The 285,245-nt window shown below is 43.2% G+C and overlaps 14 protein-coding genes and 1 non-coding gene across 20 annotated transcripts in view; 6 read left to right on the forward strand and 9 right to left on the reverse strand.

The window, feature by feature from the left end:
• sox5 (SRY-box transcription factor 5) overlaps positions 1–13,263 on the reverse strand; it is a 223,638-nt gene extending 210,375 nt beyond the window's left edge. The window contains exon 1 of the mRNA XM_070991612.1: positions 13,097–13,263. The gene's annotated coding sequence lies outside the window, so the exon portion shown is untranslated. The remainder of the gene's footprint in view (positions 1–13,096) is intronic.
• A 16,497-nt stretch (positions 13,264–29,760) lies between these two features.
• Positions 29,761–40,021, reverse strand: bcat1 (branched chain amino-acid transaminase 1, cytosolic). The gene is made up of 11 exons (XM_070991618.1): positions 39,940–40,021; positions 39,241–39,293; positions 36,362–36,556; positions 36,066–36,176; positions 35,810–35,929; positions 35,549–35,709; positions 35,304–35,446; positions 34,922–35,007; positions 34,686–34,826; positions 33,112–33,186; positions 29,761–30,374 (listed from the first exon to the last, which is right to left on the reverse strand). Exons 2-11 carry the CDS (start codon positions 39,268–39,270, stop codon positions 30,336–30,338), a joined length of 1,101 nt encoding a protein of 366 aa, XP_070847719.1. The 5' UTR covers positions 39,271–39,293; positions 39,940–40,021; the 3' UTR covers positions 29,761–30,335.
• Positions 38,788–72,236, forward strand: lrmp (lymphoid-restricted membrane protein). 2 transcript variants are annotated; one of them, XM_070991605.1, is made up of 39 exons: positions 38,788–39,137; positions 41,255–41,994; positions 42,923–43,033; positions 43,895–44,075; positions 45,879–45,937; positions 46,040–46,115; positions 46,389–46,547; positions 46,638–46,755; positions 47,193–47,243; positions 47,403–47,480; positions 47,748–47,804; positions 48,006–48,065; positions 48,613–48,677; positions 48,799–48,892; positions 49,383–49,532; positions 49,877–49,978; positions 50,748–50,899; positions 52,916–53,027; positions 53,884–54,163; positions 55,643–55,695; positions 59,154–59,253; positions 60,279–60,459; positions 61,989–62,073; positions 64,154–64,200; positions 64,410–64,498; positions 64,614–64,807; positions 65,385–65,469; positions 65,668–65,719; positions 65,806–65,833; positions 66,122–66,262; positions 66,406–66,540; positions 66,671–66,818; positions 67,075–67,118; positions 67,253–67,321; positions 67,697–67,755; positions 68,030–68,128; positions 69,028–69,156; positions 70,748–70,902; positions 71,215–72,236. In XM_070991605.1, the coding sequence occupies exons 2-39, from the start codon at positions 41,310–41,312 to the stop codon at positions 71,355–71,357; spliced, it is 4,626 nt and encodes a 1,541-aa protein (XP_070847706.1). In that variant the 5' UTR covers positions 38,788–39,137; positions 41,255–41,309; the 3' UTR covers positions 71,358–72,236. The 2 variants fall into 2 exon arrangements, with proteins under 2 accessions (XP_070847706.1, XP_070847707.1); XM_070991606.1 differs by lacking the exons at positions 38,788–39,137; positions 69,028–69,156 and adding exons at positions 40,294–40,444; positions 70,139–70,165.
• dnai7 (dynein axonemal intermediate chain 7) lies at positions 72,094–77,208 on the reverse strand. The gene is made up of 15 exons (XM_070991616.1): positions 77,045–77,208; positions 76,794–76,882; positions 76,506–76,610; positions 76,103–76,240; positions 75,759–75,893; positions 75,465–75,568; positions 75,003–75,161; positions 74,740–74,896; positions 74,573–74,657; positions 74,262–74,425; positions 74,007–74,166; positions 73,670–73,884; positions 73,416–73,574; positions 73,062–73,175; positions 72,094–72,551 (listed from the first exon to the last, which is right to left on the reverse strand). The coding sequence occupies exons 6-15, from the start codon at positions 75,530–75,532 to the stop codon at positions 72,276–72,278; spliced, it is 1,557 nt and encodes a 518-aa protein (XP_070847717.1). The 5' UTR covers positions 75,533–75,568; positions 75,759–75,893; positions 76,103–76,240; positions 76,506–76,610; positions 76,794–76,882; positions 77,045–77,208; the 3' UTR covers positions 72,094–72,275.
• Positions 77,209–77,800: 592 nt separating this feature from the next.
• On the forward strand, positions 77,801–79,049 carry lyrm5a (LYR motif containing 5a). 3 transcript variants are annotated; one of them, XM_070992058.1, is made up of 3 exons: positions 77,801–77,924; positions 78,117–78,227; positions 78,325–79,049. In XM_070992058.1, the coding sequence occupies exons 2-3, from the start codon at positions 78,183–78,185 to the stop codon at positions 78,535–78,537; spliced, it is 258 nt and encodes an 85-aa protein (XP_070848159.1). In that variant the 5' UTR covers positions 77,801–77,924; positions 78,117–78,182; the 3' UTR covers positions 78,538–79,049. The 3 variants fall into 3 exon arrangements, with proteins under 3 accessions (XP_070848159.1, XP_070848160.1, XP_070848162.1); XM_070992059.1 differs by having other exon boundaries at positions 78,156–78,227; XM_070992061.1 differs by having other exon boundaries at positions 78,159–78,227.
• Positions 79,050–81,602: 2,553 nt separating this feature from the next.
• Positions 81,603–86,694, reverse strand: slc5a8 (solute carrier family 5 member 8). The gene is made up of 17 exons (XM_070991617.1): positions 86,461–86,694; positions 86,045–86,164; positions 85,207–85,272; positions 85,038–85,089; positions 84,856–84,923; positions 84,679–84,717; positions 84,272–84,387; positions 84,027–84,167; positions 83,718–83,847; positions 83,476–83,564; positions 83,131–83,240; positions 82,990–83,057; positions 82,770–82,856; positions 82,260–82,477; positions 82,003–82,106; positions 81,815–81,903; positions 81,603–81,722 (listed from the first exon to the last, which is right to left on the reverse strand). Exons 1-17 carry the CDS (start codon positions 86,692–86,694, stop codon positions 81,603–81,605), a joined length of 1,851 nt encoding a protein of 616 aa, XP_070847718.1.
• A 2,167-nt stretch (positions 86,695–88,861) lies between these two features.
• Positions 88,862–108,163, forward strand: utp20 (UTP20 small subunit processome component). The gene is made up of 61 exons (XM_070992420.1): positions 88,862–89,031; positions 89,311–89,391; positions 89,485–89,551; positions 89,714–89,846; positions 89,960–90,148; positions 90,229–90,310; positions 90,413–90,550; positions 90,690–90,845; positions 90,940–91,092; positions 91,178–91,312; positions 91,658–91,735; positions 91,821–91,999; positions 92,166–92,318; positions 92,506–92,594; positions 92,853–92,958; positions 93,073–93,223; positions 93,319–93,381; positions 93,479–93,646; positions 93,939–94,015; positions 94,361–94,440; positions 94,564–94,828; positions 94,934–95,119; positions 95,621–95,711; positions 95,886–95,971; positions 96,530–96,655; positions 97,150–97,316; positions 97,434–97,642; positions 97,882–98,025; positions 98,132–98,211; positions 98,359–98,594; positions 98,672–98,816; positions 98,924–99,011; positions 99,107–99,250; positions 99,503–99,556; positions 99,658–99,810; positions 99,907–100,062; positions 100,175–100,315; positions 100,405–100,542; positions 100,651–100,790; positions 100,912–100,994; positions 101,140–101,426; positions 101,507–101,646; positions 101,771–101,927; positions 102,139–102,237; positions 102,328–102,495; positions 102,882–103,048; positions 103,192–103,339; positions 103,492–103,608; positions 103,720–103,890; positions 104,096–104,227; positions 104,301–104,411; positions 104,506–104,655; positions 104,816–104,998; positions 105,448–105,579; positions 105,659–105,791; positions 105,886–106,070; positions 106,176–106,247; positions 106,337–106,609; positions 106,991–107,117; positions 107,208–107,353; positions 107,444–108,163. The coding sequence occupies exons 1-61, from the start codon at positions 88,981–88,983 to the stop codon at positions 107,597–107,599; spliced, it is 8,415 nt and encodes a 2,804-aa protein (XP_070848521.1). The 5' UTR covers positions 88,862–88,980; the 3' UTR covers positions 107,600–108,163.
• A 44-nt stretch (positions 108,164–108,207) lies between these two features.
• Positions 108,208–112,714, reverse strand: arl1 (ADP-ribosylation factor-like 1). The gene is made up of 6 exons (XM_070991668.1): positions 112,245–112,714; positions 111,370–111,507; positions 110,635–110,716; positions 109,988–110,099; positions 109,595–109,773; positions 108,208–109,435 (listed from the first exon to the last, which is right to left on the reverse strand). Exons 1-6 carry the CDS (start codon positions 112,246–112,248, stop codon positions 109,405–109,407), a joined length of 546 nt encoding a protein of 181 aa, XP_070847769.1. The 5' UTR covers positions 112,249–112,714; the 3' UTR covers positions 108,208–109,404.
• A 241-nt stretch (positions 112,715–112,955) lies between these two features.
• On the forward strand, positions 112,956–122,262 carry LOC139350357 (DENN domain-containing protein 11-like). The gene is made up of 9 exons (XM_070991657.1): positions 112,956–113,352; positions 115,316–115,415; positions 115,670–115,828; positions 117,820–117,976; positions 118,100–118,238; positions 118,506–118,637; positions 118,730–118,880; positions 119,144–119,212; positions 119,622–122,262. The coding sequence occupies exons 1-9, from the start codon at positions 112,956–112,958 to the stop codon at positions 119,815–119,817; spliced, it is 1,500 nt and encodes a 499-aa protein (XP_070847758.1). The 3' UTR covers positions 119,818–122,262.
• Positions 122,188–130,248, reverse strand: LOC139350353 (FYVE, RhoGEF and PH domain-containing protein 4-like). Of its 2 annotated transcripts, none has more exons than XM_070991653.1 (16): positions 130,122–130,248; positions 128,486–128,626; positions 127,726–128,299; positions 127,122–127,602; positions 126,691–126,836; positions 126,317–126,473; positions 125,794–125,932; positions 125,524–125,582; positions 124,844–124,987; positions 124,585–124,757; positions 124,327–124,357; positions 124,139–124,222; positions 123,913–124,038; positions 123,672–123,815; positions 123,326–123,466; positions 122,188–122,684 (listed from the first exon to the last, which is right to left on the reverse strand). In XM_070991653.1, the coding sequence occupies exons 1-16, from the start codon at positions 130,246–130,248 to the stop codon at positions 122,409–122,411; spliced, it is 2,943 nt and encodes a 980-aa protein (XP_070847754.1). In that variant the 3' UTR covers positions 122,188–122,408. The 2 variants fall into 2 exon arrangements, with proteins under 2 accessions (XP_070847754.1, XP_070847755.1); XM_070991654.1 differs by lacking the exon at positions 130,122–130,248 and adding an exon at positions 128,859–128,980.
• A 1,666-nt stretch (positions 130,249–131,914) lies between these two features.
• Positions 131,915–163,350, forward strand: rerg (RAS-like, estrogen-regulated, growth inhibitor). 2 transcript variants are annotated; one of them, XM_070991667.1, is made up of 6 exons: positions 131,930–132,136; positions 132,233–132,275; positions 139,034–139,187; positions 155,824–155,880; positions 159,946–160,019; positions 161,896–163,350. In XM_070991667.1, exons 3-6 carry the CDS (start codon positions 139,127–139,129, stop codon positions 162,304–162,306), a joined length of 603 nt encoding a protein of 200 aa, XP_070847768.1. In that variant the 5' UTR covers positions 131,930–132,136; positions 132,233–132,275; positions 139,034–139,126; the 3' UTR covers positions 162,307–163,350. The 2 variants fall into 2 exon arrangements, with proteins under 2 accessions (XP_070847767.1, XP_070847768.1); XM_070991666.1 differs by having other exon boundaries at positions 131,915–132,275.
• A 13,197-nt stretch (positions 163,351–176,547) lies between these two features.
• syn3 (synapsin III) lies at positions 176,548–275,062 on the reverse strand. Its single transcript, XM_070991656.1, has 14 exons — positions 274,888–275,062; positions 265,106–265,572; positions 255,849–255,906; positions 246,078–246,169; positions 233,318–233,474; positions 231,887–231,976; positions 194,627–194,689; positions 189,828–189,970; positions 188,874–188,948; positions 188,579–188,681; positions 182,177–182,308; positions 182,040–182,058; positions 181,774–181,930; positions 176,548–181,575 (listed from the first exon to the last, which is right to left on the reverse strand). Exons 2-14 carry the CDS (start codon positions 265,510–265,512, stop codon positions 181,452–181,454), a joined length of 1,620 nt encoding a protein of 539 aa, XP_070847757.1. The 5' UTR covers positions 265,513–265,572; positions 274,888–275,062; the 3' UTR covers positions 176,548–181,451.
• Positions 213,400–230,085, forward strand: LOC139350360 (metalloproteinase inhibitor 3). The gene is made up of 5 exons (XM_070991665.1): positions 213,400–213,682; positions 222,457–222,539; positions 224,095–224,206; positions 226,350–226,471; positions 228,652–230,085. Exons 1-5 carry the CDS (start codon positions 213,553–213,555, stop codon positions 228,847–228,849), a joined length of 645 nt encoding a protein of 214 aa, XP_070847766.1. The 5' UTR covers positions 213,400–213,552; the 3' UTR covers positions 228,850–230,085.
• Positions 275,063–280,424: 5,362 nt separating the features above from the next.
• On the reverse strand, positions 280,425–280,496 carry trnaq-cug (transfer RNA glutamine (anticodon CUG)). Its single transcript has one exon. It is a non-coding gene; the product is annotated as a tRNA-Gln (tRNA).
• Positions 280,497–281,842: 1,346 nt separating this feature from the next.
• The window catches only part of LOC139350354 (protein mono-ADP-ribosyltransferase PARP12), an 8,595-nt gene continuing 5,192 nt past the window's right edge, over positions 281,843–285,245 (reverse strand). The window contains exons 9-12 of the mRNA XM_070991655.1: positions 285,129–285,207; positions 283,882–284,012; positions 283,307–283,458; positions 281,843–283,159 (exon numbers count right to left, since the gene is read on the reverse strand). Coding sequence (XP_070847756.1) covers positions 282,618–283,159; positions 283,307–283,458; positions 283,882–284,012; positions 285,129–285,207 — 904 coding nt within the window. The 3' untranslated portion in view covers positions 281,843–282,617. The remainder of the gene's footprint in view (positions 283,160–283,306; positions 283,459–283,881; positions 284,013–285,128; positions 285,208–285,245) is intronic.

Consider the following 285,245-nt stretch of genomic DNA (forward strand, 5'->3'; position numbering starts at 1 on the left):
TGTGCTGACCCTTTAATATCGTGAAGCTCAAGCAGATAGATAGACAAAAAGTCTCTTCTCAAAAATTGAAAATAATGAGAGCTGTGAAATCATGAGGCAGCAGTCACTTGGCTTCTTTCCTGCTTGACACCAAAAACTGTGACAGGTCAGATTCCCGTGAAGCTAGAGGATAAACTGCAGGAAAATTTACAGGTGAGGCACAGCACAGCACGCCCGCAGACTACTCGCCATCCAGCCCGTGCTCTCACGGATATCGAAGTTTGTGATCTGTCAAAATAAAGAACGAACCATGACAGAACATATTGCTTGACATAGAGCTAAAACTCAGAACAAATTTTCTCCAGAACTCCAGGAGCGTGAGGAGGGAGATGAAGATCTGAGTGGATGAGAAAAGGTACGTAAAGGTCGACTGCTGGTGGTTTGCTATGTGGAATGGGTGACGGAAGTTTCATGCTCAACCCCACAGCCTTTCAACCTGCAAACAGGAAAGGCCTATGAATAGTTTGCTGCATTAGGTCAACAATTCATTCATTCACGTTCATTCATTCAACAATGGTTTTATTTATAGGACAGCCCCAACTGAGTTGCAATCCCGGGGGCTAACTGAATGCAAACCATGTTTATGTGAGATAAAAGTGATGTATGACTGGTGCTTACACACTGTCAAGACATCGATATTGTTAGACAGAACTTCCATACATGTTAGACATTATATAGTCACCTGTGAACACAACTTGAGAAAATAATCTTAAAGGATGACTTAACTTAAAGTTTGAGGTCAAAAACACACACCCTAATGCTTTCTTTCTCCCTAGGACCCCCCTCATCATGCCATTAAATGACAACTCAAAGCACTAACTAGCAAAGACTAAAGCTCCTACTAAGCTCATGGAGACTTCAGTGTTATGTCACACTCTTTTCTCCTTTTCTCCTGACTGGTCTCCCCTCCTCTCCTTTTCTCCTTCAACCAGGCATCCCAACCAGTGTCTCATCCTGCAACATATACTGCAGTTCTCCTGTCCCAGTTTCATTCTCTATTTTTAAGGAGATTTGCCGTCTTTTAAAGTCAAATATTGTAACAGCTCACTTACTAAAAGCCTCCATGGGGAATGAAAGCACACCGCACATCTCTCAATTTAATAACAATGGATCACTTCGCGCTTACACAACAGAGGAGACACAGGAGGAGGTTGGGGGGGGGGGTTAACGGTTCCCTCTGATGAATTTTAATCCTGACCTCAAAAATAAAAAAAAGACAACAGAGAGGAGGGGGGCTGGTGTTTTGGTTTCATTCTCATTTTTTATTCTTGCTTTGTGTATTCTCCTAAGCCTCTGCATGACTGTGTGCTAGAGGGAGACAATGTAGGGACAAGCCACTTAAGCCCATTAGTCTAATAATTCATATGTCTTGGCAGCGCACTCCTCAGCCTCATCCAAAGTCTGCAGAGAGACTCTGAGAAAGAGCAAGCGATAGATCATTAGATAGATGGATAGAGAAAGAGAAAGAACAAAATGGGGATACAGACTACAAAGGAGAGAAAGACAAGGAGACTCCTCAGCTTTTATCAAGTACATTGATGAGATGAATCCAACTTTAAAGCAATCTCTTTACTAATGAGAGGTGGATTAAATAAAAGGTGGCGCAACTCACTATCAAGCCTATCACAACAATGTCGACAAAAATCATCTAATGTCATGACACTGAAAACAGGATACCGTCTCTACTCACACCATCAAGTTTAGTTAGCTAGTTAAGGCACTGTGCGGAGTTTCTGATCACTAAAAGTACTTTGGAGCAATCCAACAAGCACTTCCGCTCCACATTAACAGGCTAGGTGTGCTGAGACGAGAAAGTGAGCTCTGTTTTTCTATTCCATTCTTCTATCTGCTGGTAAATTATCTTGCTTTCTCTTTGTTTTCTTGAGACGAGATATATTAAGTCATGATCATTAAAAAATAATTGCAAGCAAAGCCATTCTCAGCTTCAAAAGAAACTGCAAGCATGTTATTTGTAATAGTTTTCTAGAACTGATATATGTAATGGTGTGGGAAATCTCAGCATTAACAAAGAGAAGTTTTTACAGCAGGAGCTTTTAGTGTGCAGGCTTTCTTTGATTTTTGCAAAATGAAGACAAACTGGCATATGAACAGATCGCACTGCTCCAGGAATTAGTAAAATAATAACACGATATGACAGTATCGTCATAAAACAAGTCCATTAAGAGTCAAGAGACGATTAAGACTGAATTATCGCCCCGTCCTCCCCCTCAGAGATCTAGAGATCTGGACAACCCTTGATAAACTGTGTTCTTAATGCGCAGTTTATTTCAGAGAGGTCATGTCGGATTAAGCATAAGTGACGAAAACATCCACTTCTCAATTGTTTTGCAGGCTGATTTTGTAAGCCTATTAAAACATTCAGTAAGTGTTTTTTTGATCGTTGTTTATTTCACAATTTCTTTCACCAAAATAAACTCTGTTTCAAGTGTACTAACATATCTGCGATACTGACGAACTGCTCCAATTTTCACTCGGCTGTGATATTTCATTACGCCACGCCAAGTCATGCAAACATACTCCAATAGAGAGAGAAGTGAGGGATATGCCCCAGCAATCCGCCACATGTTGGGGGAATTGTTTACTGCTTCCTGTCTTGTACGAGATCAACACCCCGTTAAAGCACTGACACTCAAACACACACGGCTTTCTCACCTGAGCCCTCCCTGAGTATATGTGTGTATACGTGTGTGTGTGTGAGAGAGAGAGAGAGAGACAGAGACAGAGAGAGAGAGAGAGAGAGCACCTCATCAGTCGCATTGGGAAAATACGATTCAGGGACTGACAGATGTCTTTCTCTGTCTGACTCTTAACTGCATCTAACAATGTGTCTCGCTCTGTGGGCCTCAGGAGTTGTGCACACTGACTACAACTCACACTAACACACTCAAGCACATACTGTGTCTATGTACAGTACATGTTTGAGTTTTCAACTGTCCAAAATGGAGCGGAAACCAATCCCTGATCCTACAGCCTGATAACAAGATCCACCGCTGCCAAGCAGTAGCAACTGAATGACTGTAAATAGCAGTCACGCTTCACATTCAGTGCAGATACAGTAAGACTCAGCACAGACTGCAAGTGGCTCTTCCAATAACTTGAGGACAGAGGTTGGAGGAGTCTGCATACTGAATAGCTCAGAAATGAAGAGGTCAGATAATCCATAGCTATAAGTGCAATATGTCAGATATAAGGATCTTCACGACGACTCACTTCCCTGACCTTTAAACTGAAGTTTAAAAGTAAGAAAATAGTCAGAAAACAGCCAAAATTGAGCACATTCTAATCTTGCCCAAAAAAATAATGCATATATTACAAGAGCCATTTTAAACCATTCTTCAATAACCAAATCACACTTTAAATGCTGCTGAAATGTATAGCACCATACATCAGGGTGCCAGGATTTTTTTCAATTTCCCAGACAAATGGGAGAAATTACAGTCAAATATCACCTAAGTTTACAGACCTTCTCACCCATGTTTTTGTGTGTAAGTGACAAATGGGGACACAGATTGTCCAGTATTAAACGAGAGCACTGCAGCCGGCAGCAACACAATCCTTGGGGACAATTGCGCCCGTCACTTTATATCCACTAAAGCTGTTTGATCTTACCACTCAGATTGTTATTCTATGTCTGACATCATTATGGAAAGGATCCCTACAGAGACAGACTTTGTTGTTAAACAGAAGGATCATTTTAGTTCAAGCAGAAATGAGAATTAAAATGGGAATAAAACATGTCAGACTTTAACAGATTTAGGTTAAAAACAGTAATTACTGAATAACAGAACTGAGTTATTCTGTAATTTAAATGTACAGATTGATAAAATAATAAAAACTAGCTAGTCGACTGATCACACACACCCCCAGTCAAAGATCAAAGTTAAGTTACTTGATCTTTCCCATTTGTTATATACTGTGTAAATTACAGGCAGATCTCTCTAATGGAGAAAAATTATTTTCCCTCAATAATTTTCTGTAGGTCTGTTCAGCCCTTACTAATGGTCTAAGACAGCACCGCTCAATAAAAGAAACGGTTCAGTAGTTTGCTTTAGCAGTGAAAAGCAGATTACAATCACACAGGAGAAGACTTTCTGCACCAACACAACAGTTTTACGGTGAAATCTCTTCAGCCTTGAACAGCTTCAACTTTTACAGTGGCAGGCTTCTACAATTCCTCAAATGCAGATGAGCAAGGAGAGAAAAGTCTGTCTCTAAACTCTTAATGAGAAAGACACACAGCTCAAGGAAGTTCCCGCAGCCAAAGTCACACAGGCACACACTTACACACACTGCGCTCAAGCCATAAAGGCAGGCATTAGCTGGCAGGAAGCTGAGACATGTAAGGCTTGTTAGAAAGGAAACGGCAGGAGACGAGAGTCTGGCACATACACATACAGAAAGACTGTGTACTGGATGACTATTTCATGACAACATATGTGAAGAAAATATGAAACTTTTCCTCAAAAATGTATCCTGCACTGAAGGCTGATATGAATATATACACATCTTCTCTATACTACAAAAGTATGACTGATGTGAGTGTGTTTCACTTTCATTAAAATGTAGATGAAAGATGAACACGTATAATGAATTATATTTTAAAGGTTGATTATACCTTGTGTGTTTTCACGGCCATATTATGCAGTACACAAAAAGCCTACTTATAACTCAATAACGTCTCTGTGCGGCTGTGCTTAGGCGGTGGTTTGAGCTAAATGCTAATTTCAGGGCGCCAATGTGCTCACAATGACAATGCTAGCATGCTGCTGATAAGCAAGTGTAATGGTACCATGTTCACCATTTTGTCTTAACGTTTACCAACCAGCAGTCAACACAAAGTACAGGCGAAGCTGATGGGAGTTTTGCAGGTATCTGGTCATAAACTAAAGAACAGGGCAGGTTGATATTTTGACATGATGGTGATGCCAGATGAAAGCTCAGGAAATACTTTACAGCCCACTTACATGGGTTTTAACAGCCTTAAATACATGCTCTGTATGCCCATCAAAGTTGCATCCCTTCAGTCACTTTGCTGAGGAGATTCATGCTACTGAACAAAAAAAAGATTACTATCCAAACCAAATAACGACAACTTTCAAGTCAGCTCAGATTCTGAAGAGTTTAAAAAAGTACCAAAAACATTACCTGGGTTTCATGGTAGAATAACTAGATAAAAAGAAAAAACGACTGTGTTTTGTGAGAGGACTGTATGTATGCCATTTTGTCACAGCTTAACAAAGCAACAATTGTAGTGATAGTACAATAAAAGCTGAATTCAAGGACTGCCAAGGAATTCATTTTGTACAGAACACAAAATTTAGACCGACATAACAGCAAAAGCAAACAATAAGATTTGTTGATTGAGGGAATGGAAAACTGTGGCTTGCTGGAAGATGAGAAATCTATCTTACAAAAAAATCACTGGCAGGAATGTAAAGTGCACAGTCCTACTGAATATCTTCAACACTTCATGTTTGACTAATCCTCATTCAAACTTCAGAACTTCATTTTAAATGCTAATCAAGACTCCAACGTTTCCAAAGGTAATAAATATGGTCAAGTGTTGGGAAGGGTAGATCTGAATGCACAGTATATGTGAGACAATCACACTATAGCATTACTTCTACTTAACCATCCTTTAATAAATGCATAAGCAGTGTCTTAAACTCACTGATAGATCCCAAGGACACAGTTAATTGCATGTATGAATACTTAAGCAACAGCAATGAATACCACAAACAAAGTTCTTTTATTACTATTAAAGCAAAATTCATGTCATGTCTCAGACAACTACCTCTCTACTATCTTTCCCTCTCTCTCCTCTACTCATCCACCAGCTTTCTCTTGCTTTCCGGGAGGCAGGGTAGTGATTGGCGGAAAAAAGCTTCCCTCGATCCAATCCCTAATCCCCAGCAGGCTTTAAAACATATGGATAGAGGAGGACCGGCAACAGCTCTCTCACTGTCCTGTTCTGAGCTCTCGCTTCTTCTCTCTCTCTCTCCCCCGCTCTCTCTTTCCTGCAGTAGCAGCAGCAGTGACAGAGGCAGAGAGGAGATGGTGCACGGGGAAAAGCAGAAAAAGGTACCAGCCACGTCTGCCCTGCTCTGTGCGCTCTGCGCCTTGGAGAGACGAGTCACACTGCCAACGCACCCTTACTGCCATCGCTTCTGCAACTTGCATATGGTGGGATCTAATTCTATCTCTGTTACAACTTACCGGATGCCGTGTGGCGAAGGAGACTGTCTTTCCTGTGACTCTGTCTCTATCCGTCTCTCCCAGGGAAAGGCAGAGAGGTGATGGAGGTCGGGGAGGCTGCTGCTGCTGCTGGTGATGGTGGTTTGGGTGCTCACATTGATTTGTGTCACTTCTCTGTCTCTCCCTCGCCACTCCACCTCTTTGCCGCTCTCTCTCTTCACTTCACTTCACATTACACACACATGCATGCACACACACACAAACACACACACACACACACCAAGGTTTGGGCAAATTACACAAAGCTGAGGCACCAAGAGAAGGGGACGTCAATTTGTTTACTCTCCAGAACGAGCACCGCCACAGAGGCAGAACAGCCACCAATGGCACAGCAGGCCAGCCAGCACCACAGAGCAGCTCAAAACAGTTGTCAACTTCTACCACACAGTAGACCAAAAAGCTACACCAACACATGCTCTTTATAATATATCATAATGAAGAGAATTTATGAGCATCCCAAGAATTAACGATTGCAGTCTGCAGTGGTCCCAGAGGCTCTGCGGTTATTAGAATACAGTTGCGCAGCCATATTGGTCAGAGCTAATAATGCAAACAGGATTGAAAATATAGTAGGCAGATGTGGCCTGAAGCGAGATGCAGCTGCAGACTGTCATGATGTATACTTTTAATGTGTCAGTATCAAGAGCTGTTATGCATATCAACTGCACCCAAGGCTTTGCTATCCATTTCACTCAGCTGCTTGAGCAAGCCAGAGTCCCACAATGCTCAACTGAGTGACAGGCAGGTTAGCAAACAAATGGGCTATTGCAGCTGTTACCTTGTAGCTAGTGATCTAACACAAACTCTAATCAAAATTTTGTATTAACAACTTAGGTTCACCAGGCAGCCAGAAACATGACACTCAAGTAATGCTAACACTGTGGCTAACACAAGAGGCAACTCTTTACTAACACACTTATTTTTATAAGAGGATAATATGTTAATGTTGTTTTTACAGTCTGTTCCACGAAATAGACTAAAAAAATACATTCATGGTACATAAAGACACTACATGGTATTAGCATTCCCATCTGTCCCATGCAATAGCTAGCATGACTCTTTTTTGCTAACCTCATGTTTTTCTGCTAGCTAGCCGAGGACGCTGCCTTCAGACAACTTGACATTGCTAACTTACAGTTTGTATTTTCATTTATTGATAAACAAATGATATCTCATTGGAAGTGACTGGTAAAACACGGTTAGCCTTCATAATTTGCAGTCTCGACATATATAGCGTTACAAAACGTTATGCTTTAACTTTTGTCCCCTTTTCACTTAGTAACGTTAACGGTCACTTTTCAGCGGCTTAACGTGACACGTAAAAGGCGTTTGAGTGACGCTAAAATTGTGTTTCCTCACTGTAAACTTACTGTCAAAGCAGAGGTCAGAAAAGTTGATACTTTAACTGTTTTCAAAACATATGCGCCAGCATGTAAACATATTAGCTTTGTGTTTTGACTTACCCGCCTGTAAACACGGCCGTACAGAATGTGCGCAACTACCTTGTCCTACGAATGACGCGCTAGCTCTGCGCACGTTACAGTGCCCGCCCTCTGCTTCTCCATTGGTCTGTACGGTTCCCTCCTAGCTCACTCATTGGTTTACCTAATGCTGCGCCTCAAAAAGAACAAGCCTCAGATTATACATAGATTTACCCTCACGTTTTTAATGAAGGCAATTATGTTTACACAACTTTTTAATCACTTGTCTGGAAATCATTCAGTAAGAGCTCATAACCTGAATAAATGAGAGGTGCAGAAAGTCACTGACTGGCTTCAAGCAGTGCTTTAACTGGAGTACAAAAAGGTTGCATAACTCAGAAGCAACCCAAATACAAAATAGGTGGACAGGTTATTAAAACATGAACTCCAATACCTGCTGGGCTCCATATTGGCAGATTATTGTGGAGATGATGGCAGAAATCTAATCCCTTATCCTGTAGCTTTCTAACTCAAGCCGACCTCAACAGCCTCCTTGGAAACAAATCAATCTTGCCTGAAATTTAGAAAAACTGTGTCTATTCTCTAGAAAGTGGCTGTATAATGAGTAATAAGTTAAAGTTACTTAGTTGGACAGAAATTTAACTGCCAATGAATACTTGTACTATTCAAGCAATGACAGCCTGTCCTCACCAGAAAAACGGTATAATAGGTCATCCATGTTTTACACAGCCTACGGCGAGGACGAGGGGACAGCTAAGGTCCAGTTCGACCTAAACCTAAGCAAAGTGCAACCGTTTCACAACATTAACCATGTGACAATGAAGAAGGTCCAGTGTGCCTGCCGCTGGTACTCACCAGTCACCAGATCTCCACCACATGAAACAGCCACTGAAGTGTTAGCCAACATTCTCCATCACCGTCATCAAAACATTCACCAAGGCGATATCTTTTGGAAGAATAATCTTCATCCCTCCTGATGCACAACAAAACAAGGAACAAGCGCTACTCATTGTCCTTACGTGAAATCTCTTGAAGTCTTTATGGGTACTACTAGCCAGCAGCAAAGCCCCACTAACACATTTTTTCTTACATTTTTCTTGAATCAATAACAACGGCCCTCTGAAAGACAGGAATGCTGTTGGTCTGCCCCTCCTCAGTGTGTGCTCACACACCCGAGACAAATACTTGTGTCAGTAGACTGTTGCTATTGATTTCATAAAATCCAAAAAGATAACTGCTGAGTGCTCACCCTACTTATTTGTGAGTTACAGAGACTTGGAGAGGGAGCACTGAAGCTGTTGTTGATGTCATGGGGGCCAACAAAGTACTAAGACACCTTGTTGGTTTTTCCTTTATTAATCTGTGTTCTAGTGTTAAAGATAATGCATTGTGTACAGATAAGGTGCTTAGATAATTGATTGAATAGTTGGTGTTTGCTTTATGATGCTCACCAGATACAGATCATTGTTTACCAAGCTTTTTATTTACTATACGTCACTGTTTCACTCAACCATATGACATGATTCACCCTATGCTCTGCTCACTGTACCTCCTTCTCTCCCTCTCTCTCTCCACCCATGTATGCTTACTTGTTTTCTAATGAGTGTTTTGCTGCCCACTGTACCTTGTAAATGCCACGGCATGCCTGTGCAGGGGCGAAAAAGGGCTCAGGGGCAATCAGCAAAAGCATGGGGGTAGAGCGGATGCGCTTCAAAGGCTGTCAAAACTATATTATATGGTTGATCCCTGTCCAATTCACTTTCACAGTTCAATAGTTACTGTATGTTAAAGCCGGAGAAAACAAAGGCGTATGCTCATTCTGAAGTTAGCCCACACAAGAGGCTTTGTATTTGTGTGTGTGTGTGTGTGTGTGTGTGTGTGTGTGTGTGTGTGTGTGTGTGTGTGTGTGTGTGTGTGTGTGTGAGAGAGAGAGAGAGAGAGAGAGAGAGAGAGAGAGAGAGAGTGAGTGTGTGTGTGTGTGATGGAGATGAGTTTGGTGGTCAAACAGGGTAACGTCTAAATCGAGTGACCGTATAGGTCAGGTTTGACACACTTTATTATTCATTCACTGTCTGTCCTCAGCTGCGCTTAACTCATCAGTACACACACACACACACACACACACACACACACACACACACACACACACACACACACACACAGCCTCCCCTAGGTGCAGCTTTTACTGCGCATATGCGCCTGGACGATGCACAAATGTCATGAGCAATAACTGGGATGTCACTCCAAATTCACTCTCCTCTCCTCAGCGTTTAGCAGTTAGGTAGCTCAGGGAACTCTCTCTCTCTCTCTCTCTCTCTCTCTCTCTCTCTCTCTCTCTCTCTCTCTCTCTCTCTCTCTCTCTCTCTGAGCATTGTCTGTCAATGTGCCCTAACTTCTGATGAAAGTCTACCTGTCTGATATTCTCAAAATGTCTCACACCAAAGATCAGTTCAGTTCATTTCAGCCACAAGAATCTGTATCATGGCCTGAGGTGCTCTGGGAAGAGAAGGCTGAAGAAGTGCCCCGCTCATACAGGCCGGTTTATCTCAGGCTCAATCGGGGAAGTTGGTACTCCTTTTCCTAGTTCCCTCCTTCCACCTGCATCCTTGGGTTAAAAAGGTGCATCCACAAATTTCAGATGGCAGGATTTGTTGGACTTCTGATGTTTTAGTCATTTTGTATATTTAAAAGGTCTGTGGGGAACTGCTGAATGTCTGTTAACATATTTATATGCATCATTTGGGTTTATTTCACCTCTTGCTCATCATAAGGTATGTGTCTCCTGTTTTGTGATTTTATGACTTTGTTCAGTCTTCAACAGACTGCAATAAAGTGAAGTAATTTAGGCACCTTTTCTTCTCTCTGCTGTCTGACTCCCTTGCATTTTGGTGTACTTTTAATGTTTTGACACTGTTCAGTTCAGTTGGTCTTTGCTGGCAAGATGCAAGGAACCTTAAAACAGTAACATTTTTCAAAGTTACCAATAAGACATGGCTACCGAAGTTGGATAGAAATAAACAAACATGTAGTTGAACAATAACATAAAAGACAAAAAAAAAAAAAAAAAAGTTACAGTTATCATTTTGCACTTAAACAAGTTATCAGCAGATCTGTATATTTGAATTTGACCACTTTTAGGATAATTTCATTCCTGACAACTTGCAGAGTGCTTTGAAACAGCACTTAAAGCATCAAGTTTGGAGCTAGAAAAGTCAAGCATTATTTTATGGGTCTGTGCTTTGCTAAGAAACTCAGAGAAATAGAGACAAAGATTCAAGGAATTTATCTGAATGGTTTAATAAAATTTTTTGGGTGGGGACGAAGGGTGGCGTGTCGTTGGAGGACTTGACCTCATGACTTCTGTATTACTAAAACCCCCACTACGACATCTTTTCGCGCTTATGTGACATACTAATCTGTTTTTTCACACAGCAATTTAGTCGTAAGAGTTTCCGTGTTTGGGTTTGTTTGGGACTTTTTCCAAAAACAGCGCTGGTCTTTTTATTTCAAAACTGGGCATAAGAAATGCCCTAATTTGTTTAAAGCTGCTCCAAATCAAGATCATGTGCAGCTGTCTCACTCTCCCTCGCACAGTTGCATGAATGTCAATGTGTGTGTGTGTGTGTGTGTGTGTGTGTGTGTGTGTGTGTGTGTGTGTGTGTGTGTGTGAGGGATGGGGATCAGGAAGCGTTAGCCGTAACACGAGCATAACTTTTAATGCTCTATCTGAGAAGGATCTTATTGTCAATTTCCTCTCTTTTGTTGGAGCACAAAGCAGTCTCTCACCATTTCCACGAACTCCTTTCAAGTTAGTGGAGTTTTTTTTTATGATGCCATTTAACTTGCACAATCTGTTCAAAAATTCAAGGAGAAAAAAAAATGTTTGATGTCATTTGTTCCTTACAGAAAAATTACATTATGTATAACCACTAATTATATTACCATTATAGATCAAAAGTATAGAATTCAATGTTATGGGGAAACTCATGATTTCCAGAAAATAGCTTTGTTGCCTGTCTTTAATATTATTAACAACAGTAACAGGCACAGGCACACACAGACACACATGAGCATCATATATTACTTGTGAGTAGCTAGCACAGCTACCTTCTCAGGATTTGGCAGCCTGTGCCAGACCCCTGGGGCCTGAAGCTTAAGAGCCTGGCCAAATGACACCCTGCTGGGGCAACAAGGCTCCTGGAAGAGCTGGGATGATGTATGGGCAGAGTTGAAGGAGATACTGGCTAATGAATTACCAAAGACATTTGTAGTTTATATCAAGGTAACCCGACAAGGAACAATGTTTAATGTGAAGACAGATATCTGGTTAATGTCTGTTAGCAGTCACCAAGAAGGAAACCACCAGGAAATGGGGCAAGGCGGGCCCTCTCAAACACTGGTTGGGCACTGATAAGGGGATATTTGATGTGGAAAGAGTCACATTGAGAATACAAGGAATTTATTGAGAAATGGGATAAATGGACTGCTTATAAGACTCTTCACAGACATCCTGAGTTATATTGATCTGCTGTGTATCTCACTGACGTGACTTAGGTTTATTCTGTGTTCGCTAAATGAAAAATACTAAAACTGAAGATTAAAAAAAAAAATAGAGTTAAGCGCAAATCAGTCTTCCGTTGGCTAATAGCCGGAGCAACTGAAGTGAATGAGTTCATTACAGAAACATCCATCTCACAAGTATATTCATTTCTCCTTCAAGATCAAAACGCTCTTGCCTGCATTGAAGTTGAACTTGCGCTGCAAACTCCTTTGAGATAAGTGTTAGCATCTTGAGACAAGCGAAGACGAGTCAGATCAGTCCAGCAGTGCATCATTTCACTAATCTCAAAGGAAAATGCACCTTGAACTTCTCAGTGATCAAGTGAACTATAAATCGCTGCAGAGATGCTGCCAGTATCATCGCAGAATGTCTATTGACGAACTTGTTAAAAGGGTAAAGATGCTTATGTTTTATATTTATGGGCTGTTTTGTACCTGCCACACAAAGGCAGGCGGTCAAGCAGAAAGGTGGCGCATAAACACACATGTACACAAATGAACGAACAAATCAAATTGTAGGTTGTTGGATAAATACTGTCTGCAATTTTTGATGACGCAGCAGACAAACTGTGAAAGTACTATAGAGAAAATTGCAAATAACATAACACCGGTAATAACATTTCCTTTTAAATGATCCAATGTACACAAGTCAACATTTTAAACTCATGTCTGAAGTATAAACATGCACAATTCAAATCCTGCATTTCAGAAAACTTTTGATATCAACTATATTTCACAGAGAGAAGAGATCATTTTGTGAAACGTGTCAGTGATCTTACCTCCTGTCATGTACTGTAACTCCTCCGTTGAATCTTGCTCACATAGCTCAGGCTTATTCACCCTCTAGTGACTGGAAACCAGCATTACAATTACACCACAGCAGTCTCCAGTTATTAGGAAGCAGCTTTCCCTTCAGCTTACGCTGCTATTTCTACACATATGCGCTCTGCTAGACAAATATATCATGATAAATCCATCCGCTGGCTGGGCTATTCCAAGCCTGAGAAATGACAGAGAAATGCAGGAAGTCGTTGGAACATAAACAAGGCGCAATGGAGGAAGCAAGGGTCAAGGCGGTGCTTCCTGTTCCAAAACCACCTCTGTGCGCCTGCAAGCAGCCGCTAGATACCAGTGACACTGTAGAACTAAAACTACTGAGTTATTATTATCAAGCTTGTTCTGCATATTTCATTATCTTAATAGGAAAGTGTTTGAGGATGATCTCTTTGTCTGTTTTTGAAAAAGCAAATAAACTTCAAATTATTTTAGTGTGTTGGTCTGTTTCCTGTTTTTATGTTTTCTATCAGTTCCTCAATAAACCTGCAATCATCATGCTGCAGCCAGGTTTGATTTCCTGTGTTTCTGCTGTGTTTAATTAGTATTTTTTGCAAATGAATGCAACCTAAAAACCTGTTCAAAGTCATCTGGGGGTTATGAAAACCTCCATTGTCAGATGTCCAGTTTGGATTAGATTCATTTGCCGGCCAGACAAAATGGAAGCATCTGGCCAGCATTATTATAGCATATCATAATGAATTCATAATCTGGTATTATTGAAGCATTTGGTATTATTCTCAAACTCAATTACAGTAATAGGAGTATAATGACTTCAAAGGGTTTTCCCATTCTCACACGCTGACGGATTACCTCCACCAACTAAAAGAAATTAAAAAAAATCACCTCCGTTTCTATTTTGACTGTAATGTGCTCCTCTAAATAACCTATTTCAAAAAATGTGCTCACTCATTTTCTCTCTTTCACTCTGCTTTTTCTTTACAGGCGGTCCAGCGCCGCAGCCCACACGATGCTTTGGACCACAATGCTCTCTGCATTCCACTTCAGTGTCTTATCAACACTTCAGAGGAGATGCAGTGTATCAGAATTTAAAGACATATGGTATACATGGGAATTATCTCAACCAACTGAGTGCAGTGTATACAGCAATCTGTATCTTAATAGTCTATGAGCAGTGGTGAAGGGAGAATGTGAAAGCTCTGAGGGATTTGGGAGAAAGGATATGATTGCATTTATGTCCCATCAAGCAGCTTGCTGGATCCAGGGGAATGCCTAATATATATCTGTATTTGGTCGCCAGCTTACATCTGTCTGCTTATGGATTTATGACTTCAAAACTATTTGGAAAAAAAAGGCGCCTCTCGACAGAGCCAGTGACTAATAACTAAAGCTGACAGGGATGGCAGGCAAACACACACACACACGGATAGACGTAACGACAAGACTCGGCGACAAGGAACAAAGGAGTCGAAATCTGACACATTCTCTCTGACAGTAGGATAAAACTCACTCACCCCTCGAGCCATGCGAACACACGCTGCACAAATGCGCACACACACACACACACACGCTTGCGCACACAATTTACTTCTTCATCTGTCACGCAGAGTTTTTCTCACAAACATGCACATTATGTTTTCACACGTTAAAACAGTCCTGTTGACAAACCAGCCCGTTCAAATCATCATGTAAAGTGTGTTTATTCTCACACAAGGAGCTTCACATACACAGTTAAAAGCAACAAATATTTGGAGTCATGCGACTGAACTCAGATTCTTGGGGGATTTTTGGAAGTTTGGCCTAAAACATACTGCCCATAAAAATGTCACACACTTATGTCCACAGCTCTGTTTCAGACATAGAGTTGGGCTCTCATGGCTGTTTCGAGTGATGTACAAATCACTCAGGAAGCCATTTAGCTGAGCAGCAAATATGTAGCGCGGTATATCTGAAAACCTTGACTTGTCTGAGCTCTTAAATCTTAAAGGAACTGGAGAGTCACGTGATGATCCTCTGTGGGTTTGTTACAACAAGGCGCACCTTTCAGAGCACGCAAAGTCAGCTGACACATTGTTTAATGCCCCAATCACCAATTACACTGTACACGCTACGAGGCATGCAGGCCGCGTGGAGTCTGACAAGTGGCCAAACATGGTGCTGCATAACAATTGTGGATTGCGACTTTAAAAACATATAGAGATGGAGGCAAATGAGAGAGTCTGCACTGGCAAGATGGAATAATGAAAGGGGGAGATAGAGAAAGAGAATGAGAGGGAGAAATGGAAGGAGGTGGAAAGGTGAAGAAGATGTGGATGGGTGGAGGTGGTGGGGGGGGGGGAAGGCAGATCGTGTGTGAGAGAGGTGTTTATTCCCCAGAAGCATCCTGACGGCAGCTGCTCTGTACAGATGGGGACGAAGGGAGGCACACACACACGCGCGCACACACACACACAAGCACCCACGTACATTGTGTCACAGAGAAAAAAAAGCACCGTCGAATGTTGGAAACCCTTCCGAACACCCTCGAGGATCATGCAAAACATAAGGTAAGGGAGCTTGGTTGTGTTCCATTATTTCCCACAATGCTCAGGCCACTGGAGCTGTGTCATCAGCTGATTAATGAACACAATGCTCTCTCTCTCTCTCTCAATGTGTTACCTAGACTTTTTCTATCCATTTCATGTTACAGCATGGAAGTTTGAGTCCCTGGATTGTCTGGGGAAGTGAATGTATTATGTCTGGTTTATTCCTTCTGTGAGGCTGCTTGCCTCCTTGTCTGCTCACTTCATCATGATCGTGTTTGTAAAAACTGCAGTTTGTTTCCGGTCCAGCCAGTTTCTCATGGAAACACGTGTAAATGACTCCCAGAGTTGACCCATGACCCCCACTATAATGTCCAGGTACCAGTTTTACTACTTCCACATTTGCTCTTGCATCTTCTTACAAGACAGCTTCTGCTGAGATGCTAATGGAGCATGACGTTTTACCTGTTGAGCGCTCCAGCAGTAGCGTGGCCAGCATTAGAAGACTGGGCAGCTCTAGGTTCATGAACATAATTTAACCTTTCACACATCATACCCCCTGTAAGATGCTTCACTTTGCCATGATGTGGAAGCAGGCTCCAGAGCATAATAAGAATCCAGCCCATTCAGCACTTACCCGTCAGTTCATACACAAAAAGAACACAGAAATTCAAAGTTTGTTCGCTGAATGCTCCACAAAATACAGTCAGTGCCTCTCTGTCGGAGTCTGTCAACCCATCAGCCAAGCCTCAGCATTAATATAGTCTTGTGTGTCTGCTAAAACTCTGTTTAAATGAACTGTCGAATGCTGTCTGTCATCAGTGTGACACGGTGTAAAATGACTGAGTGGACTTTTCACTCTTGAAGGCAGGAATGTGGAGCAGCTGGAGATGGTTCTTCTGAAGCTCCTGTTAGATATGTGAGGTACTTGAAACATTTCAGCTCAGTATTTTTGCGTAAGTGCTAGTATTGCAAGAAGTATTCAGATCCTTTAGTTGAGTAAAAATACTCATGCCACTCTGTGAAATTACTCCACGGCAAGTAAAGGCCCTTACTTAGGAGAGAGTGTGTAAGTATTATCAGAAAAATGTACTTAAACTGTACTTTTGCTTTAACTTCATCAGCGTTTAGATTCCATGTAAGCATCACTTTCACTCTGCAATTCTCTGCCATCATAGGATGTTATCTTAAAATGGAGATTGACTGACGATCCAGTCTGGCTGACAGCATTTCTATCTGCTTTCACATGACGTTCACCTCAGGCCGCTCGCTATTCATGTCCCATGTGAAACAGTAAGTCAACACTGACCCATTTGAAGTTCCAAAAGGTACTTGAGTTACATCACGTATGCAACATAGCATTTTTTTAACCCAAGATCTTGGGTTTTGGTGCCTAAACCTGAACAAACTGTGACCATTTCCAATGTTAACTACTCATAAGCTCAGAAAAGTAACCAGTAACTAAAGCTGTCTAAAGCTGTGAAGCAAAAAGTACAATATTTGCCTCTGAGGTGTAGTGGAGTAGCAGTATAAAGTTGCAAACAATAGAATCACTCAAGTGAAAGTACCTCACATTTAAGTATAGTGCTTGGGTAAATGTGCTGAGCTATATTCCACCAATGGTAAGTGCTCAGTTACAAAGAGTGCATTGTCTTCCTGCCCCGTCTGTTCACGTGTTTGGCGCCGGGAGTTTACACCGAAATTGGAAACAACATGAACAATTAGAAAACTTTCAAAAAAAAAAACAAACACCACAAAACAGAACGTGAGAACAACAACCGTACAATTCATCCTGCTTGCATTTTTGCCTCAATCTTACGTATTTTACCGTTTTTAAACCTGATGCTGTTTTTTTCTGTTTCTGGCGCCATTACCTTGTTAATCTATCATCGCTTGTTCCATTTAAAGGTAGAGGATTTATTGTCAGCTGAGACGTGGAGGTGAGGTCACGGCGTATCAGTGGTGCGGACTGCAACAATAGCCATTGTTCCTGGGACCAACAGGAAGTGTCTGCATGGGACTTCCTGCTGCAGATAGTGTACCTCTGGAGGGCAGAGAGGTGTGTGTTCGTATGTGGGTTCATGCGTGTGTAACTCTGATGGTTGTGCTTTTGTTTCTTTAGTTGATGTCATTTCTCTTGATTTGTCGCTGACATATCTCCTTCAGGGTCCCTTCTCTGGAAAATTGTGCTTCTTTCTCTTTGTTATGTCAAAATAAATGGTAGGTGCTATCACAGCACCATGCACTTATGAATTTCCCTTTCTTTTGTAATCATTCACCAAATTTCCCCACTCTTCCGCTTGCTTTGCACACAGTAACTTACATGTTAGCAATTAACCACATCTGACTGTATTTCAATGCAAAGGATATGCATGTATGTAAACTTGCCTTCTTATGGTTAAATCATTCATGTTGAGATAAACAGCCGAGTGCAACATGTATACATAAAGGAAGGTTTATGTGATTGTCATCAGGTTCATGCGACCCCTTCGCCAGCTAAAGTTGTTAAAAAAGGCACAGAATGGCATCACACTGTGGTAAAAAAAAAAAAAAATCTGCTTGCAGCCAAACAAAATTGCCACTTAACTGCTACAATATCGCAGTGTTTGATATCTGTCGGGCCAACAATAGGGCCTTCCGTACCTCTTTATTTCTCAGTGTCTCCCCCCCTGTAAAATTATAGGCACGATCAATTTTGATAATGCAAGGGAGCAGCGGTATCCGGCAGAAAAATAACCATCTTGATTATTCCTTCTCACGGGGAATTTTTTTTTCTATTCTGTACTTTCTTTGCCTTTCCTCGGTAATGGTAACAATTTTCTCTTTTCAGTCTCACTCGAGGCCTCTTTCTCTCACTCACTGGTGAAATGTGGAGCCGTTGTGTTTTTTTTTTTTTTTTCTGTCTTTTGCTGCAATGCTGAAAGCCTTTTGACCTACAAAGTAGGGTTTTGTTGATAGATTGATGCTTTCACACAGTGACATTAGCTGAATCGCCGGTGTTCAGAGGCCCGCGGTGCCACTCTGGAACAAATGCCCTGGAATTTTCCCAAATAATCCCCCTGTGTGCCTGTCTGTGTGTGGTACGGCGCTGATCTCCGGGGTAAATGGAAAGCATCTATCTGTCTGTTTGTCAGTCTGTCTGGCTACCTTTTACTAATCATTGTCTTTATCGAAGGGGATGGAGGGATGGAGGTGCAGTAACCTTTAATGTGAGCAGCTGAAGGGAGATATAGATGAATACAGGGGTGGAGAGGGGCAGGAGACGTGGGATTTTGTGATGACAGCTAAGGTATTAACGCTTGGTGACACTGGTACAACATGGCATTATAGTCTGACAGCAAGGTGAGCCCGATAGAGAGAGAGAGAGATGAAAAAAGAATGGAGAATCCTGTATGAACAAATGAGACAGATTTAAGTGGTCAGGCCAAACACAAAACACAGTCTCCTTGTGAGGAAGAGCAGCAGCTTGACAAACCTCTTCGCCCTCAGAAGAGGAAATTTGGGTTCAAAGGAGCACTTATGATGGGACTTAAACCTGCATTCTCTGATGTTTTGGACACTTGGTGCAACCAGTAAACACAACATGGGCATATTATCACCTTTTAAGTAGTTATGGCCGACGTCTTAGCGAGCAGTTGCCTTTTTACACATCGAGCAGAAGCATTAGCATTTCTCTGGAGTGCTGTTCGCTAATTGTTTATTCACCGTCGACTATTGGAGGGTTTTCAAGAAAAACAATTGCATGCCGCATCTGTCAAACATCTGCAGTGAAAATGAACTCAAACAGTGAAAAAAAAACAAAACAACAAGCTTAAAGGTGCTAAACTGCCACGTAGAGCTGAAGGACAGCTGCAGAGCTGAGTGATCATTTTCTGCAGGTTTCTCACGACTAGCGACTTCTTTTACATTAGACAAAGTCGTTTGATCCATTATTGATAGAAAAATATTGACTAGCGCAGCTTTAAGTGTCCTGAAGTTTAAGCGGTGAGTGTACACCTCTCAGGTGGGCCCGCCAAGGCGTGACATGCTCAGAGCAGGTGACAGTATCAAAAGAAAAATTCCTACTTTCAGCAGCAGTTTCCACTTTCTTTGCATTTATCAGATCATTTCCTTGGATTTATACTGTCCCTATGCATAAGAAACAGCCTCATATGGTAAAAAGTGATGAAATGTCACTAATGATTTGCCTTACTTTCACTCTATTTATCATTAAAGTGACTGTCTTCTCAAACTCAGCAATCTCTGAAGATTTGGGGATTTCTTTTGGGATTGTTAATGTGGGAACTCAGTAAGCGAAGGAGAAGAAGACTGAGCACAAGAGAAAACTCAAACACTTCATCACAGAACAACTGCTGGAACGCGCCGAAAACAGCTGATCAAATGAAAACAACACAGATGCCCCGAACTTCATAGTCTCATCAACATGTCATTAAAATGGATCTCAGTGTGAAAATAGACTTCTGAGTTGTGTCTTGAGCTTTCAACTCTGGCCAGCACAGCGCGTGTAATGCTGTCTTTACATACACATACAATGTACTGTCAGGCAGCAAGCAGTGGGTCACAGCTGAGGGGAGTTCAGAGGGTCCACGACCAGCGCCGCCAACCCCCCTCTGCCCAAACACACACTCACACACACATCCACACTGCCTTGTCAAAGGACCTTTTGTGCGCTGTTGTTTTTTCAGGGGAAAGACTCTCTTTATTTCTCTGTGGGGAATATAAAAGAGTGATCACCTAATCACACACTCTGAGAAACCCAGTCAAGACCACCACACACACACACACGCTCACACACACAGACGCATGCTTTATAAAAATACATATGCTCAAACACTTGCAAAAGAACATACTCTGTGCATGCACATTTGTGACGCATGTAAATGACCACACGTTCGCACACATGTTTAGGGACATGGGCAAGAGGCAAACACACATACACGCTCACACACACACACACACACACACACACACACACACACACACACACACTCACACACACTCACAATGGGTCATTTATGTCCCTCTCTGCACCCCACATTCATACTTGGCAGGCGGGTGACTGCTCTGTTGTTTCAGTGACCTGAAGGAGAAGTTATGTGCTTTTAATTTATACATCAGGAAACACACCTCTCTCTTTTCCCCTCTCTCTCGCTCTCTCTCTCTCTCACACACACACACACACACACACACACACACACACACACACACACACACACACACACAGACTTTAAAGTTCAAACTTCATAAGCAACAGAGGTCAGTAAACAAGCTTTATATATAGATTTTTGGAAAAACAAATGAGAATAAACCTCCTTATCCATCCTTATTTCAAGCAGAGAAAGAAACAGAACAAGGAGTAAAATGACCCAGAAACCTTCAGCTGCCCCAGGACAGAGTGTAATATTGATGATGGCTGCAAGACCTTACCTATGGACACACAGACACACAGCAGTCCATAGGTGGTGTGACAGCAGTGTATAAGTTCAGGCCTAAACCTTCCAAAACCAAGACAGAGGAGATGCTGTTCAAAACGAAATACTCTAAAATAAGATGTGTACGTATGTTTGAGTGTGTGTGTGTGTGTGTGTGTGTGTGTGTGTGTGTGTGTGTGTGTGTGTGTGTGGTATCCATTGAGTGCTGAGCTCTCCCATGGGAGCACAAGCACAGCTGAGAGTAAATGGCAATTACTGTGTTTAACTGTTTTATCTGCGCTCAGAGGCAACCATACATCGCCGATTCCACAGAACATCATTAAAACACACTTAAACGCACACACACACACACACACACACACACACACACACACACACACACACACACACTGTCACATCACGTCTGGTGGGTTATCCATGCCTGTCACATCGTCATTTACTCAACCCTGATGGAGTGCCACAAATACCGTCAGACATATTTCAATATTCTGCTGGAGCAAATTATGATATCTGATTAGCAAATGATGGAAAAGGGCGACACACACACACACACACGCAGCAGTCTCTCCAACACACACACATTTGCACAGTTCATTGTAAATCCAGGACTTACAGTTGATGGATAGACCCATCAGTTAAGTGTTATGATCTGGTCATTTACTATGATGACTTGTGATGCCTGTGCAGTTAAAGAGGAAGTTAGAATGGCACGATGCACAGCGCTGAAGTATCTGCAAGGCTTCTCCTTCGATCAGCGTTGTTTGGTTGGTTTGCACCTAGGCATAAAACATATTAGATCACTAGATTATAATGAACTATTCATAGTTAGCAACATATTACAAAATGTTACAAAAACATAGAAAATCAAGAGAATGCAAAAGCAGACATCAGTAGAAAGACAGGAGAAGTGGAGGCAGTGACTTCTTCTGCACTTCAGTAAAATGCATTTATGGATTTCACAGCCAGCTCTCAAAATTCCTAGAAATCACCTATATTCAGCACACTGTCAAAGCGCACAAAATAGTGAAATACCCCTTTAAAATGAGAAGAAGATTAAGTTATTACTTCAAGAAACTGGACTTCACAGTCAGTTAAAACTCCGACAAGTAGACATGCACTGTTTGTGGCTGCAGATGACATAATGGGAGGTGTATATAAATGTGTTTTTACTGTTGTGCGTATCTTGGCGGTCGCAATAACGCCTTGATTTAATGCTGTTTACGTCTCTAATTCGTACAGTAAAGCAGCTTGAATTTGAATTTCGAGAGAAACGTACAGACAGACACGGAGACCGGATAAACAGAGAGAGAAAGGTACATTCTCTCCACCTTAATGTGAGTTGGCATTTGACAGGGATGTGTCAGACTTGTGTGAATAATGAGAGAGAATGACTGTGTGTGTGTGTGTGTGTGTGTGTGTGTGTGTGTGTGTGTGTGTGTGTGTGTGTGTGTGTGTGTGTGTGAGAGAGACAGAGAGAGAGAACACAAACAGATTCAGAGAGAGAACCTCACTCGTGCTGCTGTGGTGGTATGTGCTGCTGCTCTACAGACTGACAGACAGACACACAGTTGTTCATTGGCCAGTTGGCTGCCATGGTCGCTGGGCTGGCACACAGAGGTGGTCAGCATGAAATGGGTGGCACCGCATGTGTGCGTGTGTGTGTGCGTGCAAGTGTGTGTGACTCAGTCCCACCTGCAGGGAGACAGAGCAGTGCCAGCCGCCAGGCCTGGAGAACATTACTCACCGTCAGGACCGACGTCTCCTTTTGATACACACACACACACACACACACACACACACACACACACACACACACACACACACACACACACACACACATATTTAGCACACCACTGAATAATAAGTAGGTGTCCTGCATTCCAAGACAAAATGTGCCCACCTGCGACTAAAGTACATGCTTCATCCACAGAAGGCTGAAAGCAAAAGCATGAGATTTTAATATTAACCGTGCTTTGTGGTGGCAATTTAAAAATAAATCATCACCATTTCAAATTTTGAGATGTTGCTACAATGATCATGAGCAAACGAGAAGACGGCAGCTTCCGCGCTGCAGTTCATGTTGTGAGTCATCCTGTCTAAATTTACAAAAAAATCTGCTTGGCTGCTTTATGGCACAAAATAAGACGGTGACACTGATTTGTGCAGTTAAGGGCTGTATGAAAGTTATGTTTCACTTTTTAAAGGCCCTGTTTTTTCTTGGGATCCTCGACTGAGAGAAGAATTGCAACACCGTTCTCATGAAAATGCACAGAGGTGAGATGAGGTGCCGCAATTTAAATCTTTATATGTTAATGGGTTAATCATTTTCACACATAGTCACCAAACTTGACACAAATGGGCTAATAGGAATTTTATATAAAAAAACAAAATATAATAACAAAGTGATGCAGCCTGTTTACTGAATATCCTAGCTATGGAATTCTTGAACCGTCACTTTCATTTTATGTGACAGATTTATGGCGTGTGACACTACAGCTCTGCTTTCTATTAGGATGCAGAATAAAGTAAAGGTGATAGAACTGTGACAAACGGCTAGCTCTCCAGAGAGGTAACACTCAATCACTAAAGATCCTCTCCTGAAACAATTAGATGACACTTTCTTTAGCAAAATGAGAAAAATCATGACTCTGTGTTTTCTAATAATTTTCTAACTTGAGTTTGGAAGGATGAAAGGTTAAGATAAAACCCACATTTTTGAATATTGTCTTTTAATTACAAATAAAAAACCATTATCCAATGAAGCTAAAAAAAGGTGGTATCATACCCTAACCCTAAATCAGCATGTCACCTCTTTAAATTCCTTGCTTTGCTGCATTCAGGGTCCCAAACCTGACCATCATGAAGATGCTGTGGAAAAATCTTGAGATAAAAATGGCACATTTTCTCTCTTCAGTACAAAATGAGACTTCAAGTGCCGTGTGACAGAGGAGCATCTCCATTACAACACTGATGAGAAATAAAACAGCTTTTACCACAAAGCAAATCAGGCTTTGGTGCTGAAGCTGTGTGAGTGACACTGATCTCTCTGTGCCTGTGAGTGTGTGTGTATGCCTGATCTTCATCCATCCATCTATCCATCCATCCATTTACTCTAAGCTCTTAAGCAACGCTGCTGTTACAAAGTCCCCTAAAACTCTAAGCCAAGAGCAATAACATGAGCGGCAGGAGGATAACGTTGATGTAATGTCAGACACACACAACTGACACCCAGTGTTACTCTCGTGTTAACAAAACCCATCACGGTCTGTCTGTCCGTCTGAAGGCGCGCGCTAATCTGCTCTTAATCACGAGCTCTTATTTACAAAAAATACATTTTTTATTAATGCAGCAGAGGGGGAGGGGAGTGAGGGAGAGGAGGATGATGGTGATAGTGGTGATGATGATTTTGTGATTAAATGATGCCATCGTTGTGTTGGTGGATTAGGACGGGCATGGAAATAGATTAGTTCTGCAGTGGTTTTTCATCATGATTGGCAGGCCTCCAAAACCTCACTCCACATGCTCCCTCTCCTCTCCTTCTATGGCTCCCTCTCTATAGCAGAGCTGTGCTGAGGCCCATGGTTTGTAGGCTGCTAGCACCACCCGCTGGTGAAGAAAGACGTGACGTTAACGTTCCTCTGCCCCGCATAACCTCACCCTCAGTTAAAATGAACAGGGTGGAGTGGTGCCCAACCAAAACGGTTCCTATGGCAAATTAAAGGGAAAAACCTGTATAAATGTGTGGGGGGAACGTAACAACTGTGGATCCATTCAGAGTGCATGGGAGACAATGAATGGTGTGGTGAAAATACTGCCATCAAAGCACCACTGAAGCTGAGCAGCTGAAGCTGTTGTAGGGAAGTGATCGGGTCGGACAGTTGGTGTACAAATTGCAGACTGATCACACTTAAGACCAGGGCTTGCATGCTGAGGCTTGCGTGTGGTTAGATTCAGGTAACAAAAACACTTAATTTAAGGGAAATGTCAGGGTTTTGGTCACTTAAGTCACTGTTGCCTTTTTCACAACCACATGACCACATGAGAATTGGTACGTATATGTATGATTTCTAGGAGACGAGGATGGTTTTGATTCTCTTGATTTCTCACACATCTGCATATACATATAAAGGTGTCACTGTGCATCACTGGATATTGTCTCACAGCAAAGCAATTGTGTGGAATGTGTTCACCAACAGCACCCTGTGGGTCTTCCACCTAAAAACACAGGGATGTGCTGTGTTTTGCACGCTGCACTGACAGTAGACACTCAGTACATCTGCAAATATCCACACTGTGGCTGCATTACATCTGTCTCTAAGCCTTTTCTGTGATGTATTTCTTCTTGAATAATAGCTGAACATCCGTTTGCATCTCTCAAAAGAAGTCCTTGCTCTTTGCTCCATCAGAGCCTGGTGTTGATGTTCATTGATTCATGAGGATAGAAAGCTGGGCATGTGTTGATTGGTTGTGTACAAATACAAGGTGCAAAGTGTTTAAGAGCAGTGTGGGGGAGTTTTCCTCTGAGTGTACAGAAAATGTGTGAAGTTCTGGAAAGAGACCACTCCTCTGCCCTCCAGTATCGGCGGCCGGTAGCCATCGCTCCTCTTTCTGCGTCCTCATTAGGATTCAAGTGGACACACACACGCACAAATGTGCTAAACTCACAGAATATACACACACACACACAAACAGTTTGATTCTAATTAGGTGACCCAAAGCCACTGATATCATCTGTTATGGTGTGAGACCACAATCTCACCCAGAGCGACCAGTGGCCTCCACAGGCATACCGCCACCGCAGAAGGCTGGAGGAGTGAGGGAAGGAGGAAGGGTAAAGAAAAGACGAATAGAAGGCATACTGGCCTAAGAAGGCAGGGGAAGAGGAGGAAGAACACTACGACAACAACGACAAAAACACAAAGTGGCGCCGAGTTCATTAATTAGAATTTCAAATTGGACAAACTCAAGATGACAGCGTTGCGCTTGTCAAATCAGATCATGCCCCGGCAGGGTGAGACAGAGGGAAGAGAGAGAAGGAGGCACACTGCTCAGAGCCAAATACCACTCTTAGTGGCTGAATGGGTGCCATCTCTCTCTCTCTCTCTCCTTCCCTCTCTCTCTCTCTTCCATTTCCTCTGATTACGCCGACCGCCTCCCCTCTGTCCCTGCGTGAATGTCAAGGCCGCCTTAACAAGAAGTGACAATTAAAACATCATCGCCGTCTCCAGGCTGAATGGGAGCCGGGGTCCCTGGTTTCTGGGGGGGTGGTGGGGGGTAGAGAAAGAGAGAGAGAGAATAAAAGAGATGGAGGAGCTGGAAGGAAAAATAGTATGAGCTGAGAGAAATGGAGAGAGAGATACTTTGGCCACATATACTGAACTGTTATGCCAATAGAGATAAATGTTTGGATGTGTGGATGTATATGTATAAGGGATGGAACAAAACAAGCATGAAACATATGGTACACATCATTAATACTTTATATCACCATAAAGGCAATTCCAGCAATACAGTGCCCTGAAAAAATGACAACAATAACACAGGACCATCAGGATTATGAGAAAAATATAACATTTATTGCTATTTAATGTCTCTTCACTCATTATATGTGAAGGTAATTAGCAGTCTTTCTTTACTCTTTTACAAGAGTAGGTCAATAGTTCTTCATGGCCCTTCTTACAATCAGTTTACAGTTTACTGGCTGCACCAGTGCAGCTGAATGTGAGCCCTGTAGTAAATCTAATCATTGTGACATGTTTTAAGAGTTTAATCTTCTTTTTTTTTGACACTCAGTAATTTCCAAAGTATAGCTAGTACTCTGTCCAGCTTATGTATATCAATGGGGCAAACAATAGAAGAAGAAGAAGAAGAAGAAGAAGAAGAAGAATCAGAGGAACAATCCCCTTTATTTGTCACACATTACATGCACATGCACACACACGCCATGCACTGGTGAAATTTTCCTCCGCCTTTAGCCCATCCTGGTCAGTCCTTCCTCTGCAGTAGACCAGGGGCAGTGGGATGCCATCCGACCGGCGCCCAGGGACCCAGTTTTCTTTCGTCGTCACCATTGGTCAGGTGGTGATCTTCATGCATGTTTTTAGAGGGGGGTTTCATTTTGTTTTTTATGGAGGATCCCCCAGGTGAACACGGGGAGAACATGCAAACTCCACACAGAAAGGCCCCTTTTTCCTCGAGCAGCAGGCACCGAATGCATGGTGGAGGACATGCCACCACTGCCCACAGCGGGAATCGAACACAGGACCTTCTAGCTGTGAGGCGACAGTGTTACCACCGTTCCACCACAATAAAAATTCCATCCAATATAATATCACTAATAACACATCCAGAAGTTGCAGTTAAGAAAGCTCAGAGTCTGACCTCAGACTGAGGTAAATCAGCACAGTGCCACCGCTTCACGCCATCAGAGTTACTTTAACTCTTTCACATAGTTACTAATTATTGCCTCAGAGGCTCATCAGCAACTGTCCAATCAACGCTTGTCGGCTCAAAGTAAATATCAATGAAATATCAACACAAATGTGCTCTTCAGTGCTCCTGGAATGGTTTCAGCGCTGCTAATATCCAACATGCCCTGAAACAATCACGCACTGTGTCCTCACCTGTCTAGATGTCGTTTAGATTAGATTAGATGAAACTGTGATGATCCCTGTGGGCGAATAATGGAGTGAGGGGCTCGAGAGACTAAGTTATAGCTAATGATTATTGAACTAACTGCACTGAGTGTTTACAGTAACAGCAAGGGAAAGCATACAAGAGGAAGGAGAGGAATCTAGAGAATAAGATGGTGAGTTACATGCTATGGTAATTTCACCAGTGGCCTAGATCAAGCAGGCTAGATGGTGTTTGGGTGTTTGGTATTCTGTAGTGTGTGTGTGTGTGTGTGTGTGTGTGTGTGTGTGTGTGTGCACTCACTGGGCTCTACACCAGCTGTGCCACTACACACAAGGAGGGAGCTGCCGCCAAAATGAGCTGTCTTCACAAAGAGCCAAAAATCATCCAGCACGCCACTGGGCACCCCCTTGCACACACACACACACACGCACACATTCACACACATGCATCCATTGCACGCACAGGCAGAGGCAGACATATAGACAAGATCTAAGTTAATGAGGCATGAATTTACAAGTGGACACAACTTAAACTCCTGAGTTTTCATTTTTAAGCTAGTACAATGTATCCCGGTTTATGTTGCGTGTGTGTGCGTGTGTGTGCGTGTACATGTGTGTAGAGCCAAACAGCCAAGGGCTCTCCGGTTTGATGGCTTTCTGTTATGACTCCATTATGCTGATGGCTTTGGTTCTGTTCCAGGTTCTCTGTGAGTGTGTGTATGTATGTGTGTGTGCAAAGGGTGGCAGGCAGGAAGACACTCCTCAGCATCATCAAGGATTGTGGAAGAGTCTCTGCAGAGCCTGGCTCACCCCTCAAGTTCCTGAACCTTTGAAAAGTACTTCACTTGGAGTGGGGACTTTTTCTGCAAGTGGAACTATATTTAGTCTGAAATGCAGGTTTAATTCCTGAGTTCCTAAGAAGGTTCCTGGTCCTCTGGGAAGGTTCCAGCAGTGGAAATGCCATATGTTTAAGCAAAGATGATCATTTTATTAACGGTCTTTAACATTGGATTTTAACATCAGGACAAAATGTATTGTAATAACAATAAAACTTTACAGTACTTGAGCGTACGGTGGTCAGCTGATCATTTATTGTGCTGTACTTACAGTAGGAGACACCAGTGCTCTGACATCATTTGACAGAACACTGACAAGATTCCATTCACACAAACACGACACAACCAGGACTGATGAATACTATTTGTTCAGATGAGTCCAACGAAATAGGAAGAAACTAGTGTGTTACTTATGGATTTCTATTATGTTAGTTTGACGTTTTTATGTAAAGGTTTTATACATGAGGTTCTGTTAGTAATATAACACCAAACAAGTATTTGCTATATAAAGATATAGTGGAGTAATGGCGCCCTGAGCAGAGAGTAAAGACACATTCCTTCTGCTTGTAATCTGAGCTTTTCTGTGCTTTGCTTTAGTAGCCGGTGTGTCCCTACATGTGAAACTGTTGTCCCTCCATGCGCTTTCTGTTGGTAAGCAGCAGCTCTGTCCCCCTGCTCCTCTCCATGCAACACCTGGCAGAATATTTTCACCTAACTTGGTGCTCTAGTGCGACATCTAGTGTCAGTGAATATGACATGTTGAACCTTTAAAGCAGAGGTGGGGAACCACCAGCATCTGGGCTGTATATGACCAACAAGGCCATTTGATTCAGACCGTGATGCAATGACTTTTTTCCAGTGATAAAAGAAAATGATGTAAAATACGTGCATAGTGGTTATGTTTCATGATAACATTCATCATAGTGGCTGTCAGTAAAAAAAAAGTGATGCTTAGAGTGATGGAAAATGGCAATCATGAGCATCATTATAGCTCAAAACATGTCAGATGAGCTGCAGGACAAACGTACTTGGATAAAGTTTGAGTGCCCAACAAGCAGCTTTAAGAAGACCACATTCTGACAGAGACAGTGTTATGCAGGCAAGTTTTGTGGTGGATGAGTTAATAGCTGAAGAAGCTAAAACTGACTTGCAAAGACATGGTTCCACTCAACAATGAAAAAAAACCCCATCATCATCATCATCATCATCATCATCATCATCATCATCATCACTGCCCTCTGACATAAGATGCCTCATCAAAGAGAAGCAGTTCCAGTCATTACAGATGTGATATAGCCCACCTGTAGTTCCTTTTAAACTCTTACACATGTGACATGAAATTCTCTGTAACTCATACGAATGTTTGTAACATCTTACATGTTTTGCCAAAGCCTCAGCTGTGTCCCTGATGCTGGTTGGAAAAGGAGATGAGGAGCATCAGAATAAGCCACAGTAGCTGGGTTAGTGTAAGTTATTGTGCAGTATTGCATGAGACATTAGCCTACTTTTGTTAATTATTTTGGACAGTTGTGTGTTTGTCATTAAATTAAGTTTAAAAGGAGGTAAAGTGGAATGACAGTCTTGCCACAGAGCTGTTCTCCAGCATATTGCAGTTAAACTACAAATATTGCACATACTTGTTTCCTATGAAGTGTACATTTACAGTATGACTTTGGTTGTTGTATAATAGTATGTCCACCGTGTGCACACGCTGGTCATTATGTGTGTGTGTGTGTGTGTGTGTGTGTGTGTGTGTGTGTGTGTGCGTGTGTGTGTGTTTCAGGCTTCCTCATCACTGCTACACCAGGAGGGTCCAGTCGCTGGGTGTGCGTCCATACTGTAAGAGAGCAAAGGTCATGAAAAGGTTATAAGAAAGTCTCTGGTCCTCCTGAGGCCTAAGCAGTAAAAAAAAAAATCACTAAAGCACTAAACTTCTCTCGCCTGCCGCCGCTTAATTGCGAGCAAAACACAAATCAAAAAATGAAATCAAATATCCATGAGCAAATCTGCAAACTCAGCCGCCAACGGAACACAACAGAGGAAGGGAACTATAATAAAAATCAAAACAAAATGTTCCCCAATCCATGACAGCCGCAGAGACAAATCCAATTATTTGCGTCTCATGTTGCAAATTTGTTCTAATGGTCGAAGTGAGAAAGTAAATAAACGCCTGCGAAGGGGAAACAAAAGAATGTGATTTCTAATTAACTTGAAAGAGGAACAGCAGGGCGACTTAGTGAAGCCATCTTTCATCTGCTGCCTCAGACCACTCGTTTGTTTGTTGCACAATGTTGTCTTCAAGAGAGGAGTGTGTGTGGGGGGATAACACCGCGCTGCTTCCCTCCAAATGAAATGTCAACAGATTTAACAGCGCCGCGGAAGGAGCGCAGCGTTTTCCAGCGTTTTGTCGATTTTATTGTTCATTAAGCTTCACTCCCGCCCCTTCCCCCTCCCTCCACCAAATCTTCTTCTTCCTCCTCCTCCTCTCTCCTCTCCCACTTGTTCGAGGCTTCATTTGCAGCATCTTGGCTTTGAAGATCACAAAAGGCTGAGGCAATAATTGGGTTTGTGCAATTACAGCGAGCTTAATGAGAGAATTCAGGAGTTTGTCTTGCCCCTATCTCCAACTCTCCACGCTCCACCATTAGGCCCGCAGCCGTCTCTCTCTGAAGAGCTGTCGACGGAGGAAGATGTTATCGGATAGAAAGATGTGGTCAACGCGTTCATAACACACATCATGCATTCATACGAGGCCCCGGATGATGCAGAGGGCAGATATGCTAATCGCCTGGCCCGGCCTGACCAGAAAGACAAAAAACACAGATGCAGTGCAGAAAGTAAAAACAGCGAGAGGGAGACAAAGCAAAAGGAAAGATAACTAGTTGAAGAGATAAGGCACATCAACTAATCAAAGTGTTTCAAGGATGTTTAGAAGATCAGAAAAAGGCCGCTATCAGCTCTTATAATTTAGACGTGGATGCCTGCAGAGCATCCAGGGCCACAAGAGTCAAAGTTTAGGATTCAGAATCTTCATAAGCTTGTCATAAGAACAGCTAAACAAGGACACGCTGACCTTCAATTCTGCCCCCAGTCAGGAGTATTTGTGAAGCCACTGCTCGTGCACTCCATTGTTAGATTATAACACTGATGCAGCAACGCACAAGGAGCATTTTACTTTGTGTTCATTGCCTTGGACATTTCTCCAGACTTTGCTTTTTTAGTGAAATGTTGGATAATTTCCCCTCTTTACATGAAACCATCTGAGAAGCATAGGAGGAAAATGTCTCTGTGGTGGAACTGCCAACAAATCACAGACATCTTAAATGTGACCCTGTATTGTATTTCACAAGCTTATCATTGTGCTTTTGTGTAAAATCTAAATCTGAGATGTACAGTAGTAACATTTGCCTCAGAAATGGAGTGGAGAATAAGTATAAAGTGGCATTCCAATGGAAACACTCAAGCACAGGCATGTCAAAACTGTAAATAAGTACAGTAACTCATCTAGTCAGACAGAAAGTACAAAGACTAAAGGTTAATACGTTCGTAATAAGACTTTTAAGGGTTCTCGCTCTAGTTTCAGAAGCTGGAGGGTTAATAGGTTTTCACCTCTGTGCGTGTGTGTTCTAACAAGTTATGTTAAAAAACTTCAGATTTTGGCTGGAGTTTGGTGGACAGAAAACACTTGACCGAAGGATTTCTGCGCTTTAGCTTGAGCTCTGGTGCATGGAACATGAGAGGGCCTCTCCCAGTACAAGCGACGAATTAAGGATCGCATTCAAGCCCATACCCCTGCTGATAATAGGCTCATTACACAGCACAATAACAGAAAGTCAGCGATACATAACACGCTCATTAACACAAATCAAGCCCTCAGCAAAGAACATTATGAATCTGTTTTAACCTGCAGAGCTGCATAGACTGTAGAGGTGGCGTGTTTGTAGGCCATGTACAATATTACCAAGTCATTACTCGTGACTTAATAAGATATTTCACTTTTTATGTACTTACAGGCAAGGTAATGCATGCAGTGGGCGTGCAATGAATATGGACCAATGTTTTTTTTTTTTCATAAAATAACAACTTAATGCTTTTATCTCATTGAGGAGCCTAATAATCACAGAGATATAAACCCTGTAATGCAATTGTAGAGATGTGTGATAAGTTAATATTTGGAGGGAATATTTGTTTCTGTTAGGTTTTCACCAACCATATTTTTTTAATTTAGCCAACATTTTCTATTTCTTTGCCTTTTTTTCAGTGAAGCTTCGTTCTTGTTGGTGAGTAAATGTGTGAACGCTGACGAGGCTGACATGCAATGAAGCACATATGTTCTAGGCATTGTCATTTTGTCCCATTGCCTCTCACACTCCCACCTTTTATGTACCTTTTTACCTCCTATTATACAATCACATCACTGAATGCTTTGTTTAAAGTTACCTATTACTGCCTGAAAATAGAGTCCTGAGGGTGACAGGAGTGTAAAGAACACAGATGCTCAACCAGCTGTTACTAAGCTAGGCGAAACATCTGCGTGCATGCATGTGAGCGTGTGTGTCTGTGCGTCCACCAACCTGTATATCTGTGAGTTCTTTTGATATCCGTGACGTCAGCTTTGAGTCTTTATCCTGAGCGGGGAGGCATAAGTTCTAAAAACACACAATTTCAATAATTTAATCACTTCTGTGAGCTTACTTGTTACAATATAAATTATAAGACCGTAGAGGAAATAAAGTAAACACATTATGATATTAAAACATGAAGCCAGAGGGTTGTGAAGACCTTGTAAAGATAAAAACTGTCCACAAGAGACCGTGAGCATCATTCATCAAAGTACGAAGCTCCACAAGTTTTTACAGATAACTACTTTTTAGTAAAATGTGCTTCAAAGAAAGACAGCGTGACTTTTTTTTAGAGTGTAGCTGAAATAAACAGAGGCTCTAGGCACCAACCTCCTCATCATGACGCAGAAGATGAGAGGGCAAAATGATTTAAAGACTGAAAGACTGAGGCTACAGCCAAGAGAATCAGATTCTATGTGTGCAAATACAAGAAATTTGACTCCGGTTTAAAGCTGCAGTAGGTAACTTGTATAAAAGTAATTTTTTGTCATATTTGCTAAAACCCTATGTCCAGACAGCAGTACATGAAACATGTAATCTGTGAGAAAAAAAAACAGCTTCATTGGTCCCACCTACTGATCCTACTGCGATTTGCAAGAATCCACTGCGCCCGACACAAAACAACCAATCAGAGCCAGAGGAGCGTCTGAGGGAGTCTCTGACATCTGTCAATCACTACTCACACATGTTGCAAACCGCCCCCTCCCTCTGCTCATGCTACTGACTACCGATCAGTCAAACAGCTCTGTGAGCGGCGTCAGGAGGCTAATGAAAGTTATGGCGGAGCAACAGCCACCCACAAAGGAGAAAGTGCCCATACCGCTGCTGCCAACAACAGAATATATGGCTAAGACAACAAATAACCATAAAGCTAGTATGGCGATTGTTACAGTCACACTCTGCAGCGTGTACGGTATGTTAGCGACTGTGATGTAGCGGCTGGGCAGAGTTAGCTTGTTTCCGATGCTAAGGCTAATGTTACTGGTTGTCACGGCAGCCGCGCAGACACTGCAGGGAGGAGGGGCTCGGAGGCAGGGCATGAGTGCAGCGGAGAAGGAGGGGGAGTGACGTGAACTTCTGTTGGTTCAAATTTTCAGGCTAAGTCTCTCTTCTCGGTCTTACCTACTGCAGCTTTAAACATTGCACTAAATTATTTGCACTAATTTCTTGCATAAAATAGTAGAAACAAGCAGCTGCTTGGCTTTAAGGGAACTAAATCTGCCTACCAGCATCTCTAAAACTCACTGATTAACATGTTACATTTGTTACATGCAACAAAAATTAAAGCTGTCAAGTTGTGGTTTTACACGAGGTTCTGTCCTGGACTATTTCATGGCTGGGAACACTCGCTTCCTGATTCTGGTCGTCACTATGAGCTTACTAAGAAACTAGCAGAGACTTCAGGAAGTGACAGCTACACGAAAATGACTGACACAATACTGATTTTTATTTTCCTTAATCTAATTGTCTTTATATTGGTGAACAGATCCGTACAGAATGTGTCTGCCTGCTGCTCTCTCTCTTACCTGTCCCTGGTAAACAATGCGTCCTATGGGGCAGATCATGCAGGCTGTACCAGAGCCAAACACCTCTTTGACCCGCTGCTGCTTCAGAGCAGAGCACAGCTGGCTCATGGTCAGGTAGCGCTCTGTCACCTCAAACTCACCCTGGACACAGAGAGACAAAGGACCAGAGGAAATGTGAGGCCTAATTTGGAATATTCATCCATGCATGTTGATCTTCATGGTTTTGTCTTACTAACCCATTTCCTGGTTAGCTCCAGGATGCTCTGTCGGGTTACACCTGGGAGTATGACACCATCCAGAGGTGGAGTTGCAAGTTCCTCCTCTGAAAAAGAATACATTTATAAAGAGAGCACAAAAAAAATGTTGAGGCAAACAAACATGATGCTGTACTGTATATCATCATGTTGCAGTAACATTATTCTGCCAGTGGAGGTCACATTTGTAAAACACTTTGTCCCCAAAGGATACTGAACACTGTTTGCATCTGTGGTGCAAATGGAATATGAACCAACATCCCCTTTGACCTCTTGTCCCTCCAACTCTACTTCTACCACTTCATCTAGACCAAAGCAAAACAGCCTGCGATTGGCCAAGAGAGCTTCTGGTCATGTGACTAACCTCCATCCTCATTGATCCAGTGCAGGAAGATGTTCATGGTTCCTGCCTCAGTGATCTTGTGATCGTCTCCGTACAGCCACAGCACCTGCTGACACCCATGATCCGCTGCTTCGTACTGGGCAAACAAAGAACAGCCGTAGTTCCTGCAGAATTCCAAAGCAACAATTGCACTTATGATTGACTGAGTTATGACTGACTATCGGTGAATAAAAACTAAAACATGCGCACAGTATGTGTCCACCCACCCTCCCATCTTGCAGTCTCCAGTTCCTCCTTTCCAAGCTCGTGTGTACTTTGGGTCGGCCCACAAGGACAGGGCCTCTTCTTCAGTGCTGAAGTAAGCGCCCGATGGACTCAAGATCACATACAGCAAGGCATGGCTGGGCTTCTTCATGCCTAGAGAAGACTACCGTGGACACATAAACACATAGCAATGCATTTTAAATTTCCTTTACTTAAAAAAAGAAACCTTAATGATGACTGCAGGATTTCATTCTCCTCCTTACCTCAGTACCAATAAACGTCGGTCTGATGTACAGACCCGTTGTGTCTGAGTGAGGAGCCCAGTCCTGGTCGATCTCCACCAGTCGTCTGATACACTCCAGCAGCTCTGACTGATCAAAAGCCTGGAGGAGGGAGAGAGGTAGAGAAAGACAAGACAAGGAGAGAATCAAATATCAGAAGTGAAGCTGAAGTTGTGGCTGAAATTTCAGTCGTTTTTTCATCACCCATCCACTCATTCATTCCTCTCGTCCATCTTACAGGTAGACAAGCTCTCTCAGCAGATTTGGACATGCGGCTCATGTTGAGCATCGGCCTGAAGAGACGCAGCTGGTTGTCACCCCCACGGTACGCCTTCAGCCCTTCAAAGAGCTGGTGAGAGGAGAAGAGAGAGAAGCAGCTAAGGAAGACTCTTTGTCTTTTGAATAAGCTGAAACCCTCATCCTAAACTCCCTGTCTCGTGACAGAACGTAGCATGAGATGGGACATTAAATCCACTTAACCTGAGAAGGTATAAACAGTAGGGCTAAAGTTTCAATCCCTCCTGGTCAGTGTACCTGTATGCCGTAGTGTAGCGACGAACAGGCCGGGTGGAACGACAGGTTCCCAAAGGGCTTGATGAGTGGAGCCTGCCATCCTTCAGCCGCGCTCCACTCTATGGTCAGCATGTGGTCAGTGAAGGCAGTCCCGAAGGTGAACACCTCCGGTTTGGTCTTTGGAGTCGACGTCAGCTGGATAACTAGGTCGGCTGCCTGGTTCAAAGACACAGAGGAGAACCTGTAAAGGAAATGTGTGTGTGTGTGTGTGTGTGTGTGTGTGTGTGTGTGTGTGTGTGTGTGTGTGAGAGAGAGAGAGACACCTGGTGTTTATCACGTTGTGGGGACAAAAATCTGTTTACACAGTCACATTGTGGGGACTCACCTGCATTATGGGGACAAAATGCAGGCCCCCTTAATGTAACTCATTAAATTTTAGGTTGAAGACTGAGGAAAGGGTTACGGGTTTAGTGAGGTTACGTCAGGTATAGGGTTAGGAATAGGCAAATAGTGGTTAAGGTTAGGTTTGGGTTAGGGTTAGGGTAAGGCCCCAGGAAATGAATGTAAGTCTATGTAATGTCCCCACAGGTGATAAAAACACAACGTGTGTGTGTGTGTGTGTGTGTGTGTGTGTGTGTGTGTGTGTGTGTGTGTGTGTGTGTGTGTGTGTGTGTGTGTGTGTGTGTGTGTGTGTGTGTGTGTGAGATGTAGTCAGAGCCTCCAGCTTTTCTAGGAATGCATTTCAGCTCTCACCTTCTTTAGGTAAGGCCCTCAAACTTCCAAGGGTTCAAGGGTTCAAGGGTTCAAGCCCTGAAGGGGCAGAACCCTAATGTGTGTGTGTGTGTGTGTGTGTGTGTGTGTGCCTACTTATTATTGGTATCATTATCATAATATCAACAGCTCAAATTGCTGTGAGCTGAAATGAGCTAGAAACATAACACTGGGACAAATAATTGGAAATGATGTGCAAGTGTGCAAATCTTGATGCACATCTTCAGGTGGTGTTTGGGAACAGGCCTACCCAAGCAGTTTGAGCCCGGCCCATCAGCGTGTAGCAGGTAGCTCCAACCCCAGTGAACCATTTTAGGTGTGCATGCTCTGGGGGCAAGTAGTAAGCAAACGCTGATGTGTCGTATGGATTGGTGCAAGTGGGTGTGGTATCATCATGTTTGCACGTAACTCAGGATGCCTTTAAGCAATCCACTTAAACTCCCTGGAGACAAGGGCTACCCTCTGAACATTCGGACACAGTTTCATGTAAATCCATTGAACGTGGGACAATGTTGAATGCGCAAATATTGAAATGCTGCAGGCTTTGTGCTATCAATGGTCTCACCCCTTGTTTAAACAAATTCAAAGCATCTGAAATGACTTTGCTCACCTTCGTGAAGAATAAAACATGCAAAAAGGCTTGGAGCTGCAAACCACTACCTGTGGTTGTATTTCTAATTGCTTTTCAGTGTCAGTTTGGCCAGCGGCAGGTGCCATAACATGACGTGGCAGATTGCTACATGCAACGTGAGTCAAAGTTTACCTCTCGGTGACCACACTGCTGCGTAACATCAATGACACGTACAGAAAGGAGCTGCAACTTACACTTTTTATATAACTACATTGAGGTTCTCAATCATGCCACTTGGAGGTCAAAGGTCATGGTTAGATATAGAACAGAATAGCATCACATTTGAACCGAAGGACTTGAATCTGAGTCACCTGGTCTTGGAGTGTGCTCTGTCCTGATGCTGCATTTATGGTGTAACAGTAACAGCAGGTTGAGGAATATGTGTCATATTCATCAAGAACATGCGCTGTCCTGCCCTGTCCTGCCCTGTCCTGTCCTGCCCTGTCCTGTCCTGTCCTGTCCTGTCCTGTCCTGCTGTTTTGAGTTATGGGATCCTTTTAAAAGGACACCTCTTTCTGCTCTGCCATTCAGCTAGTTGTCTGTTGCAGTTATCTGGGATTAGACTGGCTCTGCCACCCCTCCCTTTTCATGCAGAGGGTTGCTTGCACCATAATCCCAGATTAGAGTACAGGAGAAGTGGTGAGTGACCACAGTCACACTGCGAGAAAGTGGTCAAAGTAATGCATTTTTTCTCCCGTATTTGTACATTCACCTTCGTCTTCGCTACATCAAATTCCTACATACATATTAATGTAGGTCTACCTGCTGCTTGATTGTTTAAATTCCCCTTTTTTTAAATGTGTCATATCTGGCATTGTTTATCTACAGTCTCCAAACCAAAGCCAGCACGCATCCCTGAGTGTGAGTGTGTGTGTGTGTGTGTGTGTGTGTGTGTGTGTGTGTGTCTGCAAATGGCCACCCTAATCTCTACCTGAGCCTGCTGTCTACTGCTCAGGTGTTCAGGGTCAGAAAACAAGCAAAGCTCCCGCTACTTAGCGTGAGCTGGGAAAGTGGATTCTGCTGAGCGGGCTGCGCCAGGAGGAAGAGGACCAGTGCAGGAATGAACGCTAGCTGCGTACTCACCCTCACAAATGGTGAAAACATGGACAAGTCAAGAGCTAAATCAACACCTTAGAAAAGGTGTCCACGGCTTTACAGCAGATGGACTCTTTCAGGTGCTAGAACGCCCATTGGATTATTTTTTTGTGTATTTTGTCGTCACAGTAAGAACACCGACGAATGAGTGCGTCTCTCAAGGCCTTTCAGCGCGGCTCATGCAACATGAGGACAAGAAGCAGAGCTGGAATATCTTCCATTTGGAGCGACAGGGGGGATTTTTACGTATAAGGAAGCCGAGGAATCATCAAGATGCTGCAGCTGGAGCAGCTACTGGGGGTAGGAGTCCTTATATCATTCAGACAGTGGGCTTAACCTTTAGCATATCACCTGTTGTACAAACCAAACAGCCACAGCTCACTTCAATTAATTGTTTCAATACCTTGAAGCTTGGAGTGCGGATGTCAGCCATCAGGGTGGTGGAATGTTGCTTCCCTGAAAACAGTTTGAAACAATCCAGTGATAACAATAAAAACAGACAATCAAGAAATGATAGATAAACGTGCACCCTCTTCAACAAAAGCAATAACAGCAGTGTGTGTCAGCAGAGCAAGGAAAATGAGGAATGCGGCAAGACAGGGGAAAGCCTGCTGAGCAGGCTGAAATATCTTGTTAGATTCTGCAGCCAGATTCCTTCAATCAGTCGTCCAAAGTCACAGAATATTTTCTCTATAACAACAACAGACTGCAAACTTAAGTCGACATGCAACAATCTTTTACTGATAATAATCATGCAGCTCGTTTTCTATTATTTTTGGCCACACTGCATGAACTTCTGATCGAATACCTTTTAAAATGCAGGTATAAACAGAAATATATATATATATATATACACACACACACACACACACACACACACACACACACACACACACACACACAGTCTTTCCTGAAACCCATAAGGCTTTATATGAGTTTCAAGTAGGTCTGAAAACATGAGTCATTTTCCTGCTTTAATACAGCCTATTAATATTGTGTACTTACACTTTTAATTAATTTAGTTGTAAGTTGTGCTACCAGTATTTATCCCCAACATTCACACAGCAGCGTAACAGTCAGTCAGTACTGCAGGATAAGTTACCTTCAGAGCGGGAGAGACGTCTGATCCAAAGGTGTGTGTGCTGAAATTCACACAGTGCACCTTCAAGTACTCCCTTGTAAACCGCTTACTGCATGCTCAGGTTGAAGCCAGCCCCTGCCTTGTCATGACAGCAAACATCCAAATTAGCCCAATTAACATTTCATCACTTTTGAGGTGGTGACGTGTGAGAAAAAAGATGGCGGGCTAGGCTTTAATGGGCGAAATTTGAAAACTCTCCGTGGATGTGAAGTTGCGGCTTCTCATGTCGGCTGCCGTGTCCCGTTCGGGCCACAGGGAGGGGGTGCTGGCTCATTTTTAGAGCCGCGGACGCCCGTTGAGCGTTTAACTGCTTCTGTCTCGCGCTGCAGCTTCACGCCACCTGTGCGCGAGCTCTCCGCGTGAGGCTGGACACTTGGACAAACATTTCGTCGCGGATGTTCGCTCGCACGAGCGTTACAAGGTGAAGAAAATCCAGACAAAGGCTGTTTGAAGAGTGAAACAGAAGGTGGGCTTTTTTATTTGTTTAGACATGGCGGTCAGGTGTTTATGTTTGTGTGTAAATGTGCGCTCGAGTGGTAAAAAATGTAAATGTTAGCGTGGCTGTCTTTGCTGGACATATTTAATCATCAATTTAATGCATTTGTTTTGCTTAGTTCATGTTAAAGACGACCTTATTTTACAATATACTGTAGTGAAATTACTTGTGATGTCCAGTTTATTTATTTATTTCAACTGCAGGGGCTATTCTCGATAGAATCTTACGGAAATTAATAATAATAATAATAATAATAATAATAATAATAATAATAATAATACATCTTTTCAGGGTGCTTACAGAAGCTTGTCTAAACGCTGTTTTGTTCAGAATTCGTTATCAAACTCTTGAATGAATTTGCTCGTTTGCGCACCTGGAGCCTGATGGCGATGCTTTCGTTTTCCCACATTGAGATGCCAGGATTAAAATCTGCGACCCTGTGCACTGAGTTGCATGTACAGTGACTTGTATGGACAGCTGTCATCATTTAGTTTGGTCTCTTTTTAAGATAGTTTGATGCTGGGGTGGGGGTGGAGGTGGGGGGGTCTTTCCCACCTGCTTGTTTCTCTACACTGGAACTCCTCCAGGGAAAACACTCCTATACAGAGTGAATGTGCCAGTTGTCCAGTGCATCATGGTGCTCTGCTGCACAGTGTTACTCATGCACCGGCTGAATAGCTGTGGCTTTCTGAGTGTTTTTATGCATCCTTGTTCTTTTGTCTCCGTTTGACCAACTTTGCATGCAAATAAACTACATATTTTCTGCTTCTCTGCCCCCAGACATCAGCCTCTCCTCTAGCCAGGAAGCCAGCACTGCAGCCCTGCCATCAGCAGCATGGACTACTACACGCCCCAGCCCAGTCGTCGCCACAACCCCGTGGACAGCATCTGCCGCAAACTGCAGACCATTCAGTGGCGTGGTGATCGAGAGCCCAATTCACCATTCCAGATTCCCAAACTCTCCTCCAGCAGTTACGACAGCCCGCAGTGCGGCCTCAGGCGCAACCTGGAAGCCATCCTGAAGAAGGGTGCCCTCCACAGAGACGAGGGGGAGAGGGTGAAGGAGAGAGTGAAGGGGAAAGGGATGGGAATGCCAAGCCCTGCGGCTTCCCAGAGGAGCAGCCTGGGTCCGTCTGTCCCTCTGTCCACCCCTTCCACGCCGACGTGCAATCCGTCCTCACCTGCTAATGTCACGTACACTATCACCAGCACTCTGGGAGAGAGGAGAGGGGCTGATGGGAGTGATCTGAGACAAGTTAAGCCATGGCACAGGAGTTGTTCGACGCCCACAGTCCAGCCCAGGGAGTCCCCTTACTTTACATTCACACAAGGACCCCAGTCGGTGCAGCCCGAGACCGAGAGGGCGAGCAGGAGCCCGTCTCTGTGTCGCACCTTCACCCCAAACCACAGCACCCTCTCCTACAACCTCAACTTCTGCTCGGCGGGCCCTGGGAACTTGACCGAGTGTGAGCTGCCCTACCCAGCTCTGGTTGTGAAAAGACTGTCCATGGGAGACGGAGGTAGGGAGGAACGGCTGTGGTCAGTTGGGATGTTTGTGTAGCACACAAAACGGAAAGCGGTGAAAGTTCACTCGCCATGAGTTTGGCAAAACTACTACAGCTTTCAGCCACATCACGGTCTTCATCAGCAGATGGAGTATTTCTGTTTGCTAAGTAGACTGTATTCACTGATAAGGGTGGTGAGTGAAAGCTTGGGAGTGGACCTCTAAATGGATTATTTGGTCTAAACCTCAGTTTAGTTTTTCATATTTGCACCAGAAAGAAATGCTTGAAATGAAATTCCTGTGAAGAAGTATCAGAAGAATGTTTTATTTCTTCAAAGTCAAAGTAGTTTTTGGTATTCTAAGTTTGATTTTTCAAAGCAGGCATTATGATAGGAGCAGCCAGGTAGAGAGAAGGGGGGGGGGTGGAATCAGAGGAACATTACTGGTGCAGACAAGGATAGAGGTACAAAGAGAAAAAGGCTGTGTTACCCAAGCAAGCAATTTCCCAGCAGGCATCTTGGTTTTTCTTTCTTTCTTTCTTTTAATTCAGATTTGACAAAGGACTTCAGGTCCTTGTCTTGAAACCTGTTTTGTGTCAAAATCTAGGTCAGAACCTACATTTCAGTTTAATGGGGGCACAGCTGCAAGTCTGTTCTTAGTTGTACCCCAAACTAACTTGTCTTATGTAACTTTGGAGTGGATGGTGTGTCAGGCCATCCTACCGTTACAGTTGTGCTGTGCCAGAAGGAAAATCATCATGTGGTGTGTGTGTGTGTGTGTGTGTGTGTGTGTGTGTGTGTGTGTGTGTGTGTGTGTGTGTGTGTGTGTGTGTGTGTGTGTGTGTGTGTGTGTGTGTGTGTGTGTGTGTGTGTGTGTGTGTGTGTGTGTGTGTGTGTGTGTGTGTGTGCGTGTGTGTGTGTGCGTGTGTGTGTGTTCATGCTCAGGATCATCACTGGCCTCTGAAAACAGGAAGGAGAATATGGCAGAAATCAGTCTCATCTGTGAGGAGAATCTGCTCGATACCATCTTCCATGCCTGTGACGTCCAGCGCCGAGGTATGTCCACACACACACACACACACACACACTCACACACTGATAGTCATTAATGATTTGGTCACACATGTCAGTTTTCCAGCATGCTGAATATGGCAGCCTGATGATAAATTGTATGTTGTCATTGCGTATAGCATGACGGCGTGTTTTTCTGCGTCTGAGGCAGAAGTGACTCCTTCAACAGTCCCACAATATCAGCATTGTCTCTCATGCCTTTGAGCGCCTGCAACACTAATCTGCTTCATCATCTGTTCAGAGGCTTCAGTGTTTTCTCAACATTATAAATGCTTTTGTGAAGCGAACCGTCTTGTGCAGCAGGGATAAGCGAAATGGAATCTTTAAAAGAAGTACGGAGGAGGTGGTCGTTTTTTCTTTATTGTAATTTGTTTGCCTGATTTCTTCTTCTATTTTTTCAGAAGTTTTTTTCACGAGATGTTTTTACTCATGTCCCTTAGCTCCTGGATCTGATTGCGTGCTAGATTACAGTCTCCTCTGTTGTTTGTGCTGTTCATGTGATAGGCCACCAGTCTCGGGTCACTTTGGGTCTGTGTTTACGTAAAAATAATTCAAAGAAATGATCAGTTTTTCATAGACGGTATTGCAGTTGAATAATAAAATGAAAAAATGAGTATGTGGGTCCTCAGATAGAGCAGTCATGATTGTTACTTTCACCATGGTTACTGCTTTTGCTGCCTACACCTAAAACCCAACAAAGACGAAATGCCTGAGAAGTGTGTAGCTTCCAAAGTAAATTACACATGATTGCAAAATAAGTCCTGTTATATATTAACCGTCACAGTTCTAGTGGGCATAAAAGGTCCAGAGATGAGAGAGCCACTCTGTGCTGATGTCGTCTTGCAGGTAAAGTGTATGTGTCTCACATTGTGGACTACCTGCGACACACCACCAGCCGCAGCTCAGAAGACAGCGGACTGGAGGAACTTTGCAACATGCTCGACCCAGAGCATAAAGACGTCTCCATTGACCTGGACACGTATCACGCTGTCATGAGGGAGTGGATTGATGACTGCCGCAACAACAGGTAATGAAAAGCAGGCTCTATTCCAAAGTAGGGGTACCTTAAGTCCATGATCCTTCTTGCGGAGTAGGAAAATGCACATTGTTGATTTTCCATTATTGAAAGCAAAGAGCTGAGAAGCTGGCTGGAGCTTGAGCTCTGGGAGGTACTTGGTAATGTCCACCATGAAGGCTGAATCACAGAGACACTTGCCGTCACTTTCCAAGTCAGATCGCCATGAATTATTGCAGAAAAACTGATATTTTGGAGCAATTTTACTTTGATTGGTGCCAGCAGCTCCTTCACCAACACCTGACCTACCTCAAAGCTTGCTTCCTAACACTGTCTCTGTCAGAATGTGGTCTGATGAAAGCTGCTTGTTGGGCACCCAGACTCCCACGAAAAACACCAACTTTATCCAAGCGCATTTGTCCGTGCAGCTCAAACAGCTTGTTTTTTGGCCTTTTTCACCACTGAGAGCTTGTCCCCACAAACTAACTGGCTTGTCTTTTATTTAAACAAAAAAATGTAATCATTTGTCCGTTTCTCATGGCAAAGCCCGATAATTTATGGCTGAAAAAAAAAAGAGCTTTTTGATATTTCTGAATCGCCTTGTGGGCAGTATGTGACTATAAAAATAAGACATTGAGGTGAAGCGTGGGCAGCTCAGTGAATGAATATCCTGGAACATCTGAGGTCAAGCTTTTGACCTTAAGCAAGATGGTGAATCCAGGTCCAGCTGTACATGTCCTGACCTTCCTGTGTGTGGATGAAAGCGAGAATTAAAATCTCTTTCAGGCTGTCAGTTGAGAATCATAAATCAATAGTGGATTGTTGTTTTCTGCTGGCACCATATCTCCTGGTTCTGTTCTTATCTTGCTGGAGAAGGTTTGACAATTGAAGTCAAGTCTTAGAAACATAAAAATTGCAAAGGGAAAGCATGCAGAGGTGGAGAGTTTCTTGGTGGAGCCTTTGAAAATAAATATGCAGTCACTGGTTTCATTTTTTTGTGTTTTGACTGAACTATTTGCAGATTTTGCTCCTTTCTACATCTTGTACTTCCAACCTCTTTAGCATGGCGAGAAACAGACAGCTTGCACCATCTTTAACAGTCCTGTGGCTGACTCATTTACCAACTCATATATTGTGCTGGAGTTATGCAAGTAGATGCTGTGTAGGCGGGTTATGCATCAGATGAGAGATAACTGGTGAGAATTTTTTCCCCCCTATTTTCAGCTGTGTGCATCTCCATTTAACAGCAGCATATCTTAAGTCTCAGAGGCATCTCTGCGTCATCATAGAGTGCACTCTGTCAGGTCTGTATCTAATCAGCATTTGACACCTCTGGCCTGCTTTGATGTAGCTCGGGCAGAAGATTAAAATTGAAAGTCAAAATATTTGATGATTATATTGATTGATCTCTTATGCCAAATTTGAGGAGGAAAAATCAGCCAAATTTTAGCGATGATTTTTTTTGTCTCAGCGTCAAATTGAGTGATGACGTCCCTATGTACATGAAATATGTCATCACACACTAGTATAAGTGTCAGATGAGTGAGGATTGCGCACCAGTCAGGTAGCTCTGTTTGCGGTGTGTCCAGGATCTGTTTGTGCATCATGTAAAGGATGAGTTTCAGACTGAGCAGAGAGCTGCCTGTTTGCAGTGCTCACTGTGCCAGGCACCAAAAATGAAACAGTTCAACAAATCATTTCAAACATGCTTTCAGGAGTCCAAAGCAGCAGCGAAGTGCATGACTGCCAAATCCTAGAGAAAAATCAGGAGAGTGGTTGCACATTTGGATGTTTGATTTCTCTGTTGCACCTCAGGGAAGAGCCAACAGATGACCTCACACAGGACTCGGTCAAACTCAGAGATAGCCTATCTGGTGAGTGATATGCTTTTCACCTCTTTGTACAGTACACAGACCTAATTTTGTTCACACCGAGAGCTTTAATACGAGTCTTTTGGATCTGTGTGTGTGTTATAGCCAAGAGGTCCATGCTACTCAATATGACCTCAGGAAGCTTGGAGGCCTTTGGAGGGGAGGCATCCAGAGCAGAATTGTAAGTGACGTGTGTGAATTAGTGAGAGCGTTGTTATAAATGGGCAATACAATGCCTTTTATTTGTGTGTATGACCATCCACGCCTGCCCATGTGGTTCATGAAACACTGAATTTCCTGTTCAAGAGTAGAAATAGTCATATCTTTGCACTGTGGCAACTGCAGTAACTTATAGGCCTACTGTCTGTCACTAAAGGAGATGGAGCTGAGCTCTAACTCTGCATTTTGGATGTTAGGAGGTCCTGCATATATGTTTCTGCATTCCTTCCCTCAGTGAGACGTCAGAACTGGTGTATTGTGTTGCCGACCTTCAGATGAGCAACCAAAAGCTCGAGGAGGAGGTTAGGAAGCTGAAGCAGGTGGTGGAGGGCATGGAGGACAGCAACCAGAAGCTGGCAGAGGAGAACGAGGAGCTGCGCAATCAGGCCAGAGTGTAAGGTGCCTGTGCACGCAAAAATACATGGCACGCATCAGTCGCAGCAGTGGTTGGTTGACTTCTATCGCTGTTGGTCCTCTCCCACAGTAACCAACAGCTGGCCCAGAAGGAGAAGATGCTGAAGGAGGAGGTGGAGGAGATGAAGGCCACTCTGAGCTGTACGGAGGAAGGCAGAGCTCGCGCCTCCGCACACAGCAAACATGTGGTCAGTGAAACCCAGGCAGCACAAAGAGGATCTCTAAAAATGCATTCTGCCTGCAGTGCAAACAGATGGCATGAGTCTGTTCAGTACTGTGTTGCAGACTGTGTTGCAGAGCAGTAGTCAAAGCATCAACTTGTTGGGTTCGAATTAAAAAGCTTGGCATTTAATGCAGCCTTTAAAGCTGCGCCTCTTTTCCTTACACTTCTTCTTGTATCTAAATGCAGTGATGCAAACTGTTAGCACTAAAGTTCACATCCCAGATTACATTTGACTTTGAAATTAAATGGCAAAATTCTGCAAATTCTTCAACACATTTCTTCACTATATATAAGTGAATTTTGTTTGACTTTGGTGCAAAAGTCAAGAGTGTAATGGAGCAGAAACTTAAGGGCTGAGCAGTCGTCTCCATAGCTGCTATTGATTGCTTTTCTGCCTTTCAGGAGAGAGAAAACCAGAGTCTCATTGCCAAGATCGCTTCTCTTCAGGAAGAGGTACTTCACTGCCCAAAGAGGACATGACAGTAAAATCAATGACCTGCCTTCACAGGGAATCTGTAGTGGTACAGTCATAGATGAGTAGATTGTGACAAGTTTCTCCTCATGAAAGGATGACGCTAGCTGCCCTAACTCCCCTTTCTGATGGCTCCACAGAACTTCAAGGCCACCGTGGAGACGGACGAGCTTCAGAGGAGAATTACAGAGCTGTGTGACATTAACGCTGACCTTCAGGTGCCTTTACTGTCTGTTCATTATCACTTCTATATTTTGCTCTGTATTGTTACATCCCTTCTTTTAACTGCTCTTACACAGTGTCCTTCTCTTATTCATTCCCCCCGGCCCTCAGGCATTTTTGAGTGCATATCCGCTTCCTTTCTCAGAAAATGACCTTCGTGTTCTAACTCTGTCGCAGGCACAATTAGAAGTACTGGTGACCGTGCTGCCATTGTACTGTACTTTCTTTATGTTGTGATGTAACTGCCTTTTTCCTGTCCTTAGGTGCAGATTGACTCTTTTGATGCTGTCGTCAGTGAGAAGGAAGCTGTGGTAATAGAGGTCAGTGCTTTAATCTTGTTTTATTACCCATTTTACAGTTGCTGTAATGCTTTTTGTTACAGCTGTGATCATCCAATACGTAGAATTGCTTGAATCCATTCAGGATTCACTGGTTCAGGGAAAAATAAAAAATAATATATATGTGTAGAAGTTCTGGATGAAGGCAACTTGTGTCTTGTGTCGTTTACCCGTCTTTTACAGAAGAGCAGACAGATAAATGAGCTGAAGTCAGCAGTGGAGGAGTACTCCTCCATCACAGAGGTCAGTGTGTTGAGCTATTTTTTCATAGATGTTCTCGATGTACTGCTTTCTCACGTGCCTTTTACACGCGCCTTCCAAACTGTGTGGTTTACTCCCACCACTTTTGTTTTAGCTGAAATGAGTTTGCAGAAGATCAGGCAGTGATTCTCTCCGATTTCCTGCATGCAGCACTGGGAAAAAATCCTCTCGTTAAATGAGATTTGGAGAGTCACAGAAGAAATTGGCAGATTCAAAAGCACATCAAAGTGTTCTAAGTCTTGATTAGAAATACTGACCACGAATGTAAGATAATTGTTTTATTTTCCAAAATGTATATGAATATTGAGGAAAATCACATTTTTAAAACTAAATGTTTGCTGTTCTCTGGTATGTCCAGTGTGTTGGTGCTATTATCAGCATGTGCGTCACTGGCTGATTGACTGTGGGAATTACATCACCTGCTTCCACAAGTAGTCAACAGTCCTGTTCCAGTGGGGCAACGTAGTTGACCTCTAACTAACTAATGGGATGGTATGAGTCATGTTGGTGTCTGTGTTGTTGATTCCAGCTGCTGAGGGCAGACAAAAGCAAACTGGAGAACCAGATTCAGATGATGCACCCAGACCTGGCTGGGTAAGTGAACCAGGGTTTGAGATATTAACAGTTAATACGAAGACAGTCTGGCATGTTCTGGTCATTAACCAAAGGTTTTTTTAATGTCTTTGTTTGCACTGCGTCCTCCTGTCCCTCACAGTGCTGGTCTGTCCCTGTCGGCGGCCTACAGGTTGAACCAGAGCAGCTCAGGATCCCTGCAGACAGAACTGGCTCTGGCACAGTCACCACTGGAGGTCAGCACTCCCTTACTCTGTCTTTTTTATTTGATCCACTTACCTGCTCTCTATTTCTTTCCTTCCTCCTTCTTGCTCTCAATCTCATATCTCTTATTCACCTGATCCTCCTTCTTCTCTCATTTTGTCTTACATTTATTCTCATTTCTTTGTGCACACTGTTTCGGTCTCTGGCTTTTTATTCTGACAGAATTCATGGCTGCTGTCACCTCTTGGATGTCTTCCTTATAGCTGCCATATATAAACTTGAATGCCCCCTACACAAATACAGCATTCACACTGACAGACACAGCTTGTCTTTGTTGTTTTTCAGTTTTATGCCTGCAGGCAGGTGATTCATTCTGAAAGATTTTTCCTCCTCAGGCTGTAGGACCTCACACACAATACAAAGCATTTTCTTCACATGCTATGTACTTGACACAGTTGAGCTTCTGCAAAAATCATATTGGTTTTTCTTGTGTAAATATATTGTGTATATATATACCTCCAGCAGGCCCCTCATGGAGTTGACCATTTGTCCACCTCTATGAGCTTTACCTCCCCGCTGGATGAGACGCTGGACAGGGAGGTGCTGCTGATGCTGCAGGGACCCAGCCCAGACCACATGGCTCAGGAGTTCAAGAACCTTCTTAAGAAACTGGTAAGTGTGATTAAGTGTGTGTGAAGGCCTCACTTGCACTTAAATTCTAAAATTGATTTTGGACTATAGATTGGTGACTAGTGGACAATTTGCATCTCCATAGCAATCTGACTGTAAATGTTACTGTGTTGCAGTAAATTACACTAAACCCAAGACTGTTGTATTGCTATAACTGTTGAGGTATACCAAAAAGTCAAATTCAATCACTACCAGGTTACGATTAGACAATTAGAACAGTATGATGTTAGGTTTATGAAAGCCTTTAAACTTCTTTTGCGTCTTAATAAATTGTGTCCATCTTGAACCATGCTTCTCTCGCCACACGCTTCCTCTTTGTTTCTCAGAAAAGGGATTTCACAGTGGAAAGCGACTCAGTCTTGTCCACAGTCAGGGGCGTGCTGAATGACCACGCACAGCCAGGGGGCAACACAGAAGGCAGTCTCCAGGTCAGATCCACTCTCATCTTTTCACAGAAACATTTCTTTTGTTCAGTGTCAGCCTACCTAAAACATTTGATGTAAGCCTAAGAAAGGTTGCAGGTCCACATTGTACTGCTGTGTTGGTGTCTGTATGTGTGCATATGCATCTGGGTTGATTTCAGGCTGCAAAGGTTTTAGTTTTTTGTTTTTTTTCCATGTGAACCATGAAATTATGTAGTGTGATTTCTAGCTTCCTCTCCCTCCACCTGTTGCTCTCTTTCTCCATCTATTACTGCCTCTCTGCTCTTTCTCTCCTTCCCACCCACTATCTCTCCTCTAGAGATCTCTCGCTTATATAACTCTCCAACAGGCCCCATCCAGGCAGTGCTATTTAGTCAGTGTGTTGTACCATGAACACAGCCCACTCCCCTCCTCCCTCACTCCAACTTTCTGTATCTCTCTCTCTCTCTCTCTCTCTCTCTCTCTCTCTCTCTCTCTCTCTCTCTCTCTCTCTCTCTCCCCTTCCTCCTGCATTGTTGCCACTCTGCATTCATTAGCCACGTACTGCCATACAGCAGTAAACATACCAAATGAGACAGAAATCATTCGTGGAGCAGAGCTCTGCCAGTGCAAGTCGGGCTTCTGCTGCTTCAGTCCTCCGGCTAACACAGAAAGATTGTCAGTTAGGTGTCAGAACTTTTTGCAGGTGTAAAAGACGCACAGCTTTTCAGGCCGTCTGGTTGCTTGTGGCCTTTCACCTAGCAAGAGGCTGACCCTCGGCCTTGTCTCCCCGCAGACGGTGCAGGCCGAGCTGGACGCAAGACGGGCGGACTGGGCCCTCAGCCTGGACCAGCTGGCCCAGTACACAGACTCGCTGGAGAAGGAGCTGATCAAAATGGCCAGTAACATGAGGAGGTCCCGTACGGAGATCCTGCACCTTTCAGTCAGGTGAGTAAATGTTTTGTTGAGCATGTGTGGCCGTTTATGTGAAAATCAGCGTGCGGTCAGAAATGCGTGAGCTGAGTGATGTTTGAGAGTGTAAGAGCAGATGAAGATGGAAGAGAATAGTTTTGTGGATCGTGTAGCAGCTTCTTGATTGTACGGTAGGAAAACACCTCTTTAAGGTGGAGTTGCTCATGTGCAGCATTGATCTCACTGGTTGAATTAAATCCAAGTAGGCAGAGCTAAAGTACTCATTTTCTGTCAAAGTAAGGTCATAATGATGTCTCTCAACAGCACAATAGTGAAAAAGCTTGGGCCCTATTTTACACTTGTTGCAAACTGGCGGACAGCTCAGCACAAGTATCATTGCTAGTTTCCCACCAATGCAGTTGTCATTTTTCTGCCCAGCACTCACACTGTCTAAGTACTTATTTAATTGGCTTATTACTCATGTAGTAAGATCCTCTGATGCCCGTTTCACCTTAGGGAGCTTCAGGGTGGATCCTTGCTGCTCTTATGGATGATCTGCTTGCACGTTTTCACTTCTAACAGATCCGTTTCCTCAGTAGAAAACTGCTCGCTCCTCCAAATAGTTGAATCTGCCATTTAAAAAGCAATGTGCCAGGTACAGGTGCACCTGCCTGTTAAAGGCAATGGGAGATGACAAAATTTATTTCATGTGTCGCCTTAAAGACACCAATGATTCAGAAACTAAATACAAACCCTTTGTGCCTTACTAAATGCCCAGATTATGTGCTGTTTGTCTGCTGTTTCTGTTAATTAGCAAAAGTGGAGTTGGACATGCCCTTAATGCACTGTGCACTTTAAACCTGCGCTATAAGTCACTTACAGAGGACAGCTAGACAATGATAAAGCAAGCAAGCTATGTAATAACTGGAGAAAAGGAAAAAAAAAAGAAAGAAATGCAATCCTGCCATAAAAAGGGAAGAAGGCTAACTGCTTAGCCTAGCTGACCTTACGAGTCCATGCAGCCTAGCTGTCTCTATAATCTTGTTTGGGTGCTTGCAGAGCTTCCAGGATCTTAAATGCCACATGGTCCTGACAGAATTAACATCTGGGCACAGATGAGAGGATTTTATTCAACCAATTAAGTTATTTCTGCCATTAGAGGAGATCTGCCTGTCAGAGAAACAAAAGATTTCTATAACTGACTGAAACTCTACATGCATAACACCACACATTACTCCATGTCAAACCCCTGCGATGTGACTATCTCTGCTCTCCAGTGCTCTGTCTCAGTTGGCCAGTCAGTTGTGCTGAGTGGGGGAAAGACCTGTCAATCATCCTGACCTCAATGACCCAAAAGGGCCCGCCTCATTAGGCCTGGGTCTGGGCCAACTCTGGACTTCACTCTGATTCTTTGTGGGTTTGCCTTGTCCATGTGTGTGTCTGTTTATATGTGTGTTCATGGAGACGGCCATCCCCTTCAGATATATAACAGAGCTAGCGTGGCACAGCATCGGACCAGAGAGGGGGAACTGGTCAGGCTGTCCAGCTGGGGTTTAGCGGTATTCACTTGCCAGGGTAAACTCAGGAACTTTGATATTGTTTGGGAGGAAAGAAAACTGAAGAGGACTCATTGTAAGTGTAGTTCCACCTCCTGCCCTGGAGTGTTTGGGCTAATACAGACTGTTTAGAGTAAGACTGGACTATAAGACAGTGCTAGGGTCAGGGTTTTGTTGAAGGTGGTTCTGTGCGTAGTTTGAGATTAGAGGGTCGGACTGGTACTGGATCTACAAAACCGTGAAGTGAAGGAATCGTTACTGGGCCAGTCGGAGAACTGGCGCTGGTCACCCTGGGCAACAGAATGGGACACTGCATGGGCCTGCGGATTGGGTACAGTATGTCCACTGCACTGTCTTCTAGGATAGGATTTTCTGTCTCTCTTGACAGTTAAGGATGCTTTGATAATTTGTATGTTTCTTCCACATTTCTCTTGAAAAAACGATAATCACTCTGCCGTTTTTTTAAATCACCAGGATTTTGAATTTTTGCACGCAGGGTGCAGGAGCAGGAGAACCAGAAGCGTCAGCTGTGTGAGGAGCTGGAGCAGCTAAAGACACCTCAGGACAGCAGAGAGGCCTCGTGCCAGACACCTGCACCAGAGGAAGAGGTCAGACTGGATGAAAGCGTTTAAATCTATGAACCTATATTCAATAAACAGCAGCAGCTGGTTGCTTCCACCATTCTCAGAAGTAATCTTTCAACCTTACTCTGTTGTCAGTGTCCATCATTGTTAGAACACTCAGTAAAATGAAATCTCTCTGGGAGGTGATCAAGTGTTTCTAACAATGTTTAGATGACCTCTGGCATCAAAGTCATATTCAATTTGGCATTCATTGGACCTCAATAATTAACACGTGTGTGTGTTTTTGTATGTCTTAACATTCAGTTACCACAATAGAAGGATATTGGATTGCTTGGTTGGAAAGCAGTGACAGAGCTCTTGCTGTATTCAGACAGATGGAGTATCTGGTAGAAGAGAGCTGAGTGCGAGTTGGCGGCTGAAGTGGACATGTGCGCGCGTGCACACACACACACACAGTATCAGATGCGACCACACACCTACGCACTGCTCCTCACACAAAAGGCACTGAGGCACGCTTGAACATTTCCATTACATCACCATTGTTTTTGCTGCAAAACATAATGAACTTGGTGCTGAGGTAGATAGATGTGTGTACAGTATACAAGTTGCAAATGCTTTGACAAAAAACCCCGCTCTCACTTTTAAATAATTTATTCAGTCTAGCTTTGGATCAAGGACCAGCCACTAAAATTGTGTTTCCTGTGGACTTATTAATCAACAAAAAGAAAATCTAATCCGTATGAGCTCTGTTAATAAGTGGTTTTCTCCAGAAATCACTTACGTGTCCTGTCCTATTTCATCTTTCTCTCAGCGGTATCTGTTGCAAAGTTTTTACTTTTATCGAGAACTTGTCTTTCTCTTTATTTCTTTTTCTTCTCAGCCTGGAGATGACTTGGACTGGGATGAGGAGTTTGCCCTTCAAGACTTCCTGAAGAACGAGTTAGCAGAAAGGAATTGCAGAGAACAGGACGGACAAACAGACACCAGGCCCGAGGATACGGCGGATAAATTAACAGACAGAGGTGAAGAGGAGGACGGGGACGAGAAGTGGACGGTGGTGGACAGAGCAGGAGAGGGAGAAGTGAGGGACACGTCCACTCCTCTGTCTGCCCTCTCTGGGGAGGTTCAACCTAGCCACAGCGCAGCAGGAGGGGATCAAGGTGAGTGGGGACACCAAGGTGGACAGAAAGACCACCAGCCAACATGTCAATACTTCTGTTGCTATATAATTCATTTAGTATCTTAATGTATTATATGATGTACATTTAAATGTATTCATAGAGAAGTGCAACATTAGTGGTCTATTTCCTTTTTGATGCTCATTTTGAATTGGCTTTCAACCCTAAATCTTCTGAAATTATCTCAGTAAAAGTGGAGAACTTTGAGCAGTCGCCTGATCCTTTAAACCAACTGAACACCAGAATTAGCCCAGGGCTAACTGGAGCCTCATAAAACCAAACCAAATAGGGCTAAATATGGTTTAATATTTTTCTAGCTGCATTCTGACCCTTCTCACTCTCTTCCTATCTCTGAATCCACTGCAGTAGGATTAACAGTAGAAATGAAACTTAAGCTCACCTCAAGCAACAAGAATGTAAGCTAGTAAATGCTACGTCTTCTCAGCACGAGACAACTGAAACTGTAGTTTGAATGTGAGATCAGAATTTCCCAAATTTAATAGTTATTGATAGTAAACACTTCTCTTTATTCGCACAACAACTTTATTGTGCTGGGGGACTCTGACAAGAATCCGTGCAAACTAACTTCAAATGGAATAACATAATTCCCCTCTGTCATTTTTTATTTTAGCTGTATTTACTTGAATGCATGTGTAGAGTTTATCATGCCTGTCTCCTGCTAACCCACCTTGCTTAAAGTTAATTCATGCGTCCAGCTGGTGCACCAATTTACTGGTTTTACTACATTTTAGAAGCGTTTTGCAGGATACACTCTAAAGGTGAAGAACAGATTACAGACTTGTTGTCTTTGAGTGTTGACTTGTGTCTGTGTGTGAGAATGAGTGTGTGGATTATCCCCCTGTAATCCATGGGAGTCACAGGGCACTCAGCCACCCTTGAAGCACCAGGACAGTTCACACGCTCACTCACTGTAAGGATACACACACACAGTCTGAGGCCATTGGAAGTAGACCCCTGCCTTCTATGGCTGTTGTGGCCCCGGTCTTATAAAGGTTGTGTGTGAGAATGAGTGTGTGTGTGTGTCTCTTCACAGTATGTGAAATCCTCTCTTCCTCAAGGTCCTTGTATGGCCAGGTGCATGACTGGTCTGAGGCCATGGAGTGAGCTCAGTAATCCGCCATTCCACTGCCTGCATGAGCGGCTGGCAGGCACAGAGACAGAAAACGAGAGTGCGAATGTGGTCATTAATGCCACCTTAGCCATGCATGGTATTTTAACCTCTCTGCCCCTCCCTCAGCTCAGTGCCTTGCATAATAAGACAGTCTGACCGTTTATGGTAAAAGGTGGGGTTGCATTTTTGGATGGCTATTAACCCCTGTACATGAATTGGGCACGGGTTTAGGTTTTTAATGAACAGCTCTTTGTTTCGGCCCTTTTTCAGCCTTCTCTTTCCCTCCTGATCTACATTTTTCTCTTCCCCTTCCTCTGTATCTGTTACAGACTCAGCAGCCTGCACTGAGTCAGACCCAGAGGTGACCTGTCAGTCTTTGCAGGTAAATTTATTGGTGAGGATTATGTGTGTTGTACAAATTGCATGCTATTAAGTGGAACATTCTGCATTTCTAACACTAATAAACTTAAGAAAACCTAACTTATTTCAGCTGTTGGATGTAGCATTTCCAAGTAGATTAAAAGTTCATCTTGAATCTCATATCTCCTACCCAGATATATAACTGTAACTTGATGTTAGGCTGAAGATGAGTACTTATTTCCTTGAAACAGATCTGTGAAATACAGCTGAACTGAATGTAACTTCTACACTTCGAAAGCATTTTTCAGTCTCTAGAAACCACATATTCACATTTGTGATGGCTCACATGTGACTGTCAGAGGGTAACACCAGTTTTGACCTTGAAAATACCGTACCTGTATAATGCTTGTACCTTTAGTGCAGTGATTTAAATAATAATAATAATAATAATAAAGTTTATTTATATAGCACCTTACAACATCAGACAGATGATCAAAGTGCTTTACAGGGAAATTACAAAAGATACATAGCAAGAAACACAACAGAAAATGCATATCAAAGGGTAAAAGTTACTCAATATTAAAATCCAGTCTAAATAAATGAGTTTTAAGATGTGATTTAAAAAGTGCCAAGTCATTAATAAAATGTAATTCAGGGGGTAGGGAGTTCCACAATTTCGGGGCCGCAATCGAGAAGGCACGATCCCCCCACTGTTTAAAATTAGAAAAAGGAACCTCCAACAGGGGCTGTTCTGAGGACCGGAGGGCTCTACAGTGTCGTCTAAGCTTTATACAATCAGTCAGATACGCTGGAGCAAGACCGTGGATAGCTTTAAAAACAAACATTATCAATTAACAGGGAGCCAATGTAGTGCAAGAAGAACGGGAGTGATGTGACTGTAACGGGGGGTGTTGGTTAGAAGGCGTGCTGCAGCATTTTGTACCAGTTGAAGGCGAGAGAGAGAAGATTGCTTGATGCCGAAGTACAAGGAATTACAGTAATCTAACCTAGAACTGATAAAAGCATGGATAGCCATTTCAAGATCGTTCCTGCTGAGGAAGGGCTTAACTTTAGTTAAAAGACGTAGTTGGAAGAAACTCAGCTTCACTACAGAGTCAATCTGCTGGTCAAAACATAGACCAGGGTCCAAAATAACTCCCAAATTCCTTACAGCAGGTTTAAAAAGAGAGGCAAAGGAAGACGAATCGCAGTTATTAATCACATTTTCACATACATCAGAGGTACCAAAAACAATACATTCCATTTTAGACTGGTTCAAGTGCAGAAAATTTTGTGTCAACCATCGGTCGATGTCTTCTAGGCACTTGAAGAGGGAATTCAGTGCAGCTGGAGCATTGGGGATAATCGGGAGGTAAACCTGAATGTCATCAGCATAACAGTGAAAGTGAAGATTATGAGTGGAGATGATCTTTCCAAGAGGCAGTAGATAAAGGGTAAAAAGAAGAGGGCCGAGAATGGAACCCTGGGGGACGCCACAAGAGAGGGGGGCACGGGAGGATGAGAGGTCTCCAATCATAACAGAGAAAGACCTGTTTCTGAGGTATGACGAGAGCCATTCCAATACTTGACCCTGAAGGCCCATGTGGTTGGACAGACGGGAGATGAGAATGGAGTGATCAACTGTATCAAATGCTGCCGTAAGGTCTAGGAGGACTAGTATCATGGGTTTTTTATTGTCAGCTGAAAGGAGGATATCATTATGGATTTTAAGAAGAGCTGACTCAGTGCTATGGCGGGATCTAAAACCAGATTGAAATTTTTCGAAGATGGCATTGTTTTCCAGAAAAGATTGTAACTGAATAAAAACGATTAAGATTATATATATATAAAAAAAATCCTCATGTAAGGTCCCTGTCATTTCAACAAATACTTTGGTATCTCCATGATTTTAAAAGTTATTGACACTGTTAAAGGAAATTGCTGTTGTTAACTCAGGTGCTCTTAAGGAAGACACTGAATCCCAACCTGCTCAGAGGCCGACAATAGCTGCATGTTGAACTGGGCAGCTGTCAGCTGTGTAGCAGGAAGCAGGACCGTACCAAAACAGACTTGGTGCTCAGCTTACTTTCCTTGGCTCAATACATCAATAAAAAAAATTGGCACACAAATCTATGTAACTATGTATAACTATGTACTTCCTCAGCAGTGATGGGAAGGAAGTAGGCAGATTTAACAATGGTAAAGAGGATAAGAGCCATCAGAATCTGTAAAATGCTGTGTCTATTGTGGCATATTTTAACCCCTTAACTACAACTTCTGTGTACTTATATACTCACTATTGTATGACAACCAGCTTGAAACTTGCAGGAGACGGGGCTTTCATCTCAGTGCACGTTTAGTCTGCGTACAGATCTCACCACATCTGTCACACCTTTTGTCACACTTGTTTGGTAACACAGTTACAAGCAGGGACTCTTTTGCAAGCTCTTCCTCTTAGCGCATTCAATGGTACGCTGACATATTAGATTTCTTCAGTGTCAGACGTCAGATGAGACTGCCCATGAATGCACCATCAGCAAGGAGGGCTTTAAAAACAGTCCCTGTCACCGTGATGGACATAAAGTTTCAACGTCACTATAATGATTTGTCTGCTCCTCTGAAATGAAACAGAAGCAATGGCTGCCTTGCAGGTAGGAAATGATTGAAAATACTGTTTGTGATTTGTAGAAAATGGTCAAACATGCAAAACTGCTCATGTTTTGGACTTACTAATGTAATGATGTAATTAATTACACATTCATTTCTCTTCCTCTCTTAGCTTCTGTGCTCTCTCTATCTTTCTTTTTTCTCTTACTGGCATTTGCCTACCAAATCGCTCCTCACATATTATTCACAGCCTCTGCTCACAGGCTGCTTGTGTTAAAGCTGTCCATTTCCTTATATAGAATGACAGCAATGAAACTTTAAGGTCACACAGAGGTAAACAGAAAAATGACCTGCTGTTGTGTGTTATTGACAAAAGAAAGGATTATGCACCTGCATTTAAAGTAAATTTGGCCCAAATAACGATGGGTGCCTTACACTGAACTGCACATTAGAGCTATAATCTCACTTGTCACCATCTCTGATCTTGGATGTTATGTATTCCGCTCACTTGCAGTCCTCAGTGTTTAATTAATTTCATGCCTGTGAGTTTTTTTTAACTAATTGAAACACTCCATCATGCCGCAGTCAGCGGGAAAGTGATGTTTGCTTTTGAATTCCGATGAAGATGACAGTAATTGGGGGTCTTTCCAGCAATCCATCACTGATGGAGCAGATGCTTTGTGCTGTCTGTCAGCTGTTTAATTCTTATGCAACGTCTTCTCGTCTGACAAAGATTTGTTTCTGTTGACTGACTGTGGGCCTGCTGTTTAGTACATGGTTAATGTGTGTTGCTTATTTGATCTTTTCACCCCTTTCCTTTTTGAATATTTATCATTTTGTGTGTGTGTTGTGTGTGTATGTGTGTGTATACAGGAAGAGGCAGCAGTGCCAGTGAGCGCCCACTCACAAGCTGTCAGCATTAGACACCCAGAGGCGGATGCTCTCCCTGATCTGTCCCACTCAGAGAACAACAGTAAGATCCCCCCTCCGCCATAATTCACTCTCTATATGGATCAATCTTTCTATCTCACTTGCTTCTCCCCCTGCTGTTGGCTTCTCTCTCTACTGTGTGCGTTTGCAACATAACCAAAGAGTGAGTCATTTCCTGACTCACTTGGTATTTCTGCAGTTTGTTTAGACAAGAGAAAACTTTACTGAATCTTGCAAGATAAAGGTCAAACTCTACTAAATAGCACACGATGAACATCAGTTTTATTGTTGTTTTTTTGGATGCAACCCTGATTCCAGGTAAGTTGGGATGCTGTGCAAAAACAGAATGCAATCATTTGCATTGTTTAGTAACAGTTTTGCAAAGTGTTCCTGAGCCCATGTCATAATATCCTTTATACAATCATGTGTTCACAAAGGGGTGAACCTCTCAATCCTCGCTTGTGAACGACTGAGCCTTTCCAGGATGCCCCTTTCAAACCCAATCATGATGCTATCACCTGTTACCAAACAGGTGTTTTTGGAGCATTCCACAACTTTCCCAGTCTTTAGTTGCTCCTGTCCCAACTTGGTTGAAACGTGCTGCTGCATCAAATTCAGAAAAATCAATGAAGTTGATGAGACAAAAACATTAAAATATATTGTTTTCCATTGACTGTATGCCAAAAAGGATTAGCAAATGATCACATTTAGTTTTATTTATCCTCTACACAGCGTCCCAACTCTTTTTGGAATCAGGGTTGTACTTAGTGACTGCATTATTATTTGTAGTGTGACATACTATCATTTGAAGACAGACACAGATTGTATTAACCAGATTTGATCAATTATTATCCTTGTTGTGTTCCATTTACATGCAGGACACAGTTTTTTTTTTTCTGGTGCTGTCAAAATGCACCCATGGAAATGTAGGAAATCAGAGTAAATGACAACAGCTGATAAAAATCACCTTTAATCCCTGAGTGGACTCACCATCACATGCTGATGATACCTCACACTCAAAGTTTATTTCTAGATACAGTAAGATGAACCCATTTTTCTCCTGTACAGAAGCTCCTGAGACTGCAGAGTCTCACTCCTGTGGTCCAGCCCAGAATCTGAGCAGCTCACCTGAACAGGACCAGACAGTCACACTTCGTAACACCCCTCCTACAGCAGCCGAGATGGTTTGTCCCGAACACATACAGAGCGCAGCACCTGGACCGGATGAGAGCGTTACCCAGAGTGAAAGGTGAATGAAGAAATGAATTTTGTATTTGGTAGACAGGGCACATAACCAGAGTATTAGACTGCCTTTCTCCTTATGGAAACTCCAGATTACATGCATGTAGATTTTATTTTATTTATTTTTGATATTGTGGGTATTTAAAAAACCTCTTGCATTTCTGTCTGACATTGTGTTTTTTTGTAGTACTACTAGGGGGCACCAAAGTCAAGCATTGTCAAATTTTTTGCATAGTGGCTTTAATCATGCAGTACTTTTCATGTGTTAATTGAAGTACATATATTTGTGTATGGTTTTAGAATATTTCAAAAGTAGTTTTTTGCAGTAACTTCGAAAGAATGTAAAAATATAGGTGGAACAGTGAAACATGTTTTCTTAATTTCTGGTGAGAGAGTAACTGATCTGTGTACACAGGGCATCTTTTTCAGACGTGACACTGCAGGTTATAGAACAGGCCCTTCTCAATATGCTTTCAGAATCATTTTTACTTCCCATGACACATCTGACATAATACTGACAAAACAGGATTCTCAAAAATAAAGAATCTGGAAACAGAGTGCAAAAAAAAAAAAAAAAGAACTAGAAGTTTGCTCACCACAGACGACGCATCAGCTGGTGACCTGGCAGATTAATGCTGCCTTCAAAAGGAACTCATGAGCTTGTGGTTACAGCATTGAAGTCATGTACACGATGCTTGGCATTCAAGTTGTTAAGTCGTGATAACACCGGTGCTCTGCAACGCCAACATGGACACCAAGACGCTGCTCACAGCTCTCTTGTCACTCTTTGCTTCTTCCCAAGAAATATTAACTTATTCCTCAGACATTATAAAATCATAATGAAGATTAAAATAACAATATATTAAGTTACCATTCACCAAAAAATGAACTTTCATGGCCCACGCCATCACAACTCTTGAGCTCTGAGCTTTCAGAACTGTTCCACTTCTGAGGTTGTGAGCACCAAAGCACCACAAAGCAACCTTCCCTGTTTTTGTAGTCTTGATAAGTGTATTCTCTCCATCACACCTAAACAGCAACTTTATCCACAGACACACCTATTGAGTGCTGTGTGTATTAGAAAATCCCACCTAATGGACACCAAAAAGGAATCTCCATACTGAGGAAACAGACATTACCACAAAGCCTCAGCCAGCATCCTGACTCATTTTCATAGCAGTATAAACTATCCCTGCTAGATTTGAAGTAGATGGGTGTTAACAATATCCTTAGTAGTCACAGTTGATGTCACCATTTTGCTGAGTTTTGTTATTTCCCTATGACATGGTCCACATTTGTTAGTCAAATGGGTGTTTTCCTTGCTGTAGGAGGAGTTTGCAGGCTTAATAGTATCTCTGCAGCCATGCTTTGCATGAGCACAGTCCACCTACAAAGAGACAAAGGCTGTTCCTCATCTCTTACCGTTTCATACTTCTAACAGTTATGCCTCATTAGATAGATAAGGTTTATCTAATTTATAAGTCAAGACTGAGAAAATGTGTAGTGCGTGACAAATGACCTTTGACCTGTGGTTAGCACCCAGCCGACCAGCGAGGACCACAGGGGAGAAGAGAAAGAAGGCGAGGTGGACTCAAGCTGTGGAGCCATGAGCCGCACTAAGGTTAGTAGAAGAGGGGAAGTGTAAGGGAATACAACTTCCTCTCTTCTGTTCTCCCCACTGCTTCCCCTTCCTCTTTTTGACCCTCTCACTCTCTTTCTCTCTGCCACTTAGTGTGTTTCTTAGCTGAGTGAGAGTAGGTGTGTTTTGAAGTGAAGTGTGGGGGGGGGGGGGGTCAGTGGGCAGGGTGGGGGCTGGCTTTCCTTCAGAGAGGCTGAGAGTCCTCGCCCTGGGCAAGGAGGAGAGGAGAGGGATGTAATATTAAGCGAAAGCTCAGGGAGTCAGGTGGCCTCATTCTACTGACAGCTCAAGCCAGTGTAGCAGGATGGGCCATCGGCTTCCCTGAACTCTTTTGCTAAAGCAGGCAAGTACAAAATACTTGATGTTGCTCCCTAAAGTGTCAAGTTTTAGTAATAAATTTATTATTGTTTCAGGTTGGACATCGTGCTCCACAAAAAGACAATACAAATACAAGTTTAGACAATTTTAACTGGGTTAATGTAATAGCGCTGTTGTAATTGGTGACTTCTTGTCAAATTATTGCAAGTTTTGTTGATAAAATGTCAGGAAAATTTCATGAAAAAGAAACAAACAGAAGTCTTCACATGTGAGAAGCTGAAATGGCCAATGTTTGGCGTGTTAGCTCGATAAATGACCTTTACACTTGTCAATTAATCTTCTGTCCATCGACTTACCAAATGCGATGGCAGCCAGCTCTATGAAAGCAGAAGAGTTTATGACTGATGTTCCAGAGTCCATTAGCAAAGGCCTGGACACCATGGACCTTCTGATGCATGCTCTATACAATAAGCGGTCCAGCCTCAGCCTCACATGGGCAGTGTTTTCATTTGTTGTGATGCTGTTTCGCCACAGTCTGCTTTGTGTCCTGCTGAGAGATTGACCAGCTTGGATTATTCAGTCCCCTGCCTGCTGGTGGCAGGCTGGACTGCCTCCCTGCTGGGAGAGAGTCCGGGGGCAGCCAAGAAAGTTGGGATTTGCCTCTGACATGTTCAGCATGTCAGTAGGATGCTCTTTTACACCGGCAGAGCCCTGGTCATAAAGGTGTTTGATGATTAAGAAGCAGATCCTGCTTTGAATCTGCCAGCAAAGAGGAATTGAGTCTCTTGTGAACAAAATCATTTGGATATATTCAAATTGTGAATGGGAGATATTTTCATAGGATGTTTGCACATATTTGTTGAGGCTAGGCAGTATTAACACAACTGGTTAATATTTATCAGCGTTTTCACAGAATTCGTATTTTTATTTTTGAATTATTTACCATAAACTCGAGTTTATGGTGAATAATGGTCAAGTTTCCAGTGTTTATTCCGTTTCAGTCAAACATTTGGTGTGTGATGACCTTGGACATGATTGCGCAGGTATAAAAATCAAAGTTACGGATTATCACTGTATTATTCAGTTTGACTTGGAGGATCGGAGGATTTCAACTTCTGGAACATGGCTCCCCAGGAAGCACATTCAGTCGAACGAATAGACAGCGTGTCGGATTTGAATGTGATACCACTTAATGATGCCGCTAAGAGCTAACTGAGCAGTTTAATTTTGCCTCACTGTGTCTTTGTGTGGAAAACGACATTGAAGTCTCCTGAGGCAGCGCTGTCCTATTCTGTGCAGTGTCAAAACAGATATTATGCAGACTCATTACACAATATCCGATTGCATTGCTCTGAGTGCTCACCTTGCTCCATTGTTTATGTGCGTGCGTGTGTGTGTGTGTGTGTGCTCCGTGTATGCACGCTGTCCGCCTCCACTACTTAGCGCTGTGCCAGTGTTAACGTGTTCGCTGAGCACCCCTCTCAGCAACACACACACACACTAACAGAGCTGCAGGGCTCTCTATGAAGCCATTATATAAGGAATCAGCCCAATCTTTCTCTTCCACTCTCTGTACAGCGTAGATAGCGTTTGACTGCCATGGGACAGGTACGCTACGTGTATGTGAATGCATGCGTCTTTTTGCTCACTGATCACTTCTTGTAATGTGGGGTCGAAAAACTGCGCCGCAAGGCCACCTGTCTTTTCCTCACCCCCTCCTTCCTTTACTCTTTGTCCATCTCAGAGCCTGAGCCAGGACCAGTCTGCAAACAGATCAGCAGCGGAGGACAGGTGAGTGATTCACTGTTAGCGCAGGAAACCTTTCGAACTTGCAGGGTTTTCACTCAGCAGCAGAAAACTCTTTAAGATTTTAGTGATTTCTGTCAAGGGAGCTTTTTTCTCTGCAAGCCAACTGTGGGATTTTTTTGCAGTAGTGACATTGAGATTAGTTTTTTGCAAATGCTGTAGTTTTGTATAAAGATGCGCTCTATGTGTCGCAGCACGTGTCTGCTACCTGTGTTGGTGGAAGAGGAGGAGAGCGTGCAGGAGAGTACAACCGAGGGTCCAACAGTAGCTGCCAGCATGGAGGGTAGGAAGAAAATCTGTGTGCATGAAAGAGAGAGAACTCTAAGCTGACTGTTTGTTTACGCCTTCTTACATCTGCGTGTAACTTTGACCACCCACACACCAACTCTTACTTCCAGGGACAGACCAGCTCACCAACAGCGGAGCGACTACCTTCCCTGATAGGAGCTCTCCTCAGTCACAGTCGTCCATCACACATGCCAGCCAATCAGGGAGCGGCATGGGCAGCGTGACCTCTGATCCCAGCTGTTCGGAGGATGGCGCAGCCAAAAAGGACTCCCTCCCCCTTAGTGGCAAAAATAAGAGAGAACTGGTAAGACCTGCTCTACTCCCACTTTCTCCTCAAACGACTGTTGGATTAGTGTTTCCACATATTAATGGTGATTTTAAGTCATTTGACTGACTACTGTTGGAGTTTATCACGCCTTTTTTGTAGCTCAGGGTCATTACAACAATGAATGCAGCTGGTGTAATTAAGATTAAGTTTTGTCAGTGATGAGAATGTGCCATCGGTATTTTCATTCATCCTGAAATGCTGTCTTTCCAGCTATGCAAGTGTCTGTGTGAGAGAGAGAGAGAGAGAGCGAGAGAGCGAGAGAGCGAGAGAGAGAGAGAGAGAGAGAGAGAGAGAAAAAAATATAGTTTCATTTTAGCTCCACTCAGGATCAGATCATTGAGAATCAAGAGCCTGCTACACTGCCAGCCACCTCCAATGTTCACATTTGTTATGTAAAGACTATCGAAGGCGAGGGAGGGAGCAGTGAGGGAGCGAGGGAGGGAGCAGTATGGATGTTGAGGGCAATGCGAGCATGGAGGGATCAGAGTTGAAAGGTGAGCAGGAGGGGTTGAAGGAGCAGAGAGCGGCAGTAATGTTTGTCCGGGTCCTGCAGGAGCTGTCACACAGCATTGAGGCCATCGAGGAGCACAAGGATCAGGAGGACCAAAGTGAGACCAGCATGGCCACTGAGAAGGAATGTATGTGTAATAATATTCATTCTACACTGTTATATACTTGATAATATGTAGAATATTTACCACCTGTCCTTTGATCCCGAATTGAATTCTGTTTTGAGTGCTTCTACATTTAGTCTTTGAAAATCGAAATGTGGATTGCGTAATTTGATCAGGTATTTGTCATGTCATGATACACCCACTTATCATTTCCTTGTCCAGCTGAGACGTCAGTGATCTCTGACAGCAGTGACACCTTCAAAGACAGGAACAGGTAAGACATCAGTTCATCACAGTAACACAACCTGACATGTAATCATAGATGTGTAAATGTCCTAATTGTTGTCTCTTCACCTGCAGCCTGTCTCCTAGTGACAAGGAGATTGAGGTATGTATGTTATTAGCATTCTATGATTAGTAATGCAAGCAAAAGGTGTGCTAAGGACAGTTTTTGGATTGCTTGTCAGTAAGTTTATACAACTCTGAAACTCACAGAAAACACATAAAAAGTGAACACTTTGTTAATGCAAACTGAGGAAATTATCTTGAAATCTGAGAGTTTTTTTACAGGGAAGTGCAGAGCTTTTGTAATTTATCTGGTGTATCTTATCTGCTAGCACAGTAATGGTGTCTTTGAGGAAAAAAAAAGAATCAAGTGACCCTTTATTGTTTTTAGACGGAGTTCCAGCGGCTAGCGTTGGGCTTCAAGTGTGACATGTTCACCCTGGAGAAGAGACTCCGGCTGGAGGAGAGGTCACGTGACCTGGCTGAGGAGAACGTCCGCAGGGAGGTGTCCAGCTGCCAGGGCTTACTGCAGGTCAGTCGGCTCACACTGTGTGTGTCACTGTCCAGCCTTGTTTTCAGTTTTTGATGATTACACGCTGAATATTTGTAGTGCTTTTTTTTTTTTTTTTTTATAATAGAATTTGTTTTTTCCTCTCTTCTGTGCTCCCCTCCCAGGCTCTGATTCCCCTGTGTGAGGATGATAACCAGTCCATGGAGATCATCCAAAGGCTCCAGAAGAACCTGGATATCCTCATCCAGTCCATGACCAGGGTGTCCAGTCGCTCTGAGATGTTAGGAGCTATTCACCAGGTGGGATAATGTGTGTTTATGTTAGCATTTGAGTTCAGTTGTATTCCTGCGCAAACAAACCAAATCATACTGTCTTATGACTTTGATCCTGATGACATAATGGAGCCTTGTGTGTGTGTGTGAATGTCAGGAGAGTCGCATCGGTAAGGCTGTGGAGGTGATGATCCAGCATGTGGAGAACCTGAAGAGGATGTACACCAAGGAGCATGCGGAGCTGCTGGAGCTGAGAGAAACGCTCATGCAGAACGAGAGGTCGTTTGGATCACATACCGAGAGAGGCATGTAGACACACACGCGTTACACACATCATGGTGCAATTCATTTATAGATTGATGTTATCAGTTATATACTATTTTGTTTAAAATGAAAACCTGATATATATTAGTGGCAAACCTCCATAGAATGCTGGTTTAATATAGTGACAAACCCATCTACCTGTGCTGTATGCATGCGTGTGTATAAACAATGTGTACAATGTGTGATTGCACACACAAACCACATATATACAAGGTAACTAAACTCTTCTCTTTCTAGATGACTTCCGCAGCAAGAAGCAGCCGACGTCACAGTACTACAAGGTCAGCTGCAGCTAGGTTACACATGATCTCATCATTCTGCCTCACTTTGGACAGATGTTGGCTTGACGTGTTCATGATATTCTTGTGTGTCCATGAGGTAATTTATTTTATTTCTCATTTCTTTAACCCGACAGTCGTCAGCCCGGCGGGTCAGCATAGCAGCGATCCCTCGCTCTGGTGGAGGCAACATGCACTTTGACATGGTGAGATGGCACAGTCAATGAGTGGACATTTTGCACACAATACAGTTGATATCCACCTTTTAAACTGTAAATAAAAATTGTCTTGATGTTACCGTTTCTATTTTCTATCAGTGCCAGCTGCATGCGTTGCAGGTCAAGGCATGTAAATTATGAGATTAAACTACTAAATTGAAGTCTCATACCTAAAGACTGAGCCTAAATGTATGTAAGATGTAGGTTTTAGTGCTGTTCGGACTGCACTGGAGAGTTATGCATCCAGACGAGCAGAGGTTTCAGTCAGAGCTGAGTATGATGGGGAATAGATCCCGGTTTGAAATGTTTGTTATGCTTGAGTTTGTTCATGACTTACGACTCGAGTTGATCTTCTCACCACAGTCCAAAACACAAGACGGCTCAGAAGCTGAAACGGAGAGACTGACCAGGCGATCCCCATGGTAGGTGTATCTATGTGTTAATGTGTGTGTGTTAAGTTTGCCTGGATTGTAACATGACGTATGAAGTTCAACAAGATTTAGTCTGTAGGTGGCGGAGAGAGTGTGCCTGAATTAAAACAGGACAGTTTACATTACCTTAACACAGTAGCACCGTCTCTGTGTGGGAAGCTATCGGCTGTGGCTGACTTCCTCAAGCCACAGAAGCTCGCTGTACCATGACATGAGGGTTATTGCTGTTGTTGTTATGCTCCTATGTGATAATGGTGGTTTCCAGGAATGTGGCAGGGAAGAGCACGGCGCGCCCCCCACTAAAACGCTTTGTTAGCTCTGCGGCCTGGGTTGACACTGAAGAGCCCTCTGTCATGATGAAGGGGTAAGACACGCCAATACGAAGGGCACCACGCTGGCAGCGTCGCACAAGTCCTTTCACGTTGGACCCAGATGCATAAAGACGGCTGCTGTCTGGTGTGGTCCAGCATACTTGGACTTCCTGAGTTCCTGATATGCTTCAGTTGTGTTTTATGTATTTTCATTTTTTGTTTTTTTTTTTTGTTTTGAGAATGAAGGAGGAAAAATCCCATTTTCAAAAATGTCCATGTACATGTGTGGACTACACATTTAAACTGCTGGAGCAAACTCAAAACAGCATGTTATCCTTTCAGATCAGGAAAAATCAGTGACGCTGATCTCAAGCCACACAGTGGCCATCTTTGATGCATCTGGGCCCTCCTCGCATGGGGAAGTGTTTTTGAGGAGCCAGCATCCTTTTTGTGACATTTTGCAAATCTAGCACGTTTGCCTTTCATGTTTTTGTAAAATGTTAAGTACGAGTGTGGACTTTTTTTTAATATATGCATCATATGGCTTTCAAATGTTTGGACGACGAGAGGAGAATTTGCTCTATTTGACCCACTAAATCAACGTTGAAGCTAAGATGATACGAGTGAACCACTTTTAATGTTCTCCAAATATCTGAAAGATTGCGATATTGCTTTGTGGGTTCATTATATAATACTGGAGCATGTCATTGCTGAGCACTGTTACATTGCAGAAAGTGATTTCAAACATGTTTTTGTCATGGATCTCTAAAAAAAATGTATGTATTTGTGTGCAGCAGGTGACTGTTAATCAATATTTGCTGGCTGCATATGCATGAAATGTGCATGTGTGCATGTGCACATGCAGAATGGGTGTGGTTATGCAGCCATGCTTGTATTTGAATGTGCAACTGAACAGTGTGTTTGTGAATGCCTGACCCACGCGTGCCAACAGGACGGCCTACGACAACACCGACTGCCAGTCGGAGGACGAGCAGAAGGAGGAGCCGGTGGCAGAGAGGAGGAGGTCCAGTCTCAGTGAGCTGGGCAACAAACTCACCTCCCTCATTCTGCCCCTCAAGACGTTAGTCCAACCAAATACCCACCACTAGCCTACTGCAGCACCACTTTTTGCCAGCAAAGCTAAAAGGCTAGCTGAGTAGTGGAAGAGTTCATCATTTAGCTTTACTGAGGTTCCAGTCGCTGCAAACATCAGAGGTCATGTTACACATTTCTATTTTAGCTCTATCTTAGGTTTAACAGTCGTTTCTGCGGTGTTTTTGCACTGCACTTCAGAGGTCACACAGCCACCAGTGTGTCCAGTATTATGACATCTTGACATCAGGTACACATTTGAATTCCGTCAAAGTTAATCTCTGTAGGTGGCGTCCCGTAACCTTTCAGCCATCGTGGCGATCACTGCTCAGTCCCTGTAATGTTTATTTAGAACAACATTACTGTTGTGTTTGCTGTCAAAGAGTGTGTCATGAGCTACATATATACTTATTTTTTATTTTTCTGCTTGTAATAGCAAACAGGAAATCATACATTCTGAATTATTTAGGATGAGAAGATCACTTATGTGCTATTATTGGTGTTCTTCAAACGGTTGGATTATATGGAACCTCCTAAGTGATGAAACTCTTTCATTATATGGGTCTGTGCTGGACTAGCTTCTTCTTTGCTCCAAGGGCTCAGCAGCTTTTAATCATATTAATTATGTTTTACTGTAAAGGCCAGAACTGAACCATTCCCTTCAGCTGTCAGCTTGAGATCGGTGTAGACAGTTTGGCAAGTGATCTTTGACGCTTCATGGTTTGTGTTTCATGCATGGATCTCAAGTTCTGGTTTCCATTGTGCAGCTAACAAAGCATCTAACTGATAATTCATCTCTACCGGGCTCAGTCTTCTGTCTTTTACTAACATGTTCGGCCACCTTAACAATTGTATGTGCAAACTACTAAACTTTTCTTCATTTTTGTGGGGCAACTGTGTGTTTTGTGCAAGCAGATCATTGTGTTATTCTGAACTGTCCTTTCCTCTTTTCCTCCCTCCACATTGCTCAGGAGTCAGGATGAGCTGTTTGTAATGCTGTAAGTGTGTAGGGAGAAGAGTCCAAAGTGCTTCTGGATTCTACCCCTGTCCCAAAAAAAACAATAAATGCATGCAAAAAGCCTGTATTTCTCATGTGGAGGTGCTATCAAAGGCCACTTAAAACCTTGGACTGACTGTAAAGAGATTTGAAGTAGCACTCCTACTGCTGACAGAGTCCATGCCTAAATTGTCCGCTGCCTTTGCTTAACCAGTCAATGCTCAAATCCATCTCCATGCCAAACACTGTCATCTGTGCTGCTGTCAGCTTTGTCATGATGCTGATGAAGATCATGTGAGTGGTCTTGCATCTTTGACAATGAGACAGGTGGTAGAATGCTTTTCATTGAAGCCAATTTAAGATTGCACCAAGCTGCAGCTAATTCATTGCATCCATTGCATTAGTTACCACAAATGACCCACAGTTTTTACTAAGAAGTGTTTGCGGAAGACTTATGTTCTTCCCTGTGTGTCATTTTTGGTAACTCATTCAATCTCTCGCTTCATCTTGGACCATTTTTGTTCCTCACACGTCATATTCTATCTGTCCTGCGGTGACATTTCATTCTTTTTTCCACCTCTAGTCCAAGCCCTTCCTCCAGCCCTATGTCTACAGACCCAGGAATGGCGCAGTCTCTGTCCCACAGCCTGACCTCTTCCCGGGCAGCCGCAGCAGCAGCAGTAGCCAGAGGTGGCAGGGGGCTCTGGCTTTGGTTGGCGATGGTGGTGGTGCTAGCAGGTACGCTGAGTTTGTCTGTAGTGCTGATTTTAAAATAATTGGCATCAGTGTTATAGATGATAAAGTTACTTTTGTACTTGGAACAAGAGAAATAAGTGACCCACTCTATAGAATGTTTCCATGTGCAATACAGGAGTTCACTCTTTTAAAGGTTTGAGTTTGCTCTGTGTTTCGGTAAACAAATTCAAAATCATAGGCTTTAAAACCATTTGTAAATCTCAGCCTGTGTTCCACATGTTCCGACCATGATGACAGAGCAGCTGTCTATGGACATTCTCCCAACGCTGGTCAATATCCATGCTTCCTCTGCAGGTCTCTTGGCACTGCTGGCCAGCCTGGTGATGCAGCCAGTGGTAGATGCAGCCCCTGTGGCGACCGGGGACTCCTGGATGACCATCCAGCAGCTGCTGTGGCCCTACGCAGGGCTCAGGTACAACGGGCAGCCACCTGTCTAGACCCCGAGATCCAGGGTGGATGATGTCACTGCCCATCGGCTCTCTGCAGACATGATCCGTGCATCTGTGTGTACAGTGTACCACTCCTGAACAGAGGCTGTTGGGATGTTTACTGGTGCCTGAAGATTCCGAAAACAAGACTTGCATTGTCAACACAGGCCAGGCCTCAGGGGATAGCTAACCCTATGGAGGATTTTATGCATCACATCACGTTTGCTAAATTAGTTTGTCTGTGTGTGAGTGTGTGTGTGTCTGTGTTTTAAGAGCAGAAGCAGCTACAAGTGGGCTGCTCAACATCCTTCACACCTTATGATGCAGTTTTCCACAAAGTGCTGCTGGCAAGTGTCTGCTTGGACTCCAACACATCCGTCAAATCAGGCTTGATCAACGATGACCAATCATGTCACAGGTTCATCAGAATGACAGCACTGATCCACCAATGGGAATGCAATGGGCGGCTGTGAAGTTTTTCATAGACAGACATCATGGACGATGGCTCCGATTGTGCCACATGGCTTTTTAAACACATTTCATGCACTTGAGGAAATGGGGCACCGCCAGCCTTTTTCCTCATGGGTCGTAGAGGACATTTTATAATTAAGTCTATAAACACTGGTAATAAATCTTTCATTTAAGTGTTTTAATTTTTTTGAAATCTATATTTATGAGTTTGTTAGCTTTGAGTGGGGAGATGTGAATACCTGTTTATTTTTGTTAAGTTATGACTCTGCATTGTTACAGTCTTCACACCAAAGGGTTTTTTATTTTTCTCTTCAAGTTCTTGCTGTGGTTGTCACCGTTTTCAACTTCATACACTTTTGTATGTTCCAAAGAAGATGCGTGAAACTTTGCACAAATAAAGTAGCCAATTCTACAATAGACGATGTGTTCTTACATGCATCCAAATGCATTGCCAAGTCATGAATACATCAGGGGTCTGGTGGCACAGAGCAGGTTTTGTACAGTATCAACAAACAGATAATTGGACTCTCTGGTCCTGGCTATGCCATCAGGGTTCATGTTGTCCTGCAGCATGTGGATGAAGGTGGAGTGAAACTCACTGCTGGGACAGTGGTCTGGAGAGAAAGCCTCACTCTTCTCTGTGATTTTCAGTTTGTGACTCCTCTGAGCCCCCAGCAGGTAGAGACTCCACGAGTCCTGGGGCACAGGGGCGGGGCCTTGGTGCTCACACACCTGGCAGAGGAGAGGAAAGAAGTGATGTTCTGAATATGGTGTTAGATCTGGTCTGCCCACTTTACCATGGCTTCATTATCTTTGAAGACAGAACCAAGTGCTGTTTGAGAGAGAAAGCACATTTTTGCACACTGTGGCATGACGACTTCCCTCTTCCTCATTATGAAAAGATTATACAGTCTCTCTCTGCTCTGCTTTTCCCGTTGATGTGTAAATGTCAAATCTGCTTGTGTTAGGGGCATCCAGGTGGCACAGTAAACCTCTGGCTGTGCTGCAGCCCTTCTCGCTACATTGACGCCACCATTTGTGACCGTGCCAGAGTGAAAGTGGTTTGGGTGAACCTCTGCATGTGGCCGGTGGCTCCATGTGCACAGGAGGAGACACATGACAGTGGACATCCTCCTCAGGCCAACACGGGAGGGGTGTGGGGAATAGGCCGTTCCACTTTTGGAGAAACAAGTGGTGCAATGCTGAATTAAATGAGCTGCATCTGTGTGTGAGTGAGAATACCTGCATGACCAGATGCTCAGCGCCACATTTGGCGTTCCACTTGCTCCACGAGAAAGCGCAAGCAGAGGCGAAGAGGGCCATCTGCTCGTAGGCAGCATGTTCTGTGAGTGGGTCCTGAAGAGGAGACAAACCACACAGCACATTTATTTTAACACTATGGGAAATGTTGGACTGCAATCTAGTGATATGCAAAGTGTTGGCAGTAGAGGTAAATCTAATCAGCTTTACATCAGTAGGTTTCTTACAAATGAGTAATGTCAGACACTCAACACAGAATGGAAATAAAGCGAAACATAGCTCCAGTCTGGTATCTTGTTCTCCTATTTTGAAAGCCAACAAGTAATAGATGCAGACCTTGCCACAGGTGCTGATGTATTTGTCCGTGTATTCATTCACAAAGATGTTGATCCCAGCGTTCAGCATGGCTCTCTGCAGGGCAGGGCCACTCATCCACTTCCCTATGAGGTGTGACAGACCTCTCTCTTGCTCTGACTGCAACATACACTGATTACCCTGTAAGTCAAACAGGCACAAACACAAATTATAACGGTCAGGCTACATGTCCTGATTATTCTGTTACACACGCACAATACTCTGCAGTCTCTTACCTGGATCGTGACACTGAGGTTTATGAGTGCCCCGTTGACGCTGAAAAGAGCTGAGTCTTGGCCCAGTGGCCTGAGCTCCCAGCTCCGGAGGGGAAGGTTGGCGTAAGTTTCCTGCATCAGTACAAAGGCCTGGAAGGAGTCCGTCTTGAAGGAGATCTTGGCCTCCTCCTCCTCATAAGAGATGTCAGTGATACCGTCCATCCTCCACTGCTTCCCTGGATGGAAAAACAAGTTCAGTGTCCATGACTTTTTGGTGTCCCTTCCAAATGAGTCTACGTTTTTAGGCCTTTCCATGCTGGAGAAAGTATTACGTGGCATGTGTTGCTGTTTGCCTTACCTGCAGCATCCCAGCGAGCCACTTGGGGAGTTTCCAAGAAGACAACAGAGTCGGGCAGTGTCACAGACACGCCAACGGGAGGGCAGGTGAGCCCTTCGTTGTCATCTAAGTTAGATTTCTCCATAGAGTAGGAGAAAACCTGCAGCCCATTGTCCAACAGCTGGAGACACATGGATGTGGAGGGTGTTGTGTGAGGTCATCTTTAGCTGCTGGGTCTGGTGTAAACATAGAACACTGAAAACCTTTTCAGTTTACCTGTCTAATTTCCCAGCCATTGACGTGATGGGCTTGTGGTGGGAGGTGAAACACATCATAGTAAAGGACCCCACCCAGAGGTGTGTACTGCATTAAATCCACCACCTGGGCACCGTGATCCACCACTGTCAGCTGCACAGAGGGGGGAGTCAAGTCCCCCTTGGCTGAAGAGAGAAAAAAATTAAGATCAAGCTGTTTTTATTCTGCTGTCCTCTCAACATTTTGAGTGACATCAGGTTTAAATCCTGTGTGGATTGCTGTCTTTCTGTTTTCATTTGGAGTGTCAGGAAGTGTCAGTCTGGGCATCTTACCACCAAGTGCCTCCATCTGTGTCTGTATGTGGCTGCCTTGTCCCTCTGCAGGCTGGATACTATTTGACTGTAGACTGGCTGTGCTCTGTGGGATGCATACACGATAAGAACAAAAACATCACATTGAATGAAGTAACCCAGACCAGGAAGTCTTTCTTTCATCTTACCTTCTGCCCTTCAAACCCCTGAATGGACTGCACCTCCTCGTCCACTCCCTGCTGCTGCGTCTCATCGTCCTCCTTCACTCCATCCCCCTCTCCTTCTGTCTCCACCTGCTCAGGTACATCTTTGTCTACTGGAACCCCCTCACTGCCTGCAAGAGACCTGGGACCAAACAGATGAGGAAAGACAAGAACACAGAGCAAAGAGGACATGATTAGTATTATCAGCAGCATTACAACTGTAAAAGTATTCACTATCAGATAAGTACCTGTGACTGGGAGTGTGTATTCTCAGGTGAGCCATCCTGGCTAGCAGGGACAGGTGGTCATAACGTGTGTGGAGGATCCGTACAGCGATATCGCTCACAGCCAGATTTTTGGGAAGCTCAAAGCCCAGGCCCACCTCTTCAAAGTTTAAACCTTTAAACCTGAATGGACCAGTTAGAAAAAGAGAGAGACCTATGAGGGTCATCTGGCACAAGAGTTTAACATGTAAGGAAACAAAAATTATAGATGCACTTGTTCTAAGTTTCTTATGGAACATTTGAAGATCCAGTGCAAAGTGTTGCTGCCTGTGCTCTTCATTTACAATCCAATTCTTATACTCTGTTATTGCTTTTGATACTTCTTTTCAAATGTAATGTATAAATGAAATAGAAACTATTGGATCCCCTATCCATTAGAAATCACTCTTTCTTTTCAATCCATTTGTGGCACTTTCTTCCACAAACCTTGGATTCTTCTTGAAGTTGGCCCAGAGGCACAGTGTGATGTTGTCATCTTTGACCACAGTCTGCATGTTGCCTGTCTCAATGTCAATGTGCTCCCTGGCCCTCTATAAACAAGGAGACATGGAACACAAAACAGGGATAGCTCCAAAAAGCCATCACACACAATGTCATGGATGTGGCAAAACCCTAAAAAGCAACCAGTGCACACAAAAACACATCATTTCTATCATATAGCACGTTTCATACAGTTACAAAGAGCTCCAACGTGTGTGAGCACCACTAGGAGTCTTTTACCTTGAGGATCTCCTCAGTGGTGAGGTCGTGTTTCGAGTGAATTAGCTCCTGCAGATGTGTGACACCCTCCTGGTACTTCTGGCCTTCCTGTGGATGTGTAACATCTCTGAGCAGAACCTCCAGCTCCTCAATCAGCTATAAGGAACAACATTTACTTTGTCAAAGAGTTTGTCATACTAGAATACAACAAATGATATATATTTTTTAATTAATCCATTTTCCCTTGGGAAGTTGTAACTAGGAGATATTTGGTGTCTGTATCTGATAACTTTGCTAACTGATCATTTAAACCCATTTACTCTTCAAGGGCATGACACATACGCATCTACACATTAAATACACACCTGCAGAGCGAGGTTGCATTGCTTGAGCACGAGTGTGATGTTGACCTCCGGGTCATCTCTCCATAAGCTGATATATGTGTTAATCTCCTGCTGGACTGCTGAGTCAGGGGTACCATCACAACGCAGGTATCTCTCCCACTGGACACAAACACACACAGATGTCAGCCAGAGGAAATGAGAAAAAAGATTAGAATGCCTGATCAAACATTTTATTGCGGTGAGTTGAACTTTTTTGTATTGAGCATAATATTTTGTTTTCTAGTTATTCAGTCTGGACTGACATAGTCCCATGTTGGTGTCTGATTGAGTATGGATCAAAAAAGTACTGCATTCTAATCATTTTGTGAAAACCTTGGTCATTATACATTCATCAGACATCCTTTACGTAGACAGGAACGCACACCTTCTCTGTCTCCACAGCATCTCTTTTCCATTTGGTTACTGCAGCATGATTCTCCTCCAGTAGGTGGCGAAGTTCGTTCAGTTCACCTTCTCTGCGCTCTCGGTCCTGCCAGCAGAGGACACCCATGAATGCTGCAGAGCGGTGTGAACATCCTCAGGACAGCAGTGAATATCTACTGTGTATTCTTTACATAAAGAATTTATCCTCCTCTGGAAAAAGAGCCAGCGAATGCAAACTCCACAGCTCAATTGATCTCACAGTTATTGAACATGCATTGGAACACCTTACCTTTAGCTCGAGCCTTTCTAGCTCCTTCTCTTTTCTCTCTCTTTCCAGTCTTTCCTGCTCATCTTTCTCTGCTTGCAGCTGTGCTTCCTCTACAAAGCAAAAGCACACATGATGAATCCTCAACACACATCCTAAACCTGCGGGAATCTCTTTTATTCTTAGGCATCCATCAGTTTCCTGCAGAGTTTAATGCCAACAATATACCTATTTTTGTCCTAGTTTGGATTAGTAGTGACAGATATATGGGTTACCTTCCTCTCGCAGCCTCCTCTCCTCCTCCTCTTGTTGCAGCTTCTCCTTCTGAGCCTTGCTCACCTTACGTCCCTTTTTGGATGACTTGAAACCAGTAAAACATTAGAGTTCAGTGTGTCACAGGGGGAGCTGTACATGTGAAACTGAAACAGGTGACATTACTGTGGAGAAGGGTGGGTGGCATGGTGTTCCTGCCTGGCTACATATATCTTCAGCTACATACCTATGATAATTAAATTAATGCTGACTGACTTGCTCATACCTTTCCTTTCTTGGGTGGCTATCATTCACAGGGGAAAACAGAGAGAGAGAGAGAGAGAGAGAGAGAGAGAGAGAGAGAGAGAGAGAGAGAGAGAGAGAGAGAGAGAGAGAGAGAATTAAAGAAAAAGGTTTAAAACACGACTACAAGGCACAAGATAAGAAACTGGTGGGAAAATTAAGAAAAGAAAGCGCATTAAATATAAGGATTCTTCCTGCTAACCTGATAGCTATGCAGTTTAGCTAATTGCGTTTAAAATCTACTAATATCTTATGACTTTAGCCTCTCTCTGTTTTGTAACAATGAACTGACGTTAGTGTTAAACCTGCGGTTTTAGCCATTTCAATATGACAAAGTTTAAGGTGAAACAGGGGCTGTTTATTCGAAAAATATAGTAAAAACTCACCATGTTGAAATTAACCCACGCTACAGCGTCCAGGTTACCATAGAAACGCCGACGCATGCGTAGTTATCTGTTTTCGTTTGCAACATTACGAAACGACATACGGCAGTGTGTACAGCTGGCCTGTCCAGCGTTTAGTTAAAGGAAGGGCAAAGCAAAGGAGACGTTTCTTCGTGATTGTACCATTTGAGACAATCCACTTCACAAAACAACCCGTGTAAATATGAATCCATAGTTTAATATACTTGTTCGTAGAGTCTGTGATGAATGCTAACAAACATGCTAGCTATTCAGCTGCAGCCAGCTAACTGCTGCCACAGTGGACTGATAAGACGTCGCAATTCGTCTATCTTTAGGGCTGTTCCAGTTGTTTGAATGTTTCACTCTGCTGGTGTTATTGTCATTTTAGTCAACGAACAATTGTACTGTCATATTCTTCACGTGTCAGCAGTGTGAAAGGCACCTGGTCTCTGCCATGGCCAACCCTTTAAGGGGTGAGGTTATCAGGCTCTACAAAACCGTAAGTGAGTCGGTCATTGACACACACACTGATACACACACGGCCCGGTTGTGTCCTGTGCTACAAATGCTTTTCTTTGTTTTCCACCCTCTAAAAGCTGCTGTATCTTGGCCGTGAGTACCCCCAGGGAGCAGGTTACTTCAGAGAGCGCCTGAAGTCAGCTTTCATGAAGAACAGAGACGTGACAGACCCCGATCAGATCAAGAAGCTTTTGGCTCGCGGTGACTTTGTCATCAAGGAACTGGAGGCTCTTTATTTCCTCAGGAAATATCGAGCCATGAAGAAGAGGTATTATGAACCAGAAAAATAATTACAAACACCATGTTACCCATCTGAAATGTAAGGGAAGTACAATCTGTGTAAATATTTAATTTTCATATTGTGCAGCAGCGCTACTAATCATTACTCTGCAGAGATGACAAACACATCAGCTGCCCTCATATAAAGAATAAACTTGCCTCTCAGGGGAAATGGAAGATCCATCTGTACCAAGTGCCAAGAAGTTGTAATATATGTTAATATCATAGGCTAATCAACATGTCCTCAGTCAAGATTATGTAATCTACTGTCCATTTAGAAATGGGTGCCCACATCATGGTTGTAATTAGTGAAAAATGACAGAGGTCTGCAGAGGCCTCAGGATCAGGCAGACTGAATCATATTGTCAAATGTATTTCAGTGTATATATTTGTAAATACACAGTCACATTTCTTGATGAGTGAATGTACGTGACTGTGTATCAATGCACTATTCAATGGCTTTTGAAACTGATGTCCCACATTGTAATAAACATGAAATCACAGCAGTGTTCTTCAACAATTATACTGGTTTACTGTCATTTTTTGTTTTTAAGATTGCACCATAAAAAAATAGAAATATGTTTGTTATTTTGTACCAAGACCTGACAAACAGAAGAAGTTGAATGTCAATGGTGCTGTATATCATAAAGATTTCAAAGTGTATGTACCAAAAATGATTGTGTGAATCAGAGTTTTACAATCCTTTGTGTCAACTTGTCACAAGATTTTATTACAAATAATCTTTGAGCTGTTTTCAAGACTAAAGGAAGGAAGAATTATTGACATTCTATCACAAAACAATTTCATTTTTTTTACTATGTCAAACATGAAGAAAAAAAAGTAGAAATCCCCCATAATTCCTCAAGTGGACCTCAAGCACATCAACCAGTCAGGCCTTCAGGCTGTGGGATATATTTTAGCATGCATTTGTAAATACTCCTTCAAATATCTTTGGAAATGAAACACACATGTATATTTTTAAAGCAGTGATATCCTGGTTTGTAATAACTTTCACTTCTTGTATTAGAAGATTAATATTATTCATCCTTTGTATTAAGAACATATTGCAAATAGGAATATTGAATCTAGACATTTTACGACAAACATGCTATTGTTCAGTCCATCTAAGTGCAACAGAAAGCAGGATTTGTGCTGTTTTCTCTCCTCTCTATCAGGTCAAGCTTTTCTGCTCTTCTGTCGACCTGAAGAGGGATGGATAAAAGCAGAAATCAGCAGCTGTTAACAGTCAGTAGCTTTTCTCGTTGTCATCCTGCTGCAGCACTTACTCTGTCTTTAAATAAGGTGAATGGGTGATTGGAAGTCTTCTCTCATTAATGTGAGCCTTGATTCCACCCTGGTCCTCCAGCCTCCTGAAATGTACAAAACAGGGTCATTACAAAACAGTAAGACACTCAGCTTTCAGTGGTTTCAATATCAAATGTAATTGAGCAGAGCCAATTAGCTGTTACAGTTCCAGTGAGACTGAAGTTGAGATAGTGAAGGGGAGTACCAGTTATCTTCCAGCATTTTCATTTTCATTTGTTTCAGTCCTCATCACAGCCATTATTCCACTCCAGAAGACAAAAATGGTGACCTTTGGTGACCGCACCTACCAAGGTTTAGATCCTGATTTTGGATCTGACTACACCAGGTTGTTACACCTAAGCTGTTTTATATGGATTATACTATGTAATGGATGCTTTATTCCAAAATATGCTTGTGATTTGTGGCTAATAATGAATGACTTTTCCTATTTCCTCCATTGCTGGTGATACTTTTTTCTTGTGCTTGGTTATGCTGCTGTCTAAGAAACGCTGCTGTACAGTTTATTCATTGTAAGTGACACAAGCCATAACAACACCTCCTTACGTATTTTTTTTTCCATACAGAAGCTTACCTGGAGCACCGCCTTCAGTCCACCCTGTAACAATGTTGACCACAGATGGATGGCACAGTAAGATTTCCATTCAAACCCAGGTAACCAAAGCAAACATCAAGCACATCAACCAGTCAGCAGTGCTCTTTGCCTGACACAGAGAGTAGAGGCGGGAACCAGGCTTCTTTTTTAATGTGTATTTTCTATTTTTCTGTGCCCACAATGCACACCGATTTATTACTGGTATTTGTATTTGCTTTCAAAGGCCAATATTGTGCGGCATAAAATTCATAATAGAATTGGGTGAGCCTGTAGGCACTTGATTATGCACCAAACTGTGCATAGCAAACCTCATTTCAGCTGCTGTTATGTTATGCTGTTAACAATAACAAGGGAATTTGCAGTGAGAACGACTGGAGGAGATGACATGGCCTGTCAGGGAAAGCTTTTTTTCCCCTCTATCTGAACTTTAATGTAAAGCACTGCATCAGCCTTACCTCAGCTGGGTTGGACAGCACTGGCAGACAGGAGACTGCAGGGCCGTCAGTCTTTGTCCCCCTGTTAGAAAGTCCCTGGAGCCTTCTTTGGCACAGGTGTAGTAGAGCCCGATGGCAGAGGACACCACCAGCATGAGAGCAAACACCACAGTCTGCTACCACAAAGGAGCCAGCTACCAGAGAATACCCTGACATATCGGAGTCAGCCCAAAGCTAAAATGCAACTATTCAGAGGGTTTTTCAAACTGATCAGTGTGCAGACGTTCCTCTATGAATAAATGGAAATCCTGGTGCATCACCCTCTGACAGGACAGTGAAATGCGTGAAAAAACACAAACCTTTATTTCGAGTGAAAACCAGAGTCCTTCCACGTCGTTCTTCCACTCCACGGTGAAGAGCAGGGAAACATTATTCGTCTCCAAAACTTCTCCAAAGTTTGTATGTGTTTGTGTTTGAGCATTCCAGATAGGTACATGAAGCGTGAAGCACACACACATTATACAGTAAATGCTGTATTTCAGTATGCCTTTGTAAACACAGGGTCAAATATTAACATTTAAAGCAGTGATATTTTCCATCGGAACAAATTACAGGTTCTGTCATTTTTTCCTGTAATTTAGCTCCTTCATTGACATTTCTTGTATTAGACAATGGAGAAAAAATGATTTAATCCCCAAGTTATGTTACAAATATTAGCTGCATTTCATGTTGGAATGCTGCTTTTTGTTAAGTCCAGCTCAACGTCACAGAAAGCAGGATTAGTGTTGTCAAACTTCTTCTCTCTGTCCCTTGTCAGGTCAAGCTTTCCTGTTCGTCCCATGACCTCGAAAGGGAAGAGCACAAAGCAGAAAGTCGGCAGCTGATATTTGTCTCATCTCATCTCATCTTTTGTTCTTTCACTGCTGCAGTGCTTACCCTGTCTCTGAAACACTTGACTAGGTGATAGAGAGTCGTGTCTTCTTTGATTAATGTAAGCCTTGATTCCATCTGCAGCTTCCAGCCTCCTGACGTGGACATTAGGAGTCAAAAAGAGGACAATCTTGAAGCACAGTAAAATCAGATTTGTCATTTGTAAATTATGCAACAGAATATATGTTATTTACCTGTTAACAAGCTGACTAGTAGCCCCACACTAATAGCTGTTATGGTCCCAATGGGACTGAAGTAAAGGTAGGACAGAGAGTACCAGTTACCTGCCAGCAGAGACCTGGAGGTGGAAGAAAATCATATATGTTCAGAAAATAGTGCCCAAGGCACACACACAAATATATTTACATTCTGTCTTATGAATGCTCTGTATAAGTGGACCCTCTATCTGTGATTTGGATAAATAAGAGTAATGGAAAGTAGTGGCACTTACGTGCTGCCAATGCTGTGCAGTGGGGCTGTGGTGATGGAGCTTGCTTCTGTTGGCGGAGCGGTGAAGGTCCAGTTGAGGCTGTCTGCAGTGGTGAAGTTACAGCCTTCAGTGGTCAGTGACAGAGGTCGGGTCAATGCAGCAGGGGGAGGGTATACCTGGGCTCCGATGCCCACCCACAGAGACACAACCAACCCTGACACGAGGCCTGTCAGAGCTCCCTAGAAGACATTTTAATCATTGAAAATACTAAAACGTTCCTTTCAGATGAGCATTTTGTTCATGGGATACAGACATTTTAAAGGGGTGGTCTGTGAGAAAGTGCAAAGATGTAGGTAAACAACAGTCAGTGTTTTTGACATTTTATAGGATGAACAAATTATTTTAGAGTCAAATTATTATTAGGAGGAAAATCCATTTGCATGATGGATTAATGTCCTTTTCAATATGACCATGGGTTACTGGAATCACAATTATAACAAAAGAACTACGGTTAATTGAGAACGGTCTTACGCTGGAGTTGGCAAATGGACAGAGGATACCCAACGTAAACAGGCCAAGCAGAGGACCTCCAATGATCCCAAATATACTGATGGCTGCCTGTAGAAAGAACACATATCACACAAGTAGCAGGGTTCATTCCTATAATAAGCTCTGAACCCCTGACGGGATCTCCTGCTAAACCCTACAAAACTAAATATAATTAACAACTACATATGTCTGTCCACTCTACCTGCAAAATCCCTGCCATGACTGAAGCCAGTCCTGCCATTCCAATACATAAAACCCCATATATGAGACCTGCAAACAACAGTGTGTTAGTGTTCAACAAACCATTCACTCAGCTGACACACTGTGAAGGCGGTCCACTCACTCAGGCCTTTTGAGGTCCAGGACAGGTGTTTCTCGGACATGTTAGTGTACGGTTTGATCAGGTCCTCCACTGTCACCGCAGCCAGTGCATTGATGCTGGAAGACACTGTGCTGGGGTTGAAATGACAACACAATCACACACAATTTAGCCAAAGAAGGATCATCGTACAAATACCCTTTTTCCTGTCAGTCCCTCTTTAGTTCTGTGTGTTAATATGCTGATCAAAGAAAATATAAAACAGACCTAATGTAACCTAGAATTATATTTTACCACACATACAATCTGCTAAAAATGGCGGTAAACAATACAAAATAGTCTGTTGAGTGAAATAACTTTAATGTTCACCTTAGAGATCCACTATATGCAGCTGCAACAAACAGTCCAGGAAGGCCAGGATAGTCTCCCAAGATGTCCATCACCAAATATGGCATCAGCTACAGAGGAGGGGTGACACTGGATTCATGTGATCGGGAGGGTGGCACAATGTTTTCATGTTTAAACTGCAGCACAATCGCATTTCCTCATGTGTACAGCTATGTGTGTGTGTTTTGTCAAGACACCGATCGCCGTAACTCTCTCCGCTGTACCTGATCGGGAGCAGAAACCAGTCCAGCGGTCCAGGGGTCACAGCTTTTATAGACGGAGAAGAGGCACATTCCTGCAAACACTGAGCACAGCAGGATGGACCACAGGCCTAGCAGGTTGATGTACAGAGATCTGGAAAAAGGAAGAAACACACACACATGAAGTAGTGAAGCACATGGACAAAAGCATATGAAAACAATGGAAAATTGTAACTGGACACATCGTTAGAAACCCACATGAATGTATGGATGCATATCAAAAAAATGAAGACTGGGAATTATACCGTATCACATAAATATGTCAGAACTCACAGTTTGGCATGAGTGATGGTCTTGCAGGAGATATATCTCTGAACCTGGGCCTGGTTGATCCCATAGATACTGACCCAGACAAATGTCCCTCCGACGGTTATGGTCCAAAAAGTGTGTCTCCTCAGAGGGTTTGTGTCAAAGCTAGTGAAACACAAAAGTCTCAGTGCTGCTCCTGTACCCCTTCTGTTGAGAGTTACTCTCCTCACACCGTTAAAAAGAACCATTCAACTCCGCCGCACACTCACTCCCAAAAGTTGAGTCTTCCTCCTTGTTGTGAGTCCGAAATGATGGGAAGGACTCCACCTTGTAAGACCACAGCCCTGATGATGACAGACAGGAAGCCTGCAAGCATGACACCGAGCTGGAGGGGAAAATGAGGATCATTATCCCAGTGGTGTTTCTAATGCCACCAGACTGTTGCACTTTATTACCCGTGGATATCACGAGCCAAAATGCAGGTGTTTTGAATGAAATGTGGTTAATATGTAATGACTTGCATTTCTTATGGAGAGCAGTGTCTTGCTGTGGTGGCCTACAGATGCTGTGTATGAAATACTGGTGGACAGTATTGTCACTAGTAGCCACATTAAGGAATGACCCATGCATAGTAATCCCTGACTTGATATGATGAATTAGTACCAGGAGTACCTGCCTGAAACACATCTGTCCACACCACCGCCTTCAGCCCGCCCTGCAACAACATGGAGCACAAACAAACAGCGCATTAAAATCCAGGAATAAAAAAAAGCACATTTTTGGGTGATGTCAGTACTTAAAGATTTTCATTTTGTGCACAGCAGAAGCCAGCTGAGCAGCTGTTGTTACGTACCATTGTGCAGTAAAAGGTACAGACCACGCCTGTGGAAATGACAGCGCCCCACAGATCCATACCAGTTACTGCAGGGGGGGGGGGGTTCAGACATACTCGAGTGAGCAAAACCAAGCAGCTTTAAGTGCCCTCATGCTGGATTGTTTTATGACTCCAACTGCTGTGGACTGAAAACAACATACCTTGGTTTAAAGCTAGAGCTGGGGCATAAATGACGATTCCAGTGTAGAGGATCTGCGACGGGCCGAGAGATATGATACAGACAGAAATGAGGCTCCGATGTCAGATTTGCTGTTTTGTCCCTCAGATGTCAAAGATCTGTCATGATGTGTTGACATGCTTCTTACTCACTGTCTGAACGATGAAGAGCACAGTTCCCAGTAGACGGGTTGCTCTGTTGAAACGGAGCTCCAGATACTTGACAAAGAACAGACAATACAGAAGGTCAGCATCAGAAATGTGACATTTACACAAAAGCAATTACTGATTTTACACCCCTTCACTTGGGATCCAAGGGTTCCTTAACCTCAACATGCTGCCAATGTCTCCTCCAATAATGTATTACAAAAATCAAAAAATGGACAAGTAATCAGAACTAAAGCAAACTTCCTCATGTGCAAAAAAAACAGTCAACAATCCAACTTACTTGGGAGGAAAATACAGCAACAGAGCTTCCGAAAGGAAATCAACTGATATTACAAATCAAGGAAGCAGAAACCTGAGGCCTCCACAGTATGAGAGCACATGCCATTATCACAATATCATACACCCACTGCTGTGCACCAACCTCCTGAACAGATTTTTAATAGTGCATACAGTCTGTGTTATGCTTTATCCTAGCCTGTAGCCCAGGCTGTAGCCCCCTGTAACCCACCTCTGCTGATGTAGAACCACCAACAAACCAATAAAGCTCGTATTTTTAACACCCCTGACTCCGCCTACCTCTGTTTCACCATACCTTTATCATCCTCAGACGAGGCCAAAGACGTGCTCTTCAGTACTTCAGGATAATTTTTAACCACTCTTACATTAACCTTTTTATTTGCACAGTAAGACGACAGCAGCCAATAACTGGGTCAGTTTCTCAAGCATTTTTCTGGCAAACAAAACATGTTTACAGATTTCATGGCTTTGTGAATAGAACAGAATAATCACGCAAGCGCTAATCTGAAATCCAAACCGCACTCACCTCATACGTGCTGGTGATGGCCAGCCTGTAAAAGACTGGGAGATATACCTCAGATGTGACCACCATCGTCATTACATAGGAAAGGCCATAGAATCCAATATTGGCCCCGTAGCGGTATACCTACAGAGAGATGATTTAAATTAGAAATGTTTTCTTCTTTGTTTTCTGATTTTGTTCTAGACAGAATATCTGATTATGTTTTCTGTACATGAATTTGATTACTTTGAAATCCATGCATTGTCTTTATACGTGCATTGGTGTGATGAACAATCCGGCACTACAGCTCATGACGTTTTATGTCCTATGCATATCTCATCTATCATTATGTCTCAGGTGTCGAGTGAAAGAGACACAAAAAGACTTTTCAGGAGAGACGGTTTTTGAATTTGAGCTTTGGGAATGTGCATCAACCTTACCTCGGCTGGGTTGGACAGCACTGTGATGGCTGACATGAAGCTGGCGGTCAGGGACAGGGAGACAGGCAGGGCCGTCAGTCTTCGTCCCCCCATTAGGAAATCCCCCGAGCTCCGCTGGCCTCTGTCCGCCCAGGCGTAGTAGACCCCAACTGCGGCGGACATCACGAGCATGACAGCAAACACCACATAGTCTGCCACTGCGAAGGAGCCGGAAACCAGAGAGTCCCCTGACATTTTGGTGGAAGTCAGATCAAAACTAGAAATCCAACTTTTCAGGAACTTATTCAGACTCTTCTGTGTGTTTTGCACTCAAAGAGGAAAAACAAATGGTCCTCTATGAACGAACAAATGTCTTCTTACATCACCCTCTCCCTCAAAACTGAGCTGAGAGCAGGACCACAGACCGAAACCTTTTATGTGTGTGTGTGTGTGTGTGTGTGTGTGTGTGTGTGTGTGTGTGAGAGCATTCCAGGCAGGTACATGTGAAGTCAGCAGGCGAGGAGAGTGATTGTTCACTTGACCGCAAGATAAAGGCTGTCATCAGTCCAGACGCCAGACGTTCACACACACACACACACACACACACACACACACACACACACACACACACACACACACACGCACATGCACACACCAAATACTACTGTTGGAGCCATAATATAATTTTTTTTTTGTTGAAAATCATATCTGTGTATATGCTGTTTTTGTGTTTAACCAGTGGGTGGGCACCGTAAAAGGCATATAGGTAAGTCCCAGGTGATGAGCAAGGTGTGTGAAGAGGAGGGCAAACAGTTTTTCAACTGTGTCAGCGTGACTAGGTGAGGTGGCTTTTCCTTGTTGTGAATGAAAATAAATAGGTCACTGAACTAAAAGACACCAGATTGGACATTGGTTATTTATGGTTGCCCAGAACAACTACACTCCAAAAATACAGTACTAACTGTATTTTAGTAAACATACTGAATATATTCCATACAGTATGTTCTATCTTTTAGCTTGCATATATTGCATATATAAGGCCTATGTGTGTGGATGATTTACAGTATATGATAAAATAAGTTATAGATCTAATTTATTGTTTGATTAAAGTGTTGCAAGTTGTTTGCCAATGGCCTACAAGCACTCCCATGCCAATTTCCTCCATATTTGTGATATCAGCTGTAACTGTAACCACAGTTTAAATATTTTATGAAGCCCTCTTAACAATTCGTATCTTTCAAGTGTACAGTATCTTTGCAACATTGGCACTTTTTGTATTTACTTCCACACTAACAAAAAATGTATTTCAGTGGGGTGACTCGAGATGATATGAATGACGATAAAAGTATTGAAATAAATAAATGAAAGAGCAGCAGGGATGTAGATGGTGCAGTTAAAGTGAGTGAGCTGTTTTAAAGAGATGGGTTTTAAGCGCATTTCTGAATTCTGTAATGGAGGATGTGAGGGGGAGGGGAGTCCCAAAGTGTGGGTGCAGCATAAGCGAAGGCCCAGCACCCATTGTGCCGAGCTTGACGGCTGGCAGTGGTAAAAGACCTGCTGATGAAGACAGCAGGGAGCGAGAGGGAGGGTAGGCCTGAGAGAGGTCTGTGAGATAAGCAGGGGATAGATTATGAAGAGTGTTGATAATAAAATTTTAAAGTTAATCTGCTGTATTATTTAATTGTGGTTTTCTGAATCATTTGGTGAATGGGGGGAAATATTTGAGAGGTGGTGAGGGTGGATCCTCTGAACATTTGTGGTGAATGGCAGTGTATCAGAGTCCTGCAGAACACTTCGCCCCCACTAAAGAACTGGGGTATTTCAGCCCTTGTGTGGCGTTCACTTGGTTCAAACTGACCTGGAACAAACAGTACAGTCTGTACTACTGAAGACAGAAACTAACATGCAAATACTTCACATACTTTTTCTTGGCAACAGACGTGTCAATTACAGTGATTAACCTGTCGAAAAAGTCCAAAATCTGCTAATATTTATTTTTTTTTTTTGTTTAAGTTTGTTACATTTAGAAATTGTTCAAAATTTACCAGCCGTTAGCCGAGTCTATTCCAAAAGGCTCTGAAGCTACCTGGTGGTCATGACTAGCTAATCCTGTCTTCATGACATAGTTTTAGCTATACTTAGCAAGTGACCTAACTAGTGGGGAAAAAAACATTTTTTGGCTCTGCTTTATTTTTACCTTATTTAAAAAATGGTGCGTTTTCACCCTCAGCTCCATGCTCTTACATGGTCACCGGTTATTTAAACGTTAGCCTCACGATCATGAAGGCAGTTGAAAGCATTGGAGACGCGAAAGCGGAAGTGAAGGCAGGATTTCTCTCGCGCCTCTTCGCGTCTCTTCGGCCAACACGCGGACTCAAAAATTCCCATAATGCTTTTCACAACATGGCTGCGCCCCGGTATCGGCGTGTGTGTAAACAGTTGTAGCCACGGGAAGAAACGAATTATAGTTTTCATGAATCATTTTAATCGCACGACGGCCATTGGAATACAATTAACCTCTTTTGAAGCAACACGGCAAAGATGAAGATTAAATCCAAGTCTTCGTATCACAAATCTGAGAACACCTACAGGGTGAGAGTCCAGAAAGTTACTGCAGCGTGTTGCTAATAGACACACACAAGCGTATAAGCGTTGTAGCAGAATACATTATCTATATTTTACATGCAAGTTATGGCCAAGCATGTAGAGGGATTCAGTGTTGATTTCACTCATAGCACATTCTAATAAGTTATAGAAAAAATGCCATTCAACCTGATGTCCCTCATGTAGTGTCATTATTACAGTAACATTGTAAGAGCGGTTGTCTCCCTGTACTACCAGGTTTAATTTCTTTTGCTGTGTCTCTCTCAGTTTCTCACATTTGCTGAAAGACTTGCCAATGTTAACATTGATGTCATCCATCGTATTGACCGGACTGGATCTTACGCAGAGGTTTGTACACTCGGTAACCTTGGCACAATGATTGTTCCTCTCATTTATACAACGAGCTTCTCATATAACGCCTTTTTTTGGTTCCTTTTATAGGAAGTAGAAACATACTTCTCTGAAGGACTGACAAAATGGAGAGACCTCAACTTGACAGAGCATTTCAGTATGTATAAACCACGATAAACACTGCTAATTAACTTTATTATTACCTTGTAGCAAGTGTTATATGCCAGGAACAAAAATGACTTAACTAACCGACTACTAAACCTGAGGAGAGCTGCCGTGTGATCGTAGCCAGTGAAGAGTGACTCTCTCTCCTCCACAGCTACATTTCTGAAAGAGGTTTCCAACAAGAGCCAGTCATTCAACATGCTGGTTTTCCACCAGAAGTCGATAGTGGAGAGTTTGCAAATGCACCTGAGTGTCAAGAACAGCCTGGCCTACCAGCCACTGCTGGAGTAAGTCCTCCCCATTGCTTTGCATGTGGCTTGTGTTTGTCAGATGAGCAGAATTGTTGTTGCGACACCAGTCGGTAACTCCATTGCTGTGTCTCCTCTCTCTCTCCCTCCAGCCTGGTGGTGCAGCTGGCCAGAGACCTGCAGACTGACTTCTACCCCCACTTCCCCGACTTCTTCATTCTGATCACTTCGCTGCTGGACACCAAGGACACAGAGGTCCTGGAGTGGGCTTTCACCTGTCTCTCCTACCTCTATAAGTACCTGTGGAGGCTCATGGTGAAGGACATGAGCAAGATCTACAGGTGAGAGACAAGATGGCAGTCAGACTCTGTGGAATCTGTTTTCCTGCATGGAGGAAATTAATCCTCTTTTCTCCCCACAGCTTATACAGCACACTGTTGGCACACAAGAAAGAGCACATCCGCAATTTCGCGGCAGAGAGCTTCGCTTTTTTGATGAGAAAGGTGGGTTATTGGCATGCGAGCAGATGTTAAAACGTGAATCCGTGCCTTCCTTTCTTGTGTCCTAAAGTCAGCGCTAAAATGATGTCTCATTATGTCGCACAGGTCCCGGATCTTGATGCCCTGCTGAGTCATGTGTTCTCAGATCTGCAGCAGCACCCTGACAAGGCGCAGGGAGCAGGTCAGCTGCTGTTCCAAATGTGCAAAGGAGTCCGAAACATGTTTCACTCCTGTGCTGCAAATGTGAGTTTCTTTTCTGGGTCTGAAAGGAGAAGCCAATGCTTTCCTGCTTTAAACCTGCATTCTCTCTAATGGCCAGCAGGGGGGGACTCCACTAGCTGAGAAAATTAGCCTTCATCTTCATTTTCACCTTCCTCTCCAGGCTTTCCCTGTAGCTTTGCGTAAGCTCGGACCCTCAACCAGCCCCGGAGTCTCTTTGCCGTGGGACACTGTTAGGGATGCTCTGGATCACATGGCCGAGGCTGCAGCCAATCACGTTGACAGAGAACACTTCCTGGTTTTGTGGGAGTCATTACAGGTGGGTTGGATGCACGCACCACATACAAAAACGCTTCCCAATTGGCTTGACTTTCCCCGCCGTGTGTCTGATGGAGGCATGTCCACATGTACAGGTCAGCGTGGTGGAGGTCCTGGGCATCATGGAGGCAAAGGGAGCAGAGGCAGGCCAGGCAACGGAACAGCTGGAGAGGCTGCTGTTCATTCTCCACACCCTGGTGTCCCACAGGAACGGAGCCAAGATCACCAAGGCGGAGGATGTCTGCCAGGTAGCAGGAGAACGCGATTCTCCCCTTAAAGTCACAGTGATGTGTCTTTTTACTGTTCTCATCATTTGTTTTCTCGTGTCTACAGACGGTGTTGCGGCTGACCCAGAGTTCGTCTCTGTCAGCTTCTTGTTCCCGCCTGCTCCTCCAGATCACATCCTCTCTGCTCCTTGGGGAGAACGTCACCCTGCCCAAAGCACTCATCCAGGAGACGGTCCAAAAGGTGTGTGTCTGTGTTCAACGGGACAAAAGCAGGATCGCATCCGTGTTTTTTGAGAGTTCGCTAGAGCTGAGCGATATGCAAAAACAAAAGTCTTATTGTAATTATTTTGAGTCCTGATTTTAGTGGAAATAGTCCCTTTTGCATTTAATTTTCTCTGAAAAAAATCTAAAATGATTATAATGTAATTTTTGCTGCTGTCTGCACCAAAAAAAAACTGCATCCTGCAATTTGGATATTGCATTGAGCCATTTTAATAACATTTTGATCCATTGCTCAGCCCTGTTTTGCACATGTGCAGCGTGTCTGAATGGGTGTATTTATGTGACTCGCTGTCTTCTTCACAAGGTGTTTGGCAGCACAGTGGGGAAAGATCTGATACTGGAGTTCACCAAGGAGATGTTCACCATGAAGCAGTTTGAACAGGTGAGTCTCCTTTTCCTCTGCTTTTGCTCTGTTTCCTCATTATGACTTCCTGACTCGAACTTGTCTCTCCCTCCCTCTCCTCCAGCTCTTCCTCCCCAGCCTGCTGCGCTTCACCGCCGGGTTGTTAAGCTGTGGCGACACCCTGTCTCGCCACCAGGGCCTGGACGCGCTGGTCAGCCTGATCCTCGCCAAAGCCCCACCCCCCACAGACGGCTCCATGGCCTTTGAAGTCTACCCGCTGCTTTTCACCGGACAGACCACAGGGTGAGAGTCCACAGCACACATGAGATATGTTATTTTCATCCATTCGATTCTCGCTAAAAACAGCCTCAGCCTCTTTGGTCGTCTGATTCATGCAGTTATGAATCCTCTCATGTGTTTAAATGCGAATGTATTGTTCCAGGAGGTTAACATGTTTTATCTCCTGCAGAGTGGTGAACGGTCAGGCAAGCAGCGCAGCATCAGAGCAGCCTGCAGTGCCAGAGCTGGTGCTGTCGCTGGTCAGATTTCCTGAGGAGGAGAACCAGTCCATCAGTGACCTGTCACTGCCTTGGGCCGCCCTGGTGCTCCTGCCACACCTCAGGTAACACACACACTTGAATACACTATTACAGTCCTCAAATCATATGTTAATAAAATAAGATTTTGATATGTAGTCGGATACTTCCTTCCTCACACACTCACTCGCGTGCATGCTTTTCTGAAAGGTCTAACTGATGTATTCTATTTATTGTACTGATCTGTTGTATTTATATTGTCTTATTCTTCAGGCCTATTGCTCCACTTTGCGTTGTTCCCGCGGTGACTGCTCTCTTAAATCACCTCCTATGTGAAATCGAGACTGACAAACTGGGAAAAGGTTTGCTGTTGTTTCCTTTCTTTTTTTTTTTTTTTCAATGTTCGCTCTGTATGAAAAGGGTTAGAAGCTGAAATGGCCGTGAGTTATTAGAGCTGAAATGAGTCATTTTAATGAGGAAAAAAAGTCAGATCCAAAATGTTCCCAGTTCCCAGATTGTTTGCCAGACAACAAGTGTGAAAACAGAACCAAGATTTTGAATTGTGCACTGAGTTTTGCTGTTCTCGAGACTGACTGAAGCCCCTCTGCTCCACCCTCCAGCCGGTCTATTTGTAGCCAGACAGGCCCTGAGCTGCCTCCTCACTCTGGACGGCTCTGCTGAGCTCCTGTCGCTGCTCACTGTGGACAAGATCAAAACAATCCTACGGTACTCACTGCCGTTTTTGTGTCTGAGTGTAATGAGGAGTCTCCATTTATGGCCGCAGATAGTAAACACCTCTGTCACTTTGCCTTCTCACCACCGTGTTCACTCTGGTTACAGGAAGTTTCCTACAGACCTGTCTGGCCTGCTGCTGGCAGACCTGTACTACACCCGCCTGTCACTCAGCGGCGTTTCAGAGCACCTGTCCCACAGTGCACTGCTGGAGCTCCATGAGATCCTGCACACCAACCTCTCCTCCAACATCTCCAAGGTATGTCTACAGCCACAGAAGCAGGGACCTAAAGAGGACATTTAATCACGGGATATCTAAAGAATAATACCACCAATGTGGCCTTTCTCTCTCAGATCCGCCTGCTGACTTTAAGGATTCTCTCTCAGTTTGAGGCTGAGCTCGCTCCACAGGCCGAGGTACGACTGGCAGCTCAGATTCTCTTAAAACTCAGATCAAATGTAGGAAAACAATAAGCTCTCGCACTTATTTGTGATTGTGTGCCCCTCCGTCCAGGGCGAGGAGAGCGTGGAGGTGCAGCCGGTGTTCGCAGTTTGCCTGCAGGCTGAGCTGGTGCCGGCCTCGGTGCAGGACTACAGGGAGAAGCTGCTTCACCTCCGGAAGCTGAGACACGACCTGGTGCAGCCCAGTCTGCCGCAGGGGCCGCCCGCCACCTTCCAGCAGGTACAGAGCAATGAAAGACCAGTGCTAAAGACTGAAGACTGTCACTATTATTGCAGTATTTTGTATTGTGATATGATCACTACAAGTGTAATATTTGTCACTTAAATGTCATAGATCAATTATCCCCCCCTGCTATTATGTTGGTACACAGTATCATCTAATTTATGCATTACAGATTACAGTAAATCTATTCCGTACAAGTACCGATACAACAGGAGAGATGTTTGAGTGCTATATAAACGGTAGAGATGTTTAACTTCAACACGTCTCTCTCCCGCTCATTTTCCTCCAGGTGCCTCTGCGTTACCTCATCGCCATGCTGTTCATCAACTTCAGGCCTCTGTGGGACGCCGTCATTGAACTTCTTGTGTGAGTGTAAAATGAATGCAGCTCAAATTGACGCACTTCTGAAACCCTGGATTTGAAACCTGCGTGTAATCTTTCTTTAACTTGTGATGTTTTGATTCATTGAGTTGTTTCCATTTTGCCTGTTGAATGCTTTTCACATAAGGTGAACGTTTCTAAACGTGTGCATTAAGATGGATTGCTAGCATTTGACTGTACCGTTTAAGACATTGATTCTAAAGGAGCAATGCTAACAATGCTAACTGGTAAAAATACAGAACTTTGTTTGAATTGCCTGAATAAATATCACAAATATTGAGGTGTCTACTGAATGCATTCAGCATAAATGCGTCTCTTTCCCCTTCACAGGAGCCATGCCAGAGGGATGGACAACAAGGACTTCTGGAGGGTCTACCATGAACATCTGGAGATGGTGGCGGGGCTTGCTGGTAAGGGCTGCCTGCTGTGCTGCAGGATTCTGGTGCATCACATTGTCCCGAGTTACATGCGAACTCTTTGTTTTCAGCATCAATTTTTAAGGAAAGGCTAAAGTAGATTTGTGCATATCACAGAAAAAGAATTGCAGGAGGATGGCGATGATGATGATGATGAAGACGAGGAGGAGTTGGCTAACGGGCATGAGCCGGGCTGTGACGTCATTGAAAGCGGGGACGTGGGAGTGCTGTTCCTAGAGCAGTTCAAGCTGACCTCTGACCCTGACGAGAGAACCGACTTCCCCAACTTCCGCAGCCTGCTGTGGCGCTCCATGGCCCAGTTTCCTGAAAGAGTGGAGCCACGCAGCCGGGAGCTGAGCCCTCTGCTGCTCAGGTTCATCAGGTCAGTGTTTCCACAGTTTTTAGGCACAAAAAGAATATTTTTTCCAATATTTTGTGCAATCAGAGTGCAAGTATCTAGCCCTGATGTCTTTGTTGTTGTTGTCAGGAATGAGTTTTACCCCGCCGACCTGCTGGTGGCCCCGACTCAGAACTTGAGGAAGAGGCAGGATGATGTCGCGGAGGAGTCTGGGATGGCTGTGGAGGAAGAGGAGGAGAGAGATGAAGAGGAGCAGGAGGCGGAGGAGGGAGGCAAACAAGAGAGGAAGGCGCTTCCAAGGAGAGCTGCTGCCAAGTAAGATATCTGATTTCGACCGGCGTTGTGACAGACATCAGTAACAACTGTTCCACCACAGCAGTAACACCAGTGGTGGGAGTAGTAGTCAGATCCTTTACTTAAGTAGAACTGCTAATACCACATTAGTATTTCACCAGTATTATCAGCAAAATGTACTTGATGAATCAAAAGTAGAAGTGCTTGTGAATGAAAGTAGTCCTTATCAGTGTTTTGCTGTTATCTGATGATTGTGGATTAATTTTACTGCTGCATTCATGTGTTTATTGCATTTTACTGCTGTGGGTGTTTAAAGTTGAACTTGTTTTGATTTTTGATATTCTTTATTTAAATGGAAGAAGTTAATCAAGAGCTTTTCCTTTAGACCGAAATTGGCAAAATATTTGTTTTACAAATATGAAGCAGGGATACGCAGTAGTTTTGTTCCGACCGGTGTGACTGCACTGCTGGTATAAAGTATTAAGTGTGAACCCTTTGCGGAAATCATCTTTTTTCTTCCAGACAGCTGATTGCCCATCTGAAGGTGTTCTCCAAATTCACCAACCCTTGCTCTCTCTACCTGGAGAGCAGCCTCAGTGAGCTCTATAACCAGGTAAACCTCACACACACACACACACACACACACACACACACACACACACACACACACACACACACACACACACACACACACACACACACACACACATTTTGCTGTTTTGACATATCTGGACACTCAGAGTAAAAAGGGACTGGGTCAGTATGACATATTCCTCTCTGTTTCCAGTTGCTCTGCCATCAGGACCAGCAGATCCAGCGAATGGCACTGGAATGTGTTCTCACGTACAAAGACCCCAACATCGTACCATACAAGTAAGAAACCTGCCTTAACCACCTGAAGAGATGGACAGGAAAATAAACATGCAGTCACATTTCTCTTAAAGCAACAAGCTCCCTTTCTTTCTTTTCCTCAATGGCTTCATTGTGAGCGTCTTGGATAGGAATCAGAGCTCTCGTCCTCAGCCCTCTATGGTTACAGGCGGAGGAATGTTAACTTCCACCTTGGTGCTGACTGCCTGACATCACCGTCTGTTATTAAGCTATCCGCTTACTGTACCTCCAGCTTACTTGCAGAATGATGTGTATTTCCTGGGCAGTTTTGCATTACAGGGGCTTGTGTGTGGCTCTTTGTTCAGGATCACACTGTCACACTGACCTGGTTTGTTTTGGGGATTTCCATGTTGTTTTAGGATGTAGTAGGTATTAACTTTATCATATGCACATATAGCATCATTTGGAAGCAACATTATGGCTAATTATGAGTTTCTTTAACCCAAGTCTGAGCGTCTACGCTGTGAATAAGTCTTCGTACAAGACGGTGATGCTCTGCGTCCCTGTGTTGACCTTGTTTTTGTGTGTTTGTCTGTTCAGGGAGAATCTTGAGAAGCTCCTGGACGACAAACACTTCAAAGAGGAGATCGTCCATTTCAACATTTCTGAGGAGACGGGAGTGGTTGATGCTTCCCACAGAGCCAGACTCATTCCGCTGCTCATGAGGTAACATCCCCTGGATGTAGCTCCACATTCAATGGACAGACGCGAGAAACGGTATCAGTACTCTTACAGTGAATAAGTCTTAAGTCAGACTTTTCCTTGAACTTGCTAAGAGCTTTGCTGTAACACCCACAGGTTATGTATTAGATCATAAGACAGCTGCTTTTCACCTACAGGGAAGCAGCAGCAGTCTTTAAAGTAGAAGAATGTGCTTCTATAGACTCAACCCCCAGCCAGTCTGTCTCCCACACTCCCTTTTTTGACTTATTTTGATTATTGCCTCTGTGCCTCACTGATCCAGTGGTTGCATGGAATCAGCCTCTTCCTCTCCTGCAGGCTGCCTGACGCCAACATTCTCTGCTCCTTCACAACGTTTCTGATGTGGCGCGAGATGCGCTGTGGGAGCAGTAGACGTGTTCGTACATAAATGATCGAAACAATGAAGGGGTGCTTTGGTCTCTCAGTCACCAGCTCTGTGTTTGCTCTTTCTGACACAGGGTCCTGTTTGGCCGCCTGCGCAGTAAAGCGGGCAGCAAATTTCAGGGGAAGGCGAGCGCCGCCACCCGGTCCTCCATCATTCTGCGTTTCCTGGCAGGTTGCCAGAGTGAGGAGCTGGGAATGTTCATCGACCTGCTGCTGGAGCCCGTCTGCCATTACAGCCAAGGTAGGACACGTCTGAAAGGAAGCCCCCGTTGGACTAATGTTCTCCCGAGACTCAGACCCAAAAACATCATTTTAAAGGTAGAAGCTCTAAGGTAATCCTCCTCGTCTGCGTCCTCAGGTCCCTGCCTGGCGGCTGTGGAGACAGCAGTGGCAGAGACAGACGTGGGCGCCGTCCTGCCGCTGGGCCGCCAGCACAGCCTGCTGAACATCATCACTGTGGTGATCCAGAAACTGGGCCACCTCATCCACATCTACCTGCCCAAGGTGCTGCAGATCCTGCTGTGTGTCACTGCCTCGGTGTCCACCATCCTGGACAGCAGGGACCAGGTAATCAGGATAGAGATGATCAGATTTCTTGACCTGATCTTACGAATGGAAACAATACTGTAATGTAAAAAATATCAGAAACGTCCAAAGTCAAACATCAAAATCTAGTAATTGTCTTTGTTCTTGGATGTTTTGTTGCAACCCGATATAACAAACCCCCCTGCATTTAGAGATGCAAACCTAAAAAAAGAACTCCCTGGCCTGATTCCTCACTGTTGAGTTCCTCCTGTTGTCTGCAGCTGCGTCCAGGTTGCATCAGTCCTTTGAAGAACCTGAGGCGACTCGGCATCCTGAGGATCCAGGACTTTTTTGACAGCTTCGACTCCTACAGCTTCAGTCGAGACGAGCTGGATGGCGTCTTTCAGGCTGTGGTCTTGCCTCAGGTGCGTGCTGCAGGCACCTTTTTGTGTTTTTCTGTGTTTATTTTAATTATTTTCTTTGTCTGTGCATTTCTGGCTCACCTAGGAGTTTGCATTTCTTTCTGTGCAGGTGTGCCGTCTCCGCACGGAGAGCACTTACTCCCCCACCCCTCTGCTGAAACTCATCCATGTGTGGAGCAAAAATGCCAGGTCAGAGTCCCCCCCCCTTCCCCATCTGCCTTAATCAAATCACATTGCACATCTACCTACCCAAAAATCTTTATCAGTTAATAGTAGTTTCCATCCAGAGTGAGTTAAAGAAGGAAGTACAAAGATTGTTTTGTCCGGTTCTCTCAGGTACTTCCCTCTCTTGGCCAAGCAGAGGCCAAACCAGCCGGAGTGTGATGTCCTCCTTAATGTCTTCGCCCTCCTCTCAGCCAAGAACGCGTCTCCGATGACCATCACCATGGTAATGGACATAGCAGAGTCCCTTGCAACCACTGAAGACTTTGTCGCCTCAGAGACTGAGACAGAGCTGAGCGTGAACGGCTGTGTGTTCCCGCAGCCAGGAGAGGGCGCCTCTGTCACTGCAGGTTAGCAGTTCGTCTTTTTATCCTTAGTATATCTTATTAATCCAGTGTCAAGCTAACTGTTGTCGCTTCTCCTCCAGACTCATTAACTCAGGGCTCCAGACTGCTGCTGCCTCACGTATCCACCCTGCTGCGGTACCTCAGCGGAGTCGTACGCAACACCGACAGACTCAAGAAGAAGAAGTTCAGGGCACAGGTGGCCAAAGAGCTCAACATCCTCTCCAAGTTAGTGTTCTAATCGAATCATTGCAGCTCTGTTTCAGTGGATGTGAGATGTGTTTTCTCTTTTCTTTGTCTCATTTAACACATTTCTGAATGTGTCTCTCTGTCAGGGTCAGCCGATTCGTGAGTGACAAGGAGCAGAGCTCGGTGCTCATCAGCCTGTTGCTGCCTTACCTCCAGAAAGCCAACAATCCTCCAGTAAGACTTTTTGTTTGGGCCCAGTCAGAGGTGTTTGCAGGGGATTGTACTTCCTCGTGCTGCCCTTGAACGATCTTCCTGCGTGTTTATTTCAGGAGACAGAAATCGACATCCTGGCCACAGTGCAGAACCTGCTGCGACAGTGCGTGCAGCCCTCCGCCTTCCTGCGGCCGCTCAGCAAACTCTTTTCCATCATCCACAACAAGCTGCCCAGGCAGGCGCTCACGAATGTCTTTCAGGTACAGCAAAGAAGTGAGCAGAATATTAGGTTTATGGTATATTGTGTTTGCAATTTAAGACAGAAATGTGTAGTTATTCTGCACGGAACTGGTGGAATCTCACCTCTGGCAGCATCCTAATCCATAATGTGAGTGTATGAATCCACACACAGTAAGCAGAGTGATATGTGTAGTGTTTAGCATGTATTTAATGTATATTTGTGCAATAATTATAGTAACAATTTGGATTTATTTCTTTTGGTCTGCTTTCAGACTCTGTCAGATCTGGAGCCGTCCCTCATGTACATCACTGATTCAGCAACAAAGGTACGATCGCTGATGACGTTCACATTAAATGTCACATTATTGTTTCCACGTTCGTCTGGAACAACAGGACGACACTCACTTTTCCCGCTCGCCCTCTCCAGCTCAACGCATTTGACAGTCGCCACTTGGACGAGATCTACTTTGACGTACGTCTGACGGCTTTCCAAGACGCCACCAGGCGAATCAAGGGCATGACCACGCTGGACCTGGACTACATCAACACCATCATACACAACTGCTTCCACACCTATGAGGTACATGATACAGACATGCTGTTTAAACTAAAAGCCGCAGCCCGGCAGGGTTTTCAGTATCTGTTTGACGCCCCTCCCTCCTTCCTTTTGATGTAGATCGGTGACATGTCACTGGCAGACAACGCCACCTTGTGTCTGTCTGCGGTGATCACCCAGCTGGCAGCGGTCGGGGCTGGAGAGCAGATCTACAAGGACGTCGTGCAGCACACCATCCTGGATGCTGTACACAAGGGGCTTCGCAGCAAGACAGAGGTTAGGAACACACACACACGCCTCTCCTCTCGTTTCTAAACACACAAGAGGAATGCTATAAACTCACTCGGCGTGAAGTAAGTCTCTTCCTCTGCTCTCTGCCTTCACTCAGAGCGTGCAGCATGAATACACCAGCGTGCTGGCCTGCCTGGTGAAGACCTTTCCCTCCAAGAAAGAGTTCAGAGACCTGGTCCAGCTCACCGACTACAATGACCTGGAGTCCGACTTCTTTGAGCACATGAAGCACATCCAGGTAAAAAGTCACTCTTCTATCTCCTTCCTCCATTTTTATCTGACTGTCACACACAAGTCACACAAACTGACACGTGTGTTTCTGTTTAGATCCACCGTCGAGGTCGTGCCCTGAGGAAGCTGGCCAAGCAGCTGACCGAGGGCCAGCTGGTGATGACGCCTCGCTCTCTCCAAAATTACATCATGCCGTACGCCATGACCGCCCTGCTTGATGAGAAGATGCTAAAGGTGACTCGCGCACACACAGACTTGCAGGAAGTTTTATTTCAAAGTCAAAAATGTGCGTTTTGTTTCCTAGTTTGCGTGTCTGACCTCCCCTCTCCTCACGTACTGCAGCATGAGAACATGATATCGGCGTCGGTGGAGGTGGTGGGCGCCGTGTGTCGCAGGCTGACCTGGTCCAAGTACCTCTACTACCTGAAACACTTCATCCACATCCTGCAGACAGGGCAGGTTGAGCAGAAGCTGGCTGTCAGGTGAGGCTGGCAGCTTAGAAATCGCACTTTATTAACCGTTACTCACATCTTTGTTTTCATTGATTGTACTTATATCTCCTCCTTCTTCTCTTTTCTGTGTTGCACCTCCTTCAAACTCCAGTTTGCTGGTCACAGTCCTGGAGGCTTTCCATTTTGACTATCAGACCCTCAGCAGAGAAATGGAGGCTGCCAAGGCCAGAGAGGGTGAGCGACCAATTACGTGTCACTTTCTGGTCACTTAAAGTAGTTGGAGTTTGAGTTTTGTGTCTCTTAACATACTTTCAAACAAACATAATATGTTTCATTTGAAACTGATATAATGAAACATCCTAAATCAAACACATTTAAGATGGGAGTGTTGCGGTCGACGCAGCCGACGAATCGGACGCAAGCGATGACGAGGAGGCAATGGAGGTAGACGTTAACAGTGCTCCATCCGATCATCCCATGGAAACGAACACCGCTAAAGGAGAGAAGGATGTCGTCTCTGGAGCCAAGGGGCCCGCAGCTAAACCCACCACAGTGGCCAGCGGGCTGCCGCAGAGCAAAGAGGAGCTGGAGTCTCTGATCACGCTGATCCACCAGACTGTTAATAACAGCGTGCTGCCTCGCCTGCACAAGTGTCTCACCGCAAAGGTACTACATGCACGCACGCACACACATCTGCTTGGTAAGCTTTAAACAGTTGTGTAATAGTGGAAGTGTGTGACCTTCAGGTAAAGCGTGACGAGGAGCACAAGGCAGTGAAGTCGAAGGATGTGAAGGATGAGGAGGTGGTGAGGATTCCAATAGCCTTCGCCATGGTCAAAGTGATGCAGACTCTGCCTTCACACATCATGGAGGCCAACCTGCCTGGGTATGCACCTGTGTGCATGTGAATGCACGTGACGGAAGGAACAGTCTCGTTTCGGTCGAAGCACATGTTGACGTGCATCTATGAGTCCACTTAATGTGTTGGTGTGTCATTGTGTGTCGTCCAGGATCCTGATCAAGGTGTGTGTGCACCTGAGGAACCGTTTCCAGGAGATCCGTGACGTGGCGAGGGGAACTCTGGTGAAGATTTTGGAGACTTTAGGCTGCAGGTACCTGCAGTACCTGCTCAAAGAGATGCAGTCAGTCCTGGTCAAAGGCTACCAGGTATGAGTGCACACATGGAGGCGAGCATGCATGTTAAAAAGACACATATTTGCCTGTGTGTGCAGGTGTGATACATTATAAAATGTTGTTAACCAAATAATCCTTATCATCAAACAACAAATAGAGGAAATTCTATGAATGGTTGATGTGAAGAGATGTCAGCCCTGTCTTAAATCCTAATATGTCCTCTGTTTGTGCACCCTCTGTCCAGGTTCATGTGCTAACATTCACTGTGTACCAGTTGCTGTCAGTCCTCAGTCCGACCCTGAAGAGTGGTGACCTGGACCCATGCATGAACATGCTCATCGACGTAAGAACATTTCACCGCATTCACTCCCCTGTGTCAAGTGATAAAGAAGGGGAAAAGATTTCATTTTTGATGTCCTTCCCTGTCGGTCAGATCTTCAACAACGAGCTGTTCGGGCCTGTGGCTGAGGAGAAGGAGGTGAAGGGGATCGTCTCCAAGCTGATGGAGGCGCGCCACAGCAAGAGCATGGACTCCTACGAGCTGCTGGCAAAGTTTTGCAGCAAGGAGAGCATCACCAAGTTCATACTGCCACTGAAGGAGGTGAGCGGGGATTTCTCTTAGGTTAGGCCTTACATGTAGTGACTGCCTCTGCCCATGTGAGGGGGCACTTCCTCTTCTCTTACTGCTGTCCTTTTCTGTTATGGAGAAAGTAAACTGCTTGTTAATTTTGTCAATTTATTGTCTGTTTTATTTCATTTTGTTGTCAAATAATTGAAATTGAGTGTAGCTACCTAGCTCAGGCTAATTTTCAAAATTCAACTACACCAGCCAGTACATGTAATGTGAATCATCCATATATGCAGTCTATACTGCATGCTGCTGTAGAATCATCAATCAGAATTTTATTTTGTCGGCAGCATTAGCTAACATGGCTCTCCTCACTCTGCCTTCTTATTTTTTCTGTTTTTCATTCCCCCTCCTTTCAGATCCTGGAGACTTCATCCAGTCTGAAGGTGTGTAACCGGGTGGGTGCTGTGCTGAGGCGACTGGTCCTGGGTCTGCTCGTCAACGGGGGCATGACTTCCCAGGATATCTTACTGCTGTGCCACGGCCTGGTCAGCCAGAGTCTGCCACTGCTCACCAAGAGAGACCGGTACACACACACACACACACACACACACACACACACACACACACACACACACACACACACACACACACCAATACACAGTAAATCACTTTGAAGCTTATTTCCATCTACCATGCATGACACTGTTTGTGTATGTGTATTTGCAGAGAGAAAGCCTTAGCTAAGCCCCCACCAGACCCCAGACTGCCCCCTCCCAGCTGCCTGCTCCTGCCTCCAACTCCAAAGAGAGGGGGGCAGAAAGCTCTGGTCAGCAGCCGAACCAACATGCACATCCTGGTGGATGCTGGCCTCAAGGTGCATATTAAACACTCCGCCAAGCTATTATTTAATAATCCCAAATAACAATTTATCAGCATCAGTTTGCAGCAGTGTGTTTCATTTACCTTGAGAAGTCTGGAATGCTTTGTGTGTCTGAAAAAGTGTCATCATGTGCGTCGATTTCTCAGCTGCTCCACCTGAGCCTGAAGAAATCCAAAGTGACGTCGTCCGAGGCCTCGGCCCTGGAGATGCTGGATCCTTTCGTGCTGCTGCTGCTCGACTGCATCGACTCCATGCACGTCAAGGTGCTCTCTTTTCTCACCCTAACTTTGAGCATCGTTTGATCAAACCCACTCTCGTCTCTCGAATGAAATAGATGGTGGTTCTAACTTGCACTCCCTCCGCTTGACGCTCAGGTGATCACCGAGGCTCTGGTGGCGTTCACTTTGCTGTTGAAGTTCCCTCTGCCAGCAGTGGAGAAGAACGCCAACCAGCTGACCAAGCGGCTCTTTGTCCTGCTGAAGGATTACTCCAAGGCCGGAGCCGCCCGCGGGGAGAACTACCACCTGGTCCAGAACTGCTTCAAGGTACGGCAAATAATGCACACACAGTCGTGCACACGCCTGAAGATAAACAGTCTGTGCTGAGAGATAAGAAATGAAACCATGTTTTTTAAAGAAATGACAGTATGTAATATCATGGCCTCTCTGGACTGGACAAACCTGATAAAAAGACTCCAGATAGAACTGCTGTATTGATCTATGATGTTCAATCTGTCTCTTTGTCTCTCAGGCCATCACCATACTGGTGAAGAATGTCAAAAGTAACAAGATTTCAGAAACACAGCTGCAGGTGCTGCTGGGATACGCTGAGGAGGACATCTACGACCAGTCTCGCCAGGCCACCGCCTTTGGCTTGCTGAAGGTGACCAGATCTCAAGATCAAATATCTGAAATAAAAAAAACTTTGTGTTTACATGTGTATTTGTCTCCTGCAGGCCATTCTGTCCAGGAAGCTCATTGTACCAGAGATGGAGGAGGTGTTGAAGAAAGTGGCCAAGCTGTCCGTCACCGGCAGCAACGGCATGATCAGAGTCCACTGCCGACAGGTACTCGCACATGAAAGAAGGTCACATTTTGCCTGGCTGAAATGACAGAAATGTTTTAAAAGTCACGTGCTCAGCCGGACTTCGTGCTTTGCAGATCTATTTAAAATACCTGCTGGACTACCCACTGGGGAAGAAGCTGAGCGAGCACCTGGACTTTGTGGTGTCCCAGCTGCAGTATGAGCACGACACAGGCAGGGAGTCTGTGCTGGAGATGCTGGCCTACATCTTCCAGACTTTCCCTCAGGTGAGTACGTTTCCTCACAAATCTGCTCACAGATGAGACAAAAAAACACAAACTGCGGCTAACACTGCATGCGTATGGCAGCATCGTTACACATTTAACCAATGCATAGCATGCGTTAGCATAGCCCAAACAAAGGCAGCGTTTTTATCTTTCCCCTCAGAATTTGCTGTTGCGCCACAGTGGCCTGTTCTTTGCTCCACTTGCCCTGGTTGTCGTCAATGATAACTCAGCACGCTGTAAGAAAATGGCCGCCATGGCCATCAAGGCCCTGCTGACCCATCTGGACTTGAACCACCAGAACTCCCTGTACTCCCTTGTCAACACCTGGCTGACTGCAGAGAAGGTAAACTCACACGCTCACTCGTTAAAATGTCTCAAATAATTTTGAAGAAGATCTAATTCGAACCGGGCGGCACGGTGGTACAGCAGGTCCTATGCGTGCCTCACAGCACGAAGGTCGCCGGTTAGATCCCCAGGTTGGGCCTTTCTGTGTGGAGTTTGCATGTTCTTCCCGTGCATGTGTGGGTTCTCTCCAACTTCCTCCCACAGACCAAAAACATGCTCATTAGGTTAATTTGTGACTCTAAAATTGTCCTAAGGTGTGAGTGTGAATGGTTGTGTGTCTCTATATGTTGCCCTGTAATCGACTGGCGACCAGTTCAGGGTGTACCCTGCCTCTCACCCGTTGACAGCTGGGATAGTCTCCAGCCCCCCCAAAAAGGGATAGTCAGGTATAGACAATGGAAGGATGGATGGATCTAATTCAAACCTCTGACCTTCCCGCCCTCCCAGGCCAGCCTGCGGCGTCTTGGGGCTCAGATTTGTGGTCTGTTCGTGGAGGTGGAGGAGGAGAAGTTCGCCCGTCACCTGGATGACCTGCTGCCTCTGCTGGAGAAAGCGATAAACCCCGACAACTACGAAGATGTGAGGCGACGCGTTTGCACCCACCGTTGGCCACAAAGCAGAGAAAAAGAACGTGTGTGAACTCTGTGTTGTCTTTCAGATCGAGGAGGAGCAGGAGGAGAAAGGGGCAGATCGGCTGCTGTTCAGCTTTCTGACTCTCATCACCAAGCTGAGCAAACACTGCGGCCTGCTGGAGCTTAGCAAGCCTCACGACACACTCTGTCACATCTGGGGTAAAGGGCCGACACACACCACCTCTCTGGCCCCTACACACACACACACACATTCCACACGCGCTCACGGTTTTTTTAATATATGCTCCTGCAGGTCACATTGAAGGCCACCTGCGGTACCCTCACTGCTGGGTGTGGCTGACGGCCTCGCAGCTTTTCGGTCAGCTGTTTGCAGCACACCAGGCAGAGCAGTTGGTGGCTGTTTGGAGAGGAGAGCGAGGGGACGCTTCCCCTCAGGTGGCGGCCACAGCCTTCATCACCAGCAACCTGGACAAGAAGGTGAGGCTGAGGAGGACTGTTTTTCCTGCAGTGATCTGATATCTGCATCTTATTATCATTGCTTGAACAAAGGTTCTCTTGTTTTCCTGCCTTCATCATGCTTAGATGAGGGAGTTGGCGTTATCTTTCTGCCACCAGCTGCAGTCCAAGTTCCTAGACACGGCGTCAGGAGAGCAGGTGCCCAAACGCCACCAAAACACATTTCAGTCAAAATTCTAAGTCCCACATGAGCTTTGATTGACGTGCATATTTGGTTCCGCCCGCAGGTCATCAAGAACCTGCTCTTCATCGGCAAAGTGATCTACCTCGTTTCCCCCGAGTCAGACGTCACCACTCCTCAGGAGGGAGCGAAAGAGGAGGAGCAGCTGAGGGAGAATGGAGATGAAGAGGACGGAGAAGAAGAGGGGAGGGAAGAGAAAGACAAGGAAGAGGATGAAGACGACAAGGATGATCGGCCTCCTTCGCTGATGTGGTTGATTAATAAGCTGTCGCTGATGGCCAAGAGGGAGGCAGCACACACCCCCAAAGTTCCCCTGAAGGTACACAAAGAAACTCGGGGTTGCATGTCCAGCTCTCTGTTTGAACAATGGCTAAACACAAAAGAGCCTTGACCGCCATGTTTAAGTCTACTCTCGTCTTACGTTCTGAAATGTGTCGAGTATTTTCATCTTAAAGTGGCTGTATTCACTATTTTTCAATGGTTGGCATTAATCCATTTTTGTGAAAGTGAACTTGTTGTGTTGCACCACAGCCAGAGCTCCTCACCTAATGCTTTCCTTTTCCCTGCCTGGTGTTGAAAATGTAGGCATTTTTGTAAAGACAGCCACAAAACTCACATTTCATTGTAACATTTTAACAGTCTGTCTATTGTCTAAGTTGTAAGATAATGTTGTTGTCTTTCCCTCCACTCCCTCCTGCAGAGAACCTGTGTGTTTAAGTTCCTGGGAGCGATAGCCATGGATCTGGGGAAGGAGCGACTCGGCCCCTATCTGAACACTATCATCACTCCTCTGTACAGGGAGCTGGACAGCACCTATGCAGACCAAGGTAACCGCTCTTAACCTGTGTTTGAAAAGTGTGTCACAGGCTCTACAAACCCTGCAAACATCAGTAGTGATTCCATTGAACTCTGTCCAGATCCCACTCTGAAGAACCTGGCGCAGGAGCTGATAGAGCTGCTGAAGAAGCAAGTGGGGCTGGAGAGATTCTCCCTGGCCTTCTCTGCTGTCCAGAAAGAGTTTTCACAGAGGCGAGCGGCACGCAAACGACACAGAGCCATGCAGGTACGATGGACACCAGAGCGCGCACAAACATACACAAGTTAACGGCTTCGTTCCTAGCAATAAATCCACACCTGTCTTCTGATTTCCCAGGCGGTGGCTAACCCAGACATTGCAGCCAAGAAGAAACTCAAGAAACACAAGAACAAGATCGAAGCCAAGAAGAGAAAGATCGAGTTCCTCCGGCCCGGATACAAAGCCAAGAAGCACCGGAGCCACGCGCTCAAAGACCTGGCCATGGTGCAGTGAGCCATGCAGGTGGCTCCACCTGTTCAGCAAAGGGCGCAAGGTGGGAATGAAAGCTCACCAGTTGAGCCTGGGAAGTAAGTGACTCTTGATTTGCCCTGAGCGCTACCCGGCTGCAGATTCCACAAGTCTCACCTCATGGAGTTGCATAATGACTTTTACTATTCCAATTATTTTGTCAGCTGACGAAGCAAACATCACACTGGAGCAGGAAAGACAAAACCGATGGTTCTCTCTGGTGGTTTGCTGGGGTTTTCACAATATCCTTCTCACACTCTCACCACGCAAACCAATCCATCTCCTCTGTTACATATCCAACGTCCTCGTGTGTGGAAAAGGAATGAAATTATCCCGCAGCTGTCACACAGCAGGATGTCTCTGCATCGCTAATGACATGAATACATATGAACTGCAGATCAAAGCTGAATCCATTTTTACTTTCCTGCTGTGAAGAAAGTGTGGAGTTGTCATGAGATTTCTATCTTGTGTAGCTAATGTACAACTTTTTGTAATTAAAAAAAGATCTGACACTTCTACTAATCATCCAGCGTCTGGTATCACCATTTGAAAAAAAAAAAAAAAAAAAATCAAACAGCCTTAACACAAAATGGTACAATCACTGAGAGCAATCTTTACTGAGAATCATTTTCACTGTACAAGCAGATATAAATATGCAACCATAAAACTTTGAACATACAGTTAGTGTTCAGTAACTATACTACTAATATGCCAAAGCTGTACTCAAGGATTTCAACGGAAAAGGGCTTCAACGACAATATTATAAAAAAAAACAAAATGGGAACAACACAAATGAAGAGGAGGAAAAAAAAAACAATAGAAATCCATGACATTGCATCTGCCTGATGATATAGTACAAAAACAGCCAAGGCTGCAGTAACACTTGGCCGGAGGACATATGGCAGTTGTTGTTCTCACTGTTTGAGGCCAGATTTTCAATTTCCCAAAGTAAATCAGCATATTTCACACAAGCCAGCAGGTTGTTTACAGAGAGGTATGTCATCCAAAGCTGTGTGCTGTATGACCAGTCCAGCATACTCCTTAAATTGTCGAATGAGTTGACAGTCGGGCCGCTGCTTCTCTGTGATGTGTGCTCGGGTCAGAGGCAGGAGTGATGGTCCAACTTCTGGTTTGTGCCCTGATGGGAAAACGCTGCCTCCTGGTGGATCTTAATAGCATATTTTCACTGACATAAGTGCCCAGCAACTGTGTGATCAACTATTGATCATCTTGTAGTTTTACTGCGTGCGAATGACTTAAACTCTCTGGGAGAAGAAGAAGCTAACATTGTCCAGCGACGACAGCTGATTTCAGAAAGACTGCAGAGGATCGGAGTGGACAGGCTTATGACAGAGTCTCATTTATTGATTCCTCTTAATCTGTGATAATTTGAGTGTTGACAGTATTACACGTGGATTCATAAAATTAGCATTATTTAACATGTCTGTTCACAAGTGTGTTTTCCATTTGCAAAACACAGAAAAATATAGATGCTAACTTGTTGCCCATCCATTACTGAAGTCATACAGCTCTGGTGAGATGGGGGCTTAATGTGTTTGTGCCCAGTCCAGACATTACTGCAGCCTTCGCTTCTAAGTCCCAGGCTTAAAAGGCGTTCGGCATTGGGGGGGGGGGGGGGGGCTTGGCCAAGGCTTCATGTGGGTTGGAGAGGGGGAGGAGTGCAATCACTGGTCCAGTGGAAAGTGGGATGGGAGGGGAGGGGAGTCAGTCACAAGGCTTCATACAGGAGGGTCCAAGGTCAGGTGTATGTACAAAACGGGTGGGAGCCTTTACTGTCGACTCTTCAGGGAATCCACCAGCCTACGAGGACAGAACAAGTAGAATTCAGCTTCAGCAAACACAGATATTAGCTAATATCAATGAGCTTTATTCATGAGCCCTCCACAGTCATGTACCACCTTATATTTCTCACGACGGCTTTTTTTCTATTATTTCTCGATATAGTATGGTAAAGCCTACCATTCCATTGCCTCATCCAGCCCTGTGCCCTTTGTGGCCGAGGTCTTGAAGATCTGCCATTTTCTGTCTTTGAGGGCGGGAAGGCCCAGAGCATTGGCAACCTCCGTGGGCGTCATTGCCTGGTCCATGTCCTGCTTGTTTGCAAATACCACCAGGATGGCTTTCTTCAGTTCTTCCTCCTGAATGAAGCACAAGGTCGCAGAATTGCATCATGAAAATCAGACACTTAAAGATCTTATTTTCCAAAAGTGGCAGCTAAAAATATCAGTGTAATGCAAGCAAAGCAACAGCTGTAATAACTGGTGTCTTATAAGCAACCAAGTGCTTCATTGTGATGCTTCTTAAATTCTTAAAATCAAGTTTCTGGCAGTAGTTGAGAATAAGCCCACTCACCTCCAACATGGCCACCAGCTCAGACTTTGAGATGCCCATCCTGTCACGGTCACTGCTGTCAACCACATAGATGACTGCATCTGTGTTTGAGTAATAACACCGCCAGTAGGGCCTGTCGAGAGGAGAGAGGATTAGAAATGTTGTCAGATGGGAGAGCGGGATGGAGAGACAAGAGAGAAGCTCCATCAAAGACGCAAGAATGAGAGAAGGCAAAAAAAAATATTTAATAAGTGAGGTGAAAATAACATAAAAACAGTAAAAGTGACTGGTGGGGAGATAACCAGTTTTTAGAGCAGCCTTGTCAAGTGCTGGTTTGTTTGACAAATTTGACATTAGAATTGAACAAACACTATTATAATTTCACAAAATATGATGTCCTGACAGACAGGAAACTTGATATTAACTTTTTAACACTAATCCAGTAGAATTTAATGCAGTAGATAAGCAAATATATATATATATGGGATGACAACAGTCAATTTTGAATACTCTGAAACTGGTGTATCGCTGCAGCCTTATTTGACATATAAAGCATGATTTCTCCAACAAGTCGACTAAGACACAAGCTGTCCAGAGCTACATCCACTTTCCACATTTATACGTTTCCACATGCTCACTCCTCGGCAGCACAGCCACCGACACCCTACCTGATACTCGTCTGTCCTCCCAGATCCCACACCTGGAACTTCAGATTCTTGTATGTGACTGTTTCCACATTGAAGCCGATTGCTGTGCGGAGAGAAATCCAAATGAATACAGTGAAGACAGAGAAGTGACCACTGTCTCATTTGCATTGGATATTTCTGTACTACCACTACTACTAATAATAAATTAAAATAATAAGTCAACTAGGTCTAACTAAGACTCAAACCCCGGTCTCCTGTATGAAAGTTCTGTGTTTGACCCATTCATCCTGTTCCCTGTGTGGACTTTGTCTCTTTTTATCTCACCTGACCATCTAAAAAGGCATTCTGGCGGAAAGTACTGAAGGCAAACTGCCCAAACAGGCTTGCAAAGCAGACTAACAATGTACATAGGTGTGACAGCAAATATATAAATTACAGGAAGCTTGTGTGTGTGCACTGCAAGACCACGCCCATCTGCATGAAATACCAAGTTTTTACAGAGTCCCGTGAGACGAGAGGATGGATCCTGAGACTGCTTCTCTCCAAAACACGTCAAAAATAAATGCTGACAAGTGTCTGCTAAGCCTCTCCTTGTAGCAGTTTTTGCCAGCAGTATTACTGGTCAATGCATAAAGAGCTTGTTCTCATTCCACTACAAATGATAGTTTAACTGGTGTGAATCTAAGGATATAGCGAAAGGAGGAATAAACGCTTAACAAGGACGGACATAAAGAAATAGACAACGCCAGTACATACTGGGGATTGTGGTGACCACCTCTCCAACCTGTAGCCGATAAAGAATGGTTGTCTTTCCAGCACCGTCCAAACCCAGGATCAAAATCCTCATCTCCCTGGTGCCAAACAGGCCCGAGAAGATGCTAGAGAAGAAACCACCTGAAGAATAGACACACAGGGAGATATTAGTGATGAGGAAAATGCACTTTACATTAGTGGATGGGAAGAAAATGTACTTTTGATCAACTAAAACAGCATCTTGTTCCACCTTCATTATGAGTTGAATACTTTGGGTTTATTGGGTATAATACTTATCTTTGGGCTCTGGTGACCCAGTGATGGACAATTTCCTTTGTGTTGACTTTGCATAACCTTAATGATTTCTCAAATAATTAAAATCTAATAGTTAATCAATGATTAATCGTGCATGACGTGAATTCAGCGTGAAAGAGTGAGTCCAGCTCTCTTCCTGCTTTACATGACCTGGCCTCACTGCCAGCATCACTCAGGTGTTCGAGCAAGTTAGCTTAGGTTAGCTTAGCTGCTTAGCTACAGTCACTGACGTTACTGCATGATGGAATTAACTGGCGACTGCAGGCTGTCGTGGTTCATCTGCTATGTCCTTGATGTCAATATGTAGATAATTATGAAACAGCTAACCCGAAAAGCTTGGAAGGAAAACGTTATAGAGATGTCCCGACAAGAACACCACGATTGAAAAGCATACGACATTCACTGTCAACAGCTAACATTAGCCAGCTAGCTAATATTGGCTGACAACAGTCGCACCGCGTGTAAAAGACACAGAACAAATAACAATACTGCTAACTAATTATTCATATAGATATTCAGATGACAGATATATCATTTTATCGACCAACAATTCAAATACTCACCCATTTTGATAATACTACGGTTCCAGTATAGCAATACGGTGGCAGGTTGTACAGAGAGCTTCTTCCGTATGGTTGACGTGTCGCTGAATGATATCACCGACTCTCGCTTGGATTTAGATTCGCAACATTCGACACACTCAAAATGTCAAGTTTAGCTGTAAAGTGAATTAAAAAAACAACTAACAGCACAAGTTTAAATATTACCAACAATTCATTTGACATATTCATTGTGTCTTAGATTTTATACACAAGAATCGTGGGTGCAATGCTTTGGAAGAACGTAAATGATGTAAGCGAAAGTGCTGTTTGAGAAAAGAAGTTTCATCCGGACATTTTGGTGTAGGGTACATTCACGAGGCCAAGACGGATACGTGTTCCCAAATGTTCGATAACTATTCTTAGAAAAGGGAATGTCACAGTGACTGGTGAATTGTTTTGAATGCAGCTCACATTAGACGAAGGAGTTGCCCTCTCTGAACACCATCAAATTTATGATCACCTCAGACAAGAAAGATTCCACACATAGATGTGGAAGCTGCTATGCGTAACGTTATTTTGATGCAAAATGCAACCGTTCTGAACAGTTTAGAATAACTTTACAATGCGGGGATTGCTCTGAGGTGCAATTATCTACGGATGGACCTGGTGCCTGTCGGCTGAGACATCATTTACAATCCGCGGTGAGACTGACGAGGCGGGATCGCCGACAGGATGGTGGAGCGGTCGGACCGAGCCCCTCTGCTGGACTGGGAGGAGGTTCCGTCCGCGGAGAAGCCCAGCGGAGCGGCACCGTCGGCCGTAAAGGACCGACTGTCGAGCCCCTCTAACAGTCGTGTCTCATCAGGATGCTCCGCGCCGGTGTTTGGGTGGAGCAGCGGTCCGGGGGGTCCCACTCCCAGCAAGTCTGTCTCCAACGCAGACGGCTGCAGCGCCCCACCCGCGACCTCCAGCAGCCCGGCGGGCAAGGATGAGGCGCTGCGTAACGACAACGAGGAGCATCCCTCGGATTCAGGATCGAGGGAGGTGTCGCTGGACGACAGGATGGTGAAATGGGAGGAAAAGGACCAGATTGTGTCCGTCTTTGTGGTTACATTCAATACCAGATCAGGTGGGACATAGCATATACAACATGGGAATATCATTGCTGTATTAAATCCAAAATGTTAACAGACAAGGGAAAGGATAATGTTTATAGACAGGAATGAAAAAATAGATGAAGCCTCGTCTAATGCGAGCAACTCTTCTGTCTGACGCCCAAAACCAAGAGCGCATGTTTGTACCAAGTCTGCAGAACCTTCTCCTACAGGTGTGGCTTTTTCTAACCTGGCCATAAGTTTATAGACATGATTAAACGCCATGACACCCTCTGTGGTCTAACTAAAGAACAGAAAATGTCCAAATGTCAGGATGAGTCCTGTGGTGGAAACCAATCAGCTGGCTGTTTCTGCAGAGTAGGCTTCTACATATTTAATGAAGGCAGGATGAGCCTCTGTGAAATAGTAGCCAATCAAGTTCCTCACCTACAGAGCTAATCAGTGTAAGAATAAAGAGATTTAATGTTTAGAAATGAGGGAGAAAACCTGACTTGATTGCAGCGCAGGGGATTCCCTCCAGGGTGGAGCTGGGCCCTTCGATGGTTTTGCAGGATGTCAGATTAACAGGAGACCAGGAGAATAATTGGGCGATGAAGAGGTTATACCAGTGCTTTTTAATATCTGCTCAGTGGAAGGGTCACTGATATCACTTCACACAGTCTGACAGGGGGCTTTGCAGGAAAGGCCTCAATTTGAAGGCATCCAATAGGACTCTAGGTAGATTAGCTGGATCGATTCCTGGTCTGTGCAGTCAGTATTGTTACCTCCTTCATGCCAGAGCCAGGAATCATAGGGTAACTCATGATAGGATAAGATCTATGATATAAAATATTACAAGACAGTTGGCTCTGGTACATCAGTATATGTGTACCTATAGAGGAAAACATACGCTTTTGTTCTCATATTTGCAGAATTTTACAAACAGGCAAAATGAAACAGTGTGTATCAAACTGCACAGAGCCTTAGCACCAAAATATCTACAGTTTTTGCGCTCAAATATGACCCTTATGTTGGAATAGAAAGGGAAATATGCCTCTGCCTTAACACCACAATATATTGTAGACCATTATGACGGCTGTGTCAGTGTTTTGGCAACATATTACCAAAGATTTAGATATCACGCTATCAAAAATATGTGCCATTCCGACTTATGCTTTCTTAAAGGAGCAATCCACCCTGAAACAGGTGGACTTTATGTGCTTTGAATTCCCTGACGTTGTTTTTTTGAGGGTGTTATTCTGACAGAAAAATGTAGATTTTTCCAAATAGATCTGACTCTAAACGAGGTAAGAAACAGAGGCGTGAAAGACATCCCATAAAGTCACCAAGACAACAAAAAATGAGAAAATTGCAAAAGTACAAGAACATTAGAGTAGGATTAGGATTCATTTCATTAGTTTATATATAACAAAGCAGGATTCTTACACAAAATCTCTATTTGAGGAAAATTTCTTACAGAATTTAGTCAGGCATCAAATGCCACATGATGCACCGCAGTTCAAAGCAAAGCACGCGCTGGTCTGTTAGTACAGGGAATAGCTTTGATGGGCGTTTTATACTACAGCGAAATACTTCATGTCAGTAACAGCTGTCAGAGAGCGTCTTTGGTGTTTGGCTGCAGGTGCTTTTCAGTCTCAGTGGACGATATGGACCTGAAGGCTCGATCAGATGGCTAATGTCTGCAGAAACTCCGCTGACTGACACATGTAGCTAATGAATAGACTGAAAAAACACACCGTCTGAGTCACCTTCTCTGCCTCCCTGCTCCTATCAGGCTGTATTTGCTCAGCTGCCGCTCAAGCGTCGGCGCCAACCGACACATAATATCTTCCAAGGAATCCAGCTTGGCTGTCTCACTGCTGTTTCATGAGCACAAAATGAAATGGTGATAATATATTTACTGTCTGGTCTTGTGTCAGCGTTTGTCTGCTTGCCTGCCTGTTTTAACATTATCTCTTGGTGGCACGGGTGTGATAGGAAACATGCTGGAGTGGTGTCTGCCCAAAGACATGGACCTGGAGGGAGTGGAGTTCAAGGCCATCGCCAGCGGCTCCCACCGAGTCACCACAGACTTCATGTAAGTGTTTGCGTGCATGATGCACAATAGAGGAGGCTGTTTACCTTCTTGGTGGCCTGAAGGACGCTACCAAGTGGAGGAAGCTACTTTAGCGGATTAGGATGCGGCCCCATGTCTTCGTCCTGGCAGGACAGAAAGTGTTGCCCGGCAAAAAAAAAAAAAAAAACAAGCCCAGCCATCTGGCAGTGCCTCTGCTTCTCTGACTCATGGCTTCGTCTGTCTCCCTCTTCTCCCTCCCTGTCTCCCCACCACAGCTACTTCCGGAAAGGCAGCTACTTCGGCCTCGCCTGCTTTGCCAACATGCCGGTGGAGAGCACAGTGGAGAGGGGGGCGAGGATGAAGTCGGTAGGGATCCTGTCGCCTTCCTACACCCTGCTCTACCGCTACATGAGCTTCCTGGAGCACCAGGTTAGGTAAGAGCAGCTAGTTTGTTGCAACAGAGCAGTCTGCGCACGCACACGACAGGAGCTGTTACTGTCACTGAACAAACTTAGGATTAGGTGTTCGGCCAGTGATCATGTCCACTAGTGATTCATCTCTCAAGAGTTTTATGAGTAATTCACAAAATAGTGAAAAATGCTTCCAAGAAGACAATTTCAAACTGCTTGTTTTGTTCAACTAACATCCCAAAACTCAAAGACAACAACAACAAAACAACCTCACCACAATGTCCATTTAGTGGCTGTTCGAGCCACACGGTCCTTGCTCTTGCTATTCATTTTTGACATATGCTCAACTGAAAACAGCACGAAGACAATATATTTAATGTTTGACCTCACCATCTTCAAAGATTTTTGTAAATATCTGGTTATTCTGAATCTGATGCAGCAATACATTTCAAACAAGTTGGGACAGGAGCAACAAAAGACTGGGAAGGATGTGGAATGCTCCAAAAGCACCTGTTTGGAACAGTCCACAGGTCAACAGGTTGATTGGTAACAGGTGATAGTATCATGACTGGATATGAAAGGGGCATCCTGGAAAGGCTTGTTCACAAGCACGGTTCACCACTGCACACCTCTAACTTCTCAGCGATGGAACAAACACTGCCCTGCTGTCCACACACTCACGCTGCATGCAAAATAGAATCAAGTCACGGCTGCTCACAGAAGGTCCAGTTATTGCCAGACTTCTTTATCAATATGACAGTAGTTTGTTTTGCTGCTCCCAGAATGATCTAACCTGTAGTATTGAACTGCTTTTGCTGTGACCACCAGTAACTGCAAGTGAAGCCAGATCAACCAGGACTGAAATCTACAGCCGTGCTAGCAGCTCTGTGAGCTGGTTCTTATGGACAGCAGTCCTTTGAGCTAAATGCTAACACACTCGCAGTGACAATACTAATAATATAATGTTTCCTATCTAAGTTTAGAATGTTAGAATAATAAAAAAAAGCCTTTTATATGGATGATGATCCACATTAATTTTACATATCAGGATGCACTTGTCCCACTGGTAAAAGGCTTCAAGTATGGCAACATAAGTTCATAGGTAAGTTCAGATATGGTCTGAAGGGGCCGCTGCTGGGGCTTTTTGACTCCTCTTGGCCTACTTCCTCTTCTCTTTTCTTTCCTCTCATCTCAAATAGAACACTCTCCCACTTTGCATGACTCCTGTTTTCTCTTTCTCGAACCGTAGATCCCCTTCAAACAACCGCACACTTCTTCTTTTGCACACACCGTTGATAAGTCTGCCGGAGCGATCGGGCCTGCGTTCATCCAAAGATCTGTCACAACCCTGTCCCACATGAACACAGCTCTCTCTATACTCAGTCGCTCTTTCTCTCTGCTTCCCCTGACCCCCCTCCACAGTTCCCACACTCTGGCCTCTCCTGGCCTCCAGTCACACAGTGGTCATGCTCCTTACTCATCATTCCCCACGTAGCTCGCTCCAGATACCTCATCTGCTGACTGCTGGAGCAGTTATATAAAGGGCTCACTGTTGGTCACAAGGTGGCTCAGATATTTAGGAATTTATGGATACTTTCCCCCTTTTCCTCTTCCTCTCTCCTTCTCTCTGTTTTCTGATTTTGTTGGATGCTGTGAAAAGGGGTTGTGGTTATTCTGTAATCATACTCAGGGTCTATGTTGGGCAGCTCTGTGCACTGTGGTAGCATATTTCTTCCCAGACTGAGATCCAGTTCATTTTTTCCAGTCTGTTGTCACTGAATGGGGGTTTCCAGGCCAAATTAATTTGTATAACAAAGAACTTAATCTTATCATTTGTTTCACTGCACTGTTTCTGCCCTAGTTAGTGACTGTTGACCACAATCCACATTTTAGCTCTTGGTGTAAAAAAAAATCATTATTGCTGAAGTTAAGAAAAACTCTACTTGCGTATTTCTGCAGATTTTTTAATTTTACGGTTTCGAATTTTCCAGTCTTAATGTCTGTCCTTGCTTCAGGCTCCAGCTTCAGTCCCCAGGCCACTACTCTCCCCTGGAGGCCTTCTATGAGGACAAGAGAGCACTTCTGCCCCCCAGTGGCGACGGTGTTGTGACGGCTTGTCCAGCCAATGCCTGGGGAGCTGCAATCAACCACAGCATGCACCCTGAGATGAAGGTAGGAGGGATATTTCCGCTTACTCCAACCACGTCAGCTGGCGTCTGAAGATTTCAGGGTTTTTTTTCGGCTCTGCTACTCACTGACCTTGTGCGCCTCTGTGTTTGGATACCTCTGGACCAGATCACCCACCCTGCGGGCTGTATGTCCCAGTTCATCCGTTTCTTTGGGGAGCAGATCATGGTGCTGTGGAAGCTGGCTCTCCTCCGCCGGCGCATCCTCATCTTCTCGCCTCCGCCCGTGGGCGTGGTCTGCTACAGAGGTGAGCAACATCTGGAAATCGTCATCAAAAGAAGTCGTTTTCAAGTCTTTTAGAGCTCTGAAGCGCATTAAACTTATTTAGAAATGTGTGTCTTTTACTAATTCATTGTCTGAGTCTGGAGATTCCACATGCAGTTCCTTTCCAGCTGAATCAGCGTGGGACAGCCTACACGTCATGCACGCATTCGCATCCCATGTCGCCGTCTCGCTCTCCCACACTCATGCATCATTTTTCTAATTTCACCCTCCACCCCCTCTTCCCTCTCAGTGTACTGCTGCTGTTGCCTGGCAAACATCTCCATCCCCGGGATCGGCGTGGCTGTGCCCGAGTTCCGGCCCTTCTTCTACGTTAACGTGGCTGATATCAGCGCCCTGGAGAACGAGCTCTCCTACGTTGCGTGTAAGCGGACGCTCAGAACGTGGCAGCATTTGTGAAAAAGCCCCGGTGATCTTTTGCATCTCGTGCGTCTCAAATCTTGTTTGTATCCTTAGGTACTACTGAGAAGATCTTTGAGGAGAAGAAGGATCTGTATGACGTGTATGTAGACAATCAGAATGTAAAGACCTGCAGAGACGGCCTGAAGCCTCTGCTCCGCCTCAGCACTGCAGACAGGGAGAAGTATCGCAAACTCACTGAGCAGAGGTAGTTAATGCTGCTAACAACAGGGCTACCCCTGACACATGCTGACTAGATCCACAATCTGCAAAACTAACGACAGTCCCATCAGCCTCAGCTGCACTTTTTATCACGCCAACATTAGCATTTAGCTCAAAGCATGACTGTGCTTAAGTACAACTGCTACCACAAACTGAGCTGATGTGTCAGGTAAATCAAACTACTGTAGGTTTTCAAAGGAACAGCTAGAAATAAAGCATGTTTGTGTGTGTGTGTGTGTGTGTATCTAGGCAGATGTTGCTGTACTCCCAGGAGGAGAACGGAGACTGTGTGTCCAGTGAAGAGGATCTCTTTATTCTGTGAGTACATGATTCATTTAACCAGCCAGTGGAGTGGAAACACTGACAAACCACTGCACACAGAGCAGATACAGCTTGATCTTTCTATGAGGGTCCTGGCAAGAACGGTCAGAAACTTCAAATTGAATCAAAGAGGTCATGAGTCAGACAGAATCTCCTGACCTTTCTCCTCGTCTCACAGTTCGTGATTTGTGCTGATTTGATTTTTGAGTGGCTTCTTCCATGTTATCACTGCTGCTGTTCAGCATTGACATGAGCTGAAACCTCAGGAAGGTGGGAGGAAAGTAAACAGGACAAAAGGAGCAAAAGGATTTTCTGGATTGTTAAAAAGTATATTTTAGTTGTGGAGTGAAGAGCCATGGAACAAAATGTCAAACTTTCTTTCTTCTAAATTCTAAATCTCGTCCAGGTTTTTCCTGGAGCAGAACAACAGGATTTTCCAGACCCTCAGTGAAGTGGCAGGGAGCCCCGATCCCACTCTGACCCAGGAGAGCGTGCGGGCCATGGGTCTGGATCCCCACGGAGACAGGCTCTTCCTGCTCCACCTGCTGGAGATCTACGGCTATGACACCCTGCTGGTGTCGGAGCAGCTGTGCTGCAGTTGAGAGACGACTGACGGCTGGCTTTCCGCCTTTCCTCACTGCTGGTTTTAAAAGAGTGTTGAGCTTTGAGTGCTGCACTACTGGCTTCTCGGAGTCTTCAGGACAGTTTGGGCCTCCAGAAATTTCTCTGGTGTCATTTTTTGGTGTATTTCGCTGTGCTTCTTTTGTTCATTGTGGTTCTGCTCCCTCACAACCGGATGGCAAGAACGACTCTGGTGTTTTATAACCAAGAGCAATGTGGTAAATTCTACTTGATACAGCATCCTGGAGGTACACTCACCGATAAGATGGATCGCTCACCCTTGGCTGACTTAAAGCGATTCTCTGGATCAGATACAGCTGAAGTATTTCAACACTCAGCCACGTTTGAATGCACGAACGGTAGGTCCAAACCCAAAATGACGACATCAGGTTAATACGACCGTGGCCTGAGCTGTACTTTGACATCAGGTTGAACGACAGAGAATGAGACTACTTCCAAGATGAAGCCGCTGACTTGGAGATTTTCAGTGAACAAAATGTGTACTGAGGATTAATGTATGAAAGCGTAAGAGAGTGGAAGGCCTTCCTGTAAATAATCCTGCTTTTTCCCTTTATGTACAGTGTGTCCACGTGCGTGTGATAGGTCCGCCCCTGCCAGTGTTGCTTTCCTCGTATCAAGTGCTGGATTTAAACATGTCATTTTTTTAAGCATCTATGTCCAAATCAGGGCCTCCTTTCTCGAAATCCAACTTATGTCACCACAAGCAGGTGAAATAACCTTTGTCTTAAAGGGCCGTGTCTCTAAGCACCGCTGTTGAAATGGAACTTAATGTGACAAAAGTCCTGTTTGCCATTTAATGTTAAGACTCATTATTTCTGGTTGGAGCGAAACAGATATTCTTATGATGGATCTTAAGATTCAACAGGCGAGAGTGACGTCCATGAGGACATAGGGGCTCTTTGAAATGGCTTATTTGCACCCTGGCTGTCAGCTGGGCCTGCAGTTCAGAAGATGTTACACAATGAGCACTGATGAGTCTTCACTGCTTTTTTAAAATGTCCAGTTGTGTTTGCAGCTCTGGTGTCCAGACAAAGACAGGCCTTTAGAGGCTGAGTTCACAACCTGAGATATTCTCTCAATTCAGAGACTGATATTTTTTAACAGCTGCCATCTGCAGATTAGATCATAGACAATTGGTTTAGACACAGTTCTTTTAACCGTTAAGCTCTGTACATTTTGAAGCACGCCATAGCGGCATATACTTTCTGCTCTGTCAACAGCAAAACAGGCCTCGCACTTGTTGGTATGTATGTTGCATATTGCTGTTGATACACGTGGTCGTGCATAAGCCACAGAAAAGAAACATGAGACCACGAGGTTCATTGTTATTGGGGATTTAAGCGGGAACCTTAAAGCTGCATTGATCAAATTTTGGCCACTAGAGGGCAGAAGAACTGACAAATGACAGCTATGACCAGATCATGGCTTGATTAGTTTTTAATGGCTAACTATCCTGAGAGAAATAGCTGGGTCTTTCAGCTGCTAACTTTGTGTGTCTCCTCTTTACTACTGGATATGTAGTATAGAGTCTGTTTATCATAACATTTTGCTGAAAGCAGCTGGAACACTGCAGGACATATTGCTGGCGAGAGTATTGGGAAGTAACCATACATTAAAAAATGTTCCAGAAAACTTGAACTAGCTTAATGGATAGTAGCCATTTGAGTCTTAAATACTGATTAATGCAGCTTTAAGCAACTTTTCCCATTGGTGGCACATTTTTGATTTCCGCCTGCATACCTCCATCAATCAGGTAGATTTTAATGATTTGCAAAGTCCACGTTTCTGGGACTTTCCTCTGCTGTAAATGTCAGTGCGTAATGGCTACATGAAAGTACATGCACTGAAGATGAAAAATTCCATTGAAACGGCATCACTTCAAGTCAATCATATTTTTAAATTTGCCATTTCTGTGGGATTAAAACATGGCGCACACTCAGGTAACCTGGTGCTCTGGTTACTCTATAGGCTTTTTGCTGGATACATAAATGACATGATGTACTCCTACAACAAACTAAAGGTCTGATCATTTTGTTATCCATTGAATTCTTTTTAAATGTTTTCAGTTTGTTTCGATGTAAACCGTTTTGAGTGTAAATATTCAATTGCTCTTACGTTATCTGTGAAGAAACGGGATCAGCTGAATGTGTTTTGTAAGGCAACTACGATCCCGCAGAGCCTCTGTGTATCACTGAGCCCTCACGCAATTATGTGTTCATCTGTCCACTGTTAGAAAACACAGCACATTTTCCCACAACATCGCATGGCACCTTAGACAACCTGTACAGAGCTGAAGCAACCATGTTTGTAGTTGAAGGGGTAGTCCGACTCATGTTAAAACACCTTCACTTTATTTATTTTACTCTAAACCATTTCAGAAATAAAGTGCATTGCCACTTCTAAGGAAAACAGTTCTCAGTCTGAGTATTATGCATCATTAACCTTTACATTTTAATCATTTGATCAAATGTGCAATTCAAAGCTACCGTCTTTGACATCAATCGCCTTGTTTCATCTGTTGCTGTATGTTTGTATACGTGCTTTCCATCGTTCAGGAGTGGTTCTCCATGTTGCCATTGATGATAAATTCCTCACCACTGGAGACTCTTCCATCATTCACATTGCCATTAATGCTTGCCGGCATCCTGCCTGTCACTGCAGCTTGCAGAACGGTCACCCAGCTCTGTTTGAGGTCCGAGCCGTCGCAGGAGAAAGTGTGGGTTTGTCCGCACTGGCTTAAACAGAAACAAAGTTGGCCCTGGAGCTCCTGAGGGGACTCGTCCACACTGCAGCCCAGTAGAGGTATGCAGGATAGGGGCTTCACATCCTGGAAATATGGGGGTGTGAATGAAAGCAAAAGATGATATTCCCCAACAGAATAGTAGTAGGGGAGCACTCCTTTCTCATAGAGGATATTCAGTGATGTCACTTTTTTTACATGGTGCCATGTCGCTCATGAAGCAGGCCAATCAGTGATGCATTTGTCATCCACAGTATCTGCATGTGTAGCCTGACACTATGGGATTTTTTGCAGGTGATGGATCAAAATCATAAGGACTTCAAAGACTGTTCTGGTTTCTTGTGGATACATTTGTCAAAAAATTTGGAGTTTTGCTTGGTTTCATCCATAAAAAGAAGCAGGAGAGGCGATGCTTTAGCTGTCTGAGGAACTTCTAAGAATCTGTGCAGCTGATTGGTTGCAGAGCAGCTCTTCACAGCTTCAGCAGTGTTTCCCTTTTTTCCCCCCACATGTGAGTGCGTGACTGCAGACGCTGACTGTTATGTTGCGTGTTTGCTGCTGTGGAGTGACTGTGGTGACATGTTACAACATCACATGCATATCCTCTAGACACGAGTATGGCATCATTACTCAAAGGTTGAAAATAATATGCAATAGACTCTTAGATATCAATCTCAAAAACAATACAGAATATATTCCATTAACATTATTTTCTTCCAGATGCCCACCTGTGGAGCAGCGTACAGACAGAGGGCCAGGGGTTCAGTCGTGGAGATAACAGACCACACCTGTTGCCACGTCTTGGGACTGTCACCGTACAGCAGGAAGCTACTCATCACACTGTCACTGGACACTGGAGACATCTCCGACTGGGACAACAGGCAAACAAGAAAACACAATGCATTTATGTTAGGCTGTATTTTATGCTCCTAAAAAAAACAGACTTTAACCATCTACACAGAACATAGCATACTAGAATTCTTGAAGTCAGCTTTCAAAAGTGTTAATTTGGTTTTAGCTCGACTAAATGAACTTAAATCATTACACTGAGTTCCAGTAACAGTAATGACTCACCTCCAGCATCCGTCTCTTCTTCCCCTCCACCCTCTCCCCTCTCTGACCGGTCAGGATGGAGTAGCAGGCTTTACACACTTTGTTCAGCTTGTTACCGTCGTACTCTAAAGCCACTTTATTGTCTGAACACTTCCAGCAGACCACCTGCGGAGCAGAGGCACCGTCACTGCCACGCTGTCCTAAAATGAGTTTCTGGCTGTACTGTGTGCTCATCACAAAGCTACGCCGTCCTGTCACTCACGCAGCCGCAGGCTCTGCAGTGATGTCTTCTCCTGGTGATCGCGTTGAAAGGTTCTTGGCATTTCATGCACACGGTCACCTCGTTGTCCCTGATCCAGCGGGGGGCTCGCCGGCCGAGCTCCTCCGTCTGGAAAACAAACACACATCAGCAGGGATGTTTTATGGTCTTGCGGAATTTTCTGAATAGTTATAAGCACATAAATCCTCTTCTGAAGTATCAAACTTACTGGTTCTTCTGCATTTAGCTCCTTGGAAGCCAATTTGAAGGTCTTGTTTTTCTTCTGAAACACATCAACGGCTTCCTGAATGACCTGAACATAAAACCTGCTTTAGAAAACTCCGCCAACACCATTTTTTGTAATTCATGTAATGCTGAATGTGTTGCAACAAACAGTAAATTAAAATACACCTTTACCTTTATCCACTCATCTCTGTCCTGGTCAGAGCTTGAAAAAAAGGGGAAAAACCCACTAAATTACAATTTAATTAATTAAAGTTTGATATCAGAAGAAAAAAATATTCACAATCCTCCCCATTTATTATTTAAATGGGTCAAATGTAAAGGCAAATTTACAAACTGACATCAACTACCAAACACAGAACATCGGAAAACAAACGCAATCTTGGTCAAAAAATAAAATAACATAATGCCTGTCTTTCACTACACACACACCTGGCCTGCAGCTCGAGGGTCCTCTCCTTTCCAGAGACCTGGAAGGTGTATGGGTGGTCCTCATTGGTGGTCTGCTGCACCTGCATGCCATCCACTCCGATCCTGCAGCGCACAGTAAAACGCTGCCCAACCAGGCTGAACTTAGGAGTGCAGCACAGCAGAAAGTTGTTGAACTGTAGAGAAAGGTTACACACCGTCATTTATGATCAAAAATGACGAGTCTCTGCATCTGTTTCTGAATACAAATCAGTGTTCTGACCAGGAATAGGTGCCTCTCCATGGCAGATGTGTTCCTGGCGGCAAGCTTGAGCAGACGACCTTCCCTGAGGAACTCGTTGGCCGGGTTGACCACCTCCTCCTCTCCAACCATCTCGTAGATCTCCAGCAGCCGCTTCAGGCTCTCCTACAGAGAAAGGGAAACACTGAACGAGATCAGCATGGACACAGTCATAGCTGTGCATGTCCGATCAGAAAATTCTAGCTTAGTGACAATACTTCGTTTCATTCACTTTTTGACAACTTCTTTTTTTTGGTTCCTGTTTTTGTTAATAAAGTAGAACAATAAGGAACAGAAAAAACAAAAAGAAACTAGTTTGGGAAGAACCTCACATGACAGCTTTCATATCTTTAACAAAAATAAATCAACTAATTGCTTCTTGTTGTACCACACAGAGGCTCTTGGTATGACATATCTTGTTACCTGATGTACCACCCTGCATGTTAAAGGCCAATACAGGGTATTAAAACAGAATATCATCACAATGACACACAGTAGATGAGTGTACAACTGTAGCATTCCCAATTACATAATCCATCATTGAAAACAAAATATTAGATGGACAAAAGCGTATCAGTTTTGACAATATAATGCAGCTTGTGACAGTGATGAAAGCTTACTTAGAGCAAAGGTAAATGATGTGATATGTAATGGTAACGTACAGCTTTGTGGATGGCGCTGTTTGAGTGGGTGGCTGCCATGGAAATCGTCTGCAAGGACTCTGCAGGAAGGGACAAAGGAGGTCTGCTCATTAAAAATTTAATGACCTATCAGAGACTGACATGTACTTTATGAGCGAGAGAGGGTCGCCATAAAAATCTGACACAGGAGCAAAGGAGCAAAGGACAGTGGTCGACTGACCGATAAAGCCTTCAACAGCTCATGATGAAGAAATCAATACACTGAGATAAAGGCTGTTGCAGCATACTTACTGTGAGCAAGCTCATAATCTGGGTTATCCTTGGGCAGTTTCTTCAGGTAATCCCTGAGCAGCATTTCATAACGTGGCACCCTCTGGACTGGTTCCAACATGTGGTGCTGCAGGGTCAGGCTGCCACACGCCTCCTGACTCTAAAAACCAGACAATGCATACAGAACACCCAGCTCAGACCCGGGCGCGCACTGGCCGTTGGGCAAACCAGGCAAAATCCAGGTGGGCTGCTGCTCAGCCCAGAGAAAGTAATGCAACATATTTCTGTATCAAAACTTTGTCCCACCCCTAGAGGAAGAGGAACATTACTGTTGTGCTTCTATTGTGTATTGGCAGCATGTGTTATCCAATTGTATTCTAGATAAAAATCAATCATTTAATAAAATAGGTGATCGTGGGCCAGTATTTGGGCTGGTCTGGACAGAAGTCTAGGGATGAATGTTTGTCCCAGTGCATCTCTGCTTAGACCTCCATAGTTTTAGGTGCAGTAAGAACTGATACACACCCAGCTGATTATGTCTCACCTGTATGTCCTGGATGATGTTTCTGAAGGCAGTAGAGCGTTCAGTCCAGGTCCTGACCAGCTCCATGGCCTGGTCAAAGTTCCTGATGTAGTCTGCATACATCCTAAGGAAAGGTGCATGTTGCAGCAGGACATTACCCAGGCCTGGGTTCTCACTCCTAGAATTGGTGGAAGTGTGGAGATCAAGGGTCTACAGTTATAGTATAAGGCCTTTTGTATTTGGACAGTGACACATTTCTTAAGACTCTGGTGTTTATTTCATGTTTAGAAGTGCACCATGTAATTTTAGTTTAGCATAGTTGTTGCATACCAAGCTGATTTTCATATAGCTACTTGAACACTACTGTTCTCCGTGTTTAGGACACAAACACCCACCAGTGGCTGATGCAGTCTTCCAGGTCAGGTAGCAGGAACTGGCCGTGAAACGAGTAGATAGAGGAAATATTGGAGAAGATATTTCTTATCACCTCAGGAGGAAATGAGCCTCGGCCTGCTTCTTCTGTCAGACGTAAGCAGAACACCTGTGGTGGGAGATAGTGGTGCAGCATACTGAAATGAATTTGACAGTTCTTCTTCACAGAAATGTTCTATCCATCAATACCAACAAGAATCTGGTGCTGCAGGAGCTGATGTGCTTGCATAAAGAAAGAAGTTACGTGAGAATATGGGGGGAAATGATACCCCGTTCACATCCTCATATCAACAACAACTATGCTAATCTACAGAGGCATGCTGTTGCTGTATATTTTGGAATCATGTGCATTGTGTTTTCATGGAAGGAGCCAGAAACGGATGACCGCCCTCACCTGGTCTAACAGGTGCAGACGAGCCACGTAGGCCCTCTCTGTCTGCAGGAGTTCACTGGCGATCTTGTACAATTTCTGCTCTGTGTTCTCTTCCTCTTTTGGCTCATCCGCTGTCTCCTTCCTCTTCTCAATATCCAGTTTACCTTCAGACTCCTTGTGAGTCCTGCCATCTTCTGTGCTTGTCTCATTCCTCTGGCAGGAAAACTTGGAGCCACATCCTTTGGGCTTCTTCCCGTCTTCCTTTCTGTCATTTATTCCTCCCACATTTACGACTGAGCAGTCGTTCCCCAGTGCTACGCCATTCATCTGCTGCGGGGAATGCTCTTTGCTTTTTTCCTTGCTGTTGCTTGATAGATGGGCTTCATTTGTGGAATGATTGAGTCTCTGGTTAACTGGCGCTTTGATGGTGACGGCCGGCCTGTTGCAGTTGGGTGACGGCAGCAGTTTCAGAGGAGAGCGTTCAACTTCTTCAGTGGGAATCCTGCAGAAATAAAATACAACTATCACTGAAAATTCAAGTGATATTTGGAAGTGAATGGATTCAACATTGTGCGGTACATGCTCTGGAAAGGTAATCGAGGTGACCAAATTAATAAAAACCAACCTGTTCTCATCCAAGTAAACAATCAAGTCAGGCACGCTCAGAGATTTCCCCGCTCTCTTCTCTTGCCCCTCCATCATGCTGCTTGGGATTCTGTGCAGTCCCAGCCAGGATTTAGAGTTCTTGGCTGGGCTATAGCTCCCCATCCTCCCCTGAACGGGGCTGGGGGTCCGCAGTTTTCCCGCTAGAGGGCTCCGGTTCCTCGGGGACAACTTAGCAGGACTGTGCCATCCGTCTCTCAGTGGACTACAGCTCTGAATGCCTCTTTTGCCTGGACTTGGTGATCCGAAAACTGGACTGCTTGTAAAATTTGGAATCCCCTCAGTATGTCTGGCAGGGCTGATACGTGCTGTAGACGCTCCATTCAAGAAGCTGTTCCCTCCTCCTCTGACAGGACTGGGGGAGCCTAAACAACTCTGCGCTGGGCTGACACAGGAAATAGAAAGTCCACAGACTCTTTTAGGGCTCTGGTCCTGCTCCGCGCCATTAACCTGTGGAGGAAGTGCTTTTCCTGTAATGGGATTGTGAGCTTGTTCTGCTCTCAGAGAACTCTGGAGACGAGCTGGTTCAGAAGCAACTGCAAACAGATAAACAACGTGCATGGCTAGTTATTATTATGATCATTGTATAATGTCCTGAAGGTGCAGTATAGTTCACAAAATACTGAGTTAAGACAAGCAGTGATCTCAAAGAACACGGAGGGACTTAAAGAATCGCACTACTTGCATTTATTTTTCAGGTTACGTGCGTAGACTCAGCCTACCTCGTGGCTGTAAAAGCGATCCTTTAGCTGAGTGTCTTTTGATGTCTCCCTCTTCTCCAAATTTGGAGTTTGGTTCTGATCCACAGACGCTGTCGCAAGCCCGGCCACAGCTGTACGAGCCACACACCCCGCTGCTCGCCACTAAAAAGAAATGCAGGGGTTACTATTACTACTAAAGTTTTACAAAGCTTTACGGAGGCTTTATCACAGTTATCCTCGGTGATACATTCAAACACAAAATGTCAGTTTGTTTGGTTGCACCGTAACAAGAAGTGGAAAAATCCAACCTGTCCAGCAAAATCATTGCGCACATTCCCCCAAATATTTTCCAACTTGAAATATTTTCAAACTGTGTAACTGTTTCTTTTCTTACCTGCGGTTTGTTTCAAAGCTTATCCGAGATCATCCATTACTTGTGTAACAAATTGAAGCTTTCCTGCTCGCTTCTGGCTCGACTAAAGTGTGAACAGATTCGCCCGTCACGTGGAGATGGCTAAAGTCTACTTTCTCAACAACGCAATGCTTCTGCTTTCTCACTTCTCTCTTTTCTCCATCGTGTCTAACCTTCACCAATCGCGTCAGCGTCTAAGAGGCGACGTTCCACACTCATAGACAGTGTGATCATCCCCACAGAACTGTGTAGTTTTTTTTAGACAGCATTGACATCAAGATGGGGACAAGTGCTTGAGAAAAAATTGCAACAGATGCATGTGGAAGGCTACAGCTATAGGCGATGTCAATCATTCAACAGCCTCTACCATCAGTCAGGGTAAAGAGATATTGCAAAAAATAAATATACTGAAGTTGTGGACAATGACTGAATTGAATTAGAGAGATGAATGGTACTGTTGAATCCTGCATCTGAATGTATCATTGGGGCAAATGTACTTCTTTCATATAAGTGAATAGCTCTGCCTTAATGGGTGAACACAGCGGCTTTGTGTGTGTGTGTGTGAGGGATTGACAAATGCCTGTCTTAAGACACACAGGCAAAGTCCAAGCTGAATCAGGGGAAAGAGATTTCACTGCAGTAATCCAACAGGCTAAGAGGCCAACAGGCACCAACTGTATCAAACAAAGTTGAAATACATGCACACACACAAAGTACTGCCCTGGTCAGCCTCCTGCAGGGCAGTTTGAGTGTGAGAGCCAGAACCTTCATCATCGGTTTCCCCTGTTGACATTTTCCCTTGTCCTGGTGTTTAAGGCTGAAGGGTTATTCATCGACAAAAGGAGGTAATAAGTGCAGATCTCCCTTACTACTCTGATCAGTGTGAACACAGACGGCACAGGCACATTATATTGCATAGAGTTTCCAAACAATAACCATTCATATCCATTCTTCTTCTTTTTTTGGCTTTTCTTTTTTTTTTCTTTTGCCACAAAAATCCAGTAAAAGGCACAAGCCTATGTATGGTGACTGCAGCAACAGCAATAGGGTGTAGTGCCTCTGAAAGTAGTTGCTGCTGGTCACTCTTTAAGCTTTTTAGCCAGTGTAACGGTCACTGCAGTGTTGCATTTGCTATTTGGCCTTAATTGAATAGAACAATATTAGAGGCAATATAGGCCTACTGCTACGATCATTTCTTACACATAATGTGGACTGAAGCATGACTCTAAATGAAAGCGACCTCACCTGTATGTGAAGCGTGGCAGTCCACCGCAGCACCTTTGGCTTTCCGTCTGACGGCCACTCGTCTGAACTCGTCCGTCTCACGGCTGCAGGTCAGAGTCAAACTATTCCTCTTCTTCAAGTCAAACATCGTCACAAAGTCGCCTCAGCTGCAACGTGAGCCGGCTCTTTCTCCGGAGGACAGTAAACCGCAGCTTAACGATCCGGTCGATTGAGAAGCGCCGCCTCTCATTTAAACCCGCGCACGCCCCGAAGCACCTTGGTGGACATCGACCAATCAGAAGGCGCGCAGCCACTTTTACCTCTGTGACGGAAATCAAGGAGGCTTTGACAGCGTCTGAGCAGTTTACATTAAAACCTGAACAAATATTGTGATCTCTCCATCGGCACACCTTTCACTGTTCACATGTTTCATGCTGAACTTCTTCATGTCATTTTGACTTTGGTGAAGAATGAAAATGTCTGTCGTTATTTCAGCTTGCTTGTCTGCATCCATTCCCCCCTCATTAGCTGCAGCAGCACCATCAAAGACAGTTTACTGTCCTACTCCTGTCCTACATACTGTACATTTCAACTAGGGTATTTATTATAGGAACTTTACAGTTAAATGAGTGATCATCTCTATTGGCATCACTGCAATATGTCTGACTGATTAAGTCAAGCAAGGCCACCAAAATGTTGTACTGTTACAGAATTCAGAATTGTGTTTGGAAATCAAAATTGGTTTGTGTGTGTGTGCACATACAAGGAATCTGATGTTTATAATTCACATCAGTGATTCCAGATTTAGGTAAGGTAAGTTTAGGTAAGGGATTCTGTTGCAGGCAGCAACCCACATGCTTTTCAGTTATGAATCCTCTGTGTTTTCTGTTCTGCTTCTCTGTGAACACTGCATTGCTAAATGCTAAATGCTTTGCACACACGCACGAAGAGGGAGAGAGGGACAAGAAGCACACAATCCCATGCTATCAAAAAGCCACACAAATAATCATGTTGGCAAGTTGCTTGCACAGAGGTTTCTGTTACAATGAATAGTATACAACTTAAAAAAAAGGTTAATGACACAACTCATTCAAACAACATTTAAAGATACACGACTGCAGTGAGGTGCAGTGGAATAGTAAGTTTTATTAACTTTAGTATCAAATCAATAATAATTTCTATTTGCATCACCGCAACATATCTCAATGGGTATAAACAGTGAAAATTGAGCATGATCACAAAATGTGTTGTGTTTGGCCCAGAAAATGTATCTCTTTCAAAAGAGATGTAATATAAGACAAGTTTTCTCACTTCTCTTAGAGTTCTCCATTTTAAACACTCTTAGTTCAAGAGCTCCCTCTAGCGGAGACACTGAGAACAGGTCGTACTGCAAATCCTCCAAAGTTTTATTTTTCCTGCCAGAAAATGCTCACTTGTAAGTGGCATGCAATTACCTTGTCTGAGTATATTATAAAAGAAATCATCCCACAAGGTCTATGTATCATTAGGGAAGGACAGTCCAGTGTTCATCACTGCATGGAACAGTTTTCTCAGCAAGTGCTGATTCGCACTGATGGGCATTGCCATAAAATACCTCAATGAGGAAGAAGGGTTGGAAACGGCTTGTTGTCAGAAAAAAGTCATTAAAGCTGCCGACAAAGGGGTGGTTTATGATCAGATTATTATAATAATGGACGATGTGATGCATGAATAGGTGAATTCCCTCTCTTGCAGTCCGGAGCTCGCGTTATCGCTTCCTGCCACTAGAGGTCGCCGTCTCCCCTCAGTGTGGAGATGCAGAGGCACGCAGCAGCAGCCCGGTCAGAGGCAGCAGAGTGTCGGGAACTCCAGCAGCTCCGCTCCATATATTTCCACTCACCCTCCGTGGCGGGGATTCATTCATCTCAGTCAGAGCTGCTGCTCGGTCTGTCCCGGTCTGTCTGTCCATCCATCCATCCCTCTGTCCATCCAGCTCCATCCACACCTCTGTCCTTCCATCCAGCGGTGCGCTGCGTTCGCAGTCTGCGCCTGGGAAGGTCAGACACATCATTTTCAATCAGCGGACCTCTCAACTTTTTTCTTTCTTTCTTCTTTCTTTTCTTTTCTCTAAAATTCCTCTTCCTCCTGATCAGCGTTTCATCACCGGGAGACTATTGCTGCCTTCAGCCGTCGCTGGTGAGTCCCGCTGCCTGTGTTTTCATGTGAGGTGCAACGAGCGCTGCAACACTGAGGTGTGGGGAAAGCTCTGACGTGCGGTCAGGCAGGAGGTTTGATGTTTTACTAACAAAATGAAACCCTTAAGGAAGGTCATGTGCACACAATGTCATAATATTTCTATGCTATTTGAAGGACATGGGGATCTTAAGTGTTTGCGTTTGCATGTGACTTAAAGTGGGCTGTGTTACTTGATGTTCAGTTATGTTACATACAGTGTCTCGAAGCTCTGTTTACTGTAAGATGAACCACTGTGACATTTTAAAAGTTGTACAAATCTCTCCAGTCAGTCATTTGGGCTGTTTAATGGGAACACATTAAAGATGAAGTATAGTTTTCTCCAATGCAATCACATGAGAGTATGTCCAGTTCAGTCTTTGCAAATCTTCAGTTTTATCTTACTTTGCTGCTTGATGTCCCTCCATCTTCCCCTGTTTGGTTCGAGCATGTAATTGGCATTCATGAGCAGCTCCCAGCGTTGCATAATAGCTCACATCTCAATATGATTTAGGGTCAGTCAGCACATCCCACATGGGTGCTTGCCAGACCGGGGTCCGGGGGACTCCCAGGGGTCCTGAAGAAGGTTGTGGGTGAGATGCACATATGATGATAAAATGCATCTTGTATGTGGGTCCAGACAAAGTGCAATATGCCTACGAGTGACTGTGGTGGAATATAACAAAGTACATTTACTGAAGTACTGTACAGATGTACATGTAATTCTGAGGTACTTGTACTTACATTAAAACGCTGTAATCACATTTATGCTATAATGCAATAGCATGGTATTAATGATATGAAGCTCTGGAAGGCTGTTCTTGCTGCAGATACTTCTGTTCTCTACTGTTTTGAATAGAGGACGTTTACTTGCAACAAAGCCTTTTTCACATGGTGCCATCTCTACTGTTTCTTGGGTAAAGGATTTGATCACTTCACCCACCTCACATGACTCAGAGAATAGCTTGTTTTCTTCCCTCTGACAGCAGAGAGAGACGGTATCTCAGTGCCTGCCATGAAAATCAGATCAAACAGGGCCAAACTGGTCCAAAGTCTATCAGTATGGGGGCTGCCTGACAGAGACATGTCACCTCTGGATGAAAACACCAGCAGTGTCTGCAGCTCAAGAGAAAAGGAAAGTACAAGGAACTGCTGATATGTTTCATGTAACAACCTGTGGAATCACAATTTAATTATTGCTTAGAGATTTAGTCCATAATTTCACTATTGCTGATTGAAACTTTTATTTTTTATTGACTTTTAGTTGATTCAAATATCATTTGCTCTCTTGAGGAACACATTTTAGCATTCTTTTCACGACTCGTCTCCCTCCAGAGGCAGTGCACCAGTTCACTGTATGTATTTTGATGACAGACCTGTGGTTTGCAGTCTTTCTATAGCCTGTGGTGCAGCAGGTCTCCTCCCATGGTTTGGAGCTCAGAGGTCTGTAATCTCCCTGAACCACAGCACCACCACCCAGATTCATTTCTCAGGGTAAAAATGACACAAAACCCAGCTGGGCAACACAGCGGAAAAAAATATACACGTGCCCGGCTTGACAGTTTGGAACGGGTCCCTGTAGAGCAGAGGTCCATGGTTAAAACTGTGGATGCTAGACGGAGGGCAGGAGGTTCATTATTGGTCCATGATCTGGAAATATGATCATCAGTCTTCTGTATTTCAAGGTGAAAGGTAATTTCTCTTTTTGCCAACAGTAACAGACAGCAGTTAGTCACAGATACACTTCAGCTACTCAGCAGACATTATTCATCACAATGAAAACAGAACTAAAGATAGGGAATAGACTGCGCATCACATTTAGATATTCATTTATTGACAGCACAGAAGAGGACTGAATCCTTTTTTCGTCAGTCTGAAAAGCAGCACCATTTTTTTTTTTTGCATGTCATACAGCAAGTTAGTTATTACTTATCCAGCTGAAACTTACTCACTAATTTTTCCATAGGTTTTTCTTGTGCGTCTATTTGTCAGACTGCAGTTCCTGCTTTTAATCTGCGTTTATTGTAGCAGTCTAATTTGTACTAGTTGTTTCAAATGTGTGATGGTGCCGAGAAGCACATGGAGAGAGACAGCTCGTCTGGGATAATGATGTGATTACGATGAGTCATGCTTGCGTTATTCCTTGACCAAAGACCTCACTGGAGGCCTTCATCTTAAAGCTGCTGTAATCTATATTGTCATATTAACAGCTGATCAAATGGCTGTGTCTGTGTGAAAGGATTTGCTGTAGGGAATTATCACGTGACTCTTCAGAGCTTTATAGCACTCATTGTTTTGGTTTCACACTGTTTTGGACTCTCACTGTCCTCAGACTGATTTCATCGAAAGAGCTCTGAAAGCCCACTGTGCGCTGCCTGCCCAGCACCAAATGGCGGATAGACAAAGTTTGCGACCAGCTAGTGAACATAGTTGATCATTTGGCAGCCAGATATTTCCCTCAGGAGTCGATGAAGCCAAGCAGCCGAGAAGATCCATTTGAAATAGATGACCTGCTGCTGGGACACAGTGCTTTTTGTCATGCATCTCTATTGGAGCAAAATATTGAAGATTTTCTGATACTTTTCTTGTCATTGGTCTTTTTTTTCTGTGGTCGATACTCTGCTGCTGTGGTAAGTTATTTCTATTGTGGGCCAGTATTGAAATGCTCTCAATATACACATTGGTAGTCTGCCCTTTTTATTGGAATCAGTCCAATTTGCTCTCTGTTCTTAACTGCAGAGTTCCAGATGTGTTGAGCTTTAGCAGCCACTTCAGCCACGCTGAAGCTGTTTATTCTGTGACTTCATTACATGAGTGAGGTGTGTGCATGAGAGAGAGAGAGAGAGAGAGAGAGTCGGGGCGGTGGGTGGAGGCCATAAATGGCAAAATGTGAAGAATGACCGTGTTGGTAGGGAGACACAGCTACGTGTTCCTCTTCTTCCTCGCTCACTGGTGTTTCCCTGCTGCTGCGTGGGAGAGCGAGGGAACTCTGCAGTGGTGTGTGTCTGCTACACTGTGCGTGACCTGTAAAACAGGCAGAAAGCAAGAAGACAGAAGTGAGAAATGAGACAGAAAGGCAGCCAGTTGCAATAGAAAAGAGCGGCACTAGCTGTCTGTGCGGGTTGGTGCTATTCCATTCATATTCTCTTTACGTTCTGCTCAACATATTCCAAAAACTGACTGAAGACATTCCTTCCACACTCGCTCTGTCTCTCCTATAGGGTGATTCAGCCTCAAACCCCATCTTTCTGTCATATTGCTGTTGTGGTTAACCCTTGTGGCTGCTGCAAAAACACTTTGCATGAGCCTACTGATTTTAAAGCTAAACATGAAAATAGATTCAGGCGTATGTGCTGTAGCTATTTTGTCCCGCTGATCAATATGCAGCAACCACTGGTTACTACGGTTTAGAGGACTTTAATAGACTTCATCTGACCAGCAGAAAATTGGCAAAACCTTTTTTCACAGAATTTTTCAGTAAGAAAACAAATAAGTGTATTAATGACATTAAAAACCAGAATCGAACGTCAGAATGCGTCATTTGTCCATTCCCTCTAGAATGATGGATAGAAGTGTTTTATGATCTCATGCCCATCAGACTGGTACAAATCACTGTTGAAAATGTTCTGGTCTTGGAAATATTATGGTTTGGGCTGAAATAATAAAGGTGGTTCAGACTAAAGAACGATTGTGGTAAGGCTTTAAAAAAAAAATGGCTGGGGGTTGGGAATGCGAGATGCTTCGTCTCTTAAAAGTTAATGTCATTTTCGGGCGCTTGCTGAAATGAATGATTTTGACGTTTCTTAGGAGAACTGTCTCCATACGTATGAGGCACCATCATTGCTCATAATCCTTTGACAGCCATTATCGAGGTGGTACTGGAGAACTTAAAGATTACAGCTAAGCAGGCTTTAGTTGTGGCCTACGCTGGGCATCGGCGAGTGATTCATGTCAGGTGGTAAAACGCCGACCACCTCATAAATGTTCGAAACACCTCAACCTAAACTGGAAATATGAACAAGATGTTAGTGTTATCGCCAGTACAACAGTATCACACACTGTTCTGACTGTGCTGTTTGATGGTGGGATTGTGGAGTCCATATTGAAAATGATAAATGAGAAATATTTAAAGCCGCTGACGGCTGCCATGATGACCCTGAGAGAGAGACAAGGATGGATGATCAGCTTCCACTTGAGCCATGCTAAGCGGCACACAGCCACTCCATGTATGGGCATGTGTGTGTTGGTATAAAAGGGAAAAGGCTAGCTTATACTCAGAGTGTGTGTGTGCGTGCGCGCTGCAGTGGATGAGAAAGGAAAGCAGTGGAAGTTTGCCACTTCATAACTTCAACCGGCGTGAAGCTGGCGAACGGGTTTCTGGCATTGACACAGACACAAACACATTTTTCAGCTTTTATTTATGCAGACGGAGCGCGCTGAACGTCGGTTTTCGGTTTTCTCCCATTTTTCTGGCTATATCTCATTTCGACCCTTAACAAAGGGATGAGTGAAGACATTTTCTCGTGCAGCCACCGATGATAGATCATGTCACAAACATGGCTGACGTACCTCGGCGGGCTGCATGTTGGCTCTCACAGCCGCCACACGTGTTCGGAAGCCAGTCTTCTGTCACCTTTGATCACTTATCACGTGCTTCATTATGGTGTGTAATACTATACAGTGAGCAGTTTTGGATTTGCAGTGAGGTTTGGATATTATTTTGTGCCCCTTGATCACATCACTTCCTTCTTGGCAAGAGAAACAGAAAGTTGTGTTAATATGTATTGTATGATTTCGTGAGTCTGGAAGGACAGACAAACCAGTGCACATGCATAAATGCTCTCGACGGCATAGGACACTTAAATAAGCTGCGCCTACATGTAGTCTGACCCACACCCCCCATGAAAACCACAATGTGATGCTTTCACTCTGCAGTTTTTGTGCTGGAAAACAAAGGAAATATAACATTTAATTAGCGTGTTTTAGATCTGGTAGATAGCTGGTGGACAACTGTTTCCAGTCTTCATGCTAAGCTAAGCTAACTGCCGATTACTGCACAAAAATGAGGGGTAGCATCAATCTCCTGATCCAACTCTCAGCAAGAAAGTGATTAAGTGCATTTCACCAAATGTCCAACTATTCCTTTGACTGAGAAAAAAAAAAACACAACATGCCGTTTAGTTTTAGTAGGGTGATTTTCCAGTTGCATCATGGGCACAAGCCAACAAAACACCATTTAAATTCCATATAATAATCAGCAGCATGAAGAGTCAACAGTGGTGATGATTTACAACTCCAGTGGTGTATTCTAGTCAGGATGTTCTGTTGTGAGACTGCAGCACACTGCAGCTCCTTGTGAAAATATGAGTTTTCTTCTGCAGTTTCAAGGCTGCAGCGATAGTTCAAATTCATGACCCTCCAGTTATGAACAAGCTTTCCTATCAGGCTGCTGCCACTACTGCAGAAATTCAATGAAAACAGGAGCCTCAGCCATGTGTGTTTGCTGTGCTATTATCTGTCAGCGTTTCTTTTAATTGGACATGCACCAGTCTTGAGCCAGTGTATCCCAGGATTCACCTGGAATCATTAAGATCCAGATTTCAGGTGGATTCGAGCTGTTGTCTGTCTGTTTTTGGTTAAAAGTTGGAAGAGCAGCTGGGAGAGAAACAGAGGGTGTTTTGGGCAGAAGTTTAAAATCAATTACCTGGTGAGATCTCATCAGTGTGGGTCGTTTTCTCATTAAACAGACCTGTGCTGGGTTGTTTTAACAGGCTGCACTTCTGTTTTCCTTTGGAATAGATGACTTCAGCTCTGTGCATGCTTTATTCTACGCTCCCCTGCTCTCTCTGTCTTCTGCTCCTTTTTTATCTTTCACATCTCTCACACACCTGCAAGAAAAACCCCACTCATGAGGTAAACAAGTCCCGCGGACTGACACTTGTGTCTCTGTACCACATACTGCTCACTTTAGTATTTAAAACGTGTTTATTTGTCATCTTTCTATGTCCTCTCCCCTGTGGATGGACAGTTCGCTCTTCGCCCTCAGCTGATTAAATCTCTGCAGCCAGCAGACAACAGCAGCAAGGATACCATGTGTGTTTCATCTGCAGTGTTTCATTTGACAGATAACTGCGTATTCCAAAGTGCTGCACAAATCACCCGTGACTAACACAACGTGGGTGCTTTTATTAAAGTCAAATAAATGGATATTTATTCTGTGATTATCACAGATCAGACTGGTATCTTTTCCACAACGGAGGGTTCCGCTGTTCTACATTACTGTAGAAAAAAATGAATAAAATACTGCCCTACAAGTCATGTTATGTGACTTCGGTGAGGTGAAGACCAACATTTCCTTCACTCAAAAATAATATGTTGCTAGTGAACATAACCACAGCAATTGATGTTTGTTGTAAACAAACCAAATTTCTAGAAGCCAGGGCTGCTCAGTCCTGATATACCTGACTATGAACCCTTTTCAGCTCAATCATAGCCTGACACCTGCTAATGTAAGTCCTGCAGCTAGCTGACAAGTCACCGTATGACTCACAATTTGTGGAGTAGGAAACGTATCCTTTGCTGAGCTAAAAGTAGAAATGCCTTCAAGAAATATTACCAGCAAAAAGGTGAAATACGGCATTCAGAGTCAAACATAAGCAATTCATTTGTAGGTGTTTGAAATGTACTTTAACATTGAAACTAAAAACACTCTCACTCCTCAGACGCTGCTTCCTCCTGTGTGGACAAGAGGATGGATGGCTAACCTTGGAGCTCACTGATTGGTTCGCTGATCTTCACTGGCTTCAGCTGCTGTCATGGCCAAAAGCCCGGAGGTGAAGCTGGCCGTCTTCGGCAGAGCCGGGGTGGGCAAGTCAGGTGAGCCGCTGCGTGTGTGTGGACATGTATTACTCATATTTTGGGTACATAAATCTTGTTTTCACAGTCACATTGTGGGGACTTGACTTCTTTATGGGCACAAGTCCTCATAACTGAGAGTGAAGACTTGGTTTACAGTTAGGGTAAGGTTAGATTTAGGTTAAAGTTAGGGTAAGAGTTGGGGTTAGCCAAGTAATGGCTATTGCTACGGTTAGGGTAATTCTCCAGGAAATAAATATGTGAATGTCTTTGGCTGAAAGCAGGCTAATTTGAGTCAAATCCATTTTCAGGCCACAGTGAAAAAGGGTTAAACTTGGCTGCTGGGTAGGCTGTCTGTAGGTTTCATGGAGTGTGTTTCACCTCTTTACTGTATGTTGCCACTGTGCATCTCACCACAACCTCCGCTCTCCTCCATCATCCTGTCAGAATTTTTCTACTCGCAGTAATTTCTCCTCATACTCTGTTTGCGTCGTCAACATTACAGCGGGAGGTTGTTTTTGGTCTGGCTTAAATACATTCACTCCCACAGATAGCTCAGTTGAGTCATTATCATTTGCTTTCAGCATTCCTCTATAAGCTGCAGCAGCTCGGCCTCAGCTGGCGCCCTTGTATGTTTTCTCCAGTAGCTAACACAATAACACAGACCATATGTTTCCTGTCGGCTTAAAATCAAGACAGATTGCTTCTGCGTAGCAATCAGCTGTTGGAAAACATGATTCGGGATCTCTTCCATGTCGAAGGAGGCCATTAAAATGCCTAAGGAGGTCAGCAGAAGTGCTTCACTGAAAAGTATAATGACCGAGGAGTTCATAACCTTCAGCTGAAAGGAGTGTGGTTATAAAACATGGTGACGAGGCCGACGGTGTGTGACATGCTCATCTTAAACCTTGTTCAGGAAAGGAAGACCTTGAACCTCTAATCCACAATTCTTTACAAAATACTACAAATGGTTGATTAGGTTATTGTTCAGGGTTTGGGCTTCACTGTATGTCACTCCTCATTTTCTTTAGAATAGTACCTGAGTGATTATCATTGAAATTGAACACAGCGGGACATGTTCTATTTGGTTTAAAAGCAGCAGAAACACCACTGAGAACAATCACTGCTTGTGATTTTTAGCAAAAAGCAGGTAAGCAGTTGAGAGTGCACTGCATCGCATTTTGCTTTGCAGGTATAAAGCCAGGTCATGGGCTGATATAGCCCCATTGGTTACCTGAGCACTCTGAATGTGGTCGATATGGTCACAATCACAATCCCCCCCTTTGGGGAAAACTCCAAATGTGTATTTTTAATTTGCTATCCAGCAGCAGGGTACATCTTCAAAGGCTTAAAATTCTTGTAATCTCACTGTTTGTAGTCCTAAATGATAAAATGTTTCACTGGCGTTAAATCAATTTTTAAATGAACACACCCTAGTTTGGCACAGCTTGACGGTCAGTCTTTGGCTTATGTCCAGTGAAGAAGAAGAGCAGAGCGTAGGTGCATAGTTTGTGGAAATATTCTTTTGGCAAATGCTTCATCATTCGTGGTAGACAGTAGACATCTGTGGGATCATGTAAGCAACTCTGAAGATGCAACCTGTGAATAGATCACACAGTGAATGCAAGGCTGAAAGTTTACAGCCATGCTGGCAGCTTCTGTGAGGCAGCACACTGACGCGTTTAATGACGGTTTTAGCATACTAATGTTTGGCAAGTGAAATGTTTACCATGTTCACCATCTAACTTTAGTCTGTTAGCTTGCTGACATTTGCTAATCAACACTAAACACAAAGTACAGTTGAGGCTTTGGTGATATCTTAAGTTTCGGAGGTATTTGGTCTTAAAGTCTAAATTTAAACTAAATTAAACTAAATTTTGGGTGGAATTTCTAAAAGAGAAGGTGATCCTTAAAACAGGGTCAAGTCTTTGTCTTCTGACCTGATGTCTGGACTGAAGGCAGATGTGTGGAAGAACGGAAATTAACTGACAAACATCAGCTCAAACAACCATGTTGACAGAGAAGTTTTCAACCCACTTGTGCTCTAGTTCTGGTGATAAATTCGTTATTTGCTTGCTGGCAAACTCTCTTCAAAACCAGCTGCCTCCCTTTAGACGTGGACATTTGATTTTCATGTGGACACTTGATTTGCGCAGCTGTGCAGTTGCCTGACCCTCTCCCGTCAGTCGCATGCCTCCCTTTGCTCTTTTTAATGCGCAAACAGACACACAGCGGGAGAGTCGTCATTGTCGCCACATCTGAAGGTACACGTAGCCCCGGTGATCCTTTCAACAATGAACTGCTCTCATCTAAACATAGCCCTTTAGTGGAAGCCCATACATGCTAATGAATCAGCCTTCTCCTCAATGGGCAAACATCAGGGTTCGTAAATTACACTCCTGCGTCATGCACAGTGTGATAAAGAGGGTAAAAATAAGCACTGACGTTTAGCAGATTTTACATGTTGTTTTGAACCTTCCAGTGTGTTGGAGTGAGCACTCTTTTGCAGCTCATAAATCTCTATTTAATGTACTTCCATTTCAGCTAAAGAGGCTATATGCCTCATATTTAAGCATGTAGAAACTGTGCTTTAAACAAGCTGAAGTGTTCTTCAGCACGACAGTAAATTCCTGCTCGTTCTCGATCTGATCTCAGACCTCCTTGAGTAGGAGGTGTTAGAGATTCCTTTTGTAGTAAGTAGGCGATTCAATCAGTCAGTCAACTAGCGTAAAGTTAATGAACAACAGTGGTGATAATTGACTAATCAGTTTCTCAGCTGTGAAAGTTGCTGTTTTCTATGTTTTGGATGACTGTAAATGGAATTTCTTGGGGTTTAGGACCGCTGGTTGAACAAACAATTACAGTAAGTGTTTAATGATGTCAGTGCCGTCTTGTCATTGTCTCGTCTTAGTCATGAAAAAAGGTTGTTGACAATGTATTTTGTCATAGTTTTGGTGAACAAAATTAATGCATTTTGTTTGCCATTTTTTTCCTCTTTCTTGTTATGGCTGTCCTGTGGAGTACAAAAATCATTAGCATTCAAAGTGTGGGATCCGTTAATGAGAATCCATCCAGTATTTGATGAGAAGACCTCTGCTAACTTGACAACTTCATTATAAAACCATCAGTTATCAGTATTTTATATCGACTTCCACGAGTGTTTCCCTCCTGACTTTGACAGCAGTGCGTGTGCGTGTGAGCTAGTGTTTATGTGATGCCACTGTTTCTTATTTTCGTTGAACTTCAGTGTGGTGCTTTAGTCGTAATTGTTCACATCCAGAAGCTGTTTGTTCCTGGCTTTGTGGAAAAAATGTGTTCTTAATGAGCAGGATTTGGGGTTTTGCTGGGCGCTGTATGATGGTCTGACCTGGACTCCTACAGAGTGATCCAGCCTTAATGAAGAGCAACGTGTATTAACTTAACTGCGGCTGTTCTCCCACTTTGGCTTATTGACTCAGCAGAGGGAAGCAGGGGTTAGGAAATAAGATAAATTTGTTCAATTACTGTACCTGCATCTTTGTCCCTGGTAAACACACACATGCATACACGCACGCACCCACACAGTGAGTTGGGTGTGATCCCATGACCATACGTGCAATAATTCTGACTGTATCATTGCCGCATATGAAAGAGTAGTTTGTGCTGTACTGCAGAGATCCAAACTCTGTATCTAAGCTTTGAGCTTCTCTTTCCCTCTTTTGTTTTCAACACCTCTGAGTGTTGGAAGGTATGCAATAATGAGTGTTTTGGCCATTTTAACCGAGACGGAAGGCCAAAAAGTTCCTCGAAGGGCCACTTGAGGCTGGCTGCAGAAGTCAGTCCCCATCTATCCCCATATTAAAATGTCCAGCTTTACAGCAGAAATAAACATGTTTACAGCCTGCTGCAAAAAACAGTTTTAGCCTCTTTAGCTAATTTCCCCATATCATATCAACAGTTAATTTTTACAAATCCAATTCACTTAAGTTATTCTCAGTAATTATTGGTGTAATAAAAGCTTGCAGAAAATGTGCCTGACTTTCATCAAACAATACAGATACAATCTGGCAGTTTATTGCAGTGAAAACACCGGCACATATACACATTCACATACCCTGAATCCTGTGCCCTGAGAGACGGTTAGATGCTCTTTGTGAAATTAACTTTATGGGGTGCAAAGCGTCAGTTCGTAAAACACCGTCCTGCCGCTCCCCAAACATTCCACCTTCCTTCCTCCCCTCAGCCTGTCTGACGGCCAGAAAGCAGAACAATAACAAAGGCGTGGGCCAATATGTGTCTACCTCAGAAATACTACTGTTTACCACCTCCAACGCCAGGAAGAGACCATGAATCAGCCTAATGTATGCGTGGGTCTGGAGCGTGATGTAAACAGTCATTCAGAGGGCAGGCAGGTGAGGCGGAGTCACAAAAACAACCACAGCGCCGGACAGACGGACAGCTACTATGTTGAGCTGAGATGTGCTTTCTTTTTCTCTGGTTCTCCTGCACTTCTTATTGATCACTTGTCATATCTCCCTGAAATGAAATCTGGAACAAAGACAATTTTTTGTGGACCAAAGTAAAGTGAAGATCACATTCCTTCACCATGAAAGCACCAAGTGACAGAAGCACCGGCCGGGTCTGCCTTTTTTGTCCTGCTCATCACATAAAGCTTCCAGTCTCCTCTGCCTAATCCCTTGCTGCAGGGAAAACTCATTGCTTCCACTTTAACTCTGTGCTTCTTATTTCCATTTTGCCTTTTGATGAACCACTGTTGTGTTAGAAAGCAACCAAACATTTATTAAAAGGAAAATGCTTTAAAAAAGGTTATTTGTTGTAAGGGGATAACATTCCCGTAAAGTTGATTTTTTTTTTTTGTTTGTACACAAAACGGTGAAAAATATACAAGGGAACGCCTTAATTATGTGGCATAATTCTCTGTTTAGGGCTCACTAAATATCACTGACATTCACCAGCAACACACACAGGGCAGGATGGAAGGATGGGCCTTCCACAGAGTCCACATATGGTGACAAAGTCAGTCAGATTTTTAAAATGATATAATACTGTCTTGTATTCTGGACCTCTAATTCATTTTAATGTGATATGGTGTATGAAGAAGACAGTGTACACAATCACAGCATGTCTCTAAATGATTCTGACAATGTCACATTGTGAGCTCATCATAACGACGACGAACACGGCTTCCTGCTGAAAGATGGCACGACCAACCTTTCACACTCAAATCACTGCTGCAATGATCACGCTGCTTCCAAAATCAACTTCCTGCGATGCCTGCCGGAGGAAATGAAAGTCCTGGAAAGTAATTAAATAACATCCATCAGGCTTTCTGTGGGCACCTCCTTGCTCTCCGCCGCAGAGCAATTAACGGGATGCAGAGGCGCAGAGAGAGTTGCTCATCCTGCTGCTTGGGTTTCCAGGCACATCTTTGGCCTTTGACAGCTGAGAGAGCCCACAGCTGTGATGTTGGCAAGCAGTTTGACTCCCCTGATTACATTCTTACACCAGACCCGGTGAGCAGCCATAAGGTATGACTCATCGAATGCATTATGCTGTGGCACAAGTGCTCTAATCAGCATGTCAAAGGCAGATTTTAGTCTTTTAGATAAGAGATATAAAAAGACTCACTAGAGGCTTTCAGAGCAACTGGAGTGATGCAAAATGTTCAGACAAGGTGTGTCTGCTGTGCAGAACGTTAAGCAACTTTCATGTCCTTTAGTGTGTTACATAAGACTTGGAGGCATTATGTTCAGTTTGTGTTGAGCTCATGCGCGGAGCTCGTGGCATCTTGCTTCCATGTGGGTGTAATGTCAAGTCGGCCATGGCAACAGTACAACCAGGGCCAGGTGCAAAAACTAACAACAGTAGAGAACAGATCCAAAATGACCGAAAACTGGGGGTGAAGCTTTGGGTGTGTTTTTGTGACAGATAGAGAATGACAAAAGTATTTTCAGGATGGGATCGGACTGAAATTTCTTGGGATTTGCAAAATTGAAGTGACATACACAAGTTACATGTTAGAAATTCCTCACAAAATGATGAGCTTTTTTTGCCCATTACCCTGATTCCATCCTTGTATATTATTGTATGTTAGCATCAAGCCTGTTACCATACATCATTATTAGCATGATGTACAGAAACCAGTGGAGACAAATTGACGATTAAGCTGCCAGTGCCCCTCCCTTTGATCAGGTTAAGTTAATCTATCACAGAAAACAATGAATTTGATCAAGAGAAAATTGATCCAACTTGGAATGATATAGCTGCATGAGTACTGAATTCTCTGATGTAGCTCAGCTCTATCAGTTTATCAGCCGTATCACCTCTCTCTGTTCTTTCTTACAGTAATGCACTCATCTGAGTGATTGCCAGATGGAGGTGAACAGCATGTTGAGCACGTTAATTTAGTCTTCAAATGAGCACTAAAATGAGAACTTATCATCAAGTAATGGCAGCTCTTCAGGCAGCTGAGACAGCTGCAGTATTATGCACAAACACACCTATCTAAATAAGAAAATCAGTATTAACGTGAGCATGTGCTCACCTATTCAGCCGTCTACATGTGGGGATGTGTCGATCTGAAGACACTTAGTCTTGTTGCTGTACCTGGATTTTTAGAGTTTTTGAGAGACACACAGCAATACATTGTCTAATTAAGGAGGAGCACTCTTGGGATGGCAGGTAGATGCAGTCAATCCTCTGTTACTAGCAGCTCTGAGGCTTCTTTAAACTGTCAGACCAGCTGAATTTCTTCAGTGTGCCTGTGCTCTGCCCCTATTTCTCCATCCTCCTCCGCTTCCCCCTCTCTTGAACCCTCTATCTGCTGCCGGAGCTTCCAGTGGTCCTCAGAAAGGAACAGTGTGTCTCTACCACTCATCTTTTATGTTTGAGCTCTCTAAAGGAAGGATTCAATGTCCAAACCTCCCTCCAGTGTTTCTATTCACCTATTCACTCATCTGCTCTTCACAAACAGGTTTAGCTAAGAATGGATTTATTTCTGGAAAGACGTTCCTGGCAGCCAATGTTCTGTGCCGACCAACCTCAGTATAAATATCAGGAAATTAATCATTCTTCCCTCGACAAACACAAAGATGTGGCGGACCCATCAAGGGAAATGATTGTGACACAGGAAGGTGGGCTTCTCGAGTGGTCGTGCTTATTTCTGCTGTTGGATTATTTTTAGAGCACACCTCCGCCTCTCCTCCGCCTCCAGATATTGTCCATTCTCCACCCGTATATTCTGCCACTGCCCTCAGTAGACGTGAGTCATCGCTGGTTTTTCTTCCGTGCTTTTAACAACCTTACTCTTACGCTTTTAAAATTTCATGATGGATCCATTAAGCATTTTCTTCTTTTGCCTCCGAAGGTACGTTATCAGCCAAGGTACAGGTTCATGTTTAATATTCAGGGCCACCTTCAGTGATGTTTAATTTATTCAACACTTTTTCTTCCCACTTCAAACCATTTTTTTCAGATCAGTAATGTAACATTTTCTGCTTTCCTGTTAATTAAATATTCCAAAAATTAATTTCAAAGCTTTAATCTGCGTATACATCCTTTCATGTCTTCTGGAAAGCATTGGAGGATTAAGACTTCCCCTCAAACCACCTTTTGATATTACTGAGTAATGGCACATGGTCACATCCTACTCAGTTTCTGTCCACATTAAAGCAAACTGAGCCGCAAAACTAGGATCAGTCAAGGCTGTCCTCAAATAAAAAATGGACCGCATTGGTAAATACCTGTACAAAACCTCTTAAATGTGATTTACAATTATACATTAGAGTTATGGTGTAGCTTTGGAAGCTATGTATGTGACTGTAACTAAACTTTGGGCTCATGGTGGCTACAAAGATACAACACAAACTAAGACATCTCACCTTTGAAGGTCATCGTCACCCTATAACAAATCAAAACCTACACTGTGGCTATTTACAGGAAGAACGCCATTAACCCATTTTGACAGGTAGCTTTAGGCAAGATATTGGAGTGGATGGATGGGCCAACATGAGAGACCACTGATTTTTTCCTGTTTTCTGCCACCAGTCAACACACTGATTTCTTTTAACCATGACCGCAACCTTTTTTTTTTTTTTTTTTTCCAAAATCTCAAATTAAAACCAGTTGTTTTTGTGCTCAGATCTAGCCAAACATTAACTGTAGCAATGGCAGATCACAGTCATATGCATTTTAGAAGACACTCACAAATGACCTGTTTGGTCCTTTAGTTTGGATGCATCACAGACACCTTGCTTCATTATCTCAGTCAGTGAGGAGGATTGTGTCCTCAAATGTGGGCTTTGTTTTTATGTGGACTTGGGCCGTTGTATAAACGATATAATACCCAGGTTGACAGTCTTCATGGTAAAAATAGGTACTTCCCTTTTCCCTGTTGCTCCTCATGTGCAGTGCTTCACCTTTATGCTTGTAATCACAGTGGTGATCGCTCTCTAAGGTGTGGTCGCCCTCATCTGCCTCACACATGGCGCTTGATGAATAGCACTGTGGTGCTATTGTTAGAGGCTAAATTAAAGGGATGAATGTGGTGTTACAGTCCTCACGCCCTTCCTGTTCTAACCCCACAACTGCGAGCTTCTGTCCTTTTGCATCTTCAGAGATGTGAAATCAAAGCCGCTCTGGTGCCCTATTTTACAGAGCCACAGGGCCCTGAGGAGAATGACTGCCTCTCTCTCTGCCATTGTGCATTCGTGGAGCTCGTCCAAAGTGGAGCTGAGGGGAGTTTGTCTGACCTTTACTGTCATTCAAAGTGAACTTGATACATACAGCGACTTGTTGTGATCAAAGAAAAAAGACATCCATCTTCATAGAAAGCAAAGTGTATTCAACCAGAGGTCTACTGAAAAGTTGACACATTATATAAGGCAGACTAAGGCTTCTCACAGGGTGGAAAAAACCTTGTTGTGTTCCCAACTGTCCCAAACTGTGTCTATGTTGTGTTGGTTCTCTTTTTTAACACAGTTCAATGTTATGTTGTCGTTTTCCGCCCCATCTGGACGGTATTTTTGGAGCTGTGTTAACCAACTCACATTGGTTTTAAAGCTGTCACTCAAAGTGCGGATGGCCAAACGTGTCACTCCTGACATGACATTAAGTTTTCTATTGAGTCAAATCTTGGCGGACCTCAGTGTAGTTATCATTGAATAAATGTGAGGATTCACAGTACCAGACTCTGATTGGCTGACATCAGTAGGTCATCTTATTCAAATGAAGTGCCACTACAAGTGGCATCTTTCAAGTTACACAAAGGTGACTAATGTGTTTAATTATATATGTATATGTTTATGTAGAAGACAGTCTGAAGTCCTGTAACAGGGCTCAGTTAATTATCTACCAATCTGTCAACTCAATGCAAAGATTATCTTTCTCTGTCTTACCAACATTACCAGCATAATTACACCACTCATGATTACAGATTGAATAGGGAAAACAATTTAATGGCTCAGGAGTGCGAAACACTGCACCTGATGGTTTAATTGCAGTTTGATTTATTATGAGAACTTGGCTGAAGCGGCAAAAACAACCGAGCTGCCAAAATGCACTTTGTGATGGAGGGAATGTGTTCACGGCACAACAAATGCAAATTTCAGCCACGGACCGGAGGCTGCTCACAGTGATGTTAAGAGAGATGTATTCATTTTCACTGCTGGTGATCTCCAGGGCAACACTGGGTGATTTATGATTCTTTGAGGTTTTAGAAAGGAATTTGCTTGTCTATTATGTTGACACCATACTACACCTGAAGTGGTAATTCATTAGAGTCTACTTAGGACAGGTTGCTATATCAGATGGAAATTGATATGTGTGCAGAGGTTGTTCATTTAAAACACGTAATTTACATACTGTTTATGAAAACCGGGCTAATTATTAGTTATCCCATAACTAATGAGTAATTAAGCGCGGCTGAAAATGGAAAGCTGGTCCATTATTCTCAGAAAAGCAGATGCACTGATTATACCCCACATCTCATTAATTTAAATGGTGTATGGAATCTGCAAACCTCAGTAACTAATGAGTTTTGGTTCATGGAGGAGGAAAGTGATGAGTCATGTGACCATAATTGGCCGGGAGGGTTGGCGGGTCTGCTGTCAGCTGATCTGGAGAACAAGAAAAGTGATGAAATGTCTTGAAGTATTATTGGATTCATGTTTTAGGAAAAAATATTGTTATGCATTTTATGATGATAATAGCATTGCCAGTTGTCCCGTACTGGCCACTTGTGCTGTGCATCAGTTATACATGCATCAGTGCTGCAGTGGCTAATATTATAAAAGATATTAAAAGCTATACTAGAAATACAGTTGCTAAGCTATGATTGGACAATTGCTGTTTGGTGAACAGGATTAGCAAATGCTACTGTAGTCATAATGCAGATGAAAATGCTGCTACCAAAATATTCTTTGTCGATGCTCAATTGTAGTGTTCTGATTAGCCTAAAATGGGCGCTCACAGGATTGTTTGTTTTTTCGTTTGAACTTCGAGCTTTACTGCAGCTCACTGTTCAAAACTACTGTTGGTCTCTAAACCTGAATTCCTCTGAACCCCGGCTCTCACAACGTGAAATATTTGTTCCCGACCGGCCCAGACAGTGACACCATCACTCATGGGAGATGACATGTTTACTGTTGCCTTGTGTGTTATTGTTACTCAGCTTACTCTAGCCTTCCCACATCCCTTCTTGCAGGGCATTTGGGGAAATTGTAAAACAAATATGCATGGAGCCTGATTGGCGAGCTGCAATCTGATCTGGAATGGAGCTGAGATGATTAGATGTCTTGATCTCGTTTATATTTGGCAGCAGGCAGAGATTAAATATTTCCCCTGGCTCCAATGGGACTGCCACAAGTCCCTTTTCCAAAGACATACAATACATACATTTCCTTATGTATGGTTTATGTCTATCCAGAAGCTCCAGAGAGGTTTTGGTGTTGGTGGTTTGGGATGCTGACGTGCCCCAGAGAGACACTGGTGGTGAAAGGAACTCTGGGAAAGCCCTGAGAATGGGAACAGTGGCCTGACCTCCTGTTCAGGAAGTGGTTTGGATGCTTTTGTAACTAATATGTTTGTCTGTTTTTAGCCTCAGGGCTGTCACTTTTCAGTGTGTGTGTGAAGAAACACTCTTATACACTATTTGCACAGGAGAAACATGCTGGTTGAGACACAAACCGTAATGTAAAAATGTGTTTCCCTCTGCTTTATATTGTAAGAAATAAGAAAAAAAATGCTGAAAACTACTCCAAATTGACTTTCTGTCACATAAAAAAAAAAAAAGTTGAATAAATCTTTGTGAACTCTGGAAGCAACGAACAGCGATCCCATTTTTCATCCTTCCTTGTCAGCTGCTGCACTCTTCTAACAGCTTTTTACTGTGTCTATCGTTTGGTTCTAATAATGCATCAGTGGAAGTGATTTAGTCCAGTAGCACCTTGTATACGTGCTGAAGCTCCACAGGATTAATGCTTGAGCTTTGACAAAACTGGCCCAGCAGAGCTACAAGACTAAAATGCAGGAAATCCCAAATCAATAATCATTGTACAAAGCCAGTTCAAATGATAATAGGTTGTGAGGATATTGATTAGGGATGAAGCCCTGCTACAAAAATAGCAATTCCATAGTTATTTAAGCAAATGAATCTCAAACTTCTTGACATAATTGGAACAAAAATGTCAGTTGGGTGTTGCAACATGAAGGATAGCTTTGATGATTCCAGTTAACATCATAGGTTAATGTCCTTTACAAGCATTTGGAGCCACGTTGTGTGTAAATCCATGGCCTCCTGTCTGCCAACACGGCAGCAGGGCAGCAACTGTCTGCATTTCTTCTGACAGAACTGCAATAAAACCCCAGAAACAGCAAGCGTGGTTAATGATTCACCTACTTTCCATTCACGTAAAATATGAGAGTACAAGCGAACTAAACTTTTCTTGAATATTTTAACCTGTGGGAGATCTGAAATTGCCGTTGAATTATTTACATTTCTTCTGTTCTTAATATTTCTGAGCTCTCATGAGCTTCACAGAGATGAAGTTATTCACACAGTCATAGAACATTCAGTAATATATACAACATAGAAACATGAATATGGATCAAGCATCAATGTGTGCATGCTGCAATAAAAGCGGCACTGGTACTTTTTTTGCTCGCTTGTGCTGTCTGATTTCTCAGTCAGAATCCAGCCTAATCATTTCACCTCTGGTCTTATCAGCACAGCTGGCTTGTATGACATGAACTGACATGACATGAACACAATGGGTACAAAACTTGACTGCAGCTGCACAGCACTGGGAGAGCTCTACTTGTCAACCAGTAAAGAGGTGTTTTTGTGGCTGAAAGGAACCAAAGAGCCGTGGGTGTCCGTCTGATGGCCGTGGGGAATCAATAGAGACTGTTCAATGAGTAACACTGCGCCGGCTCAGAACAGGACCATGGGCGCCGCTAATTGCTCTTGCTTTGTTTGCAATGAGTCCAACATTCTGCTGCTAATGTGATTAGGTCACTTTGGACAAAAGCGGCTTTTGGCAAACACCTCCCGTGGATGATGTGTTTGACGTAAATGTGAAAACTCGGCACTCCTCCATCCATCCACTCAGATTGGCCCCGTGAAGCCGGGGCTGGAGACTTTGATCAAATCGGATCAGTTTGTCTGCTCGGCCGCAGTATTTGATGGAAAGTATCAAGTTGCGGAAAACCAACTTGCAGCCTGAGAATGAGAGAAACCCAACCGCCCATCTTCAGTGACGGGTTATTGATTTAGTCAGCATGCCAGCAGGGAATTTTTCAAATGGCCATACGTACCACACCGTATGTGCTCAAGGCGATGCTGCCATGTTGGAGGGAGGAGACACCAACAGCGATTCCTCCTCCATCACGATTTTTACCCTAACACGGCACAGAAACGATGTTTTTTGTGACAAAGGTGCAATAATATCATCATTCCTCCACTGTGCTACGTCTATGTAGCCGCTTTTTATAAACACGTGGTGAAAGTAGTCTTTATGAAATAGCTAGTTCATTTTAAAATAGAGTTTTCTGTCATTCACCAGGTGATGAAGTCTCTGCCGTGTGCATGGTGTCTTTGTCACGGGAGACCTGTCAGCACAGCCTGTCAAAGTGTCTCTCCTCAGCTCCATTGCTGACACTGTATTGACGCTTGTTACCCAAACAGTAAACTCTATCAGAAGAGGGATTGCTGAAGATGCTACTTAGCGTATCAAACTGATAACCACGTGGAAGTAAACTTGGGAATGTGGGCGAGTCAGATGACAACTTTTAAAAGAAGGGGAACAAGACATTCTTCTTCTTACAAATGGAAAGTTTGCAAAAAGCTTTGGTGCTACAGCCTTAACTTGGTCTGGTATGACCGGTGGCTTATGGTAGCTAATGGTAGCTTAAACTAACCAAACTGAAAGCTGTTCTAATGAATATTTCTGTGCTAAGGTGAAAGTAGTTCCTTGTAGTGATGAACCCACAATGAATTATATCAGGACTTTACGGTTCCCCTCAGCTCTGCAGTGTTTTAGCTTCTTTCAGCTCATTGTTTTAGTTTTACTGTTTGCATCTTCTGTATGTTCCCATCAACCCTTTGTCCAATCAGTGCAGGAAGCTGTTTTCAGCTGTAAAGCTCTGCTAAACCCGCTGCACACTACCTGCCCAGCAGCAAACAGTTGAGTGACAAGCTGGCAAACATAATGAAGCATTTAGCAGCTAAAGAGACAGATATGGCGAGTTGGCCGAGACCAAAAACAGGAGAGTGAACACTGGCTTTCTAACTTTCTAAGTGAGACATTTGTCGTACAGAGATACAGGTATTTCTGTGCTTGAGTGGTTTGAGACAAGAGCACTGGGTTTTCTTTCATTAATTAAGCAAGTATGTATGCAAATCAAATTATGCCACAGATGACAGAAGACATGCAAAACCTCACTGCTTTAACAATGTCTGTCACCAGTTCCAGGTGCATGATTGTTTCCATCACCTGAAATGTTTCATTTTTGGTGCCTTTGTGCTCTTTGTAACCGGAGTGCACAATAATCAGTATGTGCGACGGTAAATCAGGAGAGGTGCAACGTGTGGCTAATGACAGCATCAAAACTGGTGCTATGAGGTTTCCACAGCAGCGGTATGTATGACCAGGTGCATCACATTGAGGCTTTTTTTTTCTAATACCAACACTGTTATCAGCTTTCCTCTCACTGCACACAGTCAGTGAATCCCCTGCCTTTGTGATCCGGTCAGCTTGGTGATACAGAGCACATTATTCCCTCTGCAAACCTTTAGTGAATCTGGGCCACAATGTCCATATTGACGCACGTTAACAAAGGCTCCTCTCTTCCATGTGTACGTTTCTTCTCGTGGCAGTGAAAAGCAGGAGATACAGTTACCTCTAATGAGGAAAGGACTTCACACCCCATTGGTTGTTCTGTCTACCTGGAATCCAGGCCACTACAGCAGAGACAGCATGAAATAACCTCAGTGGGAAATTCGGCACAGAACAAGAGAAGCAAATGTGCGTGGAGAAGAAACGTGCATGTCAGTCTGCCTTCTCAACAGCATGACAAATTATCTGCTGCTGTTCTGCTTTTGGTGCATTCAGGGAGTAATTGAAAGTTGCATGACACACTGTTCCTTTGCCTGAAAACACATTAAGTGTGCTAGGAAAGACAGGGGTTATGTGGTTTACTGAAGAACAAAGTCAACAAAAAAGACCATTTCAAAGGGTAAAGAAAGCTATGGACCTGTATGTAGCAGGAAAAGACCTGTCTGTGTGTCTGTAGTGAGTCTGTTCACCAGGCTCATGCTAATAAAGAGAGAAACTGATCTAACATTGTGAAGTAAAAGAAGTGTTTTGGCTTATAAAAGAGACCAGGGTGAGGGTTTCCACTCCTACTCTGCATACACAAATGACAAAACGTTTGAGCACAGGCTCTCAGTCATCATCAAACACTGCCCTGAGCTCAAAGGCTGGACTTGAGTTCTTTAGGAGCGTAATGAAACGTGGCAGCAGCATTCTGGCTGACATAATAGGTTTTCTTCCCTTTCCTTGTCGTGGCTAATTATGAGCGGAAAACAGGCCTGGCCAAGATGGATGTTTTTTTCAGTTCAAAGGCAAAGCTGTTTCCCCGTCGTCTCCTTGCTACAAACAGCAGCTCAGTAAGTTGACATGAGGACACAGATACACGCCTGGACTCAAGTGGACCACTCAGGCCCATTGGAAGTCAATCAGGCACATGACAGCTCCTGTAGAGAAATGGATTGAAAGTGAACATTTGCTTTTTGGTGTGTGTTAGCAAACAATTAACAAAAAGCAAAAAAAAAAAAAAAAAAAAAAAGGGTATGTATATGGGTCTGCTAATGTCTGCAAAGCGTGGGCGAAATAAAGAAGAAATGCTTGTCAGATAGTCGAATTGCTTCCGGACTCCCTCCCTACTCTACTTGCCATTTTGCCTTTGAACGCAGCAATAGGCCTATTTTAAAATTTGGGCAGGGCCAGGGTGGCTGTTTCTCTCAGCTTCCACTCTTTATGCTAAGCTAATTGCCTCATGGCTCTAGCTCCATATTTCATGCACGAGCATGAGAGCGGTGTCAATCTTTTCATCTCTTGCAAGAAAGCAAATAAATGTCTTTCCCAAAATGTCAAACTGCTCCTTCACATTTTTAACATATTCTGGGAGACTCATGAATAAATAGCTGCATAATGTTTGGATATGCCTGTGAAGCCTTATAGGTGGCTTTTCCTTATCCCTCTCCCAGAGGACTCATGGAATCATGCTTACCCATTAATTCAACTAAAGGCAGAAAAGCTGCAGTTTTCAGATAAACGGCAGCAGAACTGAGGCGCGCACCTCCTGCAGTGACTACCTGGGGGGTAAAGTTGAGCATGAAAAGCTCAATGTCTTAATTGGATATCACTGTAGTGCTCAGCTGTGAGGTACTGGGGGATGATAGTATCATAACAGGCAGCAGAGAAGAGTTTCTGTCGCCCTGTTGATAAGATCAATCAAGAACACAATTTGATCTCGGCTTCTGGATGAAACATGCGAAGAGCTGCTGGGAAAGACATATAAGTACGAGCTCCAGAGATATTTGTCGCATTTTGATGGGCAAATTTTTCAGTTTCCTGCTTTCCTCAAAACCTCCTGCATCACCGTCCTTTAGTCCATGTTTCTAATTGATGTGCTTTCACTCTGCCTCACAGCACACTGTTTGGTTTGTAGCTCTGTGCGATACACAGGTGATGACCTCCTAATTCTGTCTGAATGAAGGAGATCAACATTTCCGTGCGGCTGATGACTTGTTGATGGTAAACCATTAAGAGAGTGAATCACAGGCCTGCTGGGGATGTTTCTTTTTGTAAATTGGGACTAAGGCCGACGCTGTAAAGAGCACACTATCCCACATGAGAGAAGCAGCTAATGAGGAACTTCACTCGGAGATGTTTCATCCTGAAGGCTGTTTGAGTTCTCTTCTATTAGCATTTAGATGAGAAGGGCATTAAAGTGGTTTAGATCTCATGGCCTTTTCATGGTTATCCAGGGCTGATTAGCTACTGAAGTAGACATGTCAGTCAACTGCAGACTAACCTGCTCTGATTTTGCTGTGCTGTTTTCATATTCTGAACATGTCATTATCTGTTCTCTTCAGCTTTGGTGGTGAGATTTCTGACCCGACGCTTCATCTGGGAGTATGACCCAACACTTGGTAAGACAACCAGATATCTGTTTTTACGACCATCAGTATTACCATTGCTACTGCTGCTGTCCCCCTTTTTTTTCAGCAGTACTACAGCTATTGCCCTCAATACTATGTACTACTACTACTACTGTACCACATTCATACCTTTTTCTCTTAAAAACATTAACATTTTTGTATCCTTGTCAGATGAAAAGAAAGGGTTTGATATTTTGGGAAACACTCTGGCATTAATGCAGTGTATTGTTAGTGTTTGTACCAGCTTCATGAAACATGTGTACTGTATAAACTTCAAGTAGCATACATGATTAAGCACAGAAAAGAAGGGGAAAAGAGCCATAACTGCCTGCTTGGTCACCACAAGAGCTGGCATCACAACCAAGAAAGCTCAGCTTGAGGTGCTTAATGGGAATAACAGCACCGTTGGAGGGTGGCTGTGGCCAATCAGACTGCCTGACTGAAATTACCCGTGAAGTGGCTGACACCTTATTATAACCCTATTACAGGCACGTCACACAGGTGGGGGTTGTGCGTACAGAGTGCTGGTCTTAGAAACACAGGATTTCTGCTGAACTTTTCAGCTGAACTATCTCAATATACCCCCTAGTGTCTAGAGCTCACCATTCATCTCCATTCATAAGCGACCTATTCGTTTTGATGAGGGTCAGATTTAGCTGGCTGGCGCACACAATTACTCCAGTGTGTTTTGGGTCTGCCTGAGAGCAGAGGTGTCGCGTACACCACTAAAGACAAAAATCCAAAGCAGCTGCCTCAAGCAAATGTTCCTCTTGAACTGCTGAGCCCAATATTAGAAACTACGAAGAATATTTAGAAAGTGAAATACAAAGTTGGGAAAAAAAAAATTACAGTCTCAGCGGAAGCTTTCTTTTCTTCTGTGTGTCTTGGTGGCAACTTGGCAAAGCTATGCTTTTATTAAAATGTTGAACCTAAGTTCTCTTTTGGGGTGCTTAATTGCCTCAGAGGTGAAATTTATATTTTGGGGATCCAATGAGAGCTAGTCCAAATCCAAACAGAAATCCAGGCATGAAGAAGAGATTTCAGACACCTGCGGGTGACTTCACAGAGTCTACATCAGAAGAGAAGGAAGCTACTGTGTGATTCAATGTTTGTTCCGCTCATTCTCATCCTTATTCAAACTCCAGCCTGTTAGGACGGCATCATCCAAACTGTGACATCCTGTGTTCCTGCATCAGAATTAATGATGCAAAAAGAAACAAAGATGTGGATAAGTCATGATTACGCTTGGACTACATCATCGACTGACTTCGTATGCACTGGCACAGACTGCAAGTGTGAGATCCCGTTCACCATGGCACCATGAGAAACGGTAGCCTTTCAGAATGCAGATATCTATGATACAGCAATAGTCACTTCTGTCCCCGCACACCAGGCGGTTATGAATCTAGTTGCCTTTGGCACATAGAAATGAATGCTGAGCTACTTCTCCTGGCATCACAACAGCGATTGTGTTGCATACTGCACAGGGAGTTTGTGCTCTGAGTATTTTGGAAAGAAATGACTGTAAAGCATGTGTAAGAGCATAGCGATTTTCATCTGGTTGATGAACTATAGCAACACTTTCCTTTTCTACCCTCTGCCAAAACAGCCCTCAGGCGGTGAGGGGTTTTGAATTATGAGGGATGAATTGCTTGCTGCCAGGAAAATTACTGCTTTTGTTTCTCTGTAAGACCTCTAGATGGATGATGGGGCTGGTTAAATCGTCCTGCCCGCTGTCAGTACATTTAGCAACAAATACACAGAGGGGTGGACGTGGACAGATCGGGTGCTGTTTGCCGTTGACAGAGTGATGACTCCTGAAATAGGCTGTCCCACGGGTTGCTGTGTGAGACTCTGGTTGTCCTCATCACAGATGCTCCTCATGCCTCCAGCCAAACAGCTATAAATCGCAACTCTGCTTCCACCTCTGGCTCTCTGTGACATTTAATTTACGTCACAGGATGCAGTTTATCCCCCGGAGAGGTGAGTGCACCTGGGACACAGCCGGATGCAGACTGGAGCAACAACAAGCTCTTTTCAATGATAATTTGAACATTGTTTTGACATGTTTTTACTATCGTTGTTTGTCCTCACTAAGCTATTTGATCAACACTTTGAGTCAGGTGTATTTTGGTTTGAAACATCCAATCACAAGCTTAGAATTCTGCTGCCTGATAACCACTAGCAAATGGATTACGCTTTGCAATACCATCGAGCACTGTGCCAGCATGCGTTTCAAAGGTTCAAAAGTTAAAAGTGATGGGAGGAACAAGATGTATAAATTCTCCTCAAATAAAAGGAAATGGAAATCTGTTAATTTTTTTTTTTGATACTGATTTCTAGACCTACTAAGCTTTGTAATATTATCCCTCCATTAAAGAATCGTGCATCAAGAAGTAGCAGAGCAGATATGACATGAGTCACAAGCTGAAAGCAATTGTATGGCTAGATTCACAAAGCCAAAAAGCTTTGAGAGAGCGCTGGCTTGAGCCCTCTGGTTGAAATAACGGCAAAATCCAGCAGAATCTCTCTCTTTACAAGGAGGGTTTTGGGGGGCTTCAGTGCTCTCTGCCAGGTGTTTACACAGATGGGTTTTTTACAAGGGGGCAATTCAGGCAGATAACTCCTGTGCTGGTGGAATGAAAGGCCACGGTCACAGTTCACAACTATGTTCTTGTGCCAGGAATAAGAAGCTTCTGAAAGCAGCTAGAGGTGAAGCTCAGGTCATTTTAGGTCATTGCAAGAGTCAGCAGGATAACCTGAAGCATTTGGCAGCAAAATGCAAGATAACGATTTAATGGAGAATGAACTAAAGAAAATGGAAACGTGATGCCCTTTTTAAACAGTCTGAGCCACGCAGAAGCCAGTGTGTCTCCTTGTGTTGACCTCCAATAGAAGCCCCCCTCCATGGCCATAAAAATGCTTTACCAGTGACTCCAGAAAACATGGATGTCTGTGATGCAAAGTTTATCAGGGTTTTCCCCTTCTATTTAACTCGAAGGTGGGTCGCCTTTGTGTTATTGGCTTTTATTGGATTTTAGTGCTTCTTATATTTATTCTTTTTTTTTAAATAAATATTGAGCAATCTGACATCCACTGTTTATTTAATGTAAATAAATGTGAAGTTAAATAAATGGACTATTGCGTTCATTCAAGCAGAGCACTGAAGTCATGCTTGCATTGGCCGATCAGCTGATTGACACATCATCTACCTGTTGATTAATACCATTCAGTCGTATTCATGAATCCTGCTTTGTGAAACCCTCTCTTATTCTAGTTGATAAGAGTCCACAACCTGTAATGCCCATGTGTGTTTACAACTGTCTCGGTGTCTATGCCAGAGTGCATTGTGTGGGGAAATTTGTTTTCCCAGCAGAATCCTCGTCGCTGCTTGGATTCTTCGAAATTCTTTTTTTTTTTGTCTTTATTCACTAGAGACAGAGGCAAGCAGGAAACAAGCGAGAAAGAGGGTTGCTAAGGGTCGTTCAATCGAACCACATGCCACATGAGCTGTAACCTTTACCCTACTCAAGCACTCCGCACAATCCAACAGTATCATCGTTTGCAGCAAATGGTTAATCCCTTGACGTAAGGGTCTATGGCTAACACATAAATTTTGACCATGCACCATAAAAGACATCTGCAGTGTAATTCTAATGCCTCATGTCAGGTCAGTCAGTCTTGAAGGCCCGTCAGTTTAATACTAAAGAAGCTGAAGTGAAGCAATAACGTGCATTATTAATGCAGGGTTCAGTATTCGATAAGAAGCCAAGGTTTGGTGTGCAGAAGTTCTACACACAGTAATCATCAAATTTTATGAGTGGTCCTCTGAATCATTCAAAGTAACAGTAGGTGGAATTATATGTTCCACTTCAATAGTGATGACTTATTTTGCACAGATTTCATGTCTGCCTACCTTCATAGTGATATGCCATTCAGCAAAAAGGCAGAGTTTTACTCCTGTGTTAGGAGCTACTATCAAATCATGATTCACGTTGGATTGAATGTCTAAAAGCTGTGTTAACTGATTTCATCTACTTTTTTGTGTGTGTACAGAGTCAACATATCGTCATCAAGCCAACATTGACGATGAGGTTGTCAGCATGGAGATTCTGGACACTGCAGGGCAGGTGAGATAAATTATCCCCATTTCCCTAATCCAGCTTTGCATCAAACATTTTCATTTGACAAATTAAAACAGAAATATAAATATAAAGACCTGGGTTCTCTACCACCATATTCGACTCTATATTATTACTGTAATGCTAAATCTGTGGAGTAATCTTTTTTATTGCTGTGTCACACATTCAGCCCATCCCATGACGGATTGGGTGGATTTAAGTTAAGGCTTAACGTCAAAAATATAACAAGACATCTTCCAGCAACACACACAAAACCAAAAGAAAAACACCTACAGCACACTGAATGCACTTACTGCAAATAACATACATTTATGTGTTAATGTTCGAATAAATTGCATGTCCATTAGCATAAAAAAGAGTTCTGAAGGTCTAAATTCTGGCCTTCTGGCCTTTTCTCCCAGAGTAACTCATTAATTCTGTCAGCAAAGTATCGTTGAATCCTGGTAAAAAGTAGAATTTAAAACCAAATGAAAGTCATTTGAAACGGTGAGCTGATGATTGAACAATTGAAACCCACATATTTTCAGAAGACACAGTGGAAATGGAGAGTGACCACACACCTCTACAAAAATTCATACTTTCTTTCCCTTTTGAAAAATTGACTTGGGTCCACTTTGTAATGCAGATCAACTCGAATGCTCGGGTATCATCTTGCCTTTGCTGCCTTTTCTTGGAAAGATTTGATACATAGAAACGCTCATCTGAAGAACTGTAGAAGGAGTACATGTGACACTGAATGGCACTTTCACATGGTAATTTCCTGCAGTGTGACAGGAGCTTTGCAGGGTCCTGGCCATGAGGGAGAGCTTGCGTAAGTCCTCTGGCTGAAGATAAATATGCTGCAGTGCTGCGTAGGTGTTCTGTTGGCGGCTGATTTCCTCTGCGACACTTCAGCCAAGTCATCTCTCTCTCATTATATTGTAGTCTATTTTCAGCTGGCATTAGGATGAGATCTGAATATTTCCAGACACGGTTGCGCTGGATGTCAGGCCTCCCTCTCCTGACTCTGGCTGTATCAAAGCATTGTGCTAATGCGATCATGGTTTGTGGAGGTAGAGTCTTCTTGTTAGCTCATAAATTCCAGGTTCAAAAGTCAGTCAGGTACACATCTGTCCTCTGGAAGGACATGATATTTTTTAAGCTTCCTCTATCAATAACTATGAGACCAGGACCTGTGTGCCTCCCTCCAGTCAGGTTATGATTTCAGGTCTGCCACACGACCAGTTAAGTCATGTAATAACCCAGCGGACTGTTTCTGCTTCAACATGATCAAATTAGGAGCACATGCCTGAATTTTCACATCCCTCAGACAGCTGCAGAATTTAATTCCTGGCTTAGAGCATGTGTGGGAGAGAGCAGAGAGAAAGTCAGGAAACACAAATGCATGAAAAAATAGATGTGTCATATATGCTGAAAACAGCCAAGACAACTCAAAAGTGTGTGGGGACTGAAAATACTGGCTACAAAATAACGCATATGCAAGAACAATTACAAAAGTCCTCTTTTCAAAAGGTTTAGAGTCACAAAAATTACAGCAATTGCTTTATATTTTGGGAAATTCACATTCTTGAGGACAGTTAGATGAAAAAATGGATCCTGTTCCTCATGCTGTATGGTAAATATGAAGCTACAGCTAGCAGGTTATCTTAGCGTAGCACAAAGACTGGCAGGCCAAAGCTCACGAATTAATAAAGGAAGTCAACACTTCTATGGATTTTATTACCTTTGGACATGCTAAGTTAGCTAACCTCCCCATTGGTTGTAGCTTTCTAATTAGAATACAGATATGGGAATGGTAGCATTCTCTCATCTAGATCTTGGCAGGCAAACACAAGTATCACCACATTTTGTGTCTTCACCTCAGGAGGACATTCAACAGAAGGAGGGCCACATGCGTTGGGGCGACGGATTCGTCATTGTGTACGACATCACAGACAGGGGAAGCTTTGAGGAGGTGGCGCCGCTCCGAAGCCTCCTAGAGGAGGTGAAGAAGCCAAAAAACGTGCCCTTGGTCCTTGTGGGTAACAAGTCCGATCTGGACCACGTCCGGCAGGTTGGCACGGAGGAAGGCGAACGGCTGGCAGCTGAGATGGCGTGCGCCTTCTACGAATGCTCAGCGTGTGACAATGAAGGCGGCGCTGTGGCCGAGGCGTTCCACGAGCTGTGCCGCGAGGTGAGGCGCCGCAAGGCCGTGCAGGGCAAGGCAAGACGCCGCAGCTCCACCACACACGTCAAACAGGCCATCAACAAGATGCTGACCAAGATCAGCAGCTAGGGAAGAGCCACACCACCGTCTGATGGCACAAGAAATGTAAATTTGTCTCATGTTAATGTTTCAAGCGATTATTGGCTCTGAAATGGACAAAATGTGACTGATTTAACGTGGGATGTGTTATTTACTTCTTCTCTGATCATCTTCCATCAAAAAGGTCCCAAGAGCAATATCTCTTCCCTCTGGAAGAGGTAAACGACATGGTCACTTCCGCATGGGAGCCTTTAAGGATGATTTCTCGTCCAGACATATGAGCTCATTTGGATGAAAGTAATCCTGGATTCTGGCGAGATGTGAGATGTTTCACGATGAATTATTAAAATGGTGAGGTTCTCAACTTTTTTTCTTTTATCCTCTCATCTAACTCTCTTTATCTCAATAAACAAGCCAGGACGCAGTCTGGAACGAAGCATGCAAGCTGTCCTATTTAGCATGCACAGAATCCAAGCATTTATTGATGTAGAATGAAAAGATTCGCATTTTCCTCTGTTTCTCTGTCTGTGGGGCGATATTTTGATGTACTTCGGCCCACATGTATGTAACTGTTGTAACTGTCAGCGGTGGTCAAAGAAAAATAAGACCAGAAAAATAAGGCTATTATTCATTAACTGTAGATTCACAGTCCACGCATGTCAACCCAAGCAAACTCCCCAGCGTAGTCGATACCTGTCCTTCAAACAGGCCTTGTAAAAAAGTCCACAGTGTTCTGTTGACATTAAATGTTCTGCAGTGGCTGCTTGTGTTTGTCCAGGACGTGTGCTCTTCAAGATCTTGTCCTCGAGGAACCAAAGCACATGTTCAGCCCATGAAAGAACATTTCCACCGTTTTCTCCAAACCACCAAAGGTCCATCCCGATATGTCACATTCCAGGGATGTACTCTGTGGCTGTAATTTTAATACTGTAGGTGTGTACAGATCCCAAATGCATCTACAGTAGAAGATACTGTAATTGTTGAAATGTAATGTTTTTTCTTTATGTGTGTGATCTGTATGATGAAAACAACCAGCTGTGCACTTGTAATTAAAAACTGAGATATATCCCAACAGTTTTTCTCTGAGTGAGTCCATGTGTTTGGTTGACATCGGTGTAAATGTCTTCTCTTGCTGTGTACTAAGTTTCAAATAATAAGCATGGTGATTGATATAAATGCATTCAGCCAGACCATCAAATGTCACATTTACATAGTGACAGTCTCCAGACGGGCAGATCGGTGTCTATCCCCATATGGTTTATATACAGCTCCTGAAACTCACTTGATGATGTTAAATTTAAAATCTCAGCCTTTTTCATTTGGCATGTCAAATTAGAAGTGTGCAAATAATAAAAGAGGACCAGGCTGTTTTAGCTGTGATGAGAAGGCAGGCACAAAAGGTAAGCGCATCCACACTGACACTCCTCTCTGCAAGCAAAGCTATTAAGGAAATATATAACATTAACAAAATATTAAGGAAACATTGTTATGCTCTAAACTCAATCATTCTGCATTGAAACAAAATGCCATGTTGCACTAATTAACTCCCTGTGCACATGCTGTTCTCTCTCTCTCTCTCTCTCTCTCTCTCTCTCTCTCTCTCTCTCTCTCTCTCTCACACACACACACACACACACAAAAGGTTTCATCATTTTGTCACAGTCATTGTCAATACTGGGTGTGTTCTTCTTCAGCTCCCTATTACAACAATCAAGCATCATTTTCTGGTCAATATGGAGTTCAAAAAAAACACCTCCTTTCATCTGTTTTGCCTTGATGCTGGATATGAAAACCTTTTCAATCAAACTGTCTCTCACACGTTCCCATTTAGCAGCCAAGAAAATGAAAGCTGTTACCCACCTCTGACAGTGTCATATTAAAAAAGGAAATCTCCCGCTAAATACGCCCTGTCACTGCAAATAGATTGCTGACACGTAGGATATGAAAACCAACGCTGCTGTCTTTAGGTTGGCTGAAGTAGAGAGGAGTGGCACAGCTATCTGGTACATAATTACTAGAGACAAATATCCCATAATAACCATGGAAGGGAGCCATGGAGCTCCTCCTCACCCTGACCATTTAGAGAGTATAAAGGGCAATTCCAGGTTTCCCCATCACATGTAAATTCTGACTCTTAAAAGTTGTCCTCCCCCGAACAGCAGAGAAAAACACTTCAAGTTAGAGAATAGAAATCATCACCATGCAAAAGAAGGTGACCATTGTGCCGTTTCACACCCAGCATAAAGATGAGTGGGCGCGGTGAGATTTTCATATTTTCACTTCTGACACTCAGCAGTCTGGTGGTCCGGCCCATCAGCTCCCATCAGCTTCCAGCTGTTCTGAATGCTGCTGGAGCTCTGACCTTCCGATGTGCCGGCCAAAGGGTCATTTCCAGATTTGACGCCCCAGGTGGCCAGTAGTCTCTGTACCCTTCAGCGCGGGCACTAATGCACACTCTCACATCCACAGCATTAGGAAAAATAATCAGACATTCGTAGCTTGTTATGAGTGAGCAGTAACTCTGAAAGAAAAAGAAATGCAATCCCCCAATATTTTATGTTTTCCATCCATCCATCCATTATCTTCCGCTTATCCGGGGCCGGGTTGCGGGGGGAGCAGTCTGAGCAGGGACGCCCAGACTTCCCTCTCCCCGGACACTTCCTCCAACTCTTCCGGGGGGATCCCGAGGCGTTCCCAGGCCAGCCGAGTGACGTAGTCACCCCAGCGTGTCCTGGGTCTTCCCCGGGGCCTCCTCCCGGTGGGACATGCCTGGAACACCTCCCTAGGGAGGCGTCCAGGGGGCATCCTATAGAGATGCCCGAGCCACCTCAGCTGACTCCTCTCGATGCGGAGGAGCAGCGACTCTACTCTGAGCTCCTCCCGGGTGACAGAGCTCCTCACCCTATCTCTAAGGGAGCGCTCCGCCACCCTGCGGAGGAAACTCATTTCAGCCGCTTGTATCCGGGACCTCGTTCTTTCGGTCATGACCCAAAGTTCATGACCATAGGTGAGGGTAGGAACGTAGATTGACCGGTAAATCGAGAGCTTCGCCTTTCGGCTCAGCTCCTTCTTTACCACGACAGACCGATACAGCGACCGCATTACTGCAGCCGCTGCACCGATCCGCCTGTCAATCTCACGTTCCATCCTTCCCTCACTCGTGAACAGGATCCCAAGATACTTAAACTCCTCCACTTGAGGCAGGAACTCTCCTCCAACCTGAAGGGAGCAAGCCACCTTTTTCCGGTCGAGAACCATGGCCTCGGACTTGGAGGTGCTAACTCTCATCCCAGCTGCTTCACACTCGGCTGTGAACCGCCCCAGCGCATGCTGAAGGTCCTGGCTCGAGGAAGCCAACAAGACAACATCATCCGCGAAAAGCAGAGACGAAATCTGCCGGCCCCCGAACCGAACCCCCTCCGGCCCCTGGCTGCGCCTAGAAATCCTGTCCATAAAAATGATGAACAGAACCGGTGACATAGGGCAGCCCTGCCGGAGTCCAACATGCACTGGGAACAGGTCCGACTTACTGCCGGCAATGCGGACCAAGCTCCTGCTCCGGTTGTACAGGGACTGTACAGCCCTCAACAGAGGGCCTCCAACCCCATACTCCTGGAGCACCTCCCACAGAATGACGCGAGGGACACGGTCGAATGCCTTCTCCAAGTCCACGAAGCACATGTGGACTGTTTGGGCAAACTCCCATGAACCCTCAAGCACCCTGTGGAGGGTATAGAGCTGGTCCAGTGTTCCACGGCCAGGACGAAAACCGCATTGTTCCTCTTGAATCCGGGGTTCGACTATCGGCCGGATTCTCCTCTCCAGTACCCTGGAATAGACTTTACCAGGGAGGCTGAGGAGTGTGATCCCCCGATAGTTGGAACACACCCTCCGGTCCCCCTTTTTAAAAAGAGGGACCACCACCCCAGTCTGCCAGTCCAGAGGCACTGTCCCCGTCTGCCACGCGATGCTGCAGAGGCGTGTCAACCAAGACAGTCCTACAACATCCAGAGACTTGAGGTACTCAGGGCGGATCTCATCCACCCCCGGCGCTTTGCCACCGAGGAGCTTGCGAACTGCCTCAGTGACTTCAGCCCCGGTGATGAATGAATCGACCTCCAAGTCCCCAGTCTCTGCTTCCTCTACGGAAGACATGACAGAGGGATTGAGGAGATCCTCGAAGTATTCCTTCCACCGCCCGACAATATCCCCAGTCGAGGTCAACAGCTCCCCACCTCCACTGTAAACAGTGTTGACAGAAAGCTGCTTCCCCCTCCTGAGGCGCCGAACGGTTTGCCAGAATTTCCTCGAGGCCAACCGGTAGTCCTCCTCCATGGCCTCCCCGAACTCCTCCCAGACCCGAGTTTTTGCTTCTACAACCGCCCGAGCTGCCGCACGCTTGGTCTGCCGGTACCCATCAGCTGCCTCAGGAGTCCTATGAGCCAACCAGGCCCGATAGGACTCCTTCTTCAGCTTGACGGCATCCCTTACTTCCGGTGTCCACCACCGGGTTCGGGGGTTGCCGCCACGACAGGCACCGCCGACTTTACGGCCACAGCTATGGACGGCTGCATCAACAATGGAAGTGGAGAACATGGTCCATTCGGACTCAATGTCTCCAACCTCCCTCGGGATCTGGTTGAAGCTCTCCCGGAGGTGGGAGTTGAAAACTTCCCTGACAGCGGGTTCCGCCAGACGTTCCCAACAGACCCTCACGGTACGTTTGGGTCTGCCAAGTCTGTCCCGCTTCTTCCCCTGCCAGCGAATCCAACTCACCACCAGGTGGTGATCAGTTGACAGCTCAGCCCCTCTCTTTACCCGAGTGTCCAAGACATACCGCCGAAGGTCAGATGATACGACTACAAAGTCGATCATTGACCTCCGGCCTAGGGTGTCCTGGTGCCACGTGCACTGATGGACACCCTTATGCTTGAACATGGTGTTCGTTATGGACAAACTGTGACTAGCACAGAAATCCAATAACAGAACACCACTCGGGTTCAGATCGGGGAGGCCGTTCCTCCCAATCACTCCCCTCCAGGTGTCACTGTCGCTGCCCACGTGAGCATTGAAGTCTCCCAGCAGAACAATGGAGTCCCCGGTTGGAGCACTTTCCAGTACCCCTCCCAGGGACTCCAAGAAGGCCGGGTACTCTACGCTACTGTTCGGCCCGTAGGCCGAAACAATAGTGAGAGACCTATCCCCAACCCGAAGGCGCAGGGAAGCGACCCTCTCGCTCAGCGGGGAGAACTCCAACACATGGCGGCTGAGCTGGGGGGCTATAAGCAAGCCCACACCAGCTCGCCGCCTCTCACCGCGGGCAACTCCAGAGTAGAAGAGAGTCCAGCCTCTCTCAAGGAGTTGGGTTCCCGAGCCCAGACTGTGCGTGGAGGTGAGCCCGACTATCTCTAGCCGGTACCGCTCAACCTCCCGCACTAGCTCAGGCTCTTTCCCCCACAGTGAGGTGACATTCCATGTCCCCATAGCCAGAGTCGTTGTCCAGGATTTGGGTCGTCGGGGCCCCCGCCCACGACTGCTACCCATTCCACATAGCACCGGCCCCTTCTGATCCTTCCTGCGGGTGGTGGGCCTACGGGAAGGCGGGCCCACGTCGCTCCTTCGGGCTGTGCCCGGCCGGGTCCCGTGGGCAAAGACCCGGCCACCAGGCGCTCGCCTGCGAGCCCCAACCCCAGGCCTGGCTCCAGGGCGGGGCCCCGGTGACGCCAATCCGGGCGACGTACGCTTCCTTGCTTTAATTTCTTTCATAGGGGCTTCTTGAACTGCTCTTAGTCTGACCCGTCACCTAGAACCTGTTTGCCTTGGGAGACCCTACCAGGGGCATTAAGCCCCGGACAACATAGCCTCTAGGATCATTCGGGTACTCAAACTCCTCCACCACGATAAGGTGGCAGTTCAAGGAGGAGATGTTTTCCATGATTCAGTTTAAAGCATTAATTGATTGAGAATGGAACTGGAGACATGGAACAGTATTAGCAGGGGCGGTGCGTGCGGACAGCCAAGCTTAGCAGTTGCTTGAGCCCCTGGCCACTCGGGGGGCCCCGGCCACTTATTTACAGCAACGATTAAATAGACCTGGGCTTTCAGGGACCTCTGTCGGTCCCTGCACCTCACTTTGACAACCATTAATCTATTTTTTTCAGTATTCATCTCAAATGTCCTGGAAATAACAAATTTTTGCGGCGTGCACGGGTGGGGTGGGGCCGCAGGGATTTCTTGCTTGGAGCGAGACCCTAGCAACGCCACTGAGTATTAGCATTCATTTAGGCCATGTTTCTGTTGAATATAAATCCAATATTAATTCCTTTAAGCTCTATTTTGGTCTCCACCAACTTCTAAGGAAACATCTGGCTCTTTAGCAGCTAAAGTGTTGGCCAGGTACTGTACAGGGGGTGTAGAGCATTTTAGCTGAAAACATGAGCAGGAAATGTGAATATTTGACTAAACCAAGATGGTAAAAGCACTTAAAGATACTATAACAGAGCAGAGCCATGTGATAATCTGGTTATTTGACCCATTGCTAATATAAAAATATTGATTAGTGTTGCTTTAATATCCAAATGTTTCAATTAAATGATCGCATATGGAAACATAGAGGTCACTATGAGTGCATGTGCAGCCTCTCATGGTCAAGCTGTCTTGCTATGGTTGGAGAGAGAAGTGTTTATGATGCCCCAGAAGGGAGGGGGCTGGTGTGTGTACCCTCTGCTCAATTTCCTGTCATGCTGTGATGCTCTGAAAGTTGGTGCGAAGTGGGGTCGGGAGTCCGAGGCGCTGTGGGCCCCTTTGATGGGGGCTTTGTTGGAGAGGGTGGCTGCAGTGGGTAAAAGGAGCTGCATTAAGACAGTGGGGAGAAATGAGGAAATCACTGTGGGGGGAATGATGGAGCGCACAGAGGATTGATCCTACACAGTTCTCACTGCCAGCAGAGGCTTTGCTTCTGGGTAACTGTGACGCAGGTGCTGACGGCACGAAGGCATGTGACTGCAACTTGCCGGGGTTTTAGTTCACACAGCTCTCATCTCTTACATCAATACAAGGTAGACAGACTGAAGAGACAGCCAGAAGCCAAATGGGGGGGACTACCAGTGATAACAGAAGGAGAAAAAGGCCTCGACCAGAGGAGGCGGCAAGCTATCCGTGGTGCGAGTGAAACTTCAGAAATGTTGCCCACCAAGCTGAGACTTGACTCTCTGTGCATCTCTGAGGTTTAGACATGTGGATCGCATTTCTGTAGGCAGCATCTTCAATCTCAAATAGGAGTGACCCTCCTGCTGGTAATGAATCTTCTGGGCTGAGAAAAAAATAATAATTCTGGCTGTCTTCCCTACACAAATCTTCACATTAAAAGAATATTTTTTACTGGTATCCAGCGGCAGTTTTTATCTTCAAAAATATTTTCATAATTTTGAGCATATCTACTCTGTGCCTGAAGCGTTTGCCTGCGGTGAAACCAACATTTGAATGCAATATTTCCATGGATCACTGCCATGCCATAGATAGCACAGCACAGATGAAATCGTGTATGGTATGGTATCTGATCCTCGATGTTTCCAGAGAAAAGCTTGGGAAGGCTGCTGCACGCTGGAGGTGGGGAGGTGAACCAGACGTGCATTTGCTAAACCAGCTCGCTAGCCGTCATCCTTGAAGTCTTCACAATTGTAAACCCAAAACGCTGTGTTGGAAAACACTTCAGATGAAGCAGAAATCTCACCTTTGTGCAGCTTATTAAGGTACCCTTTCAAGTGGGGAAAGGGTTCATTTTGCCCCTTGCGGCCGTTGGGGGAACAAACCACCCACTGCATCTGCAGTTCTTGCCAAGTATAGTTGCAGTGGGTGTTTTCTGTTCTGTGGCCAAATGGCTTGGTAATGACCCCTTATGGCTTGATGCACCAGGATGAGGCGAAGCATTCAAAAACAGTCCCAAATGGGACTAGGTTTTGCCCGAGGCAGACATTATATCATTCCAGACAGACAGCAGACATCTGCAGGATCCTGATGGTACTTTTGAAGCTACAACCCGTTGCTGGATGACAGCTAAGAAATAATTATTCCTACGGTGTCCCTAAGGTTTGCATAGAGATCATTACATGAACTGAGTAATGTACAGAGGTAAGACATTATTGAGCAAGTCCATATTTCAAAATATACATTTCTAAACTGAGATGCATGTAGAACAAAACACAAAGTTAGTATTACATCTGCAATCTGGTACCTGAGAGTTTTTACCCTTCCTCTCTTTCCTTCCTGTTCCTGTTTGATTATTTTTCCTGAAGTAAGAAAAGAAGTGAGTGAGTTCATTCATACTTCATTCAATGGTGAACGGTCAAAAGTTCCAGTAAAATGCTGAATGGACCTTGAGGTGAGACTTGAATTTTTCAGATGCACCTTCAAATAACTCAGCTGTCCATGAACTGAGAAATAGCAAACACATTATCTGACTCTGTATTGTGCTCAGCTAGAGGCAAATATTCAGCAAGCACCGCTGGAAAGCACGTAACTCTCTGATGATGCCACTCACATCTCCGGAGGGAAACAAACATCTCCAGAGCGAAAATAATTCCCATATCCTCGCAGAGGCTGATATCCCCATACATCCTGTTTAGATAAGCAATCATGGGGAAAATGAGCTCAGACACACTCAGATAAACAACCATAGGAGAGCATTTTGACTGGCAGGCGGAATGACTGCGATAAAACAAACAGAGCTAAGTTAATCAATGAAAGTCAATATAAGTGAATTTTGGATGTACTTTATGCTTGTTTTTTATGAATTCATTAGGAAACAGACAAGCTCTTAAGAGGCTCTTTATGAACATTTCCATTTTAAGGCAGAGCAGGGGAAAACAGAGAGGAAAGCATCGGTGTTTCATAGCAGAGGAAATGAAAGGCCTACAGAGAGGGGTATCGTTCCCTCTGTAAACAGGCCCACTCTGCAAAGCTCTTCTCTCCTCTTCAGCCCATTCTCTTACAAACAACACATACTTCGTCCCTGAGTGGGCACGCTGACAGTCTGTTTAAGTTGATCTTTGAGAGTTTATTTCCAAAGTGCAATACAGTACATCTGCTTTGGAGGAGAAAAACAGCATCGCCTCAAGTTCATCATCCAGTGTCTTTTAGTGTTTAGTGTCTTTTAGGGAGTATCCAGTCTGTCAGACTGATTCTTATATTCTTACATTTTACTGTGGAAAACACACAAATCGATCAACTCATGAAAGATTCACAAATTAAAAATTATTTTATTAAGTGCCCAAAAATGCAGTGCTTCTTTTGTGGTCATAAGTCAGGCATATACATGACAAAACTTTACTTATTTTTGCTCTGTTTGGTCTTGAGAGCAACTCATTTCAGCAACCAGTGTGCCATGAAATGTTCTGTGCTTACTAATGATCCCCAGAGGATGACTCAGTAACTGCTCTAATTTACGGACCTGAATCTTTCAACAATGGAAATACCTGGAAAAAAACAATGAGATTTATCTCTAATTACACAGCAAATAGAAATTTCCTTTCATGAGTTGAACTGCATGCATGTCTGCAGACACATTTTAACATTTTTGCGTGATCTGCTAACTAAAAGACTTGCAATCAATTAACTATGGTTAAAGTGTATCAACTGGCAACTTTTTTTTTTTTTTTTTTTTCCAGGGAGTAAAACTATTAGGAAACAAACAGGAAACCACAGACCTACCAAAAATAGTAACTTATTTTGGTGAGCACATGCCAGATCCCAAACAGAAAAAGTGTTTAGTTAGTTAAACTTATTTGCTAAGCCACCTGATCGTTAGCTTAGCTCCCAATATTTATGCTACACTAACCATCTCATGGCTATAGCTGAATGATTAACAGACAAGCATGAGAGTGCTATCAACTTGTCATCTAGATCTCGGCAAGAAAGCAAATAAACATGTTTCTCAAAATATGGAACATTTCCATTAATTAGCCCAGCACTTATCGTGCACAAACCATTAATGGTTTGAAATGTCAAATACTGCAGCATTCATGTTCACAGTCAGAGACGCAGCAGTCTGAAAAATGTCTGAAATCTACATGCAGAGTGCTCTTAGTGTGCTTTCTTAAAAAACAAACAAAAAAATTTCTTTACCCACGATGGCATCTGGCCATGCAAATAGTTGGGATTTATGTGCTGACGTTTTGAGATATCTATCTTTGAGATTGCTGCCGTCTTCTCGGTGCCATGGAAATGAATGGAATTCACTTGAAGAGTTTTGATTGGAGATTCTTTCCCTGCTGAAGAAACAGCCCCAATAAAAACTGAGCCAGGTCTGTGGATTATCCTTTTGAGCCGAGACGCTGTTTCCATTTTGCTGTTTTCGTAAAAGGCATTTTTCCATCTCTGACCACCTCAAACCCAGTTTAATTGCTGTCTATTACATGCAGACAACACTGAAAATAAACTCAACGTGATGTATGTCTAAACACTGAGCAGCTTTCTCACACTCCTTGGCTCCTCATACACTTAGTAAAGGATATCTTGTGCATCTGACCTTCACATGAGAAGCCCAAAGTTAATGATCTTTTCCAAAACCTAACCAAGTAACTATGAATTCACAGGAATGAGAACATGTTGGATGGCTAAAGAAGTTGATCTTGCTATTTAATATTGCTGCAGATTGGTTTACAGTGGAGTTAGCTGTGGTTCAGGGGGTGGAGCAGGTCATCCACTGATCCCAGTCCTGGCAGGTCGATTCCTCATCTCGCGTCTTTGGGCACGAAGCCCACATTGCTCCCGATAATCAGGCCACTGCACGATGACAGGATTTGTCAGTCTCTTTATGTGCACGTAAACATGCATGACAGCAGCAGAAACAAAATGAACTGGAAATCAAAGTAGAGGATTTCCATCTCTTCGTTCCCCTCTCCATCCTGCGCTCAACGAAGCATTGCAGTTGCCATGGCAACCAAGGCCTTTCCTTGTTTTAAAGATACTATGGTGACCAAGGCGTTGTTGTTCTGTGGGCAAGTCTGAGAGGGAGAACGAGGATTTCTTACACGCAGTAAGTACCCTTTCAGGTACATAAACACAAACCCGCCCACACATATTTGCACACGCACAGTGGATAAATGAAACCTCTGATGCACACTGAGACCTTCGGGGTCTGACATATGAATTGAGCTGAATAAAAACAGAGCGAAGGTTAAATATAGAGGTGCCACTACACCCTTTAAAAATCAATGATGTCTGTCCTGAGGGCTGTATAGTTACATGTTTCAACCTGCAGCATGGGGATGAAACATCAGCGCTCATGAGGAAATATGATTCGTGGTCATCAGAGATCGGATATATGATGTTGTAAAGCAATAATAAAAGCTTTCATAGGATGCAAAAATCGATGTTTGTGATAACCTGCGACCCTCAGGCTGCAGCCTTGTATCACCGCTTTGTCATTGTCTCTCATTAAAGTACAACCTTGAATGTTATTGTGTTTCATTTTTTTATGTAATGCAAAATTAGATGAGTTTTGTTTTTATTTTTCATTTTTGGTGTTCCACAAAAAAGAAAAAAGAAAAAAAAAAGAAATTTTTTTTGTTGTTGCTATGTCGCATCCCTCTGGTTCACATTTACCTGGACAGGTTGAATGTCCAACTCTGATCCTGTTGGATTAAAGCTGCATTGATGCACTTTGGTCACTGGGGGCACAATAACACAATAACATAGAACAGCATCTGGGGATTTAAAGGACCTCTGTGTAGGATTCAGTGGCATCTAGAGGGCAGGTGGCAGACTGCCATCAACTGAATAACCCTTGCCTCACCCTCCCATTCCAAGCATGTAGGATGGTGGTATGGTGCTGGACAGGTAGCATGCAGTGGGTTAATCAGGAGTTTTCGCTGAAAACACTGTCAGCAGAAATGAGAGTGATCAGAGCAATGAAACTGGGACCAAGACAGTCAGGTTTTGGGCCTTAAAACCCCCCAAAATGACTTATACTCAAACGCTCCATAGAACTGAGGGGAGCTGCAGAGTAGGTTGAGAATTTGCTATGAGTTTGCAACTATATGTGACATCTTTCATTTTCAATTATTAATATAAAAATATTTAGTGCACCTTTAACATTTCTGTAGGATTCACATTATTTAGGCATGTTTGTGTTGTGTCATGCCTTATGCAAATGCTGCTATTCTCTTAATAACTAGAGCGAACTATGGTGGGATTATACTTGTGCAGTATAATTGTGGAAGGAAAATGGAATACAAATTAATGTGAAATTGATTTAAGACACCATCAACCTGTTATTCACGGTGTTTTTGCTTAAAACATCATGAAGACAAGAGCTTAAAAATCATGTCCACAGTTGAGAGATAGAGGATGATGTTGAGAGATGGACTTGTTTGGGAGAACAACGCCCCCTTCTGGTTTAATCAATGTATAGTGTGTAGAGTATAAAATCCCTCTGTACTTGATTTCTAACCAAAACTTCAAAATGGGATGTGAAGAGCCAAAACTAAATAAAGATGCTTATTTCTCTTTCCCAGAGCAAATATACACAGTATAAAACAGTGTTGTGTGGATGGACTACCAGCGAGCAGGTGTGTTTACAGGAGCGGTGGCTGCAGGCAGGCAGGGACCTGTGGCAGATGAGAGATTTGACATTCCACCTTAAGCATGCAAGAAATCACTCTGGCAGCAGATTACCATCGGGCTGGCAGGGGTCTGGTATGCAACACGTGTCTCAGATTGGGGAACAAAATGAGAAGCGTAGGACAAACTGAAGAGGTTTCAGGGTTTAGGGTGTCATAGTGGGTCAGAGGTCGACTGATGTGGGGTTTTGAAAGATAGAACGGGGATGCTTACAGGAAGAGAGTTTGATCCCTCTTTAAGGATTATTGAAGTCTTCATACGCTGTATGAGGTGAAGAATAAATAAATAGATTGCACTGAACTGATCATTTCCAAGAGGAGCATAATGTAATGTTATGTAATATATTTTATGTCACCATCGCTGGGTAGATCAGCTGCTGTTGAATGTAGTCAGGGTGGTCTGCGGTCTCTTTAGTCTTAACAAAACAGTCCTTTATTAAATCTGTCATCGCTTTATTTTTCTTCGAGAGCAGCTGGAAGAACAACAAATGGTGTCATAAGGAATAAAGAAAACATGAGGGTGAAGCTGTAATTCACTCGCTTGTTCAGGCTTCAAACTGTTTTACATCAGATTAACTGTGATGCCTTACAAGTGTGCTGGATGCAAACCTTGACTTTTCTTTGTACACAATCTTCCAGTAAGTGTCAATGCAGAAATCTCTAATTTGCCTTTACAGTACAATACTCTTCATTGTTGGTGCAGTGTGAGTGATTTTGCAGGCACCAAACAGCACACAGACACAGTTAGCGCCTAGCTAGTAAACATAGCGGAGCATTTAGCAGCTAAAGAGCCACATTTCCGCAGGGGCTGGTGGAGACCAAAAACAGAACTCTGAGGAGAGGAAATATTGGATTTACATTTGGCAGGTAGCCAGAAACACGACTCCAAGTAACTGCTAACATTACTCCATATGGGCAAATAAGTTTGCTTACATGTTCACCATCAATGTCTGCAATCAGCAATTACATCTTTAAACATAATCCTGATAAAGCAGGGTTGTGTAGTTCATTTCATTAGCCCCAGTTGCACAAAAATTCTGTTAATTCAGGTTTAATGACTATTTACTTTAAATTATGTTTATAGATATTGACACCCGGCAATTCACCTCCATCACACTCATAAACTTTGAGTTTCTCCCTGAAAACAACTGAGAGCGTTTTCAATTTGACAGCCACATTCCGACATGAAGTCGTCTCAGAAATATCTGAGCGATGATGCCATTGTTTGAAAAGTAATAACTTCTGCTTGTGTGTGCAGTGACATATTCATGATTGAATGTGTTTCATATTACCTCTGCAACATTAGTGCCTAACACAATTAATCTGAAAGCTTGACGTGAAGTGGGCAACACATGAAAGGCAGTGCCTGAGTCCAGCACATTTCCCTCTCTGTGGCCTCGCAGTCGGTCAGCTTTTAACACCCAGAGCTTCGTGCCAAGAGGAATAAAATACGGTAGTAATCCAAGATGAAGGGATTTTGGGATTATCACATCACATATTCAGAAAGTTGCGTGTTTCAAACAGGACTTTTTAAAAGTACAGTAAGAGCCAGGACTTCTGCTAAAGTGACCATAAATGGAGAAAAAGGCTCAAACCCCCTCATGTGGAGCTCCACGGATGACTGATAGGAACTGGAATGCACAACCACAGGTATAATAAAAGTCGTTACCTTTAATAACAGAAATCTTGATTTTCAGACAAAAGAACAAAAAATACAGAAAGCGAAAATAATCTTAATACCAATTAATTTCAGAAACACATGAGATGCATCACACTTCTCACAAATAAGCAGCCAGACATTAAGATCACATGACGACCAAATTTACACACCTGAGGCACACAAGAGTGGTTGGTTTTCATGCCACATTTACACCAATATACAGAACGTTAATACACTTAAAATACCATACAACACCGTCCACCATTCAGCAGAGAGGAAGGGACACAGTGGACGTAAGGATCAGCAAATAAACCTGTGCACTGACATTATGTCTCTCATTTACAAACAGCACATTTTAAGAGGATTTGATTTTCGTCGTAGTATTAGGTGTACTTAATGGCAAGTCTCTGTGGCTGCATATTCAATTCAGTGTTAGGCTATATATCACTTCAACACACCGCTGAAAGAAAAGAAAGCGCTAAACAAACCAGAGTAGTAGTAGCCTTTTCTCCAAATTACACATGTTAAACTGATAAAAAAGGAAGATGGGGTGAAGTGATGCAACTCCGACTCACGAAATTGGTGAGTCCACACTACAGGATACAGATTTCAATAAATATACTTTATGTGGCTCTAAATAAAAATGAACATATAAGTTATTATTATTATTATTTAAGTTCACTTCTTTAATCAAACTGTGTTAAAACAAACCAGACATGGTTTCTGAGGGGCTTTGGGGGAGTTGCCTCCTTGGCTCAGTGGGTTCAATGTGGAAAACACCATCTTCTCTTCAGAAATATGTCAAAATGTTACGGTCTTTATGCAGTATTGTTCCATTAAGGGGATACTAAGACTTAAAAAAGAGAAGCGATCGAGTGAGTAGCTCTTATACAGCGCAAGTTCTTGCATGCAAAGCACAGACACATCTCCAGTCTGGACTCTGGTCTTCCTCAGGTTGATGTCACAGACACTACGTTGTTGATTTGCTACAGTCCATGTATCAGACTAATCCCTTCCGACTGAGGGAGCTATTTCCTCTCCCTTTTCTCGCATGAATAAGCTCTTAATTGCGATCTGAAACACCGCTCATTTCACAAATTCTTCCCCTGTACTACCGCTCAACAGTCACTTTCTTCAGAGCACTGCTCAACTTGAGGTAGTAAACTTTGCAATTCAGTTTCAAATCAAAAATATCAGCCGTGTTATGCTATAGCAGCTGAATGAGAGACTTAATCTGGCCCTAAATTTAATAAAAAGCAAATTTACACAAGTGACAAACTCACATCATCTGACATCTGGTCATTGATTATTATCTGACCCAATAGATATATGGTATATGTATGGCATCAACTGGATCTTCAGCTGCATTTTTTAAACCCAAATTGCTTCAAAACTGAGAAAAGTGACATCAAAGTTTATCTTACATGCTGACAAAAGTACTAGTAGCACATAATCAATCAAATGGTGTGATATGATTTGTCTTGATTTAAAATCAAACGCAGTTACTGCTGTGTGCCTCTGCAGGGCAGGACAGGCCTCCTCATGTCTTTAAACTTAACAGACACAGTGATTCAAGTCAATATGTCAGTTTCTCAGTGACGTCACAGCCATTATTGCGTGGCACATATGGGATAGTAAATCCTCATGGTTTGGTTATGGCTTATCACATTGCTGTATTACATACTAAGTGATAGGCATATTTACAATAAAGACAAAAACGATATGGTTTAAACCTTCAAGGGGTCTCACAATGAAATGCTAATTTGGTCCATTTTGACACAGTGCCAAAGGTGATAAAATGCTTTCAGAAGTGCTCAATGGCAAGACACTGTATTCACTCACAGGTAAAGCTGACTGCAGATCAGAATTTTGCTTTTACAAACAACCCTCGGAGGCAGAAAGAATCACAGTGTTGTCAGGAGCACAGGTTTCCTGATGTTGGAAGGTGAGCAGGCTAATTGACCATATACTGAACCCCAGCCCTGAACGGCGTTTGTCCATAGCTTAGAAACCATAACGAGGCGCAGCAGGCCTGTCCAGCTTTTGACTTATGTGTTGAAATATGGGCTGTAAGAGGGGCTGGTCCAAAAACAAAACACAACACCAGCAACAGCAACTAAGAGGGCTGCTTAGCAAACGGTCAATTAGCCAGAGTAATGGCTGATTCTCTGGCTACACCCATTGGTTATATATGCGACCAATCAGATCATTGTCCCCTCCAGAGCAGCTGTTTGTAGAAGCAAAACTACAATCCTCATCATTGCTTAGTGCAGTTGTTGGTAATGAGCACTGTAGTATGTTTTTTGTCAAGCTAACGCATGTTGATTTTTTAGCACAATGAACAAACAGGTTTTTCAGGTTTCTGTCAGCGAGACTTGCTTAGTTAAATAAATAAACAAATAAATAAATAAAATAAATAACTTCTTTTTGAAAAATTCCATAGCCTCATAGTTTAAAGTAAAAATGGCACTCAAGTCATTATTAAAATAATTATTGCAAAAATGGGCAGTTCTTTTTTTGTGGTAGTTGCATTATTAATCATAATGGCAAACTTACAACTTTACACACACACACACACACACACACACACACACACACACACACACACACACCACTAGAAGTTTTATACAGCTTCATGCATTTGAATAAATCATACCTTAAAATGGGGGCATCGTTATTATTATAATTATTTTTAAAAACAACGAATACTTTGGAATGATGACATGACTTTTGATGATCATGACACATCCGATCAAAAACACACTGCAGTCACATTTCTGTTTCTGTTGTTGGCCAAGAAATATGGTCTATAATTTTCTTTTTTGTTCAGGTCCCTTTAAATGAAAAACCATTTCTAGGCTTATTGTGTTTGTAACCTAATTATGGTGCCAACCGCAAGATGGCTTGATAATTTCCTGCAAAAAGAGCAATTTATAGATTATTACAGTGACTCTGCTCTGCATGAAAAGCCAAATATACAGACAATCTCCTTCTCTAAGCTCGATGCACCACACTGTTGCACGGTGGCGTGGACGCAACAAGGAACTACTTTGGAAAAAATTTACTTGCTGAAAATTTCCTGTCTGGGTCCTTGTATCTTCCTAATTATTTCCTTGAAATAGAAGAATGTTAACTTCATAGAAATAACTTAATCTTTGTCATTGTTTAGTCATTAAATCTAAATCCCATTAGAGCAGCTAAGGAAATTCCTCTGGAGGTCAATAACCACAATATTTCCACTATAATTCGCACAAAATAGCGTACTTTTCTGGAAACCTTCTAGGAAATTATTAAGAAATTTCAGCACCTGTAAAACAAAGCGTTCCCATAGTTTCTGCTGTCTTCATAGAATACTTGAGATCATGAGCTTGTGTTGGTGTTATGTTAGAAAATGCCAATTAAACGACATTCACTAAACAGTTACATGCAGCTCAAAGCAGGATGAATGTTGGAAGAGGATGTCTGCTTTGCTACCACTGCAGATGTTGCATTTGACCAAAACCTTAGAAAGTATGATGGTAAATAATCAATAAGTTCAGCTGACATTGATTGCAGAGAATAAAGGAGAATAAAGATATAAGATGTTATACAACTGTACCTTCTCTTCCACACTGGAAATTTAAGCACATTTCAAAGTCTCAAAACGTGACATCCTCACTGTCTGCCGTTCAACACATAGCAGTAATAGTTATGATACAAATCCCCCACAGAAAAAACACCATAGTGCTATTCACAAATCACAAAACACTAAGAAAAAGAAGAACAGCAGGGGAAGATCTGGGCTGTGATGGAAGACGATGGCTGTAAGCCAGTACAGCATTTGCACCTTGTGAAATCACAAGTTCAAAGGTCGGTTCGCTGTGTGATTGTATGCTTGGCCCAGTGCAGGGGGGAATTTTTTTCTGTTTTCATAAAAAGCACTTTGGTAATGTTAGGTGGAGGAGTCACTATGTAAGCCAATATGTGTCTACAGCACGTGGATGTCTGAGAAATGCGGCTGCTGGCAAGATGCTCAAAATCGCTGGTGAACCGTGAGGATTCAGCACATTTCTCATGAGTTAACTGGAACAGATTCAGATAAGAATATTGCTGTAGACGTCTGCAAACGGTTTTGAAGCTTCGAGTCAATTAAAAGAATGAAAAGAAATTTGATTTAATAAATAAATGTGTATATAAACAGTTCAGACATGACCCAATAATGGACAGTTTCACTGGTGGGACGAACAGAATGCAGGACTATATACCAAGCAGTATGAGCTGTGATTATTTAACACTAGAAAGGCCAAGCTGCCGTCAGCTGATGCTGATCTACATCCTACGGGCCATTCACATGTTTTACTGATGCTTTTCAACTTTGTTTCAACTTTAAACTCGGCAAATTACAGAATCAGGATGCCTGAAAATGCCTCAGTGCTCTAACATGATCACTGTAGTGTTTTCTTTTTAAAAACACGAAGGATTATGGGTATATGTAGACAGCTGCAGTAGCATGTGGTGAAAGACAGATTATGATTATATGGATCTATTAATCCACCTGTTCCTAACTGGCATTAAAAGCAAATAGGAAACAGACAAGATCAGCAAAATGAGTAGAAATTTGAATGGGATTTGGTTTGATTCTGCGTCTGTACTGATGTCTTACACCCCAAAGTCAACGCCCTGGTGTCCTTCCGCAAAATCTATTGGCCTTTCCAGTGATAAATGACTCGTAGTTCTGATGACAGTGGGTTGCGCCAGGTGTTAAACTTCACAAACAGTGAGAGGGAAAGGGAAGGAGCAGGAAGCTGAGGCTCAAAAGAGGAAGGAGACTCCATAACAGATCAACCAGTCAGGATTTTTTTCTTTTTTTTTTTCGAACCTGACATATGACAGGAAGAGGAAGCTTCTGGGGAGGCTTAGTCGGAGAAGAGACTGGCAAAGGACTGTCGCAGGCTGCGGATGGTCTCAGCTTTGGCCTCGTCGTCGGTCACGTTTCCTCGTAATGTCTCTGTGAAGGTGTTGGTCAGCGACTGGGATTTGCTGTGCAGTAAGGAGAACAGGCTTTTAATTAGCGAAAGAGGAGAGTTGAGTGCTCAGATGCAAAGAAAACCTATCATTATGAATGTAACCTTCAACCTCAGCTGTTAATTATTCAGCATTTTATTACTCTCACTACAGCCTCTTTAAACAGCAAATTTAAACTATTGCTTTTTGCTATTACCTCCAGAGTGGACTTACTTGAGCTGCGTTGACTGTTTCTGAGCTCCAGGCCCGGAGGAGGCAGGGATGGGGCCGGGCTGGAAGGCCTGGCTGGGAGAGGTGGTGGCTGACCGGGCTCGCTGAGGTGAACCCTGTGCCGACTGGGAGGGAGAGGCCGAAGCAGAGCGGTGTCCCCCTGCAGCAGGCACACACATTATATGTCCATTAGTCATTTACTGTTCCATAACGCTGCTGCAGCTAGTGCTCTGTCACAGCACACAAGCAAACAAAAAAGAGTCTCCTACCTCGTCTGGGCTGTGTGGTCTGTGGACGAAGGGACACAGAATCGTCAGTGAGTCACATGCACACACAGGTAATAAATATAGTAGCAGTGGTAGCAATAGCATCTGCAGTATCAACAATACTGAACATACTGATGTACCTTGACGGAGGAAGGCTGAGGTGTGGTCACTCCCAGCAGCACCTGAGCCATCTTGTTGATGACCAGCTCTGTGATCAACTGTCTATCTTCCTCCACATGTTCACCAATCAGAGGCATGGAGCTGTCCATCACCTACAGAGGAAAAAGCCAATCAGGTTCCCGAATGGCTGCTTTAGCAGAGAGCCCAGCACCACAGAACTTCATCATTTTCCTCCACTAGATGGCAGTATTATATCAGTTATCGTGTTCAGACCCCAAATGAAGTCCGTGAAAATGGACTCTGGTGTTTTGCCAGCAATGATGAGTCATTTTACAGAGATCTCAGACAATATCAGCGATACAAAACTTTGCTGGCATGAAATATGGTTTATTGCCGGATGCACTGAGCATGTAACTGACTTTTCTGTTTGTTCCCATGCACTATCAGACTCCACAGAGGGCCCCTTGTCCTGGCTCTCTCCTGCTACAGCCTCCAACAGAGCAACAACAGCCTCTTTTTAATCAGGGGTTGAGACCCTACAGAGGGGAGAAGAACTGACAACAACAAGATAGGATGGGGCAAAATTTCTCTCCAATGTTGGCTTTTTTTCTTCTAAAATCTTCCAAAGTCGTCTCTGATAACAAATCTCATGAACCAAACTTAAAATAGAAATTGTATATTTTGCTTCTGTAGCTGGAGATGATGAATATCTTAATTTAAAGGCCTCAGTGGACAAAACTGCTGAGAGCTCCTGGCCTGTTCTCCGTGTAAGCAGTGGGTAAACTGAACAGGTATATTTGAACACACAAACCTCATCCTTCAGACTACCTGCTTTTAATGTCTGTGCCACCCTTTGATGGACAAACTGGACCCAAAATAACATTTCCAGTGAGCAGCAGGTAAAATGCGACTTCAACTGTAAATATTATGTTACCCTGAGTATGACTTGGAAGGGCGCAGACTACATCCACGGCAACACACAAATAACAAATAGTTTACCTCAAAGAAAAAAAAAAAAACCAACTTTCCCACCACTTGAGCTCACATGCATATGCACGTGTGCTGCAGAACCACAGAGCACGTGGGGCTCTGAGACCCGCCGTCCTCCTCTCTGAAGACAAAAACAAACAGGAGCAGAGAAGTGTGGCTGCTGGCACTGCTGGCTTGGATGCAGATGTCCGTTGTGGCGGATGAGGCTGCCGCACCGCGCCCCGGCCGCAGGCTGTAAACACAGCGCTGGGCATGCATGCATGTGCTGATCCTCTTGTACACAGTGTACGGCAAGCAGAGGCTGACCATGTGCTGCAGAGATCCCACTCCAAACAAACACTGCCACTGCTCATGTCACTACATGGGATTTCCCTTTTCTCTGGTTGAAGTTGTTTTCATTCGTTGCATCAATTAGATTAAACTGAAAATACTTTCAGGCCTCACGAGCAATTCCAGGAAAGCTGGTTTAGCAACATAAAATGACACAAATAATGCGTGTGGTTCTAGATACTACTGAAGTACTCAAAGACCCTGCAGAGCCACAGACCTGTTGTTGAGGTTACACTCATAAAGTAACAATCTCTTTGGCGCCACCTGTGGCGATAAGCAGTAACTGCAGGAACGTTTTTGGGCCTCACCTCCGAGAGATCTAAACTGTGTTGTCCATGAGACTTCCAGCAGCTGGTGGTTGACACCTAGGCCACCCATCAATGTGTAGCAAAGACTGGAAAATTGGTGTGTGCCGCTTCACACACAAGTAAGCTGAGGAGCAAGTGTGTTGCATAAGCTCCACCATCCCTGGACCAACCTCCTCTGGGTGATGGTGGCCACTAGCTGACACCCAGTATGTAACACTGCAAATCCAAGGGCTTTTATCAGTGGGCCATAGGCTCAATAACCATTGTGTTACCTCTTTTGGCAACAGACAATGGCTTAACAGACATTCATTTAGATGAAAATCATCCATATAGAAGTTAAGAAGTTGCTGTTTAGATTTGTTTATGCATTAAGAAGCTATCTGCAGAATGTAGACAGACAGCAATTCAACCGATCCATGTAGCTAACGCTAGGTTCCTTAGCTAGCTAGCTACACCTGACATATGCTACATACTACATATGCATATATGGACATATGCTGAGGGAGAATGGAAAGCTTGACTGACATTGCAACAGTAACTAAGGGGATGTGGTTATGCGAAGGGTCAATTAAAGGTCAGATGAAATTCCACTTTATATTGTTCTAGTATCGAGTGTTACCTTCAAAATCCCACTCCTTTTGCTACAGTATATGAAAGTGCAGGCTTCTCATACACTCTGCAGAGTATATAAAAGTTCCATCCAATAAAACATGACAGATTTTGGTAAGACCCAGCCAAGCCGCCCTTGATCAAGTTTCATTCAGGTCCCCTTTAGTTAAACCCTTCCTGATGTTAAATCCCTTCCCAACATCATGTTTCATGTGGAAACATGCCAAACCACAAAGTACAATTAAGATCTGCCATGGGACCAGATTGTTTAGTGCATTCTTGAATTAAATGAATCCAGGGAATCTGGACTATGAAAATACAATCACAGTTTTCACGTTAGTTTTTTCCTTTGTCTTCCTGAGTGCTCTGAGATCTAACCATTTTGGTTCATAGTGTGCTACAGAGAACCACTATCCATACCAGAGAACCCTTTAAAGCCCTTCCTTTTCTGTGTGTACCCAGCTTCTTGGCTAGGATCTGGTGGTGACGTGGGGCGTGGCACGGTGTTTTGGCCAGTTGAGTCATTACCACAGGGGACTGAGCAGAGGCCTGGCGAGCGACCGCCAGGCTCCACTTCAAACGGCGTGTGGTGGCAAGCAGAGCCGGGATCCACCCTGCTGATTTATTAGGATACAGAGTCATCTAGCAGAAGACTGGAGCTACCACTGGCCTTTTCAGCTCTGGAACACAGAGGTGTTATTCTGCGCTTTTATTGAGCTGCACAGTGTTCTGTCTGGACAATATACCCGGCTGAATTGGAAAGTTCACAGTGCACAACATGTGAAATGTGCTCATTCAAAATTACGGTGCAGCCGTGGTACAGGGATGGGCAGAGGGTGCCGTTCTCCTGGGAAAACAATTTTAGCTTGAAGACAGCAGCATTTGTATTCCCCCCTCTTACTGGCTTAATGGAAACATGGGAAGTTTATCTTACTGGGAACACTGTGTCCTTAACCTCTATTTACTGCATCTCATTTCAGCTCTCTACCACTGGAGCTCAGGCAATAATATGTCATGCCACTGTGTCAGGACTGTCATCTTATGCTGTGTCACGACTGTCTTTTTGTCAAGTAAAATCAGCCATGGTACTGAGTCACATCATGCCGTGTCATGTCATGTGTGTGTTATCCCATTTCCCTCATTTGTTTGTTATGTGATGTCATGGTTTTTTAAAGTCCCCATGGTGTCACTTTCTGTTCATATCAAAAAGTACATGCCAAGAAATGCAAGTTCATGTATCATTTCATATCACTGTGTATCAGTATCAATCTGTGGTGTAATACAATGTGGCGTCCTGTCATATCATATCACAGATCGTATTATGGTTTACAGTATGACACCAGTGGTGAAAGAAGTACTGAGATGTCTTACTTTGTAGCTGCTTCACACACACACATCTGGCAGCAAAGAAGATCTACACAATCAGCCCAGATTCAAGGTGGACACCAAGATTAGTGTCACCAATTCAGTATCTGACCAAATGTGAAATATGGTCACCATATCTCCTTCTGTTCCTGAGTTATGGTGCTGAATAAAGGCCAGAAAAGCCTTTTTCTAGTACATCATGATGTCACGGCAAAGCTGACCTTTGACCTTATGGATATTAAATGTCATTTTGTCCCATGAGACATTTTATTTGTGAAATTTTGTCATAATATGAACTCATGCGAGTATTCATATAGTCAGAACTCGTTAAGATATTTCAGTCTGGACCACAGAGGTGAATCGACAGACCGACGCTGTCACTAGCCCCTAGCATGGCTGAAAATATCAGCGTAGAATATCGCGGCATTATGTTTCATGATATTTCAAATCCACCATCATTGTGATATTCTATCCTGTTATGTCATGTCATATATTCCACTGTCATATCATGTCACTTCATGACAGCATGTCAAGTATGTCTTGTCATAAATCATAATGTCTCGCCAGTGTTGCGCAGTGTTTAATTGTGGTCTATTATTACGTTGCATCATGTCATGTCGATTTCCTGACATGACATCTCACGCTCTCGTGTTGCATTACTGTGCTGTGTCACGTCGCTGCGGGATATCATGTCCTGTCGTACCACAGCGTCCTGCATCGTCTGCACACTTTTTCAGCGAGCTGACGCAAAGCTGGAGTTTAATACCAGCCGCAGTAAACTGTTAATGAAGTGCCTCTGAGCAGCTCATTACTTTTCATTAGGGAGAGGTGTCTTTGTCTTTGTCTGGAACAAAAAACAGATTCCCACTGTGATGGACGGACAGCTCTTCCCTGTCGCAGTTAATTAAATTCCATCACGCTGAAGGGTTAGAGAGAGACAGCTAGATAGAGCAGACGATGAGGAGGAAGTGTTGCCCGTCAGAGAACATTGTTACTTGACTGTGTCACCGGTTTTTCTCTAAACAGTCCGGCTCTAAGACTGCACATCTCTGGGGAGGTGGTAGATATTTCCTGAGATAGTTCGAGTTAAAAAAAGAGGCTTATTTTCTCACTGCTGACCTCATCCAGGATACAGACAACGAGATTCATGATGACATGGTCTCAACCTAAATATGGGCACATCAGATGTCCCAGACAGGCCTGTTTCCTCAGATTTGAAGACGTTCTAAAAACAATACTGATTACAGATTACGGGCCTATTTGTCGTCTGGGTATAATCCTTAAAGGAAAATTCCCAAAAATACAATCCTCTTACACTGTATATCAACAGTCATTCCTGTGTGAGAACTATTGAAGGAAATGGTACAATTCACCTCTCTCCTGTTCTCTCAACCTACCTCATCCACCTCCATTTCAGCTACTGATTTCCTGTTTTGCAATAAACCCCATACAGCATGACTAAACCCGCCCAGGCATTTTTGATTTTTTTTAATCTGCCAGTGGAGAAAGTGACAACAGTACTGATAGCAGACTGAGATGTCTTCCATTTGAGAGAACACTAGCAATGCCCCTTACTCAAAACTCAACCATCTGCATTCTCTGATGGGTTTTCTTCTTGTATGATTGTTGGAATACGAGGGCAAAACGACAGATGTGGAAAAAAGGTGTTGCTCTTCTCTCTGAGGGACGATGCTTTTATAACCAAAGAGAAATTGATAGCAAAACCTAATCCTAGAAAATGTCTAGACATAACATCTCTTGCAAGCACAAACATGAAAGTGACATAAACACCTTGTTAGCAAACAGGTTAGTACCTGCTAAGTTAAACGTGCAGCTGTCTTCCCTGGCTAGTTGCTAGCTTAGCGTTCCCTTTGATGCTGGGCAGGTAGCGTTCAGTGGCTTTATCATCACGACTTGGCTGGAAATTGCCTGCTGTGTTTAGAAATAACGCCAATGATAGCAGTGAAATTGAACCAGAACAGTATGTTGTCGGCCATACAACCATAACAATTAGCCAGAAGATGCTAAACACTCCACAGACCTGCAGGATCCGGGAGTCGGGTGATAATTCTCTCTTGTTTCATTACTATCAGCGACCCATTTCACGTTACACGTAAACAGTTAATCAGCGGTTTATACAAAAATATCGATTAGAGCAGCTTTAACACGATGTTTTGATGCATTTATTCCAGCACATTGGTATAGTGGGAACTGAACCTTATCCAAGGCAGTGTTACTGCCATGTTCATCCCACCGGGAAATGAAAACCGAAACTTAAAATACCTTTGGAGAAAAATCTCCACCAAATCGGTTGTGTCAAGTCATGCATCAGCCATTTCCTTTGTCTGCACGTGGAATGCCACACTTTAGCAGTGGACTTGAAATAAATAGCCTGTGCTGGTAGACGCAGTGAGTCAACCGCTGACTCCTGGTGTTGTTTTCATTCTCCTGCCTGTGTTTGGTCTCCAGACTAATCATTCTTTCAAGGCTCTGATGATCACGTACCATCAAGTCTGGCTACACCCTTCCCTTTGTGACCTTCACCATGATATGAAAAAATACTATCAGCAGGGAAGGAGATTGGTGTTTTACATTGCAAGAACTGGTCTACAGATGACTGGAGGAGCTGCAATGGAGCATATTTTCCAGCTATGTTCCATCCAAAGCAGACATTAGTGCTTTTTGTTACAAAATACAATGAAGGTGAAACATATTGTAGTTAAATCATCCCGTCTCAGGCCCTTTTCCTTGAAGCTGCCTTAAATTTTCCAGTGTGCATTCTTCTACTGAAGTCGGGGGTTATTCTGAAAACAAACTGACCTCGATGATATAGTCGTTGCCGTCTTTGCCGTGGACTGCCTTCACTGCACAGATGTCTAGGCCACCAAACATCTCAGCGCAGGAATCCACCCACAGCCGATATCTGGAACACAGTGACGCCAGTAGCTGATAAAGCAATAATCAAAGACGCAATAATCTCTGCAGATACCATCAAGGGCAGGTTCCAGGGGCTCACACTTACAAATAAACTGGAACTTTAGGATTTTATGCATCATCGCTATTTGTGCAAAAAAGCAGTGTCAGTATGTGGAAGCGATAAAATCAGTCAGCTCACCTGTCAGTCATAGCGATCTGTTCCAACATGGCAGAGCCTGTGTTCGCCTTCCAGTTCCCAGAGATGGACGTTCTCCTGCAAACCAAAGAAAAGCATCAACAGATGAATCAACCTGCCTCCAGTCAGACAGCTCAAACGCTTCACCAAGACTCAGTCAATCACAACTCTTACTTGTGCAGCTGAATAGAAAAGCTCATGGGATAATCCATCATCAGTTCATCCAGTGATGATGATTGCCATCCACACCTACTTTATGTTTGTGTCAGAGCCACTTAGCGTCATGTTTTCATGAGGCCGGGGAACAACGAGATGAGATAAGGCTTGGCTACTCCGTTCTTCTGCTTTTGGTTAAGCAATTGTTTAGATTCAGAGACTTAGAAAGTTGAGAGGGTGTTGACTCACACTCTTTGTTGCTGTACGCTCGGCTGAAGTTACAGAACATGGTCTCTTGCTTCCAAATGGGTGTGTGGGTTTGATGGAGGAATGGGACATGACTTTGTGATAGTGCAGATATTGTGGCTGAAAACTGCCTGGAATGTAGGAAAGTTGCAATTATCTATGTTTCTTATCTATAAAGCACTTAGTGGAAAAAAAAATATTGCAAGAGCTCAATATATGATTGATATTCAATTTCCTGGGGGGATTTCGTAATTGATACTTGTGACGTATCTCTTCAATGCTTCCATTGTCTTGCTCCGAATGTGTGACATATATTGTGTTATGTGTTTTCTGATGTTTATGTTATTATGGTTTAGTTTCAGAGGATTTTCTGCACAGGAAAATTGAATTTCTGATGCAAAAGTGGCCAAAACTGAATACACTGGTCCAATTTAGTAGCTTTAGAAGCAGCTTAAGTCACTTGTAATGGTATAGCTATCAAATGTGTTGACGTGAAGTTACGCTCTTACACCCCATGTGTCAAATGTGTGTTGCTGGCGATGTGAAACGTCTTACATGTAAGCCTTGTAGTTGTTGCCAATCTTCTGGATGCGGATATCATACTTGGACTGGACGTAGGGCTCGGTGGTGGCGTAGGTCCCAGCCAGAGCCACCACGCTGGTGATGTCCTGGAAGTCCTGTTGGTTTTCAACTTTGATCTGCGGAAGACAAGCCACTTGTTAGTGAGCGGTTAATTAAAAAGCCCGTCGTCAGAGCTGGCAGTGGCTGCTTAGAATCCCACAGGAATTTCACACTTCTACACTGGCAGGATAATGAAGGGTCCCTGGATGGAAACATTGCCAGGGGTGGCTTTGAACTACGTCACCTCACTCCCATCGAGTGATTAGGCTGTAGACTGTACACAGACTAGGGGGGAAATGACGCAATGGGAACCTGTCAACACAAAACACAGCTCTTACATAAAACCCAATGGTATTTTTCACTATAACTTTTACATAATTAGGTAACAATGAGGTGGGACATTGTAAAATAGGAAGGAAGCAGCTAGATCCCTCTCAGCAACAGTCTGCAAGACCCTCATTTCCTTCTATCTAAGCTCTATCTTGGCTCTCACCACAACTCTCAGCCTTGCTCTGATGTACTTTCCTTTGGATTTTCTCGAAATTATTTTTCTTTACATGGCTCTCTTTTCTACATCTTCTTAAACCATGCTGATACACAGATTTATGGGGCCTATTCTATCAGGTCATGGGAAATGGGACACTAATTCATCAGCAGCTTTAATGCATTGCAAACTGTCAGAGCTCAGTGTCTAAGATGCAAAATGATTCAGTCCAGAGCTTCCACTCACTCATCACCATCCCTCTCACTGGTATCGTCACCAGAGTGAAAGTGGAGGGAACGGTAAGGTCACATCATGAAAAAACACACACCAGATAGAGAAGGCAGGAAGCGCTAGTTGCTCCTCTGGGCTTTCAACTCATTTTGCTCTTCTGAAGGTGAGTTCACGTGTAGGTTTAAGTGAACTTAGTATGTGTGAAGTTCAGCAACTCACTCTAACATGGTATGGAAATGTGCTATTGCTCTAAAATAGCCTTCATGTATTTTCCAGGGGTGTATAGGCCACAGATGCTAACATAGAGTGAGCTAGGCACTATATTAGCATGGCATGGAAAGCACAAATGGAAATTAGACTCTTTGTGAGGTCTTAGGAACCACTCTCATGCTGTGTTTATAAGGGTTTAAGTTTAATGCACTTTCACACACAAACAATTTCTGAAAACCAGTAAAAAAGTAATGCAAATTGTCCGGGTGGAACAAAGAAATCCCAAAGAGCTTTTAAAAATGATGCAACCCTCTGCAAAAAAATGAACAAGCCAACCGACAGCGGGAAAACAAATAAAGCAGAAGTGAGCAAGAGCGAGAATGATACCAAAACAATAAAAGAAGGTTTAAATGTTTAAAAGAAGAGCAGGCGACTTTGATGGTTAATGTGGTCCAGTAAACAGTGTTGTTACTTTGATGGGTAATAAAATGAAAATGCTTGTTGAAACCCACATAAAAAGCTGTTCAACAAAGAAGAAATGCACTTGATTTTTCAAATGAGTTCAGAAGACAGACTAGCAAATATCTTTTATTTCTCAAGCCGATGAAGTACATGTGAGATGAACAGAAATTAAATCTGACTATTTCAGAGAGTACAGCATATAAGTTCACCTAAATATACCTATTTTTCGTGGATGCATTCTAGCTAGCACACAAGTATTAGTAGTAGGATGCCACTGGCAGTAAAATACAGTAAAATAACATTAACAGACTGTTCTTACCTCTATAACTTAATGCATTTCATGTTGAAACATGATGTTCAGCTCATGTAAGCCAATGTGATATCAGTTGTAAATGGATTTTATTGGCTTGAGTTTCCATATAAGCCTTCTTCTACAGTAGGACTTCACGATAAAAAGGCATTACTTTCTCATGTAAATGTATCCAGTAGATATACATTAATATATTAAGCTAAGCTAAGTCCTCTCATGCTGCTGCTCAGACTGTTTTCAGACCAAAGCAGGACTTGAGCTACTACTACGCCATGTTTTGTCACAGACCAACAATTCAATGGTTCTGTCACAAAAGTTGAACAAGTTAACTCAACTTAAACGTTTATTTAAATGTTCATCTGTGACATGTTTGAATGTAGCGTCATGGTAGCACAAGCACAGAAGGGTTATAAAGTCACAAAAGTGCTTCAGTAAGATCAGTTTCATAGAAACCGACTTAAAGTTTGCTCAATCGCGCTAATATTAGCTATCATTGGGTAGCCTAGCAGTCATAACAGACCAAGTAAGGCTGTAGCAGCAAAGCGTGTGTGTATTGAAGTCAACAAGGGTTTGATTAATTGCTTATGAATTCAATGTTTCATTTGAAAGAGGAAGAATATGTTATTTCTTCTATTCTGTTATTGTTTAGTGTCTGTCATATTATTCTATAAATGGCATTAAGGCATGTGAACAGTATGTCTGAAGTTATTATAGTGTGTGCATTCAGCTAACTCCTTTCATACTGTGAGTGAGCAGAGTGACCGAAGCGTTGAGGCTGAGCACTGAACCTTTCCCATGTACAGGGAGCGGGCAGAAATTGAAAAAACAAAATCAAGTGAGTGAAGGGAAGTGACTCAAGGTTCACATCATGGCTCCAGAGGTAGAACTTGATAGCTAGTGGCAGGTCCAGCTCTGAGCTGTAAGCAGGCAAAGCCATCCAGAGACTTACGCAATTCCTCTGAGAAACTAAACAAACCGTAATGATGCAAACAGAAAGTAAAAAGGTAAGCCAGAGAAGGTGAAACACTGGCACAGAGAAGAAGAACAGTGTCTGGTGGAAAAAGTCCTGTCATACTGGTCACTGTCCAGACTTACAGATGACATAGTAGCTACAATACACAGCCCGATTGATCAGAAAACATGTAATGGAAAAACTGGGATTAAAGCTTTGCATGTCAACAGTATGTGCTGAATGAAAAAGGCTAAACGAGCAGCCACATTAAACACAAAAAAGATATGACTTTACCAGCATTATCAATGTTCAGTTAACATTAAAACCTCACACGGGTGTGTGGTTAGCATTCGTTAGCTCTTTCATTGACTCTCCTAGGATACACTCATGCTGTATCAACGAACACACAGTATATGTCAGAGAATAAGATGAATAAATAATGATATAAAATGAATTATAGGCAATGTGTGAAGTCCTGAGGTCACAGATGGGGCTGTTATTTCCTCTGACCAAAACACCAAAAGTCCCTTAGACCACAACTGTGTAACTGTTGCTGAACAGTGGCCACTCTGGTCACAAATGGTACAATGATTACAGGATAAAGGCACATTGAATTCCCTTTAAATTCCCACAATTTTCTTAAGTCGCTTGCCTTAAAGACATCAAGTGTTTGTTTGTGTTTTGCTTTTGCAATAAATCTACTGAAATGTTCACATGCAGAATGATCAAATGCAAAGTAATGGCAAATCCGAGTAGAGAAAAATCATTAAGTTAGTTATTATAGTATAGTTTATAGTTTAAGCTAGTTAAAATGGCAGTGTCAATTTAAAGTGTGCTAACATTAGCCCTGATTAGCTCTTGATCATACTAGACCATGTATAGTAGCAAAAAAGCTAAAAGCATCAAATTGAACCAGAGTGGGTTTTAAGGTCGAGCGTCGTAATTCCAGAGTAAACCTGCTGACAGAAACTTTGCTTTGGAAGAATAGCGCCCTCTTCCTGTTCTGCTATGAATAACTTCAGCAGGTTCGCCTCCAAAGTGGCTCACAGTGGAAAATACTAAGTAGCCTATCGCAGTTATGTCATTTATCTTTACAGTAACAATGGTAATGGCCCAAAATTTTTTTACATTTACTTACACTCAAGTACTACATGCAGGACTTTTAAGTTATGGTTGGTGTTATATCACACAGGTGTGGTTTAGATGAGTAAATGTGACATCAGCACGCTTTCTTGGATCGACTTATAAAAGCCTTACACTTCGTTGTCAAAAGCAAAGTAAACAGCAATGACCTAAATCCCACGTGTTCCTATCCATTCTCAGAGCTCTCTGAGGTCTGAGGGGTTAAACAAGGTCCTGCTCTACAAGGGCCCGCCAAGTTCCCCTCGAGCCTTAAGGGAAATTCTATAGCATGTCTGGCTCCTGAACAGGAAACCAAGCCCATCCAGACAGACGAGGGCAAAAGACATATAGGAAGGGTCTCCTCCTGTGAATCTAAATAACTGGCGGGAGAGAGAGAATAAGTGTGTGAACTTTCTCAATGCTGTATACATTTCGTAACTCCATGTCTTCAACCAGATAGACATCAGTCTACAGTTATTTCCCTGCTGCAATCAGGCTAGGTCGACTGAAATTGTTAGACGGCCAGACTGTTGTGTGAGACAGCATCAACAGTGAAACTACCCGTGCACTGTGCTCAGACCTTATCAGTGGTGTGTCTGACTGCGCTTCTGCCATAGTAACAATGTAGAGACAGTGAAGCAGGAACACACTGCATGCTTCACAGCCTGATCAGAACTGCGATTTGGCCATCATGACTGACTTTAGAGATCATGGTGCGTACAGACTAGAACAGACGGGGGTTTAGGTTTCCGATCTCTGGCCTGTTTGAGCCTCAGACCAGTGAAAGCCGCTGTGATAATATCACGTTTGATTCGCAAATCTAAGTGAAATCTGAACTGCTAAAAGTGGAAATCTGAACTTTTGCAAGTGCAGACTCCTTTCATTTATTTAATTTCTTTTGGTTGTGACAGATAAAAAAAGGAACTATGTGTCTTTTTGTCAGTATATGTCAAGGAACTCACCTTTCCCATGCCAGCGTGGGCGTGCCCCATCTTGACCACCACAGGGTAGGAAGGGGTTGTGACCTGCAAAGCAACATCAGATTATTAGCTGCTATGATAACCTTGGTTTCTCTGTAGCTGAGTGGGGGTGATGGAGCTTGCATTTACTTTCTTGGCCATCAACAGTATAGTAGTTTACTTTTTGAAGGCACCTTTTTGACACCTTTTCACATTATACACAAGGACGTTTACAGACCCTTGAGGTAAAAATATTGACTATTGCAGCTTTAAATAAAATGCTATGTAAGAAAATTAACAAAAAAAGGGATTAAAATGTGATTTAACCTCAAGATTAAAACCTGCAGCATAAAAGCTGGAAGCTCAGGGGTTGCTGGCTGCTCGGAAAAGGATGTCACACTAAGTAGGGACATTCAGTACTGTGCTTGGTGAACTAAATATACAATAAGACAGACATGTGGTAAACACCACATTGAGAGACAACCAAAAGTGGAAAACTATTTCCTTTGCAACTGATTTGGATGTGTACATGAAGTGTCCAGAACCGTGGCCTTGTAAAGAAATGCACTGGCTCTTATGCCATTCCGCTAAACTTGAAGCTGCCCAGTTTAGGAGGCACAAGGTGGAGTCGGAAGAATGTTGGTTTATTACACAAAAGAGGTTCTGGAAAGCTGGGTGGAAGACCACAGCCCACTGAGACTGTGGACAAACCAGACAGGCTGCAAACAGGCTGTTTCTCATAGTTTGTAGAACTGAAGAGGGTGAAACATCAACAGATTACTTCAAACCTCCCTGTGGTTTAAACGCCCCTTGATAAATCCACTGATATGATTGTAAGTGGGATGTAATCTAAGAGGGACTTTTCCAGTTTCAAAAGCACTTTCCCCAGCCTTGTGATAATAGCTCTCAGGCAGCAATGATAGTCTATGCAAGGGGCTCTTCAGTCCAGTTAACAGCAATTATGATGAAGAATAAACAATACTTTTGCAATCATTTATTGATGTTTAAATACAAACACTGCACATACACCTCTATACATAATCATCCAGAATCTGCATGGAGCTTTGCACGAAAACAACATGCTCCTTCAGTATGGGTTTTAGGTATATTTTTAGATAGATGTGATGCATGTTGCATTTTCACAAAGGCATGCAGATGTGAGAATCCATGAATTTACACAAAGTTTACAGTGATCATCTCTGTGAGCGCCTTGAGGTGAAACTCGATGAAATCAACAGAAGATGTTGAGGCCAAAGGCATAGGGCCGAATCATGCATTGAGATATGAGCTTCAGACCTACGAGGAGGAAGGGACTCCAAAACAGCTGCTAACACTTCATCCAAACCCTCCCCGACAGTTGACAGGACTGCACATCCTAATGTTGCTGACAGCTTGTTTTGTGCTGAGCCTTGAACAGACATTGAGCTGCTTGAGGGCGTGAGCGCCGCTTCCGTTGACAGGTTCTGACAGTGCAGGCCTGGCCAACACGCTGCCAAGATAAAGTGTGCTCTAATTGTCTCCATTATCACTTCACAAGTGCCAGAGTACAGAGGGGAGGTAATATCAAGGAGTCTACTTTGTGATCCACTTAGAAGTGATATACTGTATGTATGATGCATTTAGTAAGTGTGGAAATACCAACTGTAAAAATATAGTACATTTTAAGTTTACAGTTATAATATTGTTTATGGTCAGCATGTTACCAGCTATGGTCACTCACTGTGTTTGTGTCTTTGTAAGGATTACAACTATGAAGTGCTGACTTTCAGAGAGTCTGAGGAACAGGGGCTAAAGAAGGCCTTGTATGTAAAGGGACATAAAAGGCAAACCAGGACAAGGACAACCAGTGAAGTACTCTACAGTGGAAGACAGTCAGCTATCCAGCATCAATCAAACTGATCATGTTTTTCACTTCTGAAGAGCAGAATCTAGTCTAAAAGTCCCCGAAACAAGGCAGAGGGCAGCACAGGCCTGGCAGAGCATCACCAGGGAAGACACCAAGTGCCTGCTGATGTCTCTGAGTCATAGACTTCAAACAAACTCTAAAGGGCCTGTAACAAATATCAAAGGAACACTCACAATTCAGCATTGCACTTCCATAAAGTTGGTGGACTTCCATAAAAAATAATTGTCAACATCAAAGCAGCAGCGTCGAAGCTTTCTTAACTTTGAAAGAGTAGAAATCGTCTAAACTCTTATTATTAGTAGGAGTTCAGTTGGTTTAAAGGCTCTACAAACAGTAGGCTATACAAGGCCAGTCAGTACAGCTGATACATGTGTGCCTCACATGACGGATGATAAGATGCCTGAGGTTTAGCGAGTATCTGAGAGGAGCACAGCAACACAGTGTGGATGTCTGTTCGCCTGCTGGAGAGTTGTTATGGATGAAGAGGCTGTAGCCACCCACTCTGTCTGGACATGTTCCTTCCAGTCATTCTCATCAGTGTGGCAATGACGGCAGATACTGCACATGTTGGGGAGAGACGACCACATCCTCTGCCCCTGATGAAACTGGAGAGTCCGACGGAGACGTGCGCTCACTGCTGTTTTCTGGTGGTCTCACAGCCCCCAAAAAAATGCACCGTCACTGAAATTACTGTGAATCTGGGAAGGGTTCACGTTAGCTATATCACATGTAAGCCATGAAGAAACCACCATTTGAGCCAGATGGTTTGCAGGTTCATTTCCATAAATGTTACTGTGATCAGTCCGCAAAAACTATATGATGTTGAATTTGTTTTAAGTATTGTTGTTATGTTACTATTTTGACCTATATGTCTTGGGGTTATATTTAAGTAAACATTTTTGCAATGTGAATACCTTATTCTTTTCCATTTCTACGTTGGAGCCTTTAGCTATAAAATAATACAGTTAGAAAACACTGTGTCACTGTGGCCATTCCGTCAGACATAAGGGAGGCTATTTTATGGGAAGCGTCTCTATTTTACAGTAATTGATATTCTTTACAAGATTGTTCAACAAAACAAGTTTCCGTCCTTAAAAAAGCCTAAGGTGGCCATTAGTGGCTGCGAGCTCTAAGATGTGGAAATTTTGGTCTAAAACTTCAGTTTTCTGTTTCATCCCAGTTGCACGAGTGCCACTCGACCTTTTGTTCCCAGCAGAAATCTGTAAAAGGCATCCAGTGTGGTAAAGATGTTAAGAAGTCACATGCTAAAAAAGCTAATTATATGGCGGGTGATTTCACCAGTCTATGTTTTATTTTGTAACACACAGGCTCCCTTCATTTACAATAAACGTGCCAGACAATCAGGCCTGGAGCATGATGGAAATACTTCAGGGAAGCCCATCCACCCACACGTGCTTCCCCTCCCTCTGGCTGTATGCAAAGCTGGTTGTAAGTGAGTCACGTCGAACTGTCACATAGGTCAGTGTCTGAGGTGAATCAGGCTTCCCCAACTTTAAAACACCTCCATGTGACATTCCAATCCCACAAACCTTCATCCGTAGCGGACTGGAAGTTTCCAGATCCCACTGCGCACATTTTAATGTCAGAGAACCATGAAACAAGGTGCATTTCTTTCACCTTCTTCACATGTACTCCTTAAAACTGAAATTTCAACGTTTACAATTCAAAGACAACTAGACAAAGTCCATCTGCTGAGGAAGAAAGAGTGATAAGCTCAGAACAGCTCACCTTATGGTGTGATTGTTCTGTCATCTCCTGTTTGCTGCTGTAGGTGAATCCTGATCTATAGCTGTCTCAAATCTCGACTATCAGAAACCGGATGAGAATTGATCACACCTTGATTTAATAATGGATTTGGAAAAAGATTAAAGATTAAGCTAAAACTCTTACATAGATATAAAGCTGTTTAACTGCCAAAACAAAGCATTATGGGAACATTAAGTTTGGGGATTTTTTTAAAAGTGGCTTTGAAGGCTATAATCGGCTCTAATCCCGACAACATCAGATAAGATTAAGATTAAGATCACTTTGGTTTTAAAGCAGCATTAATTGATTTTTTGGCGGCTTGTGGCCCATGGAACAACCTATGACCACAGCTTGGGATATAGTCACAGTACAAAGTTGCTAAGGCAAACTTGTTAGCCAACAGTTGCCCATTTACACACTGAATCATTAATATTCATATGGACCTGCTGAATGTAAGTTCAATGTTCAGTCTCCTTTTAGTCCTGACTGAGAGAAAAATTTGGCTCCTAAGCAATTAATGCCGCACTATGTTCACTAGCTATCTTAACTTTGCTTTTTTATCACTGAGGAGGCAGACTGAGTAGACTGTGTGCTGGTGCCAGATAGTACAGTGGCTTTATTACAGCATTTCTGCTGAGAACAGCTGCCTGCTGAGTCTGGAACCAGGTGATAACCAAAACAGTGAAGTTGCTGGCCATAAAAACCAAAACAATGAGCTGAAAGACTCTCTGACTTCTTAACGTATGTGTCTCCAAAGTAGAGTACAGGCCTGACACTTGACATTAATCAGCAACCCTCTTGCTCCCTTTAAATCAAATACTTAAATAAAAATGGCATTTTTTGCCAATTCACACAGTAAAGAAAAATAATATAAAACTCACTCTTCTTGCTCTAGTATTGAACACAAAGCCAAGCAAAAATGGGTCACACAAACACCTACTGTAACCCAATGAAAGACGCGTAGAGAGCAGCGCATCCAGTTGCTGAGCGGTAGTTGAATCATTCTTTGGGGACACGTTCATTATCCAACGAAACACATGGTGCATCCATCCTGCATTTATGATCCCTTAATATTTATTATGGCCAGTCAAACCTGCCACATCAAGGAGAAGACATGAGGCACGATGGCTTGGGCAGATGACGAGAGCAGGGGACCCCGACCCAGAATCCTTTTCAAGAGTCCGACCACAGCCGGACCCAAGACAGCTTGCCCACATCAAACCCTGCCTGCGGATTAAGTGTACCTCAAGAGACCAATAATGTTTATCATGCAAGTCCCAGCAAATTTACTGGCTGAATTCACACACCTGACAGGAGTGGATTCACATGTACACGTTTGAGTCGTTCCAAATGAAGGCAGGAAACCAACACACATTGGACAATGTGGGCACTGGAATCAAAGATTTCTCACAACATCCTGACTATATACTGTGATGATGGGTACAACAGCTCAGTATGAAGTGTAGATGAGCTTTTTCAGCGTTTTAACCAATGAAGGTGTAGTGTTTCAATTGTCTGAACATACATAGAGCTATAAACTGGAGAATCAAAGGAGGGTAACTGTATCAAGTACAGGCACCAGTTACCGTAATCAGTAAGCTGTGACTGGAAGAACTAAATTTTACTGTTTTAGACATTCAGTCATTCTGTTTTAGAATCTTCCACCAATAAAAGTTGCTTCTTGATTGTAAGCATTAACAATGCATGCCCACGAATTATCAATATATACCACTTGTTTAATTTGTGCACATTGACAACTTGTGTTTTTCGTCATGTCCAGGGTTATTTCTTGGTGGAAGTTTTATTGTCACCACAAGGTTGAAAACCACAGCTTGCTGTTTTTGATTTTTATACAGACTGAGCAAACTAGATACAATGCATTAATGAGAGGTTCTGGTTGATTTTACCATTAAACAGACACAGGCTAGCTGTTTCCGCTATTTAATCTTAATGCTGAACTAAGCTTTAGACATCAGATTGGTATCAATCTTATGATCTAACTTTGAGCAAGAAATTATTTAAGTGAATTCCACCACTTTTCACAAATCTCCCACACTGCACAGCTCATATAACACTGTAAAGAATCTGCGATCGACTGTCTATCTTTTACTGCTTCTGTCTTGAGGTCCTTATCTGGTATAAATTGATAGAACTGGAGTGCGTTCAAGTGAACAAAACAGCAGCAGGCTAAATCCCTCAGACTGTAAACCTTCAAAACAAATTTTACACATGTTCCCAAGCCATGAGTGACATAAGCATGACACATATAGTTCCTGGATACACACACAAAACAGACATTTACAAGATGTCATGCTAACCCCTGTGGGCTAACATCCTCCCAAAACTGCAACCAGCAGTAGATGCCCATTGTGTTAAAGTCTATACAGTAAAGGCTGTCTAATGGGGCATGGCAATTATTGTTGTGGAATTTAAGCTCATCTGGATTCCATTAGGGTTTGTCCTGGTGTATTTCCATGAGGGAGACAGCTGTCTGGAAAACACTTATTCCTGAGGATGGAAGTTTCCAGGGCGGATGCTCCCCAACAACACTGAGGTGCTGAGGGAGAAGTGACGGAGATGGTTGGTGGTGTATTCTGGTGGTCAAGGCACCTGCTTCATCATTGCAACTTGCTAAGTGATTGACGGAGGAGGAACTGTACAGTACAGTATCACGTTTTATCTTTACTGAAGACAACTGCAACTTTACTCAAGCCAGCCAAAAGTCTTACCATACCATGAATGCCACATGAGAGTGATTCAATCTGTAGTCAGGCACTAAACTTTTATGACTTGTATTACAAGTTAGTGTGGTATCATCAAAAACAGCTGGATATCACATAAGTTGTCAACAAAACCAGGATCATAAACTTTCTTGATTGTTTTATGGAAGTTGTCATTGTGGAAATTCTTGTGAGCTGAAGGAAGGAGTTCACCGGGAGACTTCAGATGTCTTATGCAGAAGTATTTATTGCAGGAGAAGTTAATGAGGAACACAATGTCCACAAGTGAACTAAGGTAGTGCCACACCGAATCCTGAAGTTGTCCCTTCTAATGGGGTCGAATTCCCTATTACGGATATTCTATACCTACCTTCTACATTTGTGGTACTCTACTGGATAGTCAAAACCAAACAATAGCTCCTACCGTACCTATGTATGCTCTGACCTCCAACCCTCTAACTGGGGACACTTTGGCCTAATTCCTTATTAAAATGTGAACTCAAGCAATCGTCCTTGAATTGGTCAGGTCTATATCTGTACAGTTTATCTATAAGACCTTGGCTACTTCCGAAGCAAGAACGGGGAGAGACTTCCTATTTGCTGTCTACTAGAATGGTCTCTATATACTATGTTAATGTATGACTGTCTGAAGTCTCTGTGTTGTCCAACCTTGAGACCTTTGGGCTCCTAACTGTACAGAAGGCCTGTGATAGAAAATTCTTTCACAGTCATGACACTGCTCATTATGGAGGATTAATTCAAGCCTTAAAAAATGCTGGCAACATGCACTTATGAAATGATAAAACAAAATCAACAAACAGCAGCATGTGCGGCCAAAAATCTGAATATACTCATGAATAATTGGGCAGGGTTTGACGCTTTGTCCAGACAGGGTTGCTTGGCTCCTGTACTTCCTGTGCATATAATGTCATTTAGTCAGTATCATTTTGTAGCCAAGATAGCAGGGTGGATGGCAATAGTGATAAACAGCCTGGTCCGCCACGTTCCACACTGAAATATGTCAACAACTTTTACATGGATCCCAAATTTATGATGCTGTCTTCATAAATATGACACCAACTGCTCCTTCTGAGAGAGCTGCTTGTAACATCTCAGTGATCTCACAGGTGGTTAATATTACAGACGGTTAACCAATGTAATTTAATAACAGAACAGCCACTACTTGAGTCCAGTCCATTCATTTTAAATAAACACAGATTTGCTTGAGAGTCAGTGTTAAGTACATGTCCAGACTGTACTAAATCAGAGCTATTTCAGTCCAGTTTCTGCGGTTGTGCTGTAATAAGGACCTGGACAGGCCTTATTAGCACTAATCAATTCACTAACCTACATTCCTGCTCCAGAAGAAAAAGGACAGACGGGCCTCAGGCGAGCCAATCCTGCAAAAACCATCAACACTGTGCCACATTCCTCTCAGTCTAAAAGGAAAAGTGATGTGTCTTTCCCATTTTCCAGGGGCTCCTGCAGCATTAAGGCGCGGAATAGGCTGAGCAGAAATGAGGTGACTGCGTGCAGTTTTGGCCTCCCTCTCTCGTGATCCAAGGACTGAATGGAATCATTCACTCAACGCCTTCAGCTCGGTGATGCTGGCGAAAACAATCGTGGATCCAAACGTGCATCTGTGAGTGATGTGACGAATAAAAGTGCACGCACACAAGCAGAGAGGAGACTTATAAGGTCAAATTTATGTTTTTGTGACACTTCTCATTTCTCTCTGCACTTGTTCATACACAGAGAGGTCAGAGGTCAGTGTCACACATTGCTGGCAGTTCTCGCCCAGCATGAAAGCCTATCAGCTGCCGTACAGCTCAGTCTCTTCTTTGTCACCACCTGGTTTCCAAGAAAAGGTGCATGCAGTCTTTCCTTGACTAATTCCTTCCAGCCATACTGTATGTCCCTCCCCAGTATCCTGTTTCCATAGAAAATACATTAAATGACGGAAGCTGGATGCTTTAAATATGCAGCTTCATTGTAACACTCAGGATACGAAGCAGATTTTGGAGTCTGGGTTTGATGGTGCGGATGGAGTGCTTTAACGACCGTTACACTGGGCTTTACTCAGTGGTTTGCCACAGTTTCATGCCACATTGTCAAGAAAATTACAGCTCACCAAAGCATAAATTAAATCCCACAAAGTTAGTATCAAGTTATTTTCAAAAGCAACAACAGACAGAGTGGGAAGTTAAACTGTTCAAATGTTTCAACTGTGAACTAATTTCATTTGCCATTTAATTTGCCCATTAGGCACAAGGGTCTCAGTATTGTCTAAGGGGGACCCACGGTGTCAGACTTGCCCTGGCTTAGAGGACAAATTGAACCAGAAAGCGCAACAGGTCAAACAAAGACCTGTCTGGATTTCATGACTCAAAAAGGCACGGCTGAAAGACATAATAGTGACACATTGAATACAAATGTCATGACTTTAGACCATATTAAGAAATATTTCCTGCTCTTTGTTGCTGATAAGACACAGTGAATGAAAGGACATATGAGGCGTCAGCAACTTTTTTGACAGCAGAGGAAGGAAAGGCGGCTTCTGCACAGTGCATACCAGAGCTCAGCCCAAATGTCAGCACTGCCACTGTTTTCAATTAAGACATGGTACATAGGGAGGAGAGAAGAGAAACATCAAGGAGGAAGATGTTTTGGAACAGCTGGATGTGGCAAGTCTAGTCTGTATTTATACCAGCTGTGCAAGCAGTAGGAATAGGTGGTACTCTGTAATACACAACAGCAATATGAAAGCAATGACTGTGATACACTCAGTTATCATAACTTGAAAGCAACCAGGCTGTACAATCCTTTCAATATATTTTATGAGCAGATTCAGGAAGTCACAATGTGCATTTGCCAAAAAAAATACAGATGGTGGTGATCAATATTAAGCTGATAGCAGCCATGATTTGGATGACTTGTGCAAAAGAAAAAGACACAGTTAACTTCATCTTAATGTGTCCCATTGCTGTGGTGCAAGTATTTGGTGAAATGCCATCAAACTTTGAAAGCTTGCTTGTAGATACTGTGTATGTGCCTTGTGGTCGAGAGGGACTATTCAACAGGTCACACATAGACGAATTTGGCCATTACAGGGAAATGGAATGGAGTTTGGTTGATGCTAATGAAACTTTGCACTTTTGAGCCTGATGGTCAAAATTTGTCTTGTGTGTACAGAAAGCCTATTTAACAGATATAATTATATCTTTTTCATGAAGGAGTGGCTTTGAGGCTTCTTCTTATTTGGCATAAATTTAGGAGCATGTTGGCAATCCTGTGTAATGTTAAAGAGAAATGTAAAATTGTGTCATATTACTAGATTTGAGTGATGAGGTACAATCACATTCATGATTTTGCAGAAGCACACTAACCTAAAAACCTGTTATTGGGAAGCATGAGAACGTTTCAAAGTGTCCTCCTAACCATAGTAACTCACTGTCAGTCCTGCCTGCATGTGCATGGTGCAAGTGGAGATTACTCTCCCTGATGATCTGAATAACTCGCTAGATTTGTCACTAGTCACTGTTCAAAACAGATTTGTGAAGAGGGTCTGAAAAGTCATTAAGTCTAGAGAGAAAATCGGCAACTTGGCAACACTATGTGTGCATATTAAATATTTTGGCAGTGAAGAAAAAGGAGCCGTGGATATAGACCATGAGCGTGGGCCCAAACATGCCCTTTTTAAACCCTAGCACTGTGGTAACATTTCTCATGTGACCCCCGAAATCAAACCACATCACCGGTTGAACGACTATGAACTGTGTGTTGTGTGTTGCATTTGAATATGCAAATTCGACCCTGAAGCCTGAATTATAACGTATTCAACTATACACTGAGGAGTAATCAAAGAAAAAAAAAGTACAAAAACAAAACAAAACAAAAACATAATTACATTTTTCTTCTTTTGTACCACAGTAATAATCTCAGGACCTCTTAGATTTATTGTGTGACCCATACTGGCGGTCCCTCCCCCCAGGTTGGGAACCAAAGCTATACAGAAATGCTGACAGGCAATAACAACAACATTACAGCAAATAGAAGGGGACTGTGCTCGAGGTGAAACACATTTCCGCATTAATTTTACAATTCCATTTCTAAATTGCAAAGGAAACAAACACCACAGAGGGTTTAATGTTTGTGATGTGACTCAGATAAAGTGGAGGGATCCCTTTAACAAAGACTGTTACTGTAAGCTATCCAAACACCAGTGTGAATTTCTTAACGGCTACAAAAACTATTGCGTTATGTGACTGTGTTTCCATGCTGTGCATAAATGTTTGTTTAGAGTCTCCAGTCTGGCTAATGGGGGATTCCAGCCGTAAAAATAAATGTGGGATGACTTGCCTCCTGCTGTGGTTTGTCCAGCAAATCATGGTAACCTATGGTCAACAAAGCCCACACCCTCTGGTCTCAGCTAGGGGAAGGTTCATCACTGCCCACAGAAACACTGAGCCATCTCAAAGAAGAGCTTTTAAAAGGGAAAACTCCCAACAAGAGTTTATCAAAACAAGTACTGGTGAAATATGAGATCTCTCTGCTGAGATAGGTGTCAGCAGACATCTAATGCCAGATATCTATTTGGCAAAAAATGCTTAAGTGATTTGAAACGGGGGTTCCCAACCTGGGGGTGAAGACCTAAAGGTACCCTCTAAGGCCTTCAAATCATCTCATTAATCATCAAATTAAAATAACCAAGGAGGAAAAACTACATCTGGACGTTGCTTTATTTAAAGCGGTCACAAGATAAAAAGGTTGCCAACCACTGACCTTTAACCTGCAACAATTAATTTTCTGGCCTCTTACGAGCTGAATGCACAAATGAAGTTTTTCAGCCACTGATAACCTCACACAGTCTCTAACGGTTATCAAACTGGTGCCTCCAATAAACATATAACAACATTAGTATCAGAACTAACACGCTCTGTAGAACTGATGGGAAGGTGATAATCCTCTGTGGATGTTACGAGTGAACATTTGACATTTGATTATGAACATCCATTGTGGAAGAGGGAAAGAGGCCAAACTGTCTTTTCAGACAATGCTGAACCCAAAAACGAATAATGCAGTGCAACAAGACTGGTGGAGCGTAGCGTCATGTCTGCAATCATAACCTACTGCTGAATGGACGTGCTTTGAAGAGCCTGAATAAAATATGGCTCACAAATATTGCTTGAATAACGTGATAATCCACAGGTCTCCCACGAGTCTTGCCTTTCATAGAAATGATAAACAGTCCTTTTCCATAGAGACACTGAAATTGTACTATTCTTAAAATAATAGCTCTTCTTTAAGCACAGGTCAGATGACTCATTCCCAAAACAATAACTCATTAAATACCTCAGCTTCCTGCCAAACATCATGGGTAGATAACATCTCAAACGGTTCTGGAATAAAACTCCACATATGCTTCAACAGAAGGAAAAAACGGACAGGGGTGTCCTGTCAGTGTGATGTAACTTCTAAATTTAACTCAGTCCCTCCACCCTCCCGTTGTGTGACGTCAGCACTCTGTGGACCCTGCTGACACCCTTGACCTCTGACCTGCCGATGACTCACTGGTTCTCCCTCGAACATCTTCCCTAAATTAACTTTCTCTCTCCTCCCACACACACCTTCCCTCCATTGCTCAGGTTTCTGGGAAACTCTGGCCTTTTACAGTTTTCTGAGCAGAAGGAACACTTGTGTGATTTACTGTGTCTTCCAAATGAACTCTACTTGAGGCAAATTAATTGAGTGCACTACGGAACTAGGAAGTAAAGAAAGACGTTTATAGAGGAGCAGCAGGGTAAACACTCGTCTCAGTTTGCACTCCTTTCTCCAAACAGTCTCAGTGGTTATCTGACAAACACATTTCGCTTTCGGTCTCAGTTCTGTTTATACTACATTCCCACTGATCAAACATTGTGATCAATAATGTGAATGCCAGCTTCCTTTGGGGTTTCTGCTGATGAGGTATGAGCGACGAGTACATCCAGCCACAAAGCTAGCTCTGCAGATTTCGTGTGCCAGCTGGAGGGGTGTAGCTAGCTAGCACTGTGGTGTCACAACGCAGTATCCACAGCTAAATGTGAGAACAGCTGATAACAGTCTGAACTCATCTACAAGCAGAAAAATAACATTTTCTCATGCTCGCTGTTAGCATGACCCAGAACAATATTAGCATTCATTAGGTGCCGTATTTCAGTCCACTTGACGAGGTCTAGCCTTGGCTCTCCTTTAGCTTTGTTTTGTCCTTCGCCAACTCCTGAGGGAAACATCTTTATCAAATCGTGCTACTCTGTATTCACCTGCTAGTTGCTGACCTTGTTTGTTAGCTAAGTTATTTAAATTTCTACATAATTTATCCTTTTTTGGTAAGTACTCGTTTCCAAGATGAAGATGTCACCGGTTTTCGCTATGACAACCTTGTTTGGGAATGCAGCATGAACGTATCGTAAGACTCGAGCTAACAGCCATTTTGTTTTTACTGTGCTCAGCATCAGACACAGTTTAGTCATTCCCTCAACCTTAAGGAACTCCTCAAAGCTATTTCCATGCTGTCATATGGCCGTGTTTATGGTTAGGCCTGGTGTCTCTTGCCGTAATACAACGTAGTCATTTTGTGGGGTTTCCTGACCGCCAACACACCAAATATGTACAGTAGAGTACAACAGGGGAGCCTGCGTCTGAGCAGCGAGTGCTGTGGTTGCGTTTGGCCCGCCTGAATAGGAAGTTACTGCCCGTTCATCATATTTTATTGCAGGGGGAGTCCCATTGTGAGCAGGATCATGGGTCAGGGCCATGTTTGTGTTTCCTTCTCTGATGTCTTAACTGCACATCAGATGACAGACATGCTGGAGTTGGAAACTGATGAGCATCTGTTGAAATGTTCAGTGGAGCGGACAGACTGAACGGCTAACAAATGCGCCACCAGGCCTTGATATTGCTTCCTATTCAAATGGGGGGGTGGAGACGAGAATGTCACTCAAGCAACCAATATCTCACTGTGCTGCCAGCTCCCAGATACTGAGCTTCGAGCTCAGTTCCAACAATTCAGCCTCCATTGTTCAGATAAATCAACAATGATAACAGAATCTAATGTTGTGTCATTTGAAAACAAATGAATTTTGACAGCACTTGTGTCCTTTTTGTCTTAACTGGTTGTTTCTTGGTTTACACTAATTTCCGAGAAATTCAGAAAGGAGACATCTGAAGTCAACAGGCTCATACTTCCAATCACTGTGTTTTCAATATCTAAATTTCCATTATTGAGTTGAGTTGAATGAATCCTTTTCTGAATGACAACCTGGCGTCTACACCAGTGTAGTTTCCTTGAGACGCCTAGTGTCACATCTCCCACAATGTGTTTACCAATCAGGTGCTCTCTCCAGAGCACAGTCAGGTAAACATGGTGAAGAGGAGGAGGAGGGATGCTGAGGTTATTGCTGTCAGGTAGGCCAATGAAAGAATTTTTTTGTCCATACTGTCCTCTCTGTGCCATCACATGATTGACAGATGCTTTACCCGTCTCCCTGATGACATCTGAACTCACGCGGGATTGTGAAATAAGATGTGCCGGGGTCATACGTGTAGTCTTGCCATTCACCTGACCAAGACATGGCAAGAGTTTATGGCACTGTGATCGTTAGATTTGACACGGTGACCATCGTCAAAGACAAACATATCATGTCTGATCCGCATTATTGCATTATTGCATTATTGTCTCCATGTTCATATACACCAGAATGGAACACTTATTGTACATTCACTGACAAATGTAATAAAACACTTCAATATGATGAGACTCAACCTTATTGAATGCTCTATGAAAATGATGTAATGTTAAAATTATGTAATATCATTAACCTACCCATAATCACATTAAAAAGCACACTGTCACATATTAATAGCACTCAGTACTCGAATCAGTGGACTACACGTGTTTCCTCTTGTCAAATAAGCCACCCAAGAAGTTGGAGAAAGAGCCATCACCAAACCACGAGATCCCAAATCCTCCTCATGACCTGAGAACTGAGGTCAGCACACTTCGCAAACTAGGAAACATCCAATTACTCCTCCTGTGACACGACTTCCACTACCCGTCCTCCTCACAGCGCAGAGCTGCAGAGCAGGGGTCGTCCTGTCTGTCCCACTTAACTGGAATGGCATGCAGGCTGTGCTACAGGGCCTAGTGAGTCAGGGCTGGACGCTGTCCCTCGGTGACCGTCGCTCCCGGCGGTGCTATCTTTTCAAGTTTCGCCTCTTCCTGTGTCTCTTTAGCGGCTTGTCAGTCGGATGAAAGGTATTTCCTCTGAGTCACCGCTCTGTTCTCTTTTGTCAACCCAGAACCAGGCAGGCCTTAAAGACCTCCGGTACACAATGCTGCTGTCTGCTCCCCCGGCGGCCGGCCAGCCTCAAAACAGACCTTTTCTATAACAGGACTTTTTCAGATTAAATGCGCTTTGCTTCGTATTATGCTTACAGTATGTTGGCCTAGTTTGGCGGCATCATTTTTCAGTTGCGTGGATCAAGTCATAGTTACAAGCTGTGAGAGACACACATAACCAGAATATTCTGGAGACTCTCCTCCGTTTTATCTTGTCCTATTTCTGACAGTAAAGTTAAAGTAGAGCATGTAGTTTTGCATATACAGTAAGTGACCCACGATTGTATTGGCATAGCTACAATACTCAAACAAAGTGACCTGTTTGTTGGGCTGAGACATAAAGGAAGGCTTCATCTATCTTACTGTGGTTGAAACTATCCTGTGAGGACAGCTGCAAGCCAAGTCGACACATTGATCCCACACACAAATGGTGAGCAGCAGTCCCTCTTCGACTGTTCGCTCTTAAAGGAAAATTCACCCTCAATAAATCATTTTTTGATGCTACATTCTTATAAATGTTTTATGATGAAGTGTTGAACTTTAGCTTTCCTTTATTCTGAAGCCGCTTTCCATCAACCTGCTTCGTAAACTTAGACTGCAGTTTGTGGCTTCCTACGTTTCCAGGAAAGCCTGTTGACAGAAACCAGAAGACAAGGTTGAACTTCTTGCTTTCTGTCCAAATTCGAGAGTATAAACAGAATAGCAAAAGGAAGGTGGTGCAAGTTCAAGTTCATTTATAGCTCTTTATCACTGGCGAGTCTACAGAGGACTCCAAAAGAAACTAAACATGTAACCAATCAACAATCAATCACAGAGCAAAACAATAATAGCCTCCAAAAACAAAACTGACAAAGATATGTGGCTCCATTGGCCTGTGGCCTATTTTCTCTTCTTGTGAATACACAAATTGCTTTAAGTAATTATTGATTTTCCCTATAGGACAGTTGAGCATCTGTGAAAAACAGCAGCTCAAGAAAGAAGTAATTTATCTTTGATTATGAGGAACGGAGACTGAGATTTGCTGTTGATGGTGTTGTTTTACATCAATGACACTGTATAGCTGTATGACTGGCTTTTAGATGGCATTACCACACTGTAGCCATTGGACATCTTGACAGCCTTCTACAGACTTTGCAGAGTCTACATTTGGACAATTATTAAACAAACAGATTCAACAAATGTTTTGTACATTGTGTTAATTACAAGTGTTGGGCAAGTTGCTTGAAAGATGTAATCAATTGCAGATTATATATTACTCATTGAAAAAGGAATAACATTACTTCATGAATTACTCAATGGCTACACTAACAAAATGACATCAGACATGTCTTTATTTTCATTACTCAGTCGACGTCAGCCTCTTAAAGGTGTCTTGAAACAACTTCAAATCTTCCACACCCCCATGTCACATGTTCTGTGGTAACCATGTTGTTTTAGAAAGGGATACTGTTAGGTATGTTAGGTAGAAGCTAGGTTTTGGATGATATCGTCCATCAGCAGTTAGGTTAATATTAGCTCTAGTGACTGCAAACAGTACTCTGAAAGTCTCATCCTCACAGTGAAGCTGCAGGACTCACATCCTTCAGCTTTCAACAAAACTAGGTGATGATTCCTAATTGCAGGCTTACCCATGACTAATGTTAGCAAGCCAGGTAAGAACATACACCTCAATACAAGTGCAGCCTCTGACGCAAGCTAACACGTCAGTATAGCTGCTGAACCAGTCTCTCCATCAGGCATCTGGTCAAACAGCAACCAGGATAACACCCAAATTTGTCAAAGTAACAAAGAAACTACTGAGTCTCACATTGTATGTTAATCCCCTAATTCCCCACTGAGCCACAGAGGTGCTGGTAGGTGGATTTTGTTAACTTTGGACAGAGCTTGGCAATGTTCAGTTCTCTCATCTACTGTAACTCTCTGCAAGAAATCGAATAAGTATATTACTCAAAATGTCCACCTCTTCTTTAAATTCAATACTGGTGAATGTTAAAAGGTGGACTTCACTTTAAAGCTACTGATTCAACCAGGCTATGTGACCCCTTATTAGGTCTGTTTCCTTCTCCTGGCCTGATTCATGACATTATCTTTGGGATATACGTTAGGAATGCTGGGCTGTTTTACCTCTGTGTCTATGAGTGATATGAGTATGTAATATTACACAAGTGAATCGCTCCTTTCCCCAGCCTCCCTGTGACTTCCTGTAAGTCTGAACCTTTCTGTTTTCATCGCCTCATTTGGACACACAAAATGTAAGTCCACCTGTGACGCGTGCCAATCCAGTGTCTAACTGAGGAATGTCACAAATCTGTTGGTTCAGACCTCAAGTTGGAGGCTGAAATAATACATGACTGGGTATTATCAATGGTTAACTTAGCTGACGTGCTTCCACTCGTGTCTGCTGAAGCCGTTGGAGGCATCCAACCTGCTCTGGCAAGCAAATGAGACTGCACCTCTGATAAAACATGATGATGATGAATTTCCACAGATGGTAAATGTCCTCTTGTTCCTATCTGCTGGACTGAAACCAAAAATGTGTTGAAACTGTACCCGAACGCACCACTGAACAAACACTGGCTTATTTTCAGGGTAATAGTGAAAAGACAAAAACATAGTAGATGATAAATTCTTGATATGAGTGTGAGTCATGGGTGAAGGAAACTGTGAAACCACTGACAATAGGTCCTGTATATTTTTCTAGTCTAAAACAATACATCCTGTGTAAATTGTTCGATCTGTAAAGTGAGGACAAAACAGTCTCGCTAATACACAACTTCAGTCACCTTATCCAACTGTTATTTTGAAATTAAAGTCACTTTTAAAACATATTTGAAGTGCAAGCTAATTAATGCCATGTGAAGTGCAAAATAAAGTCTATCTGGCCATGCAGGTTCTTTAAACTGAAGATAAATGTTAATGAAGGCATATTGAGGGTCAGAGTTCCCCGACCTGATTATTTCTGGCTTGGTTATATAACTGTGAGTAGCGTCAACCCTTAACATAGCTCCCCCAGTCTGTGCAGATAAGCCTTTGCAGCGATAACACAGCTCCACTCGGGTCCATGAACGCAGCCAAGACGAAGAGAAAAGAGGGTTCATTTGGCTAATTTGACTGATTGTGCCCTGCAAGTAACCTGAGTAAATCCAGTTCACAGTAAAATTGGATTAAAAGAGGCTAAGTGCTGCCTATAAGCAGCCACAGGTAGCCCTGAAATGTCCAAAAATGAAAAATAAAAGTAGAGCCTTTGTTTGCAGTCGCTGCTATTGTTTAGAGATTAACTGTCATCTGATTGCCTCTGATTGCTGCTGCAGACTGAAGGAATCTGGCTGCACCCTGTCTTCAATATACTGTAAGTATTACTAATTAAGTGGGCGTCAGGGGGTGGGCAGGATGACTAAGTGAGACTCATGAGAAGTGAGGAAAAAGAAAATGCTTTTAACAGAATAAAAGAATAAATCAGCCAATCTTTTGTACTATTTTGTTATATTTAGAAGGAAAAATGTGTTTCCATGGTTCAAATATATTTGAGAGGCTGACACAGTTACTCAATTAACAAATGACTTCATCTGGAGAAAACACAAATTTCAAGCCATCATGTGAAATTGTGATGTTTATCTCATTTATATTACATAACTGAATATTTTGTATCATTTACACAGCAACGTGGGAAGAAATACAATCAAGTCACCAGCTTGTATGAATTATTTTTCCAGCCAAACTTAATGTACATTTTTCCTTGAAGTTTGCTTTTTCTTAACCAACCTTACATATCTTTAAAACATAATGTACCTCTACCTCGTTTTTTTAATGTTTGTTTTGTCAATCTGGTTTAAAAAAAAAAAAAAAAAAGTTCCAGTATGTCATCGTGTCTGTAATTCCTAATGGCATCACCGGCCGGCCGCTGATTGGCCGCCCCGCCCGCGAGCTGCAGAGGTGGAGAGGGGCGTGAACGTCTCTCAGGCGCGCTATATGTACGGCTGTGCGCCTCTCCGGGATCAGGGAGAAACGCTCAAGCGAGGCGAGAAGCACCAGCGACAACAACCAGAGCAGAGACTTGGACATTACACGCAGTGTACCACCGGTGCGCGGAGCGGATCCAGACGGACTCCATACAGTTTATTCCAGCAGCAGAGAGTGGTGGGAAAAGTTGAGAGAAATGCAGTCAGTGTACCAGCACCTGATCAGCCTGCTGTTTGTCTTCAGCAGCCTGCAGGTTAACCAGCTGACGGAGGGCTGCTCGTGCGCTCTGACGCACCCGCAAGACGCCTTCTGCAACTCCGACATAGGTGAGTAACGGATTATATGGACCCTTTAACTGCTGTAGAGTAGCGTTTAGATATATATATTTCTCAGATATCTCAGAGATATAAGTGCTGCCTGTCAGTCAACACAGGAGAGAGAGCTGATCTGCAATCAGTTTACTGCATGCAGTCTTTTAATAAAGCTTGCTTCCAGCTAAATCTTTCTTTTGAGTATTCAGGAAACATTAGTTTAAATTAAGATCTATGGGGACATTTTTCATCAACTTAGCCTTCTCCAGAACTTCTACTACTATTATAATTTGTTCTTTAAACTACTCAATTAAAATAAAACACACTGGTTTGTGGTCATTGAAGGACACTGGTGGTGCATCTTTAAGTGATGAGTTATGCTATGTTAAGGGTTCCCTTACATTTCCTGGGTTTTCTTCCTCAAAATTGATGAAGTTTTGATTTTATCATGTGTTTCCTTTATTGTTACAAGCAAGGCACGTTTCTGGGTGGGAGGTATGAGTGACACCAGTGCACGAAATGGTCCACAGTCAGTTTAGATGTTTCAAATCATGCTTATTTATCTGCACACTCTCTGGATGAGGGGGTTTACATAGCTTGTTTTACTGCCTGGCTATACTTTCTCTGACTCCCCAGAATAATATGAATTTAGGATCTGGCTTAGCCGGGAACGCCAGTCCAACCTGGCCTCTGTTTTTAGATAACACTTGTAAAGACTCTGGGATTTTCTGATCTGCCTCTGTAGGCAGAGGGGGTGTTGTTGGGTTGAGATGTGGGGCACAGATGGGACAGTAGGGCAGCTGATTTCTTGTGGAGAAGGAGCTGTGTATGACATTAATTTTTTGACTGATAACCTGTCACTTCAAGCCAAACACATACATTCATATTAAGGCAGAAGCTGAGTCTTTTTGAGTTGAGCTGATACTTTGCTTCACTGTCATTTCACCTAAAAGCCACCGTGACACTCTCTGAAACCCTGACACATAATGAGGCAATATCTCTCAGTCTAAATTGATCTCTCTCAGACACACACACACACAAGCCAGCATGTGTTTGCCCTGTGCCTAGAGTCAACTAATGTTACAAGGGAAGTCCTAGTTTCTGCAGGAAACACCCCTTCACTCACACACACACACACACACACGCACACAGATGTTGCTTCTAATGATGTGGCACTTACTACTGGTCACCAGTAGAGGCTGATAATGATAGATTATAAAGCTCTCATTGATGCTCCAACATCACAATGAAATGAAAGAAATTTTTTTTCTTTCCATTTTAAATACACCAAATTTTTAGAAATATTTTTCATTTCATTTTCATTATGTCCTTAATAGGACTAGTCTGACATTCAAGGAAATGTGCTTATTCACTTCCACTGCAGAGAGAAAATTGATGCCACTCTCATGTCTGTAAGGTAAATTATGAAGCTAGAGCTAAGCTAGGCTAACATAATTTAGCTTTTACACTTAAGTATTTGTATGAATTAAACAAATAAGCTATGATGTGTTGGTGATCTTTGGCATGATTGGCAGGAGGACATTGCTACCTTTGGTCAAGCTTACTGTTTCCCAGTTTCCAGTCTTTATGCTAAGCTAAGCTAACAGGCTGCTGGCTGTAGCTTTAAGTTAATACACAGTAATGAGAGTGGTATCAATCTTCTCACCTTACATTCAGCAACAAACACAATTCAATTCACAAATTCACAAGTGTTTTTCCCTATTGAACTACTTGTACCTGTATGAATCCTTATTAACCAATAATACAACAGAGTGGTGCCTTTGTTTTGTGTCTGAAAGGGTCTTCACACTGACGCTGAATGATCCCACCACAACAAGAAATACTTCACGTTGCACAGGACATGCCTTTCAAGTGCTGTTTCCTTCAGCAGTGTCCTATTTACTCAATAGATCATCACCACGTTACAAGGCTTTCCATTATGAAAGGCTTCTTCAAATGCAGCCAAAAAAATAAGTCTTCTTTGCCCAAGTATGCAGGACAACCAGTTTTTGTTTTGTTTTTCTGTCCTAGGCGCAAGTCACTTCTTTTAGTTCTGGCGTGGGTGGGAGCACATGATGATGCTTTGGTGAATCCTCTGTAGAGTCTTAGAGCGGAGGAGGTGCACGTTTAGCCTGCTAGCCTTCAGAGGACTTCATCTATATAAGAGGAACCCTGTTAATATACGGCATAGATATTTAAAGTTGAAGACCCAAATTGGTCTCTCTTTGTCTCTTGCATCTTTGGTAACTCGTGATAGCCTGGCTTGTAGGAGCGTTTCCAGCCAAATGACCTGGTTTGAGTGAGTGAAAATGCCGCCTCCACAAACACTAAATGAATGCCTTTCACGCTCCCTCAGATCTTCACGTAGCTCATGGTATTGGCACCCGCTGAAACTTGCCGGTGTACGATGTGGGACTAACTTCAATGGCTGCAGTGATCAGTTGTGAGCCCCACAAATCCTATTTCCAAGATCCTGGCTTAGCTCAAAGTGTGCTTTGATTGCTTGCGGTTCCTCTTGTACCTCAGTCCTCTGAGCGAAACACTTCTGAAACACCGGTTGGATGTAAAGTAAAAAGGATTCATTAATCTGGGTCAAATTTGCTTATATGTTCAATCAAAGTTAGAGTTTTAGTGAAATTTTTACTTTTTCTTGGGCTTCCTTAACTGGAATTAAGTCCGGAAAAGTCCAGACTTTCAAAGTGAGTATAGGGAGCCTGAATAGTTTAACGTGATCAAGCCTTAGCCTCTATGGTAAGTTTTCATGTATTGCTTAAAATACAGGTAACTGTCTCCAGGCAAATGTTAAAACAAGCTTGTCAGGTGGTCCAAATTTGTTAAACCTCTCATTCATCACTTCATTGCATCATTTTTGAGGGATAATGTGAATGTGAACAGAACACATAATCAAATAACACAATGTGGTCCCTCCAGGCCTTTTTCATTCTTCCATTTAAGCTCTATTTCTATCACCTTAGACCTTCTGCCTGTGTCACCACGGCGAGTTAAAACACAGAGACGTGGAAAACAAAAAAGTATGGGGTTGAAATGCTAATGCGGCGAGGGAGAAACCCTGTAATTCTCACCGTCAACATCAAAGGCGACAGGCCTGAATCTTCCCAATTTAAGACCCGTACTTGAGTTCAAAGCGTTTTGCTCTTGTTTTCTTGGACCTGACCCATAATCACCCGCAGGCACTCCACTGGATGAATCACAATTAGGTTAAAGGGTTGGAAATTGGGTTATTGGAGGCTGTCTTACTTTATTTGACAAATTCAACTCAAAATATTTGACAGCATGAATGTGCTCGAAGAGCAGACGGCTCTAGTTTTTGGTCAAATTTTTTTGTGTCTTTACCTTCATTTTGATAATCTTATCTTAGAGATATCTGGAATGCGTTTGAGTTCATTTTCCTCGCTGAATTTCAGTAATCCCTGATGAGATGTCAATTTTGTGGTTTGTATTTGAACTATAAGTGGGAAATCCTCCACAGTGCGACTGGCTGGCCTACCACTGTTCTGACGAGGTTAGAGACATCCTGTCAGCTTTCCCTGCTAACATACCTGGGCACCAGGCAATGACCTGGCTGCCTTCTTGTGCAGAGACCTAGTTGGCTGCTATTAGGCAGCTGGGTTAAAGCAGCCCATTCACAAGGGCAAATGAGCAGTGCTTGTTTTTCCAAAGCCCTCAAAAAGCAAGATTAGAGGCCTGGCAGTAAACTTTGACCCTGAGATTTAATATCGCTCCGTAACGACGAGTTCAGGAGCGCTCGGGGTGACAGGAGCAAACTTTACATGCTTGCTCCATGAACCAGGTCAGTTGCTAGGGATTAGCATGATGTGTGCGTATGCTCGGTTTGGGACTGAGGATCAGGCCATTGAGAGAAACTGATCCTGCCCTACTGTGGGTATTTTATTGTGCATAGAGGAGCTTTGTCAAACAAGTGCAGCATAGCAGGTTTCAGGCGTTGCATGGCCTGGGGCTTTGTGACGGACCTCTCCTGGTACCAATACATCCTCCTCTTTCTGCTAATGACTTATGTAGCATTTAGTTAAATCACTACTCCCCATGTCAGCCACCAGCGCCCCCACCCCATGTGCAGGTCAACAGGTGACAGATGATAACTGGAGCGGAGCCAGGACTCCTGTTATGAGAAGCATTATATACGAATGGATCAGATATCCGCAGTTTTCCCAAAAGTGAGTTAAAATACGAGGAGATGTCAAAGGTCCTGGATTCCGTACAAGTTTGGGATGTTCGCCCCCTAAGCCAGGCGTATCAAATCTCCAGCCCATCCCTTCCTTCTCTGATGACCACACAGCGGCTCAGGGGTTCACTGTTTTAAAGATGAGGCCAGCACAGGGGCAATGGGCATCAGCCCAGCACACACTCATGATGATACAGTGACTATTACACCACAAACCAATGATTTCATAAGCTTCAGTTGTATTTTAAAAGGCAGCATTGTAATGTTTGTATTACAATTTCACTTACTGTAACCTATGGTGGCCTGTAACTGCCAACAAAAAGTCAGACTTTTATCAAACTACAGGAATTTCATTTCATGTCACTGACATTTGAACAGCGGTTTCGTAATCATCACACCAAAAAGTGGAAAAAGAAAAGGTGAGAGGCAGCCAGTGAAAAATGGACACAGCAAGTGAGTCAGTGACAAAGATAAAAGGAGAAAGGGATGTGAAAAGCAGGGACAGAGGAAGCAAAGATAATGCCAGGACAACTGACAAGGATTCAAGTGTTGGTTGTCACTCTCTTTTCCAGTGCGCTCGGTTTGAACACTTTGGCAAAGCTTACAAAAGACACCAATTTGAACTCAGACAACTAGTGTTTTTGAGGTCAGCTAGCATGACATTTGAATTCAAATGACTGGTTACTTAAAGATTCCCATGCTTCAATCCAACAGAAACATCCAGTGAAAAGGAAAACTGTCACCTTGTTGAAAGGTGGAAAAATAAGTCTTTAAAAGAATCTGTGAAATTAACACTGGACTTAAAACTTTCTCTGTTGCGACATGAACAGACCACCGTAGTATCTGTGATTTTAAAACATAGTTCGTACTGCACTGGCTTCCTGTGCATTTTGCCAGCCGGTAAGTGAACGTTCCAGGCTTTGTGCTCCAGCGTTTCAGCGGATTCTGTTTCACTGTTTATTTTTGAGCGTGGTAGTGTGTCATCCTGAGAATTCCTCTTCCTCCTACTCGCCTCCTCAAACTTGGACCACTTTCCGCATACTAAAATCACCGTCACCCGCCCTATGCCTCGCTTTTCTTTCTCTCCCTTCACACACACACACACACACACACACACACACACACACACACACACACACACACACACACACACACACACACACACACACACACAAATGAGTAACCTTATTCTTGTCATGCCTGCAGTTTGCCACATTGTACGTAGGTTGAAATAAATGTTTAACTAAATTACATGCTCACCTTAAGATTTAGCATTTGCATTCGCGCTTGTGTAATCCCCTGCTTTAGGCAAGAGATACTGAGTGACAAATGGATTCACTTCTTCTTTTTTTCTTTTTAATCAGACCCTGGTTACCTCTCTTATCACGAAAAGCCTCCCACTCTGAAAATGTATGTCAGATCCTCTGCAGAAGATGAATACTTGTGCGTCACGGCACTGGCTTGTTATTCTTCATGTTTAGAAAACTAAGAGGGAGAGAGAGTGTTGCATTACAATATAGAGTAGCTGATAGATATTTCATCTCGACTACATTACCCACTGGGTTATTAACTACTAAAATAAAGCGTTATATCAGTGGTCGCAGGCTATATGACACTCTCAAGTCAGAATGGAAGGTGACAGCGTGTCAAAAATGAAAACCACGCTCGATGGCTGCAGTTTCATTATGTTATTATGTATCTTTACACAAATAGGAACAAGTATTCGAATTTCAGTCCAACTTTATGATTCACAGCCAAATAAGGTTACAAATAGAAGCACTTCAGCTGCCTGGTGTCCTACTGCAATCACCATGCTAACTAAATTAGTCAGTATGATAAATGTGAAAATGTTTTTCTGTCATCACATGTATTAAACTGTATCGTGAAGCATCGAACGGTATCAGTGTTTTTGCATTAATGCGTAAATTCATGCCGTAAGGTCAATAAAGTTGCCGCCAAGAAGCTACCAAATATCAGTGTGTTTTTTGAAAACATGCAGGCGCTCTAAACGTATTCCCCTGCCAGTTTGACTTATTAGACCTGGACATAGACGAGTTACAGGCAGCGTGCGTGTTAAAGAAACATACATAATTCCCGCTTTTTGCCTTGCCTCAGTTACACAGACATTATGATTTATCATAGCTGATAGTCTAGCAATGTGTGCAATATATGCTCTATCACTGAATATTGTGATGTAATCCTAACATGAGTGATTCCCTGAACTGAAGACACATGCCTTTTATCTACACAGTATGTCCACAGTTTCCAGCTGAACCAGGGTGATACGAGAACACATTATGAAACTGGGTTAAATAAACACTTGTAATGCAGCCTTCTTGACGTGAGCAGGCGGCCCTGTGGTTGTGCATAAATATAACGGCTGAATGTGGAGGAGGTCGTGGGGTCACTGCAGGGGAATCACACAAATCCTCTGTCTCCGGAGCAGCTGAGGCCCTTCACACATTCCTCTGGGTGATGGCACCATCACTGGCCAATTAGTGGCTGCCATCCAACAAGAGGGGTCCTATCTGGATGTTCTTCAGTAACATCAGCTGACCCGTGGCCCCTCAAACACGAACATTTGTTTCTAGTGAGGGTTGGTTTTGAGGTCAGGCAAGTGGAGGAAACTAGGTTTTGGGGTGACACTTAAAATAACAGAAAAAGTGTATTTAACAGAGGCAAAAGTATCCTGTTATATGTGCACATTCCTCTGTAATTGTGCCCTGGTTCCTCTGTAATTGCAGCAGCGAACGTCTGTCAAACAGCATTTGGGTACATTTCTCGGCGGTCTATCAGTTAATAGCGCTAATTTAGTTCTTATTAAAAGAGTTGACAGATTAATGGATCAAATGATCTGCAGCGAGTTATTGTGAAAGGTCGTACGGCGGAGGGCAGGCAGGGGGTCAGTACAGCAAGGCCTGAAATGATGTGCATTTACCTTGGTTTTGTGATTTATGGTGAAGCTGTCAGTGAAAGTCAATAAGTATAACACAATGTTGGCATGTGGAATGAAACACTTCTGTGCTCTGCTGAAGAAGCAGTGTTACCTCACTGGCACTTTGAAAGATTATTCCATTTTGCTGTGCCTCATGTTTAATGTATGGCTGATACTCCAAAGCATTGTTTGCAGGCTAATGCAAAATCACAATGCTGGCCATGGTTAACATTACTTGCTGAACAGCATGTCAGCATGTACTGTACTATGAGCAAGTTAGCATGCTCATGTTAGTACTCAGCTCAAACCACCTGAGTACATTCTCACAGAGCAGTGAGATCTCATCTGAGCCCTGTTTGTCCTTTTGTCATAGACAAATTGAAAAGAACTACTCACTATATTGTGCATTTTCACTGATGATCAGAAACTTTCATGAAAACACATCAAACTGAAAGAAAATGAACCAAACAGGGTACACCATGTTTCTATTGGTCAGATGCTGGATGGCCACATTCCTTTAATTTGCTCATACTGGCTCAAAATAAGTTTTTGGGGATTATTTAAATAAACTCTTGGTTTAAATTGAGGTTTTTATATCCAAAATAAATGTGCGGTCACCACTTTTGGGTGGCCGTGCTGTAACTGCTTCCTGTTTGAGTTTTATTTTTATGTCCATTTCCATTTGCCTGGAAGTAGGACAGCTAGACAAATGCAGACCAACCAGAAGGTGCCACATGCGTCATTTCTTTCTCCAGTCGAAAAAGAATGAAAGGCTTCTCACTTTTTTTCCTTTCTGGGGAATGTGAGCCCCTAAAGAATGTGTTAAGGAAATTCCACCGGGAGAAGATAACAAACATGGCCAGTGTTAGTTGTGTCTGCAGCCGGTCGGCTGTGGGCAGCAGGTGAACTTCACAGAGGACTGACTGCTTATGCAGGGCCCGCAACTCTGGTTAGATGCCATTCACCAGATCAAATTATCACTCGTTTCTACACTCCAAACTCCCTGGCCTTCCACAAAAAGCCCCCTTACTCGAACATGAGTGAAAGCAAACAAATCAAAGTCGTCAAAGTGTTTTCACCTTGCAGACGTTTACATGAGGGTCCTGCACTCAGATTAGATCTTTTTCAAGGCCTGATCCCAATATAGAAGGAAACCTGTTTAAACAGAGGAGATGCACACTGCCCCTTTTCTGCCTCATGTGACTCTGCTGTAGTGTTTAAAAAAAGCCGAATGAAGTAAGGTTTTGCTAATGCTGACTTGAATAATACAAAAAAAGTTTCATCTTTGATAAAAGCAGTCATCCAAGCAATCTTGAACATCAGCAGTAAGAATGAAGCCTTGGTACATGTACGAGGCCTCTTTCCCTCTAATTTCTGTATCAAACTCTAAAGTCCCTGTTGTCTTTTTTTCCCATTGGCCTCCCTTGGCACACAGCAGCAATGCAGAAAATCGGATAAACGGATTAACTCTAGTGCCAACCTCGTCCTGAAATGGTATTTATAATGGGTTTGCTAATGCCTCCTACTGGACGAGGCAGTGTGTTATTTGATGGATTGGAGAGGAAAGCTCAAAGTTATATGTTAGAGGAATGTGACAGTTTGCTCAGATCATTTCAAAGTCATTGACCGCTCTGTCTTTTCTCTTTGCAGTCATTCGAGCTAAAGTGGTGGGCAAGAAGCTCCTGAGAGATGGACCTTTTGGAACGATGCGCTACACGGTCAAGCAAATGAAGGTGAGAGCGTCAGTCCTCTGCTGAAGTACTGCTGAGCAAGAAACTGAATCGTTCATGCTTTAAAGGACTAGTAGGACTTTTTGGCAACAACACTTACTCCATTTCTTGCAGAGTATTACATGAGAAGGTTGATACCATCCTCATGTCTTTGAGATAATTATGAAGTTACAGACAGTACAATTAGCCTAGCAAGAGATACTGAAAAAGTAAAAAAAATCTTCAGAGCTTCAGAGTGCTGGTAGGGGTTTTCTACCTTTGACCAAAGTTAGGCTAGCCGTTTCCCAAAGCTTCAAGTTAACATGCTTGTCCATTGCATGTTAATTTAAATGGCACAGTGCTTAACTTGAACGTATTGGAATAATAAGGTTGCAATGTCCTCAGCTGACTTTGGTTTGTTTTGGTTTTATCATTGAAACTTATCTTTTAAGGTTGCTGTTTATGTAACCCATTACTCTAATTGTAACCACAGGGCCGCTGCACTGAGAGTGTTGTTAAGATAAAATGAGAAACCAACCTATTTTTCTTCCATTTAAGGATACTCTTTGATCTCCTTTGATTTAAAAGCACAGGCACACAAAATGTCATACTGAATGTGGCAGAAACTCTTTAGCTACGAGACTGACCCTCCGCCTCTCTCCGCTGCTGTGTGATAGCTGAAAAGCAGTTTGGGATACTTAGCCTGAAAGCCTGTTCTTCACTTCCTCTGTATTCTTACATAACGCTGCATATTTCTGACAGATGTTGACACCGGCCCGCTGCTCAGACAGGAGCCAGGCCGGAGGATTAGCGAGCTTACAGGCATTACAGCTCAACCAAACTCCTCAGTCAGAGTATAAACATTTCAACAGTCATGCGCTGCATCAGTACAATCCCAGTTTGCACAAAAGCATTAAGTGGCCTCTTGTTAGAGAAGCACACCAATCATCACTGTAAGGATTAGCCTCAGGAATTAGATGTGACCTTTGCACCTCATGGGTTATTTATTTGTATTACAGTCTGCTGGTTTATACTGCAAACAGTGGTTTTCCTTGTGGGCTATAATAGGATACAGTTCCCTCCAAATTTCAACAAATCCTATGAGACAAATGCCTTTGGTTTTCCCAAACCTCCACAGTTTCAGGCTAAAGTAACAGTTTGTTCTGCTTTTCTGGGAGCGACACATCTAAACAGGGATTTCCTGTTGTTCCCAGACAAATAAATGACACTGAAAAAAGTTCTCAGGGCAAACACTGACTGTTGGCTCTGCATACCTGAGCTGAATAGAAGGAGCTGAGTTCCACAGTTTAGCAATGACCTTGCCAAAACAGCATCAAAGTAGAAGCACATTACACGACATAATCATGTTATCTACGATTTAGTTAAGGGCCGAGCCTAACACTCCTTCTCCCACGAGGCATTCCATAAGGAATGTCATCTGATAAAGCCGGCGTGTTGTTTTCATTCCTGGTTATTAATGTGTGGAGGTGGGGTCGGGGGTGTTGTGCCAGGGTGAGGGTTATGGCATTGCACGTTTTACTCAGGTATTCACTCCAATTTTGTTTCTCATGTCTCGCAGATGTACAAAGGGTTCGACAAAGTCCAGCATGTGCAGCATATCTACACAGACGCCTCAGAGAGTCTGTGCGGCGTTAAATTTGACATCAATAAGTACCAGTACCTGATCACAGGTAAGCTGCCTTTGGTTTATTCACTTACATATATCCTTGATTGTTATTTTATGCTTGTACGTGACTGGCAGGATCTTTACTGAGAGGCACAATCTGATGCTTTTTTGGTAGTTCAATTCAATTTACTAATCACAGGAACTCAGCTGTACGGCTGACTACCACTGTCAAACTTACTTTGGCACACCAGTTTTCACTGTGATCACCAGTTACAATTACAGGATAATGGTAAAGGATTGGCTAGGGTGTTTAAAAGTTATCAAGTTGCATTATGGGAAGTGCAGGATCCACAGTAAGTCAGACTAGCTCTGCTGCTTTGACTTTGTGCTCTGTTCTGTCCTCAGTCATCTCTTTTTCAAGACTTCTTCATTTGTCCTGTGACACAAACTTTCCCACTATTTATAACCTACCATTTGCTATCGTGCAAGTAGGCAAAGCAGGCCCTTTTTTAACATTTTTGTACTGATTTCTCTCAACTTCCCAGGCCAAAAACTGTAGAAGGAAGTTTTCTTCCTTCAACTTGTAATTAACAACTTGAAGGAAGAAGCAGAAGCTTTTTATTACTTGCTATTTCCAACAGAGGTGCAGTTTACTTTGGACCCTGCTGTGCTTGGTGTATAGAACTGTCGCTAAGTCCTGACCTGTAAATACTGTAACTACACCCCACAGTGCAACTGAACGAAACGGCGTTGCCAGGCAGCAATGGCTATGTTTACCCAGTCCGGGTGCGAGTGACATCACTGATGTCTTTTGCTGCTCTCAAGGAGTCTATAATAAGTCCTGCATATGATCAAGACTGCATTACAAGCACTTTAAACACACCAGGGCCTGTGAGACGAGCTGCTTGGCTCTCCTTTGATCAAGCTTTGAGTGCTCCAGCCCTGATTAGTATTTTAGGAGCATGTCACACACTCAACACCATGTAATAAGCCTGCAAGTGACTCCAGTAATCCCAGTGCGGGGATGCAGGCTGAGCAGGAGGTTCAGGGGGGTCGAAGAAGCACATATTTGTGAGCTGTCAAATTCCCGTGTGGTGACAACACGGTGAAGGAGACATATGGTGACAAATCATGATGTTCCTGAACGCTCGCAGGCCGCTTCAGTGCACCTGTCTCAGGAGTCAGTAAGCTGCAAACTGTCCGGCACTAAAAATAGACGTCTGCTGACCTTTGGATATTCAGAAATAGGGGTGTTGGTTTAATATGGTCTTACTGTATGAGATTGTCTTACCATACATAAACAAGGTGGATTGCTTGAGCGGTTTGTTTATATTATCCTATGTTACATACAGAGGACTGTGAAATTAGACAAGATCAAGATTTTTTTTTCCCAACAAGAGCTACCAGCAATATGACACCAAGTTTGATTAAGTTACTGTTAATTATTAAAGATAATAGTTTTCTTAAAGCTTCGGAAAGCACTATGAATCTGGTTGATGCTAGCAGGGCTGGCAGCGTCCGTCAGGAGGTTCACCACTTTACCACCATCAGGTTGACATTTGTGGTTTTGAGTAACAACTTAACTCTCAACAACTTATGGATAGGTTTGGTACATGCATTCATGTCCCCGTTAGGATGAATTGTAATCATTTTGGTGATCCCTTAACTTTTCATCTATTATATTCAAAAAGAACATACAATTCCAATCAGACTCAGCTGTACTCTGTGTTTAGCACTAATTAGCAAATGTTAGCATGCTAACAGGTCAAGTGAAGAGGGTGAACCTGGTAAACATACATGCTGAACCTGCTAAACATGGCAGCACTGTCATTGTGAGCAGGGTAGCATGCTGAAATTAGCATTTAGCTAGCTGCCCAAGTATAGCCTCATGGACCTGCTGACATGGTTGAGCCTTTCATGCCAAGAATTTGCATTAAAAAAAGTACCTGTTTTATCAGCCTTTCAGCATCTGCCTACACCTTTGTCTGCAAAAGAGAGAAGTCCTATCCACAGGTGGTTCAATCAGGTTTTGACAATTGAATCAAAATTTAAGAATGAAGAAAGAATACAGTCTGTGCAGCAGCAGAAAGTTGCCAAGTTCCAAAGTGGCACTTCAAAAATGGCTTTTTTCAAAAGCAACTGGAGATTGTGGATTGAATTTGGGACTCAAGACATTAATCAGTTCCCTCTGTTCTTTTCTTCCTCAGGTCGAGTGTATGATGACAAGGTCTACACAGGGCTGTGCAACTTCAATGAGCGGTGGGAGCGCCTCTCATTGGCCCAGAAGAAAGGCATCAACCATCGTTACCAGCTGGGCTGCAACTGCAGGGTGAGTGGAAACCAGCAACCTTCACCGAGCAAGAGTGAGGAAGATAAGGCAGGACGAGGAGGCAGGAGGAGGAGGATCAAGAGAAGGAGGAGCTAGAGCTTACTGCTAAAATGTAACTAAGACTAAACATGAAATGACCACTTATATAAAGTGTACTAGAGTGCTTATTAATGATTACACAAAGAGGGAAATACCTCTGATGGAAGTGCCTTTGCATGTGAAAGGTCAAACCAATTCAGGCTCATTAATGCTACTGTTCAACTTCTCTTGCAACTGTGACTGTGAGAGTAAAAATCGTTCACTTAAAGTGACCCTCGTGGTTGAATGGCTGTTATACAGTGCTACTGTTATTGAGACTGAATCATCAGCATCGTTTCCACTGTTCTACATTATGGATGTTCAGCAGAGACAGAAATAGAGAGAAAATAAGTTTCACCACCACCACCGGGAGTTATTTAATAACAGCTCTGGAATTAGCTCAAGTCTTCATTCCTAGTTTTATGTGCCTCAAACATGTAGCCTGCCGCTGTGCAGCTGCTGACCCGCCTCATAAACGTCCTACTGTACAACAGTGTCCTGGACATCTGCTAACACCATCGGCCCCTATCAGTATAAGTGGATTAGCAGAGAGACCTATTTGTTCCCGGTGCAGGCCATCTCCTGCAAACTGTGTACAGTGCATACATGGCAGCAGCCCAGAGGCATGCAGAGAAGCCCATCGATCAACCAAGACTTCAGTTTGAGAGTCAGTAAGCAAAGGCAGGCATAAACATCATCACACTTACTAAAGACACTCCGGCGTCCTCCACATTCCTCCACAAATGATGATTTACTGCATTGCAAAGCAGGAAGCGCGTCGTACCGGTTCGAAAATTATTCCCCACACATCAATAAAATCACTCAAACCAGGAAGTTATGTCGAACTTCTCTGAACCGTGGAGGACAGACTCTCCAGGCTTGAATAACAAAAACATCCAAAAATGGCAAGTGCGCCCTCCAACTTGCTGATTGAATTTGCTGGCGGATTCAGATCCAGATAAGCGCAGCTCTATTTGGCTGATGACTCCATTTTGCTGTCGCTAAATGCCACGTTTCTGTTCATCACCTCTGAGTAGTTGTGCGAATCTTCCTGTCAATTCATGCAGGATATTCATCTGTGAAGCTGCTTTTTGTGGGAGCACCTGGAGGTGTGACGCACGAAAAGAGGTTCAATAAAACTGAACTGAATCATGAACAAACTACAAAAACATCAGTGCTTCACGGAGATGGATGACATTCATTTAACATCCCACAGCACAAAGCATATGAATGCCTGGGTGTGCTTATTGGTTTTTCACTTAACTATTTAAAAAGCTGCCTTTTCACACCTCATCTATTAATCTGCTGCAATAAATGACTAAAAGAAAAAGCTGAAAGCAGTACAGCTCAGGGGAGATTCCATGTTGTAGATGCTTCACCCCTTATATTTCAACCAAATCATATACTCGCTTACTTTCTTTGATTTCTCTTGTACAATTGTGAGATTTATTTCATATGTTAATAGATCATTAAGCTAATTCTACTTTGACCTTTGCACAGACCTCCAGGCTGTAGACTCACTGTTGTTGAAGTTGCATACAACTGCTAATTAAAGTTAGCTTCAATTAGAAAATAAGCCAAATACGTTGTTCAGCAACATTAAAAGAATGTCCTTCATTTTGGGGCGAGATTTAGGTGAGGACATTAATACAATTCTCATGCTAAATGTGAAGCTAGGGGATGTTAGCTTACTTTAGGGTAAAGACTGTAGACAGGAGAAAAACGGCTAGCTTGCCACTATCCAAATTTTTAAAAAGTCACCTCTTAGCTCATTTAGCAACTTAAAGAGTGGTTTACAGGTATTAAATGTGATTTTTTTTTTTTTGTAAATCTCTAAACTGGAAAGACCCAGTTTCCCCACTTTTCCAATATTATGCTAGTTAAGCTAGTTGCCTGCTAGCTGTATCTTATATTTGGTGTATAGATTGTCTAACGCTCGCTAAAATTTTCAAAATATACTAGAGTGTATTACAGTAAGCCAGGAACTAGATTCATAACTATTCAACTGAAAAAACACAGTGGGTCTATAGCAGTTGTTGCTAGTAGGTAGTTTTAATTCCTGCTTCATGGCTACATCTTTAGTTTCGCTTCTGTCTCTGTAGATTAAGCCCTGCCACTACCTGCCCTGCTTTGTGACCTCAAAGAATGAGTGCCTATGGACGGACATGCTGTCACACTTCGGCTATCCCGGCTACCAGTCCCGGCACTACGCCTGCATCCAGCAGAAGGAGGGCTACTGCAGCTGGTACCGGGGCATGACTGCACGCGACAAAACCACCATCAACACCACCGACCCCTGAACCCCAAAGCACCCTGCCTGAAATCCACTGCCATCTCCTTGATTCCGTCCCATCCCAATCACTTCTAGAGTATTACAGGACTCTTAAAGCTCACTGGCCTGGGTGACAGCCTCTTTAAATGGGCAAAAAAAGAGAAAAGATCAAATCCATTACAGTGCCTGTTTCGTAGCACTTCTGATAGAAAACAATACCTTTTTTGTTGTGCAGATCACCCTGTTGGAATCTTATCATATTCCCAAACTACAAATCAACTGTCCTTGCACCAAACTGTCTCTTTGGGGTTCAGTGGTGTTAAAAAAAAGGGACAAAGACAGACTTTTAAAAGACCATAAATGAGTGCGAGACCTTGGTCAACCTCTATTGTGATCTTCAGATTTGAAAAACAAATCCCCAAGACAAGCATTGACCTGCAGAGAATTAAAAGTATAAGTATTATTGGCATTAATTAGTGACCTGCACTTACTCTACTGCTAACCTAGCATGGTGGTGTATTGAGGCAGTTAAACTTTTTAAAAAGCAAGGACTCTCAGAGCTAAAGGTAATGAAGTAGCAGATGAATTTCAATCAATGAAAAAGTACAGCCAATGATCACGATGTTGAAATATGAGAAGGTGTTGCATTGTTGCTACTGAACTGCGCTAGCTAGCATTAGACTCACTTCTGCACATCAGCAATACAGAGCAGAGCCAAAAATCTTTTCAACCACACAGATCAAGTGCCAATGTGAGGTATGATCTCTGAAAGTTATACCTCTTACTTTGGCTTCAAAAAACCTTTTGAAAATGGTATTGTTTTACAGTGAAGTATACATCAATTATGTTGAGTTTTTACTGTAACGTGTCTTTATGGATGGTAGTATCTCTGCTTACCTGAATGTTTGCAATGTAACTCTTTGCAGTTATATCACAAACGCCCTTTCTGTTGAGCACTGATAAATATCAGAAATGCTAAAAATGTCTGTCTGTTACAGTGCCAACGCAGGGAAGAGCTCACTTCTTGCAGAGATGGTGATATTTTATTTTTGCTGTATATAACATAAGCTACAGAAATGAACTATCGACTCAGCTGAAACCTCTGTAATGCATTTATTTATATGTTTATTGGATTATTCTGTAACCATGTGGTATATCTGCAAAAAAAAAAGAGAAAAAAATATGTAATAACAGGTCAAAACTGCATTGTGACAACCATCACAGCCTGTGCAACCGTCCAGAATGAAGGACCAGCATTTCCATTGGACTGGTAGGCTACTTATGGTACTTTTTTTGCAACCGTGATCATAGTTTCCCTGCTGGGAGTCAAGTATAAGCAGAGGTTTCAGACAATGAGATATTTTATAAGTGTATATTCAGTCTTTTTGTATTTAACTATTTCATACATATATATATATATATATATATATATATATATATATATATATAAAACAATATTGAAATATTGTCACTAAATTCATTCTTGTTCACCTGCTCCATATAGGGTTTTTTCTCATTTTTCCCAGTGCTGTACCTTCAGTCCATTCCAATAACAGACACAGATTTGCTTCATACTGAGTAATGGCCCCTTCATCACTAACATTAAACATAGGCAGCACTGAGGACAAAAACTGGCTTTGACCAAGTTGGTGGTTCAACATTTCAGAAAACACACTTTGCATTCTTGCTTAGGGTTAGATGAGAAGATTGATACCACTTGTGTAATGTATGCTACATATGAAGCTGCAGCCAGTAAGCTTATCAGTAGTATCAGTAGCATTAAGACAGGAAACAGCTAACCTGGTTCTGTTCAACTGTAATATCTTCCTGCCAGCGCCACTAAAGCTCACCATTTCCCACCTTATGTCTCCTTTGTTTAATTCATAGAAATATCAGATATTGCAGAGGGTTATGTGTTGGATTGTCTCTTGGCCGGGTGCAGTTACTTACTGGAGTCTGGTCATTTTTACACCTCCATTAAACGAGCACAATATAACATGTTAATTAGTGAGCTGTTAGAGGTGCTGGTAAGCTTTTTTTTTTTAATCTTTGGACAGAGCCAAGGTAGCTATTTCCAGTGTTTATTCTAAGCTAAACCATCTTGCGGCTTCATATTTAATGGGCAGACAGGAGGATGGAACTGAAGTTCTCGTGTTAATATCAGCAAGAGAACAAATCAGCTTATTTCATTCCAAAATAGGAAAAATGTGGTGTTTTCCCTGAGTTTTCTGTGCGTGAAAACAGCATTTTGAACATCTCCAGACTCTAAAACTTTCCGCTAAAGTCAGATCATATCAGAGGAAAACGGCGATGGCTTACTGGCTTGATAAATTCATCTAAATTCTACTATAATCTACTATAAAATTATTAGAATTCAGTGATGTTAATCCAGGCTATTTAACTGCACAGGAAAGTAGTCAGCTTTTAACAAAATAGCTCTCAGTCCATGTTCATTTTTAACTGAAGTTTTGCTTTTTTTAAGTGAAATTCTTCTTCAGCCTGTTGGCTTCCTCTTGACAGCAAATCTTTGGCTTAAGTTTGCAACGTACAGTCGTGAGTCATGATTATGTATCAGTTTGTTTTTAAGAAGTCACAAGAAAAGTTAGTACCGACCTTTGAGGGAAAACACTTAGTGTAAAGCAAACAAATCTAAGCCAGTAGAGATTTTCTCTTGTGTGTAAAATATCTCCTTTGTCTTTCTATGTGATGACGAGGCTCTTTCTCCAGCTGTGGCATTTCTGTGTCACTATTTCTGTGGTTCACGTTTGTGTAAATATACTGTCTGCTTAACACAGAAACACTTGGTCAAGTTTGATCCTTAAAAACAAAAAAAAATCCAATCAAGGAAGCTGTGTACAGTCTGTGTGTAAACACTGATTCCTGAAGTGTGTGGGGGGGTGTTTCCTTGTAGGGGTTATAGAAATGTTTGACTTAATTTCTGTGTTTTATATTTTTATAATAAAGATTTAATGAAAAACTGGCCACAGGAGGTCTATGGTGATTTTTGTGAGTGTGTGTGTGTGAGTGTGGGTCTGTTCTCAGTATTGGAAAGGCAGAGAACTCACCATTTGCGTGTGGTTGGGATAGAAGGTTTGTTCATTCAGGGGGAATTTCTCAGGACCGAGGGAGTGGTAGAGCTTAATCATCTGAGAAAACTGCAAGCACAAAGAAACATGACAGTCAGACATCATTGTTTAAGCAGTGGACGGCAGGAGAAGCTAGTGTGAAGCTTTTGAATGTTGCCTGATGGATGATCTACATCTCAAAATTGGATTAGGACAAAATGGACGTGTGACGTATTGCAGTTAGACCCAGCTCTGACTGTGGAAGTTTTAACACCTGTTGCCCTAAAAAGAAAAACCTATTTTCAGACTTATTGCATCCAGCTGTGGGTAAACACAAACAGTGAAATCACCCTGAAATTGGTGCTGCAGTGTATTCTGGGCAATCTTCAGCTACACTGACCGTAGAAAAGCTTCTCTACCGCTTTTAAAATAGGTGTCCTTTCCCTGTTTGATTGTAGAGCTTCACATTTACTGCCGATGTTTTAGATCATCATTAGCAACCAACAACTAAATAGAGCCAGAAATGCAGATTACATTATGAGTAACAGACCATATGAGCGTTTAAGCCTCATCAACTTCAATTCACAAACACTTTACATTCTTGCCAACCATTTCTCAAACATAGCATAGGTTTCTTGATTCTCTACTGATTTTGGAACAATAAACAAACAAGAGTTGTTTGAGGCTGGCATGGTTAGCATGATTCAGGTTAGCATGATTTATCCAGAATGTGAAAACACAAGCACAAAATGGACACATTTTTGACTGAAAAGAAGAGAAATGGAGCCCATTCTTGAGGATGAGCCAAGGGTGCTGCAAGATTTCGAAAATAGTTGCTCATTTATTATTTCACCACATTACAAAACACATGGTGACATTTACATTACCTACATTTTATGCTGTGTTTTTCAAACACTGTAAATCACTGTGTTCAAAACCCTTTTGCATATGCAGCTTTTCTTAAAGCTTAAAATGTTTTTGGCTTCCAAAGGGGGACATGTGCCAGCACATTTAACATTCAGGGATCATGGATAGAGATTTATCGCCCATCTCAAGCAGCTTTCAGATTTCTGCCATTGATTTTGACTGAACATCAAAATAAATACTAAATTATTGCTCTCTAAAAGTGTATGGTATGCTTTGCAAAATAGATAACAGCTGTAAATATGTGGTAAGTGAACTACAACTTGGTGAAGTGCATATTTCATCAAATTTTTTTAAGTATGGGATTTGTCTTTTACTGAACAAACGTGCTCCTTTAAACTTATACCGCAGCTGACAAGACTACCAGTAAGAGCCCATACAGAGCCCAGCATTCACAACCTGTTCAATTCCAGAGACAGGCGTTACAGGTCCCTTTAATGACCCAAATAAATCAGCCGGAGGCAGCTCCAGAGGGAGAGACTCACAAAAACGTTAAAGTTTGCTCACCACCCAAGGTTTGCTGCAGAAGTTGTAGATGGAGAAGAGAGAGTTGATGCTCGGAACGGCACCAAAATGAAGGCCGATCACCAGGTTTCGGAAGTCCTCACCGGGGATCATGCTGTAGGCATGCTGGCGAATCAGAACAAAGTCTGGCTTGAAGGACCTGCAGCAAGACAAACATGGACATGAAAACCATCAGATAGTGGGGTATGGCATAGCTTGGGTTACCAAATTCTTATTTTAGCTCACGACCAAAAATCTGCAAAACAAAAAATTGACATTCCCATCAAGGAAAGATTTTTTTTTAGAGATAATTAGCAAATGTTACTATGCTAACACGCTAAACTAAAATGTTGAACATAGGAAACATTATACCTTGAAACACCAGGATTATAGCATTGTCTTTGTGGGCATGTTAGCATGCTGATGTTAGCATTTAGCCCAAAGCATTTCTGTGCCCATGCACAGCCTCACAGAGCTGCTAGCATGGCTATAAGCTTGTTTTACTGGTTTATAGTCAAACATTTGTGAGGGAATCTGTCACTTTAAGACAGGGCTTTCGCAAGATTTGGCAAATTGGTGTGGGAGTAAAAAATATATTTTACTTACTCTGTTATATTCAACAAAACAGTAAATTCAAGGTTATCCTGAAATCTGTAAATTTTCTAAATTACGTGAACATGATCTTCTCCTGCTGATATTTAGATTTTTAAACAAGGATATAAAATCTATAAAGTACCCTTAGTCCAGTGTTTCTCAATTCCGGTCCTCGGGCCCCACTGCCCTGCATGTTTTAGATGTTCCCTCCTCCAACACACCTGATTCAAATGATCAGCTCGTCATCAAGCTCTGCAGTGGCCGGATAACAAGCCACTCATTTGAATCAGGTGTGTTGGAACAGGAAACATCTAGAACATGCAGGGCAGGGGGGCCCGAGGACCGGATTGAGAAACACTGGCGTAGTCCCACTCTCTGCCCCAATCGAATGGTCCAGTTGCCATCCCAGCATCTGTCAGTCATCTCTATGAGCTGTCATTTGTGTGAGGGTGGGGTCAGGACAGGAGATGTATAAACAGGAAGAGGTATTTTACATGCAACAAAATACTGTGAATAGACAGGAGCATTTGAACTCATAGGCATACATAGCAATACAAGTCAGATAAAAGCTCTAAAACTCTTTCTTTCCTTTAAGACCTCTAACCTGACTGTGCTCAGGTCAGAGATCTCCACCTGTTGGCTCCTCCCGGGCCAACAGCTCCGTCAGCACATTAACACACTGTATCTGGGCGTCATGTTTACAGTCAAGGACTCCATTATTCCACAACCGTGTTGGCTGAAGGGGTGAAGAAATGCTCCTCGGAGCACCTAATCTTTTTGGACCATCTATCCAATTAACACAGCCTAATCCTTCCTTTACAAACTGTTCTGGGAGCAGGGCCAAGTGACCCATCAGGCACCTGGAGGCCTCATTTAAAGCAGCCAACATTTCACATTAACCCAGGAAATTCACCCTGGCTGCAGCCATGTTTTACCTATAAATGCTTTCAGTTCTGATGCAGATATTGTGCAACTGCGCATGTTTCAGAGTCCTGTCATGTGCTGCACTTTTTAAAATTCTTCATGCCAGCAAGTGTTGATTCATTTAAACATGCTCTTAATTTGATTTAAGTTAAGTCAATTAAGTGTCTGATGTGGAAAGCTGTTGAAAGATATTACGTAACCAGTTACATGCATTATTTATACCATAGATTTATAGACTGCAAATCTCTTTTTTTCCCAAACTGGCAAATAAATCTGAATCAGACAGTAATAGGTATAAACATGCAGTATACATTTAGTACTACACACATGCATGTTGCATGTTTTTCCATTCAGTTTAGTAGATTAATGCCATACGTGACATGCAAAATTAAACCAGCACATACAAGAAATAAAGTATAATATAATATAATATAATATAATATAATATAATATAATATAATATAATATAATATAATATAATACTGCATGGTGGCACAGCAGGTAGCGTGCGTGCCTCACAGCAACAAGGTTGCCGGTTCGATTCCTGGGTCAGGCCTTCTGTGTGAAGTTTGCATGTTCTTCCTGTGCATGCGTGGGTTTTTTTTTCTCCGGGCACTCCGGCTTCCTCCCACAGACCAAAAACATGCTCTAGGTTAATTGGTGCCCCTAGGTGTGAGTGAGTGTGAATGGTTGTGTGTTTGTGCCCTGCAATCGACTGGCGACCGGTCCAGGGTGTACCCCACCTCTCGCCCGTTGACAGCTGGGATAGGCTCCAGCCCCTCCACAACCTCGAGAGGGATACGCGGTATAGAAAATGGATGGATGGATAATATAATATAATATAATTGCTCAGCAGCGATTCTCCGCTTTCTGAGGCTGAACTAAAAGCCAGCTGATAATTCAAGGGTCCCATTTAACATTACACAGAATCATTTGTGTTGATAATGTTAATATCAATATTCATCAGTGCATTTTTAATAAGGAAAATGAAAGTAAAGTCTGCATGTCTGTTTTTCTGTTAACGTGCAAACAAAGATACTTCACACATCACATATGCAGAATAAAAATATGCCTGCATACATGCACAGGTATACACACACAGGAGGTAAAGGGCTGCAGGTTGTAGGGTGAAATTACAGCCAGGCCCTCAAAGCGGCTCTGGGTCTTCAAGTGTTGCTTATGTTAGACAGGACTGGCAGGATGACTGAGGAGTGATCTGGTCTCGGCGACAGAGCGACTACAGCTGTTCCTCCCTGCTGCTGCACTCAGCCGCAGTGGCAACAGACCAAAGGCTCTACTATTTATACTGGATGAAGCTGTTTATTGAGGCTCCAGAACCAAACCAGACTCAACAGTTCATGAGAAACACAAGGTCCTGATAAATACATGGGCTGATTTGTGTAATGTGCTGTTTGTAGCAAACACCCAAATTTTAAAAGAGAACAACACTCTGCATAAAAGTTTTACGCTGGATGAGCCGAGACAATGATCAGCTACACTGAGTTTTAGCTCAATGTAGCGCTGCATCCACCTTCCAGTCTGAAAGCCTTCCAGTCCAGATCAAGTGGGCTGAATGCAGGTATGAAAAGAAGTAGGGGTGCAACTAGGTATCATTTTCATGACTGATTAATCTACAAATTATTTTCTTGAATAATTGATTCACTGTTCTATGAAATGCCAGAAAACAGTGAAAAAATGATCCCAATCACAACTTTCCAGTTGTCAAATGTAACATTTTTAAATAGTTTGTTTCATCCAAAACCCAATGGTATTCAATTTACTATTATATAAGACTGAGAAAATCAGCAAGCCTTCACATTTGCGAAGCTGGAATCAGTGATATAAAAAGATGCTAACCATGTAATCACAGCGTCTCTGGTTGAAGTCAGGCGGGAGCTTTCTCGACTGCCAACCACCAAATAAATGCAAAATGCACTGAAAGAAATGCTGAAGATTGATTTTCTGGCAATCAATTCACTGACTAATCACTCTAAAAGCAGGTTCTGTGTGGGTATTAACACATTCATCTCACTGGATTCTCTCTCGTGGGGTTTAACCTTAATTTCAACTATCCTCATCGCACTTGAGACTCTAACAGTGACATTTTTCACGTATCGCATATACTCACAGTGCAGATGTACAAAAGTAAGGACAACCTCTTATCCTCTGTTTTTATCTATTAAGATCTGTTCACTACTCCAAGCTGTACTGCTGGACAGCACGGGAGGACTTTGCTAAGCACATGCATGCATAAGACCAGACAGACTCTACCTTTGTGCAACCTCATTACCACAGAAAGGCCAGATGCAGAAGACATTCAGCTCAGCGTGATGCCTTTCACCAGGTTACAGTTAATGGAGCCAGTGCCCTATAGCAGCAAAGCATTACTGAGGTTTGTCACCCATTAACTTTGTTTTTCTGTCTCTTCACTCGGACTCGTTCTGAAGAAGCAGGGCTCCCCGCGGGTCGTGGATTACACTAAAGCGGCCAATCTGCGTTTTACGAGCCAAATCACCCGCACTCTACAGTCATCACTTCACGGGCGATATGCTAATGCGCCCTTTGAATGGGTTATCAGTGGTGCAATAAAGGCTGATAACAGGCGCTGATCGGGGCATGGCAGGGTTATAGATTAGGATATGAAGAGGGAATGGATCCATGTGGAATTATGAGCCCACTCAACACTTGAATAGGAAATTGAGCAAGATAGATACACATGATCCATCATAACAAGTCATTCTTTAAGTCAATTCAAATAAGCCTGAGCTGGTGTTAATATGAGTGAATCTCCCTTATTTGGTGTTGATATTGTCACTTATTTCTAGACATTAATATGCTCAACTGGTGAAATTTTATTCATATGGAGTTATTTCAGATTACTGAAAGTTACACTGCATAACTGTGCCTGATGTACCGTATGTGTGCGTCATGGCATGTTTATAGGGAACTGTAGCATGGATTATATGAGAAAGTGGTCACTCGTAGTGATGAGGCCACAGAGAATAATTACCAGGCCCTGCAGTTTCCCTCAGCAGCTCGGGATGAAGAGTGTTAGCAGGTAATGCTCAAAGCGCCAATAAAGCCAGAGAGAAGTTCATCAGCCTTTCTGGTCTGTCTAGTTATAAATACGATGCCAGCCTGACACAACGGTGTACAAAACAGTGCCAACAGGATGTTTCCATCAACATTCCTACAGCAGAAAACTATTCAAACCCAAGACAATATATTGCCATTTTGTTCTCCAGATCCATTTGTCATAAAGAATCTCTGACCTTCTAATAGGCTCCACGGGGAGGTCTGAACTGCGGGGAACATTTGTCTTCGTAACGGCCCTGTGCCTGGCTCAAAGGCTGGTAAGGGCCTTATCTTCCTCCCATCAGTCTGTCTCTCCATGATAAGGATAATCGGGGTAGAACTCGGCGGGAATGCCACAAATGTCAAACAGAACATACCGAGGATCAGCGCAGCACTTCTACACAATGGCGCATTGTGCCGAACTGGCTCTCCGTCACCGGAGGGAAATGTACCTCAGAGAGAAAAATCTGTGCTTTCCTGTTATGAGAAGAGACACCATATTAAAAAAACTACATCATGCCACAAAATTATTATACTTTTTGGTGTAAAAAAAACCCATTTTGAGAAATGTATGTATTTGCTCTCTGGGAGATGACAAGCTTGATACCATTCTCATGTCTGTGAGTGAAGTATGGAGCTTTATTTATTTATTTATTTATTTATTTTAATTTAGACAAATAGTCAAATAAAAACAACTATTCTTTGTTTTAGGAGGAGTTTGAGCTGTAAGTATCTCTTGGCAAACCAAAGCCGGGTGGAGTAATTTACCAGAATCTGCTGCACAGACTAATGTCGCCTTCACATCAAATCATATGGACTCTAATTACAGGCAGCTGAGAGGGAAAAATGTTCACGTCAGGCTACGGCTTTTCATTTCCAGTTGAAAATATTGGGAATTTTATTGTTGTTGTTCTGCTGTTCCTGTTAATGGAACCACTCAAAATATGTAACACCGCAAAAGAAGCTAGTTCAAGCTACTAATGTGAACTAAAAGGCAAGCTAATGTCGAACCATCTTGTGCAATGTAGCATTATGTTGCAGATAGGTAAATGGTCACAAAAGAGATATATAACAACCCTCTCCCACCCTCACCCCCCACCCCTGCTTATTGGCAACACTGTAGCAGAGCCCTCTTCCTTCTATGCAACAAAATGTTAAACATGTCTGACATTAAACAAAGATAAGAGCTTTGGGGCTTACTCTACTCTTACTTTGGCGCTCTGCTAATGAAAATGTTGTGTGCTTTTGTTCAATGATACACATCATCAATCAGAAATAAATGCACCCCCCCCCCCCCCCCCCCCCCCAGTCCAATTAGTCAAATTCTGTGAAAATCAACCATTTTGTTTTTTTTTTGATTGGGGGACTGAGATTCACTTTGCTTATGTTGGGAAACATACTGAAATGTTTGAGTAATGTTTGATCAAAGGTGGGCAAGTTTAGAAAGCACTGATGAAGCAATACTATTTACTTCCAGTTATAATGATGCTGGACATTACGTTTTAAAGAATTAAACAATTCCTTAATATGGGTCTTATCTTTAACTGTACGCATAGCGTCTAAAGAACCGTCCATTCTCTGTGTGTCCAGTGACTCCCTGTAGTCAAGCATCATGCTGTGGTCCCCTGGCCTGGATCTAGGACTCCCTGTGGTTGCGGCTGTGGCTCCGGGCCCAGTGGCACCAGAGCCACCTGGCAGTGGCTCAGATCCTGGGCGGTGGCCTGGTCAGGGCCGCCAAAGCTCTGGACTGCCTCCAGCCTCGATCGCACTCCAGGGCTCATCACCCCACACTGAACGCAGCAAAGGTCATGTGGAAAACGAAGGCCGCACACCAACAAACAAAAGATAGATAAATAATATGAATTACGTCTCAAAAATCCAAAAACAAAACTAATTAGGGAGTGTTTAAAAGTGATTGTGTTGAGGATTTGGAGAAGAGTCCCGTGGGAGGCAGATGTAATGAGGAAAAGGAGCTGCAAGAGCGACGGAGCACCAAATGACCTCTGGCAGGAGGGGAAATGAGTGTTGTTAGGAGTTTGAGTGAATTAGCGGGGCCATTTGTATTCATGGCTATATAACAAAAGCAGGGACGGTAAAGTGGGCCTCACGACCGCTGTATGTTTTCATTACAGTCACAGCACTCCTAAAGGAAACCACCCTTAGGCCTCTTAAAGCCACGTCTGAACTCAGCGTGTCTGTGAGCAGGATTTATTTGCTCAGTAACAAGATGAACCTGTCGAAGGTATTAGGTGTTGAGGCTGCTCCAGGCAAGCAGTTCTTTCGCTGATTAAAATGGGTTTTCACTGGGGTCAAGTGAAGAGGGAGTTAAGGCTTTTTTTGGTGTGTGTTTGTCTCGTGTCTGTGTGGTCTAAGCAGTAAATCGTCACCTGAGGTAACCAAAGGAGGAGAGTCTTGTTATGTGTTCTGTAGGGATTGGAAAGCAGAGAGGGGTGGCCCTGTCTTGTTTAGACCTATAGCTTCTGCTAATGTAATGTGGCCGCCTCCCTCCCTCCACCTACAGGGCTGAGAATGGGATGAATTGGAATTTGAGATATTTAAAGGCTTTCCTAATGTTTAATGCTTTAGCAGTGGGGCAAAAATGTAAGACAGCCCAAATCCAGACTTCTGAATCAACACCTGCATCATCGATTTCCTCTGAGTGTAATAGGCAGGATTAAGAATGTGGATGTTGTCTTCCTGCAAAGCCAGCTGGCTATGTCCTGAGGAAAGAAGCAGACTACTGTTGTACTGCATTAATAGTGTAATTATGAATTCATGATGCAAAATCTGAGTGAAGTGTTGGCTTGAACGAAGCTTGTTTCATTGACATTCAGTCATAGTCTAAGTGTCCTCGTGGGTACAATAATGTGAGCAAGCTAGTGTTAATTAGACCCTACGAGAGCAATAAACGTTTTTTCATTGAATTCTGAGGTTTACTGTCCTGAACTCCAGTTTAAAACCTCCACCTCAAATGGACTATTACATCCTCATTTTAGCCATGTAGCTGAAAACGGCTTCCAGTCAGTGCACCAGTAAAAAAAGCTCTATAAACTCCTCGATCACCAACAGTTAGCAAACCCACTCTCAGACGTTAATTGCCGCTAATTAATCAACAGCTTTTATTATCCACACCAGGAGCTCTCTAAGGATGGTGCAGGAGGGAGAACGTTGCTCTGCGGCTTATCATACTTTGGCTGCTGCGGGCAGCCAGACCAGTGTTCCCATTTGGAGCCGAGCAGCTCGCTGGAGGTTTTGGCAGCAGAGAGCGGAGAAGCCAAAGGGCTGACTACAGCAGTGCAGCAGGGAACAACACGCCATAACTACTGTAACTTGTGGTGTGTCGCTGTGCTGTACTGTAGGCTTGTGCAGTGCGTGCCACGTTGCACATCGTACACAGCGGTGGCAAAATTGCGTGCGAGCTGCACATTTTATGCCCTGGAAGCAGGAAGTGGCAGTCAGGCTTTGTTGCATCTTTTTATTTAACTGTTGTTTTGGCTCATCGAGACAAATTTCTGAGGAAAGCATGGCAGCAAAATGAACACCAAGGCAAAGTAAACACATCCACCAAAAATGATGCGCACGTTCACAACCAGTGCTTTTGAGCATATTTCTAAAGCCGTGCATATGCATTGTTGGGTTGTCTGAAAATCAATCACTGTGAAACTGTATGCATGTGCACAAGTCTGGTTTCCACTCATGCAGGTCAGCCTTAATGGATATAGACACACTCTGAATAATCTGTTTGCATGTCAATATTTCTGTCTACTCCACAAGTCTTAAGACCTGTAAATGAAATAAAAAACACAGAAGAGGAAGCATCAGAACAACCATTATTACACACAACCAACACATGATTAATTAATGATAATACAGGTGGTATTGCCATCAACTCAATGCATGTACCGGTGATCAGCAGTGATATCGTTCGCTATCTATCCATATGGCAGACAACGCCGTCCATGTAAAGACAACAATAATTGAGCCCATAACAGGACTCACAGCAAAGTTTATCTTGCATGTTTGACTGCCCTGGTTTAAAAAGCGAGTTGAACACACCGTATCAGACGGAGCTCACTCCAGAAGAAGTGTGTATCTACTGTCTCCATTCCATTCAACACCTTTGACCACATAATAGTACTGTAATAGTACTGCATAGCAAATGTGGCGCAAGTGAGAGAAACGTCACGCCACAAACAAGCCTGAAACCACAGAACTGTGAGAAAGTGTGCTGCAGCATGGAGCCAGCAGAGGAGAGGTGTTCAGAGAGCATGCCCGTGGATGGGGGGGGTGGGGTGTCAGAGGTCAGAGCGCTGTGAACACAACAGCCAGAGGACACGAGGAGAAGCAGGAACCTGCTTTAAATATACAGTACCGCGTAAACATGCCTGTATGAGCTGTCCCTGCATGATCACACACACACACACACACACACACACACACACACACACACACACACACACGGAAAAATGTAAAGAGTGCATTTAGTTTATGTTTGGGAAACTTGTTTTGTCTTTTCTGTGTATCTGTGGATGGATCTCAACATTCTTCTGGCTGAGAATGAAAGACATGGCGGTCAAAGAAATTACTAGCTTTCATTGTTTATAATCTATGATTTTAATCAGTTTACACTCTTTTATCGAGAGAAACTTTCAGTGTCTCAGAGAAGGACATCAACTCCTGTGGGTTTGAACTTTCCGGTTACAAGATCCATCTCTTACCGCTATGCTTTATTAGTCATCAACCAGTCAGACCGCCTGCTATAATCAACCATTTTACTATTTGTAGTCGAGTTCAGAGTCATAAACGACAAGCTTAACCACAACAATTTGGCAGTGAATGTCAGTGTTGTGTGAACATGGCAGCAGTCAGACCATCTGTAGCCAATTTGGCTTCTCTATCGTTACGGCAATATCGCCAAAAAATATTCAACCCACACAATAACCTCTGTGTCCATTTTGACAACAGGTTGCATTGTAACATCAGCCTCGTTACTGGCGATTATTCTCGCTTGATTTCGCACTCCACTGGCAGGCCAGTTCTGGTACAAATGCTGCTTTCAACACTGATAAGAAAGTTATTTTGCAAAACTGTGTGGAATTGAGGCCAACACACAGATTAGTTGATTACTCCACAAGAAGGCTAAAACGTGGACAGGTGAGCTGATGCTGTGTGGTGTGCACTCAGTTAGCTGATCCTAATGGACTAATCAGGATGCAGAAGAGGACTATTGAGGGTTTGCACATATGAACGTTGATCTTACTTGCATGCACTTGTTGTCTTTTAACATTCTATCCATTTTTGATGCTGCTGTGAATTGGAATTTCCCCTCGTGGGACAAATAAAGGCATACTGAATTGAATTGAGTCATATTTATGCCATGTTGGGCACCAATGAGAGAGCTAGCTGGAGGAAAACAATAACCAGTTGATTACTTTGAACTAGGGCTGGGCGATAAAACAATAGTGATATGTCTCGCGATAGACACGTCATCAATATCAATAAAAAATGCGTTCAATAAAACATTCGATAATTTTTTTTTCTTTGTCGGAAGAAACCTGAAGTTGCGAAGCGAGGTTGGTTGCATGAACAAAGGCACTCGCTCTCAGGTAACTGAGCAACGTAGGGAGTAATCGCTAATCAGTGGGAGAGACACGCTAACACGCCAATCATGTAACATTATCAAGTTCAGTTGTGCCATCGTTGTCTCGTGTTTGATGCTTCGCGAGGAGTGAAATGAGAAATAGAAAGCGCTGCAACGAGCGAAGAAATTGTCGATAAAACAGGGAAAGTCAGCTCGCCAGCATGGAGTTTTTGGGATTTTATAAGTCGGACCGTAGTCACACCAATGTGGTCTGTAACTTATGCAAGACTGTCGTCCCCACCAAGACTGGTAACACCACAAACTTGTTTAACCACCTCAGCCGCGCTCACTCTTTGGAGCGCAGCTGTATTCGCCAACGTCCGCCAACTGCAGCACCACCGAACAAGCAGCAGACCACCATGCAGAGGTATCTGCTTCAGTGCCTGATGACAAATCATCTAAAAGGTACGAAGACGTAACGGAGGCAGCAGCATATCATATAGCTAAAGACGTGCTTCACTGAGCACTGTGGAGAAGCCAGGTTATAAACATCTCTTACACGTGCTTTTTTTTTTCTTTTTCTTGTTTTTTAACACACTTGCAATAAAAATATAATTGAATAGTTCATGTATGTTTAGAGTAAGAAGAGTGACTAAAGTTGTTCATATGTCTAGGCTGGTTTTATAGTTCAGTCAATCTTATTGTACTGTCTATCATGTTTGTTTGTTTGTATGTTACAGATGTCAAGTCCACCTCAGTTTCTGCTATGTTTCCAAAACACTGCACATATTTGAAAACATTTTATTCACCAGAGGGTGAATCAGCTTGTGAACTTCCTGCACTGAACCTGCAGAAAAAAAGTTCTCAGGTTTCTCTCTGTTTACATTTTTACACTTTTTTTTCCATTTATTATTTGAGTGTTTTCCATGGTTGTGTTGACATTTCCTTTCCTTTCTGCCTTGATAGCTGAGGGGATTATAATCAGAGGACAGTTGAATTTAAAATAAAAATGTTTATATTGAATGTATTTTTCTCCTGATCCTTATTTTAAATAGGTAATAAAAAATATCAATAATTATCGATATCGACCGATACAAAACACTTATATCGTGATAGAGTTTTCAGCCATATCGCCCAGCCCTACTTTGAACTTAATTCTTCAATTTCAAATGATATGATTAATCTGACTGTGTTTCTGGAAACAGGAAACAGCTGTTTACAGCTGTAGAATGTTGTGTTCACAGCTGTAAACACAACACTGGCAGATTATCACCTTTTAAGGTGATATAGCAAACTTGTTAGCAGTTATTTACTGACACATCAGTGGATACGGAGAATGCTACTGCTAATGTTAGCATTCATTTGGACTCATGATTCTGTTCACCTGATCTAAGTCCAATATTCACTTCAGCTCTGTTTTAGTCGCCACAAAGTCACAAGGGAAAAATCTGGCTCTTTCGCTGCTAAATGCTACACTGTGTTCAACAGCGAGTTGCTAACTTTGTCTGTCTTTACTAAAATAGTAAAGCTGTGGTCGTAAAAACAGTCAGCTGAAAAATGCGAAAACACTGTGTAGAGCTCAGTAAGTGAGGCTTCGTCACTAAGAATGACCTTTTCATGTTAACATGCAGTCATGTAAAAATATTGATCATAGGCTCTTTAAAACTGTGATGTCTGATTGTACATTATATTGGCTTTGTTCATGAAAATGTTTACAGCACAAAAGGCATCTACACTGTAGGGTGAGCAGGAGCATGAAGACCTCATTGCCACCATCATCAGCTGATCATCAGCGATCTCGGGTGCCAACTTCACATAACAGAGCAGTCTATTTAAATACCCAGCTTCACTGTCTAACTGCTGCTACAGGAGCTGCTTACTGGCCAGAGGCCACCTCTGCCACTGCAAGATGAAAGGTTTTTTTTTTTACACTTCAGATGCACCCAAATGCTCAGTGGCTAGCCAAAAATAGCATAGAAAGGACACGTGTTTTCAGGTTTGAGTCTTCACTGTGATTATTGGCATGAAGGTGATGTAGAGTGCCAGCAGTTGTCAGCATTGTCAGTCCGCAGGAGTTATAATGGAGGGCTTTATGACTCGAAAGTAATCTGATTCCTGCACAGTGACTCGAAGTGACTACCTTATAACTAGCTTCCTGGTTAGCACAAGAGCTGGCACTGCAATCAGTGGGAATAACTGGTATTGTGAGAGCGCTAATCAGATTGATTATCTGAAACTCCTGGTAGTATAACATGTATTTTGAAATATAGAATCGCATCACGGTGACGATGAGAATTAGGGTTAAAACATGAAAACAACACAAGAGTTGACATTTAGCACTGTCACACAAATTTCCCACCGAGGTTTAAATAGGTTATGAAGTCGTTTTTTGTTTGTTTTCCCATGGCATAATCACATTACAGCCTTGATTTCTCTGAGTGCATGCAATGTTATATATACACAGTCATGCTCAATGCCACTGAGAGAAAAGAACAGGAGCCTTTGTGCAGGCTCACTGAGGCAGATTACAGATTGCGTGGACAAATGCGTCAGAGGGCTCGAGCTCCTTTTTGTCCTCCAGCATCTTACCTGACCACTTTGGTGCCACCTTTGTTGACCTGCATGTCCACCATGCATCCCGAGTTAACATAGGAAGCCAGGTTGATCTCTGAGAACTCCGCCTGGGGAACGCAAGGACAAAACACAACCTGATGAGATGGTACGTTCAAGGACAACAAAGTGAAAAAGGTCAAGTGTGTCCTCAGTAATGGAGCTCCCTCAGTGTTCAGATGAATAAATTGTCTTTCTGGCATAAATATATTAATTTTAAAAAGTGAAAGTAAACATGTTTTGACACATGAAAGTCATGTGATGGAGCTGCAGATGCAGGCGGCAGCAATTTAACTCGACAGCTTTCCTTTAAAGACGAATAAAACAAAGGTGAGAAAAATACTTCAGACTACCACGACAGAACATACAATAGATTTTTTCAGGTTGACTTCATTTTACATTTCTGCATTCACACAGCACAGAGAGCTGGTGAGAGGAGACAAATTGAGTTATCCTCAGTCTGTGTCCTCCAGGACAGGGAGAGTCTTGTGAAAGGCCGTAGCCCAGCTACCTAATGACTCAGTCAAACTCCCACAGATACTCGAAAGGAGGGGTGAAAGTCGACTTCTGGGAATGGACTTTCTGGATGGACGAGGACCAGAGAGGGACAATTTAATTTTCCTGCTAATGATTGCCGCAGCAGTCAAGAAATCTACTGATGCCAATGCTCCAGACCAAATTCTGTTCTTGGGTCACAATAATGATGAATTCACAGAAGGTTTCTTACTTAAAATTACGTTTTATTACAACACGTATTGTATGAATACAGTTAGTGTAACTCAAAATAAAGAACAACTTTGCATCAACCAGAAAGTAATGTACTTGTGTAACGTAATGTGCTAATTAGCAATTGTTAGCATGCTAACACACAAACCTACGATGTTGAACATGGTAAACATTAAGCCAACCATTACATCAGCATGTTTACATTGTCATTTTTAGCATGTTAGCATGCTGCTCAGAATCACTGTGCTAAAAGGCTTTAGGGTTAGGGTTATATTGCCACCTGTTGGTTTGGCATGCAGATTTTTTTTTTTGAAACAGTGCTTGTGTGGACATGGTTTTTTTTAGACCCGTGTATGTGTGGACTACACATAGCAAAGTGCTGCATCACATATGCCATGTTTCTTGACAGGCACCAGGCTCAAGGCTGCAACATTACAAACTCCAGGTACAGAAAGCCCTGGAGGAATAGTAAACGGCAGCCAGATGACCTCAGACATGAAACACTGCCATTTGTTAGTCTTCAAATCACTTTTAAGTATGAGGAGCGACACTGATGTAGTGGATGTAATGGGCCCTGAACAAGCAGCCTGCTGAGTCTCTGTGGAAAAACAAAATTTCACTTTGACATGGCGTGGTCCACTACCAAACACAACAGTGCAAACAGAACATGTCTGCATTTCATTCGTCTGTGAGGACTCTAAACCTGAGTCAGCAATGGACCGGATTCAGTCACTCACTCCTTCTCAACACTGCATAAAAGGAATGCTGTGTCTAACAATGAAATGTCATTCAAAGGAAAAACATATTCAAATGAAAGTGCCATCTATAGATGTGCCAAACTGAGGCCAGGGGTTCAGCTTTGACCACAGCGGGCTGCCACAGACAGCACAGAAAAACAGTCACAACGTGTGTCAACACTGCTTTTGGCTGGAGAGCCCAACTCAAAATTATTGCAACAGCATCAATGTCAATGTGGTGACTTTAACACTGTTTTTGTGCTTGCTAATTGATGTTGTGGATCAAACTAGAGCTATAAAGCTGCTCTAATCAATATTTCTACATTAGCAATGGGTCAGTCAAATGATGTGTAACATGAAAGGTGTCACTCATGGTGAGGAATTATCGCTCAGTTCATTGTTTTGTTTTTCCAGGCCGTACCTTTACTCTTTGAGTTCAGTCTCACCACTCTCATTAATCTTGTTTCCAGCAGTAGCAGATAGCTGAGAATGAGCTCTGATAAATCCACCTTCTGCTACCTGCTCTGCACCAACCAACAAAAAGGCAATATTGGTGAACATAGCAGAGCAATTAGCAGCTATAGAGCCAGATATTTTCCTCAGGAGTAGGTACCTAAAAGGTGAGCAAATAATCAAATTTGTAAGGTCACCAGAAATACAATTCAAAATGAATGCGGATGTTTAATGTGTGCACATTAGTATGTCAACGTTGTGTTTGCCGCTTGTTGTGTTGCACCCAAGTGGCCAAAGCCAGAGGCACTGCAGTCTTCAAGAAGAAATAGCAAAAGCACAGCTAGCACAATAAAGAGCAGCTATTTCAATGTCAACAGCTGATCAGTGCAGTGAGCTGCAGTCTCATATAGAAACACCAATATGGATGGGCATGGAAGCAAATCCTTCAGCTGACCCTCTATTCAACCCAGCTCCAGCTGATTTGCATAACAAGTTAAGTCAATTGCTATCTACACATTCTCATGCTGTGATCACCATTTGAGACTTTAAGCCTGCTTTATATTGGCTTTCATCTGAATGAAAAGGAAATATTATCAGCAATATTCTCAGAGATAAATTTCCCTTTCATCCAGCGCTGTGGCCCATGTAAACTCTGTATGGGGGAGTGAGTTGGTTTTGAAAAGAATGTGCCAATGTAACGAAACTGGGGGTTTGTTTGCCAAGAGGAAAAAAAAAAAAAACACCCACCTCTTTTATTTATTGTGTTGCACTCTCAGAGGAAGAGCAGGGGGCGAGTAAATGCCGTAATCTTATTTAGGGGACAACGAGGCGCCACTCACAATGTGCCTCAAGGACATGCACTTGGCTTCTTTCCTTTTCTCAGCACTTCTCTACTGATCCCCACCTCTGAAAGAAACATCTGTGTGCTCAGGAGCACTTGCCTCATTTAAAAAGACTCTGAAATGCATAACACGCCCGAATGCACACTCAAACACAGCTACACATCCACCATCACCGCATCTCCTAAACAAATCCAATCCCGAACGCGAGGGCCTACGTTGACTTTTGCTGTGACCAGATAAAACCAGAGAGTGGGCAACTTTTTGGCAGGGGCAGAGTATTCCACATCACCTCTGATTGGCTGGTTCTGGGTAAGAGGAGTGCTATCAACCACTGTCACTGGGCAGTAATGGATGAAGTGGCTGGTGCAGGGCACAGGCCCAGAAGCCAGGACAGGAGGCTTTTCACAGCGCCATGGTTACCATCACGGTAATACATTCAGACACTTGTCTTGGAGCAGCTCTTGCCCTGGGAAAGAAAAACAGGAAGTGATACATGGGACGACTGCCTCCAGAGCTGATTCTTCTCATCTCCAGAATGGCTTCAGCCAACCTGTTCGGGGGAACAGAATTATAGAAGACAGGATGGTTGCGATGATGTTCAACGTGTCACCTTGCTGAGGTAGTTCTTCTGCAGTGTGAGTGCTTGCCAGCCATATTCCCTCCCACCGCTCACTGCTATGTAATTAGTTTATTTAGAGTCACTCAAGCAAGCTAGAAATTGAAAACATTTCTTCCTCTCTACCACAGGAGAACAGCTAATGGAAACGTCTCCATTCATAAGAGCTGGGTCACTGATCACAGGAGCTCCGCTGACATGTGACATTTTTATTTACATGGCAGCAGCACTTCAATCAACACAATCTACGTGACAAAAAGCACCTTGAGTGCGACGCACTGGTTTAGCTTAGCCACAGCAATTTACAGGCCAGCCTCATTTATCCCTGCACTGGTGCGTGGACTCTGTCCTGACTGCCAAGCCATGTGAACACCACTCAACAGTAGCTCATCCGGAATCTTTGCGAGTATTTTTAGACTTGGACTAGGCCATGTCACTGAGGTTCAGGTGGTTAAGGTGCCTTTGTTTGGTCATGAGTCAAACTGTAAACAGGATCTCTTGCCCTTTGACAAAAACAGCTTAACCAGTTAAGCCGCTCGTCAACTACAATACGCAACTTTTTGTGGGCAGCAAGAACATATAAATGCTCACTTGTGTTGAAAACACTATAAACAGGTTTAAAATGTTTTAAAATGTTCATTCACTGGATGTGAAATGGCAGTTGTACATTAAGCTGAAGGTCAGTTTAAGTTAAGGCGCTTAAATAGTTTAAATAGTTGAAGCATGAGCATTGAAAAAAGCTGAGGCTTCAGCTGAAGTCTTACAGCTGAAATCAGCTGAAGTGTTGTGGCTGACAGAACTCGAAATTTCAGGCTCAAGTTTAAGCCCTAAAAGCTAATTATTGAAACGACATTGATAATTATGGAAACAAGCACTTGTCTACAATTAGTACTAGTCATTAGATTGGTTGATATTTTCTATATATCAATATCATTTTATTATAGATCCCTATTTCCAAGAAAGTTGGGATGAAAAACATGAATAAAAACAGAAAGCAATCATTTGCAAACAAACTCTGTTTAGTAACTGTTTAATGAAGTGTTCCTGAGCTCATGAAGTAATATCCTTTATACAATCATGTGTTCACAAAGTGGTGACCCTGAGCCTTTCGAGGTTGCCCCTTTCATACCCAATCATGATACTATCACCTCTTACCAATGTACCTGTTTACCTGTGGAATGTTCTCAACAGGTATTTTTGGAGCATTCCACAACTTTCCCAGTCTTTAGTTGCTCTTGTCCAAAAACATTAAATATGATGTCTTTGTACTCTTCTCACCTGAGTATATGTCAAAATGGATTAGGAACATTCTGTTTTATGTTTTGCACAGCGTCGCAGCTTTCTTGGAATCAGGATTGTATTCTATAATTACAGAGGCAGGTGTTAAAAGCCGCTAGTGAAGGCAAAATAAGAAAAGAGATGCTCTCAGAACTGCTTTTTAAAATCTAAGCCATAATTAACCTTACGTAACTTTCCTTTTTCCTCTGCACAAACACTTATCACATTCCTCTAAACACTGACCTTGTTCCACTGACAGTTGTTCCTTTTTATATTTTTGGTCCCGAGTGACCAAACTAGAAAAGCTGTTGATAAAACCCTTGTAGCCCAGATGGAGCCTCTAATTGTGTGGTTTCCTTTCATCTGAAAATAGTTGTTTTTCTGTGACACAAAGTGCTCCTTTTATTGTTCCACCTCTTTGGTTTCAATGGTGAAAACCTTGATCAACCAACACCTGGATGAAATACCACTCTGAATAGAGAACGTTGCATAGGAGCAGCTGTTACACTGCTGATGGACTATGATGCATGCTTACTGGGTACTAAGAATGTGCAAAAAAAAATTGCATGGGTGCTAAGTTGACCTGTCAGAGTTATCTGAGGGTAAGCTATTCAGTTTTTGTGCACAAAATAAGAGAGAACAGACTGTAGTGATTTCATTTGTAGCTGCAGGACAAACATTTTTGTTGACTACCTCTGAATTTTTAGTACTTCTTGATAAGCTCACTTGAATCACATGCTGATGCAATTGAGAGGTCTGAAGTACAGTGGACCATTCATGTGCACCACAGAGAAGCATTTGCCGCTAATCACTACCACCTTGTACAGCAGTGAAATAATCCATTGAGGCACTAAATGTTAAAATCCAAGACAGACGCTAAATGCCACAGGGCAGCAGAGGGCAGGAGGGCAGCTGGGTGAGTCAAATCTCTGCAGCAACTACCAAACCAAATCATCCAAGTTCTACCCAGATGCCCTGCCATGTGCAGATACCTGCCAAAAAAGGCTACGGATAACATATAGCCAACTGCCTGTGAGCTGCCATGACTGCAGCAGAATGGAGCGTGGACAGCTCTGAGGTCATATGCCTGCTGAACAGATGTTGCTGTGCCCAACCTGAACCACACATGGTCCGGCAACCCTGAAGAACCTCCCCTTGCTCTTTCACAAACAAGGGAGCCCTTCAAATTTAACTGCCTAATTTGTCCAATTGTGTAAATTGCAGTGTTTATGACTTTGCGGGGCTTGTGCATAGCAAACAGGCGGTTTGTTTGGCAGCCTTCTGTTGGGTGTCATCATGACTGCGATCGACTTCGACGGTAGCAGGTGATCGTTCATTTTGGAATTTTTCACAATGGCCTGTCGTGTGTGCCAAACATCACGAGCAGGGTGACAATCACAAGATCACAGCTCAGCTTGGCACTCTCACCATGCTGCACGCACCCAAGACGCTTTAAAAGGAATACATAAGGCACTGTAGGCTGTACCTAATCCCCTAATCTCCTAAAATCTCTGGAACACACCACTATTCTGAATGAATGCAACTAATCCCTGGGTCCAAGTGTAAAGTGGCAAGCATATGTGTTCAAATAACTAATCAGATGAGTCAGTGGGATGAATTATCTTCAGCCACCTAATGAGAGTTAGAACTCCCAGAGGAAATATCTATGAAGAAAATGGCTCACAAGCAGGGTCAACATTTAAAGGTCACTGTCTTCCCATTTCATTGCAAGAGTGTCATAAAATGAACTAAACGACATCATCATCATCAGAGTAGTGGACACTACCGGTGTTGTAGAGTTCAAGGATGAAGATAGTTGAGCATAAAAGAAGCCTCCCCTCAGTCTCAGCTGTACTTTATGTTTAGAGCTAATGCTATCATGCTAAACTCAGGTGATGAACACAGTGAAAATGACATTAATATCAGCATTTTATCATTATCACTGTGGGCATATTAGCTCTGAGTACAACCGTGCTGCTATCATGACTGTCAACTTTTATTGTTTGAACTTTTACCAGGATTATGACATTATGGTGAAAAAAAAGAGGCACATATGTGAGGGAAAACTGTATGATGTTGTTTTCACATTAGTTTTATCGTTTTGGATCTTGTGATTCAAGTGAGTCACAGGCTCATGATATATGACCACTGACCTGAACTAACTCCACATTAACTCTCCCTCAAAACCACAAGGGATTAACTGACAGAGTGAAAGGCATTAATAAACAACTCCCAGCTCTGTTCATGTTAAGCAATACAGACCATTTTGTACTTGGCTCTGTGTGCCAGTGAGGCCCTTCCCCTGAATTTCTGCCTGTGTTTTCCATTCAGAATCAAACTAAGGTGAACTGGTATATTCATTTGACTGTGAGGATCACTCAGCATGCTTTTGGCAATCAGTATCAGTAACTACTACTGAACATATTTCACTTTGCAAAAAAGCAATGGCTTCAAGCCCGTTTTAATTACTTAGGAGCACGAAGACCCACCACCGGTGCTCCCATGAGCATCTGTTTGGTGGACATAAAGAGTTACCCAGCGCACACAGGACCGAAGGCGCCTGCCAAACGCAAAGTCAAAGTGGGTCATGTAAATGAGAGGGAATGACACACGAGAATGGGACATTCGCTGTGGGGCAGCGTCAGGGAAAGGTACAGGTGGCATGGCAGCCTTAATGACAGGCATTACGTCGAAGAATCAAAGACAAGAGTGGCCTTCTCTTTCTCTTTCATGCAGACTGGCATCACGCCTCCCCACTGCAGCATCACATGCTGTGGTGAGTCTGTGCTAGGGTCCAAAGATGGTACCTTATATGGCAGCAAGTAAGCCACAGAAGAGTTATGTTAGCTTGGGGCTTGTGAGCACTGGCTCAGAAGACTTCAACAGATTGAACGTGATAGATGGCAGCTAACATATGTTAGGTAAGGTCAATGTCCATCCAACTAAAATAAGAAATACAAATACAGATATTTACTATTGTAGGTAATCACATTTTAGGTGGCAGCTTTGAACAACTATGACTGCTTCAACCTTACTGTTGGTGCCATGTTTCAGTATTGTTGAAAAAAGTCTTCATTGTCAAGATGTTCTGTAGAGATGTGAAAAGCCAGCGAGGAAGTGGGATAGAAGAGAGAGAGGGAGAAAGTGCAGTGGGTCTCCCTGCATTTATTGTCACCCCCTAAAAGGATTCATCTCAGCATGTCGCTAACTTTTCACACAGAGATTGGGTTTCCATCGTCCTAAGGCTCCCAGCGAGGTGCGCTAACAGCCTGTGAAGAGTCTGGCTGCTGAAGGCAATTAGTGACTCACTTGTTATCGTCAACGCGGAGGGCTTCTGGGAAAGAGCGGAGGGTCCAACAAGATCTAAGTAGGTCAGTTGGAGCTATAGCTGAGCTTTGGGGGTGGTGGAGGGGTGCTCATATGGTCCCACTCTCAACTTAAGGGGCCTAATTTATTCTGCTGCATTTTTATTGTAGTGACACCACAAGTTTTTTTTTTTTTTTTTAAATCCATCCAAGTTTACATTTCATAGAAAAATCTTGAATCAAACCCACCCCACCCACCCCCAGAAAGAGGACGTGACCACAACAGTAGAGAGCTGAGCAAACAGGCTATAAAATCACCGGCCCAGCTTTTTTGTGGTCTCTTTTTCCTTCGCTCATAAAAACCCACCACTCCATTTCAAAGACAGCTCCGGCCTCAACAATGGCTTGCAGATGTATAGCTGAAGTTATGTGAGGTAAATTAGATGTTATCTACACACTGTAAATACTGTTATGTCTAGACACATATTTCTGTGCATACTGTGGATAATATTGCCATAATCCTGTTGAATTAAATCTAATCAAGATACTTTAAAGGACCAGTTCAACATTTGAGGACGTACGACTCTTTGCTTTCTTGTTAAGAATCATAAGTCCCCAGTGGAACAGTTTTTAATGTCTGAAAAGAAATTATGAGTGGCATGGTTTGGTAATGGCAATAATGCACTCTGAGGGGTTCCAGTATAGAAAAATAATCCACTCAGTAAAGGAAACAGACGTTTTTTTTCTATATTTATACAGAAAATATTAGTGCTGTCAAAAATAGTGTTAACGCGTTAACGCAAATCAATTTAACATTTTATCGTGAGATTAATGCTCTTTGTGACCTAGTGAACTTGTAGTTTTTTATAAGCTGTGCCCGCTGCTAGTAACGTAAGAAAAACTACAAGATCTGGTTGTAAACCGAAAACAAAACAATAGGCACACCCCACCCAAGTGTTTGGTCTTGTCTGCTCGCTAGCTGTAAAAGTGTAGGCTACCGGTTTTTGTGGATGTTAAATGCGAAATGTCGAATTGGATGTGAACAAGATTCTGAATGGAAAGTTTAGTTTCAAAAAGTTGCCAGATGGGTCAACTGACAAGACCAAAGTTATCTGTGTGTATTGTCAGTGTGAACTGAATTATCACCGTAGCACATCCAGTCTCAAATACCACTTGATGGCCAAACACACGGCGAATGCAAATTCTCTGTTTAGGTTTAAGCCATGGTTTAACTGCACTATAGGCTGAGTCCTAGTTTACAATGATGTGCACTTTGTAACTTAATTTTGGATCACCCTGTTTTGATCCCTTAGAAAGGGTTGTTGAAGGGGCTTTTCTGTAAGCAAGTATTTATTTTTTGTCATCTGTTTATTGACAGTGTTAAATTGTGTGAGATTTGATTCATTCAAATGTGAGTGTGAGTGTGATATATAACACTACACAGTGTTGTAGCCATTAAAAAACATTTACACAAAGCAAGCCTATCCACTTTTCCATGTTGATAATTAAAATGATAAAAATGATAATTCAAGGGACATTTAGAATAGATAAAAATGTGCGGTTAATTGCGGGTTAACTATGAAATTCATGAGATTAAGTGCGATTAAATATTTTAATCGACTGACAGCACTAGAAAATATATTTGTTGAGTGTTATTACTTTGCAGTTTATTTCAGCCAAATTAGTCTAACTAAAGGTCATCCATTTAATTAATTTCTGGCAGAATAACAGATGGTACATTTCATAGTTTTGAAATGATTCATTGAGAATTCATGGATGCTCATCCACCATACCTGCTCCACCCGGATCTCATACTCTCCGTTCAGCTTCTTCCCACGGAAATACTTGGCCCTGCATAGAAACAGAACACAAACGGTCAATAAATTCACAAAAGTCTGCTTTGTTTGCACATATATTTGATTAATAATCCGCATCCATTACTACGTTGCAAGGTTTGATTTGTCTATCTTTATTTTACGTGCACTTCAACATGTGGATTCCTCCCCTGAAGTAACTGTATCAACTCCTCATAGTCAAAACACCCTTAAAATATCCTTTGTTTATTTGATTGAAGGAGAGCTGAAATTTCAACAGACCCTCCAAAGTACCTTGTGAGTGGGCAAAATAATGACTCATATTTTCCATAATTACAGAATCTGACCTTGCAGGGCTTCAAGTAAACAGAATCTCTTGGCAAAGCGTAACGAGTGAAATGTAGTGCTTTTAATGAAGAGAACTCACTGATGGAAGGGTGGTCCCTGTGTGTGTGTGTGTGTGTGTGTGTGTGTGTGTGTGTGTGTGTGTGTGTGTGTGTGTGTGTGTGTGTGGCAGACGGTTATGGTCAAGGTGAAATTAATGTCACCTTGAAATGGATTGAATGTAAAGGCCACCTTTGCCTTCATTTAGTCTGCACAGATCTAAGCAGCCTTTATCTCCACCCGCCCCGCTCACCTGCAGCTTCAGCATACCTGCTCACCAAATACACATTTCTGTTTTGCTAGCGACTGTATGCTAAGGAGTAATTTAGCCATGTTTTTTCACTCCTGATATGTGGAAAAACATCCCATGGACGGTTAAAGGTTAAAAACTTTACCTGTGAACCTGCAGTTAGCGGATGAGTTATCTCCCGGACCATCAGATCTGCAGTATTTAGACTGAGACATGTGGACTCACTGTACTATTTAAAGCTGGAGTCTGTATACTGAAAAACCACAGCGGAAAGTTGATGTTGTTTACATTTGGTTCATTCAAGTACACGTTGCTCAATTAAACTTCCAATGCCTGTAACTTCATCCAGGCACGATGGTCTTCTACACACACTCCTTCTCTGATGTTTAGACAGTTGAATAGAATAGATTTAGTTTTGCACTTTCATCGAGTCGGGGGGGACTGCATGAGACATTGCTCTCCAACTTGAGATGCAGTCAGATCCAGATTTTTATTCCCTGCGAGTCAAGCTCCAAAAACACTGGAGCCTACATTTTCCACAGTACAACTCTGTTGCCTGCTGATGTATTCTTAACTTAACACCCTCAGTTTGCAATGCAGGATTACTGTTACAAATTTGTACTTATCCAAGCTCAATCACAGAGCATTTACATGTCTCTCCAGTGAAGACATTACTTTACCAATCACCACCTATATATAACATAACATTAACTTGTCAAAATTGGCACAGTCACAAGAACAAACAGTGGAGTGTCCTGACTTCACAAGCTACCAAGGATTTTGTGAACACACAACAGACCAGGGGCTGCACGGTGGCGAAGCAAGCAAGCATGTCTCACAGCAAGAAGGTTGCCAGTTCGATTCCCCGGGTGTGTGAAGTTTGCATGTTCTTCCCGTGCATGCGTGGGTTCTCTCCAGGCACTCCAGCTTCCTCTCACAGACCAAAAACATGCTCATTAGGCTAAATTGGCCATAGGTGTGAGTGTGAATGGTTGTTTGTCTTGTGTGTTGCCCTGCGATAGACTGGCGACCAGTCCAGGGTGTATCCAGGGTGTACCCCGCCTCTCGCCCGTTGACAGCTGGGATAGGCTCCAGCTCCCCCGTGACCCCGACAGGGATAAGCGGCATAGAAAATGGATGGATGGATGGACAACAGACCAGTGCACAGTGGATTATGGGATGCTGAATGCCCTCCAAATTCAGGCTAAAGAAAACTAGAATTCAAGGGTTGTTCGAGCAGCCTTTGAAGCTACATTGGCCTTTTCAGCCCATTGTGACCCATTCAGACTATAATTGCACACTTTGCAGGATGCAACCAAAAATGAATTGCTTTACAGCAGAGGTTCCCAACTGAGCTCCACGGTGGCACAGCAGGTAGTATGCGTGCCTCACAGCAAGAAGGTTGCCGGTTCGATCCCCGGGTCAGGCGGGGCCTTTCTGTGTGAAGTTTGCATGTTGTTCCCGTGCATGCGTGGGTTCTCTCCGGGTACTCCGGCTTCCTCCCACAGACCAAAAACATGCTCATTAGGTTAACTGATGACTCTAAATTGTCTGTAGGTGTGAGTGTGAGTGTGAATGTTTGTTTGTCCTTGCATGTGGCCCTGCAATTGGCTGGCGACCGGTTCAGGGTGTACCCCGCCATAGGTGTGTGTGAATGGTTGGCGACCGGTTCAGGGTGTACCCCGCCTCTCGCCCATTGTAGCTGGGATAGGCTCCAGCCCCCCGCAACCCCGAAAGGGATAGGCGGTATAGATAATGGATGGATGGTTCCCAACTGTTTGCACCACAGACCCTTCTGTATTGACAAGCTTACCCTACTTCCTCCAAAAGAAACACTCAAACGTGCTGCTTTTTACTCATGTTAGCTAGTGGCAACATGAACAACAAACAGAACTTGCAGATCGAAGAGGGCAATGTGGACCAATGACCTTATTTACTGATGATTATGGGTCAAAAGGGGCACCCTGTTGTGGGAGTGATGAAGAGAGATGTAGCACACAGAGACGCCAAGATAATAGTCATTACTGCACAAATCATGCATGAGGCCCAGTCGCAATGTGCTAAGACCCAGTATCAAGGAAAGAGAGTGATGTTATAACTGAGCTGAAGCTGAAGTTTCTGATGACACGATGCAACAGTGCTTATGGGAAATGTGGTCTCAATTTTTGACTAATGTGTTATTTTGATATAAATACCTTAAAAATGGAGAGCTCTCTCCACTTGTGGATTTCTGATTCTTTAATGCACATTCTATTATTTTTAGCCATGTTGTGTCCCAGTGCTCCGTGGGTCTCAGCGTTGAACTCTCACCCCTCGCAGGCGTGGGACCAGTGAACAATCTGTCGAGGCCTTCGGGCTGGAGCTGTGTGGAGCTGAGGATCTAGGCTACATGCTAGAGGCCTTCGGTTACTGGGACAGGCTGTTTGGGATTTAGAGTGCCTCTTGACCTACTCACACCAAAACACGTTTTCCTTTTGCAGCATTTTTCTCAGAGACTCTCGCCAAACAAAGCCATGAATCCTCCTCCACTCGTCTTCTCCGTGTCCGCCTCTTTGTTTTTCATCTCCCTACATCTGTCCTTGTAGGCCTGTTCATTAAGGTTCATTATGGCCACTGAGGGGGATCTCGCTCTTAACATCTCCCAGCTGTTGGACTTCAAAGTTTTGAACTGTCTCATTCTCTGTAATTTTGGAAGCCGTGAATCTTCAGCAAGGCTGACCTACATACTCGACAGGCAGTGCCCCCTGTCACCCTGGACCACCACCACCACAGAGCACGGGGCTGGACCTGCGGGTTCACCGCCTAAGAATGACTGGTATGCATTTCGAGGTTTTGCAAAACATGTCGTCACTCCAAGTGATCAATTTAATTTACAGGCGGCTGGGCTCTCTGGTTTGAACGACTGCTTTATATGTGTTCAAACGTAAACATTCAGCCTCGCAAAGAGGTTTGGGCTCTCCTTCTCCCAGTCACGCACACGCCCACTATATAAACAACTTGTAGCTGAATTCATTTTTTTTACCATGAGAATTCTTTTGTGTGCCACTAATAGGAAGCGCATGACTCATGTACTGTATGTGAACAAAACCAATTGGCCCTCCAGGGTGTTTTTACAGTTATCCCTGCTTCTATTTGCATCCACTCCACTAAACTCGATTGTTGGGCTAATGCTGTTCTGTTTACAAAGGAGATTTTCTATGCCTGACACATATTTTTACGTGAAGATTAAATTCCCAGTGTGTGGGTTTAGCTGAAGGATGTATCATAATCTGAGAAGTAGTGCAGTTATTGTCTGTTAAGGCCATAAATCGTGAACATTACTGTTCATTTGGAGCCTAATTTGTGTCCACCTGACCAATGCAAGTGCAATATTCACTCTCTTTTAGCTCTGTTTTTGGTCTCCATCAGCTCCATAGGGAAATAGCTAGTTTCAAACTGTGTCTGTTAATACCAGTTGAAAAGAAAGAGTTGGTAACAATGTGTATAAATATAAAGGTGCATGGCTGTCTCCGCTGTCCCTAGGCCAACAATGGAGGTGGAAATGTCACAATACACTGGAAATAAACTGGGAAAAAAAATGATGTCATTTACATGGATAGTGTCATGTGTGCAGCACGGTTTCTGTCACCAAATCACCAAACCCATCTGCAAGTGTTAAATGCTGGAAAATAGCATCAACTTCCACCTTTCAGGTCAATGTTGCTGAAACTGAATTTTTCAAGATACTGTTTAACACAGTGATGATGCACCACTCCTCTCAGTTTCACCAAAATCTGCACAGAGATGTCTGGGATGATGAAAAGACATGGTGAGATTTTTTTTAAATAATTCTTGTTGTTCTGTAAAATGTTGGCCTGCAGTTGGTTTGCAGTTTGAAGACTTTCGCCCTGTTTTTGAGATACAGCATGGATTTATAAATGCCACAAAAAAGCACTCTGCGTCTTTTTGCTCTCGAGATGTTCAGCAGTGTGTGGGCTCCTTGCTTTGTTTAGACAAAACATGAAAATAAAACCTCGTCATATGGCTCAGGGCAAGACGAGGATCTCATAGTACTCAGCTACATACATGAAGAAGTGAACACTTTGCCAGAGCCGGTGCTGAATTGAGCAATCAGATGTTCACATCATTCAGAACATAGTGCAAACAGACTGACAGCTTCTTGGCAAATCGTCTTACATGTCAGCCTGACAGAGAGGGAGAGGGAGAAAGAGACATAGAGACAGAAAGGGAGGGATTGTCGATGGTGGCGGTGATGCTCTCGGAGACTTTGCCTCAGTGCTGTGTACTTCTATTGTGCATCAGTCATTGCTTGAGGCCAAGCCTGTCAGCACAGAGCAGCGTTTCCCCAGAGACCTCAGCCTCTCTGCTGGAATGCCCATGAGGAAATTCAACCCCAAGACAGGGAGCGATGGATGGATGGACACCCTCGCCTTCCCCTGCAATACCTTCACTCTGCCTTTGAGTTGGGACAGTTCAGAAAGACAGCGCGATCTGACCAGTAACCTGTGCTGTATCACAGCAAAAGTTCAAATCAAGGTTCATGGCACTGATATAAACTTAGATAAAGTTTTCTAAACACTCTGGCTTCACTGTATATCAACAAGGATCATTTTAACACTAATCTTGCATTTTTGTAACTTTCTAAACCCTGCCTTCAAGTGCCTCCATGTGATAATTAGGTTACATTTGAAGTGTCCCCTTTTTAACACACTTGCAGACTAACAATCATAATGGAACTGAAACGAGTTCACCAATTGGTCAGTCAGTCGCCACATAAGGAAATGACACCTGAATCAAAGAGCAATGCATATGGAGCCAGGGAGCACAACACTTTTTTCCTCCTCTCTTGGTGTAATTCGCCACAACTCTCCTGTTACGGTTCACCCTCGCTGCTGTCATCAGTGAGCAAGCAGCTGTTTTCTGTGAAAAACTGATTAAACAACGGTATGCAACCTTCCACATACCGTACGTCATACATACAAAGTTAGCTGGTGAACATAGTAGAGCATTTAGCAGCTAAAGAGCCAGACATTTCCCTTAGGAGTTGGTGGAGACCATAACAGAGCTAAAGGAGAGTGAATAGTGGTCATTCATATATAAAGTCATCAGGTGGTCAGAAATATGACTCCACGTAAATGCTAATGTGGCTCCGTATCTGCTGGATGTGTATATAAGCAACTCTTGTGTCTGTTTACAGCTTGATGTGCCTCCAAATGGCCAAAAAAATTCAATGAATGCAGGTTTAAATGGACAATTTGAATCACACCAGAGGAGTTTCTCTTAGCAGGTGAGTGCCTCTCGCAGGGGCTGATAACGCTTTTAGTCTGTCAGTGGATTTTGTTTCATTTTTCCCCTGATGTGATATGATGTCTGAAGAAAAATACTGAGTCTGTTAATTTGTAACACCTATAGCTGTGTGGTTGCCCTGGATGCTGAGAGAGAATAGGTAGTGGTGGATGGTTACAGTTTAATGTGATTACTTATCAGGTGGACATTCGCCAAAGCAGCCAAGGGAAGCTGTGCTGAGGCTTTGGCTGTCTATCAGTTTCTCCTCCAGATAAAACAGTTTTGTTGGCTGCTGTGGCCCCAGTTAAACCAGTGGCCACAGATGGGATAAGATCAATGTTGATTTATGGAAATGCAAGAAAAACACAACTCATCTGTGCAGAGAACGACTGCTGGAGGACTCGAGGAACACCGCATGGTGGCTTGAAAAATAAAAACAAGATTACATCTGGAACCACTACGGGGGCTGGTGTGGCTGAAACTTTTATCTTGACTGCGCAGAGATTTCAACAGCAAAGCAGCATACAGCACATGTTCCATGATTCAGCACCAGGACTCAGCCGCCTAAAAGCAGGTTTCACATTATCCTAAAAGTCAACACTATGACACGGACACGTTGCCAAAGCAGCAGCCAAATATTTGGTCCTTTTTACGACTTGTACTTGTCTCAGGCGGTCGAGCTTTAACTGTTAAGCTGCTGCTACGTGCTCTACCTGCACCTTTTGAAGTGGCCTCGGAGACTCGACAACACGTCTGAGTAACGCTGCATGAAAAGTGATTTGGATTTTCCCGTACTGGCACCATTAAAAGTAATTTGCTGTTAGCAGTTCCAGTGTACCCGTGGCTGCACACACATCTATCACTGGATTACTTTGACAATGAAGAAAACTTGTCAGGACAGCTTCTGGAGTTATTTTCTTTCAATAGATTTGATTAGTTCTCAGATTTACAGACATCCATCCCTGATAATGATATCCTCAGAAAGTGAGTCACACTGTATTTAAAAAAAAAAAGTGTTATCATGCCTCCGTGTTCAGATTTGAGTGAGATTTCTGATGCAAATCGCTGCAATTGAGTCAAAGTATTATAGCTGCCTCCCAAAGCTGTCTCTTCCTCGTCTAGTCCTGTGGGAAGATTTAAAGGAGTAGTGCCTAGTATTTAGTAGCATCTCACAGTGACAAAAACACAACAATTCTTATTATCAGGTGATTATACAGTAATGAAAATAATTAGAGAATTCACATTACTGCATTTGTGGCTGATATCCTGCCTTGACTGAGAAGAGCTGCTGATGATGACAGAGCATCTGCAAGTTCAAACACCACAAGTGTTGATTATTACAGCAGCAGAGGCAGAGTGTCTCAAATAAATCTCAGAGGCTGTCACACATCACCCTCTGCTGGCCCAAGACCTCCACTTCTGCACAGAAATAACCAACCATGAGGTGAGCCGAGGAGCTGTTCTCTGTGAAACTGACGTTGAACTACAGTGCCCCTCTGTGGCCGGAAAGGGAACAGGCTGAGCTGCAAATCGAACACAATTAACTGAATCTGATCCTGTGATCTCAGATTTCTAAAACAGCAACCTTCATTTAAGAAACTGAACAAACAGAACATTAAAATCTTCACAGAGGTAGGATTTACTGCAGGGCTGCTGCATTTTATTACACAGGTGATGCTGTTAGCGTGTCCTTCACAGACTTTCTTTTTGTACTGAGTAAATCAAAGCCTCCCTAATTCTCTCTTTATATAAGTAACTGAGCTTGTTTAGGTGAATAAAAACCCATGCTGTTCCCTCAAGAGCAATGAAGGTCCCTCAGAGAGTCGGAGTGAGCCTGGACGCCTCAGTGGGTGGATGATCCTCTGAGGACTCGTTTCAGAAACACCAGGATATGAAGAGGAACGGGCCCTTTTGGGATTTCAGCCAGCCGGATTAAAGAAAAGAGGCCACCCGCCTTTTCAGAATATTGAGAGCAATCTTGGCGCTTTTGACTCAGCTGTCAGTGGGGCGCTTTAATTTAGCGATCATTTTTAGACCTCGGCCTGATCTCCCCGCAGAGCCGCAGATGCAGGCTATGCTACACAATGATAGCAGCTAATTGTGTGGATAAATTCAAAAGGTTGGAAATACCTAATGACGGCTTCGCTGAGGTCGATTTACCGGCAAATTTCAGGCAACAGAATAACAATTCATGAAATGGAAGAGTGGTTTATTGATTCTGTAGGACAGACATGATAAACTGGCTGCTGCATGTCTTGACTGCAGCTCTGGAAATCAATTCCTCCACAACGTGCACCAAAGGACAGCTGATACCAGCCTCTAACATGTATGTGCTGCCGCTGAAAGATCTCTTCTCATTAAAGGCCATTATTTTTCTGCCATCTCCAGAGCAAAACACCCTTGTTTTGTTACTATGACAATCTTAACTCCAGCACAGAATGACATAAGGCTGCACAAGCCAAGGACGCACAAGCCTATCATAAATAATACGATGTCTCGCTCCTTTCAAAACTCAACAAGAAGAATGCTTTTGATTCAGCAGGAGCTGAAAAACAAAGATAAGCGAAGCACAGAGTGTGAACTTTTCACACCTCAGCCACAATTTTTCTTTTTATGCTAGCAGGTTTTGATAGCCAGTGTGCTTCCTGGCACTGGTGTGTTGCCTCCAAAGCACCATGTTGAAGGAATACATATATATTTTATAGTAAGGGGGGTTGTAAGGGGAGTTATGTGCTGGAACTACACAATGAATAACAACTTGTCAACCAAGCACTTCTGTTTAAGAGAATGCATTCATTTTCAAATATTCATTTTTGATGATTTATGAAAAACAGCCCATTAGCCACTGCAGCATGTAATAAAGATTCTACTCAGGTTGAGCTGAAGAAGACCCAGAGATACAGCATTTAAAGAAGTGCTCGCTTGTTCAGTTTAAACATAACCTACTTACCTTTTGAAATAAAGGTTGAACTGTCGTCTTTCATTACTCTGCTTCATGTAGCAGAACTGTACTGATGTTACTTCCAGTCAGTAAAGATGGCAAGTGAGCGAAGATGCTCATTGGTTTTGGTGATACGTTGTGGATTTGTCAAAGGGAGCCAAACATTAAATGAACCGGAACACTCGAAAACAAATAACTCAGTTAACAGATCAGTTCATTATCTGTTCAACTAGGAAACGCTTTGACTCATTTTAACGCGCAAAAGTCAAATGATTTCTCTTTTAGACGTGAGCAGTGGAATTTAGAAAACATGCAACAAAATGTGAAAATGCACCTTTTTTTGTTCAACTACTCACCCACCCATGAAACACTCACCAGTCTGTGTGCTGATCGTCGATGACCAGCAGGATCTTGGGCTTGCGTACGACAGGTTTAGGCGGCTGACCGCTTCCTGCTGACGCTCCTTCGGCAGCTGTTGCTGCTGCTTTGGCATGGGCAGCGGCAGCAACGTTCTGGGCCATTTGAGCACTCTTCACCACACTGGAGAAGGAGCTGAGGAAGCTCCCTGGGCCCGAAGTCGCGCCCGCGGTCGAGCTTGAGGCTGAGCCCGGGCCCTGGGTCTGACTCGGGATGCTCGGGGGCTGCCGCCTCTCCGTGGCTGGGGAGGCAGGAGAGGAAGTGGATGAACCTGGAGGGGTCGGCCTCTGCAGATCCATCATGTAGCCGTTGGGGAGGTTGGCCACAAAGCTGCTGTCTGACAGGCGCCGGCGGAGGTAGTTCATGGTGATGGGCTGGTGGGTCAGTCAGGCCAGAGGAGGTGAGGGGGAAGAATGCCTGAAATCCTGCACAGGAGACAAAGGAAGAAAGAATCTGTTCACAATCAAATCTGCAATGCTGTTCACATCTGACTGTTTGTTCCACTCAGCCTGTGGTCTTTGGCTCATTGTTATGATTTTATGGCGCACAGCTTTGTTTTGGTTCAGTCACACCATTCTCATCAACCTTGTTTGCAGCTGCAGCAGGCAGACATTTTCCAGAAAAAAACAAAACCTCTAATAAACCCACTGCATGTTACCTTTCCAGCACCAAACAACAGGCAAAAATGCGTAAACACATTTTGATGCTAAAGAGCCGCATATTTCCCTCAGGAGTTGGTGGAGACCAGAACATTGCTGAGAGAAGCATGAATTTTTTTTCTCTAGATGTTTATGTCTGTGTTTACAGCTCGCTGCACTGCCCCCCCGTTAGTGACCAAAAATCTCAAAATGCTGTTTTACTGTTGCTTTCACACTGTTTCTCAAGTGAGTGAAGGAACATTAGCACGATTAAGATAACTGCAGAATTTCATTCACAGCCTTCAGTGAGCGTCAGTATATGTAGATATTCCTCTGGATCAGATTTTGTGGCACATAAAAATTTAGTTCAGATGTAAATGATTAAACATGAAGCTCTCTCTGATGTTCACACTAATTAGCATCAGATCTGAGGTGAACAGTCAGACCTGGAAAACATGTATTTGCAAGCATCAAGCTCAGGAAGATGCCAAACAAAAGCAGATACGTATTGAAAGAGTGCACTAAGGTGGTAAAGCTACAGTGTGAGTCTGCTAAACATGTTGCTAAACTTCATTTGCATAAGATTAAGTTCCCCATGCCGGCTGGGACAGAAACCGCTGGCAAATAATTCAGTGACACAGCAGTGGCGATGCAAAGTTGGAGCAGTGATTCACAGCTCATTTCTTTGTAAAGGAGATAGAGCCCGCTAGGAGAAAGGAAACAGTTATATAACACATGGAACCCAGTGTGGCAGAGGAGAGACATTCAAACAGATTAGCTATCAAACTGCAACAAAGCAAGCACCCTAGCAGAGGGGGAAAGAACCCCTTAAACCTGATTAAAATGAGGCCACTCTCACAGTAAATGGAGCTTGGGAGAGATGAAAGTGTATTTCTTATTGAGGCGTCACGTCTCAGGCGGATGTGCCCGGTGTTTGCAGCGGTGCTCTTGTAGTTAAAGGGGGAGGTGGGTCTAACAAGCCCGCAGCAGGAGGGAAAGGATGTAGGGCAAATGTTTCATCTTGACAAGTTAATGTAGTCAGACGATCACCACCAGGAAGCCTTTCCAGAGAGAGGAAAGTTGTAGCTTCTGCCTGAGCATGTGTAGGTACGGAAGTGAAGTCAGATCTGTGAACGTGACCTCTGAGCTCTACAGAGGCTGCACAGCAATAGTTTCAGCTGGGGGTTCTTCATACACTGAATCCATTGCCGCCTTATAAAGTTGTTGTGGCTAACATGCTAGCAAGCACTTGCCTATTTACACATTAGCATTCATTTGTAGTCATATTTAAGTCTAACATTCACTTTCAGTTTAGCTCTGATATGATCTCCACCAGCTCCTCTGGGAAATATCAGGCTCTTTCGCGGCTAAATGCTCCACTTTGTTTGCTCATTCCCTAGCGAGCGGCTGACTGTGCCTGTTTGCCTGCTGTTTGCTAGTAGGTAGTGTACAATGGATTCCTCACAGCTCTTTATCTGAAAACAGGCTCATGAGAGCAGTAAGAGTGAATCAGAAAAGTTAGGAGCCATAAATCCAAAACAGCGAAGATGTGAAAATGCTCTGCGGAACTGCAGAGTGGTAGAATTCTCACGGTTTGTCACTACTGCTTAACCTTTTAACCCTGGATGAAATTATTTAAGCAATCTGTCATAAAAAAATATTGATTGGTTTCGTTCAGTAGCTACAGAAACAAACACGTATATAGTTCTCTTTTTCTATAAAAATTAAAAAAAACAACAGCCAAAGCCACAAAAACAAGAGTGAAGAGTGCATTTCTTAGGGACTATTTTCAGCAGTGGATTAATACACATCTGCTTCTCTGCTGACTGTTATCATTAACAGCATACATGTTAATGAAGATGATCTATCAGCTATGATCAATTTATTGGTGGTTTGGATCTTTACTTGGTGTTTACTGACAGTAAAAATACAGAATATTATCAGAAATCTTTTAATACTTGGGTTTGGGGATTCAGTGTTTTGCCCACAGGCATTTCAGTAAGGCATATGCTTGTTGTTAGAAGGAATAACACCAACATGGGGGTTGTAATGTGCCTCCCAGCTGCTGGATAACCTATCCCATCACAGAATGAAGGGGCTTCCCCCGGGAAGTATGCTTATGTGTCAACCACCACAAAGCTCTTACAGAGAGCAAACTAGTAGGGCTTAAGTCAAATTATAGAAAATTGCTAGAAAACAGACAGAATAAAGACAAACAACAAGCAGCGGCAATTACAGTCACTTGGCCACTGATTGCCAGCTCAGCCCTCTTTGTAACGACTTGATCCCATTGGACAGATAAGGAGCTGCCTGCTGAAATGCTGAAAATCACTATATTTACACCACTGGCACATTCCCCACTTTCTCAACACCCAGTAAGCTGCTTTCTCTCTGTGCCAGAGCAAAGCCGACGTGATTAAATCCTTAAAGACGTCGCCTCCGACTTCACTGTGCGGTGCATCCACACTGGGAGGAAACCACAGGAGACCCATGCTCTGCTACTGCTGACCTGGTGGCAAACGTTGGTGATAAGAGTTTCTCAAGAACGAACAGAGATACAAAAAGCAAAAGGACAAAAATAACACCTCGGGTTATCCACTTATTTATGATCTTTCAATAATCCTTGTGCGGTAAGAGTCTGTTGGGGCCATCTATAAAAAGCTATATAAAGGATGTGGATGTTGCACTCCACTCTTGTAGAAACCTATAACTGAGGAATGATGTGTTGTACAGTATGTGGTGTTTAAAGGAAATATTACAGAAGTCCTTAAACTCCAACACCAAACAGGACTTTGGTTCAGCATTGATCACAGGTTCTGCTCTATGATGATGATAAAAAATCTAGTAATTCATCAGGATACAGCTTATGGGAGCTAACGCTTCCCTCCTGCTGGTCTCATTTTGTTTCATGTTTCGCTCTTCAGTTTTTCTTTTTTTGTATCCTGATTGTGAATCTGTCAACTCTATCACATATTCTGAAAAGCTGTTCTGTGACTGTACAAGCCAGATCCCGTTAGAATTGTCGACTAATTTGTTGACTAATTATTAAGGACATTCAGTCGTGTCGTTCCATCTTCTCTGACAATGTCGCACTCCCTGTTTCCTACCTTACATGTCCAAATTTTGCAATAATGACCGATATGTACTTCATTATCATATTATCATCAATGCCTGAGATCTCCTGCCTGTCAGCGTATCACCAGAATGAAGCTGCTGTCCATGGAGGACCTCTACAACCTGGGGTGTAAGACGAAGGCCGACAGGATCATCAAGGACTCCAATCACCCCTGCCACAAACTGTTTTGCCTGCTGCCGTCGAGCAGAAGGGACCGCAGCATCTGGTCTTGCACCACCAGGCTCAGGTTTTCATCCCACAGGCCAGAAGACTGTTCATTAAGCTCATTGTTAGATCTGTTTGTATGTATCATATCATTCACCTGTTTATACCTGCACACATCGCAGTATACGTGCATCACAGTATTTGTTTTTCTTGTCTTTTTTTCATCTACTTGCATAATTTTCTTTTTATGCATACTGCATGAGCATTGTTGGAGGGCTTCTGAGAACAAGCATTTCATTGCCAGAGACCGCTCCCTTGTAACTGTTGTGCATATGATGAATGAAGAACTTGAAACTTGAGCTGAAGACAAAATAAAGGCAGGAGACAGACAAAATGTATGGCACAAAAAAAACCAGCTTTTCAAAACCCTGACCTCACCATTTTATGACATGTTTAGTATTTAATGAACTTTACAACAGGCTTTGGCATCCTCGCTCAGGCTCTTACAGAAACCCCTCTGACAGCCCACAAGAAAACACGAACACACACACAGTCATTCTCCGTAAACTGTAACAAGCTTAACGGGATCAGTGTGTGTCTGCTGTGCAGCATGTCACCACAAGCGCTCAAACATGGCTTTCATTATTCACGACAGTCTGAGCTGGGGGGCTGGGGGTGTGACCGGTTAGAGCAGAGGGTCGCTGGACCCGCGTCAAAGTGAGGAAAATGAAAATAAAGAGAGGTGGGATAGCAGAGGGACCACATGCTGGTATGGGAGGTGGCGTTTAATCTGCCCAGAAGCATTCTGGTGGATTATAACATGTGTGTGGGACTCGCTGCTAGAAGGATGTTCATGACAGTCACTATCCTGCAATATTTTTTATTTATTGTATTCCAGAGTAAGATAACTCCATAGCGACTGAGCAGACTGGAATGACATGGTCCACATACGTGAGGATGATACCTACAGATTTTAGTGACTTCCTGTCTTCCTTTAGTGCCATCATCAGGCCATCAGGCCTTCCCTTTCATTCAACATTATAATCAGTCCAAAATCTCCACAGAAAATATCTAAATCTAATAAGTGGACTGTTATAAACTTAGACAAAATCCATGCTCTTCAGGCCTTTTTCAATCTATTTCCTTTTCCTCCTCTGTAATTCCATCCTGGCTCCGGGCTCCAAGAGTAATGAAATCATCGTTATGTTTTTGTTCCTGTCCAATGTGTTCGCCCGCCTTTAGTTGGGTTTGAGATTATTAGTTGTGTTCCAGTCAAACGAGGCTGTGAGGCTTCATATCAGCTTCCTCCTGTCTTTCCTCGTGCCTTTTTTAAACTTCAGCATGACACATCCCTCACAGCATTTGAGATTATTTAGATTATTAGTCTCCGCCCACCAAGACTGAACTCAACTAATGAGATTATTTATGCTTTTTGGCAATGTTTGGAAAGCTGACAGCCTCTGGTTTGTTTATCATTTACTGTCAGTAAGCTTATTTTTCTTAGTAAGACTATAAGCCTACTTCCACCAGTTTTTACTAGTTTTTGAGCCGTGGCAGCAGCTCCATGGATGATAATGTCAGTCTGTCACTCCACCACTTTGTCCAGAAAGACTTTTTCTGGACTTTTCCTATGTGCCACCATTATGTTTTGTGCTTTTGAGTTAAATGTGTCAACTATTGGAGGCTGACTTTTCATTTCGCACCATCATTGGATCAAAATTTCACTTTGTCCAACACTTTTGTTTATGAACCCTGACAAAAACAAGATATTCCTACCAGCCTCACCTTGTTAGCATGTTAGCACACAAAACTACAGTAAGAAGGTGAACAAGGTAAACTGCTTAACATCTGTGTGTTAACATTGTCAATGTGAGCATGTTAGCATGCTAATGTTTGGATTTAGTTCAAAGCACTGCTGTGCAGGTTGCTAGCATGGACTCCATTTACAGCTGGTGTTAAAATGCAATCTGTGTCCACAATATCTGGATCAGGAAAAACACAGAGGTAGAGGTAGGCTGGCTCACACTGCATTCAGATCTTAGGTAGGTGTAAACACAATCCGCACAACGCACTGGCATCCATGCACAACAGAACATTGACACAGATACTTCATTCTAGCCAGCATAAAATAGAGTTTGTTGTTCAGATTTGTGATGAGTGTATGCAAGCCATAGGGCTGAAAGAGAAATGGCCTGAATTACTGATTATACGTCTCTCCTGTGCCACGAAAGAGCCAAAAGACGCATCATGCAGCTGAACCGCAGGAAAAATCACAGCAACACGGGTGGGAAATGAATGCTATACAGTGACGGTGTGTGCTGCACTGTTCTGTGCAGCTGATCTGCTGTTAACAAGGCATATAATTTATCTAATCACAGAGCAGCCTACACACTGGTGCTGCAACACACAAGGACAAATTGACCCAATGTTTTATACAAAGAAAGGAATAACTCAATGCATTACATTTGCAGAATTTCCAAAAAGGGACAAATGATAAGAATTTACATAGACACCAGTTCACAATGTTTAGACAGTTTCCATTAACTGAACAACCCTCAAAACTCTGATTTTTCTTAAGGGAGTCTGGGGCTGATCTGCTGCCACCTCAAGTTACTCATGTTCAGGTTTTTCTCTGGAGGACAGAGATATGATGTCAGTGAGGATAACAGGAACACATTGAAACCATTTTTTTTATTTTTTCAAAGTATTCAGGCGAAGCAAGCTGTTTAATGTACAGCTTTTGTATCTTGTCCTTTTTTCCATTACCTGAGACTTTGTTATAATAGCACATTAGCATGAATGTGTATATACTGTATATAGAGTTGTACATGCTACAGATTGGTGTGGGCCATGCACTGTTCCTTGCACCTGTTGTTCATATCATCACTCTACAAATTCCTATATGTTCATCGTACTTTACAATAAAATAATCCATTTTGCAGCACCAGATGAGCTACAGTGTTTCTACGGTCGCTTAGCAACTCCTTATTTTACTTATGATCCTACATGCGGTGTAGAAGCCCAAATACGTAACACTCTGCTCCTACTTTTCAGGGAACAGTGATGGTAACATTATGATTCATCACTGTGTGTCTAGCACTCTGCCACCTTCTTATTGTTGCTACGAGGTGTGCACTACGAGGCTAAATATCCCATGAAAAGAAGAGCTTTGTTCTGAAAACTAACATCATATGTTAATGATCTCCAGAGAAGTGGAATAAAGTAGATCTTAGAATTCATTCATGGCTGTTGCTGGTTTGAATCCAAAGCTACATCCTGAACTTCCTGCATGCTGTTGCCTCTGCTGTGCTGAGACATCTGCAGAAAAGTTGGTGTTTAGTTGCTGTGTTAGGTTGTGTCGAAGCCTGCTGCTTTATTTTAATCAGCCATTACAAAACTTGTAAAATGCCAGATTGTGAGGACACCATTAGGCTTAGGCTGTTGATTTCGGTGCTTGGAAATGCAAACATGCTGTGAAACGCACTCCATGCACTGTTTCTATTTTAGACTGACTCTTTCCAGGTTTTTTCAAACAGGAAAAGCCCAACCAGACCAAACGTAATAAAACATTGGGAACATAATTATGCCTACATTACGTACCACGCAGATCAGTTTACAAAGCTCAAAACCTAATCTGAGAGTCGTGTTGTTTTCTGTACTTGCAGAATCACCCAGCAGGAATGAGAAAGTCATCCTTGAACTGTGAACCTCGACGACTGCAGTGACAGAATGTCCTCAGCGATGCCACAGTCCCAGCTCACTGCGAGTGTCTGCAGCAGCAGCAGCAGCAGCAGCAGCGACAAGCTGGTGAGGCGAGGAGTCATAGCCGAGTCACCACGCAGTGACCTCACCGCCCTTCTCACTGCAGACGCCACATTAATATCCACACACAGACAATGAGGCGGGTGGCAGAACCAAGCTCTCTTTCTCCCTATACAGACAACTCCAGAGATTAGACAGGTGCACTCAAAACAAATGTCAAGAAACCTTGAAAGCGATAATGTCTCTCAGCTGAGAGAGATACAGGGACATTTTTCATTGGTTGAGCCAAACATCCAGAGATTTCACTGGATTGAAGCTCCACAGCTCCACAGATACTCAACACGTTTGCATTCAGCACAAAAACTACAGCACTACTTATTACAATACATCATCCATTCATATCTAAGCTATGACGAACAGGTTGTTCATGAATCATTTCCATATAAACAGCATCAGCAGCGTATTGATTCAGAGCTCCATTCAGAACAAACCACCCCCACATTACTCCAACTTGTTCCTGCACCGAAGTCTCCTCCCATCACAGACTGGACACTTTTCTCCATGAAGTCTGGTGCACACCGAGAAGCACCGAACCAGCTAATTAAGAACAGAAAGGTCACTGTTATTTTGCAATTTATCATTTCACCAGGAAAAAAAGGGGGGGATCATTAGTGGCTGCAGGCAGCCTTTCATGCTGAGGAGCATCTGTTAGGAGACAAAATAGATAACTGGTTATGGAGTGCCTTGTGCCTGTCTCATGATTGCCTGATAAATATTTCATGGTGTTTCCTTCACAATATGGTGTCATTATCGTCAATATTCAGAGCTGAACTGTAACACTGCACCCATCATAGATGGAGGTAGAGTCAAATTCAGCTAACAATAAATCTGTACGCTTGAACGCAGCACTTCAAGTATGTTACATTTTTCCCTGTGGCATTAAATATCTGTCATCTGTCAATGTTATCTGTCAGTTAAAGCTCATAAAAGCCGCCAAATGTGAATGAATGTGCTCCATCAGGACTGTGTGGGTGTAGTTTGATCAGATTTGACAATATGACAATAAATAATACAATGACGTCAACAACAAGTTAGTGAACACAAAATAAGCAACAAGCTAGTGAACACAACGTTAGCAACAAGCTAGTGAACGCAATGGAGCATTTAGTGGCTAAAGCGCCATTTTTCACAGGAACTGGTGGAGAACAAAACAGAGCTACAAGGAGAGTGAAATTTATACATTATTATATTTACAAGGTTGCCACAAACACAACTCCAAATGAATGCTAATGCAAACAGTTGCGTGTTTACACATTTATCACATGGATATAAAGCAATCCATGTCATAAATGTGTAAACACGCAACTGTTTGCTAACTGTCCACTTAAAATGTGATGCAACGTCAAATTTGAGCTAATAGGTTGTTTCCAAGTGGCCCTAAAAAAACCTAGTTATTTCAGAATTAAATCAAAACAACAAGTGATCATTTAGCCTACAAACTTTTTTAATATTAAGCTGTTTGTTTAAAATACTGCATATGTGTTCTGTTAGGGCGCAGGTTGTAAAATAAGGCTGATAAATAGACTCATGCAAAGCAATTACAGCAGAGTTCAAAGGGAAATATTAGGGCTAAAAAGGCTTTCCTGCACCACTTCAAAGCAAACCGACTGTATTATCCACCGTCACCCCCGGTCACAGTCATGAAATGGATACCCCCAGCCTCCCCACCTCCCTCCCCTGGCGAAACGCTGAGCAGAGGAGTGACTGGACTGGAGGCTGCGGAGACATGGCTGAGGGAATCCCTGCACAAAGCTGCTGGAGTACATCAAGCTGTCAAGCCGCTCAAATCAGCCTGACACAGCAAAACACTGCCAAAGCACCACCTCATCCGAGGAATAGTGACAATAATGATAACAAAAAAAAAAAAAAAAGGAAAATATGAGCTTAGTAGGAAGCAGCTGATTTCAAGCACAGCCGGCAGCAGGGAGCCCACACGCGGGGGCAAACACTGGAGACAAAGCGCGGGAGTGACGCTGGGAAGAAATGCGCACATAATTTACCTGAGCTGTGGTCAGTGGTGAGCAAGTGTCGGTTGATGACTGTTCTTCTTCTTCGCCTTCTGCTTCTTCTTCTTCTTCTTCTTCTTCTTGTGATGCTTCTTCTTCTGCGCTCAGGTCCACGGTCCTCCTCAGCCTCCCAGCCAAGCCCCCCACTCTCTCTCTCTCTCTCTCTCTCTCTCTCTCTCTCTCTCTCTCTCTCTCTCTCTCTCTCTGCACAATGCATGCCGGGAACGTGAGGGGTGTAGTGGATTTATTACCGCAGTCGATCCATGAACCTCATTGGCCAACGGGGAACTGGAGGAAGCATCTGTCAGTGAAGCGAAAGGGAATAAAATGTGAAGTAAGGAAAAATGAATTAAATTTCTAAATAATGTTGTTTTATTTGCCTCTGAAATGGATCTAAAATGTCTTAAATATATGTTGTATAATTTCCTATGAAGAATATATTCTTTGTTATATTATTATAATAGACAGTGGTGTTTTTCTCATTTACATCACCGTGGTACACAACTGAAATGTTTGTCAGTAGTACTAATCAATATATTATTGGGTATTGATTATACATATTTTCACATGCCAAAAACATCTAATTGCCAGTTTACGGAAAGAAAGCCCTTTCAAAATGTTGTTTTATTGTGGCTTTAATACCATTTCCCCAAAAGTTAAGATTAGCCAATTACCACAACAATGCTGCACACTTTAGAGCATTGACAAGCAAATACATGTAGGGCTAATTCCTGTGGATCATATTAGACATAGGTGGAAAAAACATTTGATGCTATTCTGCTTTCTGATGTGCAATTTTCATTCTAATAAACAAACAAACAAACAAACAGCTACTTAACAACTAGTTCATGAACATAGTGGAGCATTTAGCAGTGGTGCACGAAGATTTTCAGTGGCCACATCTGGTCATCCCTATGAAAAATGTCTGGGGGGACAACTGGCATTTAGCCACTAAAGAATTTCCCATAGGGGTTGGTGACAAGCGCTAAAAGAAGAGTGAATGTCGGACTTACATTTATCAGGTGGGCACAAACATGGCTCCGAATGAATACTAATGTTGCTCAAATATCAATGTTGTTTGTACAGGTTTTCCTGCTGTGCCTCAAGTGGCCAATAAGTCAATGATTACTATTTTAAATGGTGCATTAAGGTGCCCTCTCGGCCCTTGCTTTCCAAAATGTCCAATAAATACCTTTTTGACAAAATAATGAATGAACAAAACACTACTGGAAAGTGAAATGATTGAGGTATTTGTCAAGCTTATCAGCAGGGGTAAATATTTGATGAGGCACTCTGGTGCAGGAGAATATGTCGACCCACAGCTGTCACTGATGTAACAGAGTGTAATAACAACATCATAAATCTCCTTTAACCCACAGTCTGCGGCCATGACGCCACTGAGTTGCTCCTGTTTGCTGAGTTTGCTGCCCTGAAAGGTTTCTTTAAACTGCAGGCTGAAACCAGTACAGTCTGTCATTTTGGTCATTCTTATGTTTTCAAATGTTTGATGTTTCATTTCAGGAGTTCATTGCGTGTCTAACTGATCATATGTCAGAGTGTATGCATAATAATTACAGTACAGAGTCTAATTATGACACTGCAGCCTCCAGTCAATGCATTAGGCAGCAGGATCATAAGCACAAAGCTGGATTAAGAAAACTTTGAATGAATTCATGATGGCTATGTGAATGAATGTACAAATCCTGTGATTGTGTTAGAGCTAATTACACTTTAATGAGAAGCTGTGGTCCAGCTTCCAGCCCTCTGGAGGCAAACAGCACATTCACACATGCTACAATAGCAACTAATTAATTCCACATTTAATGTTACACTACAGTGTAAACCTGAAGTTGGATATTTATAGAGAAGTATATGAATCTGAGCCAAGATCAGCTTTTTATAGGCATCTAATAGCTGCATCATTTCTGCTTCAAGCCTCTCTTTGGCTGTTTCATGGTGTCAGCTTAAATTCATGACATAACCAACTCTCTGCTATGAATGCATGTATCTGTAAAAACAAAAAGAGACAAGAACAGAGACACAGACTGCACCCCAAAGTGCAGTATAAATGTTGTCATCCAATCATAGCAAGACACATCTGCAAACAGTAGCTGCACAAAAATAGACACTAGAATGAGGGTGCAGCCTCAGAGGATCAGCAGTCTCTATTTCACAGCAGTAATTTAATATTAGGCCTACATTAAGGTGCCATAGTAGAAGTCGTAGGAGAAAAAATATTTAAAAGAAAAGGCAGCAAATAAGAGCAACAGCATGAAAACAAAGCCATTAAAAGAATAGACTATTGTTGTGTTCAAAATCACCCCCTGACAAAATGGTACTTGGATCCCATGTTCCCTTAATGGACTGACTTCCTGCAAGACAAAGTGTCACCATGCAGAGATGATGAAAAACAATGAATAATTAGGGATCCTACATATTCAAATATCATATTTCTATTGTTGTATTTTATTATGATTCTCTTTATCATTATTGTTGTTGTTGGTGGTGGTGGTGCTGCTGCTGCTGTTGTTGTTTTCTTTTAGGTTAGTAACCTGGCAGGCCAAATCGAGACTCATGGCAGGCCAGCTGCCCCACGTTGGGCAGCCCTGGCCTATATAGTATAGTAGTGAGCAGCTTTGAACAGGTATGAAGTTGCACAAAGTTAATTTTGCATTAATGTAATGCTGAAGTTATTTCAGACACCGTCGTGCTGCTTCACATTGGCACAGTGTTACTTTGTCTGTGAACCACTGTCTGGTTCACTGAAAAAAAAAATCTAATGCCAATCCATCAGCCAATCCTAATTGTTGAGATATTACAGTCTGAATGAAAGTAGTGTTTGGACTGACATTCCCTAGTAGACTTAAAGAAAGAGAGAAAAAAAACACCAGAAAAAGCATTGACCCTCCAAATGGCATTAACAAACCCCACATCCCAACGCAGACAAGCACAGTATGTAATCATGACTGTGAGAAAATATAAAGTTCTCAGCTCCGAAAGCTTTGGCTACTGACAGAGCAATGCCTTCCTGTTTTATACCATATTCAAATGATCAGCTCGTCATCAAGCTCTGCAGTGGCCTGATAACGAGCCGATCATTTGAATCAGGTGTTTTGGAGCAGGAAACATCTAAAACATGCAGGGCAGTGGGGCCCGACGACCAGAATTGAGAATCACTGCCGTAAAGCAATGCAGCACATTTCCCTCCTGTAGCCCAGTGTAAAATAAGTGTAAAGACTGAGATTGACATGCTGCATGAAGCCCATTTAAGGACTTATAAATGACGTCACAAGCAGCATTAAAGGGAGACAGAAAAATACAGGCATTAGGACACACCTTTTATAACTGGTTAATGAACAGGTGTGGTGCACATACAGTAGATCTGCTGAAGGGAGCTGTTGTTGAAATCACCACAAACATTTCAGAAACTCAACAAAAACTTCTCCTGCAATCAGCCAAATAAAGATCTGACTCACTTCCATTCACATCAGGGTTTTTGGCACCATAGCATTCTTCCATCAGCTTGAACAAAACCCACCATGACTCAGCAGGAACGTAAACACCGCTAACACCAGGAGGGGTACATGCAAACAAAAGGAGTCATATTTAATTCATGTGCTCATGCAATGCAGGAAATCCAGATTTTCTGATATGCTCAGGCCTGGAAGCTCTCCACAGCCGCTTCTGGAGGATCTGCTCTGTCCACCAGGAAATGACAGGCTGGGCAACACACGGCAGCCACCACGGGCACACATCAGACAGGAAGTAGCTGCTTAGGCTGGTTAATGTCAGTGGATATTTACTGTCACTGGGTGGGCTGTTGCATCCTGCAGGGCACAGCTGCATTTCCCATAGGACAGCTCCATGTTAATGGGCAGCAAACGCATAATGAAGTACGAGGGTGGAGAAATGGATGCAGTGACAGTGGCAGCCAAATCCATTTTCTCCCTGGGAATTGTCCTTTCATTATCTACTGTACCATCAGAGCTGTTTCTCTTCTCTGCACAGAAAAAAGGCTACATGTTTTGAACCACAGGAGAGTAAATATTCTCGATTAGTGCCCTTATACTTACACTAAAAAATCCTCCAGTCCTTCAGTCCTCCACCACCAACCCCCAAGTATCCACCAGTGCTTGTGAACCCTCCCATATTATACTTTATCATTAATACAAATTGTGCACAGCTCAAATAATGCATTTATTTTGAAATAGCACAAGACAGGATAAATGAAGAACATCATGGAGAATAAGCTGTTCAATTAAGCACGTATCCCACACACATAACACATTACTGTCAAATCAAAAACTTTATGGTAGCCCATGAGGTCCCTATAAAGAGAGATGTGTAAGAAACACCCACACATACTTTGAGCAATAAATTTGTCAATATAAAAACTTTGATTAGGACAGCTTTAACTCAAAATGCCTTTGGTTCAAACCAAAGATATATCTTTCAGGGAATTTCTGTTACATTCGTACTGATCAGAGCAGGACCAGGATTCGTGGTCTTGTAATTTGACAAAATGCCTGCATATAGTAAAACTCAGCCCTTCAGCATTGAACAGAGAAATGCCTTTATAACAAATTAATGTCTTCATATCCACACAGTAATATACATCATTGCATCAAGTCAGAGGCTTAATATAACCCATTGCAGATATTGTAAAAATCAGTGTTCAGCTTTAGTGTAAATAAATGCATTTTTTAGTATCTGTAAAGATTCAATGTAAAAGTCAGACAGCGTAGAAGAAATATTAGAGATAGAGATTAAATAAAATGAGACTATAAGATGAAATCTCATCTTTGCATGCAAACACATTCACACTGCAGTTTGTCAGGAAACACAAGAGGAGGTGCTTGCTTATGTATATACAGTACACACTGTGTCTGTGCGGAAGAAAGGGGGGGTGTGCATTCTAATGTCTAATGTCACAGGAAGCACCGGCAGCCATATTGATCATTTTTCATGCCCTGCCTCATTTCACTAAGAGGCCCAACCCAGAGGCTGGTAGTGTTTTCAATTCAATTACGACACAGGCAGAGAACACAGAGAAGTGCTGCCCCACCAGTAACAAGGCCACATAATATGTTTCTGTGTGCATATTTTCAATATACAACATCAACAGTGTTTGTAAATAGTAAAACAATTTGGAAAATGGTCATATTTTAGATGCAGTGGAATAGTAATGTTAGGGGTGCAATGTGTACGAACTGGCCACCTGTTGAATTCATCCTCCAAATATGTGGCAGCGTATTATCAGAGTAACAGCTAACTGCTGCAGTTAGCCGTGCAGCTAGCAGTCCTATGAACGTTAGGTCACTCTCCCTCTGATGGGGAGTGGTGGTGTTTACACTGCTAGCACAGGAGCTTTGGACCTACAGGAGGAATGGATTGTCAGGGTCAGGGTAGGGAGATGCAGCTGGGAATGCTGACTTATGATTCGAACAAAATGCAAGTCATACAACCTCCAAATGTGGTCACATAGGTCCAATCACATTGTATTGACAACTTGCTCTAGCATTTTTAAAAGCAGGTCCCACCGAGATTTGAACTCGGATCGCTGGATTCAGAGTCCAGAATGCTAACCATTACACCATGGAACCCCTACACACCTGCTTCAGGTGACACGACATCACTATTTAGCCCTGGTAGCCGTTCAGCTAGTGTCCCTATTGGCTGACTGGAGTCGGCCCTGATCAAGAGGTCAAGGCACCGCTTGAGTGTTGGCACTGGACGGCTGGGATTACGCAGTGCCGAGGGGATTTACGAGAACCAGTACTCTGACCTTAACACGGCAGGTGGGAAAAAGAGAGCCGTGAAGTGGAAGAGGAGCAAGAGAGGTCGAGCATCACCAAACCAGAGTTGGTGATTGTTGGAACAGCGGAAAGACAAACAAAGACGTTTTGGTGAACTCGATTTTGTTTCTGCCGCCGTTTTACGATGAGTTAACCTGGCAATTAAGCTTGTCTCAGTTCGTAAAAGAGAAAAACTTGAATTCACAAGGTGTGCCGCTGTATTTTTTTGTTTATTAAGGAAAACAAATGTCCTTTCTTTGCATTTGGTTAGTTTATTTTGTTTATTCCTTAGATTAAAAAGCTAAGACAGCTTGTTAAACTCACTGTTTGCATAAATCTCCCAGCTGAACCTACTGGGGACTATGCTATCGGACTACTGCCCCAAGGCACAGAGTGGTATTACGAGACAGGATGGGCAAGAGCTAGCTAGTTAGCATGCCAACTTTCATCGATATCTCTGCAATACAACATATAGATGTCACGAACATATCGTCAAAAGTGTTATTTCTTAACACTCGGTCGATGATTTTAAAACGTTTAAACTAAAATTCTTCCACACATATCGCGTATTGCATCTTTAAGCAAAAAAAAATGACGTACATCCTAACCATTTTGTGAAACAAACACAGCTAACATACACATTACAAGACCTCATTTATATAATGTAAACAAGGCTATAGAGTACTGTAACAATGAGTCCTAAAACCCACAGATGAGCTAGCACTGTTACATTTCCGGTTCCCTTGTCTGAAAGTCGACAGTTTTTTGTTTTTTTTTTATGTTTTTGCCTGAAATACGGTCATGTTTTGCTCTATGACATAAAATACATCGGGAAATACCCCACTTGTGAATTCTGAAGCTTTTAAGTGTTTTAAAATTGGTGATTGCCAACAAGTGGGTAAATGTTAAATGGTTAAAATGAAACACTGAAACTGAGCTAGTCCACAGCCTCGATGTGTTTACATTAGTGCTCTTGCAGTTTGTCCCCCCCACTGGTTGGAGAGCTATGCAGCAGCATTTCTAAATGCAATTATTACTAAATAAGATGTATTCTGTATTACTATTGAATATAATCTTTAAATGCCATTGTGATGTGTAACATTTCCTGAGTAAATTTCTGTTTCAAATGAATTTCACATGTATTCATTCATCACCCCAGTAAGTGTGTTTCCATCCACATGTTTTTATGCCCATTTTTCATTTGTGCATAAAAAAAACCTCATTGGAAACCCGGGGGGAAAAAACAAAAGTTTTGTATTGCTGTATTAAATTTGTGTTCTAATAAAAGGAAAATTTGATTGAGTGCAAAAGAAACAGATTTAGTGAATAACCATAATGTACATGATGCATATGACGTCTACAACGACTGAAAGTTTTGCTCCGATCTGATCTGTGCAGCGATTACGAGACTGCAACACTCTGTAAAATTAACGCATGAAACAAACAGAAATGTCTTAATTCTATCATGTTTTTTCAGATTATCGTTTAAATTTGACTGCTGCACTTTTAATTACATTTATACATTTATTCTCGTTGCACCTTCTTCTGCAATTTCTTAACGGCACCTGACTGGAGACCAACGCCACCATTTGTCTTGATGCATGTCTTGATGTTTGTCTTGCCTACATGCATTCTTTTGCATTTTCTTTTGCCAAATTCCTCGATATTTGTTCAAAATTTGTGCTAAATTTGGATGAAAACTTGGCTACTTTGAACTTGGCAGCTCTGTCATTGATATCTGCTGTTCACAGTAGTTTTTTTTGACAGAACTGTTTTTAGTTGTGTGATGAAGAACTTTAGTGCCATTTGGTTTTCCAGTCTAAGTGACACTGTCATGTGTCACTACACGTTAAACTTAGTAATAACATTCATTAATCACCAGAATAGCCAGAAGCTCCATCATAAACTGCCTTCACTTCGCCTCTGCCCCTAAGCAATAACACAGGAATCAGACTGTTTCTTTGCACTCTGGAGTGGTGGGGACGGTGGAGACAACCGCGTGGGCTGGAATCGGTAAGAGCTTGTGCTGGACGAGTAAGACACTGTACTGGGTTGGGGTGTGGCTACGCTGGGTTGATGAAATGATGTGACAGGTTGGTACGAGGTTGTGCGGGATGGATAAACTGATACACTGGGTTGGGGAGCTGGTCTCGGTGCCGGTACTGGTTTTGGTGCTGGTACAGATGCAGCACCACATAAGTCAAATAGCGGGTGCATGGGCTTGTACTGCAGCAGGTACTCTGGATAGATCTGGTGTTTCTCAAACACAACATAGATAGAAGGGTTCATAACGTCATCCACGCAGCTGTCAAAGAAGTTTATGTCCCCGCCATCCTTGGAAGGAGGCCTGCGGTAGTCAGAGGACCCTCTGGTGTAGTCTCCCACCAACAGCCGTGAGATGAACATGGATTTGACAACAGAGTCACCAGTGTAGTTGTGGGAGTATTTTGCATCCCGGGCAAAGTAGCTACCTGGGTTTGGACAGAGAGAGATTTAAAATTTTTGTTTTATTGTAAGACGCTCTGGCTTAAATGGAGTAAATTTTTTACTTCAACACAGCCGCGCGTCTTTTGTTATCACATCAGTAGCAGCCCAGAGTGAATCTTTCTCCTTCTCACCTTTGCCAAAAGCAGTTCCATGAGTTCCACAGATTCTCCAGTCAAAGTTGGTGTGGCAGATGACGTCCACGTATTTCGAGTCAGTGCCATGAAAAAGCCTTTTTTCTGTCACATTGCGTCCTCCATTGTTGTTTTTCATCTGAGTTTTCTGCCTTTATTTCGCAACAAGAAATCCGAAAAACTGTATTTCAGAATGCGTTCTAACATAACGTGAAGCTATGTAACTTTGCTAAACAGCAGTCGCTGTGGATGCAGGTGACTATTATGGGATACATTTGAAAAAATGAGAACAAAACAGTAGAACAAGTATAAGAATGTCACAAAGCCAGTAATGTGACTCAGTAATGTCAGCTACGCAGCAATGTCTAAACTTTTAACATTAGCTCATGTAGTGATGTAGCAGCTGAACTATTCAGCAACAATGTATTTTACTTTTCATTTATAAGAGAAAAACTATTTCCTCTTCAAGAAGTTACACTGTCTTGGTTTAGATACGATGAGAATCTAGCTAAGAAAATATGAGATGTGTGGGTGAACAGGTCCCCGGACCAAAAACGTGATAATCACATACGTACCACTGAAAGACTTCCCAAAGACCTTTGTTCTGGATCCTCTCGATTTTGACAACGTCAAAGCCTCTCATGGTTTTACAGAAAAGTGCTTCAATCTCCTTAAATTCATCCGAGGAGCGCTGGAGGGAGACTCGCTAGAAAGACAAAAAAGGAGAAAAGTAATGATTTTTCCAGTGCAACAAGGGCTAAAAACACAATTAACTTGTGATACCTGACCAGTGAACAATCAGCTGACAGTCAAGTCACCTCGCATCACTGCCTGTTTTCCAAATTTAGTGAACATATTAAGGAGAAGCCCTGGAAGGTCTTATCTTTGTCCAATCACATTGTTTTTACTTGCAAAGCATCTTATTGTCTCTTTGTTACTCACTAACTCACCAGCTGCAGCATCTCCACATGAGGGCACTGCCTCAGTCTGATCACTCCTGTCAACTGCAGCAAATGAGTGCTAGAAATTCAGGTTTGGCTTTTACCATAGCTTTATAGGTTTAAGTAACAGCTGTGAATGTTTTTGCCGGCTGGTACAGCAGGTTGTACTGGAACTGTTTTTTGGCTGTGCCCATGGATGAGGTTAGCCTGGTTTCAGGTGCTTCACATCAGTAACACGGTGTGCCCATTTTTCTCCATCCATCCATCCATCCATCCATTTTTTATATACCGTCTATCCCTTTCGGGGTTGCGGGGGGGCTGGAGCCTATCCCAGCTGTCAACGGGCGGGAGGCGGGGTACACCCTGGAGCGGTCGCCAGTCGATTGCAGGGCAACATATATACACAAACAACCAGTCACGCTCACACTCACACCTAAGGGCAATTTAAAGTCACCAGTTAACCTAATGAGCATGTTTTTGGTCTGTGGGAGGAAGCCGGAGTACCCGGAGAGAACCCACGCATGCATGGGAAGAACATTTGAGGATAAAGCCAATGATATTTACATTTTGGGTTATTATAAAAACTGTCATTTTTATCCAATGTTGCTCAACCCAGTGTGACAGCGTGGCTCAATAACAAGTTTACAATCATTTTTGGACAATAATGGAGCTCTGTGGCAGAAAGGAATAAGAATTATCAGTTCATGACAGCACACTACTCTTCTTCACCACCGCCAAGGACGCAGCCTGAGTTCATGGCGCCCTGCTAAGATATTTAATAGCATGTACATTCACACAGCTTCTAAACCTCTGCATGAACGTTAGCTGAGACAGCAGAGATGCTTATCATGCAGACTGAGGGTGGGTGTGTATAGTCATACCTTTGATCCTGTTTGAGGGATCTGTGTCTTGTCCCAGTGGTCTGGTACTGCACTGAAATTTGCTCCACCGAGAGGCCTTCTGTGGTCAGAAAACAAACAGCGGTTATGACTGATTGA

The sequence above is a fragment of the Chaetodon trifascialis genome, chromosome 22 (genome assembly GCF_039877785.1).
Source record: "Chaetodon trifascialis isolate fChaTrf1 chromosome 22, fChaTrf1.hap1, whole genome shotgun sequence".
NCBI classification, from domain to species: Eukaryota; Metazoa; Chordata; class Actinopteri; order Chaetodontiformes; family Chaetodontidae; genus Chaetodon; species Chaetodon trifascialis.

What these genes read in the sequence shown, in the direction of transcription:
- rerg (XM_070991666.1), top strand. Translation starts at nt 139,127, where the DNA reads ATGGCCAAAAGCCCGGAGGTGAAGCTGGCCGTCTTCGGCAGAGCCGGG. An exon ending in AGCCGGGGTGGGCAAGTCAG is followed by an intron (nt 139,188 to 155,823) that starts GTGAGCCGCTGC and finishes TGTTCTCTTCAG; the next exon opens with CTTTGGTGGTGAGATTTCTG. An exon ending in GGAGTATGACCCAACACTTG is followed by an intron (nt 155,881 to 159,945) that starts GTAAGACAACCA and finishes GTGTGTGTACAG; the next exon opens with AGTCAACATATCGTCATCAA.
- dnai7 (XM_070991616.1), bottom strand. Translation starts at nt 75,532, where the DNA reads ATGCAGACTGTGGTCAAAGATGACAACATCACACTGTGCCTCTGGGCC. An exon ending in ACAGATGGAGGCACTTGGTG is followed by an intron (nt 74,426 to 74,572) that starts GTAAGATGCCCA and finishes TTCTCTCTTCAG; the next exon opens with CCAAGGGGGACTTGACTCCC. An exon ending in CTGAGCATCTGGTCATGCAG is followed by an intron (nt 72,552 to 73,061) that starts GTATTCTCACTC and finishes CTCCTCTGCCAG; the next exon opens with GTGTGTGAGCACCAAGGCCC.
- lrmp (XM_070991605.1), top strand. Translation starts at nt 41,310, where the DNA reads ATGGACTACTACACGCCCCAGCCCAGTCGTCGCCACAACCCCGTGGAC. An exon ending in CCGCACACAGCAAACATGTG is followed by an intron (nt 46,756 to 47,192) that starts GTCAGTGAAACC and finishes TCTGCCTTTCAG; the next exon opens with GAGAGAGAAAACCAGAGTCT. An exon ending in CACCTGCACCAGAGGAAGAG is followed by an intron (nt 53,028 to 53,883) that starts GTCAGACTGGAT and finishes TTTTCTTCTCAG; the next exon opens with CCTGGAGATGACTTGGACTG.
- lyrm5a (XM_070992058.1), top strand. Translation starts at nt 78,183, where the DNA reads ATGGCCAACCCTTTAAGGGGTGAGGTTATCAGGCTCTACAAAACC. An exon ending in TTATCAGGCTCTACAAAACC is followed by an intron (nt 78,228 to 78,324) that starts GTAAGTGAGTCG and finishes ACCCTCTAAAAG; the next exon opens with CTGCTGTATCTTGGCCGTGA.
- syn3 (XM_070991656.1), bottom strand. Translation starts at nt 265,512, where the DNA reads ATGAACTACCTCCGCCGGCGCCTGTCAGACAGCAGCTTTGTGGCCAAC. An exon ending in TCTGCAGCAAACCTTGGGTG is followed by an intron (nt 231,977 to 233,317) that starts GTGAGCAAACTT and finishes TTGTGCTTGCAG; the next exon opens with TTTTCTCAGATGATTAAGCT. An exon ending in AAACAGTCAACGCAGCTCAA is followed by an intron (nt 181,576 to 181,773) that starts GTAAGTCCACTC and finishes CTTACTGCACAG; the next exon opens with CAAATCCCAGTCGCTGACCA.
- LOC139350357 (XM_070991657.1), top strand. Translation starts at nt 112,956, where the DNA reads ATGGTGGAGCGGTCGGACCGAGCCCCTCTGCTGGACTGGGAGGAGGTT. An exon ending in TACATTCAATACCAGATCAG is followed by an intron (nt 113,353 to 115,315) that starts GTGGGACATAGC and finishes CGGGTGTGATAG; the next exon opens with GAAACATGCTGGAGTGGTGT. An exon ending in CGAGTCACCACAGACTTCAT is followed by an intron (nt 115,416 to 115,669) that starts GTAAGTGTTTGC and finishes TCCCCACCACAG; the next exon opens with CTACTTCCGGAAAGGCAGCT.
- bcat1 (XM_070991618.1), bottom strand. Translation starts at nt 39,270, where the DNA reads ATGGCTGACATCCGCACTCCAAGCTTCAAG. An exon ending in TCCGCACTCCAAGCTTCAAG is followed by an intron (nt 36,557 to 39,240) that starts GTATTGAAACAA and finishes TCTTTGAACCAG; the next exon opens with GCAGCCGACCTAGTTATCCA. An exon ending in AAGAACTCACAGATATACAG is followed by an intron (nt 30,375 to 33,111) that starts GTTGGTGGACGC and finishes GCTCTCTTACAG; the next exon opens with TATGGACGCACACCCAGCGA.
- LOC139350360 (XM_070991665.1), top strand. Translation starts at nt 213,553, where the DNA reads ATGCAGTCAGTGTACCAGCACCTGATCAGCCTGCTGTTTGTCTTCAGC. An exon ending in GTACCAGTACCTGATCACAG is followed by an intron (nt 224,207 to 226,349) that starts GTAAGCTGCCTT and finishes TTTCTTCCTCAG; the next exon opens with GTCGAGTGTATGATGACAAG. An exon ending in AGCTGGGCTGCAACTGCAGG is followed by an intron (nt 226,472 to 228,651) that starts GTGAGTGGAAAC and finishes CTGTCTCTGTAG; the next exon opens with ATTAAGCCCTGCCACTACCT.
- arl1 (XM_070991668.1), bottom strand. An exon ending in GGTGGTCACCACAATCCCCA is followed by an intron (nt 110,717 to 111,369) that starts GTATGTACTGGC and finishes CTCTCCGCACAG; the next exon opens with CAATCGGCTTCAATGTGGAA. An exon ending in CTGGATGAGGCAATGGAATG is followed by an intron (nt 109,436 to 109,594) that starts GTAGGCTTTACC and finishes CTGTCCTCGTAG; the next exon opens with GCTGGTGGATTCCCTGAAGA.
- utp20 (XM_070992420.1), top strand. Translation starts at nt 88,981, where the DNA reads ATGAAGATTAAATCCAAGTCTTCGTATCACAAATCTGAGAACACCTAC. An exon ending in TCTTCCAGACTTTCCCTCAG is followed by an intron (nt 104,656 to 104,815) that starts GTGAGTACGTTT and finishes CTTTCCCCTCAG; the next exon opens with AATTTGCTGTTGCGCCACAG. An exon ending in ACACGGCGTCAGGAGAGCAG is followed by an intron (nt 106,248 to 106,336) that starts GTGCCCAAACGC and finishes TTCCGCCCGCAG; the next exon opens with GTCATCAAGAACCTGCTCTT.
- LOC139350353 (XM_070991653.1), bottom strand. Translation starts at nt 130,248, where the DNA reads ATGTTTGACTTGAAGAAGAGGAATAGTTTGACTCTGACCTGCAGCCGT. An exon ending in AGATTATGAGCTTGCTCACA is followed by an intron (nt 125,583 to 125,793) that starts GTAAGTATGCTG and finishes CCCTTCCTGCAG; the next exon opens with AGTCCTTGCAGACGATTTCC. An exon ending in TGGAGAGGCACCTATTCCTG is followed by an intron (nt 124,758 to 124,843) that starts GTCAGAACACTG and finishes CTTTCTCTACAG; the next exon opens with TTCAACAACTTTCTGCTGTG.
- slc5a8 (XM_070991617.1), bottom strand. Translation starts at nt 86,694, where the DNA reads ATGTCAGGGGACTCTCTGGTTTCCGGCTCCTTCGCAGTGGCAGACTAT. An exon ending in TGCTCTTCATCGTTCAGACA is followed by an intron (nt 85,090 to 85,206) that starts GTGAGTAAGAAG and finishes GGCCCGTCGCAG; the next exon opens with ATCCTCTACACTGGAATCGT. An exon ending in GTACCTTTTACTGCACAATG is followed by an intron (nt 84,718 to 84,855) that starts GTACGTAACAAC and finishes ATGTTGTTGCAG; the next exon opens with GGCGGGCTGAAGGCGGTGGT.